The sequence below is a fragment of the Diplotaxodon limnothrissa genome, linkage group LG12 (genome assembly GCF_057381915.1).
Source record: "Diplotaxodon limnothrissa isolate DT_005_m linkage group LG12, D_limnothrissa_male_GT1.1, whole genome shotgun sequence".
Classification (NCBI taxonomy): Eukaryota; Metazoa; Chordata; class Actinopteri; order Cichliformes; family Cichlidae; genus Diplotaxodon; species Diplotaxodon limnothrissa.
The window spans coordinates 36762267-37024123 of record NC_140607.1 but is presented as its reverse complement, the minus strand read 5'-3'; the positions used below and the strand labels follow the sequence as shown (position 1 = coordinate 37024123).

Genomic DNA, 261857 nt, shown 5'->3' with positions numbered 1-261857 from the left:
CAGGATCATTCATCACATCCTCCAACCTGTCCGGGAGGACTGGGATCTCTTTAGGTTGGTCCTCACTCAAATCCTTGACCTCGTTAAACAACTCATCTTCTCCTGAACTGCTATCCAGCAGCATCCTTTGTCCCTCAGATTCAGTGGATGCACTATCATCCATCTTTGCTTCTCCCACAGATTCATGGAGTTCAGGTGCTGGTACGTCCGCAGCAGGAGGTGAGGTCTGACCATCATCTGGAGTCTGCTCATCGCCACATTGATCTGTTTCATGGTAAATTGATGTGGCATCAGGCATAACATTGGCACCTTCCGGAACCTCCGTTGACTCAGCGGAGATTGATGTCAGGTTACTCTTGGCGTGACTGGAACCTAGGTCTCTTGGGGCATTTTGCCTTGCAGCACCCCCAGTCGTCTCAGAGACTGGCTGTGTTTCGAACCAGGCAATGGGAACAATGTCCTCCTCGTCTGAAGACTGGTCAAGCTCCGTTGTCCTGTTGGGAGTATTCTGACGTGTCCTAGGCTTTCTAGCTCGTTTGGGCTGAGCACGCTCCTCCGTTGGTGCGGCAAGAAATCCGCATGGGAGTAAGAGGTCACGATGCAGCGTGCGCTTGGGACCCTCGCCGTTCTCTGGTCTAACTGTATAGACTGGGAGGTCTCCAGCTTTCTTTACTACCACATGGACTGTGGACTCCCACTTATCAGCGAGCTTGTGCTTTCCTCGGATACGCACGTTTCTGACGAGTACTCTGTCGCCAACGCCTAAAGCAGAAGGACTCACTCGCTTATCAAACCGAATCTTATTCCTCTCAGCTACCTTGGCAGCAGTTCTTGTGGCAACTTTGTAGCTCTGCTCAAGGCGAGATTTAAGGTCTTGTACGTATTGGGAATGTGACTTGTGTCGCTGTTCTTTCACTGGTAACCCAAATGCGAGGTCGACAGGCAACCTTGGCTGGCGTCCAAACATTAGTTCATATGGTGTGAACCCAGTCACCTCACTTCTGGTACAGTTGTACGCGTGGACCAACGGCTTTACAAAGTCCTTCCAGTGAGATTTTTCTTGACTTCCCAGAGTGCCAAGCATGTCTAATAGAGTGCGGTTGAAGCGTTCCACTGGGTTGCCCCTCGGGTGGTATGGTGTTGTTCGCGTTTTGCGGATGCCCGCAATCTGACAGAGTTCCTTGATCAACCGCGACTCAAAATCAGGACCTTGGTCACTGTGCAGCTTCTCTGGGAATCCATAATGGATGATGAAATTGTCCCACAACCACTTTGCAACTGTTCGAGCCTTTTGATTTTGTGTCGGTCCAGCTACAGCATACTTGGTGAAGTGATCAGTGATCACGAGGATGTCCTTTGTGTTGCTTCTGTCTGGTTCAACAGACAAAAAGTCCATACATACTAATTCGAGTGGTCGCGTCGTTGTTATATTCACCAGAGGTGCAGCTCTCTCGGGTAGAGCTTTCCTGCACACACACCTGGTACACGTCCTTATTTTCTTCTCAATGTCCAAAGCCATTCTTGGCCAGTAGAATCTAGCTCTGACTAGATCCACTGTGCGTTCCTTTCCCGTGTGACCCATGTCGTCGTGCAGACTGGTCAATACCACGTCCCGAAGTTCCTCAGGCAAGACTAACTGATGTTGTGGGTGTCCCTCTTCTAGGCGTGTTCTATAGAGGATGCCATTTCGGAGCTCAAACTTGTTCAATTCTCTCAACAAGAGAGGCAGATCTGGAAGCTCGGTTCTTAGACTAGATGGTGGTTTCACTCCGTGCTCAATCTGGGAAATGACATGCTTAATGCACTGATCAGCTCGTTGCTTGTCTCTGAGGTCCTCTTCTGAAAGGTTTGGGATGATGGGTAGTCCTCCAAGCCCGTCCTCATGACCAAAACTGTCAGGCACCGCATCTGCAGAAATGGCCAGGCTTTCAACCAGGGAGATACTACCATCGCAGTCCATTGCATTGTCGGTGCAATAGATAAGTTGTCTCTCACAAATGGCTTGAACGACCTCTGGATTAACCACTTCAATGTCTCCTGGGTCAGATAGGTGATGTTGAGTGAAACGACGTATCCTGTCCCACTCTTTCTGAGATGGTAGGTCATCACGCAGATTGCCGTGAGGGCGTCTCGACAATGCGTCAGCATCTCCATTTTGTTTCCCAGGGCGGTACTGGAGCTTAAAAGAGAAGGTGGAGAGTGCAGCCAGCCACCTATAGCTGGTTGCATCGAGCTTGGCAGAAGTAAGTATATAAGTGAGAGGATTGCTGTCAGTGACCACCGTAAACTGATTGCCATACAGATAGTCACTGAACTTCTCTGTCACAGACCACTTCAATGCCAGGAACTCAAGCTTGTGAGCCGGGTAGCGGGATTCACTACGTGATAACCCTCTGCTAGCGTAGGCAACAACACGCAGCTGCCCCTCCTGCTCCTGATACAAGGCCGCTCCGAGGCCGGTGGAGCTTGCATCTGTGTGTAGGATGTAGGGCAACGTGGGATCTGCAAAGGCTAGAACTGGGGATGTTGTCAGTTTGTCTATAATCATTTCGAAGGCCTGCTGGCAAGCGGGTGTCCAACGGTCCAGAAATGGTTCTTTTGGGTGGTAGTACTGCCCACTCTTGTCTTTTGACTTGGGATGCTTCTGAACAGGTGGGTACCCCGATGTCAGGTCATTCAGAGGCTTTACTATGCTTGAATAGCCTTTGATGAACTTCCTATAGTACCCGCAGAATCCCAAGAAGGCTCTCAGCTCTTTTAGGCGGTGAGGAACTGGCCAGGTCCTTAATGCTGCTATCTTCTCTGGGTCTGTTTCCACTCCCCGCTCCGACACCACATGTCCCAGATAACGAACCGAAGACTGGAAGAACTTGCATTTTTCTGGAGACAGCTTCAGCCCGTACTCCTTCAACCGGTTGAGAACCTTGATGAGTCTGGCTTCGTGTTCTTCTAAAGTCTTTGAAAAGACTATCAGGTCATCCAGAAAAACTACAACCTCCTTCAGGTTCATGTCGCCCATGCACTTTTCCATCAGCCTCTGGAAGGTACTTGGGGCGTTCGTCACTCCTTGAGGCATGCGATTAAACTCCCAAAAACCAAGCGGGCAGACAAAGGCAGTCTTGGGCTTATCAGCTTCATCAACCTCAATCTGGTAATAACCAGACTTGAGGTCGAGAACACTGAACCACCTGGAACCAGAGAGTGCTGTGAAAGTGTCGTCCATCCTTGGGAGTGCGTACGCATCCTTCACTGTCTGCAGGTTCAACTTCCTGTAATCAATACAGAGGCGAACTTGACCATTTTTCTTCCTGACCACAACAATAGGAGATGAAAATGGAGACTCGCTCTCACGAATCACTCCAGCATCAAGAAGTTCTTGAAGATGTTTTCTGACGGCTTCCACATCGTTTGGGTGGATTGGCCGGGCCCTGTGCTTGAATGGTGTTTGGTCAGACAGCTTGATGTGATGCTTTACTTTACCTGTCCTCCCAAAGTCAATATCATTCATGGCAAAGACTTCAGGTATGCCATTTAGCTTTTCCACAATTCTGTCTCTCCACTCTGGAGAAATGTGAGATTCCCCAAAGTCAAAGACCAGCTTAGGTTGATCAGGGGACTTGGATCCAGGTAGCTTGGTTGGCTCCTGACCCTCCGTCGCACTCTGTTTGTGCGGTAGAATAGCCTGGATTGCATTGAGCTCAGCAATCACGCTCTTGGCCGGAATAGTGATGTCGTGCTCAGACGCATTAGAAATCACAACTGGTAGCCTGCATGGGGATCTGGTCGGTATGTTAAGGAGGCAGGTCTTTACTAGAAGTCCTCCAGGCAGAGACGATGTAGGGTACTCCACAATGGCACACTTCTCCGACTGGAGTCCCTTGACTGCTACAGTTCCCTCTAAAACAACAGTTTCTCCAGCCGGAACAACCTTCTTGTCTTTCCCATGCATCCTCACCACTCCAATGTTACTGTCATGACATTGTTCATGTCGCAGTTGTAATACTTTCAGCACAGTCTTGTAGCCATCTGCTGAAGGGTGGTGGATCACTGGACCTTTCTCTTTGTGCATGTTATATGCCACATCAAGGGTGTTAGTACCAATCAGTACATGAAAGCCAGATGTTCCACTGTCTGGGACCACTAAGGCCAAGGTTGGGACATCACACTCCTTCCCCAGGAATTGTTCTGGGAAGGTGATGGTGATTTTAATGTAGCCCAAATAAGGCACGGGTAACCCATTGGCACCTTCAACTTCCAATAGATCATACAGTGGCTCTATCTGTGTTTTGAACAGATGTTGATCAAAGAAGGACTTGGTAACCGTAGTCACTTGTGAACCTGTGTCCATCAGACAGTTAAACTGTTTATCTTGGATCATCACTTGGCATGTACTCTTTGTACCTATCAGTTTTGGGGAAACCTTCGAAAGGTGTTTCCTGACATTACACTGGTTCAAAGCAGCACTTAATTTAGGTGTAGCGTCTTTATTAACAGGGCGCTGGTGAGTTGCTACAGCCTCAGTTTGCCCTACAACTGAGGCTACATCTAAAAATTTTCATTGGGAGTTAGATGGTCGGTTGCATCCCAAAGACGCTGCTTTTCTTTTAGCTGACTTCTTTTTTCATCAACGAGAGTGGGGTTTGGTTCGTTAGTGCAAGTTGAGGAAATGTGGCCATCCTGACCACACTTGAAACAATACCAGGCTTTTGGCCTTGCATTCTGTTTTGGGTTGGATGACTTCCAGCTTGGTGCTCTAGGGTTAAGTTTAGGTGGTAGTGGTTGGCTGGATGTGTGCTCAGCGCTCCCCTTGGGTTTCGAGGTCTTTTGGGGTTTCTTTGACATCAATGCGGTAAGCTGGCTCTGAAGAGATGCGACCTGCTGTTTGAGTTCCGCCAACGTGTTGGACTCGGGTGGGATCACTACTTGCTGGCTGCAGGCACATGTGCTTTGCGAGCTAGTAATGGCCCGCTGTCGATTTGAGCTGAGGTGCTTCTTCATGCGTGTGACTTTGGCTGCATGTCTATCCTCTTCAGTACGGATCTGTAACAGGAGCTCTGCAAACGCTGGAGGGTGACTTTTCTTTTCTTCTAGGTTGAGGTCAGAGAGCAAGATGTTGTCCCAACAACCGCGGCAGAATTGTTTGAGAATATATTTGTCTGCTTCTTCAGCAGCAATTCCTCCCCTCTTAACAGCAAGGTTTAGAACAGCCTGGAGGCGGCAGAGGTAAGACGAAGCCTTTTCACCAGGATCCTGAAGAGTGTTCATAAACTGGGCGAAAAGTTCTTCGCCATCTTCAACAGTTCCAAAGGCTGCATCCAGCAGTTGAAGGTAAGTTTCAGGGGTAGCTTCAGGACTTAGCCTTTTAACAATATCTGCTGCAGGGGAGAGCAAGCTTTCAACCATTTTCCGAGACTTCTGAAGATTGGACAGAGTGGGATCTTTCCTGAGAAGCTCAGCATGTGATCGCCATGTGTCGTAGTCGGTCTCATTACTGGGTCTTGGGGTTTTTCCTGAAAATGGGTGAAGCTTGATGGGAAAATGTGGATATGTGTTACAGTCACTTTTCCTTACAATGTGTTCAACGATGACCTTTTGAACTTCAGGTGGATGGAGGTCACTCTCCCTGATGGGTAGATTTTGCCTCAGGATGGTGGGTGGCTTTGGTTTGGGGCAATCTTGACCGGAATCTGTTAAGGAGGGACTTCTGAACATCCGGTGCTCTGAGGTTTCAACTGTTTCAAGAGATGTGTCGAACGGTTTGGCTACAGATGCCTCATCAATGCTGTCAGTTCCAATTGCCTCACTGATCTCTGACATCATGTCTCTCAGCACTTCTTCGTAGTCTTTCCCACTTAATTTTGCCAATTTCTTTATCTCATTGAGGTAGGTTTTGGTAACATTGCAGCCAACCTTCGTAGTGTAAATGCTAGCCAAAGCTTGAACGAGATACCTGACACTTGGGTTCTCTTTGAGTTCATGTGTGTAAGGCAAAAGAGAAGATAAGGCTTCAATGGCGGCACCATCTTGATATTCAATAATCAGGTTTTTATAAAACTCTGATTCAGCATCAGTTACTGAAACAAGCCTAAAAGAACCAAATTTCTTCAGAAAGTCTATAATCTCCTCATCTTCTGGCGATTCAAGCAACCCACTTACAATCACTGCATTAGGGACTTTGATACCTGAGTTAGCTATGAACTCCATCTTTGGCAATGACAAACAACTTTTAACAACTTTTTTTTTTTTTTTTATACAATTCCCCAAACTTGAGATATGTTTCACTGCTGACACTTAACTAGGCTCCTGGCTGGCTCGCCACTTTTGTAACAGGTATTACAATTAAACAACATGAGATATGCATTAAATTATTGTCTCGACGACTTTGGACCAGTATCAGAAAGTTCTAGGTAAGACTATGGAGCCTTGAAAGGATCAGCAGAGAAGGAACCACACAATGATAGAATAGATGTGATTTGAGTAGAAACTGTATTGAAAGTTGTAAAGTTTACAAACCCTGCCTGTCTAAAGCCGGCTTCCTACAGTGCACAAACGCACATTAAAGGGCCCAAAAATAAAATCAAAACAACATCCTCTTTAAGGAAATTCTCCAAAGAGTTTCAATTAAAGAGCTTCCGCTCCCGTTGCTCAGTCCACTTCTCTTTAGAAAGAGAAATTAGAGTTCCTTGTGTGTGTTTCTGTCCATTGGTTCTAACACTACCCGGGTAGATTTTTAAAGTGTTAGTCTTATCTGTATCAAGGAAGGTAGTAATAGTCCTGAGGTTCGCTGAAGATGGATCCCACGGCTGGCCACACCGCACTCGGGTCCGTCGACAGTCACTCTCTCGGGATTGGCTCGCCACTGAACCCACAGGGTTCAGATCTCAAATGATCCAGTCCTGGTCAAAAACCAATCTATGCACACAGTGCAGAGTGCATACATTACTATTTTATCTATTCTTCTTCCATCACTCATCTTTCAGTCAAGTATTGCTCAAGTATAACAAATTATTTTAGTTATACAATGTCTCAACCATCCTAAAATAATTTGAGTTACATCACACAAGGTCTTAGTGCAACAGAAAATATACCTTATATTTACCCTTTTGGGAATAAATAAACTTATAAGATTCACTCTCCCATATTTATCCTTTTAACAGCTTGCTTTTAACTGTTCTTCTTTTTTCAGATATTTCAACCTGAATTATTTCTCAGAAAAATATATCAACTTCTTTAAACATTAATACATCAACAGGGTAATGAGATCCCTCACATTTTATAATCACATTTTATGAACTTTTTGCATCTTCATCAAATGAATTAACTTCTAAGTCAACAAAACTGAAAGGGTGCATTTAAGCACTACATGACAATATTACTGCTTCTCCAACGTTTTGGAAAGCTAACAAACTCAGATGAATCACAGTAATGTTAGAACACAGAGATCGCTAAGCAGTAACTTAATACTAGCGGTTAGCTGGGCACATTCTAATGTATACTTTAGCACTTAAAATTAAACATCTGCACATCAGTGATCTTACAGTACTTTAAACATAAATATCACAACTCCGACTGGTTTTATTTTTTAAAGCAGAAAATATATTGACAGCAGTCAACTACATGTCTTTATGGTGCTAACATTCATGTAGCATCCCTTACCGGAGCTCGTGGTGAGATAGCTCGTCCAGCTGACGCAGCTTCCCACGGCCGTATTTCACAGATCTCAGATCCTAATAAATAGCCATCTGTTAACAGCTAGTATGTGAAGATAAATTGCGAATTTAACTTTTATTTCAGTTTTTCTTACCAGGATCTTTCAGCTAATTTGGCGGTTGCCTCGTGAGTAGCGGTTGCCTCGTGAGTAATGGCTTCCACAACAGGAAATGTTGACTAACAGAAAGTCATCTCAAGGCATACTCGCCTCCTAGCGGCGGGGAGGGAAAATTACACCTCCAACCTTATGCAGCAGCACAACCCACAAATCTGATGTGGGTTACATTAGGCATTCGTTTTCGATGGTTAGGGTTCAAGTATGGAAATCATTATGTCAATTAGATGTCCTCACTAAGATATAAAAACGAGTGTGTGTGTTTTCGTGTGTTCTGACCTGCAGTCATTTTGATTTATTCGTGGATATTCATACAGTTTTCATGCAAAACAGTTTAAGCTCTCAGAACTCTGTCTTCTACATGCTGGGTTTACTGGAAACTCTAAACTGACCATAGGTGTGAATGTGAGAGTGCATCGTTGTCCAGGATGTGCCACACCTACCACCTTATGAGAACAGGGATGGGTTCCAACCTTCCCACAGCTAAATGATGGCTGGTTAAACCAACCAAGCGCTTTTAAGCACTTTTATCATATTTTCAAAGCAGTTATGATTCATTATATGAGTCATCTAAAGAAACTGTGAAGATGTTCAAAGCACTAATTACAGTCCTGTAAAAAAATATCAAAACTAACTTTGATATTCAGCTAACCAGAGTAAATACAAAATGCATATTTTAAAAACATTATTTAATTTATCAAAGGAAAATCTATCCAAACTTAGCTGACCCCATGTGGGAAAAATAATTGCCCCAGATCAGGAATTAACTGTGACCCAGTTTAATTTCACCAGCCACACCCCGGCCTGATTACTGCCAGACCTGCTGAACCAAGAAATCGCTGGAGTAGAGCCTGAGAAACTGAAGCAGGCTTAAAGATCTCAAAAAGCATCACATCACAATCTAAAGGAAGAGCTGAGAAATAAAGTCACATTTATGAGTCCGGAAAGGTTACAAAGCCATTTCTAAGGTGCTGAGAGCCACCATCCACAGGAGTGCATCAACAACTCATCCAGAAGGCAGAGTGAGGACTGCAGATCCCACTTGTCAAAGTTAAGGTCAGTGTTCATGATTCAACAATGAGATCATATTCAGATGGTTTGGTGTGACTGTCAGTAGGCTGGCCATGCTAGAAAACTCTCCAGTGTGGAAATTTCTCAATAATATCGGCCAAAAGTTCTCCACAGAGATGTGAAAGAGTCATTCTCAGTCATCCAAACACTTTAGTGCAAAAATAGCATTTCTTTGATGATCTGAAACATGTTAATATGACAAATATGCAAAGAAATAAAGAAGGGGCAAATATTTTCCACACAGATGTCTATGAACACATCTATGAACATGGGTTCAGCCCCTATTGTAAAGCTAAATAAGCCAGGGTCTGAATATATACCTACATTAAGATGAATTATAGCATTGTAGTGAAGGTCATTTACTCATTTTCAGTCTTAACAGAGAGTAGAGCATCATCGACAAAGAACACAGGCACGATTTGGATTTTTTGGGGGGGAAGCTTTATTTTGATAATATCAACACTCACATAAATCCATATGACCAACAAACTGCTTGTTCCTGAGTTTTAAGTTGCTTAGCGAACCAGACACTAAACAAACAATCACATTTTCAGTTTTTTCATGTACCGATATCACAGACCCTTTACTTCTAAAACAAAACACACAGAATACAAAACATAACGTCCTTCAAAATATTTTGTCTTTCATAAAATTGATAGTTACATAAAAAAGGCAAGATATTGTTTTAGTAGGCAGAAAAATAGCTGATCATTTTCATATTAAGCTTAAATTCTTAATTTATTCATGTTGTGGTCGATCCCATCTTTCTCCTCGCTGACTTGGAACCACTGCTCTGGCTGAAGGGTCAACGTTTGATTCACTAGGGTTTCACTCCAGTGCAGCGTTTGCCCTGTAGGAATACAAATGTTCAGAAACCCCAAGGTCATTATTTTCACCACGGCTTTAACTTCCTGTTTTGTCAAGCATGGTGCCTAATGACACAGTAACAGGGGACTCTTGTGTAATCCAGTCGAGTGCAAGAACAGCGATTAAGTGATTGCAGCTTGTGTCTCGACTTGTGCTTTCTAAGATAAAAACGTACGGGTCACTAGCGAGGAATAAAAGAGAGTGTTCTAAAAATAACCAACTATCTATCACAAAAGCAACACAGAGGGTAACAATGTGCACCTAGCAAACAGCTGAAGGTGAGAGGTGAGCACCACCACATGACCAGTATCAGGATTAGCGGTTTAACAGTTCATTGGCCTCAAAACACTTGAAATTAAATGAGGCTTGAAACATGTGGCTGCTTTGGTTAAAGTCTGTGAGGAGTTTAACTGATGATGCCACGACAGCATAAAGTCCAAATATATATGATCTAACATTTCTAAATCTCACTATTTAATACGTTGCAGCTTTTTCTGGTGTTTTTATTTGAAGACATGTTATTATTTATTATTTATTTATTGTATTGCTTAGTAAATGTTATATTGTAAAATAAGAATAAGTGCATGTGAAATGTGCACTGGTGTCAATTTTAAATAATAAACATCTGTTTAAGGGTTATTTTTTATCCATAACACTCATCTTGGCCTGACTTCTAACCTCAGTGTCTAAACCTTCAGGCCTAAAGTGACCTCTGTTCAGTGATATAAAAACAATTGAAATCCAGATGTTTCAGGCACCATCCCCCCAAAAATATCCAGAAGCTCGTCACAGACAAAACATTAACCCAAGAAAGCAAAAGGAGACGAATTGGAGATGAAGCAGGAGATTAAACTAACATCTTACTGATGTAGAAAGTCCATGTTAGGAGGTGGTGGGTGTAAGTTCTGGTGTTTTAATATTAAAAAGACTTTGATTTGATTTAAAATTTGGACCTTTGGACTTTTAAATTCACTGCTTGGTTTTAACTTTGCCTGAAGATAAGTTTCACACAGTGGGACTGATGTGATGATTTTCTGGGAGTACCTGTTCAGCGCACATAAGCAGTCTTCTTAAAACTGCAGCTTACATTCCTAAAAAGCGGCACTATTCCTTCAAATCAAGTGTATTTCGCTTAAGTAGGGTCACCATCTCGTTTAAAAACATCTAAAGAGTTTATCTTGCTGAGAAGCAGAGTAGAGTGAACGTACCGTGTAGTTTTGTTTCTTGCAGAATTTCCTCAGCTGATCCACGTGGCGTTTCAGACCTTCCACCCACTTTTCATTAACGGGGGCGCACATTGTCCGGCCACCTCTGGACAGAAATCTGCCAGAACACAAATCACTCAGGTCAAAATGAGCTTGTGATAGCAGCATGTCTCTATATCCTGATCCCTTACATACATAATCCACTGCACCTCATCAGAACTTACATTGTGGCATCAATAGCGCAGCCTTGTCCCTGGACCTGATGGTGGTAGTTTGCGACGAGACCTTTCCCGATAGGTTTTTTTGCCACACTCAAGCAGCAGTCAACGGGCACCTGTGCCAGCGTCACTGAAACACAAAGAAGACCGTGTCAGCAAAAGGTGACGCTCCAAAACGAAACCACGAACACATGCTCTGTCTCTGAGGTCATGTTTGTGAAGGATAAGGTGACGTAGGTTCAGTCCAGCTGAGCTGTGAGGTTTTACAGGAAAACAGCTGTTATAGTTTTTTAAGCGTCAGGTTACATATCAGGTTCGTATATTTGCCTCTTTTCATTCATAGTTTTTAAGATTTTTCTTTTTAGTTGCATCATTTTTCATCATTACTACTTTTATATATTTAAAGAACATATTTCCAGGAAAGGTTTGTTCAGCACTACATGCGTGCAACTTATTAGTAGTTATTAGGATGCAGTCCCCAGAGTGACGAACACGCCCAGGGGCATGGCACGCTTTTGTCACTGGACAGGGATTTTCCACAGTTGAACTTTAGCTTTCACCTACAACAAAGAATGCACCAAGGCGAGGGGAATGCCACTGCCACACCTTTGCCATTGCACTGATAAACAATGCTTATCAGCATATTTATAGTTAATTTTCACATTTACTTAATATTCTGCTCATCATTTTACTATATTTTTACTGGATGTCACCCTCATCTCTACATCCTGCACGAGACTTTGCTGTCCTCTTTTGTTCAGCTCTTTAATGATTCATAAATTGTAAATCTAGCAGAAACAATTGGAGATGCATTTGTCAGGAATCTCTGCAAACGTAAAACTCAAATTCTACAGAACCACAGATGTATATTTAGGATTACTGCTTTCTCTATTTGTCATTTCAAGTGATTATTTTTTAAAGATACATTGCATCCCTTTAAGCCTACAGACATGTTTTTGCAGTGATTCATTTCATATTTCTGCCTGAGATGAAAATGCATGAATAGAAAATAAAAAGATTTGGCACCGGAGGATGCCTGGGAGAAACTCACCTGTGCAGTAACAAGCGATGAAAAGGATGGAGAGGAAGAGTCTGCCATCACCCCTTGGAGCCATGTCTGGTCTTGCAGGAAGAGTTGCCTTTTGGTTTCTCTGGAGACAGATGCGCTGATGCAGAGCCTGTTCTTCCCTTCAACAACTACTGTGGCAAAGGAAGTGAGGGGACTGCTGCTGCAGCACTCCTTATATAGGAACCGTGCACTATGCAACCGGCCTGTTCAAACTTTCACTTTTCATCATCCCACTTTGTTCTTCCTGTTTCTACTTCTCCTAAACCCTTCCCTCTTAATCAAAGAAAAATCCCCTCTTTTATTTAGCTTTAACAGCTGTTTCTTGGCACTGTCTGTTGACGATAACAAGATGAAATTAATCAGACATAACATTAAGCACACATTTGATCAAACCCCAGGAGTTTGTAGCATCCGTCCATTTTCTTCCACTTATCCAACTCAGGTCTGCGCAGGTGGAGAAGTCGAAGTCTAAGACAAACAGCCAGTCACACCCACTAGTTTACCGAACCAGTGCATGTGTTTGGACTGTGGGGGGCAGCTGGAGTGACAGGAGAGAAACCCTGCAGACACAAACATGTGACTCTTGCACTGACTTTAAAAATTGATAAAAATAAATAAATAAATAGCTGTAGTCTGCTTTTGGGAGCCCCACTGGACCACATTGGACTGTATTCTCAGTCACAGTGTCCACTGACATTTCCCATATTGTTTAACAGCTTCTATGGAGATATTAAAGTAACAAGAGCAAATATAGTACAGTTAAATGCTTCGGTCATATAGATTAGAAACAACTAAAGGATTTGACTTGCCATTTGACTTGTATCGCTGTGTGCTGAATCCAGTGGACTTGGGCTCACGTACAACTAGATAAGGCATAGCTTAAAGCAAACCTATGAAGCACAGGGTGTGGACACAAGTGAAATAAAAGCTCAACTTTAAAAATAAGGCAGGACATTTAATTTACTTCTATTAAGTTCTAAAAATGGTTAGTAATTCATGGATATGGCAGCTCAGACACTGCAAGGACCAAGAACTGAATAGTGGCACAGTGGTTAGCACTGCTGCCTCACAGCAAGAAGGTCCTGAGTTCAATTCTACCATGAAGCAGGTGTCTGTGGGGTGTTTCCTAGCAATCGCAGGGCAGAGGTTGTACTTGCAGATCTGGTTGAATGAGATGTAGTCGTGCTTGTTGCACTTTAAAAAAATAAATAATAATTCTGCCTGAAGGAGTACCAGGACCACATTTACATTTGAAAAATAGAACCGTTGTTGTTCATTTTGAGAATAAAGTCAAAATGTGTTTAAAGTTTAAAGTCGATTAAAGTTGTTTCAAATAAAATAAACTGACACGGCTGCAATATGCTCTATAAAATGCCTCGTGTAGACGAGCGTAGAGAGCCTGTTTCACTAACGATCTATTTCAACTTATCGATTTAACTGATGTCACATCATCTACAAACAGCACTACATGTGCAGAGGACCAAAGTGGCAACTCCTGTGCTGTAAAACAAAGCTAACACCGACGTCAAAAAGCTGCAGTAATCATGGGACGCTGGCTCCTAAAGGAAGTCAACCTCCACAGACCCTCGCTGTAAAATGCCCAACTTCACGCATTTAAAAACATGTTTACAGACTGGAACCAAATCCTTTGCACATTTTCTTATGTAACCTTCAATTTAAATTTTCACATTTGTTTCCCAAAGTGCACTGCCTGTACATGAAAACTACTGGGACATCAATCCTCTGGTTAGGGAGACTTGTGCATCCTCTTGGCCTCCCAGAGGTCACCAGCCTGTCGCACTTACGCTATAGCACCTCACATTAATGTGGCACAAACTGATGTCCTGATGATGTTTCCAAAATCCCAACTGTCTCTGAGAAATTGTGGGTTTTTGTGCAACAATAATTTTTTGAATTATGTATGGAAGTGTTCCTTCCCAGTAAAGGGAGCAGACCAATGTTGAGCAGAAGAGAAATGAAAAGAGGGCTGTTGGGACGTCTCTTTTTCAAATGTTGTCTGACTTTTAATTCAGTTCTATCTGTTTTAGTGCCAGTTCACAGCAACGGTTTCCTCAGTGTGGTTTAATCTAACCAGACAGTTTAATTATTCGTGGCTTCCAGGATTCAGAGAATTTATTCCACTTTGACATCATAGCGTCCCACAGTGACTGCAGATTTGTCTGCTGCACGTTCATGATGATAATCTCCAATTCCATCTCAAAGGTGCTCCAGTGGATTGACTGGTGACTGTGGAATAGAGTAAACTTAGTGTCAGGTTGGCACTGAGCACATTTCTGTATTCTTACAGCAAGAAGGGCTTTGGTTTAAATCCCATCTGGGGCATCTCTGTGTGGAGTTTGCATGCTCTCCCCATTTCTGTGAAGCTAATCTGGCTTCCTCCCAAAGTCCAAAAACACGAGTTTAGATTAACTGGTAGCCTCAAACTGAGCTGATATGTGTGAAACTGATGCATGGATGGTTTTTGTTATTTTAAATAAACATGCATGTCCTTCAGCATAGCTTAGCTGGAATACAGAAAACAAGCAACTTTGAGATAAGAAACAGTGCTCTGAGCAGAGAGCGCTTTAGCCTCCTGTAACACAGCTTTCTTCAAACCTGAGGTGAAGTACCCTCAGGGTCTATTTGACTTTTCAGCTGTAGACTTGTCTGACCAGAAACAATCAAATCAGGACCTGCGATAAGAATAAAGATTCCCATTATTACAACACTTTGTTGTAAACTTCCTCGTTGATCTGTTCCTGCGTAAATGATACCTCCATGGAAGAGCTGTACTTCCAGTGAAACAGATACCGCTGCAGCTGAATGTGGTGTCTGTAAAGAGCAGCTTTCTCTTCCCCCCTTATAGTATTGAGGAACTTAGAACAATTGTGACAGACTGATGACCTCTTACTTTTGAACAACTTGTTGAAGGAAATAAGAAGTTGCTTGCACCACCGTCTTAATGCATTAACAGGAGTAAACACTGATTCTCACGTGTCATTCCAGTGAGTTTCAGTTTCTTGTAACCTGCTGGGTGGCAGTGTTTGGACTTTCCCTGCTGAAGCACTTACAGGAACGTTTTTAAACAGTTGATACGCCTGAATTATAGCCTCTGGCAGGATTCCATTAAGTAGTCCATGTGAAAGGACTGTGTTGGAAAAAGTCTCTCATTATAAATCTGCGTCCTGCATGAACAAGAAAGGACATGTTTTAGCTTTTGCAATGTGTCTTTGAAGACATGCTTACGAGAATAGTTTATGCACGGTTATTGATGCAGGTAGGCATGAAGATTAGAGTTAAACAAGGCCAGAGGTCATCCATACTCATTTCAGAAAACTTTCACCTTTTACCTTTGCCCACTTTTTCACAGTGATTAATACCACGCTGATGTCATTTTTTGCAGTGTGAATTAAAAACATCCAAGCCATGGGCTGAAAATAAAGTGCTGCAGATGTCACTGAAATCGCACTCTTTTGCACTTTCATATGGAGCGTTCTCAAGACGTCCAGAATAAATGGGGCCCAAATACTTTCTTTTATTTTAGAGATGTGAAGGTTACAGCTGGCATTTCAAGAAAAACTGCTACGGCTGCTGTAATGAAATCGAGAATCAGTTTTAGTAACAAGGAAGAACTTTTTTTTAGCACATAAACAGTGTCATGATGCACGAAACCATGGTGCAGAAAGCTGCATCTGGTCAGACAGAAGAACACAAACCTGCAAGAGGGGATTTGTACAAAATGAAATGTAATGGACGGATGCGAGGTCATCGATGGCTGAACGCTCGTGCAATACAGAGGATGTATGTTCTATCACAAGATGGTTGATCAGTTGCTTTCAATAACTCGCTTTCACAAGGGGTTTAGCAGCCGTGGCAACAACAACTGTAATCTCCATGATTTAAATTTTGCCTTCAATCTCCAAATGATCAACAGTTTTTTTCTTAATGTGGCCCTAATACTCCTTCATAGGGCTGCATCAGGAAGCGCATCAGTTATGCACATCCATCCACTTCGGTGCTCCTTGCAAATAAGGAGAAGCTGAAAGAAGCTTTTTAGCAGCATCCTCCAGAGAGCAGTCAGCCCTCACAAACAGCTGACTGTTGCACTCACATGTCAGACGTCTGGTTACTGTTTGGTAACAGAGTCCATGACAGGAACATGTCCTGTTGATCGATCCTGTAACTAACCAGGCTTGCAAATGCTAGCTGATAACTGAGCTAATAACTCCACCCTCTCATCCCAATATGGTCAAATCTGGTTTCAAATACCAAGATGGTGATGGCCATCCTTAAAATGTTGGTGCACAAAATATTGAGATGGTTTTCAGTTCAATTCAGTTCAGTTTTGTTTATGTAGTGCCAAATCACAATAACACTCACCTCACTTTATATTGTAAGGTAAAGGCCCCACAGTAATACAAATTCATTTTGTTGCAACATGTTTTTATATGCGGTCTGTGATTACCAGTCTGTGTCCAAGTTGTAGTTAAACCTGGGAATTTTCTAACTCCTGATAAACCAGATATGGCTTTCATAGATATGGAAGTGATAACAAAACATGAACACTGAGGTAGATTGTGTCTGAAAATGGAAATCTGATGGAAGAAACCAAGTTGAAATGCAAACAAACCTGAAAGATAAACAATCCTAAAGCATGCTGAAGTACTGAGTCAGTTTACAAATCACACTTACGGTAAAGTTTGGAGAAAGTCTCAGATTGGACTGTTTGGGTTTTTTAGTTACCGATAAGACAAGAGTGAAAGTCAACAGAAATCTGAAGCGTTTAGTTTTGCTATGAAAGGACATCTGTAGCAGATCTGACCAGAGTAAGTGCTTCCCCCCCCCCAGGAGCGTGTTTCCTTTTTGGGTGGTCTGTAGTTATACAGATCATGTATCTTGTGGGAAACTCAAAAGAAATGCCGTGAACTGCTGATCTTTGGCTCCCTGGACAGTTTTAAAGTGAGCACAGAGATTCTGTTACGAGCAGGTCAAATGGTCAAAATGAGCTGGAAGCACTTCCTGTTTTCAGACCCTCTGAATCCCAGCCTGGATTCTCATAAATGTTCAGCATGCTTACCGCCAGTCATTCGTCACTTACACTTACAGCAGTCGAGTCTTTAGGCCAACTCCAGTTTCCATTTGAAGGTTTCATAAATTGTCAGGCACAGCTTCCTGGAAGTGGCGTTGTCAAACATTTTCATTTAAATAAACAGCTGTTATTTGATCATTTATTGCCACATGAATAAACACAACGATAATAAACCCCAAAGGCCTGAAAAACTACACAGAAACAGCAAAACCAATATAATGGTAACTGTAACCAAAAAGAAAAGGAGATGCATGTAAAAAAGAGAAAAATAACCTTTTCCAGTTATTATTTGCCTCACACAACGACGTCGATTCTTCTTGGTAAACATTTTAAGGTGTGTGGTAAGTCGATTTAAATATCTTGAATGAGATACTTCGCTAAAGGGGTAAAATTCTAGACGTCTGACACACTTGGAACTTTTGCCCAGAGCTGTACATTGAAGCATGAGGAAATCACAAATGCAAGCAACAATTAACCACATTTTACTGTTATGTATGTGAACCAACTTACTACAGTATGTATGCAGAGCAGACTGGTTTCAAGCGGCGAGCATCGTGAGAGTCGGAGGCACACTTTGTAAAAGACGTGTACGCACAAGCAAAGCAGCAACAAGAAGGGTAAACACCTGTAACCACCACTAACCTCTCACACATCATCAACATCACATTTAAAAAAAGGATGACAAGTGTAGCTCGAGCTGACATTTAGATGTTTATCTAAATGCTAGAACAGCTTTGAAATTCACACGAGTTGTTCGCACTAAAGTAAAAACCAGCATTTCATGCGGCTACCGCTTTTGCGCCAGCTGTGGTCTCAAGGCCGGAGCTGAACAAAAACACCCTGATAACAGACTGTGGATAGACGGTTTCTTCCTATCCTACGCAAGGCCACCTGGGTCGGCTGGAAGACTGTTTGCTTAGCCTGGCAGGGTGAAGGACACTGTCTCAGCTGAACTCTGGACACGCACACAAACACACTGATACACACTCACACCCCCCTTTCCAAACGCCTTCGATGCTTTTCTCCTCCCGGGTCAGATGGCAGGTCGACTGGACCGGCGCAGACATGCTGCAGGACCGGATGCGCTGTCTCTCACCCTTTTACCCGTCCCTGTTGCTTGTCTTGTGTTTCTGTGGTGTATTGACAGTCATGTGCTTTTTGTGGGGTTTTTCTGTTATCAAACTGTTCTCCCATTAGGAGCTCACTCTGAGTGGAGTTTTTTTCTCTTCCTCTCACCTCACCTCATGTTATGTATTTTCGTTGTCTTTTCCTATCAGCCCACCTCTCTGACATGTCTTCCCAATGTGTTGTTTGTGTAAAGTTTGGTCAGAAGGTTCCTTTGTAAGTGCGCATGCGCCATCAGCGTGCTGCCTGCTGTAAGTATTCTGATTAGATTCAGTTCATCCCGACGTCCAGATTAACAGAATCTACTTTTTGGGAAAGAGGTTAGGTCATGTGCAAATACTCCAAAAGTCCAAAACACTCAATTGTAGATGGTTATTCTACTCCTAGCTGTTAGCCACAGCTGTGGCTGTAAGCACAGAACACTCAGCAGCTTGCTGTTCTGACCTTCTGTTTGCAAGGACAAGCAAATCAGAAGACAGCTTAAAGGACGTGTTTCTGCTGCAAGACCCAGTATATGAGGAGTTTGTTTTGTTTGCTTTGATCATAATCATGTAAACTCACTCTAGTATAGAAATATGATCTCGGAAATGAGGAGAACTGGTCCACTTTAACAGTTCTTCAGTGTGTGTGTGTTCATAGTTCTTCTGGCACGACACCAGTTCCACATATCAGCAGGTAACATCTGTGTGGCTGCTGGATAACACATCGCGCTCACAGAGGTGCAGAGTGAGATACCGCTAAATACACCCTGATAAGGAACTCATGTTCCCTCCACCATCACACGTCTTTTATCTGAGCACATATGGCTCAGTTTGTTTTCATTCACTCTCAGTTATCGTTTTATTCTGTTTTATTGTTTGGGCTTTTTAGTTCTTTGAATTTTACTTTGGCGTTGCTGTAGCTCAGGAGGAAGAGCAGGTCATGTGCTAATTAGAAGGAATTGGAATTGCATGGCAAATTTCCTTTGGCAAGATACAGAATCCCACGTTGCTCTCTGGTGTGTGAATGAAGTGTGTGTGTGTGTGTGTGTGTGTGTGTGTGTGTGTGTGTGTGTGTAATTAGAAAACGTGACAACTTTTGTTTTTCTTTTCTTAAATGATTTGTTAGAGAAACAGACGATTTAGTCATAAATAAAAAGACAGCAACTAGAATTTACAAAATAATATCCGAGTTTATTTTGGGATAACTCTCTACAATACGTTTGATATATACAAGCCGTGTCATCAGATTTTGTACAAGCTCTTGCAAAAACAGAAATGCGAGTCATTCACAGACACTGACAGAAACAGGATTGTAACACTGCTGTCAGTTCCAGGGCAAGTTCAGGCAAATCTTTCTATTTCTGTGGATCATTCATAACAAAAAGGAAGAAAGAAAAAAGAGACGTCCACAGCTGCTCGTCTCAGAGTTCGAGTTTCACCACAGTTTCACCGCAGTCACCACAAAAAAACAGAAGAAACACATGTAGCTATATATTGAGCCAATGGCCGAGGCATGGCAGCTTATACAGGACAACATTATAAATAAGATGAAATGATGATTTCTCCGTAATCGCTCTAACAGGTTTTAATCTTCTACAGTGCAACATTGCCATCACAGACTATGAGATCTGGTTGTCTCCATCCATCCTTCCCAGAGTTTGTTCATCTAAGAAAAAGCAGAAGATTCATTGATTAGCCGGTGCACAGGGAATAACTTTTAAAAATCACATGTGATGGAGTGAGGAAATCGCTTCGTTCTCACCTCATTTACTGTTGCTTTTTCTTGTTCACGATATTGATGAGATTTCTCACCCATGGTTTCTGGCTGGGGTGGATGACACACAGAGTTCTGCCACTGTTGGTAATGAACCTGAAAAAGCAGATGAGATCATGACGTGAGATGAGGCAAATACAGGTAAACCAGGCACTGTGGGTCTTTAGGAAAGCAACCCTGCACAAATACACTCACTACTTAATACATATGCATGAATGTTGTGCACGTGTTTGACACTTACACAGTAGCGCTTATTTGACAGCCTTTCCCAGCTTCCTGAATGATGTAGTCCACGATGTTTTTGGAGGGCAGACGTTTGTCGATAGCTTGCAGACAGCAGTCCATTGCGATCTCACCTGCAGGGAGAAATTACAAGAGAAGACTTGTAAGGACACACACCAATGTCAGTTTAACAGGCAGAAGAGTTTTATACATGTGATAGTCTAAATCTGAGAGATGTCATGCAGTCTGCACCTGTTTTCTCTCTGTCTTACCTGATGCAAAGCTAAAGCAGAGGACGCCCAGCAAGAGCAGAGCTGCAACTCGGGAAGCCATGTCTCTGATTCTTCGTAGGTTTGCTGCGGCTTGGCTGCTTGAGCGAGTCTCTTCAGGAGAGCAGAGGAGGCGATGGTGTGAGGAGGAGAACTACAGGTGCATTTATACAGGTGAGCAGGCGAAACTGAAAGTGTTCTCTCAGCTCATTGACTGGAAATGGGTGAAAGTTGGCACAACAACAAGGAAATGTTGGCACGTGGCAGGACAATTACGGCTTAACTCCTCCTGACTTTTGGTTTTCTTGCCAAAGAAACTTAACGAGTATTTTTTTTTTTCCCACATGCTTTCCTGACACCAAGCAGGAGTCTTTTTTTCATGTATGTTTTGTGCAAATGTTACAAAAAAGGAAAGATTTTGCAATCAAATAAATTGGAGTCTTCTGATTTTTGGGAAAATAAAAGTCTGAGGATTAGCTTGTATCAGTCAGTGCAGGTGACCCACTAGTGCAAGACAAAGAGCAGTGACTCTGAGATTCTCTGCAACTAATGTAAAACTGGATGGAAACATTGCAACATCCATCCATCTTCATCCCCTAAACAAAGTCAGGTCACCTGAGCCTATTTTCCCTTTCACAGGGTGAGAAGCACACTAGTGTCTGCTCAAGTGGAAATCCTGGAGAAAGCTCAGGCATGTGTAATTTAAGCTTCTATTAAGCAATATTAAAAAGGGGGGAACTAGCTGATATCTGCATCCACAGCTGTGCTGCTGCATCATGACTGCAAATTGTTTTTAGGCTATTTTGGTGCACTACACTACAAAGTAACAACAACATATCAAAGCAGGTTAACACGACACATTTCTGCAAAACCAAACAATTCTTGCAAAACTTATATAGCTCAGGTATTTGCATCATTGAGTGGATGAGCACATGGAGCACCAACTACACAACATGGTTTGTCATACATGGAGGGAACACTCAGACACAAAGTTATCAGATTTGGTTCATAACACAAAAGCAGTCAAATAGGAAGCTAAGAAGTGTTTTGTGCGTCATTTGCTTTCAAACATGCTCGAAACAAAAAAAGGTCTCACTTGTGATGCCACGTTTGACTCTGAAGTGAGCTGTGTTTGAACACATTCAGTTTTCACACTGGCTGCATGTCAGCACTGGCAGAGCTTCGAGAATTCTGTGCTCATTTTACCTCATTAAAGCTTTAGGTTTATTTTACAGCTTTTAACAATATTGATTTCAATTAGAAATTAAGTATTATTGTAGTTTTATGAACCACTGGAGACTCATGGAGACTACACTTGCACCGACGGGCAGCTGACCCATATGGAAAAGTAAAAACTTATAAAAGACTTGCATAAGATGTGGCCTACTTCATATCGTGAATCATATAAGGCTTATATGATTTACTCATGAAAGTGGCCACTTTCATATATTGATTTAGTAAGTATGTGTTTTCACTCTTGTATGCTTTTCATACAAGTTTCACACAAGACAGATACAAACTTTATTAGATTTATATATATCTTTTCCATATGGGGAGAAAGATCGTTTAAACTAACTTTGCACTGTGGGAAGAAACCTGGAGAAAACCCAAGAGGCACAGATGGAACAAAAGGCCCATGGACATTCAGGCCTTCTTCATTTGAAGAAACATTTTCAAGGCTGTCTTGGCCAAGATAAACAGCAGTTCAACCAGCCGTGATTCCACAAACAGCAACACATGTGCAAATGCACAAAAAAAGTTTATTTGTGCAGAAGATCAAGAGTGAGATTCAGAAACAGGGAGAATATAATATTTAAAGCTACGAATATTGTTGGCCAAACAGGGGCAAGAATGTTCAAGCAGAGTCTCCTATAATGTCCTTAAATGTATTTATTGAAATCTATTCTTTGCAGATGGATCTGCAAATTTAAATACCTTTTTTAAATTATTCAGTGTTGCCTTTAGGGCCTTTTTAGCTTTAGGTGCATTAGATTTGAACAGAATTGTCGTCCACTACACTGAGGTGTGAAGACCTGCATAGTGATAGTATCATTTTGTGGTTTGGGAAACTGCTCTCCCAAACCATGCTCTTGGCATGTCTACAAAAAGATATCAGTCTACAATTCCAACACAAACAATTGCATGAAGTGGAAAGTTGTAAATATCTCATCTTAATCTTGTCTTTACAGTAATAACCCCAAACTTTAGCCGTTGGGATCCGTCTATTCACTGTGCGGTTCGGGGATTTTTCATGGAATGCGTACGGGCAATCGCTTTATTGTGTTCTCTTCTGAGTGTTTATGCTTGTGTGTGCATGCATCCAACACTAGATCTCGATCTGGGAGAGCAGGATTTGCTGCACAAGAGCAGCCAAACCTTTCCCGCCAGAAAAGAGGGTTTCGCCAGGAGTGATGCAACTTTTACAAAGCCTGTGGAGAGACGCAAAGCTTAACTTGTTTCACAGGAAGTAGTGTAGACCGGTTTCCCCATTAATCTTACTGTTTATTTTTTTTCCTTGTCTCCACTAGTTGCATTCGATGAATCAAGATTATCCTACCTTAAGATTAAGGAAAGTTATTATCTTGGTTTTGTGGCCTGCAGCTTACAGCTTTTGTTTAGTCTGATCTCTCTAAAAAGCTTCCTCCTCAGACGTATCGGGCTTGCTTCATATGGTAAATGGCCTGTATTTGTATAGCGCTTTGCACGTACAAATGAACGTTTAGAATAAGAAGATCACATTGTGTAAAAAAAGAATAAAGTCAATACCTAAACACCATTTGAACCATGTATGAAAACAAAGAGTTTGCAGAATAAGAGCCAGCATGTTGCATAAAACACTGTAAACTCTGCATAAATGCTCCCATTGGATTTCACCTGCCAAGCAACCACATCTTGAGAGTTTTTGTGCGTTGCAAAATTTAAAATAAGATACTCATGGTCCCGTCTGTATTCCCCCCAACTGTCTCACAGTTCCTTATACACAAACATGAAAATGGTTTAAATCCTTTTTCCAAAAAACATTTTGTGTGTTCATGTTGGTAAACGTTTCACTTCCTTAAATCTGCGTGTTGACCTTCTGAAGTTTTACACATACATGCAGAGTTAATGGTCATGTGTTTATGTTGTTGTGAAAGAAGCTGTGAGTTCTAAAAGCACCACATTTCATTACAAAGAAATGAGTCAGGAGGAAGTTTCTCCAGTTCAGCACCCAGGCTCTTCTACTATGAAGCCATGCTCGAGTAACAGATGCGGTTTAGCATCTTGCCAAAAATCAGAAAGACGACTTCTGTGCACGGGAGCATGTTTGTCTAAAACTTTCTAGCATTAATGGTGCCTTTTCCAGTTTGTCTCAGTCCATTTTAAAAGACGTTGGCTCAGAGAAGATGGCAGCATTTCTGGATCATGTTCAAATTTACTTGCAATTTACTTGCATTTGAGAATAACATGGACAAATGTGTTAATAGACAGAGGTTTTTGGAAGAGTTCCTGTCCCAAGCAGGGATTTCCGTGATAGAATTGTGCCAGTTTTTAATACAGTGCTGCCTGAGGGGCCAAAGATCACAAGCATCCAACATCGATTTTCAACCTTGTCCCTTATTTCTCAAGACTCTCAAAATCTTTTGATGGTATTATGTACTGTAGATGACGAGATAGAGAACAAATCAAATGTTTAGAGAGTTTTGATTTGTTCTGTTGTGGAAAAAATCTGGGTTTGTGAGATTTTGTTTTTATTTACATCTCACACAATGTCTCAATTTTTTGGAACTGGGGTTGTTTTTAATTGGAACAAGAGAAGCAACAGAAAATTTCCCTTGACCACTCGTGGTTTCTGTTATATTGTTGCTGAGGGAAGTACTTCTTGCAGCACATGAAGTAATTCAATCAATCAAGCAATATTTACACAAATGCCCTGGCTGGAGCCAGAGCATGCAACCTTTCTCTGTAGCTTAGCAAATATTAATATTAATATTAATACCAGCAATAATGCCTGCACTACCCACACAGCAAAATCCACACATGACTGTTTAAAACTGCAAAACGGAGTCTTTGCCAAAAGTGAGCGTTAAGAGTACCAAAAGATATTTCTCTTCCCATTCATCGTTCCGACATTCCAAACTGATGTTTAGTTAGTCATAGACAGCCGCAGGCCCTGCAGGCTCCCATGCAGCCACATATCAGGTGTGAAACATCAGCTGTGTCGTCGTACCATGTGGGAACGTAGACAGAGCGGAGATTGATGGAGTGTATCGATGTGTATCTGGATGTCTCAGAGCGAAACTAACTTAAGGTTTGGATCCGAGCCTGCTCGCAACTCAAAAACTTTAACATTTCACTCCACACCTGTTTGGTGTTTTGGGCTCTGGCCCTAATTAAACACTTCCTAAGGATCTGTCTTACCAAGTGTAGACTTATACAAAGTACACAGGCTGAGAGTGACAGCTTTAAGTGTCAAAATCATAGATTTGTTTGCTTTTGCAGTATTAAGGGAGGACAAACATGACCGTTCTTCCTCATAGGCATACATTGTTTTTTAGCCTTTATTTCGAGAGTGGACAGGGCAGTAGGGTGACTCAACCACTGGGTGGCCTTGAGTTTCACATCTTGCTAGTATTTGTATGTTACTCTGACTCACGCAGCTCTTACATTGAAAAATAAAACATTAGTCTGTAAACTGAGATACTGAAGCTGAGATGATCACAACATCAATAAACAAGAGTGACCTGTTTCTGCTGACAGCCATAAATGCCCATAACATAGCACAACATTGCCTCCTCCATGTTTAACAGATGATGTGATACGATTCGGACGATGTTTCTCTTCATCTGAATAATCTTTGTTTTGTCTGCACGTAGGGTTAGGGCCTTCCTGTTGTAGAGTGTAACCAGTGGTTTGCCCTTTGTTATAATCTTTCTGTACATTTATGAAAGTGTCTTTGACACAGACTTTGACAATATTATACTTTTTTTTCTTAAGCAAGGAAAAAGCTCTGCTATGACATACTTTAGCTGTCTTCTGTGGTTTTTCAGGTCTTTCGATGTTGCTGTGCATTCATTCTTTTTAAAGATGTAGCACAGTGTTGATTTAGCCACCTTTAAAGTCTCTTTTATAGACTTATTTAACATTTTCAGGCTAATGATGTCCTCCCTTACTTTGGACCTCTGGACTTTTTATTGAGTGTTCCTGAGAACAGCTATGAACTACAGTTTCAACATTTTTTCTTTGTTTTTTGTTATTTGAATAACAGGGGACCTCTCGTCCGATTACTTTTGAGCATATGAGGATAGTGCGTATGAAGTGGCTTTAATTCATTATCAGGTCATGTAAATATTTTTGTGAAAGCATAACGCTGAAAGTTGACACTTTAATCACACCGTGTCAGATTAATTTAATCATTTTCTGGTAACTTGAGAACTGATTGCTAACAAAGCTCATCTTAACGTTTTTTTTGCTGAATGGATCATACAAAGAGAAAAAAGAAGAAAGGCTGTATAGAATTGAAGGTAATTTTGTGTGATGATCTTGTGTAAAGTCATCCCCTTCCAGTAAGCTCAAATTGTTTGATTTGTTGTTGACACAGGTCTTAAATAAGTGGAGGATTAAAGGTACAAAACAAAATCAGTCCTGCATGTCAAAAATACAAAAGATGTGCACCAGCTTCTTTATTTTGGCTCGATCTGTGAAAGCATTTACTGCTCCTCCCCTCAGGACATTCACCTCCTCTCCTGGCACAATGAGGCCTTCGTGAATACAATTCTCACAGAGCAAAAAATTGGAGTTGAGGAGTTAAGCGAGTCCAAAAACCACGTGATTTACAGGAAAGCGGGAGTAGACTTGAATGCAAGTTAAGATCTATTTTGGAGTGAAGTTAAACATGGGCAAAAAAAATTGAGCAAACAGCAGAGGGCTGTTAAATAAATAAATATCAAAGCAAACATATGGCAGTAAATCTGATCAGACTCTTCTTGCATGGCTAAGAGAATGAGTGCAGCTGGGACAGTCCTTGAAAGTGCAGACAGCTAGTTTATGCTTTATGTGTTTTAACAGCTGCACTTTACCCCCCCACCCCCACTTTGACACATATGAAATTGCTTTCATTCAACTTTTAAAACCCAACAGGAAGCTATTCCTGAACCCCCGGGCTTTAAGGTCAGAGGACAAAAGTACAAGTACTGTGCTTGCATGGGTTCTCTTTGGGTACTTCAGCTTCCTCTCACAGTCCTAAAAATGCATAGGTTAGGTGAATTGGCAGGTTTATATTGGCCATAGATGTGAATGTGTTTGTCGCTCCGTGTTAGCCCTGTGCTTGACCAGCATGTGCACTAACCTTCATCCTATGAAGGCTAGTATAGGCTTCCTCCTGAGTTGGATAAATAGAAGAAAATTGATGAGTATCTAAATTGCATTAGCAAGGTGTTGGGCCACAATGTTCTACAGGTATCATTAGAGAACAACTTGAAGGTGACTCTGGGCCTCTACTAGAGAGTGAAGCATTAAAGCGGCTGGTGTTGTGCCAGCTGTTTGTAAGTTATCTTCAGTATCTAGCTAGTGCTAGTGCTAGCAAAGAGGAGCGAGCATAAAGAGAGTAACGTTTTTTACTCCTAACGTTTTTTACTCCTAACGTTTTTTACTAACTGGGAGGTAATTTCAAATACAGCTTTTTTTTATATCAGCTCAGCAAACATCAGCAAACATGCAAACTGTTTGTGTGCAGTTTGTCACAGTGTATTGCTAGCTAAAAGGCCTAGCTAGATTTCTCAGGGAGAGTGCACGATAACTTCACTCAAAGATGGAGAAACATGTAAGAAAGTCAGGACAATGAGGAAACGAGAGGTTGGATTTAAAGGTAAGGATGCTCGGTGGCATTTGACAAACTGCAAAAATGTAATGTCATCATTTTAATCACATTTTGGATCTGGAACCTCTATATGTATGTATATGTTTTTATAAATTATGTATTTTCATCCTGCAAAATAAACTAGAGTATACATACTTTGTGTTTTTCCCATATGGAAAAGAAATAGTAAAAACTTATAAGATTTATATAGATCTTTTCCATATGGGTTCAAGCGTTGCTTGAAAATACTAATGTGGTGAATTTTGTAGTAAAGCACTGTGGCGGTGTGCTCAGTGGCTATGGAGCTCATGGTTACAGTTAATTAACATCAAATGTAGCAGCTATTAACTTGCATTTAAGCTGACGATGCTTAGATTCATTCACTGAATGCCATTTTTATACCAACTTTATCCAGTCTGGTATAAACGTGGTACAGTGTAGGGGATGGGAATCAGCCAAGGTGCGAAACATTTGCTTACATGTTGTTGAGTTCAGCTGTGTAAATCCACAAAGGTCAGCAGGTCAGCTGATCACAGCCTGTTCAGGAGCTCATATTAGAAGTCCTTTGCTTGTGGTCTGTACTCGGCCAGTACAGCAGACCTTAGGGTTCCAACAACTGCTGAATCTCACTTTAACCCTTAACTTTACTCCCTGTTCTGATTAGTTGTGGAGACAAAGTCACCTCTACAATGTAGGCAAATGGTTACTTTCACTGCTGTGTCCTGCATGACAGATTTGAAGTGAGAATTATAATTTTGATTGGAATAACATTTGCATTTTCATGAACTAATATTATTATATTATTATGTTGACAGACTATTATTGTATTATTATTGATATAAAGGTTCAGATAACCTTTGCATTAGAATAGATGGTAAAATCGTCCTTCAAGTACAAGAACCTGTACATTTTCACTTTTGCTTGAGTGAAAAAGTTGCTTCAGTACCTCAACTTTTACTCAAGTATTTTTAAGACAGGTATCTGTACTTCTACTTATGTAAAGAAGTCTGTACTTTTGCCCCCTCTAGTTATACTTTGAGGTAACTCTTTCATTGAGAAATAGAGGCAAACCATCATTGCAGATTGCCCCCACAGCACAACAGAGTTGCTGGATACCTTTACTTTAAGGAGCAAGTGTTCAGGTGGTTTCTTTCATTTTGATTCTGGTATCGTTTGGCCAAGAGGCGTAGTTTCAAAACTTTTTTTGGCATCCCAAACGTGGCGGTTTTTCTGTCAGCATCATATTGAACCCAGCGAACACCAGATGTCAAGATTTGAAGGAATAGTTGAAGGTTGGGAAAATACGCCAAGACAGATGACAAGATTGGTCAAATACGAGATTAGTATCGCTTTTCTTATCTAACCCTTGACAAAAATGTAAACAAAAGTATTTCCAGCATTTAGTACTCCGTGGGTGAGTTTTTAGCAGTTCATGTAGCTGAACAATGACAGTTGATTGACAGTGTTTTATGAATCAGATAAAAACCTGAAAGCAGGATGGTTTGAAGTATCTGCAGCAATCAGGACTCTTCACTGGATGTTTCATGTAGAGTTACAATATTGTAGTTAGAGACAATGTTGAAAATGTCTTCATATTTTGCTAAAACGAACAATAGAGTTTGTACAGCGAGCTTGAAAGTCAGTATTTGATATGACCACCCAGACGCTTTTCTTTCCAAGCTCTTTAGACAACCATGACCTGGATGACTGAGAACCTTTATTCTTCTACACAGCCTGAACTCTCTTGAGTAAGTTTTTCTTTTCTCTTTTTTAAAAGTAATATTCAGGAATAGTTCTCCATTCTTCTTGAAGGTCAGTCAAATGTTAGCTGCCTCTTGTTCCATTCCCTGTGGCGATGATCCCACACTGCTCCATTAGTGATACTTTTACTGTATTCGCAGTGTTTTCGGGATCATTGCCATGCTGAATTTTTTTTTTTAACTTATTCAACTTATTTTAACTTATTTCTGTCATGTCAAGTGTACAGCACTTTGTGTTCACCTGGGAGTTGTTCTGAAAGTGCTATATAAATAAATTGCTTGTTTGCTTGCCAAACCATAACAGAGCCTTCACTGTGTTCTTCTGATCTCCTCTATACATATTGATGACAGTTTAAACCAAAAATGTCACATTATGGATTCATTCAATTCAATTCAGTTTTATTTACGCAGCGCCAAATCACAACAACAGTCGCCTCAAGGTGCTTTATATTGTAAGGTCGACCCTACAATGATACATACAGAAAAAACCCAACAATCAATGACCCCCTATGAGCAAGCACTTTGGCGACAGTGGGAAGGAAAAACTCCCTTTTAACAGGAAGAAACCTCCAGCAGAACCAGGCTCAGGGAGGGGCGGGGCCATCTGCTGTGACCGGTGAGAGAAGGAAGACAGGATAAAGACATGCTGTGGAAGAGAGACAGAGATTAATAACAAGTGTGATTCAGTGCAGAGAGGTCTGTTAACACATAGTGAGTGAGAAAGGTGACTGAAGAAGAAACACTCAGCGCATCATGGGAATCCTCCAGCAGCCTAGACCTATTGCAGCATAACTAAGGGAGGATTCAGGGTCACCTGGTCCAGCCCTAACTATATGCTTTTAAGATTAGGCTTCAAACTTTCCTTTTTGCAAAAGCATATAGTTAGGATAGTATAGTAAGTAGAGATAGTGTCTGTCTATGTTTGCTCCTAGTAACACATCAGCAAGCCTTCAGTGCCTATGTGGGGGAACTGTGGGGCAGATCACACAGCTCTGGCCTCTGGCACTCACTGGGGCAGCCCGTAGTATGGACTACCCACATTAAGCAGAGGGACCCATGTTGGGCCAATGTTGACCTGCAGCATACCCACACACCTACACGGGGCCCACAGTGCAGGGTCCAGATCTCCATATTTCACACTGGTAGCATTGCATACAGTGGGCTGCCCACACATGCCCCATTGTTCATCAGTCTACCATTTACAGTATGGGGACCCATTTGCATCCTTTGGTGCTTTACCACCACCGACTCAACTGTGTGTGTGGACCAGAATGTGCTTGAAAAAAAGCAAATTTTGGGCACTCACACCCTTATTCATCCACATATTGAAGTTATCAGATTTCTTTTTCACCAGATGCCATTCCTGATGTAACCCCCACTGGATTTGCTTGATACCCAAACATTTAAAAAAAACTGCACTATGGAGCCGCTCGCCCTCAAGAAGAACAAGAAGAACCTTTAAATCATATCAAATAAGTTAGTTTGACGTAAAACAGAAATATGACCTTATGTCTTTCACTTCCCAAGTTTTTTTTTTTGTAATATATCAATTAGACTCAGTTCAACTTCCATTTTTCTGAGGTTTTAAGTCAGTCTCTATCTCTCTCTTTTAGATTTCTGACAGTGTAATAAAACATGCTCTGTGGTTTCATTCTTTCCACAAAGGTAACATTTCCCTTTACAGTGTTTCCTTATTATGAATAATGTGCCAGCAAACATGCCCATGCAGGCCTACAATGGATAGATGTGGGTGAACTGTGGTGTTGTATGGAAAGCCCAACCTACAATTATCCCACGTGAGCCCCAGGTGGGTCAGTCCACAGTTTTGCCCTTTGGGATCCCTGTATGTGTTTTCTAGTGACAAGCCCACTATGGATAGCCTACGGAAAACCACCATAGGGCCAAGATGGGTAAAGCTAACCATGGGGCCTGCATGGGGAGCCAAAACGGCAAAACTGCTATGGGCACTGCCATGTAGGCTGCATGGGGCTGCATCTGTTTTCTTTGGCAGCCCATGGTATGTTACTCATAGAATTCCCTGTTGGAAAAGCTTAAACATCTCCCTTCACACACACACTTCAAACTTCAAAGACCATCAGTCTGCAGAAATATTGCTCATAACCATTAAAAAAACTCTGATTGCTTGGAAGAAAAAGGAAATGAAGGGTGGTTTGAGATTTTTGCACAGTACTGTAGCTCTACATTCAAACTATGTTTGGGATTATGTCTGTGAAGGTTCTCAGTCATCCAGGTCATCGTAGTCAAAGGAGCTTGCAAAGAAAAGCGTCTGGGCTTCTTTGAGTTGCTTGAAGACATTTCTCCTCTCATCCGAGAGCGCATGGCACAACAACTTCTATGTTGTGCCATGCACTTGTGAAGTGGCTGTTTGGTCTCTCCAATGTAGAGGTCTGGGCATTCCTCGCTGCACCGTACAGCATACACCACATTGTTAAGTCTGTGTTTTGGAGTTTTGTCTTTCGGGTGAACCAGTTTTTGTCTGAGTGTGTGTTTGGGATTGGGATAGAGACTGGGAAGCAGGCATACTCGGAGTGAAAGTATTTTATGTTTTATGCTGTGCTCTCTTTCTCCCATGATTTGATTGTAGGACATTAAAAAAGTCGTTTTTATATTAGAAATACATAATTGAAATAAAATATTTTCAAATATTTTAATACCATTTCTGATGAGGCTTCAGTGAACAGTAGATGCATCAGCTCAAGGGCCAGAAGCATCCCTCAGGTCCCGTGTTAGGTTTTGTTGGATTATTTCCCATTTCCTAAGGATATGACTTTCAGATACTGTTCATCTGCTGTAGGTGGTTTGTTAGGCCTTCCAGTTCTTCTTTTTTCCACCACTTGTCCAGTTTCCTCAATTTTGTTAATGATAGAAATGGACTCCATCTTCAGCACTTTTTAGAGATTGAACTCAACAAACAAGGAGAAAGAAAGAAAACACTTATCTTAAAAAAATAGAGCTATAGCCAGAAGCTTACATACATTCATCATAGGAACAAAAGTCATGGCAAGTTTGGGCTTTTAGTGATTTCTTTAAGCTGTTGTTTCCCGGGTCTTTAATTACTTGAAAAGCAAGAATTTGGTGCAACTTTGAATCTGTTTCACACAGGGTCAAATGTGCACATACAAGCTCAAAAACGTACATATCCTCATTCATACATTACAAAAATTATTAAAGATGGCACCACCGATGGTTGTGTTGGTACTTTGCTGTCTCATGTTTTGCGTGCTTCTTTGTGGTTCTCTGTTTTTTGCTACTATCTTCAAATCGCTTTCACCAAAGAGGAACTCAAGAAACCAGTCGTCTGTAGGTACTTTTTCCCTGGTTTTCAATGACCCTGGCAACCTAACCAAGATTATTTGACACAAACGTGTCAAGCTGCATCTGTGTCAACCACTGCCCTAAATAGTAATAACCCACTGTTACGTCATTCAGGTCATACGCACATGCACATGCACATGCACATGTTAGCCTACTCCAAAGACTTTCTGTAACTTTTCTTTCTTCATTTTCATTTTCAGATAGATTCTGATTAAATTAATAAGTTATGCTGGAGGTTCTACAGTGTAACCAGGCCAAGGCCAGTTATTTTCCTGCAAATGATCATCATTCACTACAGCTGGTAGTTTCTCTTTGCCAACATATGAAGGATTTCTTTGACCGTTGGATTGACCACCACTCAATGGACAATGAAAAATCCAAGAATGAGGAGAACTGTAGATTTACACATGTCGGGAAGGTTTCTTAAAGCATTTTCTAAACAACTGCAGATTCCAAGGTAATCATCATCAGTTTAAGCAAAAGTTATTTGGAGTTGTCGCTACTTTGCCAAAGTCTTGAAGACCCAAACTTCACCCACACCTTCAGATGAGAGGAATTTAGTTAGGATGTTCAGGAACAAACCAAGAATCCATCAAGGCTCAAACCTGCCATGAATTGGAAACTGCTGGAACTCCAGTGTCACTATCCACAGTAATGCAAGTTTTACATTGCAACGGACTAAGAAGATAAACATGAAGAAAAGTCCCCGCTCCAAAATTGACATCTTGAAGCTGAAATTTCCAGCTTCTCACACGGATAATCCCAGTACCAGTGAATTTTGTTTGGGGGACTTTCAAAAATGATAAAACTGTACCAGCGGTCAAGCACGGTGGTGAGAGCATCATGCTCTGGGCTTGTTTTGCTGCCAGTGGCACAAAGTGGATGAAATAATGAAAAAGGAGGGCTACTTCCAAACTTTTAAACTGCGCCTCATATTAGGCGCAGTTGCCTGGGTCGTTTTTATTGAATTTGAATTTACCATTTCTTGTCTTTTGGTTTCTTTGTTAGACTTCTCTGTCTCATGGTTTATGTCTCTGTGTTCCATAGTTGCTGTGTCTCCCCTGTCAGCCGTATCCTCTTGTCAAGTCCGCGTCTCTGTGTTGTTTCCTGTTTTACTTTGAAAGTCCGTGTCTCATGTTAATGTAGCTAATGTATCTGGTTTTGCTTCCCTTGTCTTGTTAGCCCTGATTTTCCCCAGCTGTGTTTCCCTCCTGTCTCCCATTCCCTGATTGCTCTCTGTGTATTTAAGCCCTGTGTTTTCTTTGCTCTCTGTCACGATCGCCCTCATCCCATGCTGTTTTCTTTCTGTCTGTCTGCCTGTGTAAGTTTATTTTGAATTCTCAGTTTTATTACATTTGAGTTCAGCATTAAAGCTGTTTTGAGTTCACATTTTTGCCTCTGAGTGTCTGCACATTGGGTGCACCATTCCTGGCTGCACACAGCACATGACACACAGGGTTTTTCAACAGAAAAAAAACCCCAAACACACATCAAAACAGGTTTTGGAGTGGATAAAGCCCGCGTACATTAACCTTCTGGAATGGCCTTCTGAATTTCCCAATCACAGCACTCTTGAAATTTTGTGTAACAACCGATTTATATTAACTTGATCAATTCTGCCAAGAGGAGTGGTCAAACAACCAGCCAGGTCTATGTCAGGAGTGCAAGCTGGTTGAGGTGCAACTTGCTAGGGTACATTTAACCAAATATCAGTGGGAGTGTATGTACATATTTGAACCTGTATATGTACTTTTGACCCTGCGTGGATTAGAAAAAAGTATAAAATAAAATTAAACACCTAATTCTTACTTTTTAAAGTCATTAAGGATGTATGCTATCCAGTCATTCAAACTTGGAAAAAAGTTTTTAAAAACTGTTCAAAAAATCTTAAAAATCACAAAATCATCATGACATTCATGATGAGTGTTTGCAAACTTTAATCAGCTGTATCATCTTGCATTTGGAAATCTCTAGATGATCTAATTGTTTGTCACTGAGGTAAATTTATTTGGTGAAATGAAACTTGTAGTGTCTGTGTCTTTTTCTGTGGAAATTGACGTATTTAGAACTGTGTGCTCGCACTGAGTCATTGCTGTAGAGGAACTAATCCTGGTCAGCAAGATGTGCAACCTGCATTATTGTTTTGTGTTCAGGACCGTTGTAATTATCCAGTGCATGTCAACCTTTTTTTAATAATGGGCATTAGCACACAATTATCAAACAAGCCAGCAACTCTGCACGTTATTTCACACAAAGGCCCATAACTTTCGTTTTCCTCATCTATCAGCGTTGCACGCCTACTGAAAGTTTCATGTTCAGACTTGTTTTAGACGTGTTGAAATACTGCCAGAGATGTCTTGCCAGAGCATTGTTGTTCTTTTTTTTTTTTTTTTTTACTCATTCATCTTTGTTGGGGAATTCCACTAACCACAAACGAAGTATTGAACACTTTTAGCTGTAGCTGGGAACGTGTGGAAAAATCAACCTGATCTTGGACACGATTTTGATTACCCTCTGCACGCAGTAGCTCCTGAGCAAGATGCAGCAGCCCTCTTGATCCATTACAACTTTGATCAACTTCATCCCATTGTGATCCTAAGCTGGATAAGTACTTACAAAAAATATGGATGGTAGTCCTACAGTAGACTTCAGCTCATCTTGTACATGCTTTAATAAAATATATCTACCTTTTTCCGCATGTTTAAAGTTATTGTATTAAAGTTATTTGTAAGAAGACTTTGACACACATTGAATTGTTACCTTTGGTAAGACACTGCAATCCAGGTAAGTTTGAGTTTTATCAGCTGGATAAGAACAAACAAACAAACCCTGGAATAGTGCGTCTGCAGCCTGTCCACAGTTCGGAAACAAGCGTTTCACCACATGTTCAATATATGTTGTACTGTGTACGTGACAAATGAGTCATTCCTACTATTCGATGCCATTTCAGTGTGATCACTCTTCATCAAAAAATACAAAATTTTGAATTATTTTAACATTTCATCTAAAAGAGGGATTTTCAACCTATAAGAAAAATGTATTGGTCCAGCTAAGGATATTATATTATAATATTTTTTAAAATCAAAGTCTTTACCCATGACGTGCCAAATGTCCACCCTGTTACAGGACATTCAATTTTCTATTAATAACTGTTTTGAATACACAGTTATAGTAATATTTACATTTTCTAAAAGCTACAATGTCCCTTTTTAAAATCTGCAAGGAAATTTCATGTTACAGTGCATAGCAATAACAGGGGTGACGGTAACAGGGGGGAGATTTTATGCTAAACTTAGCCATTACTACTAGTATGATGAACAACAAGCTAGTACATGGTGACCACTAAGAACCATTTTTAACATGTTTATTAGCCATATTATAAAAATTACAAAAAAAAAATTTGTTTCCACTATTATAAGCGTAACAGGTTGGACGTGTTATGCTTTGCCACATTACAAAATCTTGCTAAAACATTGAAAAAAGGGTTGATTAAAGAGTGGTACTTACTCGTCTTCTTCTTGAAAGTTTTCCCTCCAAAATATGTTACATCCGGGAGTGTCATGTGACTAAAAGAATAATCAGGTGATGTGTTCTATGGAATTCTTATCAGAGTAACAGGGGTGACAGTTGATTCAGGGACACAACATTTTTTAAAGATTTTAAGTATTAAACATGCATTAATAATAAAAAAGAACATTTGATGAGGAACATTAGAAATAAGCCAATCCAGAAATGATGAAAAATCTAGATTTATTTATTTATTTTTAAGTTATATTTGTAACTGAAGTCGAGCAAGCATGACTGGGGACATAGTACTTTAGTGACTTGTGCTAAAATAAAAGTAATTTACTTTTAATGTATTTATCCTGTGTATATATCAATGTGTTCTATGGTAGAGGGGGGTTAAACATACAAGAAAATGGTTTAGAAATAAGCATTAGACAAGTTTTACACTAAATATACCATATTATGTCATTAGGACTCAAATGGCACCGAATAGTAAGAATGACCCAAATAAAAACTTGTATTTATCATGAGCATAAAACAAAGGTCAAGTCCCAGTGGGTCTTGACTTTCAAAAATACTGCAGTGCATGTACGCAGCCTGTGACATAACTTTATCTTGAACTTTAGGAGTCCTGTTGTTGTCCCAGTGAGCACTGATTTAGTTGATAACTTCCAGAAATTAGACGTGCGTCTGTATTTTTAAACAAATGCCAGATGGGAACAAAAACAGAAATTTTAAAATGCTATTCATTAGGGTATCAGATTCCACACCTCACCTCTGCCCACAATATGCACTGAAACTGCACTGGAAAGCAAAGGAAAGCCCCAGATCTAATATAATAGTAAGTTACTGAGCGTCCGGTTATCAGAATAGCTTCATTAGTCTTTGGAAAAATGCCTGAGGGGTTCCAAAATGTATTGCCTCATTTGATCATAAGGTTGGAAAAAACTGAGCCCAAATTCTCTCATAGATGTTTGATTAGAGAATAAAGGTGCTCTCTCTGTAAGAAGGGATAAGGTGACCTCTTCCCTGTCAGGGTCCAGGGTTACACTTTTTTCCATTAATTTTTCACCCGTCTACATCTTCGATCTGTGCATATAGGGGATATTTCCAATAAGCAAACCAGAGTTCTTTTGGTTGAAAACTTAAATTTTACATTTTACTCAGGACTTTATTGAACTGTTATCCTAATCCTGTTTCAATGGTTGTTTGTTCTTCTTAGCGAGAAATCGAAACGTAAAGGGTGTACTGTTTTTTGGTTTGTTTGTTTTACTAATACCTGTACTGAGCTGGACTAAGCAACAATGGGTGCACTCCCTAAGTGCGAGTAGACGGTAGATTTTCAAGTCTGATATGTACAAAGAATATCGAACTATTGAGTAATAATGGCATTCACCGCTGAGGTGATTTCACAGAGACAAACCTTACAACTACGCCTTTTGAGCTTTTGTAAATGGGAAGATAAAAGGTTTAACTGACAAAAGTGAATTCCCCAACCGGAAGAGCAGAAACTGATCCGGAAAGTTCTGATGCATTTCATGATACAGCAGCAATGAATGGATGGTACTAAGGCAGTGTTTACCTTTGAAGAAATATGGGCATAACAGCATGTAAGTCATCAAAGCATCACTACCACTGGGTGAGGTTACAGTGGTTTGTGGTTTGTATAACCACAAGCCACCCATGTAGTCATTGCTGTGATTTGTAAAGTTCAAATGAGAACTGCTGTCATCTAGTGACTCTGACTGCATATTACAATGCACCACACTGTCAAGTGATTAGGATCCCACAATCCTGAAGCATTCACAATGACCTTAGTGAAATAAGAACTGAACCACAGTGCCTCCTCCTTGCTGGATTGTGCAGAGTCAACCGCTCTCAACTCTAAACACAAAAATAGATTTAAAGGATAGATAATGGACTTGATGTCCTAATTGGGGTTTCAGCAGTCTCAGGCAGTTTAAATAATACATTGCTTTATTTATCGAGTTTCATATCACCCCAGATAAACTTAGAAATGTAGTGAACACGTGTTAAAACATGGATTGTTTTGGTGGAGGAATGTGTTGATGGTAACTAGTAAGTAAGGACTATACCCTAAAAGAGTATAATAAATTATAACGTTAAGTGCCATAATTTTCAATAAAAACACAACAAGTCAAAATAAAATAAAAAGTTGTTTAAAAATTCTCTGTTGGTCCTCCTTTGGCTCTCACGCTCTGGGGGCCTCTGGATGTCTGGGGCCTGGATCTCCTCTGCTTCATGCGCTGGGGGTCGGTGCTATGGCTCCCCACACGCCCTCACAGATTGTTACATGGAGAAACCTTTTGAATAAAAGCGCGCCCGTCCACACGGGTGTACACATGGGTGCTCACAGACACAAACTTCACCCTTCTGGGCTGCTACCTCAAAGCACATTGTGCGCTGTCGGTCTTGTGTGCTGCACAATAACATACAATATTTAGTATTTACTGTTACTTACATTTATTTAGGTTATTGCAATGAGGTTGTGTGTATTGTGTTGCTCTCTTTTTGCTTGTTTTCTCTTTTTTTCTCTCAAGATGTGATCCAGGTGATTTTTTTTTCTTCTTTTTTTAAGTGTCCTCTCTCACTGTCAGTCTTCCCCTCTGTTTTTCTTTAAAAATAAATACATAAATAATAATAGCAAAGATCAGTCAAATGGACCAATACGGGAAGGCCGTGATGATGCACTTAGTAAAGCCTTCTCTGAAGGCATTTTTCTTGGCCTTCAGAGAATAATTTTGATGGCTAAAGAGCCAAACGGGACAGGCGGGAAGAATTAAATAAATTCTCAACATAATTCCTGTTAAAACAAAATAAATTAGCTGCTTTTTAAATCAGCTAAACATCGTAGTGGTAATGGTAGCTTGTGGGTCCACAGGCTCTGTCCCCCTGTAGTCTTTACTTTTGTACAGGGAACAACTAACAACCTCTGAGTCTGTGAATGACAGCAAGCAGCAGTGTATTTTGTAAGAAGCTGATAGAGCCTGGCCATTTAGTCCTTTGTATGTTAATACAAGAATTTTAGAAAAAATCCTATAATGTACTGGAAGCCAATGCAAGGAGTATAAATGAAGACTATCAGGGTGTAGCTGTGTGGCAGGCATGTTGCAGACTCAGATGCAGGAGACACAAGCCTTTAATGCTAAATGCACAAAAAATAACAAAGTCCAAAAAGTAAAGTACAAACCACTGACTATACACCAAGCAATACAGAAACCACAGGAAACACACAGCTGACAGAGACACAACAAAGGACAAAGAAAGACTCACACAATATATGTAGAGGGATGATCAGGCCAGAGAGACACAGTTAAACTGCATCAGAATAACAAGATATGGGGGAAGTAAAACAACATACCAAACACAAAATAATTAATTATATGACTAATTATCAAAATAAAACCCGAAAAAAAACTCAACTGGAAAGAAAACACCTAGCACAGAGACAAGAAAGGACTAAGCACACAGTCAAACAAATTTTATATCATGAGAGAACTAAAATCAGAAAGACAATACTAACAGAACTGTCAATACAAGATTTCTTTACACAACTCAACCTGGACAAGTAAACACAACAAAACAATGTGATAACAAATGAAAAGCAAAAAGAATCAGTGGAGAATGTTAGGATTACCTTAGGAATGGTAAATGGCCTGTATTTGTATAGCGCTTTACTCGTCCCTAAGGACCCCAAAGCGCTTTACACATCCAGTCATCCACCCATTCACACACTGGTGATGGCAGCTACATTGTAGCCACCCTGGGGAGCACTGACAGAGGCGAGGCTGCCGGACACTGGCGCCACCAGGCCCTCTGACCACCACCAGTAGGCAACGGGTGAAGTGTCTTGCTTAAGGACACAACAACCGAGACTATCGGAGCCGGGACTCAAACCGCCAACCTTCCGATTACAAAACGAACTGCCAGCTCTTGAGCCACGATCGCCCCATAATAGGAGCCACAAGTAAGCCTGCAATTATAGAGCAAAGTGCTCTATTGGCATGGTGTGGTCCTGTGAGATAAAATGGGACATTATTATTCAAGAACTTGTATGTGAGAAGAATTTTACAATTTACGATTAAAATTTACAAGCTTGATTTATTTATAGCAGAGAGGTTAGAATTCAGAGGATAAATGATTGAAAAAATGCAGCATACCATCTTGAATCACATTTGTTTGTCTCACAGCCTAATTTTATTTTAAAGCAATTTTAGCCATTGCATAATAACATATTTATTTTAAAACAAGGGTTTGCTTTTATTTGGATGTAAAGGATTCCAGTTACATTCCGAGTCATAGCCAAGATAAAAAAAAAAAAGACTATTCTTATGCACCTATAAAATTCTGTAAGTATCAGTGATTATTGTAATGAGTGTTCTAGAAAGAAAACAAATAATAGATAGCCTGAGGTGTCTTATGAAAATCTAAGTACAATTTCAAGTAGGGAGAAAAGCAGGGTATATCCTGGACAGATAGCCAGTAAAGTTGGACAGCACATTATAAATTTTGTTTAGCAACCCAAGCAAAAAAAGTGGCTCCCACCAGGAGTGTAAGGAGAGAAGAAAGCAGGATAAATATACTGGGTTTAAGCAGGGTTGTCTACAACTTCCCTGAGCACAAGGCCCAAAAGATGAAGCTCTAAAGAGCGAGTAGTTTGAGTAGTAGAGGTTTATATAAGGAATTCATCCATTGTTACACTCATATGTTGAACATATAAACTCATACTATGACATGTTTGCATGATATATATAGAAGTTGGTCCACTGGAAATGATTGTTGAATGAGATGTTTGTTATAAAGTGACCCATCCAGTCAGTGTTTGGGGGCCTGTGGTTAATAGGCCTGTCTTCTTTGTTCCGTGCTTATAGTCATTCCAGTTGTCTTTGGGATTGTGATAGTTTAGTTGAAAAAGACCATGTAAGTTCGTAGCACAAGCTTAAATAAATATGTCTGTTTCCCCGACTGCTTACTGCAGTTGCTGTCCATGGTGCTGATCAAAGGGTGCAATAATTCTATTGAGGTAAAAAAAAAAATTCTAAGAAATGTAAAAACAAAAAGCTTTTCAGCCTCAACACATTCTGTGAGTTTAAATAAAAGAGAGGGAAATTAATTGAATGCGTGCCCGTTAAATCCCTGCCACCGAGTGTGTTTTTCCTTTTATCCAACAGATGTCAGGATTGTGTTTCAGTTGCGGCCTCGCTCGGGGCCGAGAGGAGGATGCTGTTAGGAGGAAAATCGGCGCTGGGACCTGGCTACATGCTCGGCTTATTTGGATGTTGAGGAAACATGGCGACCGGCGAAAGGAAGGAGAGGGAGCAGCAACCACTTTGGGATTAACGCATCGTTTGAGACATATGGATATACACGGAGTGCCCCGTACCGACTTAATTCACACATTGGAGGTTATCTTCAACGCTCACACCGACGCATTTTGCCGCAAACGCTGCTTACTGGTGAGTAGATGGCGGGTACACCAAAGACGCTCTCCTCTCTGGAAGTGGCTAGTTAGCAAACGTGTGCTAGCTGCTTTAGCATGCGAGTTAGCATGGGCTGGAATGTGCATCTCGGCTGAACTACAGTCCGCACCGTTATCGCTGGTGTTAGCATGACAGTGGCAACCTCGGGAAAAATACAACGAACCCGCGGTAACTGTGGAAACACCAGCTGCCATCTTTATTTGCAGTAAAGTTATTGAAGGCCGTACATTTGAAGGAACGTCACCCGTTTAGCTTGACAGTTGAGGTTCAGATAAGCCGACGCTAGTGATCAGCTGGTCGCTAGCTGCATGTTGTGGGCTAGCGTAGCTGCAAACTGAGGGGATTGCTGGTTGGTTGTGTTTTCACTCACTGACGGTGGAGCTGAGTCCTAAAGCAGGACTTTAACAGATCGCAGCCATTGGAAAACACACAGGACCGCTGGTAATTAAAACGTTCGGGGTACATGTGCAGTATGTGGCTTTGGATAAACGCATTATTTTTTTTATTAGAGGTGGCTAAATCGGGTTGCAGTGAGTGTTTCGTAGTAGCTGGTCTTTAAGGGGCAAATTCGCAATGACTGGCAAAGCTATAGCGGTCACATCGTCCTCATTTTACTGTCTGCTCTGCGCCTGATGTGCAGCAGTCACCTGTGTGTGCGCATTGTCCCTGAGTGTATGGCTATCTGCCCGGATGCCTGCACACAAGCTAATCACCTCGCAGCAGGATGGGGCAGAAAACTTGTTTCATGCTGGAGCACTGTGAAAGGTGCGGTATGACATGTACACAAATACACACGATACAATTAAAAGCTACATAACATTTCTGCTTGTAAAGGTGGGAGGTGGGGGGCTGAACTGTCATCCAGCAGCCACTAGAAATAGCAGTGAATATGTAGAGGTCTGTTATTGCAGTGAACTGGTAAGTGAGCATCATTTGAGTCTAATCTAATCTTAAAAACCTGATTAGTTGAGGTGGCTGTTGATGGCTGTGCTAAACTCAATTTCTGAATTGAGTTTATATCTACATAGAGAGCTGTGTGTGAATAAATAACAGTCTCTGTGTTCTAGCATTGGAAGCAGGAAGCCCTGAGTGTATGTCGGTGTTTGTCATGTACTGTATGGTGAATGTTTTTTCCTCATAAAAGTTAAGTTACCAAGCAAGCAAACTGGCTATAATTCAGAAATAATACTAGGATAATTAGTCTAATAAGTAGGCTTGGAGGGGTTTGGAAAAATTACTTCATTGGCTTTTGGATCTTGTGTTGACTATTTTTTGTGAGTATTTGCTGTGTGCCAGAATAGGCAGCAGGGTTTGTCCTGCATAAAAACATTTAGTGCCCCCAACCCCCAAGAGGTTTTGGTGTTCACCAACAGGAAACTCACCAGGGCTGCAGTGAAATAGTTTATAACCAATTTGTTTAAGTGTGATTTTCATTTAGTTAACAGTAAAATCACTTTTGTTTAACAAATGGCCCGAAATAACAGGAAAATGAATGGACCTCTGTTAAGTAAGATAACACTGACTGGTTATTTTAAACTATATGTGGACCTCTTGTGCATAGTCACCCCTAAAAGACCTTTTTTTGAGCCAAGAAAAACACTAAAAGCACTGCCATGCCTTTCAGTGGAGGGAGAAAAGGATACCCAAACATGGGGAGAACTCGCACTCTCCACACAGAAAGGTCCTACCTATGTTTGAATTTAGATCTTTCATGCTGTGAGGCAACCACTGAGCTACTGTGCTGACAGTTGATCAGTTAGTCCTTAAAAGTCCTTTACAGACACGTTCTTAAGCCTTACCCGGCAGCTTTTATCACTGCAGTGCAGCTTTCTTTATCGGACTGCTCTGCATAAACACTGCATCACATTGAATAATTTGAAAACTCGAGGCACAGAAACCCGATTGCTGCTAACTACCAGTAACCGAATTATTCCTTAACTTTGTTCTGTCGATGTGCAAACCCAAACAGTTAGCTAAAGCTCTCCCCCAAGTCACCTGAGAATTATTTCTTCTTTATTATTGTTTGGAAAACTTCTTGGACTTTAGTGCTGTCCATGTGAGGTGATTGTACTGCCTTTTCCACATATAATACCATTAGTGACACTCATATAGTTTATTTCATCTGTAAGGAGTAACCCTGTTACTTTTTTTTAGCTACAAAAAAGCAAATGGGTTACACTTCTGGGCAGCAATACTGTCACATGCAAATTTCTATGCTGTAAAATACAGCAGCGTTGGCAAGAAGGCTTAGTGGTGTTCTGCCTCCAGTTAGTTAGACCCGGTCTACCAAGCGTTTGTCAAGTTCCCCTTTTGTTGTGATTTACTGAGGTGACTCAAGACCTGCCAGCATTTGGTGGTGCAGTCTTGACTGTGTAGCCTCCGGGTCTTCCTTTCTTCTGTTTTTCTCTCACGGTGATTCAGGGCTAACAGGCACTGAAACTTTGAACCTTTTATCATTGGTTATCCAGAGTTTACTCCCCGGGGCTACAACAGGGCTTACTTTGACCTAAATACAATTAGGAAAAAATGAACCCTGTTGGAATTATAAGGATTTCTACATTGATTATTCATAAAATGTGTTCTGATTTTCATCTAAGCCATAATTATACAAACACGGAGACAGCTGTTCTTTTCATGCATTTATTAAACCCAACAGCATACATTTGTCCTCGCTCTGCAGCTGTAGATTGTTGTTGTTTTGCTATTTTGGGGGGTAAGGGAGATTAAGTGGTTAATCCTGTAAGTATTTGATTGTTTGGACAGTGCCTTATGTCTCCCGAATGTCAGCATAAATGCTGGCCTAAATGAATTTGTTTACTCATTTCCTCTCTGCTTTGCTTGCTTTTATAACGGTCAGCTATTAAGAATCATTCCCAAGGATCTGCAATAGATTAACAGTAGTTTTCCAGTGTGATGACAGTTTGCTTTGTTCTGGCCATCATCTACACTCTGATAACAAATGGAGATTTTGCTTCAGCTAGCTATTTGTGTAGGAATCCTACTTGGTTTTCCAAAGCTATTCTTGCATTATATATGCGCTATCAGCCCCAATACAGTTTTTACAACTTTTATGTCAGGGTTTTAGGTAAGTAACAGTTATATATTTGGTTGACACCAAGTTATAGTTAACTAAAATTAAAACAAAACAGAGTATGAAAGAAAGAGTCTAGTGAACTAACTGTATATGTTCTTGTGGTGACCTTTGAGAATAAGGGAGCAGCCAAAGTGGCTTCTGTGTTCAAATTTGTGAGTACAACCAGCACAAAGAAGTACTACTACAAAGTATTGTTGTCTTTTACAGTTCTGAACATCATAATTACTGCATTACAATCTACCATTATACAAACAAAAACTGACCCTTAAAAATAATTAAATCTTAACTAAAAGCAGGCATTTTGTTTCTCAGCATGGGCATTTGGGCAATGACTGTGCACATAAATACATGTGTCTGCATATATTTAAGACCTTTAAGAGTCATTTTTCCTGGTATTTCTGTCCGTGTGATGGGCAAAGTTTACTTTATTCTTGAGTAAATTGAAACCTCGGTAGAGAAGGTGGTGAAAAATCCTTTCTTTCTTTTGGAGGAATGTCAAAGGCTCTTTGGTGGATGCAGGACAAACCCTGTAAAACTAAACATAAAGTAAACTGAAACAAGCAAACCCACTCTGGAGGATAACTGAAACTATAGCATTTTTGAGTGTTACACCAAAGGTTCAGATTAAACCTAAGCAAAGATCCTAGACTAACAAATCGAATATCACCATTAGAGATTTTATTTTTACCTGCTAACTGCTTTTGTGTGGTGGGATGGGAGCTGTGGGGTGTATCCTGTACTTTGTGAGGCTCTTATTATTGATTAAGTGTAGCCGGGCAGCTGCATTAAAGTCTTGTGGATGATGCAGCTCAAGGCCAATGCTGATTTTCCTTTCAGTGCACCGACTGAGCTTTCTCAGGCCATTCAAATGCATCACACACAAAACAATATGGCCTGAGTTGCTGGTGTGTTAGGCTTGGTATAAGCCCACGTCAAACAACAGACTTAAGTCGCAGCTTACTAGTTGTCATCTTTCATGAGAAGACGCAGCACGCACTAATAAAGCACAAGAGGATCAATCTTAATTAGCACTCGAGGGAAGGGCCTGCACATCCTATTAGTGACACTACACATGTGCTGTGCCCATATAGTTTGTGTCTATGTTTTGTCTCGCACCATTGGATTACATCAAGTTGATGACATGATAAAACAGAACACTGCAGATTTTTAAAATGTTTAAGGGTTTATTCACCTGAAACTTTGAATTCAGGTGTTTTTCAGTCCCATTGTCATAGGTGTAATATTATAGGGAGTTTATTATTGTAGGGTCTTAACCTGAGAATATAAAGTGCCTCAAGCCAGTTGTTGTTGTTATTTGGTGTTAAATAAATAAAACTGAATTTCACTGCATTGAATTGAATTAAAATTTAGGTCCTTACCATGCACTCTGCTTTTATAAACATTTGTGAAAGAATGAGTCATTCTAAAGCGCTCACTGAATTTGAAAGGTGGCTCTGTAAAAAGATGCCACAACAAGACAGTTTGTGAAGGTTCTCATCTCGTTTTAATTCCACAGTCAACTGTAAGTGGTGGTATGTGGCCCAGTGCTTAAGTTCATAGAATCTATTTTCAGTCAGTCAGATAAACCACAATCACCTCACTTACTAGTCTACACAGCTGTTAATCCACAGCTGAAAATGTGCCCCTAATAAAAGAACTATTTACTTCTGTTTGAGTAGTGTTGAGGGAAAAAAAGGCCAGCTGTTTTCTAAATCGGTGAACCTTTTATTAAAGTAGAACTATAAAAGTGTACTTCCTCAAAAATGGGCTGAGGGCTACAGAAAATCAGAGTATATAAAGAGACGGTCTTACTTTTCATTGAACATTATGAACATTACCGTAGCTTATGAATTGATAAATAAGTGTTTCAACTCTTCCGTAAATAATAAAAAAAGGAATCACCTCTATTATTGGTAAATGCCATGTAACCATAGCTTGTATGGAAAATAGATGCACCCACTGTGACCTCACCCACTGTGACCTCACCCACTGGTTTTGGACTTCTGCCATAGTGACAGCAGCCAGTATTGTGTTTTTGTTTTGTGTTTTTTCAGCTGTAGGTGACCATATGTGGATATGAGGGTGCAGTACAAGTTATTGGCTAATCAGTGAACCAGTACTGATGCAGATATTCAGCCAGTATGTCAGGACATCCTAACTTCAATACTTGAAGGTGTTTTTGTAGTATTTTTAGTTTTATCCCTACACATATTATATGAAGTAAGTGGTTATTTTTTATGACCTGAAGCTGCTTATGTCAGCCACAGAGTTGGATATTGATGATATATGAGATTGGAGTAATGCCTTATATACAGTCTGCTGTTTTATTGGACAGACTGAAGGAGAGAGATTTCCACAGGTCTTTTTATCACCACAGTTTAATTGGCTGTAATTTTCATGGCCCACACTCTGTCTGTAACTGCATGGCAGTAACGATTTGGACTCAAGATGATATTAAATGTTGGTGCTGTTGTCTGTGATTCATGATTATTAGTGGTGCTCATTGAAGCTATAATAAAATGTTGGATTATATTCTCACTTTTGATTCATACGAAAACGAAAATCTCACCGCAACTGCAGAGTGATTGGAGTTGGTGCAGATCTCTTAAGGTTTTTAACACAACAGGTCGCACAGTTAAGCTACTGCTAGCATACATTTCTTTTTTCTTTCATTTAACCTTGGAAGTGTGATATTGTACAGCAGGTTTCGTTCAGTGGGGTGGATCTGTGATCCGTTTCCTCTGCTAGACTCGTTTCAGTATGATCCCGTCCTTCCCCGCTGGAAGTCACATTTCACCATCTTCTTAGTGAAGCATTAATGTCTCTAGCTGTCAGCATGCTCCATTACAGTCTCTTGTAGAGGTTTCTGAACTTTTCAAGGCCAATTTTCAGGTCAGGAAATTCCCATAATCACTGCACCTAAACAGCTGTGATGTGAATCTCAGTGTGACATACTAATTCTGCAGGACTGAAACTAATGGCAATTTTCACTGTCAATTAATTTTACATTTATCTCCTCATGTTGTCTATTAAGCCACAGGACTTTGTGAAAAATGTTTCAATTGATAATTTGGAGTTTTAAAAAAAGCTATTTTTTTCTTAACCCAAAGATATTCAATTTACAGTTTCAAAAAAGGAAGAAAATTCTCATGTTTAAGAAGCTTGAGTCATAAAAAATGTGGTATTTTATTTTGATAATAGATTTAAGGGAATTATTAACCACCAAGCATGTTCCTGGAGACTAATTTACTGGTCCTTTAAGTTGGAGGAAAAAAATCACATTACTCAACTAGTATAGTTCATTGCTCATATATTTAAAAGTCATTCTTCAGTAAATGTTGCTGAAATACTTGACAGCTTGCACCATACACAACATTGCATGCACACAATGTCAGCAAAGGATGTATTTTAATTTTTTTAAATAGATATCCTGCCCAGTGCAACAGTTCGTCAGCATAATCGATGAGGTCGACTATAAAAATTCGTTGCCGCATAATTAAACTACAGGACACTATGGGGCAGTCTCGGCTGTATTGTTTGCCAAGACTGCACTCAGTGCTAAGAAGAAGAACGCAGCATGAACGGCAAAACAGCGGGACGATAAAAAATGGAAATGGAGATTTGAAAAGATGTCTTTTTGATTTCATTTAAAGCTTTATTTGAATGGACAGAAGCGATTTTAGTTTCTTATTTGCACATTCATTTTAAACTCCTACCAGCACTTGTAACTTGTATTACCTGCAATCTTTATTTATTTCATTTTTATTCTGATTGTCCTATTGAGTAATACTAAAAATACATTTGATTATTATTATTAGATTCATATGTTTCTTGGGTCATTACTTTTATTTGCTGTGAGACGATGTAAACAGGGTGATATTCCCAGTTGGGCAGACTTGAGCAGGAGGTTTGCACATAGGAATCAGAGATAAGAGTTATTGAAATAATTGTTGACTAATCAAAGAAAAATTGTCTAATTAGTTGACTATAAGAATAATCTTTAGTTATAACTAATAGCTAATATTGAAGCACAAAGCTGGACTGAAAGACAGCACAGAGGCACGTATCATGGCAGCACAGGAACAAGCTCCAAACACAAGATCAATTGAGGCTGGGGTCTGCCACACCAGGCCAGGTGCGAAGATGCCCCTGAGACAATCCAGCAGTGATAGATGTAGCTATACCAAGTGATAGCAACATCAGGAAGAAGGAACACAAGAAGCTTGAGAAATACCAAGCCCTGGGAGAGGAGCTATAGAAGATATGTAGAGTGGAGGCAGTGGTCTCAGTCGTAATCGGAGAACTAGGAATGCCAAAGATAGTGTGCAGGACCCTCAATAACAACAATGCTGTTGGCTAACATGTTTGATGTTTTATTGTTGGATGGCTCTTTGGGGTCAAAAATGGGATAACCAACATCTTTATCATTACATTATTCCTGCATAGATTTATGTTCAGGGAACTTAGACTGCCCAGTCTCCTTACAGTGTGTATGTGGGATTTTCAGTGCTGACTAGTGAGGAAAGCATTGTTTAAACATCTAGTCACACACATTCCTATTAACCACTAAATTATTAAAATAGCAGTCTGTTTTTAATAATTTTAGCCCTTTTCTGTTTTTAAGAACATTATCGGATATTAATATTTCAGTTGCCTTCTACAAAGCCTTTGGTGTGACACGTGTAGATTAATTGAGATGCTTTTTTCATTCCCTGTTCTTGTCCCCGAAAGCACACCACATAATAATGCAAAGTTAATGTGAGCTGTCGGAGCTTGGATGTACAGGATGGCGACTGAAATGGCCAGAAAATGAATTTTTAATGATGCTCACTGCTGTGAGTTCTGCCTCCCACTCCTCCTCCCCGTTTCTTGTGGTAATGGTATGTTCCTGTCGTCGTTGAGGCCAAAGCCCGCCCTCCTTTCCTCCCCTCCTCTTTCTCCAAAGCCCTGTACACCCCACCCGGTGTCAGGGGGGGATCAGCTGTGCCAGTCCCGGCAGACCACACACACACACACACATACATACACACACACAGTGCTGACTGGCGAACAAAGCCACTGGTACTGCCAATAAAGGCGAGCCATGCCTCCGCGCTTCTCCTCTCCTCTCCTTACGCTGCTGTGAGGGGAAGGCATGACACCATTGCCATCGCCTCTCTGTTTCAGGAAGACACTGTTGTTGGGAGGAAGAGCGGCTGGTCTTTGGCTTATGGTGGAATATTCTTGTCTCTTCTTCTGTTGATGAGTTGAGATGCTGGCGGAGCGCAGAGAGAATAGCAGGTAGGGAAAATCAGAGCTGGGTGCTGAGCTCGTTTCCGCAGCGACCAGGGGTTTGTTTACTGTTCACTGGTAAAAGCCTGACCTTGGTGGATATAGTATGTTTATTGATGTTATTGATCTAAAATAACTGCCTCTCCGTGTCAGTGGCCGTTTCACGACGTTTGACGATTAAGCTTCGATTACAGAGATTGTCACCATCGAGCAGTTACAGCATCTCCTACTGTTGCATCTTTATTGTAAGAATATATCCCGATGTGGTTAAAGCAATCATCGGCCAAACCCAAACGAAGCAAATGTGTGACTTAGCAAAAGATATGTGTAACATGCCTGAGGATGTCATTAGATAGATGTTCTTCTCAAGAGTGTTAATAATTTTAAAGTTTAAAGAAAAATATCACAAATGCCCAACGCTATAAAAAGAGGGTAGCCTTCAATAATTGTTACACTTTAAATTAATAAAATGACATGGATGACACTTTACTGTAGGTTGTAGGTAGGTTAAGTTAAACCATTTTTCTCAGGAAATATAATCACAATAATTCTGGACACTATTGGGATCTTGCATAACACGATTATTTGTAGACTTGGGGGCAAATAGATTTATGCAATGTGGGAAAAAAAACAAACATGGACTTTAAATTGTAATTAAGCTGAAGGGAAGAACAAAAGAAATACAAACCAAGTTAAATATGCCACAGACTGTTGGAGAGTGTATTTGGATTATTGTATAGCAGCATAAGTAGTGTTGGTTGCTAATTGACAAAATCAAATATAGCTTGATAATTATCCTGGTTATCTTGTTTTAATAATAATCGGAAACCAAAACTGTTTATAAGCCAGGAAGAATGATATTAGACATCAAAGTTAGACATCAGGAAGCAGAAATGAAGGTTGGCCATTTTAAAAAATCTAATTCAATGTCAGACCAGCAAACAGTGATTTGTGTGTTTACCTGTTATACTCAGCAGTCATATGAAGGATACCTTATAACCTCTGATTAAACAAACACACAGGGATAACATATGTTATTAAATAATTAAGGTAGTGCAGCTACTTTATAGCTTGATAGCTCAAAATGTTGTTGGTTTTGAGCTAACAATCTCAAATGTGTAAATATGCAAGACTTAAAGCTAATTCCTTCTTTATACGTTTTATATTTGCACTGTTATTCTATTAGTACTCGGACTCTATGGCCCTACATGATGAGAATCTCTGCAGGTCTCTGTGTACAACTCTCAACTCAAGCTCAACACAACCAAAATGAAGGCGGCGCATAAAGTTGACATAAGAGTGCACAGATCCAACCATGATTTTCTATTGCTCCTCGCTATGAGTTGATAGGATAATTATTTATGCGATAGAATTCTCAAGAATATAGACCACCAACAAAATGTAAAGCATATGAAAAAATCCCCTGAGAGTTAATGAGTATATTCTTTCTTCACCCAGCACTAGTCTGCACACTGCATATTTTTGGCTTGTTTTTAAGATTATGTGTAGTTTGAATATATTTACATGAGATGTTTAAAGCTATTTAAAACTCACATTTTATAGTCTATTCTTTCTCTTACTAAACATAACTGAGTAGGAATGGCTTACGCGAAATCAAAGCTGAAAAATTATGATATGAAAAATGTACTTGTGCTGTTTGAAGATTAAGTCGCAAAGATGCCTTAAGGTTTACTCTGGGGCTATCGTTGATTGTCATTGTAATTTTAAATGGAGACTATAATGCCTTGCTGTTCATGGTGCAAGTATATGCAAATATATTGTATCACAATGTTACCATACATCTATATGTTTTACCATTGATATTTAAAATTTAATTGACTACAAAAGTCACCCTCCTGTACCTAATGTTGTGTAATTATATAATTGACAGGCAGCAATTTGTGTGAGGCCTGCTAGTTGTCATGGATACCATTCAGCGATCCAGCTAACACACTACTGAAATGTGGTGGCACTCTTCGAGCACATGAAAAGTGTGGCGCTCACATTTTTGAGAAATAAATCGGTATTTTTTTGTCAAGGATACACGACAGCCGCTGTGCTTTGAAATCGACCGGCAGACGAGGCACAAGTAGAACTGTAAGACTAATTATGTGATATTAGTCAGTGATGACAACTGTCCAGGCGTGGTTTAGTGCAGGACTAAATAGATGCCCATTTTAGATGCAGTTAACTGTGGTCTTGACCAGACATGTTCAGCATGAGATCATTTCCTGCTCCTCTGTCTCGTGTTACAAGTCAGGCAACATTGACTTGGTGACAAAAACATGTTGCACTAGTTAGAAACTGCTTTGTTTTATGGTCATGTTTTCACACACGACAGCGGCGTGTACGAGAACAGAGTCCGATCCGACATTACCCAGTCTTTAACCTTCCAGCATCCCAGTGTAAAGCCTGTGTGATGCTGGATAGCACTGACGTGTGAAGAGCTCGGCTGATAGTCCGATGCATTTACTGCTAGCAAGTGGGCGTCATCTGTGCTGCCCCCTGCCTTCTGCAGGCAGCTCCCTCATTTAAGCCACACAACATATTTCCAGTACTTAAGCATACCTGAAGTAAATTTGCTCTAGAAAATATCTCACCCTGATTTTCCCAGAATTGTCCAAGTTGATGTCTGAAAATGACTCGAGTTGCTTAAAATTGATTTGTAATAGTGCTGATTAAAATATGTGAAGGTGTCAGAAAATGTTTGCTCGCCTCTAGTGGATTTATTTCCCATAAATAGCTACGTTTCTGTGTGTCACCGTGGCTGGCAGAGGAGACAGTTAATCACCCTCAGTCCAAATTTACCAGCATTTGGCAGGGAGGTGGTGTGAACTCACTACCCTGCCTACATAGCCTTTTACTTTCTCCAAATTTGCATTTCCTTTTACAAGTTTGTGTTTTATCTAACTCCTGTCAAACCATTTTTTCTCCGTCAGCCAGGAGACATTTCTGAGATTACATCACCTTCTCCAGAGGAACAACCACACAAGCCTTTGAAGAGTTGGGCTTTTCCAGGGCATTGGCTGCCTTCATCTCCCAGGAGTTGTTGCTAACTCTGGGAGACGTTCATTGAAGCTGGCATCCGCTTAAAGAGAATGCTTTGAAAAATACTGGAGGGCCAAGCTCAGTTCCCCTCCACAGAAGAGTTGACATTCCATTGATGCCATTGACTCATTGTCTTTGCTTCAGCAGAGACGAGATGCGGTTTGATGCTTTTTTCCCCTAGTTTAAACAGTCCTATCTGTGTCTTTAGAATAAAATGATCAGAGATGCATCCATTTTTTCCCTTTCTAGTACTCCAAAAAAAGCACTTTTGAGCTGGTAATTCCTGATGGTCCTTTGGTTCTCTAATCCCCTTTAATAGTGCGACCTTTATCCTCCATTTTCTGTCACCTCTCCCCAAGGCTAATTAAGTATGCAGGGTTTGTGTGATTGCATAGGTCAGCTGCTGACTTTCAGTTGCATGCTAGGGCAGAGAGATGAGTAACAGGTTGCCATGATCTTAACATATCTTTATGTTGGAGTATGAAAAGGGAATCTGTGCAACAGTCAGAGCTGGTAAACGAACGTCAGTGTTGGAGAAAACAGCAGCATCATGTAGAAAACTGTGCAAGGAATCTAAATTGCCTGATCTAAGAGTTCAGTCACTCTGAACCAGCCACCTACAGGAGGCTGCAGGCAGTTCTTCCCTCATAACACACTGTGGATCAGCAGATAAGACCGATTCATTTTCGTACAAAGATAAGAGGTTTGAAAGGTGGTGGCTGTTTTAGAAGCCTAAATTACAAATGGATTTAGAGACAAAAAGGAAAAAAACACACTTCCTTAACAAAGTTGATTTCGAAGTCATCAAAAACTGAACCAAAGTAAGAGAAAACTATGGATTGTGTATAAAAAGTGCCACAGTGGCATTCAAGTATTGATGACATGGCTTTCCTCTTGATCTGACATTTTTGCAACTCTGTTATCCACACACTGGAGTAAATTAGAAGAGGGGCCGATTTAATACTCTCCTTTGGTTCATTGTAAACATGCTTGGCCATGTACGCATGATTCATTTTGTTACATGCTGAGAAGTTGTGCATAACCCCATATGCTGTTTGGAGCATTGGAACCTTTGTTTTCATAGAAGAGTCACCTTTCCTCAGAGCTTCTGGAGGTTGACCCAAACAAAAAGTTACCTTAAAGAGGTGTAACTAATTTGTAGTAAAACTACACAAAGACACCCATTTGTGCACCTAAATCTGTTTTCAGTGTGTTATAGGTTTAGTGCAGTGCAGAAAGGGAGGTTCTGACAGAGCTCTACGTGATGGTGGTTTCATGACGCTCACTGCTTACCAAGTAGGTGGAGTGAGATGTAATCCTACATTTGTCTGCTGATTACTGCCTTGCCTTTTGTTGATTTTTCCAGCTCAGCCTTATGCTGAGTCATATGACATGTGTTTGCCCCAGTTTGTGGTCCCGGCCCTGCTGCTCTCCGACTCTACCATTCTCACAGCCCTCGTGTCTGCTTCAGTGACTCTCTGTTTCACTGGGCCCTGAACAGCAGTGCTAACAGTCAGCATTGTTCTGAAATAAATGCTGCCTTTGCTCAAGGATACGTTACAGTACAAAAATAGATGAGCTATTTCATCCTGTATACGACTCAGATGATAACTTTCTTAACATTTTGAATTTAGTTTTGTGTCAGATGTTTATTTTAACATAGTTCTGACAAAAGTAATTATTTGAACAGTATCAAATATATTTTTATATCTTTTTAAGGAAAAGAAACCAGTCAAGTTATTTGAACAATGACATCCTCATGACACTAGCTCATAAGGAAGTATCTTGGATCATCTAAACTAGGGAAATCTTTTGGGAAGCGAACCAATTTTCATTTTCACTTTGCTTGTGATAACTTAGTACATCTGGATAGATAAATAAATGATCTATCAATGGGCTTAGGGCTGTGCGATATGACCAAAATCTCATATCCCGATATAAGACATCTATCGTCCCGATAACGATATAAATCACAAAAATTTTACATTTTCTGTAAATTCTGTGAATCTCGGGCAGCTCGACTTGCGTGAAGTGTTTCCAGCTGCGCGTCATGTAGCTGGAGTCGAGTGTTTTAACAGATGCATGAAACTATACCTTTTTAGACATAAGTTGTAACGGCCGCCGTTTTCTTTGTGAGTATTTATTACACAGCGTGCTGCGGGGAAAAGCCTGTTCTAACGTTTGAGTCTAAGGTTTATTTTTTAGCACCTGGCGGCTCTTTTTTACTTCTCATCCGTAAGTACTCTGCATACTCTTTTACGTGATTACGTTTATTTTGAAAAGTCTCAACAGGATCTTGAGCTTTATTGTGAAAGGTTTATGTGGAAGATAAACAAGCGGACACGCGATGGTTTTACCGTCGTTGTTGCTAACGACAACGCATAAAAACAGGCGCTTGTCTGTCCGTAATGTGGTTATATTAAATATAAGAGAAAGAGAGAACTTTAAGAAATTAATATAGCCACTACAGTGACCATCAAAATGATGAACAAATATTGCCGTAAAGAGTTTATTTTGCGACACCACGAAACAGACGATAGCGTAAAATGAAACGTTAGACGTTTTTATATCGTTATCCGATTATATACCGTTATATCGAACAGCCCTAAATGGGCTTTTTGCCCGTAAATATATTCTTTATTTATTTTTCACAGCAGAGCTTCGACAAAGAGGGCAGCAGATTTTAAGACCAATAAGTGAAAGAACCAACTGACATTCAGCACAAGCATCACGACATAATTACACGAGCAACTTCAAAAGCAGCCACATTGACTTCTATACAATACAATCTGCAAACGTTTTTTAAAACTAATAAATGAGTCAATTTTTAAAAACCGTTTCATCCACTGATCTAAACGGTGACCGGGACTCGGTGAGCGACTATGAAGTGCCTGAAAGAGACTTTCTCTGGTTTTTGAGTCGCTGCTGCTTAAATCTCTCAGCTTTAAACAACAACTGATGAAGCTGGCCTACTGGACTCGATATTTTTAAACTCAACGCAGACCAACCCACTTCTGCTTTTGGATTCTCGATTTCTAACATCCAGCAAGATTTTTTTTCTTGCCTGTCAGCTTTTCAACAGACTTGCCTGTGGCTCAGCCGGAGTTTCCATTTTAGCCAGCAGCTGAAGACGGGCTTTACTGCTGATGCTGCCGAAGCTACACGTTGATCACTTTATAACCCCACTGCTGGCGTGTTTCTCTTGGCCAAGTGTATTGTGTGGATATGTGACTTTTTTCTCAAAGCCTTCACTTTTATATGTGCTTGGCTGCTTTAGACTTCCAAAGGCCTGCCCATCCATTCAGTGGAGTTAGTTTTATTTATGATGAGGACTTGCTTGTGGGTTGTCTATGGAGTGGTGTAAATGAGAAGCAATGACCAGCATTATGTGTGTCATCACAGAAAGGGGAAGGATGTCAGCAGTAGAAAGGAAGGAACTGGATAGGCTGCAGTGCAGAGTTTATGCCACTTATCTGGGTTATGGCTTAAACTCATAATAAAAGTAATCAACTTTAACCTCAGTAAACATAATCTTTGGAAGATGAACCATGGCTGCTGTAATTTACTTTGGTTTCCTGCCAAAGATTTCAAAAGATATTCAGCTGTTAGTGTTAAATAGTGCATTGCAGTTTTCAGTAACCTGAACACAAAATAGTTTTGCTTTTCCATCCCAGACTACAACAGGAAATGGCTTAATTTTCCCTCTCGAAGAAACTTGACCTAGAAAGAAAATCTTCTAGGTCAACTTAAACCATATCTGATTATGACAGTTCACTCTGATAACAACTTTATGGTGTCATTCGTTAATCATGACTCAGTACTGGCACATATCAGAGCGACAAAACCCCCCCAAAAATAAAGAAATCAGATTATTCACTGACACAGAACCAGTTGAATCCCACTGCCCTGTGTGTCTGGTCTGTATTGGAGAATTTTTCTATTTTTACCAGCCACTATACCACAGGAGGCATTGCTTTATCTGTGTGTGTGTTTGTGTTTCATCGAGGTTAAATGATGTCCTGGAGAAACTCACTGCAGCACGAACTACTGCAAAGGTGGATTCGAGTACTTTCGCAGGTGTTCATTTTGTCTGAGGACAGATTTAGTAAACATCAGAGCGCAGCTGTCATTACATTTAACAGGTGTCTAGGTGAGTACAAAATTGAGTCTGAAGATTTGGTTGGCCTGTGTCACGACTACTAAATGCTCACTGAATAATGTAGGGCTGCTCGACACAAAAGTCCACATCACTGTTAATTTGTCAATATTGTAATCCCAGCGAGGGATGTTCTTTAACCGTTATCTCATACAGGCAGAGCCAGTGGTTAGTGAGAGCTGAATTGTGGAGTATATTGCAGCCAACACAGGGTGTATTGCAAGTGTCAAATCGTGAGCATTTCAGGTCTTGTCTTCTTTGATCTCCATCATGTGCAAACATTTTACCTGTGTGAGGTTATTTTCTCTGGACATTTTCAGAGGATAGAGGCCCAAAGCACTGATGTGAGAACTAATTGTGTGACTCAAAGCTGGACTGCAGGATTGGTTGTAATTTCTTTTGATTTCTTGCTGCTTCTTCTTTCTTTTTTTTCAGACCATTCAGGTTGAGTGACATTAAAGATGGTAACGTATATTTATTTTTTTTACCGCTGGTTCTTAATGTTTAATCAGATGACTCCTGATGTCGTGAATGGTTACGTTTCCTGTGTACACACTCTGCGCAGGGGCAGGGGTATTGCTCAAAATCTTTAGTGTGCAAATGTTTGTGTTTGAAGTGGAAGATAAAATATAGCTTAAAGAATTGCGTTAAGTCGTTCCCGTAGTGGGTGATGAGGTTATTTGTGCTCAGTCTGTGTGCCCAGATTGCCATCAGCAGTGAAACTGAGCTGTTCATGTTGGACAACAAACACAGGAAGCAGACGAGACGTCACATCTATGCAAATGGGGAAAAAAAGTATATGCTAAAATACTAGCTAGTGCATTATAACAAATCTGTGCTAATCCAGTCGATCTTAATCTTTATTTTGATCTACCAAAGAGCCAAAAAGGCTCTTTACTGTAGTTACTGCCAATCATTAGTAATGCAACTTGAATGAAATGAAATGAAAGTAAATATTGTCATGAGTGCATCAGCAAACTCTGAACAAACAAATGATATTTAGTGACATTTGTCTCAGTGTCAGCAAACCATCAACAGTGGCTTTACAGTGCTGCACCTGTGATGTCAGCCTCACCACCGCGCTGTTTTGAAACCAAATACGATGAGAAAACGATTGTGAAAAAGCACGCTCATCGCCAAACAATTTGTTGATTACAAGTTGTTAACCAATGAAAATACCCTGGATAATCCTTTTTTATGTGACTTACAGTGACCAAAATTTACAAAATGAACCTAATGTTTTATTCATGAAGACATCAGTGACCAGGAACGTTTTTACTGAGGGCTGTCTTCCCATAATTCCTTTTGCAACCGCAGATATTCGCCCTTAGCTGCCGTTAAAAAGAATGCAGACTTACGACACTTGGACGCTGGCTTCACTTTTCAGACTTGTCTATGGGCTATGGGCATCCTGTGTTAGTTACCAAATACTTTTGAGGTATATTTTTGATGTTGAGTTGTTGTGACATGCAGTTATATTTCTGGGAAGGTGCAAGACTAGCTCAGACAGGTGTCCTTACTAAGGGGAACCCGCATTTCACAACAGATTCCTTTGATTCAGAATATATCAGAATGTAACTCACGGTTGGTGAAATAGATGCTTGACGTCTGAAAGGTTAAAGGGTTCCCCTGGTTTTTGGATTTCAGGCCCTGAGGTTAAGGGGTTCAGTCCTTTTGAGACTGTGCGAGCTATAACTGTATGTACTTGCTCACGGACAGTGTCAGGCACTCGAGATAAAAGTGTACCAAATGGAGGATGTTAAATGGAATTGGTGTTTAAGTGTGAGTTCACGCAGAGGGCAGCCCTGCTGTGTGGGTAAAATGAGTTACTAAAGCCTTCAGTCTTGAGTAATTTGGTTAGTGCCGCAGATGCCATGTTTCTGTAAATCAGAATAACACTGGCAAGCTTCTTTGTAGCTCTCTGCTTCTGCCATTATGTTGCTCTTCATGTTCTTGCTGTCTTTTGTGACAGTCGTTAAAGCAGAGGGATTCTGGGAAAGGAGATGTGTTGTTTAGATGCAAGAAGAAAGCACTTAATAGAAGACAGACCTCTGGGGACACATAAGCTTACTTAGCCCTTATAGTCAACATTTTACTGTGGTATAGTGCATATAATTATAAGGTGGCTAGTAGGGCTGGACGATTTTGCATAAAATGAGAATCACGATTTTTTTGGCTTAGAATTGAGATTACGATTCTCTCACGATTTTCTTTTCCAGTATAAATATTTATTGCACTTATTAACTGCACATCAACTTCGTAACAGTTGAGACTGAACATAAAAACAATAAATAAACATAAAAACAACAAATGTCTCACGTTTTGTTGTTGCCGCAAAATGTTGTACTGCTTGAAATTCCGTCTCCACCGTTGCTCGACGCTGCGTGTATAGAGCAGGTAGTGCAACAATAGAAAAATAGTTGCGGGACGGCACTGTGTAGCGTTTGTCTAGGGTGTTGATCATTTTCCTAAATCCCTCGTTTGCACAGTGTTGATGGAGCCATATCTTTGGTCAGGTGATAAGTGATAGCCTCCGTAATTTCTTTGAGTTCGACGTGTATAGGGAAGCGCTGTATAAGGTTCCCGTTATTGATGTTTGGGTGGTTGACCGGGACGGATTTTCTCCTGTCACTTTCTCGTCATCCCTGACGTGCACTCCGTTGTTTTTTCCCTGCTAATTTTAGCATCACAGGGCACAGCTTCTGTATCACGTGGTATAAGGCTCCGCCCTTGTCATTTGTTGAGCAGGAAGAGTGAGCGCTTGTTTTCATGCAGAGTACGTCCCGGATCAAAATGCGGTACAATCGTCGTCGTCTTTTTTTTTTTTTTTTTTTTATCGTTGTCACATAAGTATGAATCGAGATCGCGATTTTCTAACAATTAATCGTGCAGCCCTACGTTGCATCCATGTTTGTGTGTTGGACCCAAAATGTGTTTGATACACTTATTAGCCAAGCAAGACAGCTTCAGCTGATAACTTAGCATCTTGGTCAAATACAGTCCAATACTAGCTACTAAAACACAGAAGGCAACTGTTCACGTGGGTTATGTCTATCTTTTATATACAGTCTTTTGTTGTTATTATTAAATAATTTGATAATTTTGTCTTGTTCTCACATGTAGATCATTAAAAGGAAAGAAGATCAAATATGGAATAAAAGTTGAAGCTTAATATGCCTTCATTTTTATACATTCTAGTAGGAGGCCTTTTCATTACTAGTTTTCACCAATTCAAAGGCCTTGATAGTGCCATATGTCAGGTTTAGATATTTAGCATCCGAAAGCCACATTAATAAAGAAAATACTTTTTTTTTTTCTTGCTGGATCTCACCAGTTACACACTAGTTTGTTGCCAATATCCAGTTTAAGTGTGGTCATTAACTGCAACATGTTTCTTATCTTGGGGCTCTTTAAAATAAAGTCTGTCACTGTCAACTTAACCTTTATAAACTGTTAAACCTTTTTGACAGGAGGCTCTTGATCACTTAAATGAGACTTATACTTTTTTAATAAATCTCTTCTGGACAAAAGTGTAATATTGTGTTATAGGTAAAAAACAATGATCCAAACAAAGACTGTAAGTTTAATGAAATTTCACATGTTTATTTTAAAATGAACAAAAAAGCAGATCAAACATTTCATCAGAGTTTATGGGCTGCACAGGTTTGGAAAACAAGGGTAAATAGTAGGAGGGAGCACGAGAGACCGAGTAAGGTTGGGAGGAGGATTGGGAGAAGGTGTGGAGACTGAGGGTTTTGCGTAAAGAATAAGAGCTGGGTGAAGAGTAGGAAAGAGCACGAGAGGGTGGGTAAGGTAGGGAGGAGGTAGAGGGGTTGAGTTGGGGTAAAGGGCAAGAGTCGGAGGGAGTGAGAGGGATGGGAACCAGACAGAGGTTTGGGTTTAGATCTTCAGTTGCTGTTTTCTCCTCCATCTTCTCGTCACTTTTTCTCTCAAGGTTTTCTTCGATGTCCTCTTTTGTTTCCTGCTTTTCCTCCTTTTCCTTCTGCTTTTTCTTGTCCTTTCTTGGTTTGTCCGTTCCCTTCTCTTCTCCCTCGTGGTTTTCCAGCTTTTCCTCTTGGGAATTTGTTTCCAGGGTTTCTTCCTGGTGGTCAGCATCGGGTGCAAGCTCCTGTGTAGACAGAGTAAAATGTATTTTACTGAACTGTGACTCAGTCTGACAGAAGTTGTTAGGACCAAAACATGACATTATGGTAAAGTGAAATGATAGCGGAGACAGCTTACCTGAAGGACGTTCTTCCATTCGTCCAGATTTTCCTGTAAGTTCTCCATCAGAAGCTTGTTCTTAATTTGGAGCTCCTCCACTTTTTCCTTCTCCTCTTTCAGGCTCTTCTCGGTTGATTGCCACTTGCTGCTCCAGTGTTGTTCCCTGGTGTTTATCTCCATGTCTTTTATGGTCGATTCATGGAGGAGTTCTACCCAGGCTTTGGTTCGAGCTCTTCTTTTCTTCACACATCTTTGAAGCGCCTCATCCTTGAGTTTGAGCTCTTCTTGGAGGCTACTCACTTCCATTTTGTGAGCATCTTCAAGGACGGCAATCTTCTCCTTCAAAGATGCATTTTCCTCCTTTGCAGTCTTCAACTCCTGAGTGGCAAAATGGAGTGCATCTTTTAATTCTTGCACCGTTTCACTTTCAGCAATCTTGTTAGCTTCCTGCTGCTGTTTCATATCAGCAGCGCTAGTCTGCACTGGCCAAGATGCCTGAATGATAAAAACATGCACGTAGTCCATAGTTAGAAAAATCTATCACACAGTGTGATGTGTGTCATTAGAAAAGTTTAAGGTGACACAAGAAAAAGCAAAAACTGAGTCCTACAGATGTTCTAAAAACACAAATGTTCACAGAGTTTTGTTAAAAGTGCTTACAAATGTTTAAGTATTAAAAATTTAAGTTAAACTCCAAAGTGTACTCTGCTTCCTGAAGATTATGAAAGCTTTAGACACATTTTGAGCAAAAAATTCAAAAAAAGCTTTTGCTTGCTCACACGAGAAAAGCTTACCAGATTTTCTGAGACAAATGTTGGGTCCATTTGGGCTCAGGAAACACTGAAGAGTCGCTGTTACACTTGTTTAGCTGTCGATATTTTTCCAAAGCGTTCGTCGAGTCACAGCAAATAGCGAGAGATGCTTGTAGGTTCAGGTTGGTGTTTAGAAATGAAATATCCAGGTAAACACTGCAAACACTGTGTTTGGAGAATCCTGTTCAAAAATCATCAGGCGATGGTGACAGCACTACCCAGGTGTTACCATGGAGCCCATGTTGTTTTGGTTTCTGTGTTCTTGTTGTTACTGACTGAACTTGAAGCTATTTAGCTATTTACTGTGATTAAAAATTCAAACTAGTTTCAATCAGAAAGGGTCCTTTGGGTGTAGCAACCTTTTCACTTAATCCTCAGGGGACCCGTGAGGCTTTCTGTCCTATACCTTTCATTACTTTCACCTCCAGCCTCACCTGAACTGTTTTGAGCCGTAAAATGTGCTGTGCAAAGATCTCCAATCCATGTTTTAATGGTGAACGGTCATTAAAGAACAGGGTGTAGGGGCTAATTGGTTTAGAGAGAGCAAAACAAGAGCAGGCACATTCAAATTGAGACTGTGGTAAATTTTCAGTGTTTAAAAGCGGAGCGTCAAGTAAAATAGAGCTGTGTGAATATCTCATACTGGATAACCAAGAGAAATAGAGACAAACGTTTTACAAACAAATCTGGTTTTCAGATTCTGGGTTTCTCGGTTTGCTGCCAGAATTTATATGAATGAAGAAATTTCTTCTCCATGTTAGCCGTCTACTCCTGACTGTGATGGTACCTCTTGGTGCATTTTAATGCAGTTAATTAACATATACGGCTTACTGTGCAGCCAATTGTAGAAACAGAGCATCCAAGAAGTCTGTTATGCTCAGGTCTGGTTTTTTGCGTTAGATTAGGGATCAAGGTGTTATCAGTAAAAGGTCACTGATGTTGCATAGAAACTATTATCTATTAATCTGGAGATGAGCTGTGATTTTGGGGGTAGATATATGTCCAGAAGTCAGCGTTTTTCCTTTGTCACCAATAAATAGATGTATGGACTGACTGATAGTCACGTGGAACACCTGATGTAGAAATTATGACCCTCGTCATACATGATTTGTATGTATGACGAGGAAACAAGAAGGGAACAGATTGTTTTCTGAAAGAAAGGAAATGAACAGAGCTGTGAGCGAGGAGGAACATCCTCCGTCACATTATTCCAAATCAGCTGTTTTGGCATGCAGTCAAGCCTACTGTCTGCTTTATAAATACCCTAATATCCCTGTAGTACCAGCATTTGTGATATCACAACAATGGAATCAAATTTATATACAGAGAAGCTTGCCAAAAGTGAATTAGCCAGCTCCTGGGGGCTTTTACCTTGAGTCTCGCTGGTTTGAATTCAGATTTCTTTAGAATTGAAAATAAGTGGTTGAGATGGCGAATAAACCGATAAACTCAATAATATTCCTGACTTTAAAAGTTTAGTTTGGGAAGAAGGGGGTCAGTTGTCTTTACCTTGTCTCTCACTGTTTGAATCAAACAAAATTTGAATTGTAAACTGAGCGAGCAGAGTCACACAAATATTTGGTTATAACCAGAACTATTTTTATGCATACGTCTCAAAAATGGCAAGAAAAACACAACACGGTGAACTAATAATAATGATAACAATAATAAAACCGAATTTGAGGGTAGTGATGATACAAACTAAAGCATCTTTTCCACAAAGTTCCCCTCAAGTCAATTTCTCTGTCTTTCTCTGGCCTTGGACCAACAATTCAAATAAATTTGGCTCATTCATGCTGTGATCAGTGCCAAGATGTAATCCATCTAATGATGAGGCTTTGATGGTGCAAGACATAAGAAACCCACACAGTGACGTCTGCAGCACCGGTAGGTGGGTTGTAACTGAAGGGCAGGGGATATTTCCTGAGTGTCTGAGAGTAATTCGGTGTGAGGAGTCTGCTGGGAAAAGGACGGACTACATGCTAAACTGCCATGTCTCTTCCTTGTTGATGGGTCTTTCTGCAAGAGCTGTGACTTAAGTGCCAGAGCTTTTTTTTTTGTCATTCATAGAGTGTGTGTGTTCAAATAAATGTTTTTAAGCTACAACTGATGTGACACTCAACCCTAACATGACTCCAGTGGTCAGAACAGGTGTGCTGTTGTTGTCAATATAACAGATGTGTTATAGAATCAATTGAAAGTGAGCCTTGTGTATAATGACAGAAACAAAGGAGGGAAGTAAAAGGTCCAGATTTTATTTCTCCCATATCCTACTTGCATTTTCCTGTTATTTCTGCCCATTTGATGAAGGTAACTTTTCATTATGGTAGGCTAAGCTTGTTGAAAATATAACTTTATATCAATTTTTCTTTTGGAAGAGGAAAACAACCCCTTTTCTTTTATGCAGAAAAAAGAAAAAACTCTCTCTTCTTGCAGTCGTCTAAGCTGTTGATTCTGTTTTTATCGCCAGATATTTATCTGTCGTACGTAGGCTTTGCAGCCCTGTGATATCTCCTAGCAACCATTTCAAATAGTCTGGAGAGAAGCTGACATGTGGAACAAATTGCTAAATATATATCAACTACGTTCAAGGGAAGAGTGATGCGAAACGATGATCAGTCACAGATGCTAATCTGTTGTTTTAATTCTTAACTTGCAGTTCAAAGTGAATGACTGAATCAGTGACCTGAATTTGGGCCGTACAGCCTCTGCTTCAGTGCAGTAACAGCTTGTATACAGAGATCTGCCAATCAGAAGAGATCTTTCCTATATTAGCTGCGTGTATATAGATATATAAACATAGATATAGATGGATGGATGGCTAGACCGGCAAATAGTATGTCCAAGCAGAGAAGCCCAGATTTCTTCTCCCAGGCTACCTCTTCCTGCTCATTGCCATTCCCAAGCCAGCCATCTCTCCGGCAGATCCTTAATCTGCCCCGGGGCCTCCTACCAAGAGGACATGCCTGAAACACCTCGCCTAGGAAGTATCCAGGAGGCATCCTAGTCAGATGCCCGAACCACTTCAACTGGCTTTGATGTGGAGGAGCAGGAGCTTTACTCTCCCTCTCGAAAGACTGAGCTCCTCTTCCTATCTCTAAGGAAGTGCACAGCCACCCTTTGAAGGAAACTCATTTCCGCCACTTCTATCTGCAGCCTCATTCTTTCTGTTACTACTGAACTGCCATAGCTGCTACACCAATTTATTTCCTGTTTGTTTGACTCCCTAAATTCATCATCTTGGTGTTTTAAGTCAAATATCACGAGCTGCAATGTCATAAAGCTTACCCTTGTCTATTTACACAATATAGATTTATTTAATCTGTTAGATTTGACTGTATGTTTGTTAGCAGTCTAGCAATATCATTTTTACACTTTGTGTGACGTTTGATGCCAATAAATGAGCTGATTTAATTTTGGGGAAACTAAAGGTCAAGCTCCCACCAAAATCAGTGAAACTTTATATTACCCACAATTAGGGCTGGGCCATATTATACCGTTCACGGTAATACCGGTATAATGTTAGGCAACGATAGGAAAATGAAATATCGCGATAGAATATGAGTAAAACGCGCATGCGCAGTGCCTTTGTTTTCATACGCACATGGCCGATTGTTGAGTGAAACAGATGAACCAGAATTGGTTTGTAAAAATGGTGCAACTTCAGTGATGTGGAACTGGTTTGGTGTTTGTCCGTCAGATACACGACAAAGCACATTTTTTTGCAGAACATGCAAGCGGCCATCGTTATTGTCGTATTTGTCGGACTAAGATGCCCTTAAATCTGGGAGTAATCTGGGTCCTAAACTCCGTATACTTCAGGTCAAACGAACACTGCAGCATCACTAAGAGTTAAAAACTGTCTAAATTCTTTCATCTTTAATAAAACGATCAGCATTGCTGCTTTACCAGGTGTAACTATGAAGTTTAACTTCCAGGCATCCATGAAAACAAAATGTATTACATTTAACGGAGTTAGAAGTTAGCAGGAAGCTAGCGGAAGTTAGCTCGCTAGTTTCGCTAGTTACCTAAGCATGATATAGCATGTTCTGACTGAGAGATTTCTGAAAAAAATCAAACGTACAGCTCTGCTATCACTTCCAACATAAATGAAGACAGGAAACTAAACAGCAGTGACGTTTGTAGGGTTACTGAAGTTGGGCTAGCTGGTATATAATGATGTGCTACGTGATCGCTAGCGACACAGCTATGTTAGCATAACATAAACAGTGAAGCTGGAGGACAAACACTAACACTTTTCCACTTATAAAAGTTAACGTTAAGGTTCCTGATGGTTAGAGACAAATGCAATCGCATGGCAGGATGCTGTAAAAGGACCAATCTTCAGTCAGGAGAACAACTGAGATAATCCGTCCACAATACGAGGTTAGTCATTAATATACTGCAACAACATGGGAATAGAGCAGCTGCCAGAGAATTCAACATTAATGAATCAATGGTACAGAATTGGAGGAAGCAAGAAGAATGAGTTTAATAAAGTTTGATTTATCTGACTGCTTTGTTTCGCTTAATGTGCCTTATAATCCCGTGCACCTTATGGTCCGAAAAATACGTACTGCACACTGCAGTTTAATGTTGCAAAGCACCTCTTTTTAACTTCAGTGGATATTATACATGGTTATGCTCAGGATATGTCAGCCCATTTCTACTGGAAATGCCTTTTGGTTAAACTTTCAGCAAGGAATTTGCATTTGCACTGTTACATTTTTATAAAGCTTTAATGTACATAAAAACCAGCTTCTTGTTTAAGTGAAAATAAATGGAAGGTTGTCTTTTTGCGCTAGTAATGTTGTGGAGTTGTATTTTGTCTCGCATCAATTATATCGTCAGTTATATCGTTATCGCAAATTTTCAAATATATATCGTGATAAATATTTTTGGCCATATCGCCCTGCTCTACCCACAATTCTTTCATGGATCGTCTTCAAACTTCACAACAATACACTAGATCGTGGGGTACATGGATACATAGGTTGGCTAAGCATTTGACATTGACCTTCATTGTTAATGTCCAAGGTCAAAGTTAACCTTGAAAATTTTTTTCAAGAAACCGCATCGAGTAATTTATCATATGAAACCAATCCCACCAGATTTCTTTGTTTTTGCAGCCAGAGGAAACCCAGCTGGCTCTTAGAAGCTGGCTCTCTGTGGCTGTAACATTTCAAATCTGTGTTTTCTGCATCTCTCTGTGTTACTGTGAACCAGGATCCGAACACAAAAATGTAATTAAGTAGATCCTGAATGATCGTGGGTACAAACACACAGAGCATTATTGCACCTACTGCTTCTATACCTGCACGGTGCTCATGCTAAACCTTCTTTGTAGACAGAAAATGTCAATAAATGTGCCTAAAGATAACTTGTAACACTTGATAACTGTTACAATTCTAGTACTCTGTTACACTTATGAAGAAAGGTATTTGTACTTATATTCACATCGTCTACAATTGTCAGAATTATGAATTAATAAAGATACTTTGATTTAAAAAAGAAACAAAACAAGAAGCTAATCTGTGTGAAATGTGAAATATCATCTATATCTATATTTGGCTGTTTTTGATACTCGAGACCACTTACAGAGTTGAACTGATACCAAATAGCAGGGACTTTCAGTTACATAGACTAACAAGATCTTTATGTATTGAGTTACTGTGAGATGTTTATTAGATCTTCTCTCTCCCATCTGCAGGGCTGCCTTTGCCCTGACAAAGCCGCTCAAGATGAACATGGTGAAAAGGATCATGGGGCGGCCGAGGCAGGAGGAGTGCAGCCCCCAGGACAACGCGCTGGGCCTCATGCACCTGCGACGCCTCTTCTCCGAGCTGTGCCACCCTCCTCGCCACATGACCCAGAAGGAGCAGGAGGAGAAGCTCTACATGATGCTTCCTGTATTTAACAGGGTAAGTCACACCATGGGTGGAGGGAGAACTGGAGGTGCTCCAAACAGGCGGATTAACAGATATTTGTACATATGGCAGCTCTGATGTGGCAGGTTACAGTTTGCTTCATTTGGTTCCTGTGCTGTCTGTAGCTATCTTTCAAATCATGTGTTTCTCGTCTGTGCAGTATTAAAAAAAAAAAGGAAAACAAGAAGAGAGCTCTGTTGTGCTGGGTTACAAACGCGCTAGAGCTGCTTCCCTGAGGTCATGGGTGCAATAGATACTATAGATGCATTGACATTTGAAAACGAGATCTCACCAGGGAACTTCTGCAGATTCAAATCCAGTGGTTAAAAGCATATTTTCATATTTTCATACGTACCTGTCTGGATAGCTCTCAGATTCTGTTCCACCAGACTGCAGATAAATGGAATGGAAATGAGCTTGTTTACTTCTGTGGGCTTGTTGACTTTAGGGCTAAAGGTTAGCTGAACAAAGCACAACGAAGTGGACTTTTCAGTCCAACCTTTGTGTCATATATTTTTTACTGTCTCCACAGTGTACACAGGCATGAGGTTTTCAAATTATGATTTTATTTATTAAAGCAAAAAGGTTAACCAAATCTACCTGGCCTTGTATGAAAAGGTTGTTGTGCAAACGTTTGGCAGTGAGAACTGCAGTTTTGTGTTTGCAGTAACTGGCAATGGGTCTTTCACACAGCTATTGATGAATTTAGACCCACTCATCTATGAAGAATTACTTTAATCAACCACATTAGAGGGTTTTCAAGTATGAATGGCCTGTTTAAGTTCATGCCGAAACATCGCAGGCAGATTTAAATCTGGACTTTGACTAAGCCACTCCAAAACGTTAATTTTATTTTTTAGTTTTTACCCATTCAGAGGTGGACTTGCTGGTGTGTTTCTGATTATTTTCCTGCTGCATAAGCTAAGTGCAGTTAGCCAGAATTCTCATTCTTGTAGAGAGTGGCATGCATGGATGCATCAATTACAGCAAGTTGTCCAGGTCCTGAGCAGCTCCAGACCATCATAGTAGCACCACCACCATGTTTGCCTGTAGTGTCAGTGTTTGGAATGCAGTTAGTGTTACACTAGATGTAGCAGGAGTAGGAGGAGCTGAACGTTTCAGGTGCAGATCAAAGCAAATAGTACCCAAAACACACCTGGTTGTCAGGTGTTAAGGAGCAAGTGCTGAAAAGTACTGAACTCACTGAACTACACATTGTCTCATCGTTAGGTTGGTGTTTATAATATTTCAGAATCATTTGTGATTAAATTAAACAACCTTCAAAGCTTTTTTAAATTATATATCTGCTAACTAACTAATGTTAAGTTTTATTGATTTAAGCACTAATAGGAAAATCAGACCAGTTGAATGGTGGGGGTGTATTGGAACTATTTTGATGCAGGGGGAGAAAAGTCCAGTACAGACTTGTATTTTTTATCTTTTAATTTTTATCTGTAGACTAAATAGATTCAGGTTTATCCAACATTTTTAATTTCTGAAATCTCAGTTGTGCAGTTTCTGGGCCAGGTGGAACAGCTCACTGTTGTTATGGTCATTCAGCCTCTCCAGAGAGTCTCTCCCTCCCACTTTACAATGGCCTTAAGCTATGTTAACAAAATATGTTATGAATTAATAATTAATAATAAATTTTCATAAAGCATTTTTGCACCTCCTTTTGGAAAAACTCTAAAATTGAATCCAGATCTGTGGAAACCAGTCAAGTCGGTGGGTAATCATGGAAGTGAGCTACACATATTAACAAGTTAACAAAATGAAGTTGTTGAAATCCCTATAGCTGTTTTTTTTTTATCCAAAAGAACAGAAGTAAAGCCTGCAGGCCAGTAATTCGCCTTTTTGTTTGGCAGCCGCAGCTGTAGGCTGCCTTTGTTAAGTGTGCTCATCAAGCTGGAGTGCACTGCCAAGGGTCTCTTGACTTGTCTGCTAATTACCCACCACTGGCTGGGATTCACACCTGTGGCCATACTCATGTCAGAATCTGGATGTAAAGTGGTCCCTGTGCGGCGGGACGGCAGCCTCCCGCCCTGCTCTCAAGTCAGATTTGCTGGATAAGTAAACAGATGACGAGTCTTTGCTGGATGAAGAGTAGTTTGTCTTTGTTGACCTGCTGCCCCAAAGGCTTAGCCTCCAATGTTCTCTGTCACCATAAAGTAGTGCATTCAAGCAAAAACTGTCACAGATATCAGCAGGAATGAGGATTCCTGTAACTGCACACACCTGACTATAAGCTAGGTTACATATAAGTATCGAGTGAACAGATGTCTAGTTTTTGAGTCTTTTTTTGGTTCCTCTCTTCTTGTTTTTTAAATTATTATTTTTCCATTAATCAAATGCTTTTTTTTGTCCACTTCAGGTGTTTGGGAACGCACCTCCCAGCAGCATGATGGAGAAATTCTCCGACCTGCTGCAGTTCACCACCCAGGTGTCCCGACTCATGGTGACTGAGATCAGACGAAGAGCCTCCAATAAATCCACAGGTGAGCTTGCAGATGCACACAGACTCATATTTGTAAGTGCAAAAATGCACTGTGGAGTAGGCCTACTTGTAGAGTTCTTTGGCACCAGCCAATAATTACTCATAACCGGTTTGTGTCTTCTGTTTTCCTTTTGGCTGTGCAGATGAACACAGTGGTGTTGAAAGAGATTTTTGTTCTTTATTTAGATACAAAGACAGTTCTTATGCAGAGTTTCAACTATAGAACTAATTGTAAGGCACAGATGGAGCATCTGAGCTTTGTTAGGTACACATAGTAGATGACAAGATAGAAATAAAGACTCTAGGGAGTTTATTTTTTCACTTTCCCCCATAAAGACAACATATGACGGCCTCCCCAGTACTCTTAATGATGAGTTTGGACACCTAAGTATATATAAATATGTCGTCTGATGACTATTAGAATATTTTCTGGGTTTTTCCAAGCTGGGTAATCCAAACACAGGCATTTTTTTTTTTTTTACAAGCAGGCTGAAATATGACAGAAAGTGCTGCAAACGTTACTCCTGTTAGGCTTTCAAGAGTTAGTACCACATATGGCAAGGACCCTAATATACTGTAATCTGTATATTATTAGTGGACATAAGTACACGCCCATGCCTGATTATGATTGGTCACTGATTTTAGTCAATGATTTAAAAAAAATAAAATAATTGATGCTCAATATAACTGTCTACTCCATCCTGGAAACCCGATTTATTCTATGGATGTGCGTAAGAGCTTCGTCTTATTCTACCCTATCACAATAAGATTATTTTATTAATTGTTCCCCTAAAGATAAATACATATTTCATTGTTTTATTAAGAATGTTTAAAGCTGATTTCATGATTAATGGAGAAAAAATGTTAGTGTTACCCTAATCAGATAAGGCCTTTCCCAGAATTTTGCACTTTATTTTTTTGACTTTTTGGCTCTCAGTAGATACGTTTTCCTCAAAGGATCAATGCAATCCTACTTCAATCTGAAAGGTTAGCCTTCACTGCGGGCGAGCCAGCAGCATCTCATCAAAGCGTTGACAGCCGTGGCAGCTTTGACTGTGGCTTCCTCAAAAAAGACGCACACAAACACACACACACACACACACCAGCTTTCTATTTCTTATTTCTTCCGCTTTATCTCGTCCTTCCATCTCTTCCTCATCCCTGTCTAATCATGTGACATGCTGTTATCAAACGGTGAACGGTTCTGATTTTGCAACACAACGGTCTAAGAAGCACTCCTACAGTTGGTCACCAGGCCTCTTTAGAATGAGTCAGTACATGATTCATGCTCTCAACTGACGTTGCAGTACTCATTATCAAAACAACAGATGTGGATTTGCTCTGAACAATGAGCAACTAGACTTTGGCTCAGCTGGTGGGTTGGATTAAGGAAACCTTTTCAAAAGCATTTTTATTTCTGCTCACAAAAGTGACTAAAAATGTGTGATTTGTTTTTTTATTATGGTTCGGTTCTAATGGATACTTGTTCCTAAACCTAACCTAGTGTGGCTATATTTTTAGGACAAAGAGTGCTGTGATAAAATTGGTAAAGACATGAGCTAACTGAAAAGCTAGCGCGTGGGACCGAAATACAATATTGATGTATTATTTTCAAGATCACAGATAACCAAAACCGAGAAGCCCAACCACACGTTCCCTTTTGTCACATCCACTGTAATGATTAATTTGTTACATATTTGATCATTATTCAAACAGCCCATCTGCCCCACAGTGAGCTGTCACTTTCCACCCAGTTAACCACACGTTTGTGTGTGTGATTGTTTTTCCAGAGGCAGCCAGTCGAGCCATAGTCCAGTTCCTGGAGGTGAATCAGAGTGAGGAGGCGAGCCGCGGCTGGATGCTTCTAACCACCATCAACCTGTTAGCTTCCTCCGGACAGGTTGGTAGAAAAGACACTGTACAATACTGTGTGAAAGTCTTGAACCACCTCTCATTTCTTCAGCCCTTGGAAGCAAAAAATAAACTTTTTTGTAATTTCTCAAAATGTTCTTGAGCAATACTCCTCCAGGCTCTCTGGAGGTGTTTTTAAAGTTTTCCTTTGGACATTGACTGCTTTTTCAGTCATTTTCACTCCAGTCCTTTTGCCTGACCATTTTCAGATCTATGACCCATTCAAGCATTAAAACACCTCCTAACTCACGGGATGAACCAGTGTTGTGTTTGCACATAATCTCAAAATTAGCACAGCACCAATGTTAAATCTGTCTTTAGGCAGTTTCACAAGCATGAAATTGTATTTTTGCACCAACAATATGATTCACAAAGTGCTTTTAGCTGACACTTTGGCATATTTTGGAATGCTCTGCAGTGTGTCCTGGAGGACAAAGGAAGATGTCAGGCCTAAAAATATATTATTTAAGAAATAAGAAAAAAAATCCAGCAAACGGCCCTTCTGTTGACACATCTACTGTTCACTGAAGCCTCATCAAAAATGGTCTCTGGTAAGCTGGCTGTCAAGAAGCCATTCATTAAAGGGAGAAAAGGCTGGTGTATGTCAAATTCTGCAAGAACTGGACTGAAAGTCAGCGACAGGTCTGACGAAGTGATGATTTGCAGCAGGTAGAGCAGGGCGATATGACCAAAAATATTTATCACGATATACATTTGAAAATTTGCGCTAACGATATAACTGACGATATAATTGACACTAGACAAAATACTTTACAACTCCACAACTTTATTAGTGCAAAAAAAAAAAATCTATGTATTTTTACTTGAACAAGCAGCTTTTATCGCGGATCGCGGATACAAGCGGCAGAAATGAGCTTCCTCTGAAGGGTGGCTGGCCTCTCCCTTAGAGATAGGGTGAGAAGTTCGGCCATCCGGGAGGGGCTCAGAGTAGAGCAGCTGCTGCTCCACATCGAAAGGAGCCAGCTGAGGTGGTTCGGGCATCTGACAAGGATGCCCCCTGGGCGCCTCCTGGGTGAGGTGTTCCAGGCATGTCCCACCGGGAGGAGGCCCCGGGGCAGACCCAGGACACGCTGGAGAGATTATATCTCTCGGCTGGCCTGGGAATGCCTTGGTATTCCCCCGGACAAGCTGGAGGAGGTGGCTGGGGAGAGGGAGGTCTGGGCCTCTTTGCTTAGGCTGCTGCCCCCGCGACCCGACCCCGGACAAAGCGGATGACGATGGATGGATGGATGGAAGCAGCTTTTTTAAGTGCATTACAGTAAGGCTGAACGATTATGGAAAATAATCTAATTGCGATTTTTTGCCCCAATATTGCGATTGCGATGCGATATGCGATTATTTTTTAAGGTCTTTGTCTTCTGTATTATTAAACAAAGACAAGCAATACATCATATAGCATGGCCAATACTATATTACATTAATTTTAAACTGTTCTTTCCTGGAAGACAGACCTCTGTTATGATGACATGAGGTGATGCATGAATTGATGACTGACATTTTTATTTAACTTCTTCAATCACAACAGTATATTTGAACATACACAATAGTTTATTTTTAGCTTACAAACATCTGAGCATAAAGTGCTGACAAGGAACCCTGGTGTAAACATTAAAATGAAAGTCAGTACAATGTGCAGATTGCAGAAATATACATAAACAAAATCAGTGGCTTTACCACACTCAGTTTTTCGACATCTGTGAACTACTAGACAGTCATTCAATTAAAAAATAATATTAAATAAATAAAACTAATAAATAAAAAATACACACATCTTACTGATCTCTGCAGTCAGTAACATTACACATAAAGTGCAAACATAATAGCAATTGTATAAACACACACACAAACACGCCTTTAAAGTTTAAAGGCGTGAAATTGGACGGTCTAGTTCTGATTAGCGTCACCGCTGTCTCGGTGGAGTTTAATAAACTCGGCCGTCTGCTTCTTGCTATCTAAAATATAACCAGACACTGGTGTAAATTCTCGACTGTCTCATACTTCTGTTTAATAAGTTTTCTGTTTGACGTTTAGTCAGCTGTGTGAAAACCAAGGAGGAACCCACCCGGGGGATTAATAAAGTTTTATTTTATCTAATCTAATAACTTTAATCTCAGCCAAACCGATTTACTCACGAACAAACAAAACACTGAAAAAAGCCCAACAATAACATTTTTAGGTTGTCTAAGTGACTTATATATTACGTTTAACCCGAGCAGCGAAACTCCGCGGTGATCTGAAAATGATGTGCCGGGAGTTGTGCCGTTCTCGGCCGCATCAGTAACCCTCGAGGTCCCGGCTAGCTGTCGAGCTGGTGGGTAGCAGACGCCTCTGAAAACGTCGAAGCACTTTTGCAAATATGGGATATCTTGATAAACCGAGCAGATATTTGATGTTTACACAACTACTTTCTCGCCTGAAAATATGTTAAAAGTTTATTTTGTGACCCTGAAAGATTAGTATGAGTAATTTTAAAACTCAGTAGCGGCCGCCATTGCTGGAAACTGGAGTTTGGCTGGGCCGCGCTATGAATTCTGGGATATGGTAGTAATTTGGACAGCCTTCGGCGCGTCGCTGTGACGTAATCGGTCTACAAATGCGGCCTCAGGAGGATGCAGCCCATGAATTTGGACATGTCCAGAGTATAATCGCAGCCTTTGCGGTTAGAAAATTGCACTTGATCATGTCGCGATATTATCGCAAATGCGATATATCGTTCAGCCCTACATTACAGTTATATAAAAAATTAACAGTGCAAATGCAAATTCCTCGCTGACAGTTTAACCAAAAGGCATTTCCAGTGGAAACTGGCCGACATATCCTCAGCATAACCATGTATAATATCCACAAAACTTAAAAAGAGGTTATACACACACAATACCGTAATATTACGTTGAAGCACAGTACGTATCACTCCGCGAGGCTCCTGCCTACGATAGCCGTAATGCTCCAACAATCCATCAAGCGGTGCGGCTTCGTAGCTTAGCAAAGTCGTACTAAAACATCTGACAGATTTTCGAGCGCCGTGCACATAAAATCGTTTCGAGGTCAGTAAACACAACCAGAGTTCATACATAAGGCACACGGGATTATAAGGGACTCTGTCGACTTTCGGAAAAATCAAAGGATTGATTTTAAGTGCGCCGTATTTTTCAAACAACACGGTAATAACGACGGCCCGCTAGCATGCGCTACCAAAAATAGTGCTTTGTTGTGTATCTGACGGACGAAAGCTAAACCAGTTCCACACCACTGAAGCTGCAGCATTTTTACAAACCAGTTCTGGTTCATCTGTTTCATTCAACGATCCGCTTTCGCTCTTCTCATTCTGCATCGCCGCCATGTGCGTATGAAAACAAAGGCACTGCGCATGCGCATTTTACCCATATTCTATCGCGATATTTCATTTTCCTATTGTTGCCCAACATTACACCGGTATTACTGTGAACGGTATGATATAGCCCAGCCCTAGTGTGGGGTCATGTTGACAAAGAATGGATTAAAAGGAAATGAACATTCAAAGAAAAGCTTTGATCTGAAGCCTGAAGAACTGTTTCTGAAAACTATTTAAAGAAATGAAAAGAACGTTTACCTAAGAGAGTTCAGGCTGCGCTGAAGGTACCGTAAGAACCAGGAGACTTCAGTATAATTAACAATTCTCACCTGACCGAGTCTCATTTATTCTCCCCAAACACAACCTTTCTATCTGCAGTCTTCTGATGCTGCTGGATGTCACATGAAGAAAATTCATGCATTGTGATTTTTCTTTGTAGCATTTAGTCACAGTAATGAGTGCCTTACTCTGTTCCTACCACCTGCTTATAAAGGTTGGATGTTGAGCTCTTGTTTTCGTCTTTGTCTGTAGTCTTGAATTGTGGCCAGCAGACTTCTTTTGAACTTTTTGGCCTGCGTTCCTCTGGAGGTCTTGTGGGGAGTGTTGCTGTCAGCTGGTCGGCTGTCTGCTTTTCCTGCTCTGCTGCACATCAGAAATTCACTGTTGTTGTTGCTTTTGGGTGGAACGCTTCTTCCCATCTACAGACACGTGATCCACCCCCTCTTCTCTGTGCCCAGTCTTTAGCCGCTCTCAAGCATGCGCTGTTTAATAGTTAGGCAGGCAGCACCTTAATATGTCGACTTACTGAATATTTCCTTGAATGCAGCAACAACAATCTTGCCAAACCAGACATAGCAAAATGGCACTTGGCCAGGCTGTGAGACAGGCAGTGTTCTTCTGATGTAACATGTGAGCACTTGGACCGACTCCTGTTCTCAGTTATTTATGTAACTAAATGATGAGTAGGACATAACATGTTGACACAGAGTTCCTTTATTTTTTGTCATTTGTGAATGTCTGGTGGGCACGGATCTTTCCTTTGTGCTCCAGAAATACACTTGGACTGTAGGTTTGGATGATTGGATGAATTTATCGGAAAAACTTGATCATCAGCTGACATTTTTAGGGCAGTTTTTTGTGGTTTTCTGTAGCCAGTTTTGTGGTCTGCTTTCTGAAGAATTCCACTTGGCGTATACTTAACTTGTAGAGCACTTGTAAAATAGTTGTGTTGAGCAAAAGTAGAGAGTACTACACATGTGATGGAGATTCCCATCACTTCCTAGTTACTGAATGACAGAGCTTTGATATTCGTGCACAACAGCACAGCATCTTTGTGCAACTCTCAACTCTTGCTCAACACGAAAGAAAGGAAGGAGGCAAGACGGCTTGTAGTATTCAGCCGCTGCGTTTCAAAGGTTGGGTATTTCCATCTCCCTGTAGCCCAGCTTTTCTGAAATTTCCATTTACTGTCGCTGATTTACTCCATAGGTGATGCATGATTTATTAGTCTCTGTACAGCTTTTATTTAAATAGAACCAGTTCACAACAGCATAAGCATAAAATCTGTTCGTAAAGCAAAGAGTTTCTGATTTTGCTCATTAGCCGTGTACTTTGATAAGGTTTTTTTGGGAAGATTTGCATTGCCCTCTCTCGGGAAGGACCTTAGTAAGCGCTGGCGTTGCTCTGTGCTGTGTGTTTCAGACTGAGATGAGCTGCAGCTCAAGACACCAAAATGCTGGAGAGAACGTCCAGCTGAGTTTTTCTTGTTCCTTCGGCTCAGACACAAGTGGCTTGTCTGTGATCTGATTGGTCACACGTGTAAACACATTGAGGATGTAAATGTAAACATTCATTTAAATGATAATTTTAGGTTTATTGGTCAGTACCACTGGACATGCACACTGCACAGTCAGCGGTCTCCTTTAAATGAATAAGGGCTGCTTCTTGTGACTGTTTGATATCAGCGAACACAGACTGGCAGTAAAAAATAACCCGTGTCGTTCGTGTGTGTGTGAGAGTGAGAGTAGGTTTAATGGATTTCTCCAGGCAACTGGCCTCCCATAAACCTGACGTCACCTCCCTCCCTTTAATGCTCTCCCCTCTCGCTCCCTTTCTCCCCCACCTCCTGCTCTTTCTTCCTCACAGCATAAAACGGCAATATTTTTGTCAGTAACTCAGTCTGGACTCCTCTCTTGTTTTGTGTTTTTAAAGGGTGCCCTTCATGCACTCCCACTGCGCTTGTTTCTCTCTCTCTCTTTTTAAAACAGACAGGAGATCAATTTATTGGTATTTTTCTTCTCCTTGTGTCTGTCTTCTTCTCCCTTCCTGTCTCTGTTTTTCTCACACACTGTTAAATGCCTTCGTCTCTCTGGTTTTGTCTCTCATTTGTTCACGGTAACCTTGACCTGACTGCAGTGGGACCAGTATTCTGTGACAGCCTGTAAACACACACACACACACACACACACACACACACACACACACACACACACACACACACACACCTCGGTGTGGCTTGTTGTACCACAGGTGCTGGTCCAGTCTTCCATTGTTGTGACTCACCATCATCTATACACACCTCTGCCTACTTCAGCTGTCTATATCTTACTCCTTTTTTTTTCTTTTTTCCATCTGAGGGGCTGAAACTGTGTGTGCGCCTGCTGTGCTTTGTTATTCATCGCTGTGCATCCACCTCCTCTCCGTCGTGTAGACGGCGTTGGAGTAAATGGGATGGTCATTTCATCCAGCTGCAGCGTGTGTGTGTGTGTGTGTGCGTGTGCATGGGCATATGTGGTCTTTTGTGAGAGCTCGTGTGTAAGAGCAATGTAATTTGTGTGTGTGTGTGTGTGTGTGTGTGTGTGTGTGGGAGGCAGCGTTTGATTATCTGAATCATTCGCCTCAGTGAACACAAACCCCATCTCTTTCTCCAGCCCTTTATCTTTGTCAACATGACACACACACACACACACACACACACACACAGTATAACTGTGGAAAACACTCAGTGAACACACACCTCAGGCCCTTATAGCTGAATCTGAAACACTGAATCACAGCACAACAAAACACCCATTTACCAAAGTCACCCTTAAAGCAGCATTTTTATCTTTATTTGTCCTGCTGCTGTTGTGTAGCTCTTTATTTTAGGTTGATATAAAGTGATTCTATATGAATGTGGAAAAAATAAATCATGTTCCTTTTAGACTGAAAAGGGAATATGCAACATACAGTTGGATCCATGCGATATTAGACATTTACTTCATTTTTGTTGTTTTGCCTCTGCAGACACAGTCGAGGTGTGTTTGACGTTCACGCTTTCAGCTTCATTTAAAGTGGAAGCTGATTGCTCACATTTAAGGAACAGGAGATCAGAGTATTTCAAAAATGATTTTAGAAAAATAGTATTTGTTTTTTTTTATTTTTAAGTGATTTAAGCAGAAACATAATCGGGTGAAACAAAAGGGGGGGGGGAATACGCAATTACAAATACAAACAACGAATAAATAAATACCTCAGGGTTCTTGTATGTAATGGTTGAATAAGTGAATGAAAACTCTTTAAGCTATTCAATATAGCAGCATGTAAGTGAACACAAGCCAGTTTCCATCATTCTGTTCTGATAGGCTGCTGTCATCGATGACACACTTCCTAATTTGAAGTGTGAATCTTAAGAAATAAAGTGCCAATATTGTGCAGCAGTAGTGACACAGCAGAAGTCTAGTGTAAGCACAAGTAGGCTGGGTTGTGTTTTCCCTGGAAGTTTTAAGTGGAAGTATAAAATAGCTGCTTCACACTTTAGGTTAGCAAAATCTAAAGCAACTTAACCTCGTAACTCTACTTAAAGCCCTGCTTTTCCACCCACAGCAGTTATTTCCAATGAATGTTTGCTGTCCCTGTCATAGAGAGTGCAGCGAGCGGACGCTCGGTTTACATTTGGGTCGCACATCACCGCCTGCTAGTATCTCCTCCTTCGTAGCCTGGTTTTACTTAGTCTCAAAGCGCTTTACACTACATTCATCCACCCATTCACACACAAGCTACATTGTAGCCACAGCTGCCCTGGGGCGCACTGACAGAGGCGAGGCTGCCGGACACTGGCGCCACCGGGCCCTCTGACCACCACCAGTAGGCAAACATGGGGTTAGTATTTGGCAGCCTGGGACTGAACCACCGACCTTCTGATTAGTGGCTGACCTGCACCTGAGCTACAACCACCCGTACATTAGAAGATTTATATTTTCTGAATTTGCAAAATAAGAATTAAGCATCCAGAATGTGGCTGAGTAGAAGAAAATAGCAGAACTAGAAATGCATAGAAAAAGTAAAGAACAGGTCGTTGAATAGAACCACCACTGCTGTTCATGCTCTTATCCAGCAGTGTTGTATATTGTAAGATTAGCATTTCTCTAGCTAATGCTATCCCTCACTGCGCCTCTGTACAAGGTCTTTGTGATTGGGAAGCAAACACGTTAGACTCCACTAAAAAAAGTTAGTGGCCCTTCGGTTTGTGTTATTTTGTGACTTTGGTGTCTTAGTGGGTTACTTCAAATACAAACTAATGTGTTGAATCAGCTCAACTTTAATAAAGTGACAAATAAAGGCTGGAACATTATGAGTATAGCCTGAGTATAGCCCTGTATTCCTGAACCATGTTGGGAAATAAAATGTTATCCCCTTTTCTCTGCCCCTCAACAGAAAACTGTGGACTGCATGACGACCATGTCTGTGCCCTCCACGCTCGTCAAATGCCTCTACTTGTTCTTTGACCTGCCCCACATGGCCGAGGCACCCGTAGGCCCCACGTCACAACCGCCACAACCACTACCACCACCACCACCACCCAGCCAAGAGAAGACGCCAGGGCAAGGGCACACCCAACCCGAGCTGCCCCTGGCTGACCGTAGGGCGCTCCTCCAGAAAGTCTTTGTCCAGGTAAAAAGACAACAGTGTCAGACTAAGAGCCTCTATCAGCTTGCTTTATGTTTAAAACCTTCACACAAAGAATAACTGAAACATTTAAACATCGTCAAAAATGTTTGTGTTTGAATTGTGGAGCGAAAAAAGTCTGCGTGGAGAGTCTGTAGCAGATCTGAGGATTATAACACGGTTATTGGCTTATTTTGATATTTTAAATCTATTTGTTCACTGATAAAAAGACTCGAGCTTCTGCCTCCCATAAAGACTTTAATCTTTTCATCAAACAGCCTGCGTCACAAACACAGTCGTATCTCCGTGACAAAAGACTCGGGCTTGTGTTGTTTTTTCAGCAGCTTATTTTGTTGTTTTTACCCAGAACTTAAAAAAAACAATAATAATTTCGTTTCCACTTGTGCAGATCCTGGTGAAGCTCTGCACATTTGTGTCTCCAGCGGAGGAGCTGGCCCAGAAGGATGACCTGCAGTTACTGTTTAGTGCCATCACCTCCTGGTGTCCTCCTCACAACCTGCCCTGGAGGAGGAGTGCTGGCGAGGTGCTCACCACCATCTCCCGACACGGCCTCAGCGTCAACGTGGTCAAATACATCCACGGTATGTACAAATGCACCGTCCGCAAAGGACATCTGTTTCTGGAAGTAACAGTCTTCCAAACCACATCTGGAGGTGCATTTTTGCTCTGAAATATTAGAAAATGTGAACCAGTCCACACACAAATTCTACAGCTTAATAACAAAAAACACATTGTGAGAATACTGCTGAACAAAACAGGGAAGCTTGTTTTCTACCACTTTTAAAACAGATAATTTACAGTTCACAGCCTGTAAAGCTCCAGAGGGTTGCCTAATTACAATTTGTTGTGAGATTTGTGCAATGATTTATGTGACACTAAGTAAAACCATTATTTTTAATGTGATTTATTATTTAAGCTTGGTTGTCCCTGTTATTATTGTGTATTGTTTATGTAAAGTTAAAGAAGAAAAACCCTGAAGCTTTTGTCTTTCAGCATTAAAAAAGCTGTTACAGCAGCACAGATCTGTCTGAAGCTGTTTCTTTGTCCATCTGATGCATTTTTGTTTCACTTCCTATAAATCTAAGATCAAGGGAAAGCTCTTTATGTCCTTAATAATTCCCGTACATTCTGTCACAGAAATTCCTTACAGATTGCATTTCTTTGTCTCTAACACCCCCTCTTCGGTTTACAGAGAAGGAATGCTTGGCTACATGTGTTCAAAACATGCAGCAGTCAGACGATCTCTCCTCTCTGGAGATCGTTGAGATGTTTGCCGGCCTCTCCTGCTTCCTCAAAGACTCCAGCGACGTGTCGCAGACCCTGCTGGACGATTTCCGAATGTGCCAGGGTTACACCTTCCTCTGCGACCTCATGCTCAGGTACAGCTTAGGTCTTCCTTCCTGCAGTTCATCACAGGGTTTTAAAGTCCAACTAGAGCGATTGGTGACCCCTGGTATGAATTACCCAGTGAGTGCAAAAGTGGCAGCTGGAGGTTGCTATTTGAAATCAGTTGCACAGAGGGTGCTGGACAGAAACCGTCCCTGTGACTTCTTTGTTTGCTAGCAAATTGCTACAGTTGTCCATAGTTTGCATGGAAGACACCAACAACTTGTCGTCCTACGCTCATGAATGTGCAGTCTGCTACCAAACACAGCATTCACAAGGCTTTTGCGGCCTGTTTCACCTAGCAACCCCCAGCAACCACTTGGCAACCATTCAGGGATTTACACCTTTTTCTCTGGTGACAGTAGCTACCAAGAATTCAACAGCCTCTGGATGTTTGTGACTGAGACCTTATTTACTTTATGTTGTGTGAAGATTGATGTAACTTCTTCTTGTGCATCCAGACTGGAACAGGCCAAGGAGGACGAATCAAAAGATGCTTTGAAGGACCTGGTCAACCTGGTCACCTGTCTGTGCACGTATGGGGTGACGGAGTTGAAGCCTGCTGGCTTGACAACCGGCGCCCCCTTCCTGTTGCCTGGATTTGTTCTCCCGCAACCTTCTGGGAAAGGTATGTTAGGTGCAACTTTGGCTCATCATTAAATCTGTCATAAGTTTTATAATGAGCAAGACTTCAGAGTAAAACATATAGATGTGCAAATGATGCACTTGGATTAGAGCCTCCATGATTCAAAGTTTTATTCAGTCTTACACTCATCTAGAGGTGATTCATAACGATCTTCCATTGGTGTCCTCTAAGGAAGAAATCAAGGACACATTTAAATAAAGTGTTGAAACAGCGACACTGTTCTAACAAACCAGTGATTTTCAGCTTAAGTCTACACAGTAGCACCAGCCTGATTTTCCCAGAAGCTCTAAAACAAAAAAAGGGATTACTTGTGAAAAAGTCTACATTTCTACCTCCATCCCCATCACTGAAATGACTGATGGGTGCTTCATCCCAGTAAGATTAACCTGTTGACAGACGCCATAATTCCTCTGTCGCCTTTGACGTTGCTGGAGATAAATGACTGAAGCCTCTTTCATGCAAACAGAACAGGCTCATCCTGATTGTGGAAAGATTTAAACGTATTTATTTTTTCATGCACCTGAGGAACGCCGTCGTACTTTTTCTGACCCACATGTACATGCTTGCCAAACAGTAGTTAAGCCGCTTACATATACATCAATACAACAAAGCCCAAAATAAAGAATTCAAGTAATTCAGACTAAAACTCTGAAGCTGTTGGATTCATTTTAAAACCTTGACATTTCTGTTTTGACCAATGCTGCGTGTAAAGACTGACCCGACACGTGTTGTATGCTTGCGAGCTGTTTGTTGAAGCACCACACACATGTGGCTGTGCGTTTCACCACGCAGTTCAACTTTTGCGTCAGTCGTCAGCACACACACTCTCCCCCAGGTCTCTGGCTTCACTATATATAAAGGGAGAAGCCTTAAGTAAATCACCGCCACCTGTCCCTCCAGCCTCTTGGCACCGCCCCCTTGAGCTCACTGCCCCACTCCTCCCCTGCAGCTGAGCCAGGCACCACACTTCTGCCACACGAGCTTACAAACACAGATTCTGCTAATTAATGCCAGGGCAGAGAATAATTACATAGTACAGTTTTACTAATTAAAGCCAATCTCCTGGCTTGGTTTGTGCTACACAGCCATAATATGTGGTACAAACCATAAAACCATAATTTTAGTCAGATAATCCACTAAATATGCTCCAAAAACACCAACAACAGACGGGGTTGGGAGGTGCAGCTCAGTTACAGACACTGATGGGCTACACCTCCCTGTGTTGGGAGGCCCTTGATGTAACTACTTTAACTCAAAATTGTATTTAGTCCATCTCCACTTATTAATTTCTTTGTTTTTGAAGCAAATGACTAAAATAACATTTCCCTCCATTTATCTGTCATTCTGACTTTGTGTGGGTTCGTTGTTTTCAGCTTTCAATGCTTTAGAATCAAACACAGTTTCTCTGGAGCTGTGGTGTTTGTAACTCAGCCTTTCACCTCCACCCATTCACACATGGTAACACACTCACTGTCAGCGTGTTGGGTTTCTAACCGCATACACCCTCCCACTAACAACACTGAAGTCAACTGAGTCACGAGCACATGCAGTTACACTTGTGTTTACCCACCTAGTGACAGTTCTAGCTGAGCACAGAGTCATTACCAGGAGCCATCATGGTATGAGGGTGCGCTTACACGCCTAATTAACCCGCCACATCCACTTAACTGCTGTGTGTGTTTGAGGCTATGTGCTGACACACACTTTCAGTGCTCCTTTTCTTTACTGTCGTCCTGTGAGTGTGAAAGTCATAGCCTATGATTTCTGAGCTAGCCTAAAATAAGCCTAAAATATTTTTGTTGACTCACTGAATGAAGATTATTCCCTATAAAGACTCCAGTATCAACTCAACGAAGCTAACTGGAAACGTGTATATTTAAAAAAACAAAGAGTGACAACAGGGAAGAAATTTGAAGTATCGTGTATCTGCCCTGTTAACTGTGCAGTGACAGACGGCAGTTTAGAGTAACAGAGGTCGGAGAAAGGAGACGTTTTTGCAGTTGCTGTAAAAAGTTCAGTGGAGTGATTCAGCAGAAACTGAAGGAAGAGTCTCCTGTTGCCTGTACGGAAATCCCCTGCTGAATTTGAAAGTTTGCTCACTTACAAAGAAATGAATACTGTCTCATTTTAATGGAAGACAACAGAATATTAACCACAAAATCCAGAAAAAACACATAAATTATTCATTTAATTGCGACTCATTGAGTGAAATAAGTATTTTATATTAAGGTCATGCAGTGGTCCAGCCAGCTAAGGCAGAGAAAGGCTGGCTTTGTTTAAATCGTTTGTATTAAACCCGTCTGGGACTCTGTTATGTAACAATCTTGGATATTTACACAAAATGCAAAACGGAGCAAATTTTCTATGACTGGGACCGTTGTGTCTAATTGTTGATCCATTCCAGAATTGTGTGTATGTGTGTGTGTATATATATGTATATATATGTGTGTGTGTATATATATGTATATATATGTGTGTGTGTATATATATGTATATATATGTGTGTGTGTATATATATGTATATATATGTGTGTGTGTATATATATATATATATATATATATATATATATATATATATATATATATATATATATATATATAAAAAAACACCCAGCACGCCCCTGCGGGCGGTTTATCCTTCAAGCTCGGGTCCTCTACCAGAGGCCTGGGAGCTTGAGGGTCCTGCGCAGTATCTTAGCTGTTCCCAGGACTGCGCTCTTCTGGACAGAGATCTCCGATGTTGTTCCCGGGATCTGCTGGAGCCACTCGCCTATCTTGGGAGTCACCGCACCTAGTGCTCCGATTACCACGGGGACCACCGTTACCTTCACCCTCCACATCCTCTCGAGCTCTTCTCTGAGCCCTTGGTATTTCTCCAGCTTCTCGTGTTCCTTCTTCCTGATATTGCTGTCATTCGGAACCGCTACATCGATCACTACGGCCGTCTTCTTCTGTTTGTCTACCACCACTATGTCCGGTTGGTTAGCCACCACCATTTTGTCCGTCTGTATCTGGAAGTCCCACAGGATCTTAGCTCGGTCATTCTCCACCACCCTTGGGGGCATCTCCCATTTTGACCTCGGGACTTCCAGGTTATACTCGGCACAGATGTTCCTGTACACTATGCCGGCCACTTGGTTATGGCGTTCCATGTATGCCTTGCCTGCTAGCATCTTGCACCCTGCTGTTATGTGCTGGATTGTCTCTGTCTATATATATATATATATATATATATATATATATATATATATATATATATATATATATATATATATATATATATATATATATATATATATATATATATAAATAAAAAATTTTCTTTGTGTTTTAAATTTCAGGCCATACAGTGCGTAATATTCAGGCCTTTGCGGTGCTCCAAAACGCCTTTCTACGGGCCAAAACAAGCCGCCTGGCGTGCATGCTCCTGGACGCCATCGGAAACATCTACACAGCCGAACCGGCCAACTATTTCATCCTAGAGTCGCAGCACACGCTGTCTCAGTTTGCAGAGCGTGTGGCCAAGCTCCCCGAGGCTCAGACAAAGTACTTTGAGCTGCTGGAATTTGTAGTGTTCAGCCTCAACTATGTGCCGTGTAAGGAACTCTTCAGCGTTAGCGTGCTCCTCAAATCGAGCACTTCGCACGCCTGCAGCATCACCGCCGTACGGACGCTGCTGAAGCTGGCCAGGCACGACCCGGTGTTCAGCGACGTGCTGCGGGAGGTCGGACTGCTGGAGGTGCTGGTCAACCTGCTGCACAAGTACGCGGCATTGCTCAAAGAACCGCCCTCACAACAGCAACCACACAGTAACGACCAAGGTGAACTGCTTCTTTAGTTTTCTTTTACTTAACTATTTTACTGGATCACAGTTGTAATCCCGTCTAATATCGACCTCTGTCCTCTCGCTCTGTGTTTCCTTCCATGTTTAGCTGACTGCAAAAACAACACTGTGGCTGAGGAGCAGAAGCAGTTGGCCTGGCTGGTGATGGAGACGCTGACTGTGCTCCTGCAGGGCTCCAACACCACCAACACTAACGCAGGTAAACTCATGCACAGAACAGTTTCTTAAAAAGCATAAATGGTAAATGGCCTGCATTTGTATAGCGCTTTACTAGTCCCTATGGACCCTAAAGCGCTTTACACATCCAGTCACACACACATTCACACACTGGTGATGGCAGCTACATTGTAGCCACAGCCACCCTGGGGCGCACTGACAGAGGCGAGGCTGCCGGACACTGGCGCCACCGGGCCCTCTGACCACCACCAGTAGGCAACGGGTGAAGTGTCTTGCCCAAGGACACAACAACCGAGACTGTCCAAGCCGGGGCTCGAACCGGCAACCTTCCGGTTACAAGGCGAACTCCCAACTCTTGAGCCACGATCGCAGCACTTTAAATGAAATCCACACAGAAATGTTTTTAGTTATGTGGAGGGAATAATTATAGATTAATATGGACTTTGGAGGCACAACTAGATTTAATGTCCCTCAGTAATTAATTTCTTAAGTACCTGATTCTTATCATATAGCCAAGCTTAAAGCGTCAGTGCTATCAATCAATAGAAACAATAATAAAAAAAGTTTTAAAGAAAAATGACACGACTTTGTGTCTCTATAAGGTCCTGCTGGGTCAAATGCTTGTGAGTCTCATCTCTTATGCTGCTTTTCACTAAATCAGATCTTTTCAGTGCAAATAATGTCTCCTGAAAAAACGCCAAATTACTAAAATGCAGACTGTAGCTTTAAAATTAACTAATACACACTCCATTCCCCATCCTTACCGACGTGTCCTTGAGCAAGACATTGATTCTGCATCTCCAGGATGACGTGCCTTGAACTCTGACCTCCCTGTTGAAGTGGAAAGGAAAGAGTTTTCCACTAGGGATGAATAAATGATGTTATTGCATTTATTTTACACGCTCATCGTTCGTCGGTCAGCTGTAGAAATGCAGTGAATCACAAGCATAAGCAGCAGTGAGAACACTGACAGCTCACAGCGCCGTTTGACCTTGATGATGACGACCGGGTGGTTCGGCGAGGACGACGATGATGTGTGTAATATTTGGAGCGCTTCACTCTGACACATTGATTACATTTACATTTTACGCTTGATCCTCCTCAGCTGGCCTGGAGAGACTTGAGCAAGATTAGAAAGAAATGATAGTAATGGGACTGCTCAAGGTTTTTATATTTGCAGATAAACTTAAATAAATATCAAGAAGGTTACAAAAAATATTTTTCAGTAAAGCATTTATCAAATGGGTTTTTAAGAAGAAGTTTGAACATGCCAAAACGTTCCTTATAAATGTTTAAAAGAAGGATCTAAGGTTATTTGTGCATAACTTCATAATTTTCATTTTACAAATCAAATGGGAAATTGAAAGAGACGAGTATTCTGGTGATTCTGGGGCCCAGTTGGTCCCTCGGAGCAACAACCAAATCTTCAAGGCTTGCAGTGAATGAAAGTATTTAAAGGTGCACTCTCTAGTTTTTTTTTAAAGGTAATTTAATAGAAGAAAAAGGAAACTGTACATAGAATAGTGTGATTGCATCTTCCAATGATGCATTCTCATAAACTCAGAATTAATTCATTACAAATACATTGGAGCTGGTTTGTGGATTGTGGAAGCCACCATGTTACCCACACCGTATTTGAATCCTGTGGCCAGAAGGAAATCTCCTGTTTCACTAATTGTGTTTTACATGTGGTTAAAGTTTGGCCATACACGCAGTACATCAAAGGCAGAAAAGAGGTGTCCGAATGCCATGTAAGAGACATTTAAATTTGTGTCTGCACCTTCAGACTAAAGATATAAAGCATCATACCCATGTTTTATCATCAGAGAAGGAGTCCTCTTCACCAAATGAACAAAAATGTGATGAAAGCGCCACTAGCGTAGTCTCAAATCTGTCAGCAGATTAGATTTGCCATCCTCACGTCTCCAGACAGCTGATAAGAGCCGGCTAAACAACAAGTTATGAGCTAGCATCATGGCAGCTAAAAATCACACTTACCTCTGATTAACAGTTGAGCTACATTTTCACATCATATAAGACTTTATTAACTAAGCTTCCAAGTCCAGCAGAGGAACATCCACGTCACAGATGGTTGAACTCTGGCTGACAGTAGCTAACAATGGCTAACAGCGACTAACATTAGCTAACAGCGGCAAAAAAACACACAACAGTTCAGCGCGTCCTCAGCGTGTACATTAATTGTGACTCAACTTTAGAGCCGACCGCAGTAAAACTTGGATGTAGTCTTTATTATGTTGCAACCACAGGTTCTTAGTACTCTGAAATCTACCCATCAGCAACAAACTGGTTTATTCATTAATTGACCTGATTTCATTATGTTTTGTGTTTTCTTCTTTTCTTGCAGCTCTGTTCAGAGAGTTCGGTGGCGCGCGTTGCGTTCACAACATCGTGAAGTACCGCCAGTGTCGCGAACACGCTTTGCTCATCATCCAGCAGCTTGTCCTGTCGCCCAGCGGCGACGACGACATGGGAACGTTGCTGGGCCTCATGCACTCTGCACCGCCCAGTGAGCTGCAGCTGAAGACAGACATACTGAGGGTAACGGCTCACGCCACTCATTCGTCTTCTTTTTGTTTTAATCAATATTGTCGAAGCGCTTTCTGCTGGGATTCACCACTTATATTTTTTTAATTTGTGCAGTTTGTGTCTTTTTACATTTACTTCTGCTGAATTTGTTTTAGTAGACATTAAAAAAAAACCCGTCTGTGAATTTGAGTGAGATGGCTCAGGAATTTAAAAAATCAATATTCATTTGAAGCCCTGCATACAGTAATTGCTTCAAACAAGGTGCACTGAGAGCTAGGTGCACATAAAAGCATACACTACACTCACATTCACTCACACACAGACAGGATGTGAGCGAGGCTCATCTGCTGAAGCGTAATTGCATTTTCAGATTCCACTCCTTCAAACGAGGTTATTCACATGCCGAGGCTTTACTTGGATTAACCCGTCAGCATTTTACTCCAATTCCGTTAATCAGGGATTTTAATTATCGCCCTAAAAAGGATTCCAAAGAACTCATATCAAATCTGGTTTGACTTTAATAATTTTCCTCCCTCTTCTTCAGAGTTTAAGTATCACTTACACTAACGCACTGCAGACCCTCTAAGAGATACCACCCTTGTGAAGGTGTCCACGTATATATCTCGAGAGAGAACAGCCTGTCCCTAAAGCCTCCCCATGGCTGGTAAACTTAACACCCCAAAAGCCAAGTTTTATGTGCGTATAGATGTACCCTGGTGGCAATTTCCCAGGAAGAGGATGTCTTTAACATCCTGTGATTGGTTTTAAAAGCATTGTGCTGAGTCTGTAAGTCTTCTAAAGTAGCAGGAAACAGCTGGATCAGTGGTGCAACTTGTAACAGTTTTTACTTCTCCTTTATTCACTGTCCCTCCAGTGGGACATGTTTATAGGTCCCAGTTATACTCATTACTTTTCTAGCTGTAATTTTGAGAAATGGGCGATGGGAAATGTGAAAATCCAGTGCAGTGATTTCTCAGTACTGGGATGCAATTCTCTGTGAGATTTCACTGGTGGCGTGTTCCTTAGCAACAAAACATGGGATGTTCTTAGTTTTTCTTATTGCATCTAGGTGAAAAGCTAAGAACATCCCATGATTCAGTGTCTTGTAGAAGCCTTTCCCCTTTACAGCTTCAGTTCATTTCACGTTTGCAGACAGAAGTTTTTGCACAGCTCTCTTAACGTCCCACCAGTGTTTCAAAAGAAAAGACTTCATTGAGTTTTTTCTTTTGCTGCAGAGTTTGGGATCTGTCTTCTGTTGCATGGCCCAGTTTTAATGGTGGCCTCACGTTTGACTGTAGGACACTTTGGTACTGGTGACTTCAAGGTGCCAGGTCGTGTGGCTGCAAAGCAAACATAAGTCATCGCCCCTCCACCACCGTGCTGACATACTGCACAGTAGTATGACGTGTTTGTGTTAATATGGTGTCAGGCGTGGCGCTGTGCATTATGCCCCACGTAGTTCCAGAAGTCCTGTGGTTGGTTCAGAAACAAACCTAAGCTGTGCCGCTGTGTTTCCATGTTTGTTTTCGAGAGAAGAGGATCCATCTAAGCAACCCTTCCAAACAAGCTGTACTTTTTCTAATGTTGCTGTCATGATCTTGAACATTTAACATGGTAATGAGCAGGTAAACTGTCAAACAGGAGCCTGCCAAATCTTCTGCGTTTTACCCCTCAGCCATAAAAGGCTGATTGGATATTGTCATCACCTTGCTGGGCGGGTGGGCGGCATAACACTCAAATTTGTGATCGCGATAACTCAAGACCGAGGTGATGTAAAAAAAAATCCAATTGATATCATGGGTGTATCTAATAAAAATCTCAGACAAATGTCGGTGACCTGGACCTCAAGGTCAGAGGTTAGTAGTGGTGCAACGGATCACGGTTGATCCGAAATCCGAACCGATCCCACTCCACGGTTCGGCACGCACGTGACCTGAAGATTCAAAAAAGAAGAAAAAAAAAGTATGTGTATGGTGCGCGTGGTCAGTCTGTCAAGCGATAGCTATGGTCAGTGCTAGCGGTCCAAGTGGAGGAGCAGAGGAGTTTGCAGTATTTAAGCAGCCCTTTGCTGCCCAGTCTGACCGGGCTAAAGCTATTACAGAAGCTACTGGGGTGTTTAGCTGCAGACGGGACGCCGTATTCTGTTGTGCAAAACAAGGGGTTTAAACTACGATGAACATGCTTGAGCCACGCTATGATATCCCGTTGCGCGTCCACTTCAGTGACAAGATTGTACCCAGGCATGTATGCGCAGGAAAAGATTTAAGTTATGGCTGAACTGTCCCAGGCATCTTCTGTTGCTTTAACTGCTACAAATGGGTGGAGCTCCAGGGCAACGGAAAGCTACGTGACTGTGACCGCTCATTATATCACAGCGGAGTGCGATGTAATGAGCTGTATGTATTATTGTAGGGTCTACCTTACAATATAAAGCGCCTTGTGGCGACTGTTGTTGTGATTTGGTGCTTTATAAATAAAATTGAATTGAGTGGTAGATACAAAGACTCTACTGCCCCTTTAATAATTGCATGGAATGAGTCTTGAGTTGAATGTTTTTAACAGGCAAAAAATACTTCAAAAAGTAAATGTAAAATTTTTGTCTTTTTGTCTTTTTTTGCTTTTAGAGGTTAGGGGTCGATTTTTAGGAACACCATTGGTATGAGTGTCAAAGTCCGAGTTGACTTTGCTCTTGAGCCTTTTACAGCTGAGGGGTACAAATTAGTTTAAATTGTATCTTTAGGCGTTTTACTATCAGTCTCTCACAAACACGCATGATTGGTTCCCATTTCTTTAGCTGAATCGATGCAAAATGCCAAAGATCAGAGTTTGAAAGGCATAAAATTTTATTTTTGCACCAAAAAAAATACAATTTTATACTTTAATAGCTCTTTAAAAACCACCTTGGTTTTTAAAGGGCTATTAAAGTATGCTTTTCCAATGCAGGGAAATCGTATCTGGACAGAAAAGTACACAATAGAACCGTGTCTGACAAAAAAGTTTTGGTGTTCTTAAACAAGCCTGGAGAATTATTCCTGAAGACTACTTAAAGATATTACAAGAAGGCTCACCTAAGAGAATTCAGGCTGTATTGAAGAATAAAGGTGGTCATAATAAATATTGACACTCAAGCTTGTTAAAACCATACAAACTCTGTTTCTGGCTGTATTTCAGTGTGTGCTGGCACATGTTTCATTAATTGACTGCACTATTTTTCACCTTTTTCCTAACAGGATATAGAGAAATGAGCGACTGAGACTTTTGCACAGTGCTGTGTATATGTGCTACATAAATATAACCTATACATGTGCTACAGTCATTACAGTATGATGCTCTGCTGCCTGATGAGTGAATGGTACAGAGGGTGGTTAGGGTGGTCCGTCATGGATAACGGTTTGTTCAGTGAACTCTATTTGACCACAGCTTCAAAAGTAAATACATATACACATACTCTCACCAGCCACTTCAGTAGATACACTGCAAAAACAAAACCTCAGTACTGCATTACTCATTACTCAAACTGCACTGTTGGTCACTGTAATGATTCTGAAGTGACAGAACAAGAAAGTGCATCTGATGATCCTGTCCTACTGGAAACAGAGGAACCTTTTCCACCAGCTGAACAGAGGCAAAGATCTAGGCCATGGGTGTCAAACTTGAATGAGCTGTGGGCCACTGCTGGCTCTGTCGTCTCATTGGAGGGTCACTTAGTGTTCAAGTAGTACAAAACAAACAAGAAAACACCCACAAATGTTTCTGAAAATGTAGCGTTTTCTTTTTGTTTTTTTAAATTTCAAATATTGTTTAACAAGACAAATCTGCAAATGTGAGCGTAATAATTTTTCTCTCTCTTAACCGAAGCCGTTCATTGAACTGCCAAATAAACAAACTCGTCCTCTCTTTCCGGCCAGAAACGTGGCAGCACTTCTGCTATAATTTTGTTCGTATTTAACAAAATAAAAATGCAGACATAAGTGTGCACATTAGTTTTTGACTCTCAGTGAACTAACGCAGCCAATCCCTCGACATGTTTGTGCTCTCTGCTCATGTTGCCTTCATATTAAATCATTTTTGGCTTTTTAAAGAACTTCTTTGAACATTGCAGTCAACAACAAACACATCCTTCCTAACAAAAAAAGTACCTTCAAGGGTCAAATTGCATTAGATTTCTTCACGTCAGCTGCAAGTAGGGGTGGCGTGGGCCGCAAGTGGCCACCGGGCCGCGAGTTTGAGACCCCTGTCCTAGGCGGTCTGAGACAACTCTTTGTGCCTTCCACAAACCACAGTCTCCAGAAGACAAGACCGTGGAGTTGATCTACCCCTTTGAGTTTCAGGGTTTTTTCAGCATTTGGTCAGCATTTCCTGATCCTGCTCATGGTGCCAAATAAGCCTGTCCCACCGACTGGACAGAAGCAAAGCATCCTGTGCAACTACAGAATATTCACAACTAAATCAAAGCCCTGAAATTGAAGCGGTCGACCAAGGACTCGACCCTCCTCCTGTTTTTCATCCCATTTCTTTCTTTTTTGTCCTCTGTTCACTTCTCCCTCTCTACCACCGTCCCCCATTCCACTCGATGTCCTTCCCTCGCTTCCTGCCGATTAGCCTTCCCATCATGTTCCCTTCCTGACTCTTTTCCTCCCTCCTTGCCTCCTCTTTCTCTTCCTTTCTTCATTCCTATCGCCCTCCTTGGTATCTCGCTCTTATTCCCTGTTTTGCTCCCTCCCCACCACCTATTCCTCCCAGCCTTCCTCCCTCTCTTTCTCCCAATCTGCCTTCCTATCTTCCTTCCCCCCTCATCTTCTTTACTCCCCCCCAGTCTTCCTTCACTCCCTTTCATCTTTCCTCATCCCTGCATTCCACTCTCTGTCTTCTCCTCTATTTTCCTCCCTACATTTCTCTACCTTCATGCTCTTCTCCCCCACTTAATGCCCCCCTCTGAGATGGTCTGTGATTATTATTGGGATTGATTATTTAATCATTATCTTAAATAATCAATCCCAGGTGTTGTGGGAATACCAAAACATTAAAACATTAAATTTTAAAATAACTAAATATAAAAAAGTTTGTTTAATAAATGAGTTCAGGGTACTGAGAGTGTCAGAGAATGAGAGTTATTTGTGCAAATCAGAAATAAAGTGATGATTCCAGTACAGCAAAATCAGGAAAAATAAATAGTTTTCATAAATAAATCATTTTCATCAACTATGGAATAGTTTTAAGATTGAATTTGGTTAATGCAGTCCGTCTTCTGCTCTCCACACTGACGTCCTGGTGTTTAAAGAGTTATTTTTCCTCACGTTACCATTACAAGTGTATAAAAATAATGTATTGATTGGTTTCAGATATCCACGACTGTCAAGTTAGCCTGAGTAACATTAGTACCAGTACTTCTTTAGTTTGTTATATTCTTGACCGAAATACTGCACATGTACTTATTGCAGTATGCAGAGAAGCATGCATCATTTAGTTGTGCATCGCATGCTTCCATCATTTTTACTTCAGAGGTGATGATATTAAAAAGCTCCCGGTGGTGCTGTTTATTTTTTATTGACACCGCACGTCACCGGTGTCATTCAAAAGCTTCACCTGCTGTCGGTTGCAGACATTTTTCTCCCTGTTTGCCAATTAAAACCTTTGCCTGTCATAGTCGCTCTGTGTTCTCAGGCATTTTTTTTTTTTTTTTTTTTTACCTCCCCAGACGCATATCTAGGTTACAGTTTGATGTTTCAGTTTGGTCGCTTGCAAATGCAAACCATAAAAACCGAGTCGGTGCAGCGAGGCGAAGAAACCCAGAGGAGCTCATAAATATGTCCCTGAAAAAGAACAATGAGAGGAAAAATGAGTTGATGAATAGAAATGTGATTGAAGGGGTTGACAAAAAATAAATGAGATGAAAAATCAAGACAGGAGAAAATAACTGAGCAAGTTATAAAGTAAATAAGTGGGAGTTCAGGTCTGTCAGGGAAGGAGAAACATGGCGTGTGACATCGTCAGAAGACATTACGCATCAAGCTACGTTAGCTAAAGCAAAAACAGTAGCGTTTGTAGACGTGTCCGTCTGTAAAAATCCCAATGAAATAATCCTTCCTCTCTTCAGGCTTTGTTATCCGTGCTGCGAGAGAGTCACCGCACTCGGACGGTGTTCCGCAAGGTGGGCGGCTTCGTCTACGTCACCTCGCTTCTGGTGGCCATGGAGCGCTCGCTGTGTCAGCCGCTGCGACACGGCTGGGAGCGCGTGAACCAGAACCAGGTTTTTGAGCTCCTGCACACAGTCTTCTGCACGCTCACCGCCGCCATGCGCTACGAGCCAGCCAACTCGCACTTCTTCCGTACGGAGATCCAGTACGAGAAGCTGGCCGACGCGGTCAGGTAAGGACCGCCTGTTCAGGAAAGAAGACGTTTTGTTTTGTGGACACAACACACTGAGCAGTCGAGTAGACCACAGTTTGTCAGAAAAACATCCAGATAGTTGAAGTTGAGTGAAATTAAGACTTTTGAACGTGTTATGATTGTTTGTATGAGTATGGTTGTCCTCTTGCCTTCTCCTAACAACTGCTCGCCGTCCTCCAGGCTGCTGGGCTGTTTCTCAGACACTAAGAAGCTGGGCCCCACAAGTGTGTTCCCCTCTAACGCTCAGCCTTTCCAGAGGCTCCTGGAGGACGAGGCCGTCCCTGGAGGCTGTGCAGGAGACAGTGTCTGCCCTACGCTCAAGCACTGCAGCAAGCTCTTCATCTATCTGTACAAGATGGCCACAGATTCTTTTGACAGGTCAGCAAAGCAAAGACCCAACAGTACAGCTTTGTTAGGAACATTTATTCAAGATTAATAATAAATATAGCTCTAAATGCACAATCTGTATGTTATAATTTCACCATCCTCTCTTCACACAATAACCAGCAGATATAATATCCAGCTGTCAGCAGTGTGCATATTGCACCACTGTGAAACCCCTGAAAGTGTGGCTGCCCGCTCACACACGTGCAGTATAACATAGAAGCTGCACAGCCTGGTGGTGCTGTCATGTTTTCCAGAATTCGTGACATTTCAGCTGTCAAATATTCCAAACTTCAGTGCGCCTACGATTCCTCTGCAAACAAAAGAAAAACTCTCAAGACAGTCACTTTGTTGTTTGCTCTTTGTGACAGATTGTAGTTGCTTAGTTTGAGCTCGAATTGAGTTGAAGATATGTTAATTTTCTGGATAATTACAGTCCATCTGCATGTGTGCACCACAAAGGTCTAAAACAAACTTTAAACTTTGTGATTTCTTATCCATATTTAGTAATGCAGTTATTAAAGTAATCTCCTCACGCTACATGCCAGGATCATGTGTAGGTGGCGTTGTGCATGTGCCCCAGCCGGAGCTCTGATCCTGTTTTCTCTGTCACTTTTCCACTAACAACCTCTTCCCCTTCTTTTCTCTCTTTCTGTTTCTCTTCCTTTAACCTCTGGCGCTGTCTGGCTGTTCATCCTCGGTCTGGCCCATCTGCACGGCCGTGTGTGTGTGCATGCCTGTGTCTGAATGTGTGCGCGCGTGACGCGATGCAGTCGTGCGGAGCAGGTGCCTCCCTGCCTGACTCACGAGACCTCACTGCCCTCCCCGTGGGGCACGCCAGCACTCGCCAGGAAGAGGTAGCTACAGCGCTCTGTCACTTTCCTCACCCTCATCCCTCCTTCTCTGTCATGCTTACCTTCAGTAGATACTAAAAGAGACCTGCTGTGTGCCAGAATAACCACTGATCCGTTAACTGTCACATAGAGCTACTTTTAGCTGTTTTACAGGAATTAAACTTGTTTCCTCATTTTTAAAACAGACACATATGAACATTAAAGAGGACCTAATGCTTTTTCTGCTCATAGTAATCATGCCCAAAGTGCTGGTAATCCATGTGAGACACTCAGGCTTCAGGGTGCTCTGAACACACAGTGTCAGGCAGTTTTTTTTACTCTTTGATTTTTATGATGCCGTAGAGCACAGACGCACTCACTCACCGACTGTTCCCCTTTGTGAGGGGCAGCCAATTAGAAGAAGGGCGACTTAAAGGGAGAGCAAGGAGCTAAAGCAGCTTAATTTAGATGAAGTGAGTGCATAGACCAACGGCCAGTATACGATTTATTAAACCACCACAAAGTGTGCGGTTTGTGCCATAGATGCACTAAACACTGCTGTAATTAGTAATTACTCCCTATAATTCTCTAATAGTTTATGTGGAACGTCAATGCTAAAATATAATTATTATTGTTGTTCATTAATTTTTTACATTTTTTACAAAAAAAATCACAAGAAAGCGAAACTATTTTTTGTTATTAAGATGCCAAATTATAGTTATTTACACTTAATTTCTCTTTTTTCAGAGGACAGTGTGAAACATGTTTTTGACAGATTCCTAAAATACTTGTTTTCTTCTGTTTATGACAGCTGGTCTAATAAATTTGTTGAGCTCAGTAAATAAGGATAATTTTAACCGTGACTCATTAGAGGTTTACTCTGGTAGACGAGAAGAAGAACAGCATATTATATGGCCTTTAAAATGAAGCACTATTCATGAGTAGTTTTAAAGACACAACTATATTACCTGTGGTGTCCAGAGGCTTAGAGATCATCCACAACATCATACTCAAACTGTTTTATCAGATTCAAACTTTATGATTTTCGCTGCCAAAAGAGTGCAGCAGATATTTCAGCATCTACAGAAAATGACAAGTCAGTGAGTCACAGTCATCTGTTTAGCAGTAAGTGATGTCGTGCAAGAAAAATGTATTTTTTGGTAAATGCAGTTTTCTCTGTGTGTTTTGACTCTTCGTTCACACGTAAATGCTGATTTGAAAGCCTGAAAATGAAGCACGGACAAAAGAAGATCCTGATTAGATGTTACTGGCTTCATTTCTTTGAAACAGGGTGTTGGCCTTGACCTTTTTAAAAAACAAATTAATACTGGAGGTGATTTAAAGTAGTAGAATGACTAAAACAGTAGTTCAAGCTCTTAGCTGCATACACAAACTGCTTTAAATGAATTCATGTTTTGTTGCGACCCCCGCTGAGACGTTTCTCCACACTGTCAGACAGATTCAGTCTAAATTACTGTGCGTTTTTCTTCTCATCACATTCCTCCTGTGCTCCTCTGTCCTCTCTTCTATCTGCTGAAATTGCCCCTCTCTCTCTAAAAACCCAATCTCTGCTCCTATTTGAATTTCATTTACAAAGGCAAAACTGGTCGGGACATTTTAAATGTGCTCTGCTGTCTGCTGTCAAGGTGAGGCCGAGGGTCTCTCCCCTGCAGACTTCTCCCCCTCCGCCTGTCTGGATCGGCTCCAACACTGCATATTCATGAGGAGGACTAATTTGACAATTAGAGATGATGGGGCACTCGTCCTTGCTAATGCACTTCATTATAAGATCTTCTTTGTGGATTTAATAGCGTCGCAGTTGCTTCCTGTGTTTTTACTTCAGTTTCAACAAGTCTGTTTATGATCGGAAGCCTTAGTTTACTCAGGTTTATTTGGCAGCCTGAATAATATGAAGAAAGTTGCTAAATACTTAATTTTTTTCATTGTTCCATAAAAACAAAAGCTTGTCTGGTGTCATTTTGCTGCTCAGCTCAAACAGCGAGTTTTGCCTTGAAGAACATGGCGGTGATTGTGATGTGCAAATTGCAGCAATCAGCGCCGTGATCATCATGTTTATGACAGTGACATGAAAAAGCTGTTCTTGTTTTTTTTTAATGTTCTTTAGTCTGAAAAAGGAACTCTTTCAGTTGCACGCTAGGATACCTCATGTTTTTAGACCGTGTCCACGCTGAGCCAGCTAAATCTGAAACAGCAGCGTGAAAATAAAGCAAGATTTTACACTTTAAGCTTTAAGTCTCCATTTACACAAAACACCTGACAGGAAACACGGGGGGTGCCTGGGCCACAGTAATCAGGCATTGTGAGAATAAATCAGATTCATAATGTTTGCACCGATTCAGTTTTTCTGTTCATTTGTTTAAATATAGCACCAATACACCTCACCAGTAACATCGAGGTGCTTTATTCTCCAAGTTTAAGACTTTACCTTATTAGTTAAAAGCTCCAATAATCCCCTATATCATCTGCTGAAGGGAAAGAGAAAAGAGAAAGGAAAAAAGAGTGAGAAAAGGACAAGGAGTAGACGAGGTTAATGCTACATAAAGGCCTCGTCTCCAGCCGGTGGATGGCCGCCCCCCCCTGAGCCTGCTTCTGCCGGAGGCTTCTTCCTGTAAAACAAGAGTTTTTCCGTCCCGCTGTTGTCAAGTGTCGCTCAAAGGGGGTCGTTTCTGTATTAGTCTACGGTCTTTAACTTACAATATGAGGGGTCTTAAGCGAACTGTTGTTGCGATCATATAAATGAAATGGAAGAAAATTAAAATTGATTTAAAATGAAAAGTGGGTGATTCCTAAGCCTAATCTTAAAGTAGAGAGGGTGCCCGTCTGGGTGGTTACGGAGGACGGGGTGATAACTGAAAGCTCTGCCTCACGTCCCACTTTTAGAAACCACAAATAATTGTGCAGAGTGAGAATGAAGTACTCTGTTGGGATAATATTATATTAACAGGTCTTTAAGGTATGACCTGCACTCATAAAGGTTTGTAATCCCTGAAAACCTGACCGGCTTAGTCTTGGTTTCCTCCTCTGTAGCTTGTGTGAGCTCTAACCACCTTCAGCACAGCTGGCGTTTACCAAAGCATGTTGCTTCCATTACACTGCATTTATCACTGAATCAGGCGAACTCTGCTTTTAATGATTTTCTAATGTATAGTTGAGAACTTCACAGATTAAACAAAAAGAAATCAGAACAAATAATGAAATAAATCAGCAACTCAAAGCCGAGTTAGAAACTACTAGGAGGCAAACATAAGGAGATTTTTATGTTTTATCCGGCAGCGGATAATCAATTAAACGAGTGATTCGATTCTGAAGAATCCAAAAACAGTTTAAAGAATCCACCAGCTGCTGTGAACATCAACAGTCTGGTTCATTTTCTTGCCCCCCAGCGTTTTATGCTGACTGTAACCTTTCCAGCTCTGCATTTCTCCTGGGGAGGGATTTGCATCGCAGTAACACACCTATTTTGCCTAATTGCCCGAGTGCAGGCCCCTGCACATCTCCTACTCTCTGCTGCCTGCACAGTGGGGGGTGGAGGGTAGGGGGCTTGTTGCTTTGGATGGAACTGTAGCCATCTGACACCTCGATCTCTGAAGTGTGCAAACAACTCGACTGGTGTTGACTAAAGTTACAGTCGGTGTTAAATACAATGCTTACACTGATCAGTGTTGGGAGGAGAGCAAGGTTTCCCCCTGAGCCCTGGAAGATCCTGCGACTTTGATTATGAATAAGATTTTGTGTTTTTGTGAGCTACTTACATATTTTACAGCAGAGCAGGAGTTGTAAACAGTTGCGACTCGAGTGGTTTAGAGAGTAAACAAACTTCCATTAACGGGGACAATCAGGCTTCTCCGTGGCCAAAAACTCAACATTCTGATCCTTTATGAAAAGAAAAGTTTATATTTACAGGAGCAAAGTTTTCACAGTATTTTTACCTTTTGTTTCTGTGTGAAATGTTATGTGAATATTTTCATGCAGCTTGCTTTGAAAAAGCCAATTTTGACTTCCCTCTCTCTTCCTTTGTGCTCCCAGACACGGTTACTACGGCACGTCGGGGCCCCCTGCACCAGCGAAAGCCCTGACTGACCTGAAGCTCCACTTAACGAACTCCTCCCACCCCATTTCCTCATCGTCCTCAACAGACATGGTGGTCATTCACCCAGGGGCCGTGCTGGCCATGGTGGACCTGCTGCCCTCCGTCTCCTCTGACAGCCAGCCAGAGGTGAGGAAATGAAAGGCAATGTGCTTCCTGTCAAAGTGGGTGAAGGGATTCGATGGCAGGCAGGAAGTGCCTTTTTTCAGTTGGGTTTTTCACGTCAGACGGCAGCCAGACAGCGTGAGTCAGCTACATATGTGTGTTTTAGGGGAAAGTCAGTCGTATTGAATGATTACATGCAGGTAATTAACTTACTAATCAGTGAATTGCCCAAAGCACCCTCTCACAATTTCCTGATTTTGCTTATTTTTGCCTCTTTACAGGGCGATTTAAACTAAGCTTAAGTCTTAGTCTTGGTTTTAACGTCTAGCTCTCCAACTTTCTGCTCCTCCCAGCATGCCCTCGACCTGCAGCTGGCAGTCGCCAACATCCTGCAGCTCCTGGTGAACAGCGAGAGGAACCAGCAGGTGTTGTGTGAAGCCTGCCACCATCAGCGACTGTTGCAGCGCTGCAGCCAGGCCCTCAGCGATGAAGACCACCCTCTGCACCCGCCGCTGCAGAGGATGTTCGAGAGGCTGGCCTCGCAGGCCCTGCAGCCGATAGCACTCAGGTACTGAAGCTGGCCATGTTGATAACATGATGTAGGCACCAACAAACCTAAACTGAGAAGCTTCAACACTGAAATGCTGCCCCAACAATGACTGTTTCAGATGATAATAAAGAGATTAAAATAAAAGCATAAAAGCAAGACAACTCAAACAAATATTTTAACTATTATTCTTTTTTTTTTTTTGAAAATCTAAATGAAGTTTCAGATGAAATCCTTGACTAACATCACAGAAACACACAAGGTCAGATTAGGTGAGTCTGGCTAACATCAGCGGTGCTATCGCCAGCTGACACCTGCACAGTCCGTTTACTCTGACACAGCCTTTCTTTTTCCAGATCAAAGAATGCAGTCCCAGCTGGAGCCAATCAACATCTTCTATATTAATAAAATATGAATTATTAGTCTAACTAATTACTATTTATACTACAACCTTAAACCCAACCTCAGACCCCCTTAACCAACATTACATCAAACCCAAATCTTTATGAGGCTTTCTCTCAGACTCTTAATTCTAAGCACAATAAACCTCTGATGCACACCGTTTCATGAGGTACTTTACTGCTGATGGAACAGAATCAGCAACCAGGTTTAAATAGTGAACAAATGCATCACATGAAAACAGATTTATCTGTGGTGAAGTAAGATATATAAAGTATTAGAGACAAAAAAGAAAAGGCAGTGCGTTACTTTGCTTTATGGAGGTCCATCAGACGGAGGAGGGATCTAAATCTCATTCATAACCAAATATCGGTCCAGGTTATTATTTCCACATGAAGAAAAGAAAGCCTTAATTAATAATTATTTAATTATTCATTCATTCATTAACATCCCAGCGTGTGCAGTTTAAAGTCTCAGAGAGAAGGTCGGCTGTTCAGGGAAAGTTGACGTTCAGCTGTTTCTTGGTTGTAGCTGGTTTTTTAAATTGGTTTTAGTCATGTTTGTGACACGTGTCTAACATTATTTTTAAGTTCGATTTTTTTTTTTTTACTCCATTTAACCAGTAAATAAGAAACCAAAGGACAGACCCACAAAAACCTGAGAACAATGAAGAGATGTAATACCTCACATTCAGGGTTTTTTAAACATTAAAGTGTTTGTCTGGACTTTTCTGCACAGACCTGAGCTTGGAGCAAATAATATTTTATGAACAAAATCATTTTGTTCTTGGAAAGCAGTTTTGTTTTTTTATCATGCTAATGTGCATTTGCATTGTCGGGTTTCACTGAATGAAGACTGATTTTATATGCAGGCAAAACGGAGTGATTCTCATTTCCCGCTTGACTTGTTACGTGAGATGGGAGATTGGGGTTGAGGGACAAGACTGAAAGTTATTTGACATGCACATGGTTGGTTGTTTTCATATGTTAATGCGGCCTGCCTGGCTCACATTCTCTCCCTCCAGCTGGATTTATGCTGGGGGTACACGTATCGCTGTCTGTCAGCCTGTTCCCCATCCTTCCCTTCATTCCCCCCCCCCTCCCTGTCAGGCCTACCCTTCATATTTCCACTTCTCTTATTTTTTTCTTCTTCCCATTAGAGCAGGGCAATATGGCCAAAAATATTTATCACGATATATATTTGAAAATTTGCGATAACGATATAACTGACGATATAATTGATGCGAGACAAAATACAACTCCACAACATTACTAGCGCAAAAAGACAACCTTCCATTTATTTTCACTTAAACAAGAAGCTGGCTTTTATGTACATTAAAGCTTTATAAAAATGTAACAGTGCAAATGCAAATTCCTTGCTGAAAGTTTAACCAAAAGGCATTTCCAGTAGAAATGGGCTGACATATCCTGAGCATAACCATGTATAATATCCACTGAAGTTAAAAAGAGGTGCTTTGCAACATTAAACTGCAGTGTGCAGTACGTATTTTTCGGACCATAAGGTGCACGGGATTATAAGGCACATTAAGCGAAACAAAGCAGTCAGATAAATCAAACTTTATTAAACTCATTCTTCTTGCTTCCTCCAATTCTGTACCATTGATTCATTAATGTTGAATTCTCTGGCAGCTGCTCTATTCCCATGTTGTTGCAGTATACTAATGACTAACCTCGTATTGTGGATGGATTATCTCAGTTGTTCTCCTGACTGAAGATTGGTCCTTTTACAGCATCCTGCCATGCGATTGCATTTGTTTCTAACCATGAGGAACCTTAACGTTAACTTTTATAAGTGGAAAAGTGTTAGTATTCGTCCTCCAGCTTCACTGTTTATGTTATGCTAACATAGCTGTGTCGCTAGCGATCACGTAGCACATCATTATATACCAGCTAGCCCAACTTCAGTAACCCTACAAACGTCACTGCTGTTTAGTTTCCTGTCTTCATTTATGTTGGAAGTGATAGCAGAGCTGTACGTTTGAATTTTTTCAGAAATCTCTCAGTCAGAACATGCTACATCATGCTTAGGTAACTAGCGAAACTAGCGAGCTAACTTCCGCTAGCTTCCTGCTAACTTCTAACTCCGTTAAATGTAATACATTTTGTTTTCATGGATGCCTGGAAGTTAAACTTCATAGTTACACCTGGTAAAGCAGCAATGCTGATCGTTTTATTAAAGATGAAAGAATTTAGACAGTTTTTAACTCTAAGTGATGCTGCAGTGTTCGTTTGACCTGAAGTATACGGAGTTTAGGACCCAGATTACTCCCAGATTTAAGGGCATCTTAGTCGGACAAATACGACAATAACGATGGCCGCTTGCATGTTCTGCAAAAAAATGTGCTTTGTCGTGTATCTGACGGACAAACACCAAACCAGTTCCACATCACGGAAGTTGCACCATTTTTACAAACCAATTCTGGTTCATCTGTTTCACTCAACAATCGGCCATGTGCGTATGAAAACAAAGGCACTGCGCATGCGCGTTTTACTCATATTCTATCGCGATATTTCATTTTCCTATCGTTGCCTAACATTATACCGGTATTACCGTGAACGGTATAATATGGCCCAGCCCTACTTCCCATTTTTATTTTGTTTCTGCTCTGTCAACATCAGCCAGCAGCAAAGCTCCAGAGTCTTTTGCCTCCTCGGTGCCGCTCTGATATCGTCTGCTTCCAGCCGCTGGTGTCGCACATCGAGCGCTCTGACAGCAGACGCAAACAATCACAGCAACACTTTGCATTCGTGTCACTTACATGCCGGTCAACCATGTCACTGACTTTGAGACAGACAGAAAATGCTGTAAACCTCAGCTTTTTGAGGAGCGGAAGTAACTGCTGACTTAACAAACTGCATCCAATTAGGATGTGCTTCACTGCTTAATGAGAACATAAAGGACATAGTATGGCAGGGGGACCCTGTGGGAGTGCAACGACTAAACCCAGCAGTTGTTTTTAATTGGTTATGTAATAGTGTCACTGAAAAACAGGAATGCGCCTAAAAGAGTACAATAGGCCTCGAGGCTCATGCTTTACACGAGCACGGCCCAGGTACTATATTTAAAAGATTTCTGCATCCTTAATGGCAAAAGTTTGGACACCAGTTTGTACCTTTCATTTCTGGGAAGGTTTCACTTATGGCTGAGGACCATCTATGTGCATATTAGGGAGCGTATCTGCAAAATGTGCATTTGGGTATAGAAGTAATCACTTTTGAAAAACACCTCCGTGTTGATGCCGAGCCAAATGCATGCTCACTTCCTCCTTCCACATGTTGTTAATAGGATGATTGAAGTGTGAAGGCAAGCTTTAGTTTAGTTCCTTGCCTAAACAAAGGCGCTCTTCTCAAAGCCACTGAAAGGACTTTTGGATTTTCAGTAACAGTGGGGGGAAACAAAGGCTGAGGTTATTTTAAAACAGGAGCGCTACTTAAATAAGGTTAATTAAACTGAAATAAAGGAAGTTCAGCAGTGATACTGGCCTAATTGTTTTTTCTTTGTTCTTTCTTTATTCCTGACTTCCTGCTTATCTTCCCCTTCAGGGAGTTCTTACGGCTCGGGAACCCGCTGAACTGTGGCGCCTGGGACAAGAAGCTGTTGAAGAACTACCGGGTCCACAAACCGAGCTCTCTCAGCTACAACGCCGAGATGAGAAGTAAGATTGTAACATTCGATCATTGTACTCACTGTTCCACAGATCTCCGGTGAAATATTCCTACAAGTGTTTTTTGTCAGAGATATTAAATAAAACACAAGTCGGGTTTTGGTGTTCTTATCAGCTGTCAGTCGGTTACACTTACCAAGTGCATAGACTGGATCATACCAACTACACACACTGCATCCACACAGATAGAATCTATCCCAGGATAAAGTATTAAACTGCCTGCATAAGTATTTGTTATAGTTGGGTTACAGGCCTCAAACGTATTATTAAAGTGCCGACTAAAAGGTAACCACCTTAGAAACCTCTGTGTTTCTGTTTTATCACCTATCACACAACGTTCTTTGGTATTAGTCGAACAAATATAGTTTCTTATACCGACACAGGTAAAATTCTCACTTTGTAATAGCTGAGAATTGAAGAGCTCTTTTCACAGCAGCCTTCCAAGTGCAGCTATGAAGGATGTGCCACCTGGGAGCGATTCCCATCTGCCGTTGTGATGCAGGCTTCTCCTGGGAGAAAGTGTCATTTTTATTTATTTATTTTTTAACAAAAGCTTTAAAAAAAAAAGGAGAATCATCTTTTCTTTGCTCTATGATGAATTCCCCAAAGAATAACATCTGATGTTAGAGTATGAGCTTTGCTTAGTTCCTTAACGCCAGATTAAAATGCTCAGATGGTCCGTGTGCTTTCAGAGTGGTCGGAGGAACAATCGGAATTAATTACGTATGAACTTTACAATTTATCCAGAGCTCCTCATTTCCGTGCCGGATCAAAGATAGAAGGCAAACCTAATCAGGTGTCCTTCCTTGCATCCGTGTTGTTAGCCGCTTATCCAGTTTGGGATCTCGTGAGCGCTGGAGTTGATCCCAGCTGTCACAGGCTGAGAAGCGGCGTGAAGCCTGAGTATCAAATGGCTAACATGGCGACACAGATGAGCACGCTCATATCCACCCCTCCTACCAATTAAATCTTCCTGTAATGGTTATTTATATGTTATATATATTCAGACAGCAGCTGACAGTAGACAGAATGCAGCTATGACTCGAGGACTTACAGATACACTAATTAGCACGTGGCGTCATTTCAACGTGCTTTAGCTGCTTTTCATTTCGTTGCTTTTTGGAAGCAGGAAGTTGTTAGAGCGGTCTTCTTGTCCACTGATTAAAGCGACGTGTAAACTCCATGTTTAAACAAAGATCGGCTCGCCTCTGTGAAGGTAATGCAAATGGCTTGTTTTCCATCAACAGCTGCTAATGTTTGTAATTTTCTGGGCTTCTCAGCATGTCTTAATTGCTTATTGTGTCTCCTCCCAGCTGAGAATGGATATCAAGGCCCCAGTAATTACTGCTCTTTACAGACAGCCACTGGGAGAGCACATATTGCCATCTTTCTCTGTGAGAAGAGTCTGGTTTATTAGCTGCCATTGATGGCTGTTGTAATTCTTGCTTTCATCCAATTCGTCTTTGTCACATCTGCTGACTCTTTAGAAATGAGACGACCCATGTTCTCAATAGAAGGTGAAATATGTTACCTTAGCGCGGGACGTTATTATCGCCCTTCTGGGGCGATGAAAATCCAGCTTTGATTTAATGTGGCCTACTCGCAGTCGGTGTTTTCAGTGCTGTGGGAGTTTTCATGGGCGGACCAAGCTGTGAGGGGTTTTTACCACTCTCTCTGAATCTAATCTAATTGGAAAATAAATGTTATTTTGAATAAACAAATGCAAAATTTGAAGTGCTGGAATTCTGTCAAGACATTTTTAGGACAGTAGAGAAACCACTGTTAGATGGGGAGATGAAACAAGCTGCTTTAAACTAAGAGTAAAAAGTTCATTTGTATTTCTTTTGGGTTTCCGACTACACATTTGCCTCTATAGTGAGGAAAAAACATATATTTTTCTGCTCCGGGGTTTTAAAATCAGGCTATTTTTAAGGTTTAAGGATTTTTTTTAAAGTTTGATTTTGAAACTTGTAATAGCCAAATTTAAACTTAACTATCTTGAAGTGTTGTATTATCTTTCCATTAAGACCTTATATGTAGGGAAGGTCATGTTAATTCTTGGCCTCATTCTTTACAGTTTAACAGGTCAATAAGGTTTCTGACTTTAGAACAAAACGTTATGACTGTAGTCTGGTTCCCTGAAGAAGAGGAACAACATGCAGTACGTACAGTGTGGAATATGACGTCCCTGCGTGTGCCAGCTGAAGACACCTTTGAACCACAGCTTTAAGCCACATGACCTGTAATGACATATTTAAGGCCCCTCCTGCACATATACGTCCCTCAGTTTGATAAACACTCCTGACTGAGCCCAGCTTCTCAGTGGGGAGACTGTCTTGTACCTCGTTCCTCTGCTTCAGGGAACAGAAGCTGTTCGCTTTCAGTTGATTCACTTGGTAGCACACATACAGTATGGAAGGGATGTATAAATGCCCCCAGAGTTGTCACTGAACCAGAACAAAAGTGTGTGGTGATGGCCAACTAGCTGCAGCACAGATATCACTCACAGGGACCCCTTTAAATGGGGCACATGAGGTTTCCAATCCCCTGATGCGCCCTGAGGCAAAGAGAGACCTTTGGTTCTGTGAGATGCTGGGAAGATAGCCTCCATAATCCAGTTGGAGAGCCTCTGCTTAGGCAGAGTTTTATCTCTGGCTGGATTATTACAGCAGTTAAACAGCTTGGCCACATAAACACACATTCTGAGTGTGGTCAGTGTAGATTCACATCACACACAGATGAAGGTTCATCTCTTCCTCAGATGGAAAAGGATGAGGGCAAAAAGTGAGAAGCTGAAAAGCGTGTGCCAGAAGCATGCACGGACGAAGCATGAAGGTCACCCTCTCTTTACTGAAGGCAGCAAAGAGGCCGTTCGAAACAACCCAGTATTATGTAAAAGAAACTTCATAGCTATAGAGTCAAAAAATGGACTGAAAGACAACTTGAACCTGGCGTCCAGCTCCAGACAGGGTCCATAGGTGGGCACAGTGATGTGGTAGCGGTTTGCTCCGTGAAGCCATTAGCTTGGAGACAAAATCTGGGAACATGGGCAGGCGGATTTTGATTGTTGTGGCTCTGAGCTTATGAAAAACCCCCACGAACTGTGACGGTTTCTGAGCTGGCAGAGGGGAGGGCTGCTCCACCTGCAACCTTTTTGTTGCATAGTGAAAGAGGGAAAAGGGAGACATGTGGTCTTTGCCAGCCCGCACAGCAGCAGCGGTGACAGGCTGGTTCACACGCTATCTACCAACTATCCATGAATGTCCGGTCCTGCATGTCATCGTCGTCCTGGTGAGCATGCAGCTCGTGCCTCACATGGTTATGGCTCACGCTTGGCTTAACCCATCAACATACTCCATGTGTTTACTCAGCTGTTTGCTGGGTCATCGACTGAATACTTCTTGCCTTTGGACTCGCATGAATCTGCATCCTTAGACTCTAAGAGGAAAGAGAAATGCCAAGCAACAGCAGCCTTTCACAGCTCTACCTACAAAGCTTTGGGTTAAGTCAACCCTCTCATACCGTGGACAGTCTCCAGGTAGACGGGGCATTCCTCATGCTGGTCTCACAGAGAAACTTCACCCATGTGGACAGACTTGCTTCGGTTTGTGACTCATACCAAAATGACAGGAGTGTCTATTCACAGGCAGGGTCCACATATGTCATCACAGGTCATCTGCTTTAAATAGAGGTGTCTTCAGCAAGACAAACAGCTGCGTGATACTGTATGTGTTGTACAAAGTGAAGGAACTGAAACAGAACTAGAAAATTTTGCACGTTTCACAATTACATCTTTCTGCTTTTGAATGTCATGAATTAAAAAGTAAAGTAAGACTAATAAGCGTCCTGAGGCGACGGTTCTTGTCATTTGATGCCATATAAATAAAATGTTATTGATTTGAATAGCTAACCAAACAGGAGCCACCTTTCAGTCCTGAATCGTGGATCTTGCATGTCTTGACTCTAACCACGCCTTCTTAATCTCACAGACAGCATGACCACTTCCATGGAGGGCTTCGGCCCCGACAGCGTCTTCACCACGCCGGCGGAGGACAATGGCCAGTATCGCATCAGCCGCAGCCTCGTGCGCTCCGCTGAGGGCAGCACCGTACCCCTCACCCGAGTCAAGTGCCTGGTGTCGATGACAACCCCCCATGACATTCGCCTGCACGGATCAGCTGTTACACCTGCATTCGTGGAGTTTGACAGCTCGCTGGAGGGCTTTGGGTAAGTTATGGTTAACAGACCTTAAGTGCATTTGGTTTTCCAGTCGTATGCAGTAATGGTTATATTTTTGATTATGATATTTGCAACAATGTAACATTATTCAGATGAGACCTTTGTTACCCGGTTCTTTGTGACCTTTCATTTCTGAGGCCCAGTTCAAAAATGCTAACATGTGTCTTTAACACACTGGATTTCTGACGTTGCCACACAGGATGTCTCATGATTAAGTTCTGGGGGATTCTAACCTGACCTTCAGCCTGACCAAACTTGGCTTATCTTGGATATCAGGAGACAGAATTGATATGTTTGTGACAGCTGCTTGCAAAGTATATATCAACTTGACATTAATGCAGCTATGAAACCAAAACATGCTCCTGTAAACATGTGCCCTGCAACACAGAGGCAACAGCTATTCTGTTCATTACATTTCTACATTTCAGTCCTTATTAAATTAAAAATTATATTAATGTGACAATCTCTTTCAGACTTAAGGAGCGGGACAAACTTTGGTGTACATTTTGGAAAATACTGATGCCTTTATGGAAACAAATCTGTATATAAAGAAGTATAACTTGTAAATGTTTTATATCCATATAAGAGTGGCAGACTTGATTCTTACAGTTATTTTTCATCAGAAAAATCTAACGTGCACTCCCGTGATTGGATACTCTTATAAGATATACGATGTATATAAAGCATAAACACTTCCTGTAACTTTTCCTGTCCTTATGGGTGGAGTAACAGATGGTGCCCATTCTTTTGTAAACCATTTTCGCCCTAAATCTCTTTGCGGATCAATTTTCCTCGCCAGTGAAACACGCCTGAGGATGTAACGTTATTTTCCCCCGCCCTAAACAGGTTGTGTGTGAGTGTCTCTACCTGCTACTGTCTCAGCAGGAGCCTGTTATTCGCCTCCAGTTGTGGAGCTGTGCATACAAATAGGCTTATTTTCCGCCTTTTATGTCACACGGAGCCCTCGGCTGCTCGTTGTGCCGCGGCTGATGTCGCCCCCTGCACCCCCCGGTTTGTGTTGTGTGTTAGCACCACAGTCAGCGCGGGGGTCAGAAGACGGTGTGTGGGCTGTGACCTCAACACTTCGCCCCCATGCTTTTGCGGACATGTTGAGCTGAGACGCAGTTGTGATGTGTTACATTCTTCATGAATATTCATAAGTGCATCTTGCAGAAGATCATAGTAGAGGTTTTCTGTCAGGTTGGTTACTGTGAGCCAACTGCACCGAATTATTAGATGGCCGAGGCTGGGGAAACGTGTATATTCATTCAGTTTGCATTTCTGCACCCAGGGTCCTTCAGTGTTTTGTAAGACTAGACTTGATTTAAAAAAACTGCAGTGAGATTCTCTTTACCCTGATGAAAAAAATGCAAGCTTAGCAGACCAAATATCTAAATTTGCACAAAACATCCCGTGTCGGTGACTCGGCCTGTAACAAACAGCAAGTGGAAGCAACAAACTGACATCCAGCACTTTTTCAGGCCCTTGGTTGCCATGCGATTTAACCACCTGTTTTTACACCAGCATGTACACTGAGGACCGCAGTGATGTCAGTACTACACACAATAAGACAGCACTAATCTTCCAAATCAAACATTTGTGTGTGTCAAACAGGATCTGAAAATTCATCTTTCCACTCTAGTTGTCTGTAGCAGTGCCAGCATCACCACACCAGAAGTATGAATAAGTTATTAATTGTATAAAACATTATACTGTTAATATATTTTCTACAATTTTGCAAAACCATTCAGCGGCCTGTTTCTGGCCCCCTGACTATATGTTTTTAACCACCTTTATTTAAGACAAATTCCTATCTCAGAACATGTGAAAGTATTCAGTTGTGGCACAGATGAGCTTTTATTTCACAGGCTTTTCTTGGCTCAGATTGGTCCTTTTTGAAGGGTGACTGCACGTAACCACAGTCAGTCTGCATTAAAACGAGAAGTCTGTGCTGCCTTACTTAACTGAAGTCTGTCCCAGATGATATAGGATGAAATGTGAGTTATACTATGGACAGACAACCGACACTCTCACATCCACACTTACAGCAAATTTAAAATGATTAGTTTAACTAATGAACCCGTCTTTACACGACAGGAGGAATCCAGTCTAGTCTTTGTTTAGCTCTCAGAAATGCTCTAAAAACTCTTTAGTTTTAAAAACATGTTTTAAGCTCTTTAAAAAGTGTGCACCAACTCCAAGAAGCCTCTTGTAGTGTCAAAACTTCCTGAGATTGTCAGGAATCGAGCGTGTGATTCAGTTGCTTTTTATCTACTGCTTTTGAAAAATCCCTCCCCCTCCGAGCGATCGCACTTTCTTAGCTTTGCTGTTTCCTTTACTCAGAAGAACCTGTGCGACTCATCACAGCAGCCAGCTCAGAATAAAACATGGAGTTTCTCCTGAAAACGCAGCAAAGCAGCAGCAGCACACAGGCAACGAGGCAGTGGCCCACTTTCTGCTAACCAGAGGAGGAGACACACGACGCACACTCATACATCCAGAGAGAGATGGCCTCTCCTTTCTCTCCCATCTGTCAACATGAAATATTGATGCCTCTGCTGCTATTAGGACTCTCATACACAGACGCACTCTCTATAACACACAACAGTTTTACACAGAGCCGGACACATGGATGCACACTCACCCACATGAGGCCAGGAAGATTCAGTCTTGACGGTTAAGGGTGGAGGAAACATTTTTTATTTCATTTTTTTAAAAGAATTAAAGAGAAAACATTCGCTGGAAGAAGATAAATTAGCATAACGTGCCGGTGAAATCCCTGCAGTGCTTTTTTTTCCTTCTTTGTCTTTTTAATAACCTAACCTGGGGTGATGAAAGAGACAGCTACATGTAGTTACTCTGAGGCAGCAGGGCGGTGTACTTGTTAGTTTGACAGGCTGTCTGTTAAACTGGGGCCCAGCGCAGTGACTTGTCCTTGAGAAGTGTCCTTGATAAAAATTTATTGAATCCCTGCCAGCCTCTGGGACGGTGTTCTTTAGCTACCCCTGACCTCTGACCTTCCTGTCCAGGTGGAAAAAGAAGATGAGGAGGTGGGAAAAAACCAGGTCATTGTGGGCTCCGTGACTGTGGCTATTAAAATGCAGAATTTGTGGCGAACAAATAAAAATGAAGGTTTTATGTGTGACTGTTACAGTTATGTCAAGATAAAAGGAGATGCTCACATTGCTTGTGTAGTCCAGTTTTACCCATTATCATTAATAAATCTCATGAAAAATGAGACAACTGTTTTGGGTTTCCAGAAACTCATACGTCCGTATCCAATTTGAGCCAGTCTGTACTTTATCCCATTACACGTTACTGCTGCCACTGAAAAACAATGAACTTATATTAAAGAAGAAGAATACGTAAATACCTGGTGACACTGGCCTCACCGTTTGAGTGCATGGATTGATTTGTGCTTATCAGCATAAAAACAGCTGTTAAAATCGATGTTCATTTCCTCTGAGTTGCGGTAAGTCATCTTTCTTTTAAAGACAGAAGTACAGAAATAAATCAGTCAAGCTTTGCTCTCGGTTTTAATTTTAAAACTTTGGGATTGCAGTGAGGTGGTTTGAACTGCTTTTATATTAGAAAAACACATACACGTCCCAAAGATGGATGTATCCTACATCTAAAAAGTTTACACAATGCAGAAGTGCCCTAAAGTTGGATTTAATTAAATGGGCAGCAGAGAGCAATTCCTCTTGCTGCAGAAAAAGAAGTTGAGCAAACAGCCCTCATTTCCTTGGTGAACACTTTCCTGATGAGTTTATGGTGTTGATCATTAGTTTAAAGTCTTATTGAATACAACATTTAGTTTTTTGTGTGTGAATAGTTCCCATTAAAACAAAAAAGGACAAGAAATCAGGGTTTAGTTTGGTGTTTGTAGCTGACAGTAGTGCTCTCCGTTCCTCAGTTTCTCCCTCACTGAGCTTAATAATGTGACCTTATTAAGGTCGCATTAATAAGCTCAGATGGGGGATGTAACAATGGCATCTTTGGTTTACGATCTATGCTTCATAAAGATGAGACTGATCATGTATTTGCATCTATACAGTTCTATATTTCTGCTGCAGTTTTGTAGTTTCCACTAAAAAAAAAGTAAATTTGCAATAAAATATGTTTTTACTTTACAGTCAAATAACTGTAAAACTGGAATACCTGTACATCTGTAAGAGAAATTGAGTTTTATAAATACAGTTATTCTGTTGTTCATTATTGTACAGAAGATTTACAGTTATTTTACTTTACAGTGAAAGAACTGTAAATCTGTAGTAAAATAGTAAAAGTGTAGTAAATAACTACAAATTTGCAGTTTTAATTTAGCTTTCCAGCTATTTTAACTGGGTTTCCACAGATTTACATTTATTTTACTTTACAGTGAAATACTGCAGATTTACAGTTATTTTAATTGGGCTTTTTGCAGTGTCCTCCAGTGCAGCTCAGTTCAAATCTGTCAGGTTTCTGGATGAATTGGCCTTGACACACTCTAAGGACTTCTTTGTCTCCCCTGAAGAGGGGAAAACCCCAAATCCTCCTGTTCATTTCCCAGAGCACCAGTGTCTTCAGTACTGGTTCAGGATGATTAGAGAGGAGAAAATGGCACCTTCACCGAGGGGCAGTGAGTCAGCAGAACGCAACGCCAACTCACAAAGAAAAATCTTTGTAATTCTGTCGAATGATTGCCAGCCTTTGTCTGCAGGAGAAGTCCTTGAGAAAGTGGACGGCAGTGCATACAGACATCAGACTCGAGCTTACTGAGGAGTTGTGTATGTGGTCTCACTGTGCAGGCATCACCCTGTTTTTTGACAATTAATTGGAATATTATCATCATTATCATCACTATCAGCACCAACCTTAGCGAGTGCAGGGGGGCTGCAGCTGACTTTGAACAGATTTCCTTTGAAAAATGATTCTGAATGTGCGCTTTCATCCCACCTCTATCTCCTTCTCATACATAATTAATCCGCGAGTATTAGGCAGCTCAAAATTTCCATATTATAACATGAAGCTTGTGTTTTGAAGCGTGTGAATTACCATACTGTTTTCTGGAAGTTGGGAGGAATTTTTCTAACAGTTTACCTAAGCGATGGAGCCAGACTGGAGCGGACATTCAGCAAACGCGCAGTAAATCTCTCGCGCAACAAATGCGCGTGCAAGCTGTTGACGTGTCTTGTGTCTGTCACGGCCGTTTCCCCAGATAGCAGCCGTTAATCTGTCCTCTTCTTGTCCCGTGCAGGTGTCTGTTCCTGCCCAGCCTGGCGCCTCACAACGCCCCCACCAACAACACCAATGCTTCAGGTGTCAGCGACGGAGCAGTGCTGAGCGGGATGGGCACAGGTAAAAATAGATCATTGTGCTGGGTCAGATTCCATTTACTGTAGCACAAAGGTCACCGACTGGTTGGGCCTCGGGGTATCTGCTAGCATGAACGTGGAGGCTGATTTTATAGGTTAACCAGGCACAGCGGCCCACCGAGCTACACTTTGAAGCTGAAACATAAAGGTCAGTGACATAACTAATTCTAGCCCTTACAATAACCAAAGGACAGAGTAGTAATGGATTTGCTTTTCTAAAAATGGTGAAAAGCAGAAAAGTCACATGCTTAATGTGCTGACTGTTTGTCTTTGCTGCACGTAAGCAGAAAATGATCATTGCCACAAACAAAGCAAAGGTCACCTGACTGACAGGATTAGGAAACAGCCTTTCAGAAGTGTTAAAACTTGGAGGTTTGACGGTATCCAAGTTACGGTTGCTATGAAGGGCGAAACTATCCATCGAGACCCCAAATGTTTCTGTGGCAGGCTGTAAACATGCTTTCATGCTGTTAAACTGGCTTTTTAACATGGAAGTCTGTGGGACGGATTCACCACACACCAAGGGGAACTGCAGTTTTTGTCTGTTCTGCATTAAACTTTGGCACCATTAACTCCACCGGTGCTTTCCTGCAGTGACAAGTAAAAATAATAAAGACTTTTTAAAACTGACATGCAATAAACTGCTTTTAAACAGTGAATGGTTCTTTGATGCTGAAATGTTTTTATCACATCAGAAGGTAACAAAACTTTATTATACGCAGGTCTTCTGTCATAATTCTTCAATTAAATGAGGGCAAAGCCTCCTTTTGATCGCCTCCGTTAAGGTTGCTGCTTTGTGTTGTTAATACAAACTCAACACTTTGTGCAGTGGTTTCACATTTACAGCTTTGCATTGGACACAGCAAAACGGAGACTGGATCAATGAGACAGAAGAACTGCTTTATTATAATGTCGAGTCTATTTTATAAAACTGGCTGACACATTGGGGCGACCGTGGCTCAGGGGGTTGGGAAGCGTATCTGTAACCGGAAGGTCGCCGGTTCGATCCCCGGGCTCTCTGTCCTGGTCGTTGTGTCCTTGGGCAAGACACTTTACCCTACCGTCTACTGGTGTTGGCCAGAGGGGCCGATGGCGCGATGTGGCAGCCTCGCTTCTGTCAGTCTGCCCCAGGGCAGCTGTGGCTACAACCGTAGCTGCCTCCACCAGTGTGTGAATGTGAGAGTGAATGAGTAATGGAATTGTAAAGCGCTTTGGGTGCCTTGAAAAGCGCTATATAAATGCAATCCATTATTGGATTGCATTTATATAGCATTTATATTTAACTATATTATATTTAACTAAATTAAACTTTATGCACCTTTGTGGATTTTTTTGGTCACTCTGTAGAGCTCCTTTCAGCTGCTCCCTTATTCACCCGGGGTCACCACAGCGGGCAACTCTGCATGTTTGATTTGACAGAGGTGTCCTGATGCAACCCCTAAGGGATTTGCGTCTTCTCGGGGGATAGAGTCGGGGATCTTTCGCTTGTTAGGTTAATGTGTAAACAGTTAAACTATGGATGGCCTTTGTTTGTGGCATGAAGGCCTTTGTTGCTTTCCCGGCTTTTAATTAACTGCCAGTTTTTATTAGAGGAAATACGGTGCATCCGATGTGGGGAGGAAGTGAGAATTTAGCAGAAGAGTCAGCGGTCTTTAGCTGTAATCATATCCACAAACCTTCATCTGTGTCTTTGTGAGAACATGTCACATCAAAGTAGATCAGTCATGTTGTGTCAGTGCGTCAGCTCCACTCTTCGTTCAGTCCTCTCTCATGAAAAGAAGCAACAGGAAACTGTGTAAAGCAAAGCATTCGAGTGCTGCTCGTTGGATTTCACTTCTTGCAAATGACTCTAAGTTCCTTTATGATACGTTTTTGTCCTTTATCCTGTTGGCTTGCTCATTTCTGTTGTTTCAGAAATAGTAAATTGACTGGTTCTTTGGCATGCACACTGGGATTGAACCACCAGCCTCCCGATTAGTAGATTAGTAAATGACCTGCTACACCTCCTGAGCCACAGCCGCCCCTTAAAACAAGCGTTTTCAATTGATGAGTAAGAATAGATTCCTGTGTTTCATCCCACCTAATTTCATTTTTAGCCCACAGGTACACAAAAACTCTTTGTGCATTTCCCTTTTTTGCTTGGTGTTTAATTTTTAACGACACACATCCCACTCGGATCACCGCGTCTGCCGCTTCGTCTCGTTTTTTCTGTTTATGTTCCATCGGCCTCGTTGTTGTTTTCTCCATTTCACCATCATCTTTATTCTCACTCTCCTTCCTTTTCTTTAAAGCAGCTGTGTGTCTTTGCAAAACCTCTTTGGATTTCTTTTGCTTTTGATCTTTTTTCTTCTGTTTTCATCATTTTTCGTCTTTTATGCAAAAAGAAAAACACATGTCTGCATATCTCGAGCTTCAGACCTCACCTGTCCTTGAGTCGTTAGTTTTAGTGTGTTAAAAATAAAATGTGTTTGTTATGAAAAACCTCATAAACAATATTGATATTTTACAGAATAGATTTTATCATATAAACTGTCTGCGATGTTACGCTTGAATTTTTAGTGTGTAGCCTCATTTAGTATTTATGAAGCACAGCTAGACTCTCCTTTCTCCTCTTCCTCCCAGTCCACCCTCCTCTCCATCCACTCATACATGACTATCGTTCCTCCATCTGTTTACCTATTCATGCCGCTCCTTCTGTGCTCATCCACCCCACACTGCTCTGCTCTCGTCTTCTCCTGCTAGTCACCCAACTCTATTTATAGACCTCATTCGTTCCTCCCTCATTTCTTCCTGTCATTCACATTTTCCTTTTCTCTGTCCCTTTCACTGCTTATCTCAGTCTCCTTCATTCTTCCTCCTTTTCCCTGCCCTGATTCTATCCATTCTTTGTCACTTTCCCCTTCCATATCCTCATTTATCTCTGTCCCGTCTCCTCTCTGTTTCCTTCCTTCTCTTTCCTCATCCTCTTCGGTCTGACCCGTATCTGTGAATGACACCATCCAGAGGCTCATTTATCAAAATATCGTCATTCTGCTCACAACAACAATGTTGCACCAAGTGTAAATTGATATGCATAAGAATTCGATGTAATCCCTCAAACCAGTTTTCTACAGTTTGTGATGGAGTCCACAGACAGCCCCATTATTTGGTCAAGTCTGATAACCATTTGAGTGACAACCTCATCCCGAGCCACAGACTCTGCTCTGAGATCTTTTCTAACCAATCTGGACGACAGAGTACTGCCTTCATGTTTTGGCAGCTTACGTCAAAGTTTTAGCTCGTTTTAATAGTAATGCGAGCTACTGTACACCTCGATCTACACCCGGAGGCTGAATTGAAATCTTTCCTACACCCTCGGTGTGCTGTTCTGCAGCTCTGGCTGATCATACATAAACATGGCATAATTTAATGTGGTGTATTTGGCACAGATAAAGCACCGACGCAAAACAAACGTTTGCAGAATGCAAATCTGAACCAGGAAAATATGGAGAATGACTCAGAAGAAAAATAAGAGCATTTTTTCATAGGTGTGATAAGATGAGTCAAATAGGTTAGCTGTTTGCAGTATGTCACATTAATAAATGCAAGAAAACACAACATTTAAGATCAGAAATAATAAAAAAAAATCAAGCCTACAATAACTCAGGACTGGCGAGACGAGAACAAACAATCTGTCCAAAAACTATGTAAAGTGACGAAAATGTCTTTGATCACAAACTGATGAAAGCTCAGTTTTGGTCCCTGAAGCTTTACGTCTTTCTTAAAACAGTCCATTGAGCCACTAGCGATGTTTACATAGATGTAGGTATCATGGCCCCGAGTAAATGTGTTATGATGCATGAGAAAAAGAGAAGAGCTGAAAGCAACACAGTCAATTCACTGTGTTGCTTTCACACTCTGGTCAATCTACATTGACAAGTGGGCTCATAGCAGGACGAGTGGAGATATTTCAGTCAGCTCACCTGTTGAGCAGGTCACGTGGCGAGGAAGCCCAGGGGAAGACTCAGGATACACTTCAGAGGCTACGTGTCTCCAGTGGCTGGGAACACCTCTGTGGCCTTCCTGAAGAACTGGAGGTGTTGACTGGGGAGAGGCCTGTCTGTTTGCCCCACAATGTGGACCCATCTATTATGGATGGATGGATTTAATATGTAAAGCATTGAGATAAAAATAATTGTGAATTTTTAAAATATATATATATATGAATAAAAACAAATAAACCTCTATCTTTTCTCACTCCCCCCTTCCTTACCCAGGCGAGCGCCTGTTTCCTCCCCCATCAGGCCTGAGTTACTCCACTTGGTTCTGCGTGGAGAGGTTCAGCACATCCCCTCAGGCCCACCCGGTGCGGCTGCTGACCATCGTCCGTCGGGCCAACTCCTCGGAGCAGCATTATGTGTGCCTGGCTGTGGTGCTGTCAGCCAAAGACCGCTCGCTCACCGTCTCCACCAAGGAGGAGCTGCTGCAGACATACTGTAAGTGGCAGCACTAGACTTAAACTCCGGTTTGCAGCATAACCACAAGAATTAATAATCCGCCGCTGCACAACCATCCTCTAGACCTCTATACTTTGTCCATGCTTCAAGATTCTTTTTGGTGAACCATCAGGAGAAAATTATTATCTCAAATCTGTGAAATCTCAAGCTTGTATGCCAAAAGCCATTACTTTTTTGTTTTTGGGATGATGCACTTTCATACAGGATATATTCCCAGAAAAGAAATTAAAACTTTCTGTTAGATATTTGAGTTTAAAATGCTGATACAGTTTTGTTTAGAGATTATATTTGATAAATATGACCTTTCCAGTGTTACAGAGAGCAAGTGGGAGAAATGTGCACTTTCTGTTACGACCAAACAGGCTTCCTCTCTGGGGCTTTAACCCTGAGCTAATGTACTCACTTCTGCTGGAGCTCTCTGGCTCATTGATGTTGCCCCCTGCTTCTCTCTGCCTTCCCCCATCAAGCAGCGGATGATTCTAGCGAAGAAGCCTCCTTCTACGAGATCCTTCCCTGCTGCGCTCGATTCCGCTGTGGCGAGCTGATCGCCGAGGGCCAGTGGCACCACCTGGTGCTGGTCATGAGCAAAGGCATGCTGAAGAATAGCATGGCCACGCTGTACATCGACGGCCAGCTCATCAGCACTGTCAAGGTAAAATTAGTACGCGGCGTGTCAGCAATAACCAACATCCACATTGCAGATCTCGCATTGTTGTTCCTGTCGAGATCCAGCTGTTAGGAAAACTGTACTAAACTGTCCAGTTTCTGTTGACCAACCGCGGGTGAACAGGCTTTGTTGCATGCAGGGTGTTTGTTGGAAGTTTTGGGTTGTTTTTTTTTTTTTTTGCATGAACAGAACAAGAGCAGTGCAGCACCACAGGACAAACTCCAGCTGTAAACCTGTACCCTGGTAAAGGTGCAGTAACAGGAGGGTTAACCTAGCTTGCCAGTATATCTTTAATAGGATATATCAGTTAAGTCTTGTAATAAATGTAGATGGATTTATGGGTATAAAATCAGACTATATGTCATATACATAAAAACTATCTCCATCATCTCATATTCACGGTTACCTGTTTTTAAAGACAGCTGCTGTATAAAGAAACGGTGAGCTAGTGCCCGATTTAAAACTATGAGTGTGCTGATAGTTTCTTATGCATCAGTAGGTAAGTACGCCGCAACAACGGCTTTGTGTTTGGAAGTCGACCATAATTAGCTCGTCTTATTTGGACTTCTGATCACGGTTGGCGTTGAGAAGCAGCAGTGGCGTACGTTTCTAACTCCGACCTTTAAACAGCAGCTTTTGAGTGCTGCAGTCAGCAGACTGTGATGTGGTTTGTGGTTCAGTGACTTTAGATTCCCCTGAGATTAGACAGCAGAATAGGGAATAGGCTGAGACCGCAAGTCACAGCTTCTCCTTAACGGCACTGATAACAGCGGCTTCATTTCCTGCTGAGGGCCGTGTACAGGAAAAAACAGGCTGGTCGTGTGTCTCATATGGGTCTAAGTGTTCGTGTGGTTGCATTTAGCTTGTAAAAGAGTGACAGTAAAGCAAAAGGTGTGCAGGCACCTCCCAGGTGGTCTAAATGGCAAAAGTAGCCAGTAACAACAGCAGGAGTGGCTTGATGTGTGAATAATGAATAGATGATACGTTTTATTTCTGACATGAAGTCTGCTCAGAAAACTGCTGAAATGCTGTTTTGTGCTGAGCAGTAGTTCTCCTTTCATATCCCTTTTTATCCTTCCCACAGTCAGTGTCTCTGCGTCACTCACTGTTGTGTAACATCAGGCGTTTTGATTGGTCATAAATGAATCTTGTGATTTTAAGAATGAACTATTAAGGCCCTGGTTGTTTAAAAAAAATGCTCCATGTGTTTGTTTATTTAAATAAAAAAACAAACAACAGAATTATTTCAGAAAAAAAAAGTTATCTGTGTCAGTATTATTAGCCCCTGACTTTTTATTGAGCTTTGCACAAACCACTGCTGTACAATGATGTGCTTTAAGTTTTTAAAACGGTCTAAAGTCAAGTTAAAACTGAGTTTATCTTTCAATTAACACAAAGTATAAAAACTTCAGCAAGGGTTTAAACTGTCACTTGAGAAAGCATCACGCTAAAAACAAAGAAATCAGTTCAGACTTAAAATAATTGTTGATGCTCACAAAGCAGGAAATGGATATACAGAGTTATCACAGCGTTTCCATATATCCAGAACTGGAGTGAGAAGGATTCTAGGAGAGCCACACAGTGCGGAACAAGCCTGTCTGAGGTAGAAGCAAAGATTTCAAAGACACTGTTGAGTGTTGATGTGTCCAAAGACCCCAGAACAACTGCCAAGTCATTGTAGTCTCAAAGAAGACGATCACTGGAACCCCACACAGGAAAAAACCCAACTTCTGCAGATAAAGGTACGCTAAGAACACCCTGGAGAAAGATTATGTACACAGGAAGTGCGTCTTTAGGTCAGATGAAACAAACTAGAGCTCTGTGGCCAAAGAGATGCTGCTTATGTTTGGAGAACAAAGGAGGAGGTGAACAACCCAGAGAACACCGTCCTCACGGTGAAACGTGGTGGTGAGAGGATTACTCTGCGGGGATGCTTCAGTGCGAACTGGAACCCACCTGGACTCAGCAGCGATTGCACTTTGAAATAGATTTTTTTGAGACCTTGAAACAAAAGCATGGCTCCTGATCTCATTGTGGATCTTCCTGCAGTGCAGATGACTTTTTGAATGTCCCTCTATGGCCGCCGAGTATGTTGTGTCTGTAAGAACCTGATATTGGATTTTTAAGATCGATAACAATATTTGGTGATTTAAAAATCTGATATTCCAAAGTATCAACCGATTTATTTTTTCTTTCAGACACGTGAGACGAACAGATTTCCCGAACATTCGTCATGTGTAGTTATTTACTCAACTCTGCCGTATGTTCTTTACTGGAATCAGTCGCACTTTAGTCTTGAGTGCTGGGCGGCCGGAGGCAGAGACAGATTCTCCATCTGCTCTGGTGACATAAGTTAAAATTCTGAGTAGGTCTGATAGGTCGAAGTCTGAAAACCAAGTTAAGATGCACCGTTTTTCCATCCATCCTGCTGTTTATCCACGGCCAGGTCACAGGGCGGCAGCCTATCGGAGAAGCCCAGACCTTCCACAGTGTAGCAAGCCCCAGGCTGTCCTGTGTATGCCCCAGGTCCTCCTCCATGTAGGACATGCCCAGTAATCAATACCTCGCCCAGGAGGTGCCTGGGAGTCTTTCTAACCAGATGCCTGAACTGCCCCAACTGGCTTCTTTTGATGTTGATGAGTATCAGGTCTACTCTGGGTCCCTCACAAATCAGTGAACTTCCCACCCTGTCTTTAAGGCTGAGTCCAGCCGCCCTTCAGAGACTTCTGATTTCCGCCACTTGTATCCGCTGTCTAATTCTTCCAGTCGTTACCCAGAGCTCATGACCACAGATGAGATTAGGGATGTAAATCGACAGCTTCACTTTTACGCTCAACTGTCTCTTCACCACAGCGAACCGGTGCAGCATCCGCATCACTGCAGATGCTGCAGCAATCAATCTGCCAGTCTCCCGTTCAACTGTCCCCTCCCCTCGTGAACGAGACCCCCAGATACCTCCTCCTCTGCTTAGTTTAGAACTGTTAGCAGTAAGCTAAATAATAACTATTTCTGCTTGTTTTCACTGTGCCTGTGACGTGTTTAGAACATAAACGCACATCTGAGCTGTTAAAATCCAGGAGCTGATAGGTCAACTCGATTATTTATCAGCTCCATCCAGCCATTTAATTCATCACTGACGTAAATAGGTAACGCATGCATATTTAATTAGCCTGCTTCCCCAAAGAAAAGGACACAAAAGGAGTTATCAGAGCAAACTATCAACTCATCAGTCTCTGACTCACACTGACAAAAGACAAACGCAGGAGTAAATCATGTGTGTCTGTGCACTGACCCAGCAGAGAATATTAACTGATAAAATCATCAGAGCCCTTGATCTATGATGTTTTTAAGTTCTGTTCCCTGAAATATAGACTTGATGATTATTTAATCCTGTCAGAGGGGACAGCATACGGGACCGGTTCCCAATTAAGTGGGTTCAAACTTCAACTGTGCATATAATTGAAATGAGTTTGTGTATCTCACATGCTCTGAAGCTCTGTTGTGATCTGAGCCAATAAACAAGTCAAATGTAAGTCATTTCTCTTTGTAGTCTCTGAAGTTTGTGGCGGGCTACGTCTGCATTTCATAGCACAAAAAACTGTCTGAGAACATGAATGTGTCAGCTCAGTCGTATTTCTGCATATCTTATAGAAATCCCTCTTTTGAGTCATTACCTTCACCTTTCCTCTTCTCCAGCTTCACTACATCCACAGCGCTCCAGGCGGCTCCAGCTCCACCAACCCTCCTGTCGTCAGTACTGTTTATGGGTACATAGGGACACCCCCTGCCCAGCGCCAGCTCTCCAGCCTGGTGTGGCGTCTTGGGCCTACCCACTTCCTGGAGGAGTTCCTACCTGCCGCCAGCGTCGCTGCCATTTATGAGCTTGGACCCAACTACGTGGGCAGCTTTCAGGCCGTCTACCTCCCCTGTGAGTGGACCACCAGACCTCGACGTACAGTCTGCAGACCTGCTTTTAACCAGGCTCCAAATCCTTGCTCTACTTTAATGCTTTTCTTTAGTTTTGTTCTGTCATTTAACCACCTTGCATCACTTCTTTTCTCCCAGCGTTCATCCATACATGGCTCCTCTTTTTTTTTTTAAATTTTTACTCACTTTTTACCTTCTCCATTTTTCCCTTCCTGCAGGTAAGGACTCCAAGGCGGAGGTAGCGCCGGCCTCTCCGGTGGTGCTGGTGCCAGAGGAGAAGGTGTCTTTCAGTCTGTATGCGCTCTCTGTGTTGACTCTCACTGTGGCCAAAATCAGGAAAAGCTACAACAAACTGGACAGCAAAGCCATCGCCAAACAGGTCAGACGCACGACTTCGCAAGGAATTAAAAGTCACTGCTTTAATGTTGTTGTCACCGCAGGTTTGTCTGCTAAATGGAAATCTTACTGTCAGATATTCTGTCAAAGTTTCATTGAAGAATCTATTATTTCCGTTACAGTAACCTTTAAACCGTAACTCTAAATTCAGTTTTCTATTGAAGTGTGCAGCACACTGGCTGAGATGACATCATCCTGGCTGACGTAACCGACTGAAAAAAGAAACCTGTCTCTCCCTCTGCTACTGTGCCACGTGGTGACGTGTTTACCCTTAGCACAAGTGTAAAGTTTGCAGAGAGGAAAGACTTTGAAGTTAATAAATAATTAAATACAAGCAGAAAAACTCCAAATTGAGGTCCAAAGTGTAAGCACACATATAAGCTGTTTTCACACATGGATTTGAGACTATTTCAGGATTGTTAGATTGGGGCATTTTCCACAGACGTCCTTTTCGCAGCAGGGAATCACCTGCTTTGCATGACTTCGTGTTACATGAAGTACTCCATTACATCGGACACATGCACCCTGTCTAGGAAACTTCTAGGAAAGTATAGGGCTGCTGTGCATATCTGGAAATGGCTATGGATGTGCATTCACACACTTAATGGTTTGCAAAGGTCAATTTCATTTTTCAACAGAAAACTCAAGTCCATTGCATTTAAATGATGCATTTAAAGGAAGTAGCACACACAGTCCCACCACGAGTGTGTGTTGGAGCTCCAGATGAGCTCTGTGTTATCTCTTTCTCTACACTTGTCACTTTCCCAGCCTGCCCGTCTCTCCTGCTCCGTCTCCCGCAGCAACTCACAGGAAGTGAAGTGCAGAGAATTACAGAGGCAGCAATTCTGCAGCAGAGACCTGTCACAGAGTAGGAAGACACTCACTCACTGTGCAGAGGGGAACGAAAATAAGTTGTTGTCCTCTCATGCAGCATTATCACTTCCCTCTTAGCAAACTAAGCCTAGTGTTTGGGTCTTTCACACCCTCTCACTTGGCTAAACATGGGTGTCATGTTGAGAGAAATAAAACTCCATAAATACACAATTATTCTAAATGCCAATGTTGCATAATGCTGTTTTTACCTTCCCCGAATTAACTGAAAGAATCCAATATTTCATTTCAGCTCAGTAAAGCTTTTGATCAGATCTTGGTGCAAGACTGCAGCGTCTAACAGTAAAACATTCTTACTCATAGACAAACATCCACAGCAACAAACGTTTGACTAACAAATGAGGAAATGGTGCAAAGTTGTGTGAAAGCGGCTCTGACGAAGTAGAGAGTTTAAAAGTAACCGTCGAGTTGCCGTCTGGAGACATACTTGAGGTGTGTGTGTGTGTGTTTTTAATTTCTGTCATTTCTTTTCCATCTTCTTCAGCTCGCCGTGTCCTCTCATGAAAATGCCACTCCAGTAAAACTGATTCACAATGCCGCCGGTCACCTTAATGGTCCCGCACGCACCATCGGAGCTGCTGTGATTGGATATTTAGGTAAACCAAATCTGCGCGACTCAGAATACCACACGCTGTTCTCTAGTGGATGAAAACTCACTTGTTCTCTTTCTCCCTCCGTCAGGTGTTCGTGCATTCGTGCCCAAACCTGTGGCCACCAACCTGCAGTATGTGGGAGGGGCAGCGGCCATTTTGGGTCTGGTTGCCATGGCGTCAGATGTGGAGGGACTGTATGCGGCTGTCAAGGCTTTAGTGTGTGTTGTAAAAAGCAACCCGCTGGCCAGTAAGGAGATGGAGCGCATCAAAGGTTACCAGGTAAGTTATTAAAACTTAAATTAAAAGTTTTAGTTACATTTCCAGGATAATTACTGAGTTTTTCTAAAAATTGCCATCCAAACATTCGTAAATTGGGACGCAAGGCATTCGCTTCTCTCACATTTAAACACTGTAGTGTTTAAATGAATAGTGCGATTTGCACAGCATTTATTCACACACCACGTGTGTGAATAAATGCTCTCCGTTGTACTTTAATGGTGTTGCTTCTACTTTTCTAAATTTGTTTACAAAATGCTCATTTGTCCGAGTGATGGGAGAAGGAAGCGGGAGATCGACAGACGATTGCTGCGGCAGCTGCAGTGATGCGGACGCTGTACCGATCCGTTGTGGCGAAGAGAGAGCTGTGTAACAGCGAAGCTCTCTATTTAACAGTTGATCCATGTCCCTACCCTCACCTATGGTTACAAGCTGTGGGTAGTGACTGAAAGAACAAGATCGCGGAAATGAGCTTCCTCCGAAGGGTGGCTGGCCTCTCGCTTAGAGATAGGGTGAGGAGCTCAGCCATCCGGGAGAGGCTCAGAGTAGAGCCGCTGCTGCTCCACATCGAAAGGAGCCAGTTAAGGTGGTTCGCTGGGTGAGGTGTTTTAGGCATGTCCCACTGGCAGGAGCCCCAGGGCAGACCCAGGACACGCTGGAGAGATTATATCTCTTGACTGGCCTGGGAACGCCTTGGTGCTCCCCCGGATAAGCTGGAGGAGGTGGCTGGGGAGAGGGAGGTCTGGGCTTTTCTGCTTAGGCTGCTGCCCCCACAACCCGGCCCCAGATAAGCGGAAGATGGATGGATGGATGCTCATTTGTCTCCAGTTACATATTTTTTGAACGTGTTTCTGTGTCAGACTAAGCACAGACTACTGTTAGTGACAGTGTGATTAATGTGAATATGACCCAGCAATGAGTTCACAGACTGAAAGCCAAGTTTAAGTCTGTACACAAAGACAAGTAAATGCATATTTGTTTTGTCTTCGTCTTTAGTTGCTGGCTATGCTCCTAAAGAAGAAGCGCTCGCTGCTAAACAGCCACATCCTCCACCTCACCTTCTCTCTGGTGGGAACAGTTGACAGCGGCCACGAAACCTCCATCATCCCCAACTCCACGGCCTTCCAGGACCTACTGTGTGACTTTGAGGTGAGTGTTTACAGGGCCCGTTGACCCATAATGCTTGTGAGCCAACTGAAATAAGGACATTAGTGTGCAGCTGTCAAAGAAAGCTTGCCTATTTAGCATTGATAAAAGTCTTGTTCCACTTAAACCCGTCTCGGCTAATAAAACGGAGAGTTTGCAGGTATATTTTTGCATTTGTTAGAACAGGAAAGGGAAAAAAAGTGTTTTTTTGATGTTGAAGTGTTAAGGAACTGAGCTACTCTGTGCCAGAAGTTTGTGCTGCCAGAAATGAGTTGTGCGGCAGGGTCTGAGTCTGCTCCGTCTGCTCCTCAGGTTTGGCTGCACGCTCCCTACGAGCTCCATCTGTCTCTGTTCGAGCACTTCATTGAACTGCTGACAGAATCCAGGCAAGTGTCAGAAGGAAGTTTCCCTGAACAAGAAACAGATCACATGAAGAATAAAATGACTTTTATTTTTTTGTAACTGCTGATTGGCACAATTATTTTCATTTTAACGTGAAAGCGTCTCACTGTGTGTTTTGCTGACTGTGTCGAATAGTGAGGCGGCTAAAAATGCTAAACTCCTGAGAGAGTTTCAGCTCATCCCACGACTGCTGCTCACCCTGAGAGACACCACGCTGTCCCAGCCCACTGTCGCCGCCATCAGCAACGTGCTCAGTCTGCTGCTGCAAGGCTTCCCCAACCCGTACGACCTGCTGCGGTAAGAACGCGCTCGTGTAGCCGCTACGTGAACGTCGGTGATGATGATCCATGCCAGTGCAGCATAAGACCGTTTGCTGTCTCCACAGGTTCGGCCAGTTCATCTCCTCCACTCTTCCCACATTTGCCGTGTGTGAGAAGTTTGTTGTCATGGAAATCAATAATGAGGAGAAGATAGACGGAGGTATGAGTGATATTAGTGTTGATCTGACTTCTTGCACCTCTATCCTAAATAACGTGTGGCCAAAAGTATATGGTCAGTGCTTGACTGTTTTTCTATCCTTAATAAATATGAAACATTTGGTGCATCTGCAGGAAATGATGATGACTTTGGTGGCCTCCTATCAGCAAACCTCATTCTGCTGAGAAATCGACTGCTGGACAGCCTTCTTAAACTGCTTTTCACCACGAAAGAGAAGTGCACAGTTAATGCCCAGTAAGACACCGCTCTCCTCCAGACGTTGTACAGATTAAAAAAATAGCAGTTAGAGCCATGCCACGTTGAACTAGAGAAGTAAAGTTATGCTTGTAGCTTAATGACCATCCACAGACTGCAGGGGTACAGACACACATATCTGCTAATAATAATTCCTAACTAACATACTCTGATTTCACTCTGGAGCACAGAGCTCTGGGATCGTCTGTTGGTAGAATTAACTTCTCTTTAAGCCACATTATTTTAATAAATAGGCAGCAACACAAACATGGTCGCAAACTCCAGTTTAGTGATTCTGGTTAGCGTAGTTAACGCCTAACAGGCAGATACAGCTGCCTGTGTCAGCATTTACCATCTATCATAGCTGCCATAATTCTAACGTTATAACTTTAAACCTTAATAGTCTTAAAAAGATGTTTTATTTAAAAATAATAATAAATGAAATCACCCCATGCAGTTGTTGTGAAGATCGAAATTAGCTACAGAGATTAAATCTGTTTGTGCAGTAGGCTGTTAGCATGCTTACTTATTTGTGTAAAGTTGGGTACATAAATGGTCAAAAAAAGATCTGCTGCTCATTCATCACTTCCTGCCTCAAAGCGCAGAGACTGCAACAGTGAAAACACTTTTATATGGTCTGAGCTTGGAGGCACCCCAAGTGGGCAGTTGAGGAACTGCAGTTTGCAAACTAAGCCAACTAGCATTTTTAATTTTTCTAGCCTTGGGTGTTGTTATTTGCTCCTTCTGTCATATCTGCTCATCCTGAAAGCTTCAAGTTAAAATGCAAACTCTCAGGCTGTCTATTTATTTTGAAAACTATGAATAATCAATCATAAAAGCGCCACACAACATTATTCTTGTTCTTTGATCTTTTAAAGACTTTTATCATTAAAAAGCTATTTAGCTCCAGTTATTACTGGAATATGGCTCAACTTGACTCAAATAATGGCAATATGCCCAGCGGCTGACAGAGATGGAGATTATAATGACACTGGTTGATATAATGAGCAAGCAGAAGCAGAAATATTGACAAAGTATTTAAAATGTTGTGAAAAGAACTGATATTAAAGTAACAGTAAACCTGCAAAACTTTTTCTCCCTGCAGGGCGTGTGAGGAGCTGGTGCGAACGCTGGGCTTTGATTGGCTCCTGATGTTCATGGAAGAACATCTCCACTCCACCACAGTGACGGCAGCTCTGTGGATCCTGGTGGTGCTGCTGTCCAATCAGTCGATCCTCAACCGCTTCAAAGAGGGCCTGTGCGGAGGAGGCTGGCTGGACCACACCGACTCCGTCCTGACCAATAAGATCGGCACAGTGCTGGGTGAGTGCAGCAGCGTGGGTTCGCTGTCATCGCAGCACAAAATTGGAGCTGAGAGGCTGGATTTGGTTAACATTAGGCACTTGCCTTTGAGGGATGTGTGCGTGTATTAGCTCCAGACGTTCAAACCTGTAAGCACCCGCTCTTAGAACAGTCACAAGTAAGAAATCGTGATTTCCAAGGTAAATACTGTATGTTGTAACATGGCTCAGCAGACGCCTCTCCTCATTCTGGCAACGCTTTCCGTCGGAGTTGGCCTTCGTTCAGCAAACAGAGAGCTGCACAGTTTGTGCGCCGAACAGCCAAGGGTTGGTTCTCTCATTTTCACCCTCCCGCTCTCCCCTGCTGCTGCATCATGCCATAGTTCCTTTTGAACTTAGTGGTTTTCAACCTTCTCATTGCTCAGGCGTAAAAACCATTCTGATTCTTCAAAACTGGATTTACCAGCCTGGAATAATTTCAGATGTTGATGTTTGCTTTAATATTTCCATAAAACTTCTGTCTAGAGCAGGGAGATATGGCCAAAAATATTTATCACGATATAGATTTGAAAATTTGCGATAACGATATAACTGACGATATAATTGATGCGAGACAAAATGCAACTCCACAACTTTGCTAGCGCAAAAAAACCCCATCCATGTATTTTCACTTAAACAAGCAGCTGTTTTATGTGCATTAAACCTATATAAACATATCCTGAGCATAACCACGTATAATATCCACTGAAGTTAAAACGAGGTGCTTTGCAACATTAAACTGCAGTGTGCCAAATAAAAAAGTCAAATATGTATTTTCAGACCATAAGGTGCACGGGATTATAAGACACATTAAGTGAAACAAAGCAGTCAGATGAATCAAACTTTATTAAACTCATTCTTCTTGCTTCCTCCACTTCTGTACCATTGATTCATTAATGCTGTATTCTATCACAGCTGCTCTATTCCCATGTTGTTGCAGTATATTAATCACTAACCTCGTATTGTGGATGGATTATCTCAGTTGTTCTTCTGACTGAAGTTTGGTCCGTTTACAGCATCCTGCCATGCGACTGTATTTGTCTCTAACCATCAGGAACCTTCACGTTAACTTTTATCGAGTGGAAAAGTGTTAGTGTTCGTCCTCCAGCTTCACTGTTTATGTTATGCTAACATAGCTGAGTCGCTAGCGATCACGTAGCACATCATTATATACCAGCTAGCCCAACTTCAGTAACTTTATAAACGTCACTGCTGTTTAGTTTCCTGTCTTCATTTATGTTGGAAGTGATAGCAGAGCTGTACGTTTGAATTTTTTCAGAAATCTCTCAGTCAGAACATGCTATATCATGCTGAGGTAACTAGCGAGCTAACTTCCGCTAACCTCCTGCTAACTTCTAACTCCGTTAAATGTAATAAATTCTGTTTTCATGGATGCCTGGATGCTAAACTTCATAGTTACACCTGGTAAAGCAGCAATGCTGATCGTTTTATTAAAGATGAAAGAATTTAGACAGTTTTTAACTCTCAGTGACGCTGCAGTGTTCGTTTGACTTTGGGACCTGAACGATCTGACGGACAAACACCAAACCAGTTCCACATCACTGAAGTGGCACCATTTTCACAAACCTATTCTGGTTCATCCGTTTCACTCAACGATCCGCCTTCTCCATTCTCATTCTCCGTTGCCGCCATGCTTTTTCGGCCATGTGCGTATGAAAACAAAGGCACTGCGCATGCACGTTTTACCCATATTCTATCGCGATATGGGAACGGTATAATATGGCCCAGCCCTACTTCGGTCTTTTATTTGTATTTATTACACCATAACACTCCTGCAAACATCCAGGTTGAGAACCATTGCTTTAGCTCTGGAAACTCCCCATTAGAGACTTGCTCTAACAGAATGAGCGCTATCAGGTAGAAGTCCTTAGTTTTATTCAGATTTGGAGTTTTTCTTTTAGTGTAACAAATCTGTTTGGCTTTGATTGATTGTGTTAGTTTAGTCCTGGATTTTTACTGCAGCCATCTCCTTCATAGCTTTGCTTCATTAAACCCAAAAGTGGGCACTACACCTGCATGTAGAGCTGCCTACAGGTGCAGTAGTCATAGGGTGCCACCCTTTTACCTTTGTGCTTTATTTTTAACATTCACTCTCTCAACTTTCTTTTTAGGATTCAACGTGGGTCGCAGTGCCGGCGGGCGCTCCACATTGCGGGAGATCAACCGGGACGCTTGCCATTTCCCAGGATTCCCTGTTCTGCAGACACTGCTGCCCAAACACACCAACGTACCCGAACTCTACTTCCTGCTCATGGCTCTCTTCCTGCAGCAGCCTGTCATCGAGCTCCCAGACAGCCTGCAGGTACATGTTAGTATACCCAACCTTCTTTAATAATAATAACTAAACACGTTTGTTAGCCTCAGGGCTTAAAGTGGACCTATGCTGCTCATTTCCAGCTCCAGATTTGTATTCTTGGACTTTTTAGAGTCCCTGCACCTTCAAGTCAGAGTACAGTGTCAGTGAATTGAGGATTCTTGGAGTCGCTGCTCAGGACTTCATTGAATTCATTGAAGAAGCACTTCAAAGTCTGAGGCCGTGTTTCTCAGACAGAAAAAGGTGGTGGAGGGTTAGATTGAGATTATGTCTCTGGGCCTTTGGAAGGCCTCGTTGTCCCCCCAGAAGAGCTTGAGGTGGGCAGGGAGAGGGAAGTCTGAGCATCTCTGCTTAGACGGTTGCCCCTTTAACCCGAACTCGGATAACCATCACAGGCTGGATAGACCGACTCTTTAGGGAACTTTGCACGATTCACAGTTCAGAATTATCCTTATTTATCTCATACTTGGCCATGGAGTACCCCCTCAGGTCATCCACTCTGCAGTTATGCATTTTATATCTTACCAGTGGGACCCAGCCAACAGTGAGAGGACCAGTGCTTTGAATCAGCCGGCCCTCTGTTGCCCCACCGACCTCCTGTTCAAACAGAAGGTTTACAGAGCTAAGACAGCAGAAGCAACACAGGGATTACCACGCTGAATGAGGAAGAGCATAATGGGTTCACTTTTAAACCTGAATTTGACCTGTCAAACCAGCTAATGAATAAATACAAAAGTGGACTCGTTTAATTAGATTTACATGTATCTGTGTGACCCAAACCCAGTGTCTGTGTTTGTTCTCTCAGTTTGATCTGGACTCTATCTGGACCTTCATCTTTGGCGTGCCGGCATCCAGTGGGACGGTGGTGGCCTCCATCCATAGCGTTTGTACTGAGGCTGCTTTCCTGCTGCTGGCCATGCTGCGCAGCATGCTTAACCTGGTGAGAACCTCTAAACCTTCAGACGCGTTGGTTTCTTGATTTTTTTTATTTTTTTGGTCATTTCCTGCTTCCTCTACAGTAGCACATGCTCTAAATAAGTGTTTTACCAATGTAGTTTCCTAAACACGAACATTAATCTGCAGCCAGTTTCACAAAGCTTGTTTTTTGTGTAAAGACAGTGGAAGATTGCACAGCGATTTCTACTTGACTACAAAAAGCTTTTGGGATAATTGTTGAACCTTTTTAAGCCATTATTTGCTCATTAAATTCAAGGCCCTTTTCATAGAAGTGCATGTTTTAACAGTTCCTAACAGCAAGCTTGAAAAGCACTCACATGTGATTATGATCAGTCTGGATTCTGTGAAGGTTTTTCTTCTAATCTCCCGTCACCTTTAGCGCGCTCATCCCCTGCATGAGAAGCTTCACTAGACCGCCCGTGGGCTTAGTGTCAATAACTGCTCTGAAAAGACTTTTTATTTATTTTTTGCATCAGTCTGAGATTTGAACTGTTAAACTGCTGAGACTTTAATGGAAATTCTTCTCCAGGTTTCATTGCGTTGCATCTTTTGTCTCTTTCCAGCCTTGGCAGTCAGAGGAGGAAGGTTCCTGGCTCAGGGAGTACCCAGTAACACTCATGCAGTTCTTTAGATACCTTTACCACAACGTGTCCGACCTTGCACCAATGTGGCACAGCCCAGAGTTCCTCTGTGCCCTGGCAGCCGCTGTCTTTCCCTTCAACATCAGACCGTACTCTGAGATGGTAAGTCTGTCCTTTATTTTTTCACTTAAGCAACTCGAAATAGAAATTAAATTCTGCACAAGGGAAGAACTTGCAGTGAAAATAATCTTGACCTAAAATTGCTCCAATATCTAACTAGTAGCGTTTCATCTTCCTCTCCACAAAAATGTAGAGTTTAATTTGCTGTGATCACACGTTCTGATTTGTAGTCCCATCAACACACAACAGGTACGCTGTAAATATCCCTTCAGGCTCAGTAAAACTGTAACTTATTGCCCTTCTGAGCCATGGGCCCTCTTATCTTGCTCTCCAGTTTGTTTCCTCACAATAAAAGGTGTTTGGGGACAGCTGCAGTGTGCTAGCCTTTGAATTAAGATGTATGGCTAAGATTTCCACAAGTCAGAGCAGCAAGAACTTGGAGGAAACAATGATCTGTTCATGAAAGATGATCTTGATAAAGGTCACATTCTTTGTAGGTCAGTGATTTGGACGATGAAGCGAGTTCTCCCACCGAAGAGTTCAAGGCCTTCACTGGGGACTCTGGCATGAACCGCAGCCAGTCTGAATACTGCAACGTGGGCTCCAAGACGTCCCTGACCAACCACCCGGCCAAAAAATATGTCTTTGACTTCATGAGGGTTCTGATCATGGACAACCTCTGCATGACCCCAGCCAGCAAGCAGACACCCATCATTGATATGCTGCTGGAGGTAAGAACATGAACCCACATTCCAGATGCATGGATAGGAAACACTCTAACATGGCTGTTGCTTACTTTTCCCTTTATGTTGGTTTTTTCAGGCTTCCCCGGAGCGCTCCACCAGGACTCAGCAGAAGGAGTTTCAGTCCAACATCCTGGACAGCGTCATGGAGCATCTACTGGCTGCTGATGTCCTTCTAGGTCAGCAGACTAAAGTTTTGGTTCCTTCTCTCACCTCCAAACTAGAGGCAGGGGTGTAATGTATCATCACTATCACTGATGGCATTTTCTCACCTATTTCCCTGGAGTCTACAGTTAGTTCGGACACCCTGCTCATTAGGTCCATTCTTATTGCTTAAATCCTGCTCTTGTACATAAGCATGCTGCAGGACAGCTTAACTCTTTCTTTGGCTTTGAACAAAACTGTGATGGAGGCATCATGAGTCAGCAAATCACAATGTGAAGGCCGGAGATCTGCAAGCACCTTCAGGAGTTTCTGTTGTGCTTAGAGTATCGTCCTGCATCTATCTGAGGAAGAAAAGAAAATCTGTGCGCTTCAAAAAATGTGAGACAGCAAAAATCATCTCACTTACCTTTCTTTGTTTCCTTAGTAGAACACAAAATAATCAATAAAACCCATATTCCTGTCACACTGTTCTGCTAAATCTCAAAGGTAATATCTGTTTGCAGAGGCGTGAGATGCTTAGTTTTGTTCAATCATGTAATGCATTTTTAAAAAGCTGCTGTTTTTACACTCGAACAGTTTCTACTGTAATGAGGGGGAAACGCTTGCAGCGTGAGGCCTCCTTACTCCTGGAAATACAGACCAGCGCGACGCCCGCTCATGTCCTGTGTATTCACCAGGCATGCACTTCCTCTATTCTCGTATGGGACCAATCAGAAGTCACACAGACTTTGAGCTGCGTAGCTGGCAGGTGTAACCAGGTTTTCACTTGCACCTCCATCAGGCAGTGTCAGTGAGCTCATAGTTAATAAAAACTAAGGGTGAAAAAATGTTAACTGAAATAATAAAAACCAGAGAGCCTTCTTAAACTCTTTTTCCTATTTTGGTGGTATTCACCATCATAATCTGGAAACCCTCTAACAGATGTGTGACTGACTCTCTCTCCAGGCGAAGATGCCTCGTTGCCCCTCAGCAGCGGGGGCAGTTATCAGATTTTGGTCAACAACGTCTTCTACTTCACCCAGCGGGTGGTGGACAAGCTGTGGCAGGGCATGTTCAACAAGGACTCCAAGCTGGTGGTGGACTTCATCGTGCAGCTCATTGGACAGGTACAAGCAAAATGACCTCAGGCTGTTTTTGGTCAGCTGATGGTCCAAAATGTAGATTCACCCAAATAAATCCAGTGTTTTCAGATGTTATACAAACGGAAAGTCTCTGTCTGTCTAAGGCAGCGTACGTCCTCCCTTTATGTACTCACATTGTGTAGCTGGAGGCACTAGTATTTTGTCTGGTTTGTACACACATTTAATAGTCATTAGATTCACAAACACAGCATAATGTAAATCCTGTATTGTTGGGAGCAGCCTGCATTGTCAGACTGACATTTTCCTGAAGAGGCCGGAGGCAGAGAGACGGCGTCTGTGACGCCTGAACTGGAATAAGAAGGAAAACAGTCCTTTAGTCGTCTTGCAGTTAATGCAACCAGTGCAAAGTGATGCTGGAGCAAATCAGATAGACGGGGTCCTGCAGGCCTCATTTTTGTATGAGATGGGCACAGAATGAGATTTGGCTGCTGAGGTGTGTTTCTTATATTTGCTGCTTATTAGATTCAGTTTCTTTGTTTTGTTATTCTAAATAAGGGTTGCAGTGGTACCCCATGCGTATGCTTAAATGGAAATGCTTTTAGCAACGTAGTAAAATGAGTCGTGCATGGACTTTGTCTTCCCTTTTTTGCGGTGGTTTGTGTACACATTGCTGTGCAGCTGAGAAGATAAGCAGATTATTTTCAGTAATTCATTTTTCGAGCCATAATGCAGTCCCTGAATCCTGGAAATATCCCTCAGTGGATTCGATGGCCATCCATTTCATCCTGAGGCGCACAGTTTGGAACTGGAATATATTTGTTATTGATTTCGTCAGTCATTTTGAAATGTACCCACTTTCTACTCAGTTTTCTCTGGAGTAACTCCAGCTGGAGTTGCTCCTTAACAAAGTGGTCGATTAAAAGGAAAAGATGTGTGATGGGTGGCACGGTGTGGTACTTCCTGCAGGTGTGTGAGTGAACACCAGGTGCTCCAGTTTATTCCAACAGTCCCAAATGTATTTGTCTGTAAGACTAGAAAAGAGGTTTTCTATGTAAATAATATTCATTTTCAATTTTTAAGACTTCTTCTGTTTCGGGCTTAAAACTGGTTTTCTCACAGTTTTGCTTTAACACAAAACAGGAAGCTCCAAAATCTGGAGCGTACTGTTAGAGCACACTTGAGTATGAACATGCAGAGTATTGATTTAAAGTCTAAACACATGTTTATAAATAGCAGACTTTTCAAATAAGGCCCTTTGAGGCCCTTAAGCAGCATTCCAATACTAAAGCTACGTTCACAATCCTCTGCATTCCTAACTCAGTGTAGCCCCGTTACAAACACAAATCTCCTCCTGCAGAAATATTTCGTCAGCAGCTTTATTCACATGCACTTCATAGCATTAAACAGCCATAACTGCTTCTCGCTTGTTTTCCTCCCGCTCCAAATTCTCCAGTCTAAGAGGCGTTCGCAGGGACTTTCTCTCGACACTATCTACCACTGTCTGAACCGGACGGTGCTCTACCAGCTCTGCCGACCCCACAAGACGGTAGCACAGCAGGTGGCCCTGCTGGATGCCCTGCGGGTCCTGACCGTCAACCGCAACCTGGTGCTCGGGCCAGGCAACCACGACCAGGACTTTGTGGCCTGCCTAGCTCACTGCTTCATCTGCCTGCACAGCGGGAGGTACGTTCTTTACATGGAGGCTGCTGTAGGCTTTTTACTTTGATTAATAGCAACAGACTATAGAAGTGCATCTATCACACCAGCAGGTGCTGTGTGTGTAGACACTCTGATATTGATTATTCATACGTTGAACTAAATTTTCTTTCCTGTATCATTCTTTCAATATGTATTAGGCTGAGTAATAATATACTTCAGTGGTAAATCCTGTAAAGAAAAAGGTCAAAAGTAATAATATTCTTGGGTTGTAAACACACATATAGATGAGATGCATTAAGACATGTTAATGAAGGGCTTTAGTGAAATGTTGCTTTGCCAGTTTGTTGCGCTGATTGCTTTATCTGTGCTGCCGTAGCTCTTAAAGCTGTGCTGGTTGTGGCCACTGTGCACAGATGGTACTTTATTTGGATGCTTTGATTTAAAAGCTGGTTTTTGTTTTAAATAAACTGTAAATAGGAGTGTTTAGCATGATTTCAGAATCACACTTAAAGGTGTTCAACAGATTTCATAGTGCAGAAGAGCTCTGGATTGTCCACATGTCCTGATAAAACAGAAGAGCTAGGCATGGAATAAATAATCAACAAACACGTTTTCTATGGTTATGTCACAACTTCTGTTTGCATAGGACAATGATGTAAAGGGTTAGAAAACAGAAAAAACACAAATCATTGTCCTTTTTTTTCTGCACAGAAGACAGAAGAAAAGTTTGCATCGTGTGTTTATTTTGTTTACTGTTTTGCCGTTCTTGTAGTTAAACTCGGTGAGATTATCTGAGTCTCCCTCGCAGGAATGTTTGTATAACTAATTACCGCCGGGTCACACCTCCTTATGTTTATTTTCTGAAACCTGGACTTTGTCAGGTTTGCTCACATGCTGGTGGATTGTGATAGCAGGGGATGTATCTGGTTCTGGGGAAAAAAACAACATTTCTTTCCTCACACAGCAGCAGGTGTGGACAGACTGGATGTCCAGCCATGTGGTGAACACAACCTTCTCTAACACAGCGCTGTGTTTGACTGCAGAGATCAGACCTGTTTGCCGTGGAGAAGCCAAATAATCAAACCCTCCTCTCAGTTCTATGCAGGGCAGCATGGTACTCAGCTCCTGTGTGTGTGTTTGTGTGCAGTAGTGTGGACGGCTTCGGTTTGGAGGCGGAGGCCAGGATGACGACCTGGCACGTCATGATGCCCGCGGAGAACGAGTCTGACACCACGCACAGCCACGACGTCAGCGAGGGTGAGACAGATTCGTGTGTTTAAGTGTGTTTGACTGCGTGCAGAGCCACTCTGACCCTGATGACCTCTGCCCAGATACTGTTGTCACTTTCTTGTGTGGCACATCCTCTATATAACAGAATAACTTCAGTTTATTTACACTTTATAAATCATTTAGGCCCAGCTATGATTAACAGTGATTTGGAGTATTTAAATGACAAGCAAAACAGATGATCATGAACAGTTAAAGATACACAATAGAAATTAGAGGATACGAGAAAATGCGAGGAGTGCAAAAATAACCCGAGTGGTTTAGAGATCTGTCTGAAAGAGCGACGTCTCCTGCAGTTGTTTTACCATCAATCAGTCCCCTCACTCGTAATTTTAAAGTCCAATGAGTTTGTTCTTGCCTTAGAAACACTCGTCTTCATATATCAGCTGTGAAAATAACCCAGAAAGTCGCTGAGGTGTAACGCTTGTATTTTTGTATGTTGTGGTGCGGCATGTGCTTAGATGTTCTGTTCTGTGCTTGTGGGGGAGGTGAATGTGGGTGAATTACAGACAGAGATGGAGGGAGAGCTTAATGAATATTTTATGTGTTGCAAAGGAATTTTACAACTGCTCTGCACAAAAACAGACAGGAAAACTCATTATCGTGGTTCCTCTGCAGGGCGGCAGCTCCTGCTGAAGGCGGTGAACCGTGTGTGGACGGAGCTGATGCACAGCAAGCGCCAGATGCTGGAGGACATCTTCAAAGTGTCTCTGCCCTGCAATGACAGAGGACACGTGGACATCGCCACAGCCCGTCCCGCTTTGGAAGAGCCGGCCCTGAAGAGCTGGCAGAACCACCTGGGTCAGTAACACTGTGAAAAACACATGCAGAGGAATAAGCACGCAGTCTTTCTGCTCCCTACTTTAGCTCACTTTTTGTTTTTCTCTGCTTTGAGTAGCTGAGTGTTGCTCATGCAACCTTGAGATAACTAGGTCAGCCTCTTTTTGTTTGACAAAATAAAGTAACCCCCTGCAGACAGAGCTTGTTATTTTCTGATCTGCTGTCTTTTTAGCTAAGCTATTGCTTATGTAAGCAGATTGGTAAATGACTGTCATCCACCAGCCAAGTTTTGACTCGTCTGCTGATTAGTGATGGGTCGTTCGCGAACGAAATGGCTCTTAGAGCCGGCTCTTTGACGTGAACGACGCGAGCCGGCTCCTTATCGCGAGTCGTCACGTGGGTTTTTTTTTTTCTTTCTTTCTCTCAGCCTCTCTCTCGCACTTTTTTTCCGCTTCACTCTGCACGCGAGCCTTGTGCTTTACGCTGGGCAGAGGGGGGAGGGGCGGTAGTTACACTCAGTAGCACAGGAACAGAGCCAGAGAGAGAGAAAGAGAGGCAGGGACAACAACATTAGAAAGGTATAGTAATCATCCACAACTATTTTCGGTTGCAGATGATAAAGGATTGAGAAAGTTTATTCATGCAGGTCCATATGACAGAGAATATGCATGTTCTTTTAGTTTTCATATTATAATTTATATTTAATTGTGTTGTGGTTTGCAGTGTTTTGTGTTCTTTTCACTTTAAATTTGTGAAAGGAAAAAGCTGAAAATTTAAATAGTTAAAAGTTGAAATGTGAATAGTTGATTTTTGTATTATATGATTTATTTATTACATTTTATGTGGAGTGAATAAATAAAAGTATATTTACGGTGGCCCCTAGAGACAAAGCACATACAAACTTCAAATCACGTACGAACTCTGAAGCATGTACAAACTCCAAAACACGTAAAAACACGTACAAACTCCAAAACACGTAAAAACTCCAAAACACGTAAAAACACGTACAAACTCCGAAGCACGTAAAAACTCAGAAGCATATAAAAACTCAGAAGCACATAAAAACTCAAAACACGTACAAAAGACAACAGAAGTGCTCCAGGATGCTGGGCGCAGTGTTGAGCCTTTGTTATCTTGTGGCTACACAAGCCAGCAAGTACCAACGACCGGATTTGGTGTGTGGTAATAACAGGTAAATGAACTTTTTTTTAAATTATTTGAATATATATATGAGTGCCTGTGTATAAATACACAAACAATACACACATGCTTTCAATTGTGTAATTTAAGTGATCTAGTAGCTCTGCTTTGGAAGTTCAGTTAATGCTAGAAATGTGTTTTGGAGTTTGTACGTGTTTTGTCTCTAGGGGCCACCGCATATATTTATATATAAACATATATAAATAAAACCACTTGTTTTTACGTTAGTAATTCCTTTTGTGCATAATTTATATTATTGTTAATAATAAATTAATTAAAGCAACAAAACAACCTGAAGAGCCGGTTCGGAGCCGAAAGAGCCGGCTCTTTTTAGTGAGCCGAACCGAAAGAGCCGGATCTCTAAAAAGAGCCGGAAATCCCATCACTACTGCTGATCCAGGCTCTTTGGCAGGCAACCAGATGTTGTTAGAAGTTCTCTTTGAATTTGTAGAAAAGGCCCTAAGATGTTTTTCCTTTGCTAAGCACTTATGAAATATCTGTGGTAGAAGGAGCATTATTTTTGAGAGAAGATATGATTAAATTAAAATTTGTAAATACTTGTTCTGTCTCACAAAATCCCCTTTACCTTCTGTGTTAGTTAAATCTTGGAGACATCCCGAGTAAGTTGTGCTCTTGCTGGGAAAGCTGAACTTCTGCATCACAGAGCTGTGGTTGTGAAACATGCCCAAAACTGTGAACCCACAGCAGATCAAAGTAGTTCAGACTTTTCAGATTTTCTACAGTTATTGTCGAACATCTGTTTTGTGTAGAAGAAGAGAAACCTCTGCTTTTCACTGGCTTCAGTGCAGGTCAGGCCTCAGCCCCACAGACTGAGAGAGAGAGGAAAATGTGTATTCAGGAACCAGCTGGTGAGTGGTTGTTGGAGGTTGTCGGCAGTCAGTGGGTGAAAGAAGTGGCTAAGAAGTCTACAGTGCTGCACCAGAAACCTCGTGCAATGACTTTGTTTGCCACAGTTGCCTGTATTTTGCATGGAAGACACAGACTTATCCGCAAACACTTGCAGGCTGCTCGCTGTAGTGTGGCAGTGAAGCTGTGGAAAGTGTGGTGCAACTTTTACTTTGAAGGCAAACGTTCTCCGTTACCAATTTGAGTCTGATTTTTTTTTTTTTGTGGGCAGCTGCAGTCATCAAACTGAGGAAGGAGATTTTTGTTGCATCATTCCTATCAGGGAATGTGCATTTTTCCTTTGGAGCACAGAGACTAAGCACGAATTTTACAGATTAACTTAAGTAATAAAATTGCATTAACACCCTCTGTCATCGACTTACATGTTTTCTTTTACTGTAAACAGCAGACTGTTAAGATAACCACAAGGTTAAAAAAACTGAATGTACTTTTCTCTTTTCTGCCAATCAGTTCATGAGAAAAAGTACATCAGTCGTGGGGAAGCAGTGGCACCAGCGACTCAGTCCAAACTGTCCAGAGTCAGCAGCGGCTTCGGCCTCTCCAAGCTGACCGGCGTCCGGCGCAACAAGAAGGAGAACAGCCTGAATAAGAACAGCCTGTCTGCACAGGTACACGGAAAACAACAAGCACACATACACACGATTTCTTACTTACGTGTACTCTCTGAGTCTGAGCGCTTCAAATACAGGCTTGTATTTCTGGTCCACAGGAGACTTTCCAGTGGATGTTCACACACATCGCTGTTGTCCGGGACTTGGTGGCCATGCAGTACAAGGAATATCAAGAGGTAGTGCATCTCATCTCCCATTAAGGTTGCATACAAAATGTAAGGTGCAGTAACTCCTAGGCTACTGAATAAATAAATGACAGTGTTTCATATGGAAACGAGTTCAGATGTAAGTTTTGTTTTGGATTTCTCTTCAGCTAGTTTTCACAGGTGATTTTCTTCTTGTAGTTTTTGTTTTTACTTTATTGTTTTCACAGTTTGTGTCTGTCTTTTCAGTTATTGCACAATGAGCAACTTACAAAGTTCAGAACAGCTGTAAAAAGTTGTGACTCACAGCCACGCTGCCCTCCTGTTCTCAGTAAACATTCAGCAGATGTGCTTGTTGTAAAGGCAAATGTGATGAAAAACTAAAACTGAAGGCTTTAAGTTATTTTATTAGTTTCTGTAAATGCACAAACACATCGAATTTAGCTATAACAGCCTTGCACTCATGCTTGCTAGTGTTTGTACTCATCCTGGATGGTTTTAAGCTGTGATCACACAGATCCTGCATCCATACATGTGGTTACCAGGTGGGAACTTTCTGTTGGTCCTGTGCAAAAGTTAAGAACAACTTTGCACAAAGTTTATTTTTGTAAAGTTTCCTTAAGTTATTTCTGTGATCAGCGTCAGCACAAACCAGTGTGCTCTAACAGTGCAGTCTGATGTGACTGCAGGACCACACAGAAACTCTGGACGGCTACATTTCACAGCCCAGTGTTGCAGTCGTGACATTTATAATTCATAGCAGTATTTTTTCAAGTGACTCACCGCACTCTTGCTTCGTCCATCCTCTCCGTCTCGCAGCGGCAGCAGAATGCCCTCAAGTACGTGACGGAGGAGTGGGCATCCATCGAATACGAGCTGCTGCGTGAACGAGGCCTCTGGGGCCCGCCAATCGGCTCCCACTTGGACAAGTTTATGCTGGAAATGACGGAGGGGCCCTGCCGAATGAGGAAGAAGATGGTCCGCAATGACATGTTTTACATCCACTACCCGTACGTCCCAGAGACGGAGACCAACACCAACTCAGCACAGGTACTCTGCTTTAAATCGGCATTCACACGTTCCCACAAACCCCTCCAGGACTTTAGCAGATATGAAAGGACTCGTGGTAAATATTCATTTGAGGAATGACATTAGCAAGACGAATTAAAATCTAAACTGCACCTTTTTTACACCCAGGAGAAAACCTCTGGCTCCATAATATCTCAGTTTTCTCCAGTTTAATTACGAGACAGAGATGCAAATTAAATATGACAATACCGTAAAGAGAGGCATCCAGCCAGCGTAATGTCGCCCATGGTTTGTGTTTCTATTTTTAAGCCTGAGGTTAAGCGTTTAGACTGTCGCTGTCAACAAACTACTGACTGTAATACTATCGAGAAAGTGTTGGGGTCATAAATCAAATGTGCAGTAAAGTCATTTTTTAAATAGACTTAAATACTTGGTTTAAAGCACGTCAGCATTTTCTTCCCTTTTTAAATCCAAAGGTTACATTTACATACACAAAAAGATCTGGGGCACCTACACACTACACCGACAGGAGTGCCTCTGCCATGGAAACCCATACCATGAAGCTCCCTGAGCAGGTTTGGAGTTACTGGGATCCATTGATGTAGATCAGGGGTGGGGAACTCCAGGCCTCGGGGGCCGGTGTCCTGCAGGTCTTAGATGTGTCCTTGATCCAACACAGCTGATCTAAATGGTTAAATGACCTCCTCAACATGTCCTGAAGTTCTCCAGAGGCCTGGAAATGAACTAATCATGTGACTCAGATGTGTTGACCCAGGGTGAGATCTAAAACCTGCAGGACACCGGCACTCGAGGCCTTGAGTTCCCACCCCTGATGTAGATAATATCCCACTGAGATGCAGTGAACTCTGTAGGATCACGGCTGGGTGCTTAATATCCAGAGATTAAGAGGTGTGGCCCCAAACTTTGTCCATAGAGTGTATCTTCATTTACAGTCAAATACTCAGATGTTTATAATTGTATGTCAGTAACATGTGTCCAATGACATGAGCACAATATTGTATTTATAATATTTCAAATGTCTCACGGGGTGTTTTCACATCTGTGGTGTTTAGTCGGTTTAAATGAAAAACTGGTTCATTTTTCTCCTTGGTGCAGTTCGTCTGTAAACACAGAAATCACATTCAGGTGTGGAAAACCAACCACACCAAGATGTGATGTGAACATAATCCGACTTCCATCTGAACCAACTACCAGTTGTACTTTGCAAGTTTGAGCTAAAAAGCTTCCTGTAGTCACGTTTGCACATCATCCTCTACAAAGCAAAGGTCCGTGCAGGTTAGCAAGTAGCCGTGAAATGAATGCAAGTTCTCCAATAATCCCAAACACAGCACCTTTTCCTGTTTCTACTTTTGTTGCTCCCGCCCCAAACACATCTGGCGAATGAGACAGACTGAACATTCTCACTTGGTTTCTTGGTTTGTAGTGAAGTGTTTTGGTTCGTGTGTAGTTTGAATTTTTCTCTGTGTGGAAACAAATAAAATAACAGGGAAAAGCCAAAAGTTTACAAACTGATCAACTGATTCAGATCAGAATAAACTATAGGTGTGAAAACACCCATACTTCCAGACGTTCACCGACAGTAGTGCAAGTCCATGTCCACAAATTCAACAAGTGTGTCAACTAAGCAGCCGAAAGCATAACAAAGGACACCAAAGTCACAGTGAGCTACACTGTGACAGCATGAAATGTAGCCAAAGTGAAACAATATCAAAGAGAAGAGGCTGAAACTGAATCTCACAGTTGGACTGGCACGAGCATTTGTTTGAACACATGGCAAAGAAAGTATTTTAAGCATTTTCAATAAAACATGGCAAAGAAATCCAGTTTGTTTCTTTTTGAATTGAATTGAAAATGTCCTTCTTGGTGTCTGTAACTTCAGCCAATCCCCTGCAGAGCAGCAAACACTCCTTAAATAGAGCTGTAGGATGAGCTCATCGCTGCCCTGTGAGGCAGTGACACAGCCGGTGGCTCACTCTCCCTATCACTGAGACACATTTAGCTTTGTTTGCTCTACAAACAATCCCTCCTCTCTGTTTGCTCGCGGGAGCCTCTCTCCACTCCACAATAATTTATTTGGTCATGAAGATTCAGAGAACGCTTCAGGGATTCCCAGTTTTTTGTTTTTTTTTTAAACTTTTTTCTGTTTCAACATTCAAGCTTTGAGTTGACTGGCTTGGTGTGACCCTCAAAAGATGAAATCATCCAGCAGTGCTCAAATGGAAACTACGCGCATAAAAAACAAACCTCCCTGTTCCTGAAGATGCCCTTTAGGAGTTCAGATTAAGAGTTCATGAACACTTTATGAAGAGTCTCCTTTGATGCCTTCTGGAAAGAATTTAATTAAGTCCAAATTCCCCGCGGCTTGGTTGCTAATGTATAATTTAATCATGCTCGAGGAGCAGTTGCAGCTTGATAAAGCCCCGTTCTTGTGCCATGGACTTGAATACCATTGCTTGCCGTTTTCACTTTAAGCGTTGGAGCTCATTTGTTTTGGCTTGCCTGCCTTGTTTGGCCATTATTGGAGGACACGCCCCCCACACTGAAGATTTTTCCATTTGATTCCACTTAAATGTTCTTGTTAGGAACAACCAAAAACACATAAAGCTAATTTAATGACCCCGTGGTTTAATTTAGTTCACTTCTCATTAGACAGTTCCAGTTCACAACAACAGTCATCTCAAGTTGTTTTATATAGCGAGGCGCAGCCTCTACAGTACAGAGAGAACCCTAACAGTTAGACCATCACTATGAGCAGCGTGTGGTGGCAGTGGAAAAGAAGAACTCCCTTTTAACAGGAAAAACCTCCAACAGATCGTCACAGTTGAGTGTGAGAGGACAAAGAAGAGAAAGGACATCAGGGAGGAAAAAGCTAAACTTTAACTAGAAAAACACATTTTTCAGTGCTCTGCAGTAAAATTCCAGCATTCCTGTCCTTTCCTGTCCTCTTTAGTAACATATAATAAAAAATAATCAGTGAAAAAAAATAAATAGAAAATTAAGTCAAAATTTCAGTCTTTTATATTCACTACTAGTGAAAACTTTGGACACACCTTCTCATTTAATGGTTTTTCTTTATTTTTACTACTTTCTTCACTGTAGATACAAACTTAAGACATCAAATATATGAAGCAAGATATATGCAATTATGTAGCAAAGAAAACAATTGATAAATAACTTTAAATGTGTTTTATATTTAAGATTCCCCAAAGTAGCCACGCTTTCCTTTGCTTCTACAAACCCTCGACTTTCTCTCAATGAGCTTCATGATGTCGTCACCTGAAATGGTTTCACGTCACAGCTGTGCCTGTCAGGCTTCATTTGTGGAGTTTCTCGCCTTCTTAATGAAGTTGGTACCATCAGTCGTGTTGTGCAGACGTCTAGAAGTCCCTATTTGACAAATGTTAGAATTTATATTATGGCAGGAACCAGTCAGCTAAGTAAAGAGAAACAACAGTTCATCATTACTTTAAGAAGTTCAAGGTCAGTCAGTCCAGAAAATTGCTAAAACTTTGAATGTGAATGTAAATAATCATGAAAATAAAGAAAAACCATTAAATGTGAAGCTGGTCGTGTATCTCACATGAATGGTGCTGAATTAGCCCCTCTGTAGTTGTACGTATGGTTGGAATAGAAGAAGCCACTAACTTTGAATGGATGATAAAACTCGACCAAACACACACTTTTCAATTATTTCTTCCACTATTTTCTTCTTTTTTACATATTGATGTGACATAAAAAAATTAGAAGAGAAACAGCAAAAAAACTATAAATCTGTCATATCAATGCTTTGACAAAAGGAAACATAAACTTCCTTTGCAAAAGTTCTGGTGTTGAAATTTGGCTCAAATTTGGACTCAAACCTTGTAAATATTTCTCCCAATTAAAATCTAAAAATGTTCTTTTTTTACATTTAATTAGCCTCTCCAGACTTTGTGGTCATGCCAAAATGTGGTCCAGGGGATGCGCAGTACCAGGAACTACCACAAAGGTGACTCGGGCAGATATTCAAATGCCCACCTGTGTGTCTGTGGACAGGGTGTGACAACATGAATAACATGGTACCAGTGCATTTGGCTTTAACTCTGGGAGTGGAAGAATGAAGCAGGCTGCCTGTGGGTGTGAAATCTGAAATACAGCACAGGCTGAACCACGTCACCACTTCACTGCGCTATTGCAGCAAGTTTCTGCCCTGTGTGATGCTCCTCTCACTGAAATTCTTGCAGCGTCACGCAGGAGCCGTGCAAGGCATCGTCAATATATCGACCTTTTATTTTGATCCATAGAATATAAAGATGAAGAATAACTAACTGAAGCATGTGTTTTGTGTTTTGACGCTGACAAAGCCAAATTTTTTAAGTCTAATCAAAGTGGAGTCATGCAGTGCTACATGGTCTCACCTCCTCCTCTCCTCCCCAGAAACCTCTGCGTTACCGCCGCGCCATCAGCTACGACAGTAAGGAGTATTTCATGCGTTTGCTGTCCGGAAACCCCGGCATGTACCAGCACTCTGTAGAGCACAGCACCGAGGGAGAGACCACGCACCAAGAGCTGGAGCACGGAGAGGACACCATCGCTAAAGTCAAAGGTAAAGAGACGGCACTGTGGCACTGATGCTGTTAGACGTAGAGTAAGATTCAGAGAAATCCTCATTTGGCCTTCCTTTCTAGTGTTTCATCTTCTGAATGGATTCAGGAGTTCTGTCCTTCTCTGTGGGCTGATTCGTTTCTATCTTAAGTAAGGAGGTGTTGCCTGTATGTAACACTGTGTTTGCACTGTGCTCCTCAGGCCTGGTGAAGGCTCCACTGAAGAGGTCTCGGTCCACAGCGGACGGTGCAGATGAGGACAGTCAGGACCAGCTTCAGGAGCAGCTATTAGAGTCAGGAGGCCCCGAAGAGGAGCAGAAGACTGACAACACGTCCCTGCTGAGACTCCTGGAGGAGGGAGAGAAGGTCAGTCCGAGGGAAGCACATAGATATGACTGGATAATTAACATAGTAGTAGAATCATAGTGTTTTACACCTGAGCGATTCCTGTGCTGCAGGTGGCGCATTTCAGCCAAATACACTGTTCAGTATTGACTGGGAACTTTGTGACGATTCATCAAATGATTGCACATAGTTGTTGCAGAATTGTGACACGGTGTCTTTAGCGAGTTTGGACTGGACATGTTTTCCCATTTCTCCAGTTTGTGCAGGAACATCTAATCTTGCTGCAGCAGTCAGATTTTTTCGCTTTGGCTAGTTGGCAGCGTGTGACAGAGAACTTTGGTTGTCTTTCCAATTCCTTTGCTTTACAGTCACACACGAGCAAACTGCATCTTAGACTTCTAAAGTTTTAGATTTCAAGTTTCACGTCCTCTGTTATTGACTTTATTTATGTGATGAGGTATTGCACTGCGTGTCCAGTCCCAGGATCTCATCTGATAAAAAGACCTTTTAAACAACACACACACACACACACACACACACACACACACACACACACACACACACACACACACACACACACAGTATAAAAGATATAACCTCCAGGTCTGAAAAGTGCCTTGAACCTGCATTCTTCCTGATGGACAGCAGGGGGCAGCCTCCCTGGTCCAAAAACAAGTGTGAATGTATAGCTCTATAGACTCGTGTTTGCTAATACCTCAGCAGCACCTTAATATTGAGTTTACTTCATGAACTATGGTTCCTTTTAGAGTGAAGTAGATGATAAAGCAGGTTAGGATTTAGGGCATGCCCACCTGGTGAATGACTGCCCTCTCACTGCCACGTTTCTCAGGCAGATCTCACTCATCGTTATCCAGTTTGAAAACACCAAGATGATGTGACGGTGGCTACCGCCGTCTTTTATATACAGTCTGTGAGCACACTACAAAATTATTCCTGGGACTTGTAGTTTTTAAGATATATTTAAGTATATATAAGCATACATAAGTAGTTGGATGAATCAGCTTTACTTTCAGGCACATGACATTTTCATCTATTTTCATCGCAAATTAACCTTAAAGTAAGAAGGCATCTGTTAAAGCTTTAAACTCCCTGCTTGATGTTACTGAAATATTGTGAGACCAAGGATCATTCCCACAGGAGTGACACTTGTGCAGGATTGTTTTATGTAGTATTTCTTGTCAAGGAGAACAAGCGTAAATGCATGTGCTACCTCGACGTATTGTTTCCTAGCGTTGAAGTTTATTTATAGCCGGGCATATCGGTAATTCTGTGACCTGCATTTTAAAATTCCAGGAACAGAGATGGTAAACACATTGACGAGCTAAGTCGAGGAGGTCACAGAGTCCGTGTCTTGGAGTGCTGGACGAAGACTGTGTATAAAAGATGGGCTTAGCCGCTGACGCATCGGTCATCTTGGCATTTTGAGACTTCTTACTGACGATTTGTTATCCAATCAGGAAAAGTGCTCGCTGAGGTCACAGAGTAGGGCAGCCTGTTCAGAGACTCCAATACAAACTGGTCTCTTTGCAGCCGGAGAAGTCGTCTTTGCTGCCCAATCAAAAAGCGAGTTTCTCTCTATACTGTCTGTCAAATAATAAGACCTGCATTAAACAAGCAAAATAAAAATGTAACCAGATATTTGTGACATTTCAAAAGGAAAAATTAGTGAATCAAAGCTTTTTAAGAAGAGGTTGGTCTGATCATGACGTACCTGTATCACCTTTACACGTCCCTGAGTCGCGCTTTCGAGATGTTTTGTCAGTTTTTACAAGAAAGATTAATTATTAGCTTTCTGGGCTCACGTGCCTCTAAATGACTGTAGTGTTTCTGCTCAGGTGGAGCATTTGATCAGAGGTTTTACTCAAAGCTACTTCTCCAGTGGAGAAAGTACACTCATTTACTTGTTCCATGTTCAGAGGAAATTCAGCTGGGGGGCTTTCCTTTGTGTAATTGACCTCTCTAAACTTTAGCTAATTAGCTGTTGTGCGTTCCAGATTCAGCACATGTACCGCTGTGCCAGAGTGCAGGGTCTCGACACCAGCGAGGGTCTGCTGCTGTTTGGGAAGGAGCACTTCTACGTCATCGACGGCTACACCATGACCGTGTCCAGGGAGATCAGGGACATCGACACGCTGCCACCCAAGTAGGTTCACGCCTCTGTATCCGTCCCTCACCTGACGGGGGACGCGGGATCGGCACTTTCTTTCTCTGAATAAAGGATGACATCATTCCCGTGGACGCTGCAGTGGAAATTTCTGCTGCTGGGATGATGTAATGCTGCCGATGGAGCATGCGCTGTGAAAGTCCGCAAAGCTTTTCTCATATTTATTGTTTTGTGGAACTTGCTCAGCCCGTTCCTTTGAGATGCTGCTGGAAAATAACCAAAAAAGGGAAAAAGGAGCAGATGTCTCCCAGACTTTGTGGTGTGTCCCTCGGGTTGTTTTGGTGTTTTTACCCCCCCCTAAGCTTCCCCACTGTCCTGTACCAGCACAGAGCTGAAATCATACGCCAATTAGCTGATGATTTATTCAAGACACGCTCTTTTGTTAGCTGAATGCTTTTTTGATTTCAACTCAACTTTGAAGTTTTTGGAGTGATTTAAAGATGCACTACCAGCTAGTTTGATCCATTACGGATGTATGTGTTTATTCATTCTCAGCCATGTCACGGGAATGTACCCACCGCAAACAGGGGATTAAAATTTTGAGTGGATCTTCTCTTGAGTGGGTTGTGTGTTTTTTCTCCAGTATGCACGAGGCCATCATCCCCAGAGGAGCGAGACAAGGACAGAGCCAGTTAAAGAGAACCTGCAGCATCTTTGCCTACGAAGACATTAAGGAGGTTCACAAGAGGCGCTACCTGCTGCAGGTCAGCATGCACGTGTCTCGCACACACACTGCATGCACCATTACATGCTTTCTTTTAATATAGGAACTGACAGGATAATTAAGTTGAGTAGTTTATAGGGAACTTACTTTGTTTTTCCTTTTTTCTGTCTTTTATACTATAACAGAGCTGGATGCTTCTATTAAACATGGCTTTTCAAGGTTTTTTTCTACTCTTGGCTCTGTATGATGTCATTTAATAAGTGCAGGCAAACAGAAGGAATCTGGCTTAAAGGGAAAGTAGAAGGAGCTAAAGTGAGTTTATGGGCTGGTGTTAGATAAATTAGGATCATTTTGAACAGTGAATCATGCAGAACTACTCTCTGAGTCCAAAAGTAAAAATATGGAGCTGGAAATGATGATGATAGATCATCTGTAAACGTTTTGGGCTATTTATTTACATTTTTTCCTGACTCTCATGTATGCCATCGTCTTCTTTCAGCCCATGGCAGTGGAAGTCTTTTCAGCGGATGGGAGAAACTACTTGCTAGCCTTCCAGAAAGGAGTTCGCAACAAGGTTTACCAAAGGTACTGAATACATATGTAAAGCAGCAGCTTCTTGACTCACATTTCAATCACAGAGTTTAATTAAACTTGTCATTTTGTGCTCTTTTCAACACTCACACGCTGCAAGTGATCATTTCTTACTGTTTTAGGAGTTGTTGTCAGGGTGGAGTTATTTTCAGTGATAATCTGGTTCTACTGGAGAGCAGTGATCAGCTGTGATTCAGTCTGTTGTCGTGATCTCTGTTGAGGAGAAGGATTTTGCCGAGATTGATGTTGCTGCTCATATAAAGCTTTTTTTCTCTCCCTGTAATGCCGGTATATCACCGTTGTTGTCAGGTTGCATGAGTCTCTGTGCGCTGTAAAGACATTAATAGGTGGTGTTTGATTCTTCTAGGTTCTTGGCGGTGGTGCCCTCGCTGGCTGACAGCTCTGAGTCCGTTTCAGGCCAGAGACCCAACACCAGCGTGGAACAAGGGTACATCCACCTTCACATCATATCATTTTTATAAATAATAGATTCTGACCTCTGTAGTTAAGTCTCAACACAATGACTCTACAAACGTAAAATCACGAGTGCATGATTAATAAAAGTCCACTGAGCTGTTTAAACGACTCATCCTCTCTGTCCTGGTTTGTGTCAGATCTGGACTTCTCAGCACGCTGGTTGGTGAGAAGTCAGTGACTCAGAGATGGGAGGTAAGAACCTGAATTTGTTAGTCTGACTTCAGATTTGAAGTAAAGCACACGGCTCAACAACATGTGTTTGTGTGCATTTGTTCTGTAGCGAGGAGAGATCAGTAACTTCCAGTACCTGATGCATCTGAACACCCTGGCCGGACGCTCCTACAACGACCTGATGCAGTATCCGGTGTTCCCCTGGATCCTGGCCGATTACGACTCAGAGGTGCCTGAAGATTTTATCTGCTGCTGTTTTAATGTTTCCGTGTCCACCACAGAAAATACCCCAGTTTTGATATGAATGCCACCGGGGGCAGTGCGGTGATTTCATGATGTTTGGGTTGCTTTTGGTCACCAGGAGCTGGACCTCACCAACCCAAAGACATTTCGTAACCTCGCCAAGCCGATGGGCGCCCAGACTGACACCCGGCTAACGCAGTACAAGAAGCGGTACAAGGACTGGGAAGACCCCAACGGTAAGGAAAGGAGACCATCAGATAACGTTTCTCTGTGAGCAGATATGTGTGTTAATATCATCTACAGACTTTTAGTACCACAAACTCGCTATGTGGGTCCTCCTGCCTACAGGAGAGGCCCAGAAAAAACATGCAGAGTGAACTGAACCTGAGCTGTCGTCACCCACCCAGCAGACGGGTGGGTGACGACTGTCTCAGACCCAGTGGGATTAGACTGTAACCTGCCAGCTCCTGAATGTGTGATGCTTCCTGCACCAGCATATTTTTTGTTGGAGTCATGTATAACATTTATTTAGATTTATTTCTGTACTAAATATGAAATTAAAAAAATACACGGTACTGGTCTATATCATTAAGCTCTTTTTGCCTTGCCAGGTGAAACCCCGGCGTACCACTACGGCACTCACTACTCGTCAGCCATGATTGTGGCCTCCTACCTGGTCCGGATGGAGCCCTTCACACAGATTTTCCTCAGACTTCAGGTTTGACGAGTTTCGACTCTACTGACAGTTCAGCTTGAAAACTAAAACATGTAATACAACTCCAACCCTCTATTCCAGGAGGGGTTTTTAAAAGTTATATATAGTTACATTTGATTTACTTATATTTTTTTTACATATTTTGCAGAATCAAGTCTTTCATTATAAGTTCTATTTTATTTGTTTAATTCAACTTTATTTCCAACTTTATATAGAAAAAGCTAAATGTCTTAGTTCCCCTCTTCTTGTTTAACTTGTTATGCCCCATAAAAGAGCAAGTCAGAAAACTCCAGAGGACAGTGAAACCACATTAATAACACAGTACTGGTATTGTTATTTTTTTGTTTGCTGGGCTCTCTTTGCATTTCCTGGGAGTTGTGCCTTCTCTACTTTTAATTCATAGAAATAATTCTTTTTGGGGGCTAAAGTGTGTCTTTGTGTGAATAACAGGGAGGACACTTCGACCTGGCTGACAGGATGTTCCACAGCGTTCGTGAAGCCTGGCTCTCTGCTTCCAAACACAACATGGCCGACGTCAAGGAGCTCATCCCGGAGTTCTTCTATCTGCCCGAGTTCCTGCTAAACTCCAATAACTTTGACCTGGGTCAGTATCAGAGTCACAGCTGATCGAAGCACTGTTTAAAAACTGACTGGGATCGTTCACTGCTTTGTTATTAATGCTTTTTCTTTTGCTTTTCATGCACCAGGTGCCAAGCAGAATGGGACCAAACTGGGTGACGTCATTCTCCCAACCTGGGCTAAGGGCGACCCCCGGGAGTTCATCAGAGTCCACAGAGAGGTAGGAGATCAGCTCTTCTTGGCTGGTTTTACTCTTGAGTGATTTTGAATCCGCCCTCACGGTCGACGCGTCCTCTGTCCCGGCTGCAGGCGTTGGAGTGCGACTACGTATCGGCCCACCTCCACGAATGGATCGACCTGATTTTCGGCTACAAGCAGCAGGGCCCTCCGGCTGTGGAGGCGGTCAACGTCTTCCACCACCTCTTCTACGAGGGTCAGGTGGACATCTACAACATCAACGACCCGCTCAAAGAGACGGCCACCATCGGCTTCATCAACAACTTCGGACAAATCCCCAAACAGGTCAGACAGAAGCGTGTTCATTTTAACCCTTTTCTAAGGAGGGTGGATCCTCTTATTTTACCTGATCTGGTTCCTGTTACATTACAAACATTGATGCATTACAGACTCATTTAACGTGCTGTATACTACGGTTGGTTTCTTGCCTTTAACTGGGTTTGAGTAGATGTTGAAATCTCGCTGTCGAATCATTGGTCGTTGATGTTTGTGTTTCAGCTGTTCAAGAAGCCCCACCCTCCTAAACGGGTACGCAGTAAAGCCAACGGCGACGTTGCCGGCGTTCCTCCGAGCTCCAACAGCGACAAGATCTTCTTCCATCACTTGGACAATCTCAGACCTTCTCTTGCACCAGTTAAAGGTACGCACGCACATCATGCGGTCAATTAATTGCTCACAGTGTTGCTCAGTAAACAGGATGCATGCGCTACTGATTGCTGTGTAAACAAAGCTTCGTGGGGTCTGTTTGCGAATACAAGGTGTGTAACTCCTTTAAATTCACACTTCTTCGTGCGTGCGCGTTGTTTTCCAGAGCTGAAAGACCCTGTGGGACAGATTGTGCCCACTGACAAGGGCATCCTCGCTGTAGAGCAAAACAAAGTTCTGGTTCCTCCCACCTGGAGCAAGACCTTTGCCTGGGGTTACGCCGATCTCAGCTGCCGCCTGGCTAACTATGACTCCGACAAGGTCAGTAGTGAGAAGTTATCCTGACAGCCAGTTCCTCATAGGTTTAAACTACTCAAACACCTTTTTATCTCCAGGATGTAGTCTCTATGTGTGAGTGACCCCCATCCTTTTTTTTTTTATAATTCAAGTATTTATTAGATTTTGCATTTTATAACAGCAAATACAGAGATGCAACAACCAAACGCAAGAAGCAAACAAACAAAAACAAACAAACAAAATAAATAACTAAAATAATAATAATAATAATAAATAAATAAAAATTAAAAATTAAAAACAAACAAACAACAACAAAAAAAACACAACGAAACAAAACAAAAACAGTGAGGTTTTAACATATGTTGTATTAAACTCAAATGTCCAAGTCAGGTAGACATGTAGGTGCAAAAATTGTCCCACTGTTCCAGCGCAGCTTCTGTCACATGATGTATTTTTCCCAGCATCTTTTCGCATGCAACATTCCCAATCATTCTATCTTTCCACATTTTAAGCGTTGGAATATGAGAGTCCTTCCAGTGTTCCAAAATGACACGGGCACATGTTACCAATGCAGTACTTAACACTCTAAACTGGTGTTTACTTAATTGCGGCACCTCTCCTTTGTCTCCTAGTAAACATAATTTAGGTGATCTGGGTAGGTTACAAAGTGTCCCCCCCTGCAAATAATTCAGTACAGTGTTCCAAACTGGAAAAACCAGCGGGCATTCCCGGAGGGCATGTATCAGAGTACCTTTGGCTTGTTGGCATTTCCAACACAAGTCATCTCTACCAATCCCCATTCTATACAGCCTTGAAGGAGTATAATAGTATCTGTTAAGAATTTTGTATTGAATAAATTTTCCCCTGGCTTCCCTAATGTATAATCCATTGTTCGACAATATAGAATCCCATGTATCTTCATCCATTGTACGCCCTAGATCCCTTTCCCATACTTTTAGTGACCCCCATCCTTTTACAGATGTTGTGTTTGCCGACTTCTTTTCTCAGTAATTGTGGATTAAGTTCACCTAATTTAAAAATGAGCCACTGTACGTGTTTGCTACTCGTTTCACCTTGAGGATTCCTAGTAAACGTGGAAAAAAGTAAAGGCACCGTTTCCCCCTGCTGGTGTTTCACTAAAAATGCATTTTACATGAGATCTGCAGCCATTAAAGAAGCTTTTAAATCACTAAAGCTACATCTGATTTGTACTGTATATATTCTGTTTTCCTGCTGGCAGCTAGAAAGAAGACGTTCTTCAAGCTGAAACAGATTTAGATTTTAATTTGGTGACACTTTCTCATGCTCAGAAGCACCTTTTCATGTCTGACCCCAGCTGGGGTTTGCAGCTGGTTTTCTCCTGCCTGTTTTCTCAGTTTGTTGCCTCGTTGCTGCGTGTCTGCAAGAGTATTTGTCTAGACCCCAGACGGTGTCGTGATAGATAATTGGGAGGTGTCCTTCCTCTCTTACAGCCGCCTACATCATTACAAATACTCAGCTTCACCTGACTCAATTAATGCCTCTTGTTTAAATGCATCAGAATGAATAACCAATGAATGGAAAGCTTGAAGATAACAGTCCCGAGAACAGAAGCTGTTACTGTCGTGGATCTTTTCAGTTTTCCACAAACGGATTTGAATGCTCCATCTTGTTTCAGGCGCTGGTGGTGTACGAGTGTCTGTCAGAGTGGGGCCAGATCTTCTGTGCCATATGTCCAAACCCAAAGCTGGTTATCACCGGCGGCACCAGCACCGCCATCTGTGTGTGGGAGACGGGAACCTCAAAGGAGAGGGCAAAGTCACTTACGCTCAAACAGGTAAATGAACACAAAGAGACGCAGTGCAGGTTCGTGCAGCAGCTGCACTTCAGTCATCAAACTTTAAATTATCCTAAAGCAGAAAACATTTATAGAAACCTGGCAGCACTCTCAACTGTGCGAGGTCCAACCAATCAGAAGGCTAGGTCAAAGCTGAACACGGTGTGCTTCAGAGGAAGGATAGTGGACTGTTTCTCCTGTGACTGCCAAAGTTCATCAATGACAGCTTAATCCTTGTAGGGTTTAATTAGTTTGACCCATGAAATTAGTTTGATGGGTTTGTGTTTCTGCTGAGTTCATTCAGCACAAACGTTAATCCGCAGACTTTAATCTCCCCGCACACTAATGAAACGAGGAAATCCTGCATGTTAAGGTGTTTAAGTTTCTTGATGCCATTGCGTCTCCCGTGTCGTGTGATATCTTAGGCGCTGCTTGGCCACACGGACGCCGTGACGTGTCTGACGGCGTCTTCGGCGTACCACATTGTCGTCAGCGGCTCACGGGATCGAACTTGCATCATCTGGGACCTCAACAAGCTCTCCTTCGTCACGCAGCTCAGGGGGCACCGAGCGCCCGTCTCGGCTCTGTGCATCAATGAGCTGACGGTAAGTTTGTCCTCCGTCACACGTGGAACAGAGAAACTGTGGGTGTAGTTTGGATCGTTTACGACACGACGTGTGTTTGTGTTTGCACAGGGGGACATCGTGTCCTGCGCGGGCACCTACATTCACGTGTGGAGCATCAACGGCAGCCCCATCGCCAGCGCCAACACCTTCACTGGCCGCAGCCAGCAGATCCTCTGCTGCTGCGTGTCGGAGATGAACGAGTGGGACACGCAGAACGTCATTGTCACCGGGCACTCAGACGGCGTTGTGAGGGTGAGCTCGCGTGGATACACATCCCTCTTTAAGTTTATTAGTCGCTTGTTACAACTCAAACACGTGTTTTCTGTGCTGTTATAAAATGAGTAACAGTCGAGCATTATAACGACAGAACGCTTGTCATTTTTTTCACTTTTTAACTCTAAAAATATTAAATATTGTCTGTGTTATTGTGTAAACACTTACACTATTGTGTACTTCACACACATGAAGAGATGCCAAACTGCCTTTCATTGTTTTTGCAACAATGACAATAAAGAGCTATTCTATTTTATTCTATTCTATAAAAGTATTCCTTGTGCTAAATCTCACAGTTTTGGAGAATGGAGTTCCTCCAGGTACCAGAAACACCTGCTCCTGAGCCTGTAGAGCCAGATGTGCCTGACTGCTGCGCTGACGAGAAGATTGGTGAGTCCTAATAGAAATAAATGAGCTCATTGGAGCTGCTAGATTGAGTCATCAGAACACAAATCACACAATGCATGTCACTATAAAAAATGTAGAAAGGTACAAACTTATCTTGGTCTCACAGAGGGCGGTGAGAGTCACAATGGTGATGATGACAGCAGTGAGTCGGATGCAGACGAGCCCAGTCTGAGCCAAGAGCCCAGAGCGCCACGCAACCCCTCAACAGGTGGAGGCAGCCAGCCGGGTAGCACCGTCCACAGACCCAGAGGTACTTAGATATAAGTTCGTGTTCATGGGGCGATTGTGACGATCGCTCAAGAGTTGGGAGTTCGCCTTGTAATCGGAAGGTTGCCGGTTCGAGCCCCGACAGTCTCGGTCGTTGTGTCCTTGAGCGAGACACTTCACCCGTTGCCTACTGGTGGTGGTCAGAGGGCCCGGTGGCGCCAGTGTCCGGCAGCCTCGCCTCTGTCAGTGCACCAGGGCTGTGGCTACAATGTAGCTGCCATCACCAGTGTGTCAATGTGTGTGTGAATGGGTGGATGACAGGTTGTGTAGAGCAATTTTTTTACACACCACTTCAGCCAAAGAACCAATGAGCTTTTGCGATGCTGAGCTGTCTGTCATCCATTTGTCCGTCCGCAAAAATTGCTACTCTTCCTGCAGTATTTTACAGAAGGTCATTCAACAAACACACACTGATCACCTAATGGGTCGTTGTGCTCAAAGTCAAGGTCACAATTGTCATTTTACCGACAATAACCTGTGAATTTTGATGGGCGTCAGCTGGATGAGCTACTGTGCTAATAACATTCTGGTTTTTAGATGGAAGGACCAGCTGTGCATGGCCCCAAAACATGAGAAAGGTCTTCACATCTCTGTAGATGAGGATGAAAGCTGGATTAGTACAGCTCCCAGCTGGTGAACAAACCTCCCTGAGCACAGACCAGCTGTGTTAAAATCTGAATGAGCACACATTCAGATCCAGAACTAACACTAAAATTATCTTACGTGTAAGCAAAGCACAACACATGTTCACTTGTTTGCTACTGGAGTGAACAGCTCGCACTATTGTTAAAGGCGTAGCAGCGTTTTGCCCTCCATTGTCTATGTCAGTCAGACTGAAATCAGTCAATGAGGACATTCAGATTGAAAGATATCTCAGTTTCTGTTGTCAGGCAAGAGCAAAAAACTAAAACTTAAATCTTATCATCGGTGTCAGCTGAACTGTGGTGAGCAGCATGTGCTGCGTTGCTCTCATTAGCTGCTGCGCTCTGATGCTCACTTCCTGAAGAGCGTGAGATCAGCAGCGGCTCCGCTGTGAGGCTGAAACATCGAATCCAGAATCTCTGGTCATAGAAATAGAGCAATAATACGACCCCTGTAGATTACCAACACTGATGTTTGTTTTTACTTGTTAATATAAGAACCTTAGTTTGATAAAAGTTATTGTTCCTGCTAATTTTCCATTGATTAATACCCTTAAGGTCCGTCGGCCCGAGCAGGAGCATCTTGGTCGATGGACAGCGGCTCTGACGATTCTCACCGCTGGTCAGACACCCTCAGCATCGACGAGAAGGACGGATTCGTGTTTGTAAATTACTCTGAGGGCCAAACTAAAGGTGCTCACCCAGCTCACTCAGGCCAGGGCTCAGTGCCTCAGCCGCTGCATCCCTCCACCATGGAGGCACGGACATATAACCAGCTCAGGGCAGGTGGGTGTCCAGCAGCTGCAAAAACCACGCTGTGTTTTCATGTTCTAAGTGATTATTCTGCCATTGAAGGGGAGACGACAAATAGATAGGATTAGTCTGCTGATCTAATGACTCACGTTAAAATGTTGCTAGTTAAGTGTTTGTTTTTGTGCGTTCACAGGCTACAGATGGGAGCGCCAGCTGGTCTTCCGGAGTAAGCTCACCATGCACACGGCTTTTGATCGCAAGGACAACGCTCACCCAGCCGAGATCACTTCCCTCGCCATCTCCAAGTAAGAGAGCCGGGTCGAACCAAACCGACAAACAGGAAATGAGTTTCTTTTTGTAAACGCTCGTATTCCTTTGGCACATCTGAAGAATGTCTTGTTTTGAAAATATATTATTCAGTCCAAGCAAATATTTTTGAAAATAAGATATGAAATTGTTTTGTTTTTCTCTTTCTTCCCTCCCGCTTTGGGCTTTCCTCTCTCCAGGGACCACAGTAAAATCCTGGTAGGTGACGGCCGTGGCAGAGTGTTTAGCTGGTCGGTCAGCGACCAGCCCGGCCGTTCGGCAGCAGACCACTGGGTGAAGGACGAGGTGGTGGACAGCTGCTCCGGCTGCACGGTTCGCTTCTCGCTTACTGAGCGACGCCACCATTGTAGGAACTGCGGACAGCTCTTCTGCCAGAAGTAAGATCATTATTCTGCAGTTTTTCCACCTAAGCATGCTTTTATATGTCATTGTCATATCAGAAAGTGTCAGAACAAAATACCATTATAGGTATAAATAAGTATATCCAGACTCAATGTAAGTTTCAGAGATGCAAAATTAACCATTACCATTTCTTCTGGTACCAGTATCAGCACACTACCAGTACATAAATTCTAATTAAAGTTCTTGAAGTTTTAATGGAAGTAACAGTGCTTACATGCTTTAACCCACACAGGTTTTTTTTTTTATTGCACTTCATTTTTTTTTTACCTCAGCCTTGTCAGATTTTGGCTCTGGTGTTCCTCAAGGCTCGATCTGGGGTCCTTTGTGTGTTTTTGCTGTGCACGCTACCATTGCACAGCAACAGGCTGTGCATTTTGCAGCTCACTTTTTCCAAGTTTCACTATCTCCAGCAATCACCCGCTGGAGGTTGCCAAGGGGTTGCTGTCAAGTCTCTGGGCCTCTCTGAGGTTTCTGAGATCTTATGCAAATAAAATATTTCATTCTCTGATTTTGTGTGAGTTTAAAAAAGATTATTGGGGTTGTTTGTTTGTTTCTAACGGTTTAAATCATGGCTCACGTCAGTGAATGTGTTAAAATACTCAGCATCATCTTCATTTCTCTTCTGCACTGTGAAAGAAATTCCCCCTTATCTCCCCCCGTGTCACAGGTGCAGTCGCTTCCAATCAGAGATCAAACGGCTGAAGATCTCGTCACCTGTGCGTGTTTGTCAGAACTGTTATTACAACCTCCAGCATGAGCGAAGCGTCGAGGACGGCTGCAGAAACTGAGCTCCACGTCCACCCGCCGCCAGCCCCAAAACAAGCCCCTCCTGAGGACCCGGGAAGCATTTCATTCCTCTATCCGACTTCCCTCTGCATCTCCCGAAACTCCTTCCCCTTTAAACCCTCAGTAACCACGTGCACTGTACCGCACTGACAGGGTGTCGCAGGAGGGAGCGACTCAAGTACGGCGGCGGAGCTCAGCAAAGGAGAAAGGATGTGAACGAGGACAACAGGTCACAAAGAACATGGAAAGAAACTCAGTCCCCACTTTTACCACCGGCACTCACCTGGAGCGGAGGGAAAAAACGCAGCACGCACGAATCAGTCATCCACCATCTTTGCTTAGAGATCGAGAAACAGGCAAAACTCCTTCAGCTTTCACAGCAGGATGATAAAAGACAAAAACTTGTTGATAGTGTAAATAGGTATCACGGCCTTTTTAACTCTAAAAGGAGCAAACACAGAACAAAAGATAAGGTCAATGAAGTAAAAAGAAATGCCTGTAACATAGCGTTGTGACTAACCACTCCTGGCTTTAAAAAAACAGAAAAACGATTGTGTGTAGTCTGCGTCACGAGTCACAGCGAGAGTAACACGGAGGGAGGGAGATGAATGTCCATAATTAATGTCTCTGGGTTGACCGTACTAGTGGGTCTAGTTATGCAAAATGACTTCTTTATAATTTCCCGATCGTTTTGTTGTTTACAGACCTGTGATTTATTCTGAGTGTCAAACCGTCGCCACGCGGACAGAGAGGTTGACTCTCTGATTGTCGTTTCCTCTTTTTTATTGCCAAACTGTTTTCTCGTGTCAGTTATGATGTTTAATTTTTAACATGTCATCTGTTCAGTCCTTTTTTCCCATTTGGAGATTATTTTTTTTTAATTTTAGTTACTGCTGCTTTCTGAAGACTACAAACTTTATCGTGTTCAGTTTGACTTTGATCTTTCTTGTTAGAACCATATCACTCCTTTCATTTTGTGGTTCCTTCGGCATTATTATAATTTGTTATTAAGAGAGAGAAAAAAATCGGGTTCATCTTGTGTAAAAAGGTTAAAAGTAACGCACATGCGTCCCGTAACTGCACATTTAGCGTCCATCGTGTCCTTTCTTTTTTGACCGTACAGCTTTAAAGCAGCTTCTTGAATGCACACTATAAAGGGACTTCCTCATGAACTGTGTTTTGTTTTTTTATTTATAGTGTTGGTTTCTATTGAGGATTTGCTGGATTTTTACTCCCCTGTGGCATTATCACAGCAGCTCTCAACACTCGTTATCCTCACTTGCTGGAGCTGCAGCCAAGCACCTTTTTAAAGAGATGTTTCAGAGTATATGTGGACGTTGGAGGAGGTGTAAATAGTCACGTAGGCCGTTGGACTTTTAATAAATCTTGGCGTGTTTTGTCTTTAAAGGTAAAGACTAGGCCAGACAGACTTGCAGAGTATTCTTGCTTCGCTTTTCTTTAGCATATTTTACAGTTGGGTAAAGCTGCAGGAGAGCGAGTCTGTAGGTTTCTTTTCCTACCATTATATCAGTGCTATGACTTCATATTCCATCCTTGTTGCTCCTGCAGTGGATTTTGATGTGACACTTTAGACTGAGAGCATAAAATGAACCTCGTGCCCTTCAGTTCTCGACGTTAATAAACCTTTTGACTTGATCTAACTTGATTGTAGAGTTGATTAATTTAATGTTTTTCAGACGTCTAAATTCATTTGCAGCTTAACTGTTTAAATGTAAAAGGACTTGGATTGTTGCACTAACATAACACGGGACAAACTCAAACCTATGGGGTGTCATTTGTGCCATCAGATTAGTGACTGTCACTTTAACAGTGACCAAAGAACCCCAACAATCAGATGTGACTCCCTGTGAGCAAGAACTTGGCGAAAGTGGAAAGGAAAAACTCCCTTTTACCGGAAGAAACCTTCAGCAGAACCAGGCTCAGGGAGCAGCGACGGTTATCTTATTACTTGAGACCAGAAATTAAAATGACTTGATTCTTCATTTCATCTGAAAAGGCAGAATGTGAAGTACTCAAAGGAGTTCAAACACTATAAAAACATGTTTCTCTGCCCCGCTGAGACAGCGATATCAGAGGTTTTATCTGCTTTCATATTGTTGAATGTAACTTGATCTTTTGACAACACAAATCCATGTTTGGCTCTTTCTGCGTTAAAGACCGCACATCTCCTCTCCCCTCACTCGGTTTGTGGTTCTGTGGGCAAACTGTGCATTCAAGAGCTGCTTTCTTTCTTTCTTTGTACGTCCCACAAGTCTTCAGGCATTTAATGTTCACCCTCACCGCTCCTTGTAATAATAATAATATGCACTCATGTTATTGTCCTCCTTTATATCATTCTGCCTTTCTGTACTGTAACTTAGCGTGCAATCATACCATCCAGCTGAAACGGCCGAGTCGGCTTCTATCAATCGAGGATTCCTTTTGCACCTTCACGTGTACAAAAAGAGGAAAAAAACAGTCAAGTTTTTATCGAATGCAGATTTTCGTTTTAACTGAAAGGTGCATTTCACAGCGGATAAATGAACTGTACAAAGTATTTATGCAATTATAACTGGGTTTAGATTTTCTTTTATATATAATTATTGTGATTTCAGCAAGTTTTGTTACTTGTTGCATGTCTATTAACACAGCTGACTTTCTGTGTCAGTGCATTGTACATGTTTGGCATTAGATTATCTCTCTTTTTTGCTGGATTTATTCTTTTTTTGTTTTTCTTTGAGGCATTGTTTGACCGGTCATACCGAGCGACAGGTTTGTGTACAAAGCCGCAGATCATGACCCCGACTCTGGGTGGACTTTTGTACTCTTTATGGGGGAAAAAATAATTAAGGATTAATCGAAAGCAAAAAAAGAAAGGGAAAAAAAAAAAGGAGAAATCTGGATTATTTTGGTGGTCTTGTATTAGACTGCGTTACTACAGTATCTGGTGTGCAATCTGTAATAGCTGAATGTTCCTTGTATATTTGTGTTCACTACATCCTACGAGAGAAAAAACCCACAGTAGAGTAACCTCCCCGTCCCAAAATGTTACAATAATGCAATAGATCTGGTACTTATTCTTTTTCATTTCATTTCAATAAAAAATTGCTGTTTCCCACCAAAGGCATTTGCTTCGTTTCTAAGTTACAGCAACGTCTGAGCTTCTTAACATTTAAAAGATTTAATGACCCTACGCATCCATGACACGCTACTTTCACAGAGGTTAGACAGATCAGTCAGGTTTTTCTTTTTCTACTTTTGGTTCTGTGTGATGTCAGAGGGAGAGGATATGCCTAATATGGTCATGTATTAGGCTACGTTCACACTGCAGGTCTTAAAGCTCAATTCCGATTTTTTGATCAAATCCAATTTTTTTTGTCTGCTCGTTCACACTACAAATAAAAAGTGACAGCAAACGCGCTCTAGTGTGAACGCTCAAAGCGGCCGCATGCGCAAAAGAAGACGTCACACACAACGCACTCTGTTTAGACCCAGACCAAACCGTATTGTTTGACTGATGGCCTTAATATAAAGACTTGTTTCAGACTTTATGTTTCCCAATTTTGCTTTAAGTTATAAAGTTATTTTGTTTTTTACATTTGACCTAATAATGACCCTTATTGCTGTTTTAGAGGAGCGGTGTTTCAAAGGATAGCTGCAGATTTCTGTCAGAATCTGCAGATTATACAGTACAAATAAAATGTTCACGTTTCTCCAACGTTGTCTTCCCAACACTTTCACTAACATCTACGCTGGATGGCCAGGAAGCGTTCACGATGTCTTCTCCGGCGCGGATAATTGGCGTCTGTCTTGTGTCAGTGATGTAAAAGACGGATTTAATGCGACAGGACCGTTCAAACAGCAGTCGCTTTCTAAAACATCAGATATGTATCGGATTCAGCACCACATACCAAAGTGACCCAGATCGGATTTGAAAATACCGGATTTGTGCCGTTCACACTGTCACACCATGACCGGATATGGGTCGCATAGGGTCAAAAAAGTCGGATCTGATGCGCTTTCGCCTGCAGTGTGAACGTAGCCTTAGAGAGCCAGTGTGAGCCAAATCCTGGACAGGAGAAACTGAAAAAAATTCCCATGATACACTGAGTGCATGTCTTTACTCCCAGCCTTTCACTCGTGCTGTGTTTATGTGCTGCCGTGTTTTTTCCAGTTCTGTTTACTCTCCTTTAATTTGTGTTTTGTCCGGTCTGATGTCAAAGGTCGCCCCATGCTTCTCTTTTCTCTTCTCAGTCCCCAGGAACAGCAAACAGCAGTGCCTGCCTGAGCTATGTTCATTTCCTCTTGGTGAGGTCTTTTCCTGTTCTGGAAAAGAGGAGTTCTTCCTTCCCGCTGTTGCCAAGTGCTGCTCATAAACTAAGAACTAAAACTAAGTTGGTAGAAAAAATACATATGAACTAGACTTGCGACTAGATGACTTTTAGTCTTTGCAATTTGGTCACATTTGTCAGCAGAGGCGGCACTCAGAAGCTTTGATGCAGAGCTTTATTAAGTCTACGTGACTGTCAGTTGAGTCTTGTATTGCTATACTGCACTCTCCTAAACTTGATAAATAGCACCTAGAATAAAGGAAAGAATAAATAAGGTCAAAGTAACAGTGAAATAATAAAAAATAAATGATTCAATGTGATCAGATTATTTGACTTTGCTAATGGTTATTGTTATTCCTGTTAAGAATCTGAAGTAATTAAACAGCCATATGGTTTTAAATGTACTCACTATTGCCTTTTTCCCTCTTCTGGCCCATTTTGAATCATGATCTTGGCCCATATCTTGTAAATAATTTAAAAGAAATTCATTTTCAAAATTAAGCTGCTGATGAAGCTTCAAGTTCAACAAATAAAACATCAGTAGAGCAAAAATAAATTAATGGCATCTCTTATTAATTACGTAATTTTCTGCTTGTGATGATAAGAATTGTGATTAAAGGATTGAGAAGAGCATTAGAGTTTTAATACATGTTAAAATATAGAAAGTAAACGTGCTGTTGTGATCTGGTGCTAAAACGGTGACCTGAGTGGGACTGAGGGAGTGAAACTAACTTGATTTGTTCGGGATAACAACGAGACTAAACAGGACTGACTGCGGTGCTGAGCTTTATTTTACTGAAATCGGTGATTGGCGGAAAAAAATGTTTCTTTTAGCGAACCAACAGCACTTTAAAATTACTTTTAAAAAAAAAGGGATTTGTGTTTAAATATTTGTTTTAAGTTGTGCCGAGTGCATTTAGTGAACTGAGCAGAGGAAATAACACCAGCGGGGGTCTCCACAAAAATAGTGCAGGCAGGGGTGTGTCTAAGTGAGGACCCCGGTGCTCACTGGTCGTAGATTACCGCAGCATGTGGCAGAGCTGGTCAGCCCGTTATGGACTGACTGAGAGAGAGAGAGAGAGAAAGAGAGCGTGCGGCACCGCAGCAGACCTGTGTAAAGGCAGACAAACGCACAACGGAAGTCTCGGTGCTTTTACTTCAAAATAAAGGCTCGACTTTAAATGAGCGTCACCTACAGGCTTTGTGTGAGGGTTTTTATACTTCTCCGAGGTTTGACTTCAGCTAATATTTGTACTTCTAGGATTTCTCCAGGGGTAAACATGAAATGCAGGGTGTAGGCTTGGTTTACTTTGGAGTCTGCTTATCTTTTTCTTGAACACCCATAAAGTTTCCATAGGTTTCTGCAGGTAATTCTATATAATCCATGGAGTGCTTTGAGTGCTCAAGTTGACTGTAAATATGATATTTAATTTCATTAAAGAAAAAAAAAGAGTTTTGGACAATCTTTTTGATCTGTGCTTCTAAAGTGAGCTCTGAAGTTAAAAAATGAGGATCTTTGACTAGAAATAGATCCAGTATAAAAACAACAGTTTGGGCAGATCTGTGTTGGGTGAACTCATGTTGACATAACAGAAGACCGAAAGTCCAAAGAAAAATACAAAAATATCTGGAAGAAGAGGCACAAGAAAGGAAGAGAAGGACCAGGGGCTTAAGGAGCAGATGTGGAAGATAAAGTCTAAAGTGGTCCCGGTGTTTACAGCAGCATTAGGAGCTGCAGTGGCTCCAGCAGATTCCAGAACTTCTCTGCACAGAAGAGTGGGAACTGTGCAGAATCATCAAACCCCTGCTAGTAGAGGAACCGAGCTTGAGGATCACAAACATAAACTCCAAGGAGGGAAAGAGAGCTTGTAGGGTAATGTGACTTTAAACTGACTGTAGGTGTAAATGTGAGTGTAAATGATTTCTCTCTGTGTTAGCCCTGTGACAGACCGGTAACCTTTCTACCTGTGACAGTCAGCAGCTCCAGCCCAACTCTTAATTGAATGAATGGAAGAAAATGGATATATAGGATTAAAAAAACGAAAATCTACAACATTAGGATGTTTGGATATGTTTTTATATGCTTTAACCTTTATTGAGCAAAACTTGAGCGTCTTTTAGGAAGTCTGCACACGCCGACCAACAGGACTCTGCGTCAAACCATTAAAGGGCTTAAATTTCCAAAGCAAACATCTTAACAGGCGTAAACCAAGAAAATTACATTTTAAGTAGACCTTTTATTTTGAAAGTCCCTACAGAAAGTTGTCTGTCCTTGTTCCGTGAGCTTGTCGGCGGTAGGAGGAGAATAGGGATTGCGGTCATAAACAAACACACGCAGTGGAGTCGGTAGTGTCTGTGGGGCTGTGCAGCAGCACTGGCTGACTTTCAGGGAAGCTGACCTTCTCGACCGGCATCGAGAAATCAGACCGGCTGAAAAAACCCGAACACGAAGAGCGGATTGTCTCCCACTCTCCCTCCCTTCCCTCGGAGTCGGCTTATGTGACACATTCACGTCCCGGCGGAGAAACGAGAGAAATATGACGGAGCTGAGGAAGCGAGGCGGAGGCGGAGCAGACCCTGACAGCGCCGATAATATCAGCGACAAGGTAAGGTGCACCTGAGAACGTGAAAAGACACCATTATCCGTGCGAGACCTCGCCCTGGAAACGAGTCCGGCAGGTTGTCGGAGGCTGAGCCGGGCCGGCCGGGTTGTCAGGTTAGCAGGGGAGCTACATAAGCTAGTTAGTTAGCCGCTTGGCTGCTGTCCGGTAATCCCGAAACAACCGAGACACGGTCACGGAAACGGCTCCGTGCTTTGAAACCACCGTTTGCCTTTTCGGTGTGAGCTCCTCGTCCTTTTCAGTGGCTGTCAGCGGGACAATTTCACAGTGTCACCGTGACACAGACTCATCAATGTCACTCCTGCAGGCTGAAAATTGGATTTGGATAATTACATTACAGTAAACAAACACGCAGAGATCGGAGGGCCTTTAAGCTTCAGTTTACTTTGCTACTCAACACGAGTGATTTTAAAGATTGTTTTGCAGTGATTTGACGTTCAGCTTGTTTATATTCATCATGTGATGTGATGGCTCCACTGATTAAAAAAAATCCTATTATATAAACTATACTGTAGAGTAATAGAAAAATAGATTTCTCCATTATTGATCATCCTACCTGAGGTGTCCTCACTCACTTGGTTTGTGGCTTTACTACCAAGTAGTTTGCTTCTGCCCCAAATCCCTTAAAGTAGAATGAATTAGAATTTGAGGACAATGTGAAATTAATCTTTAAAAATAATTCTGATCTGCTCAAAATTAAGGCAGCACTTACACTGTAACACACAGCCGTTCAAACTTCAGAGATATCAGTGCAGTTAGGAAGACCAAGCGGTTGTGAATCAATTTCAGGTGCAGTGGTTTTGCAGATCATTGCTCTCTCTTCTCAGTCCTCCTGACTTTTTTTTAGTGTCCTTGTCCTTGCTTGTATCTTGAGACCGTAGCTGCAGCCCTTTCATGTTGCACAGGTAGTCCAGGATGTGAACGGAGCTGCAGAAGAGTTTCATCCCAGCTGAAACAGAGGAGCAGTGCAGAATGAGGTGTCTGCTTTACAACAACTCGCCTCTTTCAGAAAGCGTGCCGTCACAGCTTGCAGGATATCCAATATCAGAAAAAGAGAGTCAGTCAAGGACTGTGTTTATGCTTCATCAGTGCCAGTGTGTGCACATTTTAGTCAAGGATCAACTCTTTTAAATATTTATCTTTGTTTATTATGAATGGAGAATTTCTTGGTGTTTCCTGAGGTTCTTTTTACCTTAGCATGCCTGAAATGTGAAGTTATTTGTTATATTTGATTTTTTGCCTTTCGTAACACATGTACTCCTGTGAAAAGAGAAAATGACCAGATAACTGACCAAAACAGTTTAAGTTTTTTTTTCTTACCCCCCCCCCCTTTCTTTTTTTCCTCTATATGTTTAATAAATGATGAGAAATTCTGTTTTAGCACAAAAACTTGAGCTGTTTTCTCTTCATTTTGAGACTCTGGTCAGACTGAGGTTAAAATAAACATTATTGATTATTGAGCTCTGCGGCTGTTTGAATACTGCTCTGTGCTGCTGCTCAACACCCAACGTGTTCTTTATTTTGGGTCAATAAGAATCAGTTCCTCCTTTTCTTTTTCTTTTTGTCAGCTGGTTTTCCTTCTGTTGTATGTCACTTGTGATTTGTCAAAAATATCTGAGCCCTTTGTGAGACTGGTGCGATTGTTTCAGTGTAGTTTGTTGCTCACAGGTGTGATTCCCAAACCTAAGAATTACTCATTAGTAATTAGTCACTCATATGTTATATACATCTGTATGTGTTTGGTCCTGGTTACTGTTGCTTAGCTCAGCGTGTTTACTCGTTCTACCTCGCCTCACTCAAAGTGCATTCTTGGGGAGCAGCTGCAATCGGCCGTCTCGTGGAAGTCGACACGAGACGTACGAGAAGCAGGCGTAGGCAAAGCGTCACAGAAGACCCAATGAAAACATGATTTACCTGAGCAGAAAGGCACGCGTGTGCTGCAGTGTCTGGTTAGTTACTGGTTGGCATACATTCATAGTGATACACAGCTAAGGTTAGCTGGAAATATTTGTCTTAAGGATAGTGATGTGAAGGTTACTTTGAAATCTAATAGTTTTATAGATCACTAGTTACACTGTTCAAATGTAATAACCAATGTAATCAAAGTCATGTGACCTATTTGAATACGTGTAACTACACGTCTCTTTAGTGTTTTAAACTGCACTGAAAGTGCTCGCGTCCACCTGCCTTGGTGGTGGTTAGTTGGTAGCAGGCTTAAAGCAGTGCACGCTGATCTGATTTTACTGTCAGTTGAGAAGAAGCGCAAATTCAAACAAGATCAGCCAAAACAAGATGGCCAGAGTTTGAGTATCAAATGAATGAAGCCTGTCTACACAGAGAGACATCCTCTCCGTGACCGTGTCACCACAGCTTTGTTCACCTACATTATCCTGAAATCTTCTAAGATAAGGCGTTCCTGCACAGCAGAAAGCTGCACAGGAACTGTTATGTTTCGCATAACAAACTGAGTTTTAATTTCATTTTAAGATTTGTTTCCTTACTGAGTAAAATTGTTTATTCCTTACTTTAATTCCTGTCAGTCATGCATGTTGCTAGTTACTCTCACACAGTGCTTCCAGATCAGGCTAATAAGTACTAATATTGTCACCGTTTCGTAGTTTGAGTGCCACAATTTTAGTGTAACAAATCAAGACATCTGTCTGTTCAGGCTTTAGATTATAACATTATGATTCTTTCACACGCGCACACACTTTGTCTGCTCCTGCAGGTATTACAGCTGTCTGAAGATTAGGTTTAGCATTTATTTTAAAAACTTTTACATCTTAACTATGTGAATAATGCCATCTGCAGCTCGTGACTTCCCCTGCTTTGAATTTGAAATTTCAGCAGTTGCTAACCAGCTAGCCCTGGTGCTGACTTACTGTGTTGCCGCTGTGGTCGTAAATCATTCAGCAGCTTCTCAAAAAAGGTTCTTGTCCCCCTGCTTGGACGTGGACGTTACTTCTACTCCAGTGTCTCATCCTGCAGCTTTTGCAGGGCAGTCCTTCTTTAGCTCTGGAGATCCAGACTTCTGAAACTCACGCGGGCGGGAAACTGGTGCATTCACGTAAAACGATAACTACCATCACCGTGTGGTGGAGTTCATCAACAAAGACTCATGAAATAGTGGGGGAAAAATGTCACATGCACTTGCCCTCCTCCGCCACGAACTGAATCTCCATCTCAGTTAAACAGTTTGTAGTTGTTACGTATGTATGTCAGCTTAACCTTTACAAACTCAGTGCTCATATTAATCTGCAGACAAGTCAGCATTTTAATAAACTGTGCGATGTTTCCGAGATGATGCAGCATCTGCAGTGGTGTGTCTGCTACGCAAATAGCCGCTCAGCCACGACGTAAGTGCAGCTCATGTTTGATTAGGAAGTCCAATTCCGGTGGCTTAAAATCTTCCAGTTTGAGTGTAAAGGAAGATGGATCGTGGGATCGGGATGTCTGATGATTCACAGGCAGCGCTTCCTGTTTTTGGAAACGAGCGCTCGAAGTAACTTTTGTTTACAATCCCTAATTTCACTGTAATTAAATGGTTTGACCAATAGTTTACCAAATTTAAGGATACTGATTTTTTATTTATTTTTTTTGTTAAAATTTAGACCTGAAAATTTACAAACTGTTTTTTGTAAACGAGAGGTGAGATGAATATCGGCTCCTCTCCACACCAAACACCCGTTCCTGGCTGTTTTCTCCTTTTTCTTGGCACGTATCTGCAGATGGTGACAAATAAAGCCCTCATCAGTCAAATTACACCATGTAAACGCCTCTGTAAGGTAACTGTGAGGCGTTCCTAATAAGAAACAGACGTGCAGATCCACTGGGTTTTAAAAGGCATGAGTCAGGCCTGTGTGTGTCTGTCTTGTTTTGGAGGTTAAAGGATCACTTTGCTGTCACACACCCTGCAGAAACACCCAAACAAAATGTCTTCACATGATCGGTGCTTTATGGAGTCAGCGAAAAGGTGTTTGTTTGGGGAAGCCAAGCCACAAATCCCACACGCACCCATATAGAGTATGTTTATGTATCCACAGCCTCTCTTTGTTCTCTCCAAAGCAAATATTTATTTTCAGTGGTTAGTAAGCAACACATACATCCTCAGTTGTGCTCAGTTCCGGTGTGGTCTGCGTTGTTTGCCGTGCAGGACAGTTAGCAGCTGCTCAGGACTCCACATGATGGGTGACCTTGGCCGGCTGTCTGCTGGCCGTCCCCGAAGCCTCCAGCAGCGGTGGCGGTAGCACCGGGACATTTAACGCTCTGCTGATTACAGCTTCATTTTTCTCAGCACTTGTTAGAAATGCTTTTGGACAGCAGGGCACTTTTTGCTCCAGCTGTCAGATAAGTTTGTTTATTTAGTGTTTATTTATTTGTTACTTATTATTATTATTTATTTATTATGACAATAATGTCGTAATAACTCCATGGCATGATCGCAGACTTTGAATCTAGCAGCGGTTAGATGATCAGAATCATAAAATCGTACCTCAGACCACACATACGGTCTGGTGTAGCATGTGCTCACTGTGTTTGTGCCACGCTTACAGTTGAAGAGATCTTAAATCACTCACATGATGTCAGAAAGTTTATTTATTTGCAACATTTTAGCCTCTGAAGTATAGCTGATTTTGAAAGTCTCAAAAACCCACAAACTAACAGAAGCTAAGTACAGGGATCGTCCAGGATGTTGGGGTTGGTTCTGGTACAGTTAAATCATCAGAGGACTAACAAGTCAAGCTAGTAGCCTAAAAGCACAACGTATCTAGGACTAGGATACTCACTATGGTGACTAATTTACTTGTCATTTCTATGAGAGACAAAAATTAGGCTAGTCGACATAGAGAGAGGGAAAGTTGGGCGAAGCCACCTGGCACAACTGTATCTTTGATGTCTTGAGGCTTTGTGACATTTCTGCACTTGTAGCTGCCTTAAAATCATACAAATAAAATAATACGTTCACCTGACTGGTATTTCTGGTCCAACTTAATTATACGTCTCTTCCTGTTCGAAGGACAGAGGTGCAGCTGGGGGAAAACGCTACTTCAGATCAATAATTGTGGTGATTAGCAGAACTCTTTGCAGCACTAATGGAGGGACGTGCTGAACTGTGCGAGCCCACAGTGGCAGAAGCCTCCTACCTTTGACCAAAGCCTCGTGCTGCTGCTGTCTGCTGGTCAGGGTCTTAACATTGTGTATATACAGTGTGTTTGTTATGCGATTAAAGTTAGCCTTTACTGTCAATCCTATCTTGACATTCTCAGATACTTCTACATATCTCAAATCATCAATGCATCAAGCAAACACAGACCAGGAAGCTCCTTTTTATCTGCAGGATGCATGTTATTGAGCAGTATACATGCTTTTAGATATTGAGCATTTAATTTACTTAACTTAAAAAAAACATTTTGGTCTTTGTAATAGGATTGCTCTTGAGATTTTTACCATCTCATAAAGTACCACAGTATGAAAGCGGGAAACAAAGTGTGCAGCAAGTTGATGAGCCTGAGATTTCGTTAGATTCTTTTCCAGTGTTTTCTTTTTCTTTTCTATTTCTATAAATAAGCAGAAACACACGGTGTCGTAGCCGTCATTTATTTTTTACCACAGTATCTGCAAATCTAGTCCATAAATACTTTCAAGCCCATCCTCATTTACCAAAGCTGAAACAGTGATTTCCTTCTCATTTCTGCTCGTGTTTGGCAGTTAATTTTCTCACAGCTAATTGGTTGGAGAAGAAGGTTGGAATGAGATCTTGTGGTTTTATTTTGTACTTGTTCAGCCGTTTATTAAGGCTGGCAAAATAGTGCAAAAATAAAAGGCAAAGATGAAACTAAACAATAACCTAAACTGCATGACCTAAGATTAAAGCATGAAAAAACCTGGAAACATGACATGAACATAGCAGACAACCAGACAAGGAATGAATGAAAACACACAGGAGGGGAAGTGGAAACACACGGAGAAACAGCTGACACAAATGAACATAACAACGTCACAGGGGAAGAGTAAAACTACACACACTGAAGATAGAAACACAAGACCTCTTCAAAATAAAACAGGAAACATAATGAGATGACATGACAACACGAACTCGACAACATGAGACACATGAAGGGCGAGTGAGACTTAAACACAGGGGAATCTAATAAACAATGAACTGTAACAGCAACCTTGGCATAATAGAAATGAACTTAGATAACCTAAAGAACTTAAACATAAACCATAAACGTCAAAATATATTGATACTCAAAACGCTGGGTCACATGACCCAGGATCATGACATCCACATGTTAAAATGTGTTTGCACAACTTAAGTCAGGTGCATCTATACCCGAGCACCCAAAGCCATAGGAGAAAGCGCTGTATGAGTGGGTGAATGTGGCTTGTAAGAAAAGGTGCTTTTAGTCCTCAGAGTAGGAAGGAGCTGTACAAATACCAGTTCATTTACCATCTTGTCCGGTCTTTTCCAGGATGGTAATGCTTCTTTCCTGAAGGTCATGAGGGGTCACTGAATATTTTGATCAGGATTCTTAAGTAGACGGTGCTTCTTCATCTAACATCATCTTTTGAAGCTGTGGCTTTTCAAATAAACTTTACGTTGTTTTTTTACATTAAATTTGTCACCAGTTTAGCTCCAGATGTAAAATTCTTCCCACCTCCTTTAGTGGCTGCGCTAAAAACAGCAACAGCCAACGCAGCTGTTTCAAGTAGCTTTGAGATGAAAAAGTATGAGATGTGGCGCGAGCTGCTCGTCACTCGTCCCTCTTTTAGATCGCCTCCTCCCTCCTCACACTTGTGCAGCAGAGGCATTAATATCCAGGAGGAGGACAAAGATGACAGTGGAGGAGAGCTGAGCTGCAAGGACGGCCAATGAGCTGCTGCTGCTTGTGGCTCTAGAAAAACATGGGCATCCTGAATAAATGACGTTTTGCATACACCACCTGCTGTGGTTGTTTTCCTGTTTCATCTTTCTCTGTTATCAGTTTGCACATGTTCACTTCTCATGATAACAGGTACTCAGGATTAGGCTGACCCTTAGCGCAACTTGGACTGATATCACAGATATTTGCAGCATTGAAGGGTTTGACTGTGCAGTGATTACACAGCAGTTGGCTCGTGTTGCTGTATAAACAAAGGATTAACCGTGTTTGACAGTTTCATTAAGAAGCTCGAATACGTTCATCTAGATTAGGGCTCAATGTTGCAGCTCTGCATGTGGTCGTGAACAATGCTGAGGCCTGCTGCTCCATGGAAACGGTTTCTCAACTGTCGACAGGCTGACTCAGCTGCAGAACATGCCACCAGTCTATGGTCACTGGGAAAACATTGGTAAATGATAATGATGAAAGATTTTTTTCTAATGAAAAACAGCAGCAACAGTGTTTGCTGCTTATTTATATGGTTATATGGGTGACCACATTAACAGCCCCATGTTTTTATTCTTCAGCCTTGGCTACATATGAAGTGATTGACTTGCTGTGCATTGCTTTGCAGTAGTGAACAGCTTAATGTATTTACTACTCGCTTGTGTCATCGACAGTATACTTCACTCCCACTGCACAATTGTTTTTCAATTGCTCACCTTCAAGTTGAGAAACATTACCTGGCTACCTGTCTCGTGTTGCCTGTTATATTGCTACAAGTCCCCTTTAGACTCTGCTAGAGTGGCTTTGCATGATTCACAGTTTGTAATAATCCTTGTGTGTCCTGTACCAGGACTTGGTGCAGCTCCTAAATTCACCTTCTCTCTGAAACAAACTATTTAACACATTCCCATTTTAATAGGATCTTTGTTTCAATTGAACTTTCTTCTGATTGGCCGCCTCTCATAAACGGAAGGTTTAAACGGCAGGTGGGAGGGGCTTCTGTGCTCACAGCCAGAGCTCTCTGCCTGAGATGGCCATATCTGCAACATCATACACAGCCAAGGGTAGGAAAAGCTGTCTGAAACAAAGCATTACTAAACTACAGTGAAGAGACGCGTGACAGGTTCTCTATAACTAAACTGGAAATTTATCAGGTCGATAACAGTAGTATGATTAGAACCCTAATATTATGAGGTAGATAACAAGTTATATTGTAATTTGATTTCAGATTATTCTCTATTCTCTTTGGTCTTCTGAGTACTGAAAACATGATTTATTTATTTATTTTTTGACAATCACAATCAAAAACATGTTTCTGCATTTAAAAATGAACAAATAGTTTGATATCAGACCTGTTACTGTTACTGTTTCCATCTTCACTCTGACGTTTCTTTGATTCCAACAGATTTCCACGGGGGAGGGAAATCGAATCTTTTACACTGTGCACTAGTCTATGGTGTGTCTGCCCAAATCTAATTTTATTGTAAAGTCATCTGAGGCTTCAGGAGTGCAGTGGAGTGAAAGGAAAAGCAGCTCAGTGTTTTCTTCTGTTAGTGATTCTGCTGCGGGGATGCCAAACGAGGAATGGGGATTAAAATACTCCTGTTGTAGCACAATTCAAGGGAAAAAGCTTGACAACAGCATTAATCTCATTGTGGTAGTGATTAGGTAATTATTAGTCGTCTAACTAACAGTATTTGGGTTGTGTAGATTTACTACGCCTGTGGTGGCGTCTAATCAAACATGATAACTGCTCTTATTGCTTTGTGATGGTTACTTCTATGTGACAGGAAATTGTTAAATTCGACAGTCTGATGTGCGTCAGCTTCAGTAGTTTGAGCTTGCTGATAACTCCTTGGTTGAAAACTGAATGAGTCTTATTGTCACTTCATCGCTAAGCCAATGTTCCAGAGATCCGGTTTTAAACAGTGATGTTTTTATTTCCCTTTTTAGTCAAGATTTGCAAGCTGCCCTGCCAGGTAGGCAGTGTTTCAGTCTCCTCATTAAAACCTGAGTGGATTTCTACAATTACACCTCTCCTGCCACGAACGGCAACTTAAAGTGAACCCAGAGCCTGCTCCCACTTTCAGTGCTTTCTCAGTTAATTACATCTGGCCACGATCAGGGACCTCATTTCCAAACGAATACCTCCGGTTTAACCCTCATGGCCCTGCTAACCATATTTAGCAGCGTTTGAATAAAAACAACCATGAAAGGCAAAAAATGGCTAAGAACATCACCGAGCTGCTCTGGTGGATAGGACATCCTAATCCCCAGATAGATGTGTGAGCTGACTTTAAAAATAGCTTCTTTTTGTTATAAGACAGACCATGACTGATGTTGACGAGAGCAAAACGGCTTCTAGGATGTCACTTAGAGGAGTTTTCCACATTAAGCCTGCTAAATCTGGAAATGCATAATGTTCTCTCAGTTTGTTCTTACTGACTCAGTAAATTGTAAATGAGGGCTAACTCTCAAAGATGTCTCAAGTTCCCAAAACAAAGCTTCCCAGGAAGTCTGTTATATTTTTTGTCCCTGCAGTGTTGAGGCATCAGCTGTGTGACTGTGGGTGCTGCTCACTGAGTTTAAATCCAGATTAAAGATTCATTATCAGCTGTAAAGATGTTTGCTTCAGGGCAGAAGCCTGTTAACCTCGCAGCACCAGGTGTAGACTTTCAGCTCTCTGCTGCCGAGCCAGTAAGGCTCCTGAGATTGTAAACAAACCTTTAAGGTAGGGCTGCTCAATTAATCGAATTTTAATCACGATTACGATCTGGGCCTTTCAACGATCATTAAAAATGACTGAGCCGATTATTAGACCCTCCCTCATGCTTTACTCTCGCGCTGCTCCGTGTGGTAAGTCAAGCGCACCGCTCTCCATTTCGAACACGCGTCACAACAATTAAGAGGACCCGAGGGAAGCTCGGAAAGCTAAGCAGAAGTTATTTGGAGAGGAGAGTGACTGCCGTTGGTTGAAAAGAGGTTAAAAAAAAAAACTTCAGTGGTGTGGAAACATTATGGGTTGGCGGAGTTAGACGTGGATCAAGTAGACAGTGTGTAAACTTTGCTACGATGTAGTAGCTGCACCACAGAGCAACACTGCAAAGTTGACTAAACATAGATGTTTACATTTTTCATTTATTTCTTATATTGCAAACATTTGCACTGTTATCAGTATTTGCACACTATTTTATATTATTTTTTAAAGTCATTATTCAATACATTGTTATTGTTAACCCTTTAAAGCCGGTCAGAGCAGCACACTCCGTTTTGCGTAACTATTTTTAAATCCCTGTAGAACCTGAACCGCTAAGCTAGCGCAATAATTTGTTTTGCATATGAAACCGGAGGAGTTGTACTTACATCTTATGCCATCAGCTTGTCCTCGGTCACGGTTTCCTTCCACATAAAGCTTTGCAAAAATTGCATAAAAAGCGCTTGCAGGAACAAAAACATAATATTCCAGAAACACGCTTTGCCGATCCATCAGCTGTTCCTAACACTTCCCACTTTGAAAAAGACATCAACTCGAACTATCGCATTTCCTGCCCGAAACCGGAAGTGATGTCATTTTTGCGGAAAATGTAGTTTTTTACTTGTAGGCCTTAAGTAAAAAACTATACTATACTATACTTATACTAGTGTTTTTATAAGTCATGTTTGACTCTATACTTTTCTGAATAGTTGCTGGGATGCTTAGAACTCGAATTGCACAGCTGGAAATAGTTTATTTTGATGCACGTGCTGTTTTCTTTGCAAATTTGCATCATAGGATTGTTTTTTTGTTTTTCCTGCAGTATATAAAAATTGCTGTATCTCCAAAATAAAACTATGAAGACACTCAAAATAAATTTCCTGTTGTTGTAAACTATTTTTTGCAACTTTTTTGTATTTAAAGTTTTGAGGGATAAACCTCTTAAATTTCTCCAAGTAGAAATATATGTAAACAAAACAAAAACGATTTTCAATTTTTTTGTAGTTTATTGCACTTGTTTGCAATTAATGTAGTTACTATGGACTTAATGCATACATATTATTAAAATATGGGCTATAACAGTTGTATTGATGTATAGCAACTTGAAATGCTCCCACAAATGGCACTACAGCATGTACAAAAAAAATAATATAAGCTCTGGCGGACTTGGTTCTATGGTAGGTCTTAAAGGGTTAAATAAATATCGTCAAATAATCGTGATCTCAATTTCAGTGAAAATAATCGTGATTATCATTTTTGCCATAATCGAGCAGCCCTACTTTAAGGGAAATTTCACTCATTATCTTGGTTTAGAACATCTGTCATATTCAGGACAGGAAAACAAATTACTTCATAGAAATGTAGAATTTGTGGAGTTAAGTCTACTTTTGTGAACATTTCTGTATGTTATAGTAAATGGAAACTGTTTACAGTAGTGTCCAACATTCTTGAGTCACCATTAGGCTTCAGTGAGCAGTAGAGGAATCAACTGAAAGGCGAGATGCATCTGTCGGGTCTTTGCTGGATTTTTCCTGTTTTGTTTTAGATGGTGTTCATCTGATGTAGCAGGTTTTTCTAGACCTGCTGCTTCTTCTTTTCCCCCTCATTTGTCCAACTTCATCAAATTGTTTTTAAAGGGCCCGCTGCACACCGTGCTGAGTTTAAGACTAATAATGTATTTTTGCAGCAGGCCTAAAGATACAGTTTAAAATTGTCTATTGACTTAAGTTTTCTCTTATTTGTAGACAGCACTGGTTCATCCTTGAGTCAGATGTCTTTCTTATGCTCGAATGCTTCAATCAGCTTAAAAAACAAAAAAATGTCTTTGAAAATTCTCATCTGCAGGGACTGGACTGGAAATGAGTGAAAAAGCAGCCACAAATTTAAAAGCTCTCTGAAAAGCCTGCAAAACTGTTGCACAAGAGCAGTGGGAAAAAATACAAGTCTGACTCCTTTGAAAGAAAATGTAAAGAAGTGGGTGGTGGCTGAAGAATTTTGCACAGTATAATAATCTTAATCTCTGTGACATTTTCACAATCCTAATCTGGACCAATCACGTAATCACAGCCAAAGTCACGAGACGGGGGGAAAATCTGATGCCGTCGTAAACGTAAAAACCAGCCTAACATTGAGTGACATGCTGTGACGTGTCACAACTGTAGCTCAAACTTGGGAGAGAAATGCGTTAGTAAAAGCTTAGTTACCTATGGTAACAAATAAATTGTTAGTGAGATGTGTGTCCTTTATTAATGTATAATCCTGTTTGACCGATCCAGCCTCAGAGGACACAAACACCAAGTCTGCTCTGTCTCTGTCCTCCCCTGTAGGGGCTAAACTGACCTAATTAAAGTGCCGTCTGCTCAGCCTCATGTTGATGTTCTTAGTTTAGACCTGACTCCTGCAGCGTTTACCTGTTTACCCATTTCAGGAGCTCTCAGTGTAACTCTTTCATGATGAGATGTCAGAGACCTGTTTGTCAGGTGCAGACTTGCTCTGTCTGAAGTCAGTATTTGAATATCTCTGTGTTCTCGGCAGGAGGCTGATGGCGATGACAGGTTGGGGCTGGCAGGTGACGCAGAGGGAGAATGTGATGGCGACTCCAAAGCAGACACTCCAGATTATCCTCTCTCCACAGCAGACACAGACAACACTCCAGAATGCCTCAACAAAGCTCTGGAGGGGCTGCCGCCCAGGTAAACAGTCCTCAAACGCAGAAACCCACATGCCAGAAAACATTTGTGCTCAAAGCGTGTCTTTTTGATATCCGTGCTTATAAATTACTCACAATCCCACAGCTGAGCTGGAATGCAGAACCACAGGGGTATGATAATATTAACACGTAGCCAAACTAGTTTGAATCTCCGCATGAGAGTCTATCATAGCTCAACAAGCTTTGTCCAAGATGGTAGCAATTCATTAAAAATGAATGAATAGTGTTCTATTGTTTAACTGTAGGAGTCTGTTTATGGTCTGTCAGAAGTAGTTATAACAGTGCAGATGCTCTCTGGGAAGATATTTGGAGAGCTGCAGGTGATTGTTGGCATAAAAAGCGGCAGAAATAGTTACAAAGTTACAAAGAAGTTCAAAGCAAGTGAGGGTTTTTATTAATAGTAGGGATAAATGTTACTAGTTCACTAGACAGTTATTATGCTTATGTTCAGCTTTATATTCTTATGTTTGGACTGTTCAAAACAATCCTTTTCTTTCTTTGTTGTTTTTGTAAAATAAGAAGCCCCTCACTTGTCCTCTGTCTCAGGTTGTTTAACCTCCCTTCAGCTTTCCTTTAAGCTCACCTTCTGAGAGCAGCTGGTAGGGTTGGAACCAGAGATGACCATATTAGGGATTTCCACTCTGTGATAACATATAGAGGCAAGAGCAATAAAAACTAGGCTAGCTCAGCTGAAGTCTGAGGTTTTGGCTCTCAGGGACTACTTATACATGAATGTATTTTGCCTTTTTTAATATTCACCATTGGATACTAGAGGTGGGAATCACCATACATCCCACAATACGATATTATCACAATACTTAACGCACGATACGATATTATTGCAATTTTTTAAAATATTTTGCCATATTCAGATTCTGTACATAAAGGTAAACTTTATCAATATTCATTTTATCTAATAACAAAGTCTCGCACTCAGTCTTTCTCTCATTTCAGTTTTATTGTTGACAAACTGAACGGTTTGTATTACAGTCTAGTCCAACTTAACTGAATGCAACCATCTGGTACAATTATAGCTATTCTGAACTATGCAATATGAAAACTATGCAGCCCCTTCAGCAACTGAAGAATTTGAAAGTAAATTAAAACAAAATATAATTTTACATTAAATTAAAAAGTTTTAAACTTAATTAAAATAAAACATGTCTTAAATTAAAATAAGTAAACTGTCATGTTTATTGCTGCCAAAAAAAACGTTAAACACATTTGGACAGTGTCAGGATTCTTGTTCAGAAAAAGGAGCTGATCAACATGCTCTGAAGTCAGAGCATGTTCCAGTCCACAAAAACTTTTTTTTGTAACAAAATATCGATTTCTGCTGTCCCTGTATCGATACATTATTAGCAAACAAAATATCACCATACTACACAGTATCGATTTTTTCCCCCACCCCTATTGGATACAGTGCATATCTGGCAGAAAAATGAAAAAAATGAATAATTGTACTTTTAATACTTGTACCCCTGCCTTTTAAAAAAGCCATTCATATTTTATAAATGTACAACACCAGATAATTTGACATATAAAACAAGAATAGTTATTATTTTGAATATTTTCAGGTGGCTCTTAAATACACACATATACTAACAGTGTTCATCTTCCTCCATTAGATTATGTTCAGTTTTGACTTAAAAAAAAGACTTGAAATAATCATTAAGTCATTTGATTATTAAGTATAAAGTATAGATATCCCTGTGTATACAGTGTAAATATAACAGATCAGATCAACAGATCAATATAAAGATCAAATTCATTCTAAGTGCAGTGAATCGTTTGCATGTTGGCTCAGGTGACCTGACGAAACCTGACGTGCATTTTAAATGTTCTTCTGCTGTAATGTTCAGCTGTAAGAGGCAGTTTTCCCTCTGAGTTATGAGAGCACCTCAGTGAGGTGATTGTTTACCTTTCTGGTATAAATGTAGGTTAATTTGAGCAGAAATAGATTCTTACTGTTTGAACATGCTCTTATTAATGCAGTGAAAGTGAATTTGCAGCTATTTCAAAGAACTCAGCTCCAAGAGTTCAATAAATTACTTTGTGACTGCTGATAATTTTAATTTGACTATCTATCGACATGTAATCCCGACTGATAAATTATATTTATGAGTTGGGACTCTTTTATTCAAAGCGAGTGGCAGAAGCGATGGCACAGAAGGTTTGCATACGCCTACAGTGATTATGTTATAATATATGCAAATAAACAAACACAGCACTGAGATGGCTTTTAGATCTAAAAGCTAACCTAGTGGTGAGGTTTGCCTGGAAAAAAATCCACATGACCTTTTTTGTTGGTACTCATGTCAGTAGCATGCACTCTGGTACAATGAAGCAGGCGGAGCACTGCTTTCTGTTTGGTAAAGAAGAAAATGTGATTTTATTTTTATATACAGGTCGTGTATACAGTATAAACCTCTGTAAATAAGCAGGAGAAATACCTTAATATATAATAATATTTTGTGATAATACTCTTTATTTATGGGCTAATGTGGTGTATTTCGAGGTAAGACACTAAATCCTGGTGAAGTCTGGGAAACACATTGAAATCTGGACTTTACCCCTGTAATCAGTAAAGGAGCCACTGATATATAGTTCTTGCACTATGAAAATTCCTTGAACAAGGAGGTCACTTACACTTTGAACAGGTTTGAGTCCTCAGCTCCTGAAACAGGTCAGCTTTATGGTCATTTGGTCACATTTCAGTAGAATTGACAGTGTTTGTGTTACACTTACAACACAGCGCAGGTCTAAACTTAAAGCTTAACGTTCAGACTGTGTTTGGTGCATCTTTGGGAGTTGCTTCATCCATGTTAGTGGCCCTAAACAGCAGAGAGATGCATAATATTTGATTTCACAAGCTCCCTTGGCTCAGCGGCAGCACCACACACCCTACTGTTACGCTTCGTGTGCCTGGGAGCAGGTGATGCAAATTGTGTAATCGGAGAGCACATTATACTTTCCCACTGAATTATATTTAGTGACTCATCATTTTGTGAGTTTGTGAGAAGAATGAAATCTGCATTTGATTTTCTAATGGATATTCTTCTCGCTCTTATTTTGAAAGTTCAGTAGCTGCTTGCCGTTCATTGGCCAGGTTGCTGTTGTGGTGGTCTTCAGTATAATTCAGTAGTCCATGTTTTCTCTGGAAATGCACAGCAAGCAGAAGAACCTGCAGCAGGAGGAGAGCTCACACATGAACATAGCATCCGGGCAGAACATGGACTGCTGTAGTCCAAGATGGTGGAGTTCATCCCTGGAGAGCAGCTGTCTGTATTCATTTCATTCTGGTGGACCTGGCACATACAACATGTGCAAATAAGTGATTTTTTAAAAACTACACAGGTGTTTTCCAAGCAGACTCTTCCAAACATTACTATGACAGTTAAAAGCAGTCGTTCATGGAGTCTGCAGAGTGAATGATTGTTTGAATGAGTTTAATAGAGCTGGTGCAAACACTGCTTGTTGCTGTGTTTGTGAGTGAAACAAGTATTTTGTAGGTTTAATTATCGTGTGCGCTGCGGCAGTCACTGCCACTGTCTTGGGTTTGTCTGGATCAAGTTGTCACTGAATGTTTGAATGACAAAACTCATTGCTTTAAAACATTAATGAAGCTGGCAAAGCTACATATCCCATGTCTGACATGCTCTTTATATACAGATGAGGAGTGGAGGATGTGAGCAATGAAGGCCAGGTCACAGGGCTTAAAGGCTCACGAGGGGAGAAGCGACTAATCCCTGCAGACTGACCGTTGGAGCCACTGTGCTGCAGAGAGAGAAGGAAAGGACAGGAGGAATGAAGGGAGACGAGATATTCAGAGAAGAAGACTCAGATGGAGGGAGGGGGAACGAGCAGTAGAGTGAATCAGAATCAGAATAGAGAGCAGACGTATGGGCTGAGCAGAATGACCCGGCAGAGAAGGATGGACTCGAAGGTGAAAAGAGAGGGAAGGGATGTAAATGCAGCCAGCGCGATGGTGGATGGAGTGTGAGCACAGCGCAGACTGGAAACAGCAGCAGCTTTTTTTCATGATGCAGCTGTTTTTCAGCTCCATTCACACGGCGAGCAGCGGGCTCTCTGCCCTGCGTGGCTGCTGTGCAGCTCCCTGATAACTGCTTTAAAAAAGGACCCGGCTTCTTTCCATAATTGCAATCATGCTGTGCTTGCAGTGCAGGTAGTGCTGCTAAAACATAAAGCTGAACATAAGCATATGTCGTTAGGCCTTAAAGACCAATTACCACTAAGCCTTAGCCTAAGCTACTACTCGCAAACAACATATGCTAAACATCTTTATGCGCTATTAAAAGCAGGCCTTATTTGGGCCAACTCATTCACCACATGAGTGCAGATGTTACAGCAAAAGTCATAATCCCTGGAGCTGTATGCAGTAGCCCAGTAAACCGCACGTAATGAACTTAAAATGTCAATAAATGCATGTAGATGACAGTGAGGTGTCAGGGTGAGCTTCAGGCTGTTTTTGACCATAAAGCTTGGTCCCTGCACGCCAGCAGTCAGATGGGGTAAAGAGAGCAGCAGGCGGCAGTGAACTTGGACGCCATGATGTTAGACATAACTGCGGCCAACTGCAGCCCGGGAGGGTAACCCTGAGTGATAAATGGTTCACCTGTAGCGACCTTATGAATTTTACTGATATACAAACAAGTCATCATGAAAATTCCTGCACAGCACCTCGATATTCTTAAGAAGCAAACTGTGGACTGTCATCTTTTTCCTCCTTTGACTTTCAAACCAGTGGCATTTCATTCATTTTGAATGAGAACTCAAAACGTCTTTAGTGACTTATTATATATATTATTATTAATTCTGTATAATATATTATTAATTTTAGTTCTAATTTCTAATCTCCACAGATGGAAGAACTACTGGATACGAGGCGTTCTGTCTTTAGCCATGATCTCTGGCTTCTTCCTCATTATATATATGGGACCTATTGCTCTTATACTTGTGGTAAGTGTCGTCTTTGTTCTGTACCGTTTTTGTAAAAACACAGAATGAAGCTCATAGTTTGAATCTGTTGCTCGTGGCTGAACTTTGTTCTTATGTTTCCGCTTTGCTCCCATCATCTGACCCAGGTCATGTCTGTCCAAATCAAGTGTTTCCAAGAAATTATCACCATTGGCTACAGAGTTTACCATTCCTATGACCTGCCATGGTTCAGGACACTAAGCTGGTAAGGAAAATGAGTTTCACAGAAAAAGAGCTGATACTTTGATGTATTTTGAACAGAGGGTTCCTCTTAAATGGATAGCTTGTTTTCTTTGAAGAGGGGATGCATGAAGTCTTTATCCAGTAGTCAGTGCATTGCCCAGACTCTGTTTGTGGACACGTCACTAAACCTTAAAAGGCCCATTGATTGGTAAACTGTATGTAGTTATTTGCGAAAATTAGTTTAGATCTGAGCTAACCTGCTTATCATAAACTAATTAATGCAGCAGCTAATTAGACCAGCAAACTATATGTTCGGTAAGATTCTCTTTTTTTATCTGGTAGCTTTGGATGGATATAACAGCTCAAGTTCAGTACAGTCTGACAGCTAAACCCCTGAAAATGTAACATGCACACAGCCACAGCGACATCGTCCACGTAAAGCTGTGAGTGAAATGTTTACACTGTCGCCATGTTTGTGTTTGAGAGTTAGATTGGGACAGTGCACATTCATTCACTAGTGTACTGTTGAGCTGAAGGGTTCCTATAGACTTCTATTGCAGCTTGAGTCGCCCCCTGCAGGCCATCAGGGGAAATACATGTCAAAGACATTGTTTATTTACAGTCTGTTAACCATCTAATAACAGTTTTTATTGATCTAGAGATAACATACATGCTTGTTTTATAGCCTCGAAGGGGACAGCACATGTGCTTTGACTTGTTTTGGGAATAAGCAAAAGAACAATAACAGCAGGATTTTGAAATTCACCGATTGTCACGTAAGAAGTATTTTTAATCTTTTGTTCTTGATCTGATGGCTTCCAGTTCACGTCATGCTTTCACCACTTTTATGCAGTTTTACATAAACAAAATACTCCCAGATGTTTCTCCTTTAATAAAAACCAGTAAGTGCTATGTAGAAAAACAGGTTTTTGTGTCCCCAAGTAGTGTATTGAGGATTAAGGACTATTAGTACACTCAACATTATCAAAAGAAAAATAAATAAATTCCAAAACTCAAATACCGAAGCCCCCAGGCCATCTGAATGTTAGCTCTATATTCATACTGAGCTGTCTTTCTGGTATGTAAGGAGATTTAATAAAGTCCCATTTTAAGCCAGCAATGTTTGTGGCATCCACACATCATTAAACTCTGCTGTGCTGTCAGAAAAACGCTGAGTCAAGCCAGCTTCTTCTGCAGTTACTTTCTCTGTCTGTGCAACGCCTCCTTTCCCCCATGACGACTACTTTGCTCCTATTTTTGTTGCAGTGTTTTTGTTGTTACTTTGCATACACAGCACACACCCCCACGGGATGCGACATTGCAGCCGAGAGCAAAGATCACTGCCATGCTGGAAGTAAATGAAAGCTAATTGAAACTTGCCCCTTTCATCAAAGCCATCCCTCATAACACCATGCACGACCAAACAGTGCAGGTCAATGTACAGTGGGCAAGAAACACTGGTAGACACACAAACCCTCTGACCCACACGGGCAACAATCCCTGAAACATACTGAGGAAACGGATATCAAAGCATGAATGTAGAGGAAAACTAATTCCCTTTGTTTTCTGCCTCAGGTACTTTCTGATTTGTGTCAACTACTTCTTCTATGGAGAAACTGTTGCAGATTACTTTGGGGCTCTGGTACAGAGGGAGGAACCTCTGCAGTTCCTGGCTCGATATCACCGCTTCATCTCCTTCGCGTTGTACCTCGCAGGTGAGTCTCACCTGTTGTATCTCCATAAACACACATGCTCTTTGGCCCTTAGTCTCTCACTCACGTTTTCCTTACGGGGGTGGATTAGGTTTCACAAGACGCAGCTTTTACTCAGTAGAGTTCAGTTACAAATAACATTACTGGGGAAATAAATTGAACAAAAGCAGAAACAAAGCTCTCGGGGAGCTTCTTGGTATAAACAGACTAAACTGATTTACAGTGATACAGCTTTTTCTTTGGTGCCTACATTTACATTTATTGCTGCCGGATGTGCCGTAAAAGCACAAATATTGAGGTGTGGCTTTTATCAGCATGCTGTCCCCATACATTATGGGTAAAGAGAAACAGCAACTAACCAAAAAAGCCAAGTGTATAATTGTAGTTTTCTTTTGGAAACCACTTGTGATCTTAGATTCAAATCATCTTAATAAATTGCTAAACATAAATTAATTTATCAATATATGTTACGGTTTTTTCCCCTGTTTGTACTGGGCTGCCATGAGCTGGGGAACTTTAAAAATTTGCATCAGTTGTGGAGATCAGCTGTGAACTGAATCCCATGCAAATGTGTCACATTTATAATTTGTAAAATAAAAAGTTGCCACAAATGTGACCCCTGTTTGCTAAACAGAAGGTGAGGCTTCAGCCTCTGTGTGATCTGAAGTCAACGGGTCTTTTTTTTGCCTCCCTGTTTCCTGTGTTGGCAATTACAAATGAAAGTCTAGTGGTAAATTTAGGAGAGCTCACGTTGCTACGTGGCATAAAGACCCATTCAGATGAGAGGCAGGGGAAATCTCAGTGAGACGGGAGGAATGCACGGCGTCTTGTAGCTTGGCCGAGAACGGCTGAGTTTGACCGGAGATATCAGTAAAATCGAGTAAAAGAGACTTTGTTTATCCTGTGACTGCACAGCTCAAATCATGAGCCTGGAGGAGTATTTCAGAGTCATGCAAAAGCCCTCTTTGCACAGGATTAGTATTACCAGGAGATGTTAATTAACATTCATATGCCGAGGGCTGAGCCCACTGAGGGATGGCAGATGTTCTCACTGAGTGCTGCCATGCATGTTTAACCTTTTTCATCTTTTGGTATTTCACTCTGATGGATTCCACCTTACTCACTGGGGCCCGATTTTCACTTGATTACTTTTATTAGTGGAGCTCTGATTGGGGAAATATTGCAGGTATTTTGTGTTGGAATGGATATGTTAGATTCACACTGGGTTAAGGCTACAGATGATCTCCTTAACAGTGAAATAGAGTTCTTGGAGTTTCCTGCTAAGTAGCCACTAATTTCAATTTCTATCTGTGCTGAATAAAAGTGACATTTTTCTAACAAACTATTTTGTAGAAAAAACTGTCCCATTTAGGATAAAGGCAAGTGAATCCCCACTGTCACCCCCCAAAATAAGCTGAGGTAGGAACCTAACCCAACGAAACAAACTGTGGATTTGGATCTTTACACTCCTACTGTTCTTGTGTAACTTTTAACGTTTAAAAACACTGACCCAAAAATGGACCAAATGCAAAAGCTGCCTGCAACCCCCAGTAAAGACCCGAGGCACTCGGCATGCTTGTGATGATTCTGTATTAACTGGTACACGCCTCGCCAGCTTTCCAGCTGTCTCCATCTGTCGGTACCGGAGTCACTGAAATAGCCCGAGTATCATTACCAGATAGTTTTCAGCCTTCCTGGCACTGCCCCTCGAGCCCACTGCACCACCCCTCATCTGCAGACCACACCTCCACCACACAGCCGCTGTGTTTAAATAAAAACAAACATCTTCGTGCATTCATATTGTTTTCAGTGTTAAGGCCAGTGGAAAAACTAAAGTTTTTTATTTTATTTTAATCTGTCTCTTAGTAGCAAGCGCAGAAGTGCAGAAATAGCTAGGTTTAGAAATTAAGATTAACTTCTGCTTTACAGAACAAAGTGCAGTTTAATGTAAGACGAGCACCATTTGGCATCTGAGACATTTTGAACTACACATGGTCTTCTTAACCTGCCACAGTACCAACTCTGCAGAGGGTCTGTCCTAGAAAAAGCTCACACACAAGCTCTCAGCTGCACCAAGTCTTGGCTCAAATCAGTGTAACATCAGAGTTACCGAAGGTTAAATGCCCAGAGACTTTCTGTGAAGGAAAACTGAGAAGTGTCCAATCACAAGCGTGTCTCCCACATCCCCCTGAAACACTACATCATGTGTTATGAGTCTTGATATTTTTGATTATAGCGTACACTTGTTGTTCATCTTGGAGTAAAAACTGACAGCATGTCGTCTGCTCTTTCACAGGTTTCTGCATGTTTGTGCTGAGTTTAGTGAAGAAACATTACCGCCTGCAGTTTTATATGGTGTGTATCAGCCAAGTAACCATCTACTCCTCTGCTGCACCACTAACCTTCTCATCCATCCCCTCTCATGGCTTCCTGCTTCTTCTGTCTCACTCAGAGGAATTTAGAAACTCATCTCATGCCTGCGGAAGGCTTTTTAGGTCGTGTTTGTCATTAAATGTTATCCTGCATTAGCTCTCTGTCCACACCGACACAGCGTTTGATCCCAGATGAGTGCAGGACTTCTGCAGTGGCTCCAGCTGTATTTCATTTATGTGCACCTGCTTTGCTTATTTCTGTCTGTAGCCACCTTTATGCTCCACATTTTATCAACTAAACAAATTTTAATGACTAACTTAATTTCAATTTTAATGTTATCTCACATACAAATTTATGCAAATTGCTACAAATAGCACGAATGCAAACATTTCTCAGGAAAGGCGGCCACAAAGGGAAGAGCCACCCTTTCTTTCATCCAACATGATTGTTTTCAGGCTAAACTGCTCATTGTATACTAATATTTTAGAATGGTTTAATTGTGCTGCTGTCTTTGTTTCTAGTATTGTAATAATTTAGTTGCATGCGTCTCCACAGGAATCAGTTCTCTCACTGCTGCCTGCTTTTCTTTTGATGTTTTTCACATTTCTGCACCATCTGATCTGCTGTGTGGCTCTGTCAGTGCCGTCCAGCATGTCCGCCTGTCCTTCTGTTTGTTTCCACTATTTCTGACATGATCCGACTTTCTGAGCAGGCACGGCTACATTCCAGTGCAGTGACACTGTGGTGTTTGTGTTTGTGTTTGCCATTCCAGTTTGCTTGGACCCATGTGACCCTGTTGATTGTGGTAACTCAGTCCCACCTTGTCATTCAGAACCTGTTTGAAGGAATGATCTGGTAAGCAGGACAAAGAAAGACTAGAGGAAGCTGCCCTGTGTCTGACTATCACTGTTTTATATGTTTCATCGCAACTGTGTGCCCACTGTCGGAGTTCGCTTTGTGCAGGCTTCTTAAAAAGGCAACAGTGCATTTAAAAATTAAGTCACACCAATAAAGTTTTAAGTAAGAGGAAAAAATAAGTCATTAGAGGGCAGAAGCATTTTTGAGCCAAGTCAGATACTGATTCTTACCTCTCATCATCGCTGAAATTCCTGTTTTTCAGGTTCATCGTCCCCATCTCCATAGTGATCTGCAATGACATCATGGCCTACCTGTTTGGGTTCTTCTTTGGGAGGACTCCACTCATTAAGGTAAATTAGAAATGGCTTTGAATTTCTATTTCATGCTGATGAAATTTAAGGTATGAGAAATTGGAAAACTGAACCTCTTTTCAGTGGATGATCTCATGGCGACTATGTCCCTCATTTATATACAGTCTATAGATGAGACCTGCAGAAGCTGTTGTGGAAAACATACGTAAAGAGAGTCTCCCTTCAGTTTGTTAAAGAGTTGCTTTCATTGTGAAACACAGCGTGAGCTCAAAACTAATAAATGTTCAGCGTCAGTGGTGATGAATGTTTTATCAGACTCATGTGCCGACTGCTTCACAGTCTGCCTCAGTATCAAAACAGGTGGTTGAAATTTGCCTCACAGGGCATCTGCATGGAGATCCAAGTAGTTATAATAAGGTCAGGTTGGATTCTCCAAGTACTGAGGAGAGATGCTCCAGTGTTTCAGAGGAAATGTAATTCATAGCAACAGTAACTAGCCAGTGGGAGAAATAAGCATTTGATTGTCTGTTAAAGTCATCATTTTAACCACTTACCAAGAAATGAGCCAACTATGATTCAGTGGTAAGTTTGCTTTAATAGTTTAAGATAGAAAATGAAGAAAAACGCATTCTCCAACAAATTACTTTGTTTTAGGGATTTGAGCCTCTCAGAGGACATGGTGTAGTACTTGGTGGAGTAGCTGTTGTGGGCAAGCACGGCTGTTAAGAAGTTCTCGTAGTCAGTCCCCAGGTTCGTGCACATCACAGCAGAGATTTTTAGCCACTGCTCTCTGCAGAGCCTCTCAGAGTCTTTAAGGTTTCTAGTTTCTCACTGGGAGACACAAAGCTTCTGGGCTCTCTGTGGGTCCAGAGGCTGACCGGGCGACTCCATGGCCTCCACATGCTGCTTCTTGGGCCACTCCAGAGTGAAGGAGGTTCTTGTTAAAGATTTTTCCATCTTTTTCCTCAATGTGATGCAGCGGTCTTGTGCTGTGGGTAGGGGGGGGGAAAAAAAGCATGGAAACATGCCGTAGTCGGCATTGTTTTCCCTTGAACTGTGCGGAGAGGACTAATGCAGACGATTCAGTTTGGTCTCATCTGAGTCATTCAGGTGTTCGCTAACAAACCTGAGTCAGGCCTGAACATGGGCCTTCTTGAGCAGGGGTACTTTGCAAGCACTTTTCAAGCCGTAACAGCTTGGTAGGGAGTCGATGGGGGTCAAGTATTTATTTATTTCCCTCACTGTAACTGCAGCTCTTCCAGGCAGCATTGCTATCAGACTCATTAAAAACATGCACTGTTAAAGCACTGAAATAGTCAGATACAGGTCTTGAACTGTAAATCTAATGGATGTTGAACCCTTCATCATCTGATGACAGCCGCTGCTGCTGTACAGACTCAGCAGATCGGAGCTGAGGGCAGAAAAAAAGATTTATTTGAAATCACGAGTAGTTTGTGGTGAGACTGAGTAAAAACCACACGTCATGTTGATGTGAAAGAAGCCTTGTGTTTGTGTTTCTCACGCCCCGCAGCTCTCACCCAAGAAGACCTGGGAGGGTTTCATCGGAGGGTTTTTCGCCACTGTCGTCTTTGGCTTCATTGTGAGTACGCTTCTTGTTTTTTACATTTTTGCTTTGACTCACATGGTCAGCATTTCCTGCTATGCAGAGCTGTTTATGGAAGCAGACAAATCAAAGGAAACATAGATGTTGCCTTTCTTCTGCGTTGCTACTGTAGATAAGGAGCAGCTGTCGCCAATCTGTATTTCACTGTTAGGGTTGTGATTGTTGGCAGTTTCCTATCACTCTTACAACTGCCAGGACATTTTTATAAAAGTCACGTGACTCTTAGTCACAGGAAAAAAATGTGAAATATGCTTGGATGTTGTTGGAATTTCGATTTTTTTGCAATTTAATGGCAGTCGGGACCAAAATAGCCATTTTTCAGCCTCATTTTTTTCGATCACGATTGTGCTTCACATTCGTTTGCATCTCACAGGTGGTTGTTTCAGAAGCTAATGTTTCCTTTGCGTTCCCTCAGCTGGCCTACCTCCTCTCTCAGTTCCAGTGCTTTGTGTGTCCCGTGGGCTTCAACAGTGAGTCAAACAGCTTCACAGTCGAATGTGAGCCGTCTGACATCTTTGTGATGCAGGAGTACACACTTCCCACTGTGCTACAAAACACACTGACATGGGTAAGACTCTGTTCTTGTCTTTCTTTAGGAGTCATAATCATGACGACATTAAGAGATTTTAGAATGAACTCTAAAGTCTAAAAGACCTATGCAGTACTCCGCCTGAAATCATCAGAAATGTTTTGCAGATGCTACATTATTTAGTTTATTTCTTCAATGCAGACAACTAACACGATGTCATTAAAAGTGATGCTCATGGTCATTTCCAGCTCCAGATTTGTAGTCTTGCTCTGCAGATCAGATTAAAATGGCTTTGATTAAATAACTTTTCAATATTTGTTTTGTCTCTTCTTGCCTCTCTTGCAGAAAACTGTCAACCTGTATCCCTTCGCGATCCACAGCATCTTCCTCTCGTCTTTTGGATCTCTCATCGGACCGTTTGGCGGCTTCTTTGCCAGCGGCTTCAAGCGAGCTTTTAAAATCAAAGTAAAGAGCATCTCCGTTTCTTCTCCGTGCGTTCACTCCTGTTTATCTGTTTGTCAGCAGGATTGGATAAGAGGCCTAATTTTATTGAGTTTGATGTAAATGTGGATCATGGACAGAGGAGGAACACATCTCTAAATATTCTGATAGGAGGGCTGAGCGGATGTGCTCTCTGAGGGCCTGTGTAGTTCATCTGCTTTCCTCTCCTGTTCATCCAGGATACTCCAGGGCTTTTGTTTCACACTTTCTGTTTGATGCAGTTTTTTGTTCAATCTGTTTTCCAGGTGAGATTTAAGTGTTGTTAGTTTCTGCGACCCGAGTGAGTGGTAGTAGTTAGCTGGAGCTCCAGCTCATACACTCACTGTCACAGATTAGTATTAGAGAGAGCGACGGTTGAAATGTTGCAGAAACTGGTTGGACCACTTCAGCTGTGTTTACTCGCTGAGATTGTATTTAAAGTGGCAGGCAGCTCAGCATTGTTTGCTTAGTCACTAATGCATTCATTACTTCAGGCTGTCAGATTAAGCTGTAGCCACCAGTGGTTTGTGCTTTTTTGTGTGCATTCCTGGTGGCCTGTGTAGCATATCTTCACCTAGTGACACCTATTTGACAAGCGATCTTTAAAAATAGCATCTTTTCCACACACTATAGTTTTATTATGGATAAAAGCACAGCTTTGATGCTATAGCATGCTATGTGTCTTCTCCTTCAGGACTTTGCCAATACCATCCCTGGCCATGGAGGCATCATGGACCGCTTCGACTGCCAGTACCTGATGGCCACCTTCACACACGTCTATATTGCCAGCTTTGTCAGGTAGGAAGCGGTGGCAATGTTAATGAGTTCTCATAGAGGAACTTTGTGCTGCTGTGGTAGTTTCGTCTTTTGAACATTTAGAGGTGTTTCAATCGTGTGTAATTTTAATTGATTTTACTGGCAAGGCAGTTCACAAACCCCTCAGCCACAGTATATGAGCCACGACCGCCGACTAGGGCTGCTCGATTATGGCAAAAATGATAATCACGATTATTTTCACTGAAATTGAGATCTTGATTATTTGACGATATTTATTTAACAATAACAATGTATTGAATAATGACTTTCAAGATTGTCAAAAAATAATATAAAATAGTGCAAATACTGATAACAGTGCAAATGTTTGCAATATAAGAAATAAATGAAAAATGTAAACATCTATGTTTAGTGAACTTTGCAGTGTTGCTCTGTGGTGCAGCTACGACACTGTAGCAAAGTTTACACACTGTGTCTACTTGATCCACGTCTGACTCCGCGTCTGACTTCCACACAACTGAAGGGTTTTTACCTCTTTTCAACCAACAGCAGTCACTCTCCTCTCCAAATAACTTCTGCTTAGCTTTCCGAGCTTCCCTCGGGTCCTCTCAATTGTTGTGACACGTGTTCGAAACGCAGAGAGGTGCGCTCGATTTGCCACACGGAGCAGCGCGAGAGTAAAGCACGAGGGAGGGGCTAATAATCGGCTCAGTCATTTTTAATGATCGTTGAAAGCCCAGATCGTAATCGAGATTAAAATTCGATTAATTGAGCAGCCCTACCGCCGGCTACATGCTGTCAGGGTCAGAGGGTCATGTGACTAAAGGTGACACTGGAATCAAATTTTACCAGATTGTGTAAAATTACTGACACAATATAGCTGGTCTGGTTTAAATAATCCAAAACGTTCCAGATGTCAAAGGAAAGCTATTTGAAAAACCTCACATCAGTCTCACTCGCCATCAGGATAAACAGGTGGATGTTGTTTCAAAATGACGTTAACGTGGGCATCGAGCAAAAATACTTTGACTTCTGTAACTGTTCTTCAAAAATGTCAATCCAACTCGGCTAACTTCAGTTCAGTTTTATTTATAAGGTGCAAAATCACAATAGCAGTCACCTCAACGTGCTTTATATCGAAAGGTAAGGACTCTACAATAATACAGAGAAACCCCAACAATCAGATGACCACCAACGGTGTCCAAGAGCTTCTAGTTTGAAAAGATGACGACGGCCGAAATGCTCAGCTCAAGCCGATCCATCCATCTTTACGTACAGTCTATGTATTTCACTCTTTGTGAAATTTCAGTCAGTAGTTCAAAACGTCACTTGCAGCTTGTTGGTTCCTTTTTTCTGTAGTGGTTACTGGAGGTTCTCGCCTTCCCCCTGATGAAAGGAAAGTTTGAGTGCTCTCGTGCTTTATTTTGCTTTAATTGCCAAACTTGAAGCTTGAATTTCTTTCCTCTTGCAGAGGTCCGAACCCCAGCAAAGTGCTGCAGCAACTGCTGCTGCTCCAGCCTGAGCAGCAGCTCGGCATCTTCCATACTCTGCAGTCCCACCTGAGAGACAAGGGCATCCTCCCACCTGCTGCTGTCCAGGCCGAGTGACGCGGCACCACCTCCACAGGGCGATGACCTGGGAGCGTGCGAGACGGTTTTCAAAGTTGGCGTAAGCATGTACACGCAGGCACGCATGCAGAACAGCCGTATGGTATGTGTGTGATTTCTGGCATATATCGGAGCATCCATCGTCATCCTGTCGGCTCTTCGTTCAACTTCCAATCAGCTCAAGATCACAACTTTGAACCTGAGGTGACTACAAGGAACAATCTAGTAGGAAAGAAACTAAAAACAAAAAGGAAAAGAAAGGTGGCTGCGTTGCTTTTCACTTGGACCGGCATCAGCTGCAGCACGCTTCACGAGTGAACGGGCCGCCGTCATCCTTAAAACACACACTGAAGAAAAAGATGTACTCGCTCAACAACAGTGACTGTAAAGCACGCAGCTTTCTCAGTGGAGGGTCGACGTGCAGATTCGCTGTGGACGGCAAATATTGCACTACATTTAGATTTTAAAAATGATTTAAGAAGCTTTTACCAGCATAAACTGGGCCCAAAGTGTTGAGCACGTGGACCTGAGTTACAGCAAACAGACCTGGGTGTGGGTGAAGTAGTGATGCAGCAGGGTTGTCAAACATACTGCTAAATGAAGCCATGCTTAGTCTCCACTTCCACAACATTTAGCTTTTAGGTTTCTGACTAAATCTAAAATAACTCGCACAATAATAGTCAAACGACTGTAGGCATGTTAACAGCATCAGCTGCACACTCAGCACTCGAATAATGTTGTACATAAATCTACTGAAACTATTTAGCAATCAATGCATATAATATATTACTACTTTATGTGACCTGCTGCAGAAAAAGACTTTTAAGCTATGAGAAGTGATATGCAAAAAAAAAAAAGAGATGTAACTCATTTGTAGCTTTGAGCATGAAGAAATTAGATTTTTAACAGGTAGCAATGTAGAGGTGTTTGGGTGACCCTTTGCTTGACTGTAAAAAAAAAAGAAAAAAAAAAGATAATTTAAAGGAATAGGTTGAATAGTGGTTTGTGGGAAATGTAGTCAGTGGTTTTCTGTCTTTGAGCTGACAAAAAGATCAGTAGCACTGTCCTCTCTGTCTATAAGCACAGCAATACAGTAGAAAATATAGAAAATATTATAAAGATCAATGGAAAAGTTTTTAAAAAGTCACAAATGTGGAGCAGCAGAACATAGTTTTATAGTGTCATTACTATACCTATTATATAGCACCAAATCACAACAGCAGTCGCCTCAAGACGCTTTATATTGTAAGGTAAAGACTCTACAATAATACAGAGAAACCCCAAAAATCCCACATAAACGTCACACGAGTGGGCAGGAACAGTTTCAAACAGACTCGTATGCAAGTGTAAAAGTTATTGTACTAATTTCTCTCCTTTACGACTCATTTCCCTTGTTCCGGGTTTTTCCTGGTTTGTTATGGGCCGTTTGGAGATGAGAATACCTGCAAGGCAACGCTAAATGCATAGCTTACTTTTTCCCAAAAGAAAGAGGAAGCACGTTTATATTGAAGTCACTGCCTATTTGGAATCTAGAGTCAGTCTAGCAACTGGTTTATTCGTCGTTTGTCTATTTCGACGTTTCACTTGAGCAGTTTTGGATTTGACTTTAAAAATGTAACCAGAGGCGCAGCGCCTGACTCAGTCCAGATTTGAATCCATGATGTAACTGAAATAATGTTTTATCGTTCTAGAGATTGGACAAAATTGCAAATTTTATATCCCGACAATACAAATGCATAATAATTAATATAAGAAACAGAAAAAATTGTGATGTTCAAGAAAATTCCAGAAATTAGTCCTAATCCCCACCCTGATATCTGGATCCACAGACATATTCGTCCATGGCAGTGAGGTCATTTCCATCCTCACAAAAATCCTAAAACGTGCACTGTACAGATTAGATTACACAGGGAACAACTTTAAGTTGGTGGAAAACTGCAACAGCCTGCAAAGCTGCCCTCTGGTCTCTGTATCCTTACTCCTTACTCTGCAGGGTTGCTAATTAGCAAGTCAGTGACAGAGAGTTTGAAGGACGCGTGTTGATCTGTGAGCTTTAGAGGAATGACTCGCTGCTCACACAGAACTGAATCTTCACATCAGACTCTTGGAAAGAAAACAAATGAGCACATTTCCCGAGATGTGAAACGGTTTCCTTCAACCAGTGATTTTAGTTGATCTGTGGGGGTGGTGGTGGTGTTTGAGGGGGAGGTTTCCATCAGATCATTTTTGGATGCTTTAGGGTGTTTTTGCACATCAAATCAATGTTTTCTAAGTTTGAATGTAGATTGCAATACAAAATGTTATCAATGATAACATGAGATTAAATGTAGAGCCTATATACTGTACGATGGAGTGTATGTACAGTATATAAAACACTTCTTTAGGTGTACAAAGAACTCTGGGAGGTGGTTTTATTAGCTATAAATGCAAGTTGTAGTTTGATTCTTTAGAGTATGGATCGGATAATTTTAATGTCAGAGGAAATGTGATGATTCGTATTTATGTTTTTCACGTGTTACGACGCTACGTTTGCAAAGAGATTCTCTGTTTGTATCCAGATCCTTTCACAGAGACGTTTACCAAAGCACTGTTTGATCAACACTGATTTTCTTCTGTTAGTGAAAAAGCTCTGGGAGTCAGATGGGAGTCAGATCTCTCCTGTCCCGACTTTCCCTGCTCATCCCGAAACACTCAAACCTGGAAGGTGAGAGTTTGGAATTGGGTTGGAGTGCTGACATCTGGATCTGTGTTGTGTTCACACGCTTCAGTCGTTGGTCAACGAGGATATTTTAATTTATTCGTCCGGTTTGTTCTGTTCGTTTTTTCATCGTAGATTCCAAGATGTGAACGAGCGGTTCAGGTTGAATTTTTGGGACCAGCTGTATCATACTGTGTAAATCTTTTAACTACCGCTTTACGCGCTTTTCTTTACGCACCCCTCAGCATTCACAGAAGCAGCGAAGGACGCAGACGTCTGGACCGACGTGTCAACACTAAAGAGATCCGACCAAAAGTGGAGCAGGAATTGACTCAGAATTATGTTAGAATGGATTTATATGGAGCCTGGAGTGTGCCAGTGGAATAATGTGACTCGTAAATTAATTCAAAATGTGTATATAAACTAGCTGCTGTCCCAGGTAATGACTCTGTGTATTGTCTGGAAGGATAATGAGCGAACTTTAGAAGTGCCTTTTATTTAAAAATAGATACACTTTGTTAAATGCTATATTACTGATTCCTCCAGTCTCTTAAATTCAGCTCCCATAATGATCATAATCAACACCATCGGTCAGTCTGACGGTGTGGATTCATTTCCCAGTGGGTGTTGGAGTGTTTGCTGTTCTTCTACCGATCTAATATTTCTTTTTAGTCCTACCCACGTTCTCTCCAGAGCCTGTTTATTGCACACTACCAGTTTAACCTTTTTTCTCTTTAAGCAGCACAGTTCAGGTTGTAATCTGGAAAGTATGGAGCGAATGAGCAGCAGGTGAGCTATAGCTGTGGCTATCTAATCAAGCTTTAATTGATATACTTAAGATGTATATTATTTCACTGGGACACTTGAGACTCCATATTTACAGCTGTAGTTCCACGACACACGTGCATACTAATTTATACTTTCCTACCACGTTGCACACAAAGGTAGAAAAGAGAACAGGTAGCTGTCAGGTGACGATGCAGACTTTCAGTTGTTGTTTTTAATTTATCATTTTGTGTACATTTGGTTTGATTTGAGCAGAAATGTTTTCTAATGAGATGGATAAGGAAAATGTGTATCTACTGAGGAATAATGCTGTTTAATATTAGGGGCAATACAAAGTACGGTAAATAAACACACTGATATCTTAATAGAGAGATTGTGAAGGTGTTTAATGTACGGAGGTAAATAAAGACTTTTCTTTAAAATGTTTTTATTCCGATTCGTGTTTTTGATAATGAAAAGACACTTTTACATTAAAGGATCAACTTCAGATTTATTCACAAAACAAAGCCTGACAGTTAGGAAAAGAGAGATTTTGCACAGAGTGAAAGAACAATTGTGGAGTTTGCACTGGTAGAGCCGTTACTAACACACATGTAAGCATAAAGAGCTGCTCAGACGTTTCCTATCGACTCTGAGCTTTAAACACACCACCGAGCAGATAAAGACAATAAAAATGTAACTTCTAAAGGAAGCAAAGAAGTGACTGGGTTGTAATACATAAAGATGTTAATGCCATTTTGTGTTCATTATTTTCACCATGAGAAGTATCAGGATAAATGGGAAAGTTATACAGTGACAAAACTTAACAACTTTGCTGCTCCTACCAATAACAGCCACCAACACCAACAGCAGGATTTTGGCTTATCCAGGTAACTTGAGACTAAACCTGGGTTTTAGTATTACAAAGGTGGTTCAGCAGCCGCGGTGCTTTCAGTCTGTTTTGTGTTTAACCACCTCAGATTTTTCTAGTAGTGCACTACATAAAAATCAGTCACTGCTGCCCACGTGATCATGCTATTAGCTATGTTATCAGCTTGATAACAACCTTCGTGTGACTGCTTGGCCTGATTGGGGCTGTCGGGGTTCGTGAAGCCAGACAACGGAAAGATATCCTGCATTTAACTTGTACAAGTACAAGGCCTGAATGATCAGTTATGAATACCCTCAAACTAAAACGATGCACTGTAGTGCAGCCGGGATATGAAAGCAGAACGACTCAGACAAACAAAGCAAACACAGACAAACTTTTCTGCATCCTCTGGAAGGTTTCTATTAAAGTGCATCATAGTTTTCTTTGAGTCAGACGAAAAAACAAACAAATATCAGCATCATGGAGCAACACATCTGGACTAAAGTGGCTTCAGTACATCAATAACAACAGCGCCCCCTACTGGAGAAAGGTTTACCACCCTCCCCATTTAAAAAATGACTTGTTTAGGTCAGTTAATGTTATCTGCCAAATCTTCAGTTTTTCATAAAACTTGGTGTTAATGCAAAAACAAAACAAGCCTCAAACATGCATAATCTGACATGTTCTACATTTACATGTTTATTTAATGTTTGATTTCTCCAACTTATTTTTTGAAATGTAGAAATCTAAAATATTGGAGTAATGGCTAAAATATTTATCGCCTTATTAATTATTGTGCAAATTTAGCTTTTTTTACACTTCAAGAAATGACAGACTGCATTTACAAGACACCTGAACTTGCTATATATGTGAAGGGAAAACTTATTTAGTTTTTGGGGGCTTTTTAGAGACAGGACAGCCGGGTGGGTTGGGTGGTGGCGGGCGGACATACAGTCGATGGCCTCAGGGCAAAATCGGGCCTCTGCAAATACCCTCGTTACACCCCAGGAAGCTACAGCGACGCCTTAAAACTTGGATTTTCACATATTTTCTGTAAATCGGGACGTAATAATCATGTAGTCAAGGTAACGTATACAGAGTGCATGATGTGGACGATGCAATAGCGACATAAATTTAAAAAAGTCACACATTACTGCGGTTATTAGACACTAACATACACGTGATGGAAATATAGTGCAATTTGAAAAGTTATGGCCTCTCCTGATTAGAAGTATTTTTAAAGTGCCAACACTCAAGACTTAAAGCCTCGTCCGATTGCTAACGTGTCACAAAGGAGACCAGTTTGACAGAAAGACTTCTCCTGCCACACCGTCAGCTCATGGATGTCCTGCAGGGGGCGTCTGAGCATGCTCAGAAAATCCTCGGTGGGTGATTAGAGGCTATTCTGTAAGGCTCAGTTAACTGATAGCGGCTGGACGGACCGTGCTCTGCACATGAAGTAATAAAACTAAAACACAATGATTGAATCACATTGATTAACTGCTGATTAAACCTGCACTGGTACTCTTCATGTTACTGTAAAGAAAATAATGAACGAATAGGCTCTGGCCGTCAGTATCAGCTCTGTTCTTCACCGCTCTGCTCCACTAAGTATTTCCCTAATAAATCTCCTTCAGTGCACATGGTTTATATCTAATCCCATTTACACCGATGCTCTCAACATTTAAACCGGTCTAAATGCTTTCTATCTTGTTGCCGGTGTGAAGCCCAGCAGGCTCCTCATGAGGTCAAATATAAGCACATTCACTGACAGATCTGAGAGGCAACGTTGCTGAAGGGCAACGTTGCCTCTCAGATCTGTCAGTTAGCATCAGTTCCCTGTCCACGTCCCCTATGTAACTAGAGCATTAAATGGCACTCTTGTTTCGTCAGCTTCCTCCTCTATGACGATCCTCCGATCGGACCTGTCAGGACAGAAAAGTAGCCGCAGCAGCGCTAACCCGAGACGCACCAAAATCCTCAACACTAGAAAAGCAAAAGGCACCGTGATCTCCATCAGGTGGAAAATCGGGGCACTAAATTTACTCAAAATGCACGTGAGGAAAAACGTCCCCAAAGCTATGCAGGGGTACAGAGCCAGCTTAGCTAGCATAAGCACGTGCTCACGTCCACCGTATCGCACGTAGGGGTGCAGAGTTTCCTGTTCGTTGTACAGAGCGACCACCCAAATGGCGAGCTGAAAAATACCGGCGAAGAAAATGATCACACAGCTAATCTGAATGGCTTCCAGCTCATTGTGAGAGTTGGGCGGGAACTCGTGCGTTAGCTGGTAGGCTAACGGTAAACCTCCGACGAACGCCAGCGAGAAGGTGTTCAGCAGGCCCATGAAGCGCGTTGCCTTGGTGACATGGAGGAAAAGCGAGTGATGGACAAACCAGAGAAGGCCGACGGTGGCGAAGGAACCAAAGTAGGCGAGGTACTCGGGGCCGTAAAGCCGCAGAGCCGCTGTCAGGCTGCCGCCAAACTGCTTCTGCACGACTGTGGGATCTGGGACGTTGTCCTCGCTAGAAGGAAAGAACCGGAGAAGTTAAACATTAGAAGGTTTTTCCAATTATAACCTTTGTATTACATTTAACCCACACTAGAAAATGTAACAGAATCACTGCTACTCAGAGAAGTTTATACAAAACTGATTTTTGAAGTATTTTTAGTGAGTGTATTAAAGATACAGATGCCAACTCTGAGATTTGTGACCTCGATTGGAAAGTTCCTGATTTTGAGTCTTAACATCCAACAAAAAATTGTAGTTATGAATAAAAATACTGTAAACTGGTGCAAATTTAGACAGTTTAAGAGATGCCACAAATGCAGAGGTGCCTAATCGTGCATTCTATCTGACGACCACCAGATGGTGACAGCTGTGGCTGCAGGATGACTCGGCTTCCTATAGAAGTTTATGGCCTCAACATTCATAAACATTTTCTTCCCCTCGTTGTCACACTTGGTTTTTCTGCAATCAACATTGGAAGCTCTCATTTCAAGGCTTCAAAGCGGGACTTAAAAAACCAATCGGTGACATCGCGGTAAATACGCCCATCTTTTACACTGGTTAGAAAAATCTAGGTATTGCTCATATTTACTAAAACGTGTCTATGTTGTAAACTTTGGTCAGTCTAACTTTCAAAGAGGGGCTTCATCAAAGGTGTGTGCAGCTTCGCAGCCACAACACGCTCGATAAACTGCAGACGTCACACCGTCTACATCAACTGTTTCGACTGTCCACCCTCCTTTTTCCCCTTATGTAGGGGCCATGACGTCTTCTGAACATTTCTTTGACAGGATTTAGTCCGAACATTCGGGGGAATTTATTAAAGGACATCATCATGCTAAGAAGTTCATCATTATGAGCAACTCTTGGTACGTCACCAGGCTCTGATCTTTACACTGAAGTCAAAAATACTTTTCTTCGACCATTTCCTTCATTTTTTTTTTATGCCAAATTAGTTTTTTTAACCTTAGATTTTCATAGTGGACTATTTAAATGTTCAGATCATCCAAATGACCAAAAAACTGACTCAATTCCTCTGACAGTAAAACAGGCCCCTCCCAAAGGATATTTGAAAGTTGCACAGCCGATAAAGCTGAAACGAACCATATGTCCAAGATGAGAAGCGTTGCTACGATGGCATAAACTCCGTCGCTGAAAGCCTCCACTCGTTCTTTGCTGAGGGGTTCGTTAGGCAGGTAGGTGTAGAACAACATGGAGTCTGGAGTTTCCTCCACCTGACCTGAAATGGACGAGGGTTGATTGGTACAAAGGCCAGAGGTCAGCACTTATTTACAGTTCCCGTACGGTCCGGCTCTTACCGATGGCTTTGCTGCGACACCACTTCAAACACTGGGAGATGTAAGGCAGGAAGATGACGATGGCCAAGAGAACGTAAGACTGAGGAAGAAATGAAAACGTGATACTGGGAGAGTGTTTCTGACCAGCTTTGGATTTGTTACTTTATTCACTGGCAAACAACAAAGAAATGTGAGAGCGGAGATCACCTATAATCATAAAATAAGACATTTATATATTGTCCATTTTTAAAATATGAAGGAAATAAATGTAGCAGCACCAACCAGCTGGAAGAAGATGAAGGAGAAGATGCTGGCGAAGAAGCACATGATGGGAACCTTCATGATGACTTTGAGGATGTGGTGTTTGTAGAAGGTCTGGTTCTCTGAGATCTGGATCTGCTCATTCAGGAGGAAGGGGCGGCTGAAGGCGTACAACACAATCACCGACTACAGAAACAAGACACACGGGATTACAACGTACGCAAACCGCCCTGCAACCACAGGCTTCAGCCGCCCAACACCTTAAGGCAGATAAATGGTTCAATGAAGTTAGGAAACTGAACAGAGCAGCAGACTTACCGAAGGATGACAATCTAACGTTTAAGTTTCTCACCTGAATGACGCCGATCACCATCACACAACCACAGAAGAGTAAAATCCCGAGGATGTTCTCAGGAAAGGTCGCCATTAAAGAAAACTGCAAAGTGTAGATGACACCACTGAATGAGAGCGTCGTTCGTTCAGCAGTGACTGATTCTGGGTCAACAGTTTCACACACTCAGACTCACTGTGTAGGGGAGGAAGGTTATCAGCATCATGCAGGCCTGAAATAGAAGCAAAAGCAGAAGTTCAGACTAAAAATGACCAAAATACTCTAAATGATGTGACTGCTGACAGAAAACACCATGAAATTTGAAGCCAATTTATACAGGCCTATAGTCTCTGCTCAGCCTAACTGTAAGCATAAGGTGAATTTAAGTAAGAGTATATGCACATGTAAGTCTCAAGTAACATCTTGTCCCTGCTTCGTGGGACAAACAACATGCAGACATGGATAAAAAACAAATAAGGATGCATGTCACCTGATCAAAAAAACAGACATCAGTATGCATTCATTATCATCCTTTCATGAGATAAACAAAACCTGAGATTATCTTGTAGGCAGGCTTAAATTACAAATTTAAAAAATGACATTATCGTTTTGAAAACACTTTAAGTAATTTTTATACTTACGAGGTTCAGAAGTGCGAGACAGTCATCGATACGAACAACAACTTGAAACAACCTGAAGATAAACGAGGAGAGAAAGAATGAAAACGGGCGTCTTAGAAATAACTAGTACTATGATACTATTAGTACTAATACTATTACCACTACTACTAACCTGATATGAGCAGCCCAGGCAACAGTCACAATGAGGAATGTCATCAAGTAAACGCCGATCTTTGTGGTGAGTAGACCCTGAAGACTCTCCCTCAATTCCTGCAATACAAGATTTTACAGCATTTTCCTGTTATAGGTCCTTAATGTGAATTAAGATAGTTTAAAACTTCCAAAAGTAACTAAAGTTATCATCAGAGAATGTTGGAGAAGCAACCTGGAAGATGATCCAGTTCAGGTTGCAATTTGGTGTAATACCATTTTGTACCAAAAGATGGTGCGATGAGTCAGTGTAGCCTTTATTCAACCAGCAACAAATCATTAGAAACACATTTACAATGGCGTCCCGTCAAAGCCTCCTGAAGAAAATAAGGGTGGGGCTAAAATTCACCGTCAAAAACAAAAACAGGCGTCACACATCTGAAAGCATTTCAGTGTAACCACAGGAGAAACACTGCCCCCTGCTGGTGACGATTTTATTTACAGTTTGCAGAGTGTAAATACAAACAATACGTTAACTTGTTATTACATTTACTGCAAAATCAGAAGCTGCATCAGAAAGCTCAGCTGAATAACAAGGATATCACGGCTTTGCTAAAACTTGAAATACGTTTTTAAAAAGTCCGACGTTACCTCATTATTTTCCACTTTGGTGTGAGCAACAGGTAAAATCTGTGGATAAATGAAACTGTATCAGGAGACAGATCAACTCAAACATACAGTGCTGCACATACACAGATATGTTAGACTCTTAGATCAGCGTGTTTGGGGCCAGGAGACCCAATTAGCAGTAATGAATTAGGCAGAAATCTTTCTATAAGTGTTATTTATTTATTTTGAAATTAATTGGAGTTTTCACTGTTACAGATTTTGCAGATAAGATTTTTTTCTCTTCCTGTCTCAGTGTGATGGGTCTGACTATGACAGTAAAACAACAGTTGAGAGAAGAAGCTCCATGAATTGGAATATTTGCGTATCTGCGCTTCACTGTGAATTTTCTATTCCGTGGGACTTTTTGCTGTTTGGTTTTGCTTCTTCTGTTGCAAATACTGTATCACCTAAATGTTGTGACTGTGTTGCAAAGCTCGGCGTGTTTCCTACCATGACAGTGGCGATAATGGAGATGAGAGCATCGCTGTAGGCCAGCAGTCTGTGGGAGGACTGGGTGCTGCTGTGGCCCTCTCTCTCGGACGGACTGACGCTCTCCAGGAAGGAGGAGGAAGCTGCGTAGCTCCTCGCACCTTTCTTCTCCATCTCCTCCTCGACGTGATGCTCTATGATGTCGCTGTCGTCGTTTTCCCCCATCCTGGAGGAGCTGCTGGGGAGTGCTGCTCATCCACACACAGCGGACAGACAGCTGACTGAAGGCGGGGAAACAGGAAGCAGCAGCCCGGCTGGTTTCCTGTTCTCACCGGAGATCGTCTGTTAAAGCGAGAGGAGCCACTCGGGGTGAGAACTTTGTAATTTTTGTGTTTCTGATCTGGCGTGGTCCACAGTGGTTTTATTTGAGTGTGTTAGAAGCTGCCTTCTGATGTGGGTCTTAAAACCACTTAAAGTCACCTGACCGGGCCTGTTTGTGGTTTTGGTGCCTTTTAATCAAATTAACTGAATAACAATTTGACACCTTGTGTCTGACTGGACCAACAAACAGTTACTGTTGCCATTAATTAGCAGGTATTTGCACCTGTGACCTGCCATTCTAGCCAAGCAGGCCACGGTGAACTTTAACCTCTTTGTCAGAACCTGCAGCTTCACATAAAAGGCCAAAAGCAAAGTGGACTCTTCAAACAGCAGCCACCAAATCAAACTGTGGCTGTGTTCATTTTGCTTTAAATGCAGGTTATGATATTGCATAAGATCCTGTTCACAGAGCTGCTGATGTTCAGAAAAGGTTGTTTTACTGTAGAGTCAAACATATGGCTATTCAAACATTTTACATTTATTCATTCGTGCTGACTGATTTCTTTTATTTACTACAGCAGCATTTCTTTATTGTGTAGAGAAGCTGAGACCTAGTGCTGAAGCTGCACTTCTTTTTTCTTATTTTAAGATATCCCAGGGATTTTAATTGTGTAGTTAATTATCCTTACACTCACACAAAGGGGAGTTTTACTGTTTTGGCCCACTTAAGATCAAAGTGAGCTGCATGTGGCCCACAACAGTCTGACATCCCTGATGAGTAGTCAAACTCCACATCAACAATGGCCACTGGAAAGGACTTTTAATTAGCAGTTATTGTTACCACGAGCTTTCAGGGGAGCAGAGTAGCTCAACCAGCTCAACTTTAAGATCCATATTTCCCACACAGTAACTCGACTAGATCACCTCTGCATGACTCAGTTCATATTAATGCTATATAATTATTTCTGTTCTGGACCCTGGTGCAGCTACCATAATCCGTCTGAAACGAGCAGTTTTAGCCCCTCCCCCTTTAAGCCAACATTTTGATAATTGGCTGCCCCCACAAACACCTGTGTGGTCCTGTGCTGCTGTGACATGACCCTATTAGGGTTTTTTGATGCCACAGAATAGAAAAAAAGCGTCTATGAGAGAAAAATAAGGAAAAAACAAAACAGATATGTTAACTGACTTTAAATATATTGAGCCGTTTAATTTTAGATGCTGGTCTCCCTTAAAGAGGCATGACGAATCTAAGATATTCTAACCTCTCCTTAATATTTAAATGTCTTAATTTCTTACTTTTGATGTGTGTTGCTTTGGGATGCACCCGATAAATTAATCTTTAATTTAAGGTCAACTAAACATTCTGTATTCCAGACATTATTATTTAAAAGCTGATTCCTTAATCTAAAGGTTTTTGAAGTGGGGGGTTCAGTGGAAGTTTCTGATATGGATGAGTTTGCAGAAAACCGGCTGAAGGCTGTTTACAATCTTACACATGTGAGGCTCTTTTGCCTCTAGAGGGCGACATTACACCATAACTGCTGAAGAAGGTCGCAGGTCCGTTTTTTTTCATGAGGAATCCACCTGTTGTTTCGCAACTCTACCCGGCTTACAGTGATGTCATGTCACTGTAGCTCATGTCTGCATCCATATGCGATGATATAGGTCCGATCATTTATTGCTCTCTATTTATAGCAGGACTTTGCTTCTGGTTTACATGTATTATTTATTTATATTTATAGCATTTACAGTAATAATTTAAATACATTTCCTGGCTTATTGGAAACAGAGCTATTTCCCACTTATTCATATTCAAGCACATTTTGATTGAATATGAATATTTCTTTTAATTACTGTCCCCCTGCTGTTTTGCATTCTTGCTTTTCCTTCTTCGTGTCTTTTGGCATCGTCTCAGCCTCAGGGGCTTCACAGCAGCGCTACAACCTGGGGTCAGGAACAGCATGCCAAAGCCTGAGGAGAGTCTAGAGTCTTGAGTCTGGCTCCGGTCCCATGTTTTTCCACTGGTCTTAAAGAACCCCAGGTTCGGCGACTGCAGCCAGTGCCTCTGGCAGTGCCTGGGGCTGTCGCTCCTAATGACATCTCAGCATCCAAGGCTCTCCATCCTCAACACTGTTCATGCAAATGTGTACTAGATCTCCCCACTGACACAACACGATCCATGGATTAAACCAGCAGCCAGCCATTTGAGAGGGTGGTAAGTAAGATTTCATCTGCTGAAAAATGGCTTCACATTAGCTGCAGGGGGACTGATCACTAGTACCTGAGTTTTAGTGATGTGCTGCCCTGCATTTAAAACACAAAACTCCACACGTGTTCACATAAAGACAATTTTCTATCTACAGCCAAACAAGGCACTGCATAAATTAGTCCGTCTGCTTTTCACACATAACATATAATATTAACAGTTTGGCTCATTGAGGTTGGGACAGACAGACATACATGTGCACCTGCAGTAAATATGACCTTATAAAAGAGGAGAAAGTAGAGCAACAGTTTTAACGGCATTCCCCTCCTGCTGTACCTGAACACACCTTCCTCATTCAGTCAATATCAACGTTCATTAGCTTTAGTTTACATCACTGCAACCAATGAAATCCCATTAAGATATTAGTTTCTTGTTATATTTAGCACAAGTCTTTTTATAATCAATCTGTCAACACAGCAAACACAAACAGCGATCAGAGGATGATCGCTCAAAGTAAAATCTGAATTCTGCGTCTTTCTTGCTGTGTGAGGCTGCTGTCAAGTTGTCATCCAGTTCCTCTGGACTGAAACATCCAACATATGTTACTATAATCAGTTTCACGTTGAAATATCTTCACATGATGACACATAGTCACGAAGTGATCTTGCACAACATTTTGAAAGATGGAACCCTGACTGTCGACATCATTTCCTCTTAATCACAGAAATCTGTTGGATGCACATTTGTATCTTCAGTTGCAATCGCCTGCATTTCCCTGTCACGTTACTGCTGAATAATTAAATTACATATCAAATGCAATCTGTTAAGATTAAAAGGATGACTGAGTGGGCGATGCTAAATCAAACATAAATAAATAAACATCATGTTTCATGTGGACAAACATTCATGTTCTTCGGTCCACTGGAGCAAAACGGTGTCAGAATTTGCTGAACCTGCTTCCTGGTTCAAGGATGAAAGGAAAATCTCTTCATGAACAGAAAAAAGTCCAGATTCTAAAATAATTTTCTTAAAAGTGAGTCTTAAAAGTTAGAACAGCATAAATCAGTATAACAATCAGCAGTTTCAATTTTATAGACATGAAGGGGTCGAGCTGAATAATTTTTAGGTCACCTCACATGCACTGAGTGTATCAGAGCTTTTGTTGTCACTGCTGTTAGATGATAGGTTATGGAGCCAGGCAGAAAACCAAAAATTGATCTGTGAGATGCAAGAATAGTCTGACTATTTAAGAGAAACTGCAGGTTCAGATGGGTTTAACTCTACAAGACACCCTTTTACCCTGAAATTATGTCGCTCCATTGGTAATATAAAAATAATTACTAGTATGCTTCATAAGCAGAGTGAAGCTAGGGTTGCCAACCGTCCCTTAAAAAACGGAATCGTCCCGTATTTAGAAACAAAAGTACACGTCCCGTATTGAGCTAATAAGGGACGCACTTTGTCCCGTAATACAGTGAGAATCAAAAGTAGTCTATAAATGTTAATGGAATTAACGCTTTGTTTGAAAACATAATTCCCAGCCCCTCTCCTGCTTTGTGACCAATGAGCTGACAGCACACTTATGACAATTCGAGTATAACAATTCAGATTACCGCTCATCTCATTGGTCGAGGAAAGGTCGCTTACAGAGAAAATACCGGAAGACAACAAATGACCACAACAAGAAGCATGGCCAACAGGGAAACAAACGCCGACACTGCGGTGCAAGTCTCGGACGACAGTACACCTAAAGCTGGGCAAACACTGTGCGATTTTCAAACTGCACAATTGACTCGCAGGGGTTAGAAGTTGGTAGGTCACGATGCAGGTCTCACACTATACCGCCCGATGCTCTGATGCGACCTGAGTGCTCACACTGTGCCTCCATAACATGAAGGTTATAACAGAAAATCTGTCGCTCGCTCTCTCTGTCTTTCACTCACACAGACACACACACCACCACCATCAACTTTGCTAAATTGCTAATGAAAAACATGATCAGGCAGCTGTGATTGAGCAGCAGTGTAAATCCAACTATTTTCACGGTTGTTGTGGTCGTGATAATTTTGTGATGCCACATCGAAAAGGCTCGGATGAGCTTTTCAAAGTTCTACAAGTTGTGCCTCCATCGCTTGTGTCCAGATCACACGCTGCACAGCCATGCTGCTCCATCTTTTTCACGGCGTTTACGTGTTTGCGCGCGAGCAGTGTGAGCCCCTGTGGTGACACCCTCACGAGCGATTGATGATCGGGAGCTGGTCGTGAGGTGTTAATCACTTCTCGTTACCCCACGTATACTACACGACGCACGATGAAGGCCAAAATCGGTCCGATCACTCAAAAATCGTCTCAAAATGGGCCTAAAACCGCACAGTGTGAGCCCAGCATTAGAGCAGCAATGTTTGTTCCCCTCAGAGAAAGGGAAGAATGGGAAAAGGAAAACACCTGGCTGGAAAAAGTTAATATGGGCATGTGCAATGAATATCAGCGCTATGTGGCCAGAAGTGTGATAATATAACTTATTTTGTGTAATAAACAACTGCAAGGATAGATGATTACAAATAGATGACTAATACATAAAAGTAATACATAGATGAATAATGATGATGAGTTAAGATGCGTAATCATGGGAACAAGCGGGTTTACAAACAGGAGCAGCTGATTAGCATTAGAAAAGCTGAAATAATACCTCAGCTGAAGCCAATTGTACTAAATGCACTAAATGTGCACTGTTACAAGAATGTTTTTCTTTCTATTGTTTTCTATTATTTTAAGTTAAGCAGGACAGAGTTCTTTTAAAGAAAGATTTACTTATATTCTCAAAAGTTAAGCATGACAGGCTTCTGTTTAAGAAAGAGACCTGTTTTATTGTGTTAATGTTGTCATTTTGAGCTAAAAATAAATGGCTAAATGATCATTTGTTTCACATGTGTTCATATCACAAAGAATACACATCTACTTAAATCAAATTCAAGTCAAATGGTTAAAAAAATAATTTCACACACAAAAAAAAGAGCTAGAAAATTCACCACACTGGGAAGGGTGAAGACAACTGGGTCGCCCGGCCCTGGCCACGAGGTGTCCCTTATTTATTTTTCAGGGAGTTGGCAACCCTAAGTGAAGCTGACCCCCCACCCACTTGAAACGTAAAGGCAAATAGGCGGAGCGGTTAGTGCTACGTTTGTGCTGATTTGTGCAGGTACAATAAGCGTTTGTGCTGCTGCGGTTTTTGAGATATTAAACTTTATTTTATAGGTCATTCAAAGGTCACCATCCCCCCCAGGCTGCTCCAAAACAGACCAAAATGATCGACTTTTTTAGTGCTACATTTGTGCTGGTTTGTGCAGGTACAATTTTTTTGTACCTTTTTATGCTCTTGCTCTTGACGAAGGCGGTCGCACTTTACTCCTCCTCTCCCTTAGCTTCCCTGCTTAGCCTCTTATGTCCCCTATGTAACTAGTTTCATAGAAACATTGTTTCTCAAAAAGTGTTCATGGGAGTGTAAAATGTTCAAATGTAGTTTTCAAAAAAGTTATTTTAATACACTCTAAAAAAATAAATACTCAAGCATTTGCATCGTAGTTTTATGAACGAAAAGTGATTGAAGTAAAGAAATTGAAGTAAAAAAAAAACAAACAAAACTACACTCATTACAAATTTAGCTGATTAAATACAATAAGAGTTTGGGTTTTTTTAACAGAACTTTATTGAACAAGTGAACACAAAGCGAAAGGTCATTTGAAAAAGACATTTTTCAGCAGTAACACCATAACAGCATATCTCATATCATAGCAGCACAAATGCTAATTTTACCTGTACAAACCAGCACAAATGTAGCACTAAAAAAAGTCGACCATGTTGGTCTGTTTCAGAGCAGCCTGGGGGGATGGTGACCTTTGAATGACCTATAAAATAAAGTTTAATATCTCAAAAACCGTAGCAGCACAAACGCTAATTGTACCTGCACAAATATGCTCAAACATTTGCCTTTACGTTTCAAGTGGGTGGGGGGTCAGCTTCACTCTGCTGTATTATGAAGGAAATGGCTTGTAGAAATAAACTGTTAAACTGTTGTCAGTATTATAGAGATTTTTATCTGACTAGATCATCTGTCCTTGCAGGCCTTTCATTGCAGCTTTTATCTTGTCCCTGGTTAGTCACGTTACAATCAAGCAAACCAATCGAGACAGCACAAAGGAAGTGAAGGTTGAAGCGAGTGGCTGACATAAAAGCCCTTTTTACTCTTTCCAAGAGACACATTTAATGAAAGAGGGGATAGTCGCTGCATTCAAATGTAGCTTAGCAACTAAGAGCTGCCAGCGACCACATAGTGATGTGTTTGTGAGCAAATCAGAAGACGGGCAAGTCAAATCACCACTTACTCAAGAAACCAAACATTATGGTGCCATTTTCGACATCGTCAAAGAAAAATGAGTGAAATGCAATGCTTATAAATGTTTGACTCTAAAATAAAAACACCTGCAATTATGTCGAAATGGCTCAAGAAGTGTCCTGATTACACCCCAGATTTCTGACAAACTTTCATAATCTATGAAGCTATAGTTAAAAATTACTGATCAGTGTTTAGTTTAAATTGTTTTACTATAGTAACAAAATATCAAGTGCTCAAAAAGCTGCTTTAAAATCATGTTTTAAATTTACTTGAGTCAAAGTTAATCAACAACACACCAAACTAACAAACAGACTAAATCAACCAACCACAATAAAAGAGTCCACCAAACAAACTGTCAGAGGTTGTGTGTGGAGGCGAGGAAGAGATGACCCGAACGCAGGACTCACGGTGCAGGATGATGAGGTTTTATTGGAGCGAGTGAATGAACAGAGCAGGAACTAAAGGACTGACTGAAAGGCTGAACAACTGAACACAGGCGGGAACGACAACATAACATCTAATGACACGACAACAATCTGGTGGACACTGAGGACTTAAATACACGCTGGATGATGAGTGATTAGAAACCGGTGAGTACACAGCTGAACTTAGTCTGACTAATGATAGATGGAAACAAGTGGAACACAATACACAGGCGACACGCTGGCACAGAAAACAGGAAGCGAAAACCATGAGTGTGAAGAATAAACTGAACATGACAAAACTGAAAGCAACGACCCAGGAACCCTGACACAAACCCAACCAACCAACCAACCAAGTGACCAAAACAGACTAACAACCAAGCAACCAACCAAAACAGAGACCAACAAACAAACAAACCCAACCAACCAACCAACCAAAACAGACTAACAACCAAGCAACCAACCAAAACAGAGACCAACAAACAAACAAACCCAACCAATAACCAACCAACCAAGTGACCAAAACAGACTAACAACCAACCACACAACCAAAAAAAAAAAAGAGTCCACCAAACAAACAAACCCAACCAACCAACAGCTGAACACACTAATGAGCAAACTTGAACAATCATCCAACCAAACCAGACTAACAACCAAGCAACACTCAGGACCCACGCTTACATAAATGTGGGTGCTGATCTTTTAAATGTAAATTATATTTCTTCCAATAACTTTTAAACATGTATTGTTTCAGGAAACAGATCCTAAGCACAGCGGGATGGTGGCGCGGTGGTTATCACCACTGATGACTTCCTCTACCATCTGGCTGGGGCCTCCCTGTGTGGAGTCGTTGGTTGTCTCTCTGTTTGTGGGGTTTTTGCTCACAGACCAGAGACATGCGGTTGTTGGGGTTAGGATAACTGGTGATTTTAAAATTAACTACAGGTGTGAATGGTTGTCTTTTCCTCTGTGTTAGCCCTGCATCATACTGGCGTACAGTGGTCCCTCGCTATATCGCGGTTCACCTGTCGTGGTCTTGCTGTTTCGCTGATTTCTTTTGTGTACAATTTTGCATGCTTTCTTTCTTTTTTGTTTGTTTGTTTTTTTACAGCGCATTGTGTCCTCGTCCTGATTGGCTGTAGACCACTGTCAATCAGTCTCGTGCCGTATGTCCTGTACAGTACGGAATGCGTTCAGCTTGTCAAATTTACCTAAATCTTCGATCGCTAGCAGTGTGACTCTGAAGCGCTGTGCTGTATGTTTGTACGTTTTCTCCCCAACAAACACAACAATGTCGATGACACGTCGTCACCTGCGTGTGCCTTTGGTTTCATTCTCTAGTACTGGACTCATTTTTCTACAAAGGTTTGAACATTGAGAGTTTAAACAAGAGAGAAAAGTGTGAAATGTTCACGCCTGTCTGAGAAAAGTGTATAAATGTGTGTAGTGAGGAGTTTTACAGCCTTAAAACAGCTACAATAATTGTAAAAAATAAAGCTGGCTACTTCGCAGATTTCACTTATCGTGGGTTATTTTTGGGACGTAACTCCCGCGATAAACGAAGGACCGCTGTATAACACACCTGTCACCCTGAGGCATAGGGGGATAGGCTCCACCTATCCCTACCTACCCCCCAACCCCCCCATGACCCTGATAAGGATACGTGGGAGAGGATGGAAGAATGGATATTCTATTAAATAGTAAAAAATGAGTTCCTGTAAATACAATAAAGGTCAGCGTGACCAGGATGCTGCTGCCGTGTATTGTAGCCCATGTGATATATTTTAGTGTCATTGTTAATTTTCTAATCCCTTTAATCACTGCAGGATGGTTTTTGGATCCCTGACCCACAGGATGGAAATGTCTGTCCTGCAATGCTTGCATATCAAAAATGTTGATACATAAAGTATATAAGTCACAGAGCAGCCAAGAAGCAGACAGTTATGTAACAGTGGATTTACAGTGGATGGCTTAACTCAGTACTCCAGAGACCAGACTTTAGATTAAGTCAACTTATTTTGCCAGCATGCGGTGGAACATTTGAGTTGCTGCACATCTTTATACACTATGGAACAAAAAATGTGCAGTGTGACTCTTTCTTGATGTGTCCTTTCGGGTAATCAAACAGAAGTGCATTTTTAACTTTGCTGCTGACCACTTACAAAGCTCTTGTCCATCACTACAACAGATTATTTTGCTTCATGCCAGCTGCCACGTAAAACTGGAGGTAAACACGCTGCACAGGCTCTTAACCCCGCTAAGCTCCTTTTGCCATGACGGGGTATTTTTAGGACATGCTGCCTCTCAGAAAGAAGCAATTTTGTGAAATCGGTGAATCACTGATGAACACATAGGATAGTGAGAATTCATCATGTAGTCTGATTGATGAAATATTACTGATTCTGCTTGTTGTTTTTACCCTTTAGCTACCTACAGTATTGACTTTTAGGATGTTTCACACATTGATCATGTTATGTAGCAGCCTGAAGTAGAAGATGAAAGGATAAGCACACAACTACTGTGCAGTCTATTTCTTTGCTGGTCTAAATTCTACCAACACACATTTAGAGAGTACAAACGCTTCTGAATGTTGTGCTCATGAGCAGCGGCACATGCTGGCAGGGCTAGAGAGTATCTGGCCTGTTCACATTTGCTCTTTTCATGCTACCATCAATGGTAGAGACCATTTAACTATACACACAAAGCACCAGCAAAATACCACAGACCCCAAAACAAGAGATAAAAAACAACAACAAATAATTAAAGGTAAATAAAAGAAAGAAAGTGCTAAAATAAAGCTGACAAATAATCATAGACAACCAAATTGCTGTTTCCAGCGAATATAATGAGCAAACTTTGAATGACTATCTCAGACCACAAGACCAGCTTGTACAATCAAAGAATAACACAACGGATCTGGAAGTCGCCAGACAACAAAATAAAGAAATAAAAGGAATCATCAAACCCCAGGGATCTCCAGCCTTGCTACCCTTTCCTCAGTTTCTGACATTCATCCAAAGCCATTTCTCATGAGAGGAACCCAGGTGGGGGCCCATCTGCTCAGCAGCCACCTCTGTGATAACCCATCACTCTCCCCTTCTCATTTCCCGCTCTTCATCCCATCCTCCTGACCCCTTTCCCTCCTTTCCTCTCCCCGTCTTGCCATCCCCATCTGAGCGTTCACATGCCATTACTGAGATATTACCGAGTCTGGGATATTGTTGTCGTCGGACTATTCGCTGTCTCGTCCCCTACAAGCCAACCAGACACGAGACTTGATAGCTTAATCAGTTTTGACAGGACTAGTGGCTGCCATCACAACCCCTGCTGTCTGGCTTTGCAGCTCATCACCTCAACTTAATAAACCCTGTCAGGTGTAAGAGGCCTGCTGACGTTCACCTTCCTTCAAAGACCCCGTTATGACCACACTCCATTCATTACCCTGGAAAAAAAAATATGACTTAGGCCATGTCAACACTGATGAGGATAAGTTTGAAATTCTGTGTAAAAGTTTATTTGATCCAGAGTAATATTTACTAAGAGGCTGTCATATACAATGTCAAAAAAATGTATCAAATCTATGTGCAATTATCAAATAATAAAAGCAAAAATAAGGTAAGTGGGACCAGATTCGGGCCATAAGACCTGTGTGTACTGAACAGAATTGCTATGTGAAACTAGCATGAGATGAATAAAGAACAAAATGCAGCACAGCCGTGGGGAATAACTGACCCATCTGCCCATATGCTCAAAGAATAAACTGAACAGATCAACTTACTGGAGAACAGAGTGCCCTGGTTGTTTTCTAGTATTAGAAAGTACTTTACAAAAGTCTTAACAAACCTCTCATTTTTTTGCATTTTGCTTCAGAAGAGCCAGAATTTCTTAGAACCTTTGAAATGGTCTTTATCAACAGTTCTCCAGGCTTTCTGAAGTCTGATCAAAGCTTCTTTTAGACACACGTTTTCACTTATTTTCAGTCAGGTCTGTGTACCTGACTATTTTGAGACATATTTTCATCATTTCTGACAATTTGGCAAAGAAATGCCTGCAGATTGAATATATTTTAGGTACTTTTTACCTGTAGACTGTCACAAAAACAAGTATAGAATAGAATAGAATAGAATAGAATAGAATAAACCTTTATTATGCTACAGATGAGAAATTTCTGTGTTACAGAGCTCTTACAGCAAGGGGAAATAAAATATAAAAGGAAGACGCAAAGTGGTCCTATAAACATAAGCAGTGTTTATAGGACATTCTGAAGGAAGAGAAACAGGGAGAAAAAGCTGACATTAGACAAGAGCTGGATTGTAATTTTAGTAAACTTTCATTCCAAGTATTGACTTTTTTCAGGCTTGTTAGAATTATACAAACTCTTTTAGTGTATTTAAATAATTTTCCATTAGCAGCAACATATAAAGAAATGAGGGATGACTCAAGACTTTTTTTATTATTCTCATGTTTGTCTGGCCGGAGTCATAGGTAGACTCAGAAATGAAAGGTCAGTGAGTTTATTTACAGCGTTGGTGCAGACAGTGTTATATACAAAGTGTTTCTGAGGTGCTCAGTTCAGAAGTCCCATATGTACAAAATCCAATAGAAGAAAGGTTCATGGAATCCAAATCCCCGATACGCTGAGTCTCTCGAACAGAATCTCTTAACACCGCCAAGCAACAAACACTCTTGAAACTCGCTGGTCCATCCTTAACACAGGAAGAGGAATATTAGAAATCTTCAGTGAGTAAAGCAGCGAGGTAAAGACTACCATGGCAAAGACTGGAGGTCTGGTCCAGGTTAAATAGCAAGCAGCTGATTGCCAGATGATCCGCATGTGATTGATTGAAAAGAAAGGGGAGAGAGAGAAACACTGGAGACACACAGGAGGACCATGATAATTATTGTACTTGTGCCTCATATCCAGTAAGCTGTCTGGTGACTCATGCAAATTCAGAGGAAGTACCTGTTATATGAAACATTTATTCACATCCAGATGTTAAAACAGGTTCCAACAAGGACACTAAACAACTCACTGTAGGAGTCTTTTGCAGTGGGTAATGATCCTGTTATGAATTCAGTATCCTGTAGACACTGCGCTGAGACACGGCTGCACATTTATCACAAAACAAGAAGATTTTAAGCCTCTACATCATCTCTATGGGTCGATAGAGATAAAGATTGTTGTCTGTTACAACTCATCATTTTAAATTGTATTAATGATTAAAGTTAGTAAAGGTTGTGGACACCTTGTGATTGTAGTGTTCATACCAAAATAATGAATAATGGAATTATTTATTTAGAATAAAGGACGTTTCACTTTGTAGCATTGCAATTACAACCTCCTCTTCTTACATTCTAATTAGAGTTTTAATGATTACTGTGTAATGAAGTTGTGATCATGTTTAATACAGCCTGTACATGGGATGACCACATGTTCCGCTTTAAGTGGGAACACCTGGTCAAGTGTTTTCATCACTTGTCCTACATATTGAGAATATATCCCATATACTGATTGGCTGTAGGTCAACACAGATGAGTCTCACAGGAAATATGTGTCTCAAAAAAGGGATGTGGAAACTCAAAGATGATTTCCAGACAGAAAAGCACGCTCTCACATCATAGGAAAAAAAATTCATAGGATCCTTGTTGCCAAACCTTTTACCTGGAGATGCTGTGAGTGTTTATTGATTTATACTTGGGGAAGAACCCTAATGTGACTCACAAAGAGCCTCTTTATTCAGTTCAATTCAATTCAGTTTTATTTATACAGCACCAAATCACATCAAGGCGATCGCCTCAAGGTGCTTTATATTATAAGGTAGACCCTACAATCATATGACCCCCTATGAGCAAGCATTTGGGCGACAGTGGGAAAGAAAAACTCCCTTTTAACAGGAAGAAACCTCCAGCAGAACCAGGCTCAGGGAGGGGTGGGGCCATCTGCTGCGACTGATTGGGGTGAGAGAAGGAAGACAGGATAAAGACATGCTGTGGAAGAGAGACAGAGATTAATAACAAGTATGATTCAATGCAAAGAGGTCTGTTAATACATAGTGAGTGAGAAAGGTGACTGGAAAGGAAAAATGCAATGCAATGCATCATGGGAATCCTCCAGCAGCCTAGACCTATTGCAGCATAACTACGGGAGGATTCAGGGTCACCTGGTCCAGCCCTAACTATATGCTTTAGCAAAAAGGAAAGTTTTAAGCCTAATCTTAAAGCAGAGATAGTGTCTGTCTCCTGAATCCAAAGATTCATTAAGATAAGATGGGGCCTGATTATTTAAGACCTTGTATGTGAGGAGCAGGATTTTGAATTCAATTCTGGATTGACGTCCCACGTTTAGCTGTTGGGGTGCAGTCACCCTTACTATGCTTTTATCTAAAATACCCCAAAGATTTTCATTAGATAAAAAATACTCTCTTTTGAAATATCCTGACAATACTCTCTATTAAAAATACTAAAATTCTTATTTTTCTTTCTTTGAGAATATTTAAAAATATTCTTACTTAGCATGATATAACTGGTGTTAGCCCTCATAAAGTCTGTAGATGTACCTTGCTGTCCATGATGCTCGTGTTAGCTAATAACTCAACATTTTTGTCACTTCAAAAAACAAAACACCAACATGGCCATGTCCACAGTGCTTGACAAATCAGTGGGTGTGTTCCTTTAAGACTTGTTGTAATCACAAAAAGTGGTCAGCTGAGGGCTTCAAGTGATGTTCAGCAGTTTTACAGCAGGTGACAAGATGAGAGGTGACAGATAGTGCTGCAGACATGCAGTATTCCTCAGGGTACTTTCACCATCAGCACCATTAGTGTCTGAAGTGATGATGAACTGAGGTGTTTCTCGAGAAATTAAAGCAACATTTCACTTTGGTACATTTTCATTGCTTGACAGCTTACAGCAGTTATGAGGAAGTTGGCCTCTGACAAGGCCTCAAGGCCTCTTTTAATCACAAGCTCTCAGGCCTTTGTCTCTTCCAACAGCCAGCGTTGGTAATTATAGTTAGGAACAAGGATCCTTCATATCCTACAGAACAAATGCCATTAATTTAGGTTTTACAATGCTCATACCTATGAAAAATGTTGTGAAAATAACTTTATCTAAATGGACTAAACCTCAAAATATGAGCACTATCAGGATTGGAATGTACCAGTACTTTTATTTAATTTAAAAGCTTTAGGTTATGAGTTAGATATTTACAGTTTTACTGTATAATTGTCATAATACCAAATATATTTGGACTCACAGTCAAACCCAAAGACCAGAGACCTGTTTACAGGACTTAAGGAGATAGCTTAACAAAAAGCAGGTTCTCTACAGGAAAGGATTGGGAAGTGGGGAAGATAAATTGCTGCATTTGTGAAGGACATAACATCAGATTACAAATTAAGAAAAGCTAGAGAACACAAGAAATTGTGATCAGAAATACACTGATCTGATTCTTGGATCAGATACCGGCACAATCTTGACTGAGAAGCTTGGATCGGATATTAATGACAATGGGCCAATCTGTGAGCCCGATCTATTCATTTCAGTTCTGTGTTGCTCTGTGATCCTTACAGCACGAGTCATCAGTAGTGCATACAATAGTGCATACAATAGTGCATACACAGGTTGTATCTAATACTGTGCAGGAGAGCTAACAGCAAAAGGGATTTGGAGTTATTTCACATGTGCGGCTGCAACAGTGTCCAGTTGGGCAGAGTGTAGACGAGTTATCCACGACTCTTTGTAACAGTGAAAATATTATTTTAGCTCTAAGATAATGCAACTACACATAACCACTGTAAATCTGGGAAATGTTTTTGTGTTTCACATGTCTGAAAGAAAGAAATATCAGCCAATATGTCAGATTTTAAATGACCAAATGTATGAGTGTCAGTTTTAAAAATCCTGTATCAGAAGTTTTTATATCGCACTTAACGTAACTCCAGAACATTCTCCACTCCAGGGACAAATATACCATTGCTGTGGAGCCTAAAGTCCAGCTCATCACTCACAGCTTTGCAGCTAATGGCTGGTCACTCAGTATGTTGTCTCTAATGTATTCTGAGCTTTAGAAAAGTCAGAGTGAGTGCGAAACAAACACAAAAGACCATTTTATGCTTATTATGTCTCATTAAGTAGGCAAGAGAACTGAAAAGGTTTATTGTATTATGCAGACCTGAATAATATAATTGCATCATTTCTTCTTTGACTCACTTCGGTCTAAATTGCAGCTCTGTATTTCTGTCCAGTCGTTAATCTCCTCATTTATGTTCTGGTCATGTGTCGGTGCAGAGCGGCGGCGCCAGCGTGGGAGTCTTTCATTCCTCATCGTGTCACTTTCTAATATGAAGTGTCAGAGCTGTCAAGGTGTGATTATGAATCCCTGCCGTTAATCGGAGACTGAAAGTGAGAAATGGAATAAAAGACTTGGTCCCAGAATCAGTAAAGACTGCTGATCAGTTAATAAATGAGTTTTCTTTCAAAGGCACACAGTGGAGAGCGGTATTGATCTTCTCACATAAATGTTTATTTCAAACTATAAAAGCATCCCTTTAGGAAACAATGAACAGTCCTTAGCATTCAGATTTATCACTGCTACCAAATGAAGGAGAACAAAAAAACTAATGTTAAAACAGATCAAAGTCTTATCTCTGATCCAGATACTGAAAAAGCAAAAACGCACTTTCTACCAGTGAAGAAGTCATGTTGAAAGAGAGCTGGTGCTGCAGGCATCCGGCCTTTATTTACAGCCTGCTGAGTTTACAGTTCGTGCAGCACCGGCTCGGTGCAGAGGACATTATTGATGTGTCTATCCGTGAAATGGCAGCGGATTGGTGGTGGAGGTCAATTCCATTACACCTGGCTTGTGTAGTGTCAACATGGCTCAGTCTGAGGCAGATGCTGTGGGAGATTATTTGGCGTTGAGATGAGAAAGGCATGCTCCTTTGATCAGAGCCGGGCGAGCGGCAGAGAAATTGAACACATCACTCTGACCTGCATCCAGCTTCATGGAAGAACGGGCATGACTCGGTTATTACGTTGGACTTCAGGTGGCACTTGAGCTTGTCAAGCAGGCTTTTGTCATTGCGATGCTTACATTAATCGTTGCAGTCATGGTCTTTTTGGCTGTAGATGAATCTGACAGCAGCGTGGAGGTGATGGTGGTGACACTGGGCACTGGCCTGTTTACTGATGAAGTGCCAGTCTTATTACAGCCACCAAAGAGGTTATGTGATTGGGTCAGTTTGCCTTTTTAAAGCAGGACTGCAGAAGATTCGAGAAGCGATGGATTTAAATCAGTCTTACTAGAGGTAGGGCTCGGACCGATTTATAGATGTGGATCAAGGAATTTTTGGGAAGATTCTTTATTATTATGATTAGGGCTGCCACAAACGATTATTTTGATAGTCGACTAGTCACCGATTATTTTTGCGATTAGTCGACTAATCAGATCATGCATCCATTGGACGTAAAACGTACAGCTTATTGCACCAGCAGCATCTGCTCTTATATAACTATCATTAGCTTACAGCTTGAAGTGTTTAAGGTATGTGCTAACTAAAAATAAAGACAAGATGATAGTTTATTAAATTTTAATGACATCTGCAGATTGTTTCGGTGAAGTTTAATAAACTCAGCCGTCTGCTCCTTGCTATCTAAAATATAACAGGACACTGGAGTATATTCTCGAGCATCTCACACTTCTGATAATCAGCTTTATTCAGCTGTGTGAAAACTATAACTTTAATCTTAGCCAAACAGATTTACTCAGGAACAAATAAAATACTAAAAAAAGCCAAACAATAACATTGTTAAGTTATCTAAGTGACTTATATATATTTAACCTGAGTAGTGAAAGATGGCGGTGGGTTTGAAAACGATTTGCGGGGAGTCCGGTGTTCTCACGGCTCTAGCTAGTGAGCCTAGCTCCCGGCTAGCTATCGAGCTAGTGGGTAACTGACGTCTCCGAAAACGTCGGAGCGCTTTTGAAAATATGTGGTGTCTTGATAAACTGAGCCGATATTTGAGGTTTACACAGCTACATTCTCGCCTGAAAATATGTTAAACGTTTATTTTGTGACCCAGAAAGAATAATAAGAGTAATATTAAAACTAACTAGCTGCCGCCATTGTTGACAACTGAGCTGGGCTGCGCTATGAATTCTGGGATACAGCTTCTTCTTCTTCGGGGTTTAACGGCAGCTGGCATCCTTGTCCATGCAGTGCTGCCATCTTCTGTTTCAGTCCATTATGACACTCTTAAATCCTACTACTTATTCCTGTGTCTTTTGGGATGTTACAAAGCTTCAAACGACGCGTCGACTATTAAATCAGTCGTGGACGATTTTAATAGTCGACGTAATCGTGGCAGCCCTAGTTATGATAGGACAAAGCTGAATATTTTTAATATTTTGCAGCACACCTTGGAGATATTGGGCCTGTTCTCGTCCACGATGTTTATACTCTTTGAATGGGTTTAAACTCCCTAATGTAAGTATGTAAACGATAATATTTTAATTCCATTGCTACAGACTTCCAAGACAACATCTTTTTCTTTTCCACCCATGCTATTAAGTTTATTGGGCGACAAGGTCTCTCCATCGATCGCGATTTCCAGCGAGCTCTTTGGCTTCATGCCAACAGATGCCTTTGAGGTCGTCAAGGAAGGTCTGGCGCCAGAATACTTTTTTGGGTTGTGGCTGTTGTTCATGTGGATGATGTGTCCAGCAAGTTTAAGGTGGTAGTGTGCGATAGTCATGCTGAGGCGAGGAAGGTTGCTTTGTCGCAGCACCATTTCATTGGTGACGTGATCAAAGTACCAGATCTTCATTATCCTTTGAAGGCAGCGTTGATGGAAGACGTCCACCTTCCTGGTAATACTGGCTGACACTTTCCACGTTTCAGAAGCGTACATTGCCATTGGGATGATGATTGAGGCATGCAGACGAAGCTTGATGTTGATCGAGATTGACCAGCTATTTCACATTTAAGATAAGAGATAAGATAAGACTTTATTGATCCCACAACGGGGAAATTTTTGCGTCACCTCAGCTCAGGTACAGATATATGAAGGAAATACAAAAATACAAATAAGTACAATCAATGAAAAAAGTAAGATTTGTTGGAATACCACTGAGGCTTTGCCAGTGCGGCTCTTCACATCGGCGTCTGCATCTCTGCCCCAAACGATGACGCTGCTGAGGTAATGCGAACCTCTCAACCACCTCGAGGTCTTGCCCACCGGTCTTGATCTTAGGCATACCGGCCTGGTCGCCGACGTGCATGGTTTTTGATTTCTCAGCACTGATGGGAAGTCTGACTTTTCCCGCTTCTCTGGCCGTTCTCGCCCAGCAGGGATATCCGCAAAATCAAGGTCGGTGATTCGACTGTTCCTGTCCAATTTGATGCCTGCATCTGACTTGACCGGGGCTTTCTTCATGATGAAGTTGAGTGCCATTAGATCACAGGTGTCGAACTCCAGGCCTCGAGGGCCTTTAGATGTGATCCAACACAGCTGATTTAAATGGCTAAATTACCTCCTCAACATGTCTTGAAGTTCTCCAGAAGCCTGGAAATGAACTAATCATTTGATTCAGGTGTGTTGAAAACCTGCAGGACAGGCGTAGAGTTCGACACCCCTGTATTAGATACATGAAGGGTGAGACTTGCCTGACACCAGTCTCGATGGCGAAGAGTTCGGTGTGGCCGTCTTGATGCAGCAGTTGGGGTGGCAGTGCAGTGACTTGAAGACTGAGATGAATTTTCGTGGGACACGGTACAGGTGGAGGATGCTCCAAAGCGAAGACAACATCAACCCATAAAAGTGCATTTCATAATTATCGGATAGAGAGGAGTCAGAAGCAGAACGCACAAGACCAAAACCAAGCTCTCAGAATCGTTATTGTTTTCTTTTGATCTTTTTTTACAAGGCAGAGGAGAAGTGTTTTTGAATTGATTCTGGTCCTTTTTTCATAACTCTTTATGGATGTACAGGTGGAGGGGGTGGACAAAGATTCCCAAAGATGAAGGAGGCAAAGGTGTGGACTCGAGTCACATGACTTGGACTCGAGTCAGACTCGAGTCATTAATTTTATGACTTTAGACTTGACTTGAAAAAATGTTCTAAGACTTGTGACTTGACTTGGACTTTTACACCAATGACTTGGGACTTGAATTGGACTTGAACCGGTTTACTTGAAAACACTTGATATTTTACCCCAAATATAAAATTTAACATGCATATTATATAGAGATTGAAAATGTGACGTCATTCACGGGTAGAACCGCAAAGGATTCTGGGAACTCGTGGCAAGCGGTACTAGCGCACGCAGGCTTTCAATTAAAATCAGTTATACAGCGATAAAAAGAAACACAAAAATGTCAAGAAGCTGTTGTATTATTAACTGCAATAGCCGGTCGCATGACAGCCACGGGAAGCCGACGGGTAAAGAGATCGGTTGTTATCGGATTACGTCGTTGAAGAGAAATTGTTCGAGCCATGTTTCCGAAGTAACAAAGAGGCGACTGGATTGCAGCCATTCAAAGATCAAATATAACGTCCCAGAACACTCCAGCTCACAGGTTAGTCTGCTCCAAGCATTTACACAAAGGTCAGTCTGCTGTTGTAGTTAATACGTCATTTTTCTTAACATAATTGGTGATATAGGTTACAAGCAAGTCTGGCGCTGAACAGAAATTGTCGCGCTATGCTCCTTTGTTTATTGTGCATAAATAGTGAATTGTCCTGACACAATATTGCGTTTCGCTTCTGTTATTATGGTACATTGACAAAAACATATACTTTTATTCACAGGATAAAACAGGTTTTTTGTATCACTAATTGCCCAGTACGATTACAGCATACAGTATTATTGTCACTGCTACATTTCTGTGATGCATACCAGAAATTATTTCCACTACTGACTAATTACCGTTGAGCTCAAAGGTCCTATTAATAAACGGTTAAGGAATGTGTATTTATGACGACGATTTGTGAGACTGGTAAACTTATGATACGTACGATGGTCTTTCGTTCTACACGGTGCATTTCAAGGTCCTGCACCCATCCGTCGGTAAACTGTACCTGGGCTTGTTGCAGTGACCGGAAGTTACTAAACTTCATGAGTGTATGCGCTCACTCCAAGAACCGTATGATTATAAATATGCATATAAATATGCTAAGATGAGATAGTTGACTTCATCTAACTAGCAAATGTTGTCCAGGCTACGTTGGTGATGCAGTTTTTTTTTTTATATGTATGATATTTTTGTCATGCGATTTTAAAGCTGGTCCTACAACCGCATCCAAGAATAACATGCAGCTTATCTCAGAACTGTCGGTGAAAATTATTCTTGGAGCTAGGTTTAATTGAGCTGCATTTTAAAGAGGTGCAATTTCACAATTTGTGTATATTTTCTAAGTTCACTATTTTGTCATGTGTTGAGAAAAACACAGATTTAAAAATTACATGGTCTAATATTTACATTTAGCATAACTGCAACATTATTTTTTTCGTTGTTTTTTTTAAAGACTCGAAAGGACTTGAAATTCAAAATTTCAGACTTGTGACTTTACTTGGACTTTTACACCAGTGACTTGAGACTCGACTCTGACTTGCCTGACATTACTTGAGACTTGACTTGAGACTTGAGGATAAAGACTTGAGACTTACTTGAGACTTGCAAAACAATGACTTGGTCCCACCTCTGGAAGGAGGTGAAGAGTAGACAGGTAAGTTTAAGGTTAATTTGTACGTTTCCAGGAAACCAGCAGAGTTTTCTCGAATCACAGTTCGTTTTTTTATGCTTTTTTCAGCTGGACAAGAACAAGGTCAGGAAGGCTTAAAGGTAAGATAATCACTGGAGTTGAGTCTGATTACCACATTACCACAAGGGCAAAAACAATCTAGCAAGGAGTGAAAGTATCAGCTAGCCTTTTATTTTCAAAAGGTGATGAGTTAATGGAAAACAGGTGCGCACACTGGCTCAGCGACAGGAACACCCCACTCAGGGGCGAGGTCAGGCACCAAGGCCTACCCAACTCCACCTGAGAGCACAGAGAGAGAGGAAGCTGGAGAGCCAGCCTTGTAGAAACATGGCAGCCTGTAAATGTTAAGACACTGAGAGAAAAGGTTCAGGCTGAAGCTGAATGTTATAATTGGCTGTTAACATTTTCTAAAAGCAAACTTTTCTGTACCAAAGGCAAAACGGAGGACACAAAAAGCACGTTGTAAACATCTCATACAACAGCAATTATTTCTAAGTTTTCATTTAAAAAAAACGTCAGTTTGCTTTATTCGCTTATACAACAATTTGTTTATGTTTTCTGCAAAATTAAAACGTATAACTTGGACTGGAGACCTGCAGGGAGTTCCACACTAAGGAAACAGGGGAGGCAATGAGCCTTAACTTCAAACCCTATTACACAGGAGTCTTTGCTAACGCACACTACAGCCACTGGCTGTTGCAGAGCTCGCCCAAATGGAAAATGAGACTTGAGAAATTTGCCCTATTTTCCTTCTTCCTCCCTCGATACGCTGGAAGTAATTAATATGGAAAGAAAATAAACGTAATGAGATAAAATTTCAAAATCCCACAGAGACCATTTCATGATCTGTGTAAAGGAGATTTAATGATTTTTGCTCTGTGATGTGAAAGAAAGGAACGGAAGAAAGCGTCTAGAAATAGATGTTTTCAATAAATGTTTTGTGTCAGATAGTGTAGACAGAGCCCATGAGGCTCCTGTTGGATCACTGTGGACGTCCACATCTGTTGCAGTTCCTTCAGCATCTGTTACATTTCTATCTTCTCACTTGGCTCTTTGCTGTTGTTGCTGCCAGCTCTGGTTTTTGCATTGCCTTCTTACCTGCACTGATTGATTTCTAACCCATGATCGCCCTGTACACTACTGTCGCCACATGGTTGCGCCTGCTCGCTGTCCCACCTTGCATTTGGACTTTCCCAAGAGCACATTGACACAGCTTGATTCCTGTCTGCTGTGGTACACTCCCCCCTTCATGAATCTGTTCTTGTGCTGCCATGATGAAAGCCCCTGATCTATCCTTCTGGCCAGTTTTCTCTAGCTACTGGTAATCTTTTTTAATCTCAGCCACTTTCTCGAGCTGTCATTGGTGTCTCTTCTTCCTCATCATCTCTTCTTCTGTCTGAGGCTGTTCGTCCTGGGATACCATCTTCCTGATGTATTCAGGGAAGCTCCTTGTTTCATCCATGGACAGTGACTCTGACACTCACTAATAAAGCTCTCATTTTGTTATGCATAGAGTGCCAAGCTGCTGGAATTTGGATGTGAGCCTTATATTCCATATATTCCATAACATCACTGGCTCTCATGGGTATCTCATGACTAGTAGGGCGTGCATGTAGATGACTGGGGTCCTATAGCAGATTTGAATATGGATTGATCTGTGCATGAAGCGCTTTTCTTTTTCCCCAGTGCAACTTTTAAAAGTTCTTCCTGTCCCTCAGACTATTTTTAATTCTGCTAGATTTCTTTCTGCTAAACTTTGATCATTTCTGTCACTGTGACTAACATTCCTGCTTCCTGATCATGGCTCACCTGGACTGATACTCCTCAACTGAACATCCTTCTGTAACATATGATCCATATGACTTTCCTTCTGTGTACAGCAGCCACTTATCTGTCATGACAGTGTGAATTGGATTCCACCCAAAAGAAACAATTCAACAGTACAAATAAAACAGTATGACTTCCACTGTGGGATACAACTCAAACATTATTGATGGAGTACTCATCCATGTCATCTCACACCTGCAACACATCAGCTTTTAAATGGCTAAGCTTTCCTGTTTGCCTGTTGTTTCTTTACAAATCTAGATAATAGAAAACCTAGCATCGGGACTACAAGCAGACAACAAATGGACATTTGTAGGCTTCTAGTACCAAACGTCTTGTTCCTCGTCCTGCATATTAATATGGAGATATCTAATTGTTGAAATGAAAGGCATGCTGATGTGTACAAATGAAAAAAACAAGGTCATACCACTTGTTCAGTAATCCACAGAAACCAAAAACCCATTAGCAGTGCTCCTTCCTGTCTCTAGCAAACAAAGGGGTGAAAATATTGTGCCTGTAGGCTGGCAAAGCTTTCATAATATTGCATGTGCTTGTGTGTGTTCCACATGTACTGTGTTCAGCTCTTTTCCATCAGTCATAATTCAGTAACTGCATACAGTGATGATGTATAGAAATTAAACCTAGTTCGTGACACTGTGTGACATAAAGCAAGCACAATGTCTCGTAACAATTTTCTTGTCTCCACAATATTTTGTACGGTACAAATTCAGCAAATATATGTACGTGTACAAAAACAGGGCTGAGGCAGATCATGCTGCAACAGCTCATTTATTATAAGCACACAAACGGTTTTAGCAACAAACCAACACTAAGCCTAGAAAGTGTGTGTGGATGGATTTCATGCACTTGCACAACAAATGACTGACCGAGAGCAAGCATAATTAAGCAAGTGTATTTGAGGTTTAATTAGCTTTCTCATGGGTGTAGTGCTTTGTATCTCATTGGCAAGTTCCACAGGAAACAAAGCAAACATATCCAGTCATAAAGAAAGTCTGCACTGCAGAAGCTCCATCTTTTTTCTCCGCGTTATGTTACAGGATTTTGATGTCTTGTGTACTTGCACATGCATCCTTACAGTTTTTGTGCGTTATGGAGCCAGTGGACTTTATCTTAGAGCATCTGACTGCGATATTCTGATCAGTGCATACAATGAATAAAAGAAAAAGTAAACTGGGAACATTGTAGTAAAATCAGGGTCTGTAATCAAGAATCTTGTGAAAAATGTGAAACCACTCACAAAGATGTAAAAAATATTTGCAATAAGGCATCAGTTCACCTGGGGCGGCAAAACCTGATACAAAGATGCTTCTGCATGAAGTGAGATCCTTGTGAAAACTTCATGCATATACCTAACAAACAGACATAGACAAGATAGAAGATGAGAAGCTAAACTGAGGACAGGCAGGCAGGCAGCACAGTGCATGCTTCCATGTGTACAGTAAAAAGAAAGAAACTAATGTCATCTTTCCACAAAGCTCTTTATTCTCTGTTATACTCATCGTATTATCATGTAATTATTGTACAGTGTATTTCACACATGCATGTTTATCCTCTGTGACCACAAAGTCAAGACAAAATTCATTATTTTTAAAAAATACTGTTCATTTCCTTTTCCTGCTCCTCCTCTCTTCCCTTCTCCCCCCGTCTTCTCTCCCTCTTCTCCCTCTTTCTGCAAAGTAGGTCACCATCACATTGACTCCACTTCCAATCTATCATTTGTGGAGTAGCATGTAATTGCTCTTTAATCTTGACACCACTCATGCAGCAAGTTGAGTCGTAGCTGTGTGCGAGTTTCACAGTGTGTGTGTGTGTGTGTCTTGTATGCAAAGACATCTGACGTAGGGTCTACTAATGAAAGGTTAATCCCTCTCAAATATCCAAGCCTTGCACGCTCCTCTGATGGGTAAGATCAGATCATCTGGGTGGCGAGGGCCAGCCAGTGAACAGGCTGTGAAAAGGGCAGCGAGCGCAGGGTAAGACAGGATCAGGAGAGAGGACGTTATCATTAAAGAGCATCAGTGAAGGGTTTTAGCGGCACACAGAGTGACTTTCTATGCCACACTACGCCAAGACAGTGAAGCTAAGAGGATAGACTTACATCATATGTCTGGGTTCAGATACGATTACTGCTGTGAATGTTCAGTGAACTTTGCTGAAAAGCTCTTGCCTGAAATAAAACCTATTTTTTAATACGCTGGAGAACCTGCAAAAGATTACTGAGAGATCTCAGTGGACTTTATCTTTCAGTGTGAGGACAATTATATCAGTGTGCCCTCATAAGAATGACATCATCTGACAAAACAGGCATTTGGATTATGAAGGTTTACTCAGATTTGTGCACACGCACTGTTTGGGATGATGCCCAGTGTGTCCTTTGGCGTGAGGGTTTTGACCCAGCAGCTGCCCCAGTACTGGACACAGGACAGCTAATGGCCACTTCACATAATAAAATACACAACTCTATAGGGTTAAACGAATGTGTGCAGCTTGTACAAGAACAGGTTTGACTTCTGTGGATGGTTTCCCACTTCATAACAACTGTATTCATTGTATATGTTGTCCATAATGGATGTTAGATTGGCTAATATCCTTCTCCTCCTCTATGTGATCTAGAGCACCAGCCAGGACAGAACCAGGCTTCGCCAGTCTATAAAGTCATTTGCGGTCTCTGCTCTTGCTGCCACCTCCCCGGCAGACAACTGTATAAAAGACTGTGGAAGCTATCACTGTGTCATAAAATATCCTTAGCAATGTCGTGCACACCCCAGAAGACCTCAACCCGTCCAGCAGATGACTGGGCTGACTTTGACCCTTCTTGTAACTGTTGTGACTGTTTTTTGTTCCAGTTTATTATTAAGAAGATGGCTCAGGATTCTGTATCTGTCCACCACCTCGATGTCCGGACCGTGTTCACCTGTGCAATCAGTGTTGGCTTTCTCGTCAAGCCAACCAACATCAACTGATGCAGGTGGTTGAGTTCACACCAGATGACAAAGTCAGTGATGATCTTGTCATCCCAGCTCTGATGCCTGACAAGCTCTCCTAGGTGAATGTGCTTGCTTCCATCTGCAGGTGGATCACTGACTTCCTGTCTGACAGGAAGTAGCATGTGAGACTGGCTATGCATGTCACAGACTTTCAGTGCATCAGCATCAGTTGCCTTCAGGGCTCTGTACTTTATCCCCTGCTCTTCTCCCTTTACACCAACTGCTGCATCTCTAGACACCAGTCTGTCAAACTCCAGAACTTTGCAGATGACGCCACACTCACCAGGCTCATCTCAGGTGGAGATGAATTTGGCTATGGGAGGGACGTTGACAACGTGGTGACCAGGTGCAGTGACAACAGCACTGTGACAAAACAGTGTTAGTGGACTTCAGGTTAATACCTGCCCCACCAGTTCCCATCTTCCTGCATGCCTGCCTAGTGGAGCCATCATCTTCCAGGACCTAATGTGGTAGCTAAACATCTGCTCCCTTATTGAGAAGGCACATCCGAGGATCTACTTCCTGTGTCTGTTGCCAAAGAATTCATGTTGATGTTTAAATATTAATGTTGAATGCTAAAAGTGTGACGCTTAAGGATAAAGATCATACGTGAGAAGTTGGGAAGAAGATCATGTCTATATAGCCACAACTTCCAGGCCAAAGGACACCTTGGGTGTTTCTCTGAGACATAATCAGCTTTTATAAACAGAATCTTTTGAGCCTGTTTTGTTTTCCCCAAATTCCTGAATGCACAGTAGGAAGAAAAATCCAATGTTAGTCAAACATCTTTTAAATAAGATCTTAAATTGTCTTGAAACACAGCAGATTCAGAAATGTGATCAAATCACTGTCAGGTGTCAGGTCTGAAGTGCCTCAGGGAATTACTATCAAAACATTATTCTTTATCACATTCACACAGGACCATTTTAATAAACGCTGCTCTTATCCATCCTTGGTTTTGTCTGCTTCTTCATAGTAAGCACCTCTCCCACAGAGGCCTCTAAAACGGCCTCTGCAGCTTTTAGGTATATTGTAAGCAGCATTGAATAAATGGCTGTTGTGTCTTAAACTCATCTCACTGTGTGACACTGACAAGAAGCTTGTTTCGAAGCCAAATACTCCTAAAGGAAATAAACTTCCACAGAGTTCACAAGTGAAGCTGCTACTGATTTATCCTCAACAGGAATGCTGCGATAAGAGTGGAAGCGAGGTCTTTTGTTTAATAACTGTGCCAGATCTAATTGGCTGGCTGTGTTCAAAGTGGATGTCAGAGATAAAAGTGATGAGAAATGGACAGTACCGGTCAGCCACGAGAGACTGAGCAAACACAAACACACTCCCCAATGAATTAATGTGAAAGGTGATGCAGAGTGCAGAAGACTTGGCTTTCGGAGAACATCACATGGGTTTACGAATTAAGCCTCTATATTCAAATTAGAAGCAAATGAGACCACATCGACACAATTAGGATCCCCATCACAGAGTGAAACTCCACAAGTGTGACCTGCATTTTATTTTTGGAAATGTTTTTCTTTGATCCACAAGAGGTGAAAGAGGTGCTAGCAATAAATGTGACAGAAACTCTCCGAAAGTTAGTTTGAATTCATTTCCCACAGTTTTTTTTTTTTTAAATTTGAATTATTTAGATATAAGAACAGAGATAGCAGCAGATACTTGTCAGGAATAAAAGCTTTCCATTAAGGTTACAAGGAAACAGAAAATGTTGCAGGTTGCTGCTGTGTTGCTCACATAATATGCAACGAGGCAGAAACAAGGCTAAAAGAAAAGCAAAATATTTGCTCAAATCATTAAAAGGTACTTGGAATAAAAAGCTACTCAGCTAAATGACTTACAGTCCTACACACTCTCACTGGTTACCAATTAGCAGCAAGTTGAAGCTAAATAAATAAATGAGTAATTTTAGCTGCACTTAATTAAAATAGTGTTAAATTATTTTCATGGACTGACATTAGAGATTAATGTGTGTTAGTTTTTTGAAGCACCAAATGAATTAGCATGATTATAACCTGGATCTTGATCACTAGATGCATCGGAAAAGATGAAAAACACGGAAAATTAAAGGAGTAATTAAAGGTCGCTACTAGCAGCTCATTAGCTTAGTTTGACATGCAAACAAATTTAAAAAGAAATAAAGAAACAAAAACTCGAAACAACAACACATACAAGACACACAGTTAATAACTTTGTGCAATTTTTAGGCGGGACATCTCACCACGGTGTTATCACCAAACATATTAATACATATCTGTAAATCCTCTCACCACTAGGGATGGGTATAGTTTAGGTTTCATCCGATACCGGTGCCAAACCGGTACTTTTGAAACGGTGCCGGTGCTTAAACAGTGCTTGAACCGATGCTTAAAGAATGGAGAACACAAACTTTGTCCAAAAACCTCTTATGTTTTTATTTTTAGCAGTCTCTTTTTTTGTGCAAAATGATAACCAAGTTAGCCTTTTCTGTTGATACAACATACCTCCTTTGGTTGGAACCGGTGCTTAAAGAATGGAAAACACAAACTTTATCCAAAAACCTCTCATGTTTAGCTATTTTTTGGTAAAAAGATAACAATGTTAGTCTTTTCTGTATCTATAGGGCATATATGGTATCACTCTTGGCTGGAAGCAGTGCTTAAACAATGGAAAAACACAAACCTCTCATGTTTAGCTGTTTCCCACTTTTTCTTTGGTCATTTTAGCCTTTTTGGCCAGGGTGAAGGGAGCATCTGCCATCAAACAAGAAGACAGCCGCATGTAACTACGACAGTGTTTGCTAGTTCACCTTACGTGCATTAATGTAATAACGTGGTTAGCCTACTCAACGTAAATTACACACGAACAACATTAAGCTACTCACGCAGTGAAGAACGGCTGCTGCTGCCATTATCATCCTCATCATTTCTCTCGATGTGAGGTCTCGCAGCAAGCTATCAAATACGGTGCATTTCTGGGCTTTTAAAAAAACGCTATGCATCGCCAGGTGTTTCATCGGATTCGAGGTGTTACCTCCTCTGCACAGTATCACCTGAAAGCACTTGTTGCAGGCTGCTGAGTTTGCATCTTTTGCTGTGAAGTACAGCCAGACTTTTGACCGCTTCGCCTTGGGCATTTTTAATCTGTAGCTCTGCTCTGAAAGAACGTACGTACCTGGACCCGCCTACTATCCTTGGAAAGGTAAAAAGATTGGCTAGAATCCAAAGTGTGTGACATCTCAGGAATAAAAAACAACAAAATAAAGCACCAAAATGTGCGCTGCTTTTCGGTCTGGTTACTACCGTCTATGTCTGAACCGGTGCCCATCCCTACTCACCACACAAGGAGGTAGTATGCAAGAACCTCTGTATAGAAAAGCATAAAGTCAAGCAAGACTCTTTTCCAGCACCCGCTGAGTTTTGATGGGCCTTTGAGGAAAAAAAAAAACATTTCCCAAGAAACAACTTCCTGTTGTTGTAGTTAATGGCATACGGTTCATGCTAGTTGATGCTGACAACATGATGACATATATTTCAAAATAACAGTAAAGGGTCTGTGTCCGAATTATAGCATTTTTGCTGTTTGGTGTGCTTTTTTATGTGATTTCTACAAACCATTAGTGGAAGGAAACAGCAGTCTGGGCCATGCTGAATGCTAATGGTATGTTTGTCTGGTAATATGGTCTGCTGTATGGTACTGCCTCTCCAGTTCTCCTGACTAAGAGCCAGGTGTGTGTGTCTGTGTTGCAGATTGCATCTATCCAGTTACCAGATGTAGTTGGTTAACTACTGGATCAAAAACATCCAGGAACTAGTGGGTTACGCTGTGGTGGTTACTGCCATCTTTTATATACAGTTTATGGTGAAAGTAGAACATCACTGGAGAATATTGTGGCGACGCTGTGGAGCAGTGTGAAGTTTCTGTTCTAGAGGCACAGCTTACATATTCATGTCATTTTCCACAATAATGTTATGTTTATATTTCTGTTCGGGAAATGTTTCATGACTCTGCCACTTTTGCCATTTTCCACGACAAAGCCAGGCACTTCAAAAAAGCCACATTTGTTCTTTTGTTTTTTTCAGTCTGCCCATTAGGTAGATAATTAGTTCTAATTTAGAAACATTACAGCAGTACAGGCAAATGGAATTCAATAATTGTAATGCCTTTCTTTCTAAATATTTTCTTTCCAGGGGCTTTTCACCTTAATTAGGGAGACACTGTAGAGAAGACACACAGCAAAGGGCCTCAGGTCAGAGCTGAACCCGGCTGCTGCATTCAGCCTCGAGGCATGTAGTCACCTGTGCAACCTGCATGCTAAATCCACACGCACTGCTTTACTATATTATTTTATAAGGTATTAAACCAAAAATCGAGCTGCATCTATCATGTTAAAATCTCACCTCAAGATATAGACTTGAATCTTATAACTTCAATTTGTACAGTTGTACAAATAACTCACAACCTGAGGTGACAGTTGCCAACGCAGACTAACGTCCACAGTGTTTTATCTGTTGTGTGAAAAATCAGATGTGTCACGCCTCATTACGCCGCCTAGTCAAATGCAATTGACCTGCATGGTGTTTAAAAAGAGAGAAAAAAAGAAGTCTCCTCAGAGAAGTGGGAGGAAGAAACAAGATGAAGCCATGATGGGAAGTGATTATGCTGAAGACAGCTCACTGCAGCATTGTTGACCCTCTTCAGTTAGATTATGTCTCTTGCTTCATTCAGCTCTGGGTTTATATGTGTGAAACTGATTGATTGTAGGTGGGAGGATGGAGGTAATAATGCCTGGAGACGGATGAAGTGTTAAAAAAGCAAAAACCTTTATTTTTCTCTTCTTACAAATAATATATCATGAATGTTTTTGGGGTGGATAAGATGCTTTTTGTGCCATTTTTCTTCATTTCATTTTTTTTTTTTTGAAAACATCTGGACATTTATTCTAAATAACACACAAATCTTACAGATCCAATGAATATCATTTGCCACTGATAAGATTATTTGAATTCTACAAGTCTCCTTTTAATTTGGTTTATTTTTGGATTTTGCAGTTACATTTAAATGACCTTTTTGTTATATTATATTTAAACTGAAAATGATTAGTTTCCCCAAAAATCTGCTCTCATTTGAGGCAGACGCTGTCATTGGCAGGGAAAACAATATAGTGACGCGATGGCTACTGTGAGACCAAATGTAGGTATCACCGGTCCCTGTGGTTTTCATTAGTTTCTGCCAGCGTATTTTCTCCTCCCTCATTCTGTTTCCCGTCTCTGGCGTCATGTTTAGTGTCGGTCCTGGTGTTTGTTATTTGTCCTTTGCTCGTGAGTTTCACCGGAGATTAGTTTTCTCCTGTGTCGTGGTTTATTTCCTTCTTTTGTGACTGTTTGCGCTCATTCTTCTGACCTGTGGTTAATTGCTCCCATCTGTATCTTTCTACAAGTGGTCCTTTGTGTTTTTACTGTATAGTTTTTGTCCCTTATGCTTCATTTCCTATATAACTGTCTTGATTATCTATTTTTTTGGACTACAATAAAGGCTCACATTTTGTTTTTCTTTAACCTTCTTCTGTGTCCTGACTTGGATGTGGTTGGAGGTCTTATGTTGAGTTTTTCTGTTAATAGATTTCTTTTTATTCATTAATCTCAGCTGGTTTTGTTTCATATCTATTGTCAGGATCATGCAGTAGTGTGAATGATGGAGTGACTGAAGAACATTTGATGTTTGTGTTACGGTCGAACGCTGGTGGCCACGAAGACTTGAGCGAAAATCCACAAAACCAAACAGAAGTGAGAATTCAGTGTTTACGCCAGTATCTGACATTTCCATTTCCCTTTCCTTTCTGACACGAGATAGCTGAAAGCATAAATCTCACATCAGATGTGTTGGGAGATGAAATGTATGTGTCTGCATCTGTGTGTGTATGTAAGCTCTAATAACAGTCTTCTTGCGTCCAGCCAGTCCTGATAACATTCGGTTTGACGTGTTTCGTGGTTTGTGTATGTGCCTGTGTTCATGCTTGTCATTCAGCAGGCCAGCGGGGAATAGGATGTAGAGGAGGGATCCATCTGGTTTCACTCGATGCATGGAATGAATCAAAATTCATTCCACTACCCGAAAAATTGCCTGTATCTCACGCACAGGGAGACACCAGCCCAGGATGGGAATTTTTAATCAAGACCCAAGATCCCTTCGATGCAAATTTCATGAAAAGGGAAAGTGTGTGTGCGTGATACAGTGTTTCCTTGATTTCATCTCTAAAATACAACATCTGAGGTCCTGATCAGCCTTTCTCCTTCTCACAGATATCAGAAAATGTCAAATGGTACATAATAAACAATAGAAATAAATCAAATAAAACATCCATTCAGCATTTTGAATTTGATTTAAGCATCTTTCATGTCTCTAACATCCTGATGATCAGTTAGGTTGTTGTGCATGCCGGATAGTTTTACTTGTTGTCTTCCTTCACACCTTCCTCACTGGTTGAGCAGTTCTCATGTCATGGTTCCACGTCTTTGACTCGTGATTCTTATTTCTGGATTTAAGAGATGACTTAAGTTCAAGCTCTTTATTGTTTAGTCTTGATTTTAGTATTTTCTAGTGCTTTTAAGTTTTCTTATCTATATTTCTTGTTCATGGTTTCTTGTTCAGAAGACCCTTATGAAGAGAACATCGAGGGAACAGTTTACCCTGCCCGGGATAGGGTTACCGGGGCCCCGCCCTGGAGCCAGGCCCGGGGAGGGTGCCCGAGGGCGAGTGTCTGGTGGCCGGGCCTTAGTCCATGGGGCCCATGGCACAGCCCGAAGAGGAGACATGGGCCCATCCTCCCGCAGGCCCACCACCCGCAGGAGGCGCCATAGGGGTTGGGTGCATTGTGTGCCGGGTGGCGGCCAGGAGCGGAGGCCCTGGCGGACTGATACCCGGCTGCCAAGACTGGCAATAGGGACATGGAATGTCACCTCTCTGGTGGGGAAGGAGCCTGAGTTAGTGCGTGAGGTTGAGAGGTACCGGCTAGATATAGTCGGGCTCACCTCTACGCATGGCTTGAGCTCTGGAACCAGTCTCCTGGAGAGGGGCTGGACTCTGTCTCAGTCTGGAGTTCAAACCTTGTTTGAATATGTTAGTCCCGTCCATGTGTTTGTCCTCAGCATCTCTAGTGGAACTCAGTTCTGTCTCCCCAGTCATGTCCCTGCTTAGTTCTGTCAATTTCATGTCTCAGTCCTGGTCTCTGTGCTTGCTACTTCCTGTTTTATTGTGATAGTTCCTAGTCCTGTGTGCGTTGCCTCTCTTGTCTCATTAGTCAGATTTGTGTCCCTTGATGTTTCCCATCTCTCCTGTGTGTGGATATTATTTGAGTCCTCCCTTGTATCATGTTTTCCCTGTTGATTTGAACGTGTGGTTTTATTTTCTTTGGCTCACTTTATTTTGTAGTTTGTTCTTTGATACCTTTTAGTTTATCCCTCATGTTTCTGATTCCTCCTTTTGGTCCAGCTCTGCTATCCGCAGGTCGCCTTGACAGTGACCTTTTGGTTTTTCTCTGTCACTCTTGGTTTATTCAACTGCTTTTTACAAACATTTGGATCCTTCTCTGCACTTTTAGCTTTTATAAAAGCCCTCATGTTTTCTTCACTGTCCTTCTTAATGCATATTAAACACACTATTGATATTGATGTTTTTTTTGTGAATGATGTGACTGGACATTTAAAAATGGTTGTGTTACAGCGCCTTGAGCTTTTCTCTGTGCATTCTGTGGGAGAATATTTTGGCTTTAACCATAAAAATATGCAGTTTCAGGCATTGCAGTTTTGAAGAGCCCAAACTGCCCAGTCTGGACTTCTAGAAATTCTAAGGTGTGATCAAAATGGTCCAAAAAATCCTCTCGTAAAGAAAGAACTATAACCCATACCTGATTTAAATTTGGCTGCTATTCTGCCCGTGTGCAGTGCTGCCCTGCTTCCATCAACCTTTGCAATTTTCACTTGCAGATGTTTATGTGCAAATGAGTGAACAGATGCTCTACGCTGGACAGAAAGAACCAATAATCCTTCCTTTTTAAATGGCCACATATATCTTTGATACTGTACTGTAGGACATAATTACTGTACAGGTATCATCGTTGGGCTTTCTTTCGTGCTGCTGAAAGAAACCATGATTAGTAGCAGTACTCTACCCCAGCCTCCTCCCAGCTCCCACAGACTTTCACATATTACTGTCAGTTGACACAGGAGGCCAGGATTTTGCCATTTAAATATAAACATATCTCTTCAGGGATCTGCAGTCATCAACTTGGCTTCAGAGACAGCAGCGCTGGCACTTGGCTTTGGGGTGCGAGTCAAAAACTAAGAGAGAGGAAGCACATTCTCTGCAGTCTGGGTGAATTAGGGCTCATTTGCTAATGGTGACGCTCAGTTCCCCCCTGGCCAGCTGATGGATAAATCACACCCTGTGTTGTACTGCAGTGCAGAGAGTGCAGCCGGTCACGGTGGCTGGTCTCCTCTCCTCTGTCTCTGTCTATATTTCTTCTCTATTATTTTCTGCTGTCTCTTTCGTCTTGGTACACTCAGGAGTTGTGAAGTAGTTTACAGGGTTAATGATGGAGCGGCAGCTTGGCACGTTGCATTAATGCTGAAGAAAAAAAAACTCCATTAGAGGCTCCTCTGTGAACGGCTGGGTCTTTGATGCAACATTAAGCTGCTGCTGCAGTGAACAGAAGGAGGGCTGTGTGAGAGAGCAAAGGCAGTGTCAGTGTGTCAGGGTGTGTGCATGTGTGAGCACACTTGTCATACTGATCATTGTCTTCATTAGGCCTCTATTTCATATTTATTACAATTTTATTTTTGTTTTACAAACTAGCTCCTATTTTCACCGCTGCAGCACTGATTTCTGTTATTTCTATATGAATGTTTTACAAATCAGCTGCTCTGTGGAAGGAAAGGGTGGAGAGCCAGGATGTTCATGTCTGCAAGCCATTTATTCTCTTTGTGAGACAAGACAAGCAGTTCTGCTTAATTATCCAAACTAGCTACAAATAATGTAAACTGTTATTACATTTTTAAAAATATCAACAAATTTTAGCTCTTTGAAATAACACCTACTAGTGTAAAAATAATCACGGTTCCATAGCAAAGACTCCACCATAGTTATGAGGCAGACCACCAGCATGGATGTTGTTTCCACCACCAAATTGGTTCAGTCAGATCTTGTTTTTGTGACCCTAAAAATATTGATCCCAGCATTGTGCTCTGGTACCATAGCGGCTCAGTGTTTCCTGTCTGTGTGGAGCCTTCTCTGGGAGTTCTGCTTTCTCTATTTGCCAAAAAAATAACACACGAGAGTAATGTTGTACTCTGGTGTTTAACTCCCTGCTAAAATGAAAGTTAATGCATTGAAATTAAAAGAGCAAATGGGATCTATTCCATGGAGAAAGACCAACATAGTAAGAAGATCATCCTTCTGCCCTTAGATTATAACCAATATATGTATGGTATGTGTATTACTCTGTGCAGAGGGTGCTAAGCTCAGAACAATAAAGTCAGAGACAAAAGGTATTCAGTCCAAGTCAGTTCAAATGGGATTTATGTAGCAGCAAATCACAAAAACAGTCATCTCAAGGTGCTTTATGCTGTAAGGTAAAGATCCTACAATAATACAGAGAAAAGCCCAAATACCATATGACCCCCTATGAGCAAGTGCTTTGGTGAAAGTGGGAAGGAAAAACTCCCCTTTAACAGGAAAAAACCCTCAGACTCAGGGAGGGCAGCCTTCTGTCACTACTGGTTGGGGGTGAGGGCACAGCACAAAAGCCATGCAACGTGGTGTATAAACATAGAGAGTGAAGAGACCAGAGTTAAAAGAAACACTCAGTGCATCATGGGCCTATTGCCGCGTAACTAAGGGAGGGTTCAGGGTCACCTGATCTCTAAGCTTAGTACCATCCAGTTCTTGAAACTGAAGCCTTTTACCCACATTCTTTCTAATGGCCAGCAGGTGGCGACGCCTCTAGTTGCACAAAATAAGTGTCTAACTGCAAATTAGTTAGAAAATGAAATTATTGGTCATTGATTTTATGACATCCACAAACACTTCCCAGATGAGTTTATGGTCACAGCTACATTTTACTAGTACTAAACTAAATACTAAACTAATAGAGTCTCTCCCTTATGTCCATAAGGCAAAGGGAAAAATGTTCAGGATGAGAATATAAAACAGGGCTTCCCTAACCAATGAGATGTCAGCTTGTATAAAGCTGCAAAAGATGTGGTGAAGCTGCAGCTATAACATCATTACTGTGTGTCTTATTTCCAAGTGCATCCACTTCCTTTGTCACACCAGCTCTTGGCATTTTAATCCTAGCTTGTAAAAGAATAATATATAAAAACCCTAAACTGTTCAGAAAACACAGAGAGGGTAATTTTTCTTCAAACAAGACTCGTCCAAACTTAAAGATATTTATTTATTTATTTTATAAACACAATTCATCACGTCAGTTTAAGTGGGCAGACTCAGTTTGCCTTAAGAGACACAGAAACCCGAATTTACGCACTTTCTTTTATTTAAATACACGTACCTTTTGTTAAAAGAAAAGAGCATTAGAGCCTGTGAGAATTAACACCATCCATTCACATTAGATACACGCTCACATTAAAGTTAATTTATTTTGAAGCTCTGTGTCAAATAAGCAATGTGCACTGACATTAATACACAGCCAAATGCAAGGCACATTAACATGAATAATGGAACAAGTAGATAACTAAATAAAAAAAGGAAATTGGTTTGGGGGTTGGGAGGGCAACTGAATGTACATTACAGGAGAGGATAGAGCTTCAGGCCCCCGTTTGTGTTTATGTGTAGACTCAGCTTGTGTCTTTGTTCTTATTTGCTCAGTGCCGGCACTGCAAGGCTGTAAAACCACAAGTCCTGCAGCATCTACACATTTCACTGACTATAATTAGCATTAAACTCATTTCACACATATATAGCTAGATGTTTAACTCAGCCGGCTACTCACAGGGGACACATAAAACTCCTCAGTCCTAATGACAAATCTTACCTCATGAGCTGCGTTACCATCATGGATGATAAATTTAACAAGCTGCACTATGGGGGTGTCAGAAAAGGCGATCTTATCATTTAAAATCATTTAAAATTTACAAAAGCTGCGCAGTCACACAGACCAAGGAGCGACATTCGCTGATCAAGGGACAAATGTGACATTACTGATTGGTGGGTAAGAAGGTTTCTGGCAGTCACTGGTGTGAATTAAGTTGGTCGCAAAGACCTACAAGGTGCTCCAAAGAAAACCTCCCTGTAATTACTTTGGTCGCTAGCAAGTTGCTTTGGTTGCTGTTTGCATGGAAAATGCAGACTTGCCTGCGAGCACTTAAACTACTGCACAAAACTGTGAAGTTCAAGAAAAAACAACAGGAATGGAGCAGTTCAATTTCAGAAAAAGTTGATTTCTGAAGTAAGACAGCTTTTAATTTAAACGCAAACATTCTACGTTTCTGATTTAACCTGCAGTTTTTCCAGTTTCATTCCAGCTCAGAGAGTAAATGGTGAGTGTTTGGGCAGATGCAGCAATCTGCTGGCTTTTAGTGGCAATACTCTTCATGAACACTTTAGTTTGGACTCCACATCTGGATCTGAGTATGAGTGCACCAAAACCGCATGCAAGAAATGAAAAAGATGCATCACCCCTTGAAACTTTGAGCAAGCATATCACTGATGGTTGAGAAGGATTTTCTCAGAAGAGAACTTCTGACATGCTTGAAGCACGTCCGCTGCATTTTCCCTTCACCACAGAAGAAAACACAAACAAAGCAGGAGACGCGTCAAAGGCAGTACTCCAGAGAGTATTGCCTGCCAACACATGCACAGAAACACACACACACATATGAACATGTATTTGTTTATCCCAGCAGGGGCCATGCTCTGAAGCTGTGCAGCTCATGTAGTTTCTCTGCACCCCACAGCCGTAACAACATATGGAGCTACGTTTGCCAGCCAACGCGGAGCATATCATTAAACAGCATTATTAACATCACGTACAGCAGTGGGGTGTCAATGAGCGCCACGGTTCACGCAGGCTGATTGCGCCATTTGTTTCATGCTGTCGCTTCGGTGCTTTTGTGTTGGAGGTTAGCTGATGAATCCGCCTTACTCATCTCAAAAATGGACTAATTGGTTTTTGGTGTGTGGGAGGTTTGTATGTGTGTGTGTTTGTGTACTGTAGTGTTGTTCAGCCAAGGCAGCAGGTGGAACAGCAGGTAGTCACATCAAAGTCATTTGAATCACACGAATGCAAACCTGCCATTTTATTGGCTGATTTTGACTTTGTTGATAACAACAATGCCAGTTTGAACTGCTGTAATTACATTGTAATGAGTCCAATTTTTAAATTACTATCTCTAGAATGTGTAGCAAAACATTTGGCCATATCTGCACATCAGTCCTGCTCCAAACAATAGCTGCTGATACCTCAATGTCATTATAATTCATCCAGTTTGTTTTTAGAAGTTCACAGCGCATTGTATTATTTTTGTTATCCCCCATTTGTCTCCAGATCTTTGGCATGGTCTTCCAGAATAATCTTACAGGTTCATAATGTCTTTTCATTAATCAGTGAGTAATGTCACTCTTTTATAATTCCAAAGAAATTTGCTGGAAAACGTGAAAGTTCTTTTTAAGCTGTTTGGATTCGTTTCTCGATTTTGGAAATGAATGATTTAAAACAAACTAAAACCTCCAGGTGAGCAGAGTCCCGTTGTGTCCTGTATGTGCTTTTTCACTAAAATTATCATCTGCTCTCTTCTCCTACACCGAGACGTTCTGACAAGTTACCACTTAAGTGGTGCTTAAATGACGAGTTTAAATGAGAACAGAGTGAACCCTGTCCCCAGCATGTGCAGTATGTATGTTTAGACTGGATTGTAATCTATGTGGAAATGTCCGAGTCATTTGGCTCAGTGCTAACGGTCCCTTAATGGGTGGCTGAGATTGCCTCTAGACAGATCTGATAGATGAAGGCTATTACAGGGCCACCAATTACTTCAGTGTTATGGAGACAGAAACAGTAACACAATGCAGAGAGTGTGAAGAAAGACAAAAATCTTAATCACAGTCAGTGTAATTGGAAAAAATGACGGCACTAATTGGAGCGTAATTTTCCTTAGTGACGCTGCTACAAGGTGAGCAGGACCTCGTTACAGGAAATACAAATGGACAAGAAAGCAAGCGGTAGGGTACACATGGAGCACTCTGCAGCTGTGCAGGCAGACGACTGAACTAGACCACACCTGCTTTTAAATAGAAAACAGTCTGTGCAAATCAAACTTTGTGTATAGAAGGAGTTCAAATATCTAAACAAAACACTTTTCTTCTTTTCTTGTTTTTAAATTAGGAGGAAATTAATAAGAACAAATTAAGACTTTAAAAGGAGGGTGTCGTGTTTTGTGATTTATGATCCAAATAGATACTCTGGAGGTAGACTGTATTTAACAAAGTGTTTACAAAATCCATGATACAAAAAGCTCAGAAAGCAAGGCAAACACAAATCCACAAAAACACATGAGCAGGAGCACAGAGGGAGGATTACACACACTCTGACAAAAAAAGGGGGAAGACATCACTATGAATGTACACAGAGCTAGTTGAAAGTGGACACAGCTGGAAAAAACACAGGTGCATAGAATCAAGGAGATGATTCAAGGGGAAATTAAACTAAATCCAAGACACAGACGACAGCTATTAAACAGTCAAATCAATAGGCAAACAGAGAAACAGACACAATAAGGTTTAACATCTACTGACACAGTAGATGGAAACTGAAACCACTCTGGGAACAAAATCACTACAAACACGAACTGGAGTATACATCAGAACGAAAATGTAAACAATAAACAAGCTAAAAACTACAGACGTTCCTGTCCACTAATTTCCTAGTCGACTAACCGACTAAAACTAAGAAACACTGGGATATTAAGTTACATTTGAGAACTGTTTAATGAAAAAAACTAATAACAAAGGCATTTCAAACCGTTATGTTCTTCAATAATAAATCGTGCCGCTTGAACGTGCGGCACATCGCATTATTCACTCGTTACACTCAAGAAAGACAACGAAGAAGAAAAAACAAACCGATGTTAAACATGATATGAAAACATGTTACTGCAAAAGATGCTCACATATTACTAAAATATGACAAATCAACTGAAAAACGGATAAAGTGCGACTGAAAAGTGTGGCCCGTTGTGCCGTGCATTATGAACGATACACGCTGAAAACCACAATAAAAGTTAAAATCTAAAGTAACAAATAAAAGGCATTTTCTTCTGCTTAGCTGACGTTGGGTCGTGGGGGCAGCAGCAGGGAGGCTCAGACCTCCGTCTCGCCACCTCCTCCAGTTTATCCGGGGAAACATCAAGCTTTTCCCAGGCCAGCCGATAGATGTAATCTCTCCAGCGTGTCCCGGATCTAAAAACCAAAAACCACTAAGAATACCAAATAATCAGTCATTTAGAATCCAAATCTAGATCCGAAGGAACAACGTGAACACCCTGGATCCAAGGAAGTTGACCCTTGGATCCTTGGACCCAGGAGGATGAGGGTGAGCTTCAGGACTGAAGAGCTACAACAGTGTTATTGGATTTATTATGAGACCAGAAATGTCACTTGATCACTTGAGTGAGCAGTGAGGACACATTACAGAAGGCATCACCATTGAGTTCTTAGGTTTTGATCTCAGACAGCATTTCAAAAGTCCCCTCAAATAAACTCTGATGATAACTCAGGGCATTTCGTCTGGTTGCCCTTGTGAAACACCGTAGAGCCACAACACTCAGCTCCATAATTAGACAGAGGACATTGTACTTCCACAGGCTCCACAGAGACTTTGTTCATGCATCCCATCATAACGAGACATCCATTACACTGAGGGCTTGCACTAAGGGTCACTATAAGACAAAAAATGAACATTCTGAACTGTTAAGCTACTTGCCTGGAAATAATCCCTGCTCTGTGGAACTTTACCTGTCTATCCTTGTCGGCTTAACATGATAAACTCTCAACTTTGACCTCTCAACTGCAAACCAAACACATAAAAACCTCAGACTACAGAGGACAAACCTTGAGAGATGTGAAATGGGGGTGTAGGAGCAAAGGAAAAATGTTTGACAGAATAAGAGCATACCTGCAGTGCGCGAGCGTGCTAAGAGCAGACGCCTGCTGCATTTAAGAGAAGCCCTGCTTTCTCAAGGTGATTTAAGCGAGAGACTGACATTTATTCTAAGAAAAAGATGAATTTCAAGTGACGTTCTCTCACTTGGTAAAGAATATTTGCTACGTGACCTTTGCCTTTCTTGCCGTGGTTTACAGAATAAGATGTCCTCTTTGTGGCACATGATCCTGGCTCTGTGTCCTCCTGTTTTCTCTCCTCATTCACTCCTGTGAGGATCAAGTGTAAAACGACCATAAATATAAGCCCAAGTATTTATTGTCATATTAATGCTGAAACTTTAATGACCCTGGACTTGAATCATCTCTTTAGATGCACCTGAAACTGTGAAAAAATAAATAAAAAATTGAAAATAATAATAATTCTGAGTTTTTGATGAATATTACAAAACTCATTTTAGCAGTAGGAGACAAACATATGCATGAAACTGAGGGGAAATAATCTGGGAATGCTAAACTCTCTCCTCCTGCTCACAGCATCTTCAGTTGGTCCTGTGGTTTTTACAATCTAGTTCCCACGAGCCTGTTAATAGTCACTAAACAGTCTGCAACACGCTGACCTACAACCACTGGTGATGGTTTAATTTGATAATTTTGCATGTTTGATAGACTGCTAGCATTACAAATGATTTGTTAACCCCTAATGGAAAAATGCAGTGAGGTAAGGCTGTGATGTTTTATAGAAATACTCCAGTGATTGATGAAAGACAAAAACATTGACATTTTAAACCATTTCCACTCTACGGTTATACTTTCCATCCATCCATCCATCTTCTGCTTATCCAGTTCAGGGTTGTGTTGTGAGCCAGGGTACACCCAGACATGTGGTATTTTATGTCTAATACCTTATATTAGTAAATAGACTGTAGTGAACATGATTATACACAAAATAAAGAAATGTCCTTTTTTGAATGAACTTTTAATTGTATCCACATTATAATCAATCCTGTTCTTTTTGGTCACTTAAACTATGTTTATAGAACTTCAATGTTATACTTCGTACAATTTTATCTCTCCTCTTGTCTGTCACTGAAACTGATTGGAGCTTCTACTTTGTGATGGGAATGTTCTTTCTGACTCAGAGTGACTCCATACCATTCATGAGAGATATGTTTGATCTATTTTTGACTGATTAACAAGTCATTTAGAGTAGTTTAAATTCTCACAATCATTTTTGGCAAATACTTTTTGGACTCGTCAACACGGACTTGGTCGTGCACTCACATCTCCAACCTGGCTGCACAAACTAAGGACCAGCCAGAATGACTCCAAATGCCAACAGCTGTGACCTGACTTTGGGCGTGCCACGCATGCCTCGGTGTTTTTTAAGTCAATTTTCTACACTGCATTTGTTTCTGAACACATTCTGACTTGCTGTACCACTTGAAAAAACAACAACAAAGAAACCGGGAAACGCCTTTGGACACAGTGCAGAAAATAATTACTTGGAAAGTTGACCAGATGTTTCTGGAGTACTTCGGGAGATTTGGATTCTTCCTTTGAAACAGATTTTTTTTAATGTTTTAGCTGTGATGTAGATTCCAAGCTCAAACTTGGGCAGTGGCAGCCTTTGAAATATCGACTATAACCATCATGGATCAGTCTTTAACAGTTATTGATTTGAAACACGTTAAACCAAACCGAAGTGAGACAAACTGCTGATCTAACCTTCATTTCATCTCTCAGCTCGAGTTTTCCTGAACTGGGGAAAACCCCGGTCCATGAAAACCACCTGACGGCTCGTTGGCCCGCCCACACCCCCTCAGTCCTGCCCCACCTGCAGCTTTCCACACAGCTGCTTGCTGATGGTGAGTCCACTCACCGACACTGAAAGAGGATCTTGGAGACGAAAGCTAAAAGGCTCTAAGCTTCACATCCAGCGGCTGCCCTGCGCTGTAAGCTGTCAAGCGGAATTTAGCCCCTCTCATCCAGCGGTACGTCTCGGACTGCTGTAGGTGAAGAAGCGAGGGATGCTCTCAGGGTCCTTGAACGCCACAAATAAGTTCACAAAGCGGGCAGAAAGCGGACTCGCATGTTGATTCGTTTCGGGAATATTTGAGTGGCACACTTTTCATCTCTATGGCAAAGTTCTTGGCTGAATTACTGGGATGCACACTTCCCGACAAGGGCACCCCTCCTTTGTTCGAGGTAAGGAGGCTTTAATGACTTAAACCTCTATGATCATTGTGTTTTCTTGAACGATTAAATGTAATGCTTAAATGTAATTGGAAGAGTGACAATGAGTTTGCATTCGTGGATACAAATGTAGGGTACAGACTCAGTGGCACTCCGTGGATTCTCTATGGCAACAAGAGGCCGAGGCTTTGTTCATCAGAATGATTGACAGTTGCTATGCCGTAAAATACTTCATTAACAGTGGTCCCTGCGGGTTTTACGCCGCTCTGCATTCCACACACACCTCTTTCTTTCAGTGACAGTGCGAATTGCCCAGTGTGGATTAATACGCATCATTTGCGCCTTTACGCTCATGGATGGATACTGTAGTAGTCCCAGAATATCAGCTCATGAGTGTCATACAAATAATTTTTTCTGCGATTTTACTTATGAAAATAATTTTACAAGAGTATGATTATTGACACAGTGGCGAATGTGGTGCCATGAAGGGGTGTCTTGTACGAAATGGCTTAGACTCGATTGCATTTGGGTCAGTGTGCCACACGCTGTGTGCACGCTCTCACACACACACACACACACACACACACACCTGTGCTGTACTTGCTTGGCTGAGTTTTGCTCCTTTTCACTGCTGTTGTCATTATTTTGTAGAAAGAAAAGTTGTTGGTTATTCAATTCAATTCAATTTTATTTATATAGCGCCAAATCACAACAAAAGGCGCCTCAAGGCGCTTCATAGATACAGAGAAAAACCCAACAATCATAATATGACCCCCTATGAGCAAGCACTTTGGCGACATCGGGAAGGAAAAACTCCCTTTTAATAGGAAGAAACCTCCGGCAGAACCAGGCTCAGGGAGGGGCGGGGCCATCTGCTGCGACCGGTTGGGGTGAGAGAAGGAAGACAGGATAAAGACATGCTGTGGAAGAGAGACAGAGATTAATAACAGATATGATTCAATGCAGAGAGGTCTATTAATACATAGTGAGTGAGAAAGGTGACTGGAAAGGAAAAACTCAGTGCATCATGGGAATCCCCGGCAGCCTACATCTATTGCAGCATAACTAAGGGAGGATTCAGGGTCACCTGGTCCAGCCCTAACTATATGCTTTAGCAAAAAGGAAAGTTTTAAGCCTAATCTTGAAAGTAGAGATAGTGTCTGTCTCCCGAATCCAAACTGGAAGCTGGTTCCACAGAAGAGGGGCCTGAAAACTGAAGGCTCTGCCTCCCATTCTACTTTTAAATACTCTAGGAACAACAAGTAGGCCTGCAGAGCGAGAGCGAAGTGCTCTAATAGGGTGATACAGTAAGATGGGGCCTGATTATCCAAGACCTTGTATGTGAGGAGCAGGATTTTGAATTCAATTCTGGATTTAACAGGAAGCCAATGAAGGGAAGCCAAAACAGGAGAAATCTGCTCTCTCTTTCTAGTCCCTGTCAGGACTCTTGCTGCAGCATTTTGGATTAGCTGAAGGCTTTTCAGCGAGTTTTTTGGACATCCTGATAATAATGAATTACAGTAGTCGAGCCTGGAAGTAATAAATGCATGAACTAGTTTTTCAGCGTCACTCTGAGACAGGATATTTCTAACTTTAGAGATGTTGCACAAATGGAAGAAAGCAGTCTTACATATTTGTTTAATATGTGCGTTGAAGGACATGTCCTGGTCAAAAATGACTCCAAGGTTCCTCACCGCGTTACTGGAGGCCAAGGTAATGCCATCCAGAGTAAGAATCTGGTTAGATATCATATTTCTAAGCTTTTCAGGGCCGAGTACAATAACCTCAGTTTTATCTGAATTAAGAAGCAGAAAGTTAGCGGCCATCCAGGTCTTTATGTCTTTAAGACATTCCTGCAGTTTAACTAATTTTTGTGTGTCATCTGGCTTCATGGACAGATAGAGCTGGGTGTCATCAGCATAGCAGTGAAAATGTATGCTATGTCTTCTAATGATGCTGCCTAAGGGAAGCATGTATAATGTAAACAGAATTGGTCCTAGCACTGAACCCTGTGGAACTCCATAATTAACCTAACTAGTGGTTATTAGTCACTAGTTGCCATGTGCAGATCAAGGATGCACCGATCCACCGTGTTCCAGTTGCAGTTTGATAGCTTGGATTTTAACATCTGTCGGATCTGAATACCAATCCGATACCAGTGTTCATTTATTAACAAGTCTCTCCTCAACTGTTGGGAAGAGACTGGGACTCATTATTTTTATGTTAACAATGCAAAATATAATGTGACACATTTCCTGAATTCATTGTAAGATAGTAAATGAGATGGTCTTAAATACAGTTAAAACAATGCACAAATGTATTTATGTTATTTACAAAGTTTATTTGCAGTGATGCCATTTCAGCTCAGTGTGAGAGATTATTATTTACAGTCAGGCTGTAAACAGGAGAGACACAGGAGCACCTGTGAGCTGCTCACACACACCTTTCATTACCGTTCAAGTTGACTTGATCACACTGAAGTCAGAAACTACTGCCATGTTGTCATCTTCCTCTGAACTATGCAAACTCTCTAACTCATGACCTGCTGTCACTTTAGTGATCATTATAATTTCATCTTAGTTTTTATCGTTGCAAAATATTTTGTTTTGCTTGAGTCTTTATTAGTTTCACTGTTAGCTTTAGCCTTTTTAAATATTATTACACTGCTCATAAAAATTAAACGAACATTTTAAAATCACAGATCTGAAAGAAAACGGCTACTGAAGCTGGGCTGATGGTTTCCATGTGGGGAAAACCACATCAGGGACATTGACGTAGAGTATGGCACATGGGTCCCATAAAGATTAATCACAAACAAATGATCAGTGCAGACACAGCAGTACATTTGTTGAACCCTAAATAAAAGATACCCCAAAGCATGACGCTTCTGTTTAACATACCAGTCTCTGGATACTTGACAAAGGATGTGTTAGCCCACTGAAACAGAATTTCCAGCTCTGTAACGATTATGTCATTTTGTTTTCTATGTTACAGATTGTTGTGTGCATGAATGGTAACACCAGTTCAGATTGCATGATGTTATTTAATAATGTAATACTTGTGTCTGATTCCACTGATGAAAATGTTTTCAAAGGAAATACAATTCATCTCAGTAGATGCGATTTGTGTCTTTGGGACCTGACGGTTACTGCATCATACAAGCTCTAAATTAATAACAATTTCTGATTCTCGTCCCGCACGCACACACGTCAACTGTAATCCACAACCGCCATGGGATTGCTAATCCATCGGGCATCATCTCAATCTGTCTAACATGAACTGTGTAAGAAAAAATATTAAAGTAATCCCAGAAATGTGTCAGGGGATCGTCATCGTGACTTCTGGGAAAATGAAATGATGACCTCTGTACGGCTTTACAGGGGACAAAGATTAGATCCATGGACGGTTAAAGCCTTATTTCTAATTTCACCTTTATACCATGAATTTGTTGAATACATGCACTGTAGACTGTTCCTATCAGGCAGCATGCACTTACTGCTTTACAATCTGAAGAGCTCTAGTTGGACGGCATGAAGCGGTGGAGAAGCACGGTGTAGGGAATGTGAGGTATGAATATGAAGTGCATTCATACAGTTTTAGGAATGAGCCTGGGGTCTCTGTGCCTTCATGCTTAAGCATCCTTGGGCAAGATCCTGAACACCAAGTTTCTCTCTGATGGGTCAAATGTGTGAATGTTTGATAAAAAGCACTTAAGCACAGCAAAAAGTGTGACCAGGTGAATGAGGCATGTTGTAAAGCACTTTATAAGAACCAGTCCATATGTCATCTATAAAAATCAAAAGCCTTACCTGCCAAACCAAAACCCACTGTGACTGTTTGAGCTCAGTTTATGGTCACCACATTGGCTGTTATGCTGGTGCTTTAGGTGTGGCTGAAGTGCTGCAGTATGCTTCTGGACAATAGCTACTGATACCCAGAACAAACCTCCACATCAGGGCTGGAGTAGAAGAATCAAAAAAGGAAGGTTTTCCTCAGACGGCCTCGCTCTTCATGCGGCTACAGCATCTCCCTGTCAGTGTCTGGTTATGTCTGTGTTCCTGCACTGAAAAGCGAAATTGTAAAAGAGTGACCTGCTTGTGCGCTTGTGTTACCAACACAGCTACGTCTCTCCTGCCAAGTTACACTGGCGAGCATAAACAGGACACTACACTGTGTGCTCGGCAATCCGCTCACAGATCTCAGACATCGGCTGTTTGAAGCTGACCTGTATGTTGTGTTAAGGTTCATTTCTACTGAACAGTTTTTGAGTTGAAGACTCCACTGCTTCTAAACCCAAAGGCAGTGTGTCAGTTATCTGTTTTTTTTTTTCTTCCAAAATTCACAGGGTTGTACAAAGTGAATTTAACACCCCGGGGTGAGACTGTTAGTGCAGACCTGCCCTGTGACGTCCTGAGGTGTCTGAAGAAGAAATTTCTGTAGAAATGACCTGAAGTGTGACACGCCGACACACTCTTTGCTCACACACCTGCTCACCTCAGTGAATAACTTCCACACTTCCTGTCCATTTCCTAGAAATAAAGCTGAAAAACCCACGTTGTGACCCTGCAGCACAACAGAGCTTCCACTCAGAGATCGGAGCAGAAAGAGGTCGCAGCCGCATTAGACGATCAAATCAAGGCTTTTAATACTTTTTTTTTTTTTTTTTACCCCACTGACATAAAAATACAGTGAAATTTTTAGTTTGTGTAATTAAAGCAAAGAAAAAAATATTCTCAAAGCAGGTGATGTCAGTCAAAGAGGGCTAAAAATCTCACACAAGCTACAAATTTCAGGGCTCGCAAAATCGCTAGCCCCACGTCCCGGGGCTAGCGATTTTTCCAGTCGGGCTACCAAAATCTATCTCTGCTCTGCCCGTCGGCCTATCGTAGGAAGGAAAAATATATGTCAATGCTTTTGGCATCGGTGAGCCACTGTCAATATGTGACATATTGAAATCGCGTTTGAATTTGCGCTTGTTTTTTGCTTTCACTTTGCAATCGTGCGAACTGTGTATAGAGAGCGACAGCACTGATTGGTGAGTGATGATAATTTGTGCACCAACTCCTCTGACATCGTCTTATCAATCGTTAGCTTACTATGCAAACATGACAATTGAAATCTCCCGCAGCTTAAACATGTGAGAGGTTGATCGCGCAGAGAATCGCTGAGCTTATGTGAGTGCGTGTGTAAAAGCAGCAGGATATATATTTTAGTTCTGCTGAGCCAAATAAGACAGGTCAGGGTGAAGAAGTGACAGCCAAAGAAAAGCTTACCACAAAACGGAGAAGTTATGACAAATCAGACTATAAGGCAAAAAGAAAGTGCAGCTTTATGGTTTCATGGACAAAAGAATTTCTGTAGCTGCAATATGACGAGCTAAATAACCAGGGCTGCACATAAGTGGTCCGCAGGTGCGCATTCGCTGTCAAAATAAAAAACGCGCACAAGATAAGAAGTTAATATTATATAATTATACAATATTATACTTTAATGTATAATATTGTAAAGGAAACAAAACATCAATCAAAAAATTGCTCTTTTTTACTCGGGCTACTTAAATTTATTTTGGGCTACCAAAAACTGAAGAGTCCCTGCCCGAAGGGCTACCAGGGAATTTGAAATTTTGCGAGCCCTGAATTTGATTCCATAAGTGCACGTGGCACCAGGATGCTCTAGGCCGTAGGTCGATGATCGATTTTGTAATCGTATCAGCAGACCTGCGACCATATGTTCTGGACACTCGGGTAAAGAGAGGGGCTGAGCTGTCAACTGATCACCACCTGGTGGTGAGTTGGATCAGGTGGCGGGGGAAGACGCTGGACAGACCTGATGCACCTAAACGCGTAGTGAGGGTGTGCTGGGAACGTCTAGCAGAGGCCCCAGTCCGCGAGATCTTCAACGCACACCTCCGGCAGAGCTTCAACAGCATTCTGAGGGAGACTGGGGACATTGAGTCCGAATGGACCATGTTCAGCGTCTCCATTGCCGAAGCTGCTGCATTGAGCTGCGGCCGCAAGGTGGTTGGTGCCTGCCGTGGTGGTAATCCCCGAACCAAATGGTGGACACCAGAGGTGAAGGGAGCCACCAGGCTGAAGAAGGAGTCCTATCGGGCTTGGTTAGCCTGTGGGACTCCGGAGGCAGCCAACAGGTATCGACAGGCCAAGCGGAATGCGGCTCGGGCAGCGGCTGAAGCAAAAACTCGGGTGTGGGAGGAGTTCGGAGAGGCCATGGAAAAAGACTTTCGGGCTGCCTCGAAGAGATTCTGGCAAACCGTCAGACGTCTCAGGAGGGGAAAGCGGTGCTCTACCTGCACTGTGTATAGTGCTGGCGGAGCGCTGCTGACGTCGACTGAGAAAATTGTCAGGCGGTGGAAGGAATACTTCGAGGACCTCCTTAATCCCACTGACACGTCTTCCGAGGAGGAAGCAGAGTCTGGGGATGAGGGGAATGACCCGCCAATTTCCGGGGGCGAGGTCACTGAGGCAGTTAAACAACTCCTTGGTGGCAGAGCCCCTGGTGTTGATGAGGTCCGCCCCGAGTTCCTGAAGGCTCTGGACATTGTAGGGCTGTCCTGGTTGACACGCCTCTGCAATGTTGCGTGGAGATCAGGGGCAGTACCTGTGGACTGGCAGACCGGGGTGGTGGTCCCCATCTTCAAGAAAGGGGACCGGAGGGTGTGTTCCAACTACAGGGGGATCACACTCCTCAGCCTCCCTGGGAAAGTCTATGCCAGGGTGCTGGAAAGGAGAGTTCGTCCGTTAGTCGAACCTCGGATACAGGAGGAACAATGCGGTTTTCGTCCTGGTCGCGGAACACTGGACCAGCTCTTTATCCTCTCCAGGATACTTGAGGGTGCATGGGAGTTTGCCCAACCAGTCTACATGTGTTTTGTGGATTTGGAGAAGGCATTCGACCGTGTCCCTCGGGGTGTCCTGTGGGAGGTGTTGCGGGAATATGGGGTGTCTGGCCCATTGCTACGGGCCATTCGATCCCTATACAACCGTTGCAAGAGCTTGGTTCGCATTGCCGGCAATAAGTCGGACTCGTTCCCGGTGGGTGATGGGCTCCGCCAGGGCTGCCCTTTGTCTCCGGTTCTGTTCATAATTTTTATGGACAGGATTTCTAGGCGCAGCCAAGTGGCGGAGGGCTTTCGCTTTGGTGGCCTCAGAATCTCATCTCTGATTTTTGCAGATGATGTGGTTCTGTTGGCTTCATCGGGTGAGGGCCTCCAGCTCGCACTGGAGCGGTTCGCAGCCGAGTGTGAAGCAGCGGGAATGAGGATCAGCACCTCCAAATCTGAGGCCATGGTTCTCAGCCGGAAAAGGGTGGAGTGCCCACTCCGGGTCGGGGATGAGTTCCTGCCCCAAGTGGAGGAGTTCAAGTATCTCGGGGTCTTGTTCGCGAGTGATGGGAGAAGGGAGCCGGAGATCGACAGACGGATTGGGGCTGCAGCTGCAGTAATGCGGACGCTGCACCGGTCCGTCGTGGTGAAGAGGGAGCTGAGTGTAAAAGCGAAGCTCTCAATTTACCGGTCGATCTACGTCCCTACCCTCACCTATGGCCACGAGCTGTGGGTAGTGACCGAAAGAACGAGATCGCGGATACAAGCGGCAGAAATGAGCTTCCTCCGAAGGGTGGCTGGCCTCTCCCTTAGAGATAGGGTGAGAAGTTCGGTCATCCGGGAGGGGCTCAGAGTAGAGCAGCTGCTGCTCCACATCGAAAGGAGCCAGCTGAGGTGGTTCGGGCATCTGACAAGGATGCCCCCTGGGCGCCTCCTGGGCGAGGTGTTCCAGGCATGTCCCACCGGGAGGAGGCCCCGGGGCAGACCCAGGACACGCTGGAGAGATTATATCTCTCGGCTTGCCTGGGAACGCCTTGGTATTCCCCCGGATAAGCTGGAGGAGGTGGCTGGGGAGAGGGAGGTCTGGGCCTCTTTGCTTAGGCTGCTGCCCCCGCGACCCGGCCCCGGACAAAGCGGATGAAAATGGATGGATGGATGGATGAATTTGATTCTTGGAAAATAGTCGAGCAAGATATTTTTTATAGAAGAACGTAAGCACATTGTGAGTATAAATACTTTATTCATGGCTTCCAGAGCAATATCAACTGATAGGCTGAAAGTAAATGATGAAGACGTAAAGTTCTCCTCTTTTTTTTCTGTACTTGTTTTAAGAAATGACATCACATATTTTATTATGTAACACTTTGTGCTTGTGGAGTTATGTTTAGTTATTCACAGATTAGTAACGAAATCAGGCTGCAGCTGTTTAAAGTCTGACAGATGCTCTTTAATGTGGTTAATTAGCTGCTAAAGGCTAACTGAACATTAGTGAATATGTGACTCAGCGAATATGTTTCTATACTCAGAATAGATGCTATCTTTATTGGCTGATGTTAAGTTTCACATTTTCACAGAAAGTTTAGAAAAAATAAGTATTTTTTTTTAACCCTAAAAATAAAGTATTTGGTCTTTTTTCCCTTTAAATTCCCTTTTTTTTCCAGGCCCCTCTTCTGTGGAACCAGCTTCCAGTTTGGATTCAGGAGACAGACACTATCTCTACTTTCAAGATTAGGCTTAAAACTTTCCTTTTTGCTAAAGCATATAGTTAGGGCTGGACCAGGTGACCCTGAATCCTCCCTTAGTTATGCTGCAATAGACATAGGCTGCCGGGGGATTCCCATGATGCATTGAGTTTTTCCTTTCCAGTCACCTTTCTCACTCACTATGTATTAACAGACCTCTCTGCATTGAATCATATCTGTTATTAACCTCTGTCTCTCTTCCACAGCATGTCTTTTATCCTGTCTTCCTTCTCTCACCCCAACCGGTCGCAGCAGATGGCCCCGCCCCTCCCTGAGCCTGGTTCTGCCGGAGGTTTCTTCCTGTTAAAAGGGAGTTTTTCCTTCCCACTGTTGCCAAAGTGCTTGCTCATAGGGGGTCATATGATTGTTGGGTTTTTCTCTGTATCTATGAAGCGCCTTGGGGCAACTTTTGTTGTGATTTGGCGCTATATAAATAAAATTGAATTGAATTAAATTGCTTTATTTCTGCAAACTTTGCCTTCATTATTATTTTACCTTGTACTTCTTCAGTGCATTTGTGAGATTTCGTACTTTATTCTTTGTCTCACAGTTACCACGTCGTCATTCACTCACGTAAGAGATGTTTCTGCTGCCAGGCTTCCTCTCTCTTTTCTCTCTCTCTGGCTTTCTTTATTCTCTGCAGCCTTTCAGCATAAAGCTTTATTCTTGCTAGGCAGCTTGTTTTTAAAGCAGAATTCATCTTTCAAAGGGTAAAGAAAAAGATTAACATCACTGTACTCTCAGGGCCTCGCTGTGGGTTTGAAAAGATGTCAAGACGTATAAATCCAGAGAAATACGAAGAAGTGGTTTTAAGAAGAGGAAAGTTTTTGGAAAAATACACAGTGTGAGGGGCAAGATTGCATCAGTGAACACATGAAGGGTTCAAAGTACATCTACTATATGGTCAGTGTTTTTAAAGAAAGGGTGGGGGGTGTCTCACTCACAAGTGTAGTAAGTTAGCAAAAAATGGGAAGAGTGCATGCAGATTAGATTCACCTAATTATCAACTATGGTTATAAAATTCACAAAGGTTTAGCTACTGAATTAGCGAGATACAGCATGGCATAACTGGCTGATTTTGAGACAAGCGGTCGTGGTGGATGACTGGATGAATGTGAGATTTTTCTTTCATTCACAAAGGGAGCTCATCCATCTGAGACAGAACTTATACAAGCCGTGTTCAGCTGATAGACTGGTCCAGTTAAGGTTAGCTTGTTGCAGTGGGGAGATGGCAGTAGACGGGTAAAAATCCTAACAGAAGATGAGAAATGCTTCTCCAGGTATTCACATGCTGTGTGTCGCTAGGTGGTTCACTAACTTTGGCCAAGCAAGTTCAACATACCAGTGATGTAAATTCATCATCAGACGGTGAGTACCAGGGTCGTTCCTGTACCTGCACAGGGTAAAGGAGTGACGACTCAGCCTTGGTGTGCAGCTGTCTGCGTCCACAATACATTATAATCAAGGCTTTATTCTAACATCAGTGCTCAGGTTGTGTGTGTGATTAAAAATGCTGCCAAGTAGTAATATAAGGCATTAAAATGTTGAAGAGTGCCATATAGCTAATCATTTTGAAGGACATCTGTTTTTTAGTTTGTGAAAGGTTGTCTTTAAAAACAGTCCTATTACCATCATTGCACCAAAGTCTAAGAGATCTTACAAGAAAGGTGGCACTGTTTTCTGGACCATTTCTGGTCGGGAGATGAAGTTTTGTCAAGCTCTTACTGGTGAGACCACATTTGAAAAAAACAAACCAAAGGTTACTTTGCTATCCTCCTGAATCTGCTGTGATACACAGGCCTCAGACACACGATTGACCACTTAGCTGAGGTCATGGACCCCTGGAGAGCAGCGTGCAGTCACTGAGGCTAAGATAGAAGATGCTCAATGTCCACTAAATGCAGAGCTGCCTCTCATCAGTGTGTAGTTCTCAGTCTGCATGTGGATCAATACAGGATGAAAGAGATGCAGATGAGGCGAGTAAACTCTTTAGGATTGCAATGGTTAATTAGATGATTAGTATTAATTATTATTTAGGAAAAACCTGCTGATGTCAGCTGTCCATTAACAGCTGGAGGAAACTCCCATGTCACTGGTTTCCATATGCAGCACCTTACCTATAACTGTCTGAGGAGAGATTCAGGCTAAAATAGTAGTAATAATAGTGCCAACTTCATTGTGTGGCAGCATAAGAGGCCTGTCAGTTGCAGCAATTACATCTTATAATACACTTTTTAAAGGGTATAATAGCCCCTTAACTGAACAGTAATATTCTAAATGGCTGCCAATATGTCAAATTAGCATTTGAGGGCCGAGATTTTGAGGAGCATTTGTAGGATG

General features: G+C 41.7%; 6 protein-coding genes and 1 long non-coding RNA gene across 7 annotated transcripts; 2 read left to right on the top strand and 5 right to left on the bottom strand.

The window, feature by feature from the left end:
* Positions 1-6365: 6365 nt before the first annotated feature.
* On the bottom strand, positions 6366-7941 carry LOC146621834 (uncharacterized). Its single transcript, XR_014906600.1, has 3 exons — positions 7805-7941; positions 7657-7727; positions 6366-6912 (listed from the first exon to the last, which is right to left on the bottom strand). It is a non-coding gene; the product is annotated as an uncharacterized LOC146621834 (long non-coding RNA).
* Positions 7942-9465: 1524 nt separating this feature from the next.
* LOC146621833 (C-C motif chemokine 19-like) lies at positions 9466-12383 on the bottom strand. The gene is made up of 4 exons (XM_085366912.1): positions 12238-12383; positions 11193-11316; positions 10972-11086; positions 9466-9746 (listed from the first exon to the last, which is right to left on the bottom strand). The coding sequence occupies exons 1-4, from the start codon at positions 12299-12301 to the stop codon at positions 9717-9719; spliced, it is 333 nt and encodes a 110-aa protein (XP_085223038.1). The 5' UTR covers positions 12302-12383; the 3' UTR covers positions 9466-9716.
* A 7834-nt stretch (positions 12384-20217) lies between these two features.
* Positions 20218-20779, bottom strand: LOC146621832 (C-C motif chemokine 21-like). Its single transcript, XM_085366911.1, has 3 exons — positions 20719-20779; positions 20466-20580; positions 20218-20320 (listed from the first exon to the last, which is right to left on the bottom strand). Exons 1-3 carry the CDS (start codon positions 20777-20779, stop codon positions 20218-20220), a joined length of 279 nt encoding a protein of 92 aa, XP_085223037.1.
* Positions 20780-41573: 20794 nt separating this feature from the next.
* wdfy3 (WD repeat and FYVE domain containing 3) lies at positions 41574-165187 on the top strand. The gene is made up of 67 exons (XM_085367561.1): positions 41574-41630; positions 67970-68180; positions 70558-70681; positions 72471-72580; positions 80639-80875; positions 81279-81471; positions 82083-82269; positions 82738-82904; positions 86264-86743; positions 86855-86965; positions 89309-89502; positions 95588-95859; positions 96061-96258; positions 97038-97121; positions 101145-101334; positions 101664-101878; positions 105820-105932; positions 109931-110168; positions 115420-115520; positions 119794-120012; positions 120501-120685; positions 124397-124628; positions 124846-125006; positions 126399-126510; positions 126596-126786; positions 127780-127932; positions 128242-128315; positions 128467-128628; positions 128717-128811; positions 128943-129063; positions 130169-130386; positions 132536-132732; positions 133544-133678; positions 134259-134438; positions 134894-135127; positions 135219-135318; positions 136250-136410; positions 137840-138069; positions 139193-139302; positions 139951-140133; positions 142690-142847; positions 142949-143026; positions 143813-144043; positions 148460-148628; positions 148829-148992; positions 150987-151135; positions 151740-151860; positions 152320-152405; positions 152779-152859; positions 153026-153080; positions 153169-153288; positions 153421-153538; positions 153914-154020; positions 154468-154621; positions 154725-154816; positions 154906-155118; positions 155332-155473; positions 155645-155799; positions 157433-157591; positions 158017-158196; positions 158287-158469; positions 158787-158880; positions 159005-159148; positions 160365-160592; positions 160753-160864; positions 161066-161263; positions 161956-165187. The coding sequence occupies exons 2-67, from the start codon at positions 68001-68003 to the stop codon at positions 162074-162076; spliced, it is 10659 nt and encodes a 3552-aa protein (XP_085223687.1). The 5' UTR covers positions 41574-41630; positions 67970-68000; the 3' UTR covers positions 162077-165187.
* On the bottom strand, positions 60831-62271 carry LOC146621831 (uncharacterized). Its single transcript, XM_085366910.1, has 3 exons — positions 62242-62271; positions 61466-61942; positions 60831-61352 (listed from the first exon to the last, which is right to left on the bottom strand). The coding sequence occupies exons 1-3, from the start codon at positions 62269-62271 to the stop codon at positions 60831-60833; spliced, it is 1029 nt and encodes a 342-aa protein (XP_085223036.1).
* Positions 165188-168750: 3563 nt separating the features above from the next.
* Positions 168751-199244, top strand: cds1 (CDP-diacylglycerol synthase (phosphatidate cytidylyltransferase) 1). The gene is made up of 13 exons (XM_085367560.1): positions 168751-169011; positions 181408-181565; positions 186466-186562; positions 186688-186785; positions 188339-188478; positions 190772-190830; positions 191621-191703; positions 191969-192056; positions 193549-193617; positions 194057-194209; positions 194516-194635; positions 195345-195448; positions 196896-199244. The coding sequence occupies exons 1-13, from the start codon at positions 168943-168945 to the stop codon at positions 197029-197031; spliced, it is 1374 nt and encodes a 457-aa protein (XP_085223686.1). The 5' UTR covers positions 168751-168942; the 3' UTR covers positions 197032-199244.
* A 1654-nt stretch (positions 199245-200898) lies between these two features.
* tmem175 (transmembrane protein 175) lies at positions 200899-207895 on the bottom strand. Its single transcript, XM_085367559.1, has 10 exons — positions 207654-207895; positions 207186-207224; positions 206557-206654; positions 206406-206457; positions 205961-205996; positions 205786-205869; positions 205455-205619; positions 205194-205272; positions 204979-205114; positions 200899-203890 (listed from the first exon to the last, which is right to left on the bottom strand). The coding sequence occupies exons 1-10, from the start codon at positions 207855-207857 to the stop codon at positions 203218-203220; spliced, it is 1566 nt and encodes a 521-aa protein (XP_085223685.1). The 5' UTR covers positions 207858-207895; the 3' UTR covers positions 200899-203217.
* Positions 207896-261857: the final 53962 nt, after the last annotated feature.

Excerpts from the sequence above, each read along its gene's own strand:
- wdfy3 (XM_085367561.1), top strand. The coding sequence starts at position 68,001 with ATGAACATGGTGAAAAGGATCATGGGGCGGCCGAGGCAGGAGGAGTGC. Across the intron at positions 124,629-124,845 it reads TCAGGCCGTCTACCTCCCCT|GTAAGGACTCCAAGGCGGAG; the intron begins GTGAGTGGACCA and ends CCCTTCCTGCAG. Across the intron at positions 159,149-160,364 it reads CACCGTCCACAGACCCAGAG|GTCCGTCGGCCCGAGCAGGA; the intron begins GTACTTAGATAT and ends AATACCCTTAAG.
- LOC146621832 (XM_085366911.1), bottom strand. The coding sequence starts at position 20,779 with ATGGCTTCCCGAGTTGCAGCTCTGCTCTTGCTGGGCGTCCTCTGCTTT. Across the intron at positions 20,581-20,718 it reads CTGCTTTAGCTTTGCATCAG|GTGAGATCGCAATGGACTGC; the intron begins GTAAGACAGAGA and ends TTCTCCCTGCAG. Across the intron at positions 20,321-20,465 it reads TGTCAAATAAGCGCTACTGT|GTTCATTACCAACAGTGGCA; the intron begins GTAAGTGTCAAA and ends CTGCTTTTTCAG.
- LOC146621831 (XM_085366910.1), bottom strand. The coding sequence starts at position 62,271 with ATGGACCCAACATTTGTCTCAGAAAATCTG. Across the intron at positions 61,943-62,241 it reads CATTTGTCTCAGAAAATCTG|GCATCTTGGCCAGTGCAGAC; the intron begins GTAAGCTTTTCT and ends TTTATCATTCAG. Across the intron at positions 61,353-61,465 it reads AATGGAAGAACGTCCTTCAG|GAGCTTGCACCCGATGCTGA; the intron begins GTAAGCTGTCTC and ends CTGTCTACACAG.
- LOC146621833 (XM_085366912.1), bottom strand. The coding sequence starts at position 12,301 with ATGGCTCCAAGGGGTGATGGCAGACTCTTCCTCTCCATCCTTTTCATC. Across the intron at positions 11,317-12,237 it reads CATCGCTTGTTACTGCACAG|TGACGCTGGCACAGGTGCCC; the intron begins GTGAGTTTCTCC and ends TTTGTGTTTCAG. Across the intron at positions 11,087-11,192 it reads TGCGCTATTGATGCCACAAT|ATTTCTGTCCAGAGGTGGCC; the intron begins GTAAGTTCTGAT and ends GTGTTCTGGCAG.
- tmem175 (XM_085367559.1), bottom strand. The coding sequence starts at position 207,857 with ATGGGGGAAAACGACGACAGCGACATCATAGAGCATCACGTCGAGGAG. Across the intron at positions 205,997-206,405 it reads GTCTCGCACTTCTGAACCTC|GCCTGCATGATGCTGATAAC; the intron begins GTAAGTATAAAA and ends CTTCTATTTCAG. Across the intron at positions 203,891-204,978 it reads CTTCTCATCTTGGACATATG|CGAGGACAACGTCCCAGATC; the intron begins GTTCGTTTCAGC and ends CTTTCCTTCTAG.
- cds1 (XM_085367560.1), top strand. The coding sequence starts at position 168,943 with ATGACGGAGCTGAGGAAGCGAGGCGGAGGCGGAGCAGACCCTGACAGC. Across the intron at positions 169,012-181,407 it reads CCGATAATATCAGCGACAAG|GAGGCTGATGGCGATGACAG; the intron begins GTAAGGTGCACC and ends TGTTCTCGGCAG. Across the intron at positions 194,636-195,344 it reads AGCGAGCTTTTAAAATCAAA|GACTTTGCCAATACCATCCC; the intron begins GTAAAGAGCATC and ends CTTCTCCTTCAG.